This window comes from Hyla sarda, chromosome 3 (genome assembly GCF_029499605.1).
Source record: "Hyla sarda isolate aHylSar1 chromosome 3, aHylSar1.hap1, whole genome shotgun sequence".
Classification (NCBI taxonomy): Eukaryota; Metazoa; Chordata; class Amphibia; order Anura; family Hylidae; genus Hyla; species Hyla sarda.
Window position 1 is genome coordinate 175,938,993 of NC_079191.1, and position 288,358 is coordinate 176,227,350.

The 288,358-nt window shown below is 44.3% G+C and overlaps 2 protein-coding genes and 1 long non-coding RNA gene across 6 annotated transcripts; 2 read left to right on the forward strand and 1 right to left on the reverse strand.

Moving 5' to 3' along the window:
* Nucleotides 1–51,011: 51,011 nt before the first annotated feature.
* LOC130361899 (uncharacterized) lies at nt 51,012–156,221 on the reverse strand. Of its 2 annotated transcripts, XR_008891195.1 has the most exons (4): nt 90,849–90,955; nt 85,059–85,147; nt 52,204–52,342; nt 51,012–51,439 (listed from the first exon to the last, which is right to left on the reverse strand). It is a non-coding gene; the product is annotated as an uncharacterized LOC130361899 (long non-coding RNA). The 2 variants fall into 2 exon arrangements; XR_008891196.1 differs by lacking the exons at nt 85,059–85,147; nt 90,849–90,955 and adding an exon at nt 156,042–156,221.
* NMUR1 (neuromedin U receptor 1) lies at nt 125,116–222,044 on the forward strand. Of its 3 annotated transcripts, none has more exons than XM_056565548.1 (4): nt 125,116–125,235; nt 149,701–149,830; nt 152,928–153,869; nt 220,869–222,044. In XM_056565548.1, the coding sequence occupies exons 3-4, from the start codon at nt 152,951–152,953 to the stop codon at nt 221,264–221,266; spliced, it is 1,317 nt and encodes a 438-aa protein (XP_056421523.1). In that variant the 5' UTR covers nt 125,116–125,235; nt 149,701–149,830; nt 152,928–152,950; the 3' UTR covers nt 221,267–222,044. The 3 variants fall into 3 exon arrangements, with proteins under 3 accessions (XP_056421523.1, XP_056421522.1, XP_056421524.1); XM_056565549.1 differs by lacking the exon at nt 125,116–125,235 and adding an exon at nt 139,613–139,677; XM_056565547.1 differs by lacking the exon at nt 149,701–149,830 and having other exon boundaries at nt 125,160–125,235.
* Nucleotides 222,045–234,880: 12,836 nt separating this feature from the next.
* Nucleotides 234,881–236,630, forward strand: LOC130361009 (posterior protein-like). Its single transcript, XM_056563568.1, has one exon. The coding sequence runs from the start codon at nt 234,881–234,883 to the stop codon at nt 236,504–236,506; it is 1,626 nt and encodes a 541-aa protein (XP_056419543.1). The 3' UTR covers nt 236,507–236,630.
* The last annotated feature ends 51,728 nt before the right edge of the window (nt 236,631–288,358 follow it).

Consider the following 288,358-nt stretch of genomic DNA (forward strand, 5'->3'; position numbering starts at 1 on the left):
TTCTTCCTGCTTCACTGCGGCTAAGCTAAACACTGAGCGATGTCCTGCCTTGGCCGGTGAGAGGCTGACCAGCAGGACGCAGATTAATACACCACACTACTGCCACTGAGCCTATCACTGCCAAAGCGGGACATCACTGCGGACGGTGATTAGCTGAGTTGCAGTGTGACGAGTTGACCCAAGACCACAAGAAGCAAGAAGAAGACTGCAGCAAAGACAGGGAGCGAGAAACTTAAGGCATCAGGGGGAGCAGTGGGAGGTAAGTCAATTATTTTTTTGTTTTTGTTTTAAAATACCGGCATTCTGGGTAGATGAAAAAATTGCTTCCCGTAGTTCTCCTTTAATCATGTTCAGCCCTGGGATTGCTTCTGCCCATCATTAGTGATGACATCCCGGATACTAATAATAGTAGCTGTCCCTCACTGCTTAAAAAGCAGGGAAGCTCTTGAACTCACTTTATAGACATTTAAAGATTCAGGACATACATATAAGCCTTGGTGCATTAAGTCATCTAGGAGTTAAATATATAAATGGGCTGCACAAAAAATATGGGGAAAAACTTTTCCAGGTAAAAATGATTGATAATTAAGGGTTACTCCCTCCACCTGGAAAGTAAAGGTTTAATCTTAAGATGTGACAAACCTTTTTTATTACAAGAACTGTAAATCTGTGGGACATTCCAACTCAGTGCTGGTTACAGCAGAACCTACCGAGGGCATCAAAAAGGCTTAGACACTTTCTTCAAACAGTATAATGTTAATTGGTGCGTAGAAATATAGAATTCTTTAAAGTTATAACTACCCCCCCCCCCCCTTTATCCACACCCTTTCCTGTCCCTTGGTTGGTGGATCACACTCAGAGAGGTTGTGCCTGAGGTAATGTATGTAACTTCCCCCTTTAGCAGAATAAGGGGTCCATAGTACCCAGAGGTACTTTGACTAATGGAACATATGTCACTTTGGTCATCAATCACATGTGGATCTGGTCTGCTGAACATTTTCTGAAGTAGCCAAAGAAGAAGGCAAACTCGGCACTGCTAAGTCTGTGCACGGGCAACTGGTTGAGGTATAGGGGTCACGGTTTCTGCTGATAGGACTCGGGTGGTGCTCTGACTATATATGCAATAAGATAATCTTGATAGAAGAAATGAAGAAAAAGTCGGCAACTCACCAGCGCTGGTTCATGTGAGGTTTTCCTTTATTGTGGCATACTCAAGAAATTGCAGGGGAGAGACAGACAAGTGGGGGGGGGGGGTACAGATGGGCAACGGAACCGTTTCACACGATGGTCATGCTTCTTCAGGCCTCCAGAAGCACGACCATCGTGTGGAACGGTTACGTTGCCCATCTGTACCCCCCCCCACTTGTCTGTCTCTCCCCTGCAATTGCTTGTGAGTATGCCACAATAAAGGAAAACCTCACATGAACCAGCGCTGGTGAGTTCCTGACTTTTTCTTCATTTCTTCTATCAAGATTTTCTGAAGTAGCTTACAGTACTTGTATTGTGAATAAGATTTTCAGCAATCTCTATGACACCTCAGATAAACCCCCACAGACACTGACCTGGGGTCCTGATTATTTATCTGCTGCATGTCAATTTATGTTGCGGACGCACTGCAGGTTTACTGCTTTGGTAAATGGTAAAATCAAAATCTAGGATAAATACACAGTGTTGCAGATTTCCCTGTGGAAATACTACATATGAAGATTTTTAATTTACAATTTTAGATTTTATTTAGAAACCCACACCATGTGGCAACTGCCCATAGAGGCAGACCAGGCAACTGCTATGAGGCCTGGGGGACAGGGGGGCCTGAATGCAATTGTGTAAGCTGCCATTATGGGCCTCTGCACAGCCGATCACAACAGAGAGGTGACATACACCGCAGCTGTCACATTCAGGGATGCTACAACTGAACAACACTGAGGTATCCATTGCATTTATACATCATTTCATTCACAGCAACGATGAGGGATTAAGTATATTCAGATGCTGTGACTAATGGAACGTATATTCCCTTTGCAACATTGAGGCATCTATTGCACGGACGCTGTTACTGAGATGACGCGTTATTTTGTTATTTTTATATTTGCATTTACTATGTAATGTTTTTTGCTCAACATTAACTTATTTCTTCTTTATTGTTATATTAATACAAAGTTTAAAAGTAAATTTTTTAAATTGTGTACATATATACTCTAGTATTAGCCGACCCGAATATAAGCCAAGGCCCCTACTTTCACCCCCAAAATCTGGGAAAATGTATTGACTCGAGTATAAGCCTTGGGGGGAAAATACATCATCCCCCCTGTCATCATCCAGACCCCCCCTGTCATCATCATCCCCTGTCAACCCCCCCAGTCATCATCCAGACCCCCCGTCATCATCACCCCCTGTCAAACGCCCCGTCATCATCACCCCCAGTCTATATACCCCCTGTCATCATCCAGACCGCCCCCTCCGTCATCATATAGGTCCCTCTCGGTGTCTACTCACATCCCCAGTTCTCTCAGTCCTCTTGCTTAGTAGTTGCAGGGATCATCTGCATTCTGGTGGGGAGGGTGAGCCGGTCTGGGCAGTCCATCTTCACTGGGAGGCCCTTTTCTCCGCTCCCGGCAGACCCCAGACTAATGATGCTGCATTGATGACGCCACGCTGGGACGTCCGTGCGCAGGGACGCCCCTGACGTCACGGATGTCTGCAGCGCACGGACGTCCCTGTGCGTCGTCGTCAATGCAGCGTCACTAGTTGGATGGTCCCTGCAGCGAAGATGGACGGCCCGTCCATCCCCCCCCAACAGTATATTTAATTTTTTTTCACTCGAGTATAAGCTGAGGGGGGCATTTTCAGCACGAAAAATTGTGCTGAAAAACTCAGTTTATACTCAAGTATATACAGTAATTTAAGAGGACCTCTGGCCAACTCCCCAATTATAAAATTGCATAATCATTCAATAGTTTAGGGTAACCTGACATCCCCCTCCCACACACACTTTTTACAGTCCTCCCATTCCTGAGATATGTGGAATTATATGTTAGCCTGACAATTCAGGGAATCAGTCAGATGGGCGGAAACTTAATTTTCAAGTGATAAGCGGGATTATGGTGTGTGTGTTAGGAATACACACACCTCAATGTAAAACATTTCCACCCCCTGACTGTATAATCCCACCTGTCACTCCCATTATAAACATGAAGCTTTAAGTGTACCTGTTCTCAACAAAAACTTTTTATATAATGTAGATAATAACATTATACTGTATGTATATTTGTAATATACTTTGGTTAAAAAATGTGTATATATTTGGGTGAAAAAATGCTGTCATTGCAGCTATTGCCTGTGTGTCTCTGTGACGAGTCCAAATACAGGAAGTTAGGGCAGGACAAGTAGGGCTCTGTGCAGGCTCCTGACTTGTCAATCATCCTGATGTGTGAGCCCATAGCAAGTCACAGAGCCTCAGTGCACAGAGCCCTGCTTGTCCTCAGTGTACAGAGCCCTGCTTGTCCTCAGTGTACAGAGCCCTGCTTGTCCTCAGTGTACAGAGCCCTGCTTGTCCTCACTGCACAGAGCCCTGCTTGTCCTCACTGCACAGAGCCCTGCTTGTCCTCAGTGTACAGAGCCCTGCTTGTCCTCAGTGTACAGAGCCCTGATTGTCCTCAGTGTACAGAGCCCTGCTTGTCCTCAGTGTACAGAGCCCTGCTTGTCCTCACTGCACAGAGTTCTGCTTGTCCTCAGTGTACAGAGCCCTGCTTGTCCTCAGTGCACAGAGCCCTGCTTGTCCTCACTGCACAGAGCCCTGCTTGTCCTCAGTGCACAGAGCCCTGCTTCTCCTCAGTGTACAGAGCCCTGCTTGTCCTCACTGCACAGAGCCCTGCTTCTCCTCAGTGTACAGAGCCCTGCTTGTCCTCACTGCACAGAGCCCTGCTTGTCCTCATTGTACAGAGCCCTGCTTGTCCTCACTGCACAGAGCCCTGCTTTTCCTCAGTGCACAGAGCCCTGCTTCTCCTCAGTGTACAGAGCCCTGCTTGTCCTCACTGCACAGAGCCCTGCTTCTCCTCAGTGTACAGAGCTCTCTGCTTGTCCTCACTGTACAGAGCCCTGCTTGTACTCAGTGTACAGAGCCCTGCTTTTCCTCAGTGCAAAGAGCCCACACAGTCAATAGCTGTAGGGACAAAATATACACATTTTTTAACCAATGTATATTACAAATAATATAATACATTATACATATAATGGTAATACATATAATGGTATTATCTACATTAAATAAAAGATTTTTGTTGACGACAGGTAAACTTTAAAGCGTACCTGTCATAGTGCAAAAAAAAGAAAAAAAGTGGTATGTTACTCAGGACCCAATCCTGATCATGTGCATATAATTTTTATGTGTCTCGGACCTATATATCCAGAGAGGTAAGCACTTATATCTCTGTTACTTTTTCATTGTGCAGGCTGGAAGGGGCGTGTCAGTCTGTCTCCCTCACAGGAGCAAGCTTGGGCAGTCAGCCAATCAGTACTCTCTACTCTGTAACCCTTTCCTCTCTAATTTTATGCTGTGTCATGATACTTGGAGCTTGCCTGCAGTAATCAGAAGACATTATGGTGAATTCATAACAGGATAAAATGTATAAATATAAGAATAAATCTTTATAAAATTAGTGCAAGGATTTTTTAGATAAAAGTACAGCAATTTTATAAATACATGTTCTATCTGTTTTATCTTCTCCTAGTAAAGCTGGATGCTAATCAGCATAGCTGTCACTATCTGTGTCATTCATCTTTCACAGACTCCTGAATGTCTGATCAACTTTGTCATGCAGGAGTCCGAGAAAGCTTTGACTATTTCAGCATGCTGGGAGTTGTAGTTTAGTAACAAGTGAAGCTGCAATGTTTGTAAATAACTGTGTTAGAGCAGTGTTGCCTCCAGCTGTTTTAAAACTACAGCTCCCAGCATGTCCACACATCCTTTATCTGTATTTTGCATACATAATAGAAATCTCCTATACTGGATACCGGTATGCTTTACGGCCGGTATACAGTATGCTGTAAAATCTAGACTAGTCTGTCTGGCTAAAAGACAGGAGACCCCTAGTGGTGGCTATTTTGAGCTTGAATTTCAGGTGAAAAACAGGTGTATATTGTGAAATGTCATATTATAATGAGTCCTGCAATATCTGAAAAGTTTTTAACAATGAAAGTGGCTCTTTAAGCAAATCTGACTGATTCCCTGTACTGCCAAAGTATACATATACACATATCTCAGGAAAGGAAGGACGTTTTACGAAACTGTAAAAGGTGTTGTGCAAATTATGTCATAATTTCTTTGTTGATTAATAATGAAATCAATCAAAACAAGGTGCTTTTCTAAAGTAGCAGGACTGCAGGATTTTACTGGTGATGCATATCCTGTAAAATCAGTCTTAGTCTCTTAGTCTCCCCCGAAGCCTAATTGATGTAGGGGGCACATGGGAAGGTGCCCACTGCCCCTTGTATTTAATGTTTCTTGATTGTTGCCCTAAAAGTAAGTTACCCCCCCCCCCCCCCCAAACAAATATGTATTTTCTACCCAGTAAATTATGTATATATGATATAAAAATTTTAAAATTTAACTCACCTAAAAACAGGTAATTGACAGCCTGGATTTATCATCCTGAAATTTGAACTTGATCGCTAGAGTTCTGTTACATTAAAGAGCTTTTCCACAATAAGCAGGTATAGAGCAAACAATTAGTTTCCACTGCACACACTCGGAGCCTGATGATCTCCATCATGGGGAGTCAATACAACTCACAGGCAGATTACATGACCTTCCAGCTGATCATGACTGGCTTACACTATATATATGAGGCATGTGAATTAAAGGAGAACTGACAGCCAGTTCACCAGCACTAAACCCAATATACGGGGTTATAGTGCAGGTTAACAGCTTTGAAAAGAGTTTACCACTTTCAGAGTAATGATCCTTTATGCATTCATTCCTATTGAGCTTCTGTGCCCAGCTCCCCTGCCTCCTCACTATTCACCGCCTGGTAATGAATATGCAAATGTACTGACTCCCACGTGACGAGTCGATACCATAACTCTGCAAGTAGTACACAGATTAAAGTAAGTAACCTCTCTTTATAAAGCTGTTCGGGTGCACTATAACCCAGTATATTGGGTTTAGTGCGAGTGAACGGGCTGACAGTTTCTTTTTAAACTATAATATAACCACAGAAGTAATTAATTTAACTAATGCTAATTTTGCCCGGACAATATCTGTAAGAACGATTTTTCGTGCTGAAAACGCCCCCCTCGACTTATACTCGAGTGAACTCTCCGTCTGTCGATCCCTTTCAGTGGTCTTCAACCTGCCGACCTCCAGATGTTGCAAAACTACAACTCCCAGCATGCCCCGACAGCCATCGGCTATCCAGGCATGCTGGGAGTTGTAGTTTTGAAACCTCTGGAGGTCCGCAGGTTGAAGACCACTGCGGCCTTTGTCATCATCCAGACACCCCCTTTAGTTTTCTACTCACCTCCCCTCGGTGGGAAGGAAGGGTGAGCTGGTCCAGGCCATCTATGCTGCAGGGACCGTCCGGTGGGGAGGGTTAGTCGTTCCGGGCGGTCCATTTTCACCAGGGAGGCCCTCTTCTCCGCTCCGGGCCCGGCCCCGGACTAGTGACGTTGCCTTGATGACAACGCACAGGGATGTTCATGTGTGTCCCTGTGCGTCGTCCTCAAGGCAACGTCAATAGTCCGGGGCCGGGCCCGGAGCGGAGAAGAGGGCCCCCCCCGGTGAAAATGGACAGCCCGGAACGACTAACCCTCCCCACTGGACGGTCCCTGCAGCATAGATGGGCCGGACCAGCTCACCCTTCCTTGCCACCGAGGGGAGGTGAGTAGAAAACTAAAGGGGGTGTCTGGATGATGACAAAGGCCGCAGTGGTCTTCAACCTGCAGACCTCCAGAGGTTTCAAAACTACAACTCCCAGCATGCCCGGACAGCCGATGGCTGTCCGGGCATGCTGGGAGTTGTAGTTTTGCAACATCTGTAGGTCCGCAGATTGAAGACCATTGATGAAGGGATTGACAGGTGGTGATGATGACGGGGTCTGGATGATGATGGGGGTCTGGATGATGACATGGGGGGGATGATGTATTTCCCATCCTAGGCTTATAGTCAAGTCAATAACTTTTCTTGGGTTTTTGCGGTGAAATTAGGGGCCTCGGCTTATATTCAGGTCGGCTTATACTCGAGTATATACGGTAACTGATAGTGTCTGGTATTGTGGCTCAGAGTTGCAATGTCTGAATAAGACCATAAACAAGTGACCATAAACCTTTTTTTTTTCTGAAACAGGACAACTATTGACATTTGAAAAGGCCAAAAATGTTTTCCTTAATGGAATGACCAAAATCTAAAAACATCTTACATCCCATAGATCATTTAATTAAATAAAGTGAAAAACTAGTTTTCTATCAGGCAAATGAAATGCATTTCTCTTTCATGATATGTTAAATATTGAGGAAACATATTATAATTTAGTTTATGAAATAAAAAATATTCTGCAACCATAGCTAAAGTGCATTCAGCAGACTCCATGCTGTCCTTTACGAATGCCCATAAGAAAATTCACAATTTATTACTCATTTATAAATTAGAAATACGCTACTGAGAAGTTCACATAATATCATAACTTCCTGTATAGATCTATTTTTAATGTAACATCCGTTCTCATGTCCCTTTATAAAATGAATGGCCGCAGTATGCCTTTAGGGACGAAAATATTCCATGAAGGAAAACAATCCTTCAGTGGCACAGCCACACTGGAGATCACCCCATGTTATTTAGGCTTCATGCAAAAGTGAACTAATACGGTAATCTTTCTTGCATTTAAACAGCATGATGTAAATGCATTTTATAGACATACATTTCTTTGTGAACAAAAGAAAGGGCCACGCTGACACAGCTGAGAAATATGATGCTGAATCCATGCAGAATTCTCTTCTGAAATCCACATTTTTCTTCATCAAACACAGATTGATACCAAGAAGCATAAATAGAAGAAAAGAATTAAAGAGTAGCTCCCACCATCCTATTTTTTTTTTCTGTCCCTGCCTATTGCCAATCTATCCCTAACCCCCTCCCTGCTTTTAATTAGAATTTTTACTATATTAAAAATAACTTTTTGTTTGCCTGGTAGCGTGCTCACTACCAGGCAGACTTCCCCAGCAGGCACCACGTCACTGATGCCTGCTGGGGGGGGGGGACTTCCGCCCTTAGTTTATCTACACAGGGTGCCTCCAGCTGTTTCACCACTACAACTCCCAGCTTGCCCTGATATCTATTGGCTCTCAGGGCATGCTGGGAGTTGTAGTAGTGAAACAGCTGGAGGCACCCTGTGTAGATAAACTATAAGATAGTGCCATGCGGTGCTACGGCGCTAGCCCGTTCCCTCCGTCAAACCCCCTCCCCACCATACCCCGTTCCCTCCGTCACAAACCCCCCGCCCGCCCCCGCCTGCATAAACTCCGTTCCCTCCATCACAAACCCCCCGCCCGCATACCCCGTTCCCTCCTTTATACTTACCGGCAGAGGGCGTGCAGGGACAGCGGCGGCGACAAGGCGGCGGCGATGTGCGGGAGGAGTGGCCTCCCAGCCAGTGGCCGGGGAGCCAATGCGCTCGCTCCCACCTGTCTGATTGACAGGCAGGGAGCGAGAGCAGCCTAACTGAAAAAGGACTGATTGCCAGGCCAAAATCAGTCCTTTTTCAGGCGTGACGTCACGCCAGGCTGCAGCCGGCCACTAGGAGGGAGACCCCTAGTGGCAGGTTTTCAAATGTAAATTACACCCTTATAATAAAAAAAAAATAATGAAACTATATTAGAGATATGTTGTAGTACATATGTACTACAACATATAAAAAAAAAAAGTTGGTGACAGTGCCCATTTAAGGTAGCTCTACAACAGGGGAAGGGATCAGACGAGAACTAGTAATTAGGTTGTGTACCCTATACTACACAAAAGGGGGGGGGGAGTGAATAAAACTTAACTTTTAACTAATATGCTGTTAAGAAACATAGCTGAACAAGTGCATGATATAATGCCAAGAGATGCTGATGTTGCTCTCTTGTTTTTTGATGCACTTGTTGATCTATGTTTCTTAACAGCATACTAATTAAAAATTTACTTTTATTCACTCCACCCCCCTCTTTGTATTCTATATATTTTGGGAGTCGGTTTATCAGAGTTGGTAGATACTTTATACATCTACGGTCTATAAGTACCCTATACAACCTCAGAGAAAATAAATGTGAAGAGAAAATGTAACCGTTCTCTAGTACGATCCTTGAGGGACATTTATCAATGTTTGCTTATGTATTCTTTTTTTTAGTAATTTTTTCCTTACTTTTTTTTTTTGCTTATGTGTGACTTATTTATCAACTGCTTTAAGCCTGTTGATAATTTTCTTTCACGTAAGCACTTTTTTCCTTTTTTACTTTGGTAGTAGCTTTTTCTGCTCCATGTTTGAGCTGGAGTAAATTTTGTAAATTTTTAACCCTGTTGTGACTTTTTATTTGCGCAGTTGCGACTGTCGCAGTTAATAAATACCAGACTACCCGTAGTCCATTTTAAAATTATTACTACGTAGTAAATTTTTGGAAAACTTGCTTTTCTCGCTTTCCAGTCAATTGCGACAATTTTGCGACAATTATAGTAAAAAAATTATAGTAAAAAAAACCTGACCTTGATAAATGTCCATACTTCTGTTTATAGTGTATGGGTGTACAATAAATCAGATAAAATACCTGTATATATATATATATATATATATACATATATATATATATATATATATATATACAATATTAGTGTTGTATTCAATCAGTAGAAAAATAGAAATCAAATTATATCATTAAAATATACACATTTTTTGGGGATATTATTGCACATTCAAACTGTCTGCAGGGCCCTTGCAAAAGCTCACTGTATTTAAAGGGGTACTCCGGTGCTAAGACATCTTATCCCCTATCCAAGGGATAGGGGATAAGATGCCTGATCCCGGGGGTCCCGCCGTTGGGGACCCCTGTGATCTTTCACACAGCACCCCGTTACCATCAGCCTCCGGAGCGTGTTCACTCCGGGTCTGATGACTGCCGATCACGGGGCCGGAGTATTGTGATTTCACTGCTCCGCCCCTGTGTGATGTCTCGCTCCGCCCCCTCAATGCAAGCCAATGAGAGGGGGCGTGACAGCCCCGTGATCAGCAGTCATTAGACCCGGAGCGAACATGCTCTGGGGGCTGATGGTAACGGGGTGCTGCGTGGAAGATCACAGGAGTCCCAAGCGGCGGGACCCCCGCGATCAGGCATCTTATCCCCTATCCTTTGTATAGCAGATAAGATGTCTTAGCGCCGGAGTAACCCTTTAAACATAGATAAAAATATTTAATAAAAAAAACATAAAAAAGGATAAATAATAAACGAAAAAACACATTTTTATATATACAATAGAGTCCTAATTAAAGCTTATCTATAGGGGATATTGCAAATATAGTTCTGGTTCCTGAAAGATAAGCAAAAAATTTTGTTTTCTGATCCTGGGAAAGCAGGGTGATGTTTCAATTAGGTACTATGTATCTGTTGGTGGAAAAGTAGAATCCTGTGATGTAAAAAAGGCAATAGGTGCTATGCACTGTACTTTAGGTGGCATGTCCTATTGAATACTGTATATCTGTTGGTGGTACAGTGGTAACCTGTGCAGGAAACCTGTAAGTGAAGAGGGTGCGTGCTGTGCACTGTTTACTGATCCCGATGTTCAGTCCAGCGGCGCTCTCACACTTACCCGACTGTGGTTCCAGCTGGATAGTGGTATCGCCTGTCCTCATTGGTGATCCACTGTCACCAGTGAACATGGGGAGCGAGAGGTCCAGAGTCGGAGATGTCCTGTAGATTCTGCAGGCAGCGTCCTCCAATAAAATGCATAAACTATAGAAATATAGCAATAAAAAGAATGTAGAAAATAAGGATCACGCTGGAATAGAGTTGGGTATATATATAGGGTTGTATATATCCTTAAAGAGTTCCTATCATCAAAAAATTTTTTATATTTTGTTAATCAATGTATTAGAAACAACTTTCTAATACCATGTGATAAACAAAAATTTATATATATATATATATATATATATATATATATATATATATATATATATAAAGCAAAAATAGACAGTGGCACACCGGGTATCAAAAAAATGAAAAAGTGATTTATTCAAAAAAACATGTAGGCAACATTTCAGCTGGCTCACCCAGCCATTTTCAAGCTTGAAAATGGCTGGGTGAGCCAGCTGAAACGTTGCCTACACGTTTTTTGAATAAATCGCTTTTTCATTTTTTTTATACCCGGTGTGCCACTGTCTATTTTTGCTTTGTATCTTGGAGGGGTCCTCAACCTAGACTTAACACAATAGGCACCCGTGCACCCTTTTTTCACACTGGAGTGCTGCTTTCCTGCTTTTTTCTATATAAATATATATATATATATATATATATATATATATTTTTTTTTTTTACTTTTAAAAACTGACCACTAGGGTCTCCCTACAGATCCCGGCTCATTGATTTCGGACTCATGCTGGCCTGGCAGCATAATTCTGATCTCTCAGTGCAGCCGGGACACAGAAAAGCACAGCGCAGCTCCCCGTCTGTCAATCAGACAGGCGGGAGCAGTCCTGAGCACGGATGGTAGGCAGGCAGGATGGCTGCTGTGCCTGCCAGTTATAACAATAACCGCCCTGCAGCGCCGCAGGAATACAGCACCCGATAGAGGATTGCAGCGCCCAACACTATGTTGCCGCCACTGATTACAAGCAGGGTTGCAGCGCTGGAATGCAGCGCTTAGGACAGGTAGGCCGGTCCATAGCGGAGGGTGAGGCCAGGGTTACCTGGGCAGACAAGGGGTTGTATAGGCAGTGATATTTTCCCCCATTACCTGATCACAGTGACAGCAGAAGAAGGGCGGAAGTGAGCCCAGCCAGGCTTCAGCCGACGTCACGCCTGCTGGGCCACTCCCCCCTTCCTCTCTCACAGAGGCAGCAAAACTGAGTAACGAACAAGGAATTTATAAAGGTAGGAAAAGGGGTTTTACAAAAAATAAAAGGTAGGATTGGAGTCAGGAAGAGTCAGGGACAGATGGGGGGGGGGGATTAGGGACAGATGAGTTCTTGATAGGTACTCTTTAAATTTGAATTAGAAAAGCATAATATATGGAAATGTACAAGGATAAAGTGAAATGAAATAAAATAAGATTGTGGTGATAGAGAGGATGTACAGTATATATAGAGGGAAACATATTATTATATATGAAAAAGTGGAAAAAATGGAAATATAAGGAGACAGCTTTGGTGGGAATCTTGATATATGTACAGTCATGGCCATAAGTATTTGCACCCCTGAAATTTTTCAAGAAAATTAAGTATTTCTCCCAGAACATGATTGCAGTAACACATGTTTTGCTATACACATGTTTATTCCGTTTGTGTGTATTGGAACTAAACCATAAATGGGAGGAAAAAAAGCAAACTGGACATAATGTCACACCAAACTCCAAAAATGGGCTGGACAAAATTATTGGAACCCTTTCAAAATTGTGAAAAAGTAAGATTGTTTCAAGCATGTGATGCTCCTTTAAACCCACCTGGGTCAAGTAACAGGTGTGGGTAATATAAAAATCACACCTGAAAGCAGATAAAAGGAGAGAAGTTCACTTAGTCTTTGCATTGTGTGTCTGGGTGTGTGCCACACAAAGCATGGACAATAGAAAAAGGAGAAGAGAACTGTCTTGAGAACTTGAGAACCAAAATTATGGAAAAATATCAGCAATCTCAAGGTTACAAGTCCATCTCCAGAGATCTAGATGTGCCTTTATCCACAGTGCGCAACAATATCAAGAATTTTGCAACCCATGGCACTGTATCTAATCTCCCTGGGCGTGAATGGAAGAGAAAAATTAATGAAAGGTGTTAACGCAGGATAGTCCGAATGGTGGATAAGCAGCCCCAAACAAGTTCCAAAGATATTCAAGCTGTCCTGCAGTCTCAGTGAGCATCAGTGTCAGCGTGAACTATCAGTCGACATATAAATGAAATGTTATGGCAGGAGACCCAGGAGGACCCCACTGCTGCCACAGAGACATAAAAAAGCAAGACTACATTTTTCCAAAATGAACTTGAGTAAGCCGATATCCTTCTGGGGAAATGTCTTGTGGACAGATGAGACCAAGATAGAGATTTTTGGTAAAGCACATGATTCTACTGTTTACCGAAAACGAAATTAGGCCTATAAAGAAAAGAACACAGTACTTACAGTCAAATATGATGGAGGTTCAATGATGTTTTGGGGTTGTTTTTCTGCCTCTGGCACTGGGTGCCTTGAATGTGTGAAAGGCATCATGAAATCTGAGGATTACCAACGGATTGTGGGTCGCACTGTACAGCCCAGTGTCAGAAAGCTGGGTTTGGATCCAAGATCTTGGGTCTTCCAGCAAGACAATGACCCCAAAGATATGTCAAAAAACACCCAGAAATGGATGTGAACAAAGCGCTCGAGAGTTGTGAAGTGGCCAGCAATGAGTCCAGATCTAAATCCCATTGAACACCTGTGGAGAGATCTTAAAATTATTGTTGGGAAAAGGTGCCCTTCCAATAAGAGAGACCTGGAGCAGTTTTCAAAGGAAGAGTGGTCCAACATTCCGTCTGAGAGGTGTAAGAAGCTTATTGATGGTTATAGGAAGTGACTAATTTCAGCTATTTTTTCCAAAGGGTGTGCAACCAAATATTAAGTTAAGGGTGCCAATAATTTTGTCCAGCCCATTTTTGGAGTTTGGTGTGACATTATGTCCAATTAGTTTTTTCCCCTCCCTTTTTTGGTTTAGTTCCAATACACACAAAGGGAATACACACGTGTATAGCAAAACATGTGTTACTGCAATCCTTTTCTGTGAGAAATACTTAATTTTCTTGAAAAATTTCAGGGGTGCCAACATTTACCGCCATGACTGTATACATATACATATATTAAAGGATAGACTAAATACTAATAGTCAATGAAATATAGCATTATGGTGTATACTCAGGTATAGATGGATATATAATTAATAGAATGAGACATATCTTTAATAGGTATAGGTATATGTAGGTAAAATTTAAAAATTTAGAATGTATAAAATGTAGATGGAAATGAATATAGGGGAGGGTAGACTCTTGTGCGGGAGGGGTCAAGGCACTGGGTACGCAGTCCAGCTCATGAGTCTTCTTGCAACTTGAGGTCAGTCTCCAACCATAAATAACCAAAAAATTTTAACTCTGCATTCAACCCTTTTGGGATTAATGTGTCCATTTGATCATCTTGGATTCCGATCTAGACATTTTTGCAATACAATTTCCTCCTCTCCAGTCTGGGTGAATTGACTGGAGGGCGGCATAGCTGGTTCCTCTGATTTGGCTATTATGGCATTCATTGTAATGTGCAAACAGTGAGTGTTTTTCAAACCCCCTTTTGATGTTGCAAAAGTGCTCTGTAATATGTTTTTTCAGGGTTCTTGATGTCCGACCAATGTACTGCCATTGTACAATGTACAATGTAATTCAATGTACAGGGGCATTGAATAATGTAGATAATATTTTTGCTATTGCAAGTTAAAAGTTCTTTAATGGTATAAACTGTGTAAGGGTGCATTCACACCACGTTTTGTACATACTGGTGCCGGATCCGGCGGGGGGAGGGGCAAACTGGGCACTCCCATACCCCGGCCGGATCAGCCCGTGACTCCATTTACTTTAGTGACCCGACCGGAGACAAACGGTGACTCTGGTCAGCTCAGTTTTTACCTGAATGCGGTTTCCTGACCGGAACTAAAATCGTAATATACTACGGTTTTAGGTCCGGTCCAAAACCGCATACGGGTCAAAAGTGAGCCAACCGGAGTCCCCGTTTGACTCCGGTCGGGTCATTAAAGTAAATGGAGTCACGGGCTGATCCAGCCGGGGTACGGGAGCGCCCTGTTTTCCCCTCCCCCCGCCAGATCTGGCACCTGTATGTACAAAACGTGGTGTGAATGCATCCTTATTTGATGTCACTGTTTCTGTTTTGTTGGGGAATCCAGGATGAAGGATATCGCCGTACGTTGGGCGGGGGGGGGGGGGGGGGGCGTCACTCCTGCTGCACTTTTGCACTGTTTCTTCATTATTTTGGGGTTGGTATTGTATCTTATGCACTTTAAAGACTTATGTCTTCATACTATTATGCACAGTTTACCCATTGTCTTTTATTGTATCTGCTAATTATGTTCACGTGCTGGCAGCAGTGACGCCATTTGTTTGTCCTATTCCCTGTGTTGGCTTCCCCCATCTATTGTTTTTAAATTGTAATCAATAAAAATATTTTTAATTCATCTTAAATGACTCCATTTCTCTATTTATGATTTGTCAGGCATCTAGTATAATGTCAATTTTGATCGGTGCATCTAGTAGATGCATAGGTCATGGAGCATAGGATTGGGCCATAATGTGTATTTAAACTGGGTCTGGGACCAGTTTTAGCCACGCCCCCTGCACATTTTGGGTAAGGTCTGTACATGACATATTTTTTTTCTGGAATTTTTTCATCATTTGATGCAATAAACTTCCACCTTTGCCTGTATGTAAGTTTTCCTATAAGAGTTTTAGATGCCTTTACATATTTTATACATGTTTTATGAGGTTGTTTCATTAAAAATGTTTTGATTATTTTGCATACTTTCTGTGGTTAATGTCTTTGTTTGGAGTTAGTCTTACACAGCAAATGCACTTTTGGTAAACTTGATGCATTAGTTGTCCTTCTTTCTTTTTCAAGGGTGAAAATTAAGTTAGGCAGCAAGTGAACATACAGCTTTTTAAGTTTACTTAAGTGAAGTGTATGCACCTCAATCGGCAACTACGGCACATGCACAGCATTTCAATAGGGCTTAGTGATAGAAGCTGAGCTGTCTATCATAGTGGCTTAGGGCAGGCATTTGGCTGCAATAAAAGTGTATTTCCTGAATATTAAAGATGCAGTGTGCATTACTAAAGTTATGACTGGTAACCATTTTAAAGGGGTATTCCAGAATTTTTATTTTATTTGCCTATGCTACAGGGGCTGTAAAGTTGGTGTAGTTCATAAAATAGTGTCTGTAACTGTGTGTGACGGTTTTCTCACAATTCTTATGTGATTTTCACCTCAATATTTCTTTTTAACAGCATACAAATTGACTGTTGGCTCAGATTTTTCCCAGGTTGCAATGCGGCCGAGACCTGACATCACTAGTCAGCTGATGACAGGGAGCCTGTCTGATTCAATGGGTGGAGGGATCGCTTGGTGGGAGAGAGATCAATCTGCAACTAATGCAACAGCTGGAGGCACCCTTATTGAAAACCACAGGTCTTTTGAATGGATGCTGCTCATTTATGTTTCAATGGGTGGGATGGCTGATGTGTGGGAGGGAGGAAAATGGAATTAAGTGATTTGTGGTAAAAAAAGAAAAATCTAACAGGAAATACCAGTTCAGAAAAAGCTAGCCACAGTGTTATGGTAATCTCACAATATAGCCATTTAGCCTCAAGACAAGCACAGATCCTTCCTAAGCATGTCCATTACTGTCTGCTAGGTACGTACTAAAATCACCTTATGGTGGATAACCCCTTTAAGAAGTGAAAGACATTGTCAGCCATTTAGTGGTATTTTACTAGTTGACAGATGCATTTTAAGGATCTGAGCAACTTTGATGAGGCCTTAAAATGTGCATGACTGCTGCTGTATACTGCTGAGTGTCGACACAAGACATATACACCAGACAAAAAAGTTGGTATAAAACTCTTTCTCAGCAAGAAACCCAGGAACTGTTCCCAAGAGTTCTGAGAGTTCTGTTTATTACATGAAAGTACATTAGTTTTTACATTTGACAAAAAAGGGGATATTAGTTATCATGTCAAAATCATCATCTGATATTTTGATTGGTTATTTGCGTATTGCATCTGTATACGTTAGCATATTATCATTAATTTCCCTCTTGGCCATATTTTGTCTCTAAACTTCCAACTCCTCTTCTTATCTCGCTTTTCTTGGCCTCATTCCAAGGTCTCCATCTTAGTCACGAGTAGACAGCAAGCTGGGTATAGGTTAGAGGGGGGGGGGGAGTAACAAATATATTTTTGCAGAATTAGCAATGGTATATAAGTATATAAGTATTAATATATTGATCGGCAGTCAGAATCATTTTAATCAACTTCCACACCTGTACACCTTTAAAAGCACTTACAATGAATTATATTAGCAGAACTGGACCCTGGAGAAATGGTGGACAGATGGATATGTCTGTTTCTCACATGGAAAAAGGTTGTACTAGGATGCAGTATAAAAAGTTGGACCAAAGGAGGCAGTGATGCTGGAAACCTCAGCATGCCTATTTGATACATACTACCTACTTAAACATTGTTGCAGACCTAGAACATCCATTCATGGCAACTGTATTCTGTAATGGCAGTGACCTTTTCCAGCAGGATTACGTGCCCTAGTAAATTGCAAAAATGCCTTCAGATTCCTCAGATTTCAATCCGATTGAGAATTTTTGGAATGTGTTGTTAGAAATAAATCCGATCCATGGAAGCCCCACCACACAACTTAACCCCTTCATGACCCGGGGTTTTTCCGTTTTTGCACTTTCGTTTTTTCCTCCTTACCTTTAAAAAATTATAACTCTTTCCACCTAAAAATCCATATGATGGCTTATTTTTTGCACCACCAATTCTACTTTGTAATGATATCAGTCATTTTACCCAAAAATCAATGGCGAAACGGAAAAAAAATCGCTGTGCGACAAAATTGAAGAAAAAACACCATTTTGTTAATGTTCGGGGCTTCTGTTTCTATGCAGTACATTTTTCGGTAAAAATTACACCTTCTCTTTATTCTGTAGGTCCATACAATTAAAATGATACCCTACTTATATAGGTTTGATTTTGTCGTACTTCTGGAAAAAATCATAACTACATGCGGGAAAATTTCTATGTTTAAAATTGTAATCTTCTGACCCCTATAACTTTTTTATTTTTCTGCATATGGGAGGGTTTATATTTTACGTCAGTTCCATTTTTGCATTGATTGGACTTTTTTATCGCTTTTTATTTTTTCATGATATAAAAAGTGACCAAAAGTACGCCATTTTGGAGTTTGGAATTTGTTTGCACGTACGCCATTGACCGTGCGGTTTAATCAATGATATATTTTTATAATTCGGACATTTTCGCACGCGGCGATCCCACATATGTTAATTTTTATTTACACAGTTTTTTTTTTTTAATGGGTAAAGGGGGGGGGGGATTCTTACTTTTATTAGGGAAGGGGTTAAATGCTCTTTATTAACTTTTTTTTCCACTTTTTTTTTTTTTTTTTTACAATGTTATAGCTCCCATAGGGGACTATAACATGCAGTACATTGATCTCTCATACTGTTAAATGCTATGCTGTAGCATAGCATTGATCAGTGTTTCTGCTGCTTGACTGCTCATGCCTGGATCTCAGGCACAGAGCAGTCATTGGGCGATCAGTTAAGGAGGAGAAAATTAAGGCACCCTCCTCGTGTCCTCCAGCTGTTAGAGACGCCCCGATTTCCCCGCAGTGGTCCCGAACACCCCACTGAGCTAACTGGCACTTATAAGCTTTCACTTTGGACGTGGCGATCAACTTTGAACAACAGTGCCACGCGCTATTAATCACGGGTCCCGGCCATTGCTAGGTGCCGGGCCCGACCCGCTATGACGCAGGCCCACGCCGTGGCACTCGTAACAGAAAGGGAAAGGACCCAGGACGTACCGGTACGTCCTGGGACGGGGACACAGTGCTCTCTGCTGACATCATGAGCACAGTGCTCTCTGCTGACATCGCTGTCCATTTTAGGAACTGTCCAAAACAGCATATGTTTGCTATGGGGATTTTCTCCTACTCTGGACAGTTCCGAAAATGGACAGAGATGTCAGCAGAAAGCTAATAAGTACTGGAAGGATTAAGATTTTTTTTTAATAGAAGTAATTTACAAATCTGTTTAACTTTCTGGCACCAGTTGATTGGAAAAAAAAAGTTTTTTTTAACGGAGTACCCCTTTAACCATTTGGGGACCCCGAGAATATGGGTACAACCATGGGTACTTAAGGACCAAGGGTGTACCTGTATGCCCGTGGGAATTTCGATCCCCCGCCGCTAGCTGGACGGGGATCGGAATGGGATGCCTGCTGAAATCATTCAGCAGGAATCCCGTGCAAATGCCTGGGGGGAGTCCTGTGACCCCCCATGTTGGCGATCGCTGCAAATCGACGATCAATTCAGATCGGCGATTCGCAGCGATTCTTGGCTGATTGGGTCTCTGATGACCCGATAGCCTGGAAAATAGGGATGATCGGAGCTGTCAGAGACAGCCCCGATCATCCTAAAAGATAGGAGCGAGGTGGTAGGGTGCCACCTCCTCCTATCCCCTACGATTGGCCGATCAGGACTGACTGGATGTCAGGGCAGAGTGGGGGAAGATGGCGGCTATGTGCGGGGGCTGTGCATGCGGTCGGGACCGCTGGCGGCAGTTACCTGGGTTCACGCGGGGACCAGGGACTGGCGGCTGAAAGGAGGCGGCAGGCAAGTGGAGGCAACGGCGGTGTCCCAGATGCAGCAGTGAAGATTGCCGTAAAGTGATCATCCCTGCTGCTTCTAGGAGTTTCAAAACTACAACTCCCAGCATGCCCAGACAGCCTTTGGCTGCTTCCTAACTTAATGTTACAGTTTGGACACCACTGTATAGTGGTCTCCAAACAGTGCCCTTTGTTTGTTTCCTAACTTAGTCTTTCCCAACCCGTGTGCCTCCTGCTGTTGCAAAACTCTAACTCCCAGCATGCACTGACAGACCTTGCATGCTGGGAGTTGTACTTTTGCAACAGCTGGAGGCACATGGGTTGGGAAACACTGAGTTAGGAAACAGACAGTGGTGTGGAAACACTGCGGTAGTCTGTTACCTAACTCAGTGTTTCCCAATCCCAACGACTGTGCCTTTGGCTGTCTGGGCATGCTTGGTGTTGTAGTTTTGCAACATCTGGAGAGCCACAGTTTGGAGACCACTGTCCTTCCAGATGTTGCAAAACTACAACTCTCAGCATGGTGTGGAAACACTGCGGTATTCTGTTACCTAACTCAGTGTTTCCCAATCCCAACGAGTGTGCCTTTGGCTGTCTGGGCATGCTGGGAGTTGTAGTTTTGCAACATCTGGAGGGCCACAGTTTGGAGACCACTGTACTTCCAGATGTTGCAAAACTACAACTCTCAGCATGCTCAGACAGTCCAGGAATGCTGGGAGTTGTAGTTCTGTAACATCTGGCCCTTCAGATGTTGCTGAACTACAACTCCCAGCATGCCTGGGCAGTCTGGGCATGCTTGGAGTTGAAGTCTTGCAACATCTGGAGGGTTACAGTTTGGAGACCACTACCCAACCCGATATCCCGTCCTCATACCCCGACCTCCTATCCCGTCCTCCTATCCCCTCCTCCTATCCCGACCTCCTATCCCGTCCTCATACCCCAACCTCCTATCCCCTTCTCCTATCCCCTCCTCCTATCTCGACCTCCTATCCCGTCCTCCTATCCCGTCCTCCTATCCCGACCTCCTATCCCGACCTCATATCCCGACCTCATATCCCGTCCTCCTATCCCGACCTCCTATCCCGATCTCCTATCTCGACCTCCTATCCTGACCTCCTATCCCGTCCTTCTATCCCGATCTCCTATCTCGACCTCCTATCCCGTCATCATATCCCGACCTTCTATCCCGACCTCCTATCTCCACCTCCTATATCCACCTCCTATCCAGACCTCCTATCCCGACCTCCTATCCCGATCTCCTATCTCGACCTCCTATCCTGACCTCCTATCCCGTCCTTCTATCCCGATCTCCTATCTCGACCTCCTATCCCGTCATCATATCCCGACCTTCTATCCCGACCTCCTATCTCCACCTCCTATATCCACCTCCTATCCAGACCTCCTATCCCGACCTCCTATCTCTACCTCCTATCCCGTCCTCCTATCCCCACCTCCTATCTCTACCTCCTATCTCCACCTCCTATCCTGTCCTCCTATCTCGACCTCCTTCCTCTTGAGTTATATATATGTTTTGTGCAGCAAGGAAAGACAGCCAGGAGATTATGAATGCAGCTCTCGACTAAAATACAGGATGAAATGGATGACCAGTAGGAAATAAGAAAGAAAAATGTATTTTATTGGTAATGTTTTGTTTACTGTCCTTGTTCCTACGGGATATTAGCTGCTACAAGAGGTGTCTGGTAGCAACGAATTCCTGTTTCCTTGAAACTGTTAAAATTAACATGAATGCTTGGGCGAGCTGTGTATTTTGATGGCAGAGTTGGGTGAAGTAGCTGTCGGACAAATAAGCAGTTGGCCAGCCACTGGATGTGTATGGAGGCTTGCGGCATCTTATTGTTGCATGTATCTAATGTGTCACTGTTTTATGACAATGATAGATTACAGTGGATCAAGAATAACTGTTCAATAACTTATTCTCAATATTCATTTCTTGTCCGAAATATCAGTATAGTCAAAGATGCAAGGTTTGAATAAATACACCTATTAGTGTGCAGGTCTCCTTTGGCTGCTCCTTCAACTCTCACTCCCCACCTGTCAGTCACATTGCCACCCCTCTAGCTCCGCATTTAACCTCTTCTGACATCTCTCAGTGTAGTTCTTTACCTCTGACACAGTGACTGCATCTCTCGCTCCAGTGCCTACAATATGACTTTTGGTTTCTGTCACAAACATATTCCTCTATCTCTGGGGGGTAAAAATACATGAATAATTATTTTTAGTTTAAGCAGGGGAGCCATTCACATGCAGTGATTTACATCTCAGTCATTTAGATTTATTAGGTCTCCAGGATGTTAAAAAATAAAAAGATTCTAACAACCCTCATTCAGAAATGTGCTCTTCAACCATGTACATTCTGAGCCATTACATTTAATCAGATCTAGGAAAATAAACCACCCAAACCTGAATATTTTAATGGCTTCAATACAATATTAGGTAGGTGGTTCTAATGTTATGTCTGGTTGGTGTACAGCACAGTCTGTGACTGTGCTGTACACAGGGCTGGACTGGCCTACCGGGATACCGGGAAAATCCCCGGTGGGCCGGCCGCTCCAAGTTAAAGAAGACTTCTTGGCCCGGCCCCTGACAGTGGTTGTCGCACGGCCGGCCGCAAGGTTGGCCGTGCCGGAAGCAATGAGGCTTCCTGGGCTGACTGCAGCAGGCTGGCCAACTGACAGCAGAGGTGGCTCTAGCATAATAGGCCACCGCCTCAGTTCTCGCGTTAGTAGGGGGGCCTCGCTCAGGGCCCCGACTAGCGCAAGTTACTCCTCACTCTCCGGCTGACCGCCGGGATTGAAGTTTAATACAGCAGTTCCGGTTCCATCCTGCCTGCAGGCGGCGAGCCCCAGCGCTGCGCCCGACCAGCCCCTGCTGATCCTCTGCCACTTTAAGAGAAAGGGCTGCTGGGGCTGGTCGCCTGCTATAGAAACTGCTGCTGATCGGAGAAAGGGCTGCTGGGGCTGGTCGCCTGCCATAGAAACTGCTGCTGATTAGTTCTCTGACCTCCTGAACCCTGCTCACCTCAGAGAGACAACAGACGGGCACTGCCTCACCGCCTCACACCCTCTGTGGCTCTGCCTCCCCACCTGTAAGAGGAGCTCCAGGATCCCCCTGTAACGGAGCCGGCATCATTGTAAAAAGCAGCAGGTCAGTAGGAGGTCAGCCCGTCCTGAAGTCCCAGTGACTGTGGCTGGGCCTGGCAGCATGCATGATGAAATGTCAGTCTGTGCTGTGACCTACGACCTGTCTGGCCTATACTATATACAAAGTAGTATATGCAGTATGGGGCACCGGAGGGCACAGCACAGACATTGGTATAGAGTGTTATACTGTTAAGCTGTGTGAGGTACCTGCTATATATATATATATATATATATATATATATATATATATATATATAAAAAGCAAAATCATCGGTAGTTGCAGTATCTTGTAATACCTTTTTTATTGGACTAACAAGATTTTGTAGAGACAAGCTTTCGGGATTCCTCCCTTTATCAAGTCATAAGCATTTCTGAGCTCACAAGGAGAAAACACAGGTTCTATCTCACAAAATATGCAGGGGTTAAAACAACATTAGTGGAGAATGGACATTAAGTTGGGCCATAAATTGTATAGCAATAGGACGATAGATACAGATAAGGATGAGGAGGGGGGGGGCTGGAGAGCAGAGGTGAGAATAGTGGTTACGCTGGACAGACAATTTTACTACAGAACCATAGACTGAAGATAAGACTAGACAGGGGAGGGGGAGCAGGGGTGTGATGGTGTTAGAGCAGGGAGAGAGTAGAGAGTTTAGCAAAGGTTATAGGAAATTTTGATAATGGGATAAGAAGCTTAAATCCACATTAAGTCCTCTGTTCTTGGAGTCATAAAACACTATCATTTTGGCTTCAAATGTCTTTCTTTCCTGGGTGTTCTTGAAGTTTCCTTTCAGGATCTTGATTTTGAGGTCCTGTAGGGAGTGACCTGTTTGAGTGAAGTGGTGTCCAACTGGGGTGCAATAGTCCTTTTCTCTATGGTTGTTGATGGACGATCTGTGGAGGTTCATCCTTTTGTTGAGTGGCTGACTGACAAAGGCAGTTTGCTGAAACGTTGCACCGCTATCACATTTATGGTGTGAATAAACTTGGAAGCCTTTCCACTTGATCCTGGACCTCTGATTATTTGTGCTGTGGTGGAGATTGCGCATATATATATATATATATATATATATATATATATATATATTTATATAGCAGCCAGGGCAGTGGGTACAGCACAGCTAATGTATATAGCCCCACAGTATTATGTCACTGTATACCAATGTCTGTGCTGTGTCCTCTGAACTGGCTAGCCCATACTACACAATGTGGGCATACTGGGAGTTATAGTTTTGCCACAGCTGGAGGCACCCTGGTTAAGAATCAATGAGAGATTGCCTACAAACCTCCATCTCATTGTTTCTCAACCAATGAGAACACCATAGAGCAGCACAATTAGAGAGGGGGCAAACCGTGCGCTCCCGTACCCCAGCCGGATCAGTCCGTGACTCCATTTACTTTAATGAGCCAACTGGAGTCAAACGGTGACTCCGGTCAGCTCAGTTTTGACCCGTATGCGGTTTTCTGACCTGACCTAAAACCGTAGTATACTCCGGTCGGCTCATTAAAGTAAATGGAGTCACAGGCTGATCCGGCTGGGGTAGGGGAGTGCCCGGTTTGCCCCTCCCCCAGCCGGATCCGGCACCCATGTGTGAAAAACGAGATGTGAATGCAGCCTTAGTGCACACAGCGAGGTCCGTCCTATCTGTATGCAGTGTAATGAATGTATGTATGTTAGGCCTTGAGCCGTGTAAGGGGCCCCAAAATTTCTGAAGGCAGCCCTGACCACAAGTCCCAGCAAGGCAACAGGGCTCCTAAGGGCTTACGCTGCATCCTCTTACTCTGCACCGTACTGTCAGTGTAATACCATCTGCACCCTGCTCAGTAAAGACAGTTATCCGTCACCTGATGTCGGTGTGTTCCTTTACTTCCTGTGTCTGGCCCAGGAGAAACTGTCTCCAACCTCGGACAGTGTATAGGATAATGGTGCCCTGGCGTCACAAAGTGATAAGGTATTTTCCTACACCACCCATGGTACTGCACTTCTCTTCCCCACCTAGCTCAACTATTCTTGTTTACACCCCCCCCCTGCATACAACACTGCTGAATAAAACAACTCTGCATTATTTCCAGTATACTTTTTTGAGATGTAAGTTCACACAGCTTATAATTGCATACAGGAAACCCTAGCTCATGCAGGGAGGTTCAAGTTACGACTCTTGAAGCCGAATACTCAGAAGACTCTGCAGTTAGTTCTTTAAGTTAGAGGACATACATTCTCTGTTACTGGTCTACCATTTGCTGCACTTAGGTAAAAGCTAGTGTAATTTGATGAGACTTCACCCCTCTTTCTCTGCTGCAGGCTCTCAAAATTCAGGAACATAGGTCCAGATCACTAAAGTTAAATGGGTATTCTGGGCAAAAATGTTTTATCCCCTATCCAATGCATAGGGGATAAAATGTCTGACCGTGATCTCCCTGCAGCACCCACATTCTATGCGGGAGCTGCGTCTCCAGTTTTGGAAACCTCCGGGTTTCTGGGACTAGGGATGTCACGCCACACCCCCTCCATTCATGTCTATGGAAGGGGGCATGATGGCCGTTACGCCCCCTCCCATAGACATGAATGGAGGAGGTGGAGGTCTCCGAAACGGGAGACGCTCCCGCATGGAATGTGGGTGCTGCAGGGAGATCACGGGGGGGTCCCAGCGGCCCACCCCCCCCCAAGATCAGACTTCTTATCCCCTATCCTTTGGATGGGGGATAAAATGTTTTTGCCCAGAATACTCCTTTAATCGGTTCATTTTAAATGATTTACTGAATTGAATCAATTAATTAACTGATTTTTTGGTTCTCAATCTAAAGGAGAGGGGGTGTGTGTTGGTTTGTGACTGATTTTTTGGTTCTCAATCTAAAGGAGAGGGGTGGGGGGGGGGGGGGTGTTGGTTTTCAAGGACCCCTGTTCCAAAAATCGGTCAGACATCTGTGGGGCGTAAATGCTCACTGCACCCCTTATTACATTCAGTGAGGGGTGTTGTTTCCAAAATGAGGTCACATGTGGGGGGGGGGGGGGGTCCATTGTTCCGGCACTATGGAGGCTTTGTAAACACACGTGGCCTTCAATTACAGATAATTTTCTCTTCAAAAGCCCAATGGCGCTCCCTCTCTTCTTAGCATTGTAGTGCACCCACAGAGCACTTTACATCCACATATGCGGTATGTTCTTACTCAGAAGAGATGGGGTTACAAATTTTGGGGGGCTTTCTTCCTATTTTCCCTTGTGAAAATGAAAACTTTAGGGTAACACCAGCATTTTAGTGAAATTTTTTTTTTCATTTTCCCATCCAACTTTAACGAAAATTTGTCAAACACCTGTGGGATGTTAAGGCTCACTATACCCCTTGTTACATTCCGTGAGGGGTGTAGTTTCCAAAATGGGGTCACATGTGGGTATAATTTTTTTTGCGTTAATGTAAGAATGCTGTAAAATCAGCAACACCCTGTGCAAATCACCAATTTAGGCCTCAAATGTACATAGTGCACTCTCACTCCTGAGTCTTGCTGTGCGCACGCAGAGCATTTTACGCCCACATATGCGGCATAACTATTGATGAGGACCCCACCGGTACCTAGGGACTCTGACTTTGGGGACCTCATCACAAGGTTATGGATGCAATCCGGTACCGGGACACCACACAACAAGGGAGAAAGATAGCCTGGTACAAGAGCTGCTTTGCAGAGAAGAAGACAGCCTGGTATAAGAGCTGCTTTGCAGAGAGGAATACAGCCTGGTACAAGAGTTGCTTTGCATAGAAAGAGACAGCTCGCTACAAGAGCTGCTTTGCAGAGAAGGATAAAGCCTACTACAAATGCTCCTTCACAGAGAGGGAGAAAACTTGGTAAAAGGAAGACCGCCTACTTTGCAGGGAGAGATTGGCTTATTACAGAAGCAGTATCAAAGAGTGAGAAAAGTCCTGAACCAAAGGCTTATTAAAAAGAATCAGAATCTGTGTGTATATATCCAAGGAAAACTTAGACTGAGCCCAAAAGAGAAATGATGTATAAAGCCACTAATAGACATCACATATCACAGCCATACAGTTGGACTGTTACATGACAACAGCTCCCAGTTATAGTTAAGCCTACTATGTTAAATATACTGTTTTACATTCTTGTATTCAGAGGCAGGTCTAGACTTTGTGAGGCCTTAGGTGAAAGTGGAACATGAGGCTTCACGAAAATAAAATATGAAAGCGATAATAAAAATGAACTATGAAAAAATACTTGGTATGGTATCCTTAGTACTGTGACATCACTGTGTATATTAATCCTGTACTGTGACATCACTATATGTATATTAATACTGTACTGTGACATCACTGTGCATATTACCCTGTACTATGATGTCACTGTGCATAGTAACCCTGTACTGTATTGTGACTGTTACACCGAGCGCTCCGGGTCCCCGCTCCTCCCCGGAGCACTCGCAGCGTTTACCTGCTCGCAGCGCCCCGGTCAGACCCGCTGACCGGGAGCGCTGCGATAGTGTCTCTAGCAGGGATGCGACCCGCAATGCGGGATGCGCCCGCTCGCGGTTCGCATCCCAGCCTGCTTACCAGACCTGTCCTCCATCTGTCCATTCCCGGCGCGCGCGGCCCCGCTCCCTAGGGCGCGCGCCGGCTCTCTGCAATTTAAAGGGCCAGTGCGCCGCTGATTGGCGCCTGGCCCAAATTAGTAATTTCACCTGTGCACTGGTCTATATTACCTCACTTCCCCTTCCCTGTATTGCCGGATCTTGTTGCCATTGTGCCAGGGAAAGCGTTCCTTGTATGTCCCAAGCCAGTGTTCCAGACCTCCTGCCGTTGCCCCTGACTACGATCCTTGCTGCCTGCCCTGACCTTCTGCTACGTCCGACCTTGCTCTTGCCTAATCCCTTGTACTGCGCCTATCTCAGCAGTCAGTCGGGGTTGAGTCGCTATCGGGTGGAACGACCTGGGGGTTACCTGCCGCAGCAAGTCCATCCCACTTTGCGGCGGGCTCTGGTGAATACCAGTAACCCCTTAGACTCCGTTCCCCTGGTACGGCCCACGTCATCACCCCACTGACACAGAGGATCCACCACCAGCATCCTCTCAGTACCCGGATCCTGACAGTGACTGTACATATTAACTCTGTATTGCATTGTCACTGTGCCTATTAACTCTGTACTGGGATGCTTCCAGCTCCAGCAGCCACTTAAAGTGTCAGAGGGGCTGATGTTCTTGTGGGGGTGGGGGCTAGAGCGACGCCACTACAAGCACGAGGTCTTAGGCAGCAGCCTAAGTAGCCTAATGGAAGAGCCGCCACTGTTTATATTGATTCCACATACAGTATATGCAATTTATTTCAGCTGCACTCTTTGATGTATTTACTCCAGTAAAAGGTTTACTACTACTACTGATCATTACATGCCAAATAGGCCCCATATTAACTGTTTATCTCACTTAAATTTTCTTTGTTTGTCAGTGTTGTTCTACATTAATTCATTGTAGATGTGTTTATGTAATTTTCTCAATCAGCTTTAACAGGTTACAATTATTTTATGCTTAATAGGAAAGACTACATCTATGCTGGATTACAGTAGGAATCAATTTATATGATTTTTCATATGAAACGGGACATATAGTTGTTAGTATTTCCAGCGGTGGTCTGCTAATCTCCTTTAAATCTGCTTAGTTGTAGTAATAATGGGTTAATCATGTGTGTTTATATCACTGCCAAATGCTAGATTTTATATGAAAGAGGACAGATAATGTGACAGCACATGAAACTGTACAGATTTACGGTGAATAATTGTAAAACACATGTTCCCATGGCAGCACATTTCTTCACTGTTTCCATAAAAGACTGTAGGCTTACTGCCTTAATGAGGATCTTCTAGGCACATAACCATGTCAGCAAGACATAGGAACAAAGAAGTATCGGACAAAGATAACAAACCACTCTGAGATTTAAATGTGATAAACAGTTACACCTTTATGTGTGTGATGAAATTGGTGTACAGACTATACAGCAGTGTAAGGACCCTGTGTCCTGGAAAATATGTCAGCCATAGAACAAGATAAACAAAAGCATCAGAGCAAATTTTAGTTCAGAGCCTTGGAGGGAATGCTATGCTATGTGGTTTTTTTTCTGCAGCTCCAGAGCCCCATTGAAAAAAAAAAAAAATTTCAGGGACCATTTGAAGTGTTATTTTTTTCAACATTTAAGTGATATACCGTATTTTCACCCCTATAGGACGCACCTGCGTATAAGACGCACCCAATTTATAGGCGTAAAATCTAAAAAAATAAAGATTTTGAACCCAATAGTGGTCTTCAACCTGCGGACCTCCAGATGTTGCAAAACTACAACTCCCAGCATGCCCGGACAGCCGTTGGCTGTCCGGGCATGCTGGGAATTGTAGTTTTGCAACATCTGAAGGTCTGCAGTGTTACGCCGAGCGCTCCGGGTCCCCGCTCCTCCCCGGAGCGCTCGCTTCACTCCCTCCGCTGCAGCGCTCCGGTCACGTCCTCTGACCCGGGGCGCTGCGATCCTGCTGCCAGCCGGGATGCGATTCGCGATGCGGGTAGCGCCCGCTCGCGATGCGCACCCCGGCTCCCCTACCTGACCCGCTCCCCGTCTGTTCTCTCCCGGCGCGCGCGGCCCCGCTCCCTAGGGCGCGCGCGCGCCGGGTCTCTGCGATTTAAAGGGCCACTGCGCCGCTGATTGGCGCAGTGGTTCCAATTAGTGTTTACACCTGTGCACTTCCCTATATCACCTCACTTCCCCTTCACTCCCTCGCCGGATCTTGTTGCCTTAGTGCCAGTGAAAGCGTTCCTTGTGTGTTCTTTGCCAGTGTTTCCAGACCTTCTGCCGTTGCCCCTGACTACGATCCTTGCTGCCTGCCCCGACCTTCTGCTACGTCCGACCTTGCTTCTGCCTACTCCCTTGTACCGCGCCTATCTTCAGCAGCCAGAGAGGTGAGCCGTTGCTAGTGGATACGACCTGGTCACTACCGCCGCAGCAAGACCATCCCGCTTTGCGGCGGGCTCTGGTGAAAACCAGTAGTGGCTTAGAACCGGTCCACTAGCACGGTCCACGCCATCCCTCTCTGGCACAGAGGGTCCACTACCTGCCAGCCGGCATCGTGACAGTAGATCCGGCCATGGATCCCGCTGAAGTTCCTCTGCCAGTTGTCGCTGACCTCACCACGGTGGTCGCCCAGCAGTCACAACAGATAGCGCAACAAGGCCAACAGCTGTCTCAACTGACCGTTATGCTACAACAGTTGCTACCACAGCTTCAGCAGTCATCTCCTCCGCCAGCTCCTGCACCTCCTCCGCAGCGAGTGGCCGCTCCTGGGATACGTTTATCCTTGCCGGATAAATTTGATGGGGACTCTAAGTTTTGCCGTGGCTTTCTTTCCCAATGTTCCCTGCATCTGGAGATGATGTCGGACCTGTTTCCCACTGAAAGGTCTAAGGTGGCTTTTGTAGTCAGTCTTCTGTCCGGAAAAGCCCTGTCATGGGCCACACCGCTCTGGGACCGCAATGACCCCGTCACTGCCTCTGTACACTCCTTCTTCTCGGAAATCCGAAGTGTCTTTGAGGAACCTGCCCGAGCCTCTTCTGCTGAGACTGCCCTGTTGAACCTGGTCCAGGGTAATTCTTCCGTTGGCGAGTATGCCGTACAATTCCGTACACTTGCTTCAGAACTGTCCTGGAATAATGAGGCCCTCTGCGCGACCTTCAAAAAAGGCCTATCCAGCAACATTAAAGATGTTCTGGCCGCACGAGAAATTCCTGCTAATCTACATGAACTTATTCACCTAGCCACTCGCATTGACATGCGTTTTTCTGAAAGGCGTCAGGAACTCCGCCAAGATATGGACTCTGTTCGCACGAGGCGTTTCGTCTCCTCGGCTCCTCTCTCCTCTGGTCCCCTGCAATCTGTTCCTGTGCCTCCCGCCGTGGAGGCTATGCAGGTCGACCGGTCTCGCCTGACACCTCAAGAGAGGACACGACGCCGTATGGAGAACCTCTGCCTGTACTGTGCTAGTACCGAACACTTCCTGAGGGATTGTCCTATCCGTCCTCCTCGCCTGGAAAGACGTACGCTGACTCCGCACAAAGGTGACACAGTCCTTGATGTCTACTCTGCTTCTCCACGTCTTACTGTGCCTGTGCGGATGTCTGCCTCTGCCTTCTCCTTCTCTACAGTGGCCTTCTTGGACTCTGGATCTGCAGGAAATTTTATTTTGGCCTCTCTCGTCAACAGGTTCAACATCCCTGTGACCAGTCTCGCCAGACCCCTCTACATCAATTGTGTAAATAATGAAAGATTGGACTGTACCATACGTTTCCGCACGGAGCCCCTTCTTATGAGCATCGGATCTCATCATGAGAGGATTGAACTTTTGGTCCTCCCCAATTGCACCTCGGAGATTCTCCTTGGACTACCCTGGCTTCAACTTCATTCCCCAACCCTGGATTGGTCCACTGGGGAGATCAAGAGTTGGGGGTCCTCTTGTTCCAAGAACTGTCTAAAACCGGTTCCCAGTAACCCTTGCCGTAACTCTGTGGTTCCTCCAGTAACCGGTCTCCCTAAGGCCTATATGGACTTCGCGGATGTTTTCTGCAAAAAGCAAGCTGAGACTCTACCTCCTCACAGGCCTTATGATTGCCCTATCGACCTCCTCCCGGGTACTACTCCACCCCGGGGCAGAATTTATCCTCTCTCTGCCCCAGAGACTCTTGCCATGTCCGAATACGTCCAGGAGAATCTAAAAAAGGGCTTTATCCGTAAATCTTCCTCTCCTGCCGGAGCCGGATTTTTCTTCGTGTCCAAAAAAGATGGCTCCCTACGTCCTTGCATTGACTACCGCGGTCTTAATAAAATCACGGTTAAGAACCGCTACCCCTTACCCCTCATCTCTGAACTCTTTGATCGCCTCCAAGGTGCCCACATCTTCACTAAATTGGACTTAAGAGGCGCCTATAACCTCATCCGCATCAGAGAGGGGGACGAGTGGAAAACGGCATTTAACACCAGAGATGGACACTTTGAATATCTGGTCATGCCCTTTGGACTGTGCAATGCCCCTGCCGTCTTCCAAGACTTTGTCAATGAAATTTTTCGTGATCTGTTATACTCCTGTGTTGTGGTATATCTGGACGATATCCTAATTTTTTCTGCCAATCTAGAAGAACACCGCCAGCATGTCCGTATGGTTCTTCAGAGACTTCGTGACAACCAACTCTATGCCAAAATTGAGAAATGTCTGTTTGAATGCCAATCTCTTCCTTTTCTAGGATATTTGGTCTCTGGCCAGGGACTACAGATGGATCCTGACAAACTCTCTGCCGTCTTAAATTGGCCACGCCCCTCCGGACTCCGTGCTATCCAACGCTTTTTGGGGTTCGCCAATTATTACAGGCAATTTATTCCACATTTTTCTACCATTGTGGCTCCTATCGTGGCTTTAACCAAAAAAAATGCTGATCCCAAGTCCTGGCCTCCTCAAGCAGAAGACTCCTTTAAACGACTCAAGTCTGCCTTTTCTTCGGCTCCCGTGCTCTCCAGACCTGACCCTTCCAAACCCTTCCTATTGGAGGTTGATGCCTCCTCAGTAGGAGCTGGAGCTGTTCTTCTACAAAAAAATTCCTCCGGGCATGCTGTCACTTGTGGGTTTTTCTCTAGGACCTTCTCTCCAGCGGAGAGGAACTACTCCATCGGGGATCGAGAGCTTCTAGCCATTAAATTAGCACTTGAGGAATGGAGGCATCTGCTGGAGGGATCAAGATTTCCTGTTATCATCTACACCGACCACAAGAACCTCTCCTACCTCCAGTCGGCCCAACGGCTGAATCCTCGCCAGGCCCGGTGGTCTCTGTTCTTTGCCCGATTTAATTTTGAGATTCACTTTCGTCCTGCCGATAAGAACATTAGGGCCGATGCTCTCTCTCGTTCCTCGGATGCCTCAGAAGTTGATCTCCCTCCGCAACACATCATTCCACCTGACTGCCTGATCTCCACTTCTCCTGCCTCCATCAGGCAGACTCCTCCAGGAAAGACCTTTGTTTCTCCACGCCAACGCCTCGGAATCCTCAAATGGGGTCACTCCTCCCATCTCGCAGGTCATGCGGGCATCAAGAAATCTGTGCAACTCATCTCCCGCTTCTATTGGTGGCCGACTCTGGAGACGGATGTTGGGGACTTTGTGCGAGCCTGCACTATCTGTGCCCGGGATAAGACTCCCCGCCAGAAGCCCGCTGGTTTTCTTCATCCTCTGCCTGTCCCCGAACAGCCTTGGTCTCTGATTGGTATGGATTTTATTACTGATTTACCCCCTTCCCGTGGCAACACCGTTATTTGGGTGGTCGTTGATCGATTCTCCAAAATGGCACATTTCATCCCTCTTCCTGGTCTTCCTTCTGCGCCTCAGTTGGCTAAACAATTTTTTGTACACATTTTTCGTCTTCACGGGTTGCCTACGCAGATTGTCTCGGATAGAGGGGTCCAATTCGTGTCTAAATTCTGGAGAGCTCTCTGTAAACAACTCAAGATTAAATTAAATTTTTCCTCTGCATATCATCCCCAGTCCAATGGACAAGTAGAAAGAATTAACCAGATCCTGGGTGATTATTTGCGACATTTTGTTTCCTCCCGCCAGGATGACTGGGCAGATCTCCTTCCATGGGCCGAATTCTCGTATAACTTCAGGGTCTCTGAATCTTCCTCCAAATCCCCGTTTTTCGTGGTGTACGGCCGTCACCCTCTTCCCCCCCTCCCTACCCCCTTACCCTCTGGTCTGCCCGCTGTGGATGAAATTTCTCGTGACCTTTCCATTATATGGAGAGAGACCCAAAATTCTCTCTTACAGGCTTCTTCACGCATGAAGAGGTTCGCGGATAAGAAAAGAAGAGCTCCCCCCGTTTTTTCCCCTGGAGACAAGGTATGGCTCTCCGCTAAATATGTCCGCTTCCGTGTCCCTAGTTACAAGTTGGGACCACGCTATCTTGGTCCTTTCAAAGTTTTGTGTCAAATTAATCCTGTCTCTTATAAACTTCTTCTTCCTCCTTCTCTTCGTATCCCTAATGCCTTTCACGTCTCTCTTCTCAAACCACTCATCCTCAACCGTTTTTCTCCCAAATCTGTTCCTCCCACTCCTGTTTCCGGCTCCTCGGACGTCTTCTCGGTCAAGGAAATTTTGGCTGCCAAAAAGGTCAGAGGGAAAAATTTTTTTTTGGTAGACTGGGAGGGTTGTGGTCCTGAAGAGAGATCCTGGGAACCTGAGGACAACATCCTTGACAAAAGTCTGCTCCTCAGGTTCTCAGGCTCCAAGAAGAGGGGGAGACCCAAGGGGGGGGGTACTGTTACGCCGAGCGCTCCGGGTCCCCGCTCCTCCCCGGAGCGCTCGCTTCACTCCCTCCGCTGCAGCGCTCCGGTCACGTCCTCTGACCCGGGGCGCTGCGATCCTGCTGCCAGCCGGGATGCGATTCGCGATGCGGGTAGCGCCCGCTCGCGATGCGCACCCCGGCTCCCCTACCTGACCCGCTCCCCGTCTGTTCTCTCCCGGCGCGCGCGGCCCCGCTCCCTAGGGCGCGCGCGCGCCGGGTCTCTGCGATTTAAAGGGCCACTGCGCCGCTGATTGGCGCAGTGGTTCCAATTAGTGTTTACACCTGTGCACTTCCCTATATCACCTCACTTCCCCTTCACTCCCTCGCCGGATCTTGTTGCCTTAGTGCCAGTGAAAGCGTTCCTTGTGTGTTCTTTGCCAGTGTTTCCAGACCTTCTGCCGTTGCCCCTGACTACGATCCTTGCTGCCTGCCCCGACCTTCTGCTACGTCCGACCTTGCTTCTGCCTACTCCCTTGTACCGCGCCTATCTTCAGCAGCCAGAGAGGTGAGCCGTTGCTAGTGGATACGACCTGGTCACTACCGCCGCAGCAAGACCATCCCGCTTTGCGGCGGGCTCTGGTGAAAACCAGTAGTGGCTTAGAACCGGTCCACTAGCACGGTCCACGCCATCCCTCTCTGGCACAGAGGGTCCACTACCTGCCAGCCGGCATCGTGACACGCAGGTTGAAGACCAATGGTATAGGAGGTATAGGAGATAATACTGCTGCCCTGGATGTTGCTCCATCGCTGTCACCGTGTCCCCGTCGCTCCGGAACGTCTCTGCTGCCGGCCGGGTATCCTCGCTCTCCGTCGCCGTCATCACATCGTTACGCACGCCGACGCACGTACGCGACAACGTGATGACGAGGAAGGAGAGCGCCGGCCGTACAGGGGATCCCTGAACGGAGAAGACACCAAGGAGGCAGGTAAGGTCCCTCACGATGTCCTGTAAGCACTAACCCAGCTATTCAGTCGGGCTGTTCGGGACCTCCGCGGTGAAATCGCGGCGGTCCCGAACAGCCCGACTGAACACCCGGGTTAGTGTCACTTTCCCTTTAGATGCGGCGGTCAGCTTTGATCACCGCGTCTGAAGGGTTAATACAGGGCATCACCGCGATCGGTGATGTCCTGTATTAGCCGCGGGTCCCGGCCGTTGATGGTCGCATGGACCGCTGCGATAGGGGTGTATTCGCCGTATAAGACACACCGACTTTTCCCCCCCAGTTTTGGGGAAGAAAAAATGTGTCTTATACGGCGAAAAATACGTTATTAAAGGCGTCATTTGGGACAGAATACATCAAAGAAGTGAGTAGATTGCAGGCAAAATTGGAACATCAATCAAAGCACTTCTCCAACCAGTCAATTGATGATCCAGTAGAAAGGTTTATTGAAGTAACGCAATGTGGTGACTAAGGGTGGTGTGTATGATGTACTGATGGGGTGTTGTGACTGAAATAGAGTTAGTGACGCCAGGAGTGTTAAACACCACACTACCAAGGATAAGCAGCTTCCTGGGCCAAGCCCTGGGGCAATAAAAACCAGAGATGCAGAGTTATGGAAACTACTTCTACTTAAAGTTCTTGCAGGCAGATGGTACAGTCCATGCAATAAAACCACAAACTTTGGTAGTGTAATAATTGGGGAAAAGTTGCAGAAATTGTCACTTTAGATCATTGGGGCCTCTCGACTTGTTACAGTGCAGCTGTTACCACTCAACTTGGCTTAACCTGACTTTATGCTGAGATAACTAACACAGACTTGGGGTACTTCCCAATGCATCCACAGAGTTGCTTACTGCCAGGGGTGGACTTTGTTCTTTGGACTGAGGTGGCCAGAGGAACTTCATTTCCACTATCTTTGATTTGCACTATGGGGCCCTTTCAGCTCTCAGGCACTTTTCACCACAACTTGGACTTTGACTGACAGCAGGATGCTTGCATTGACCTGGACAGCAGGATGCTTGCATTGACCTGGACAGCAGGATGCTTGCGTTGACCTGGACAGCAGGATGCCTGCGTTGACCTGGACAGCAGGATGCTTGCGTTGACCTGGACAGCAGGATGCTTGCGTTGACCTGGACAGCAGGATGCTTGCATTGACCTGGACAGCAGGATGCTTGCGTTGACCTGGACAGCAGGATGCCTGCGTTGACCTGGACAGCAGGATGCTTGCGTTGACCTGGACAGCAGGATGCTTGCGTTGACCTGGACAGCAGGATGCTTGCATTGACCTGGACAGCAGGATGCTTGCGTTGACCTGGACAGCAGGATGCCTGCGTTGACCTGGACAGCAGGATGCTTGCGTTGACCTGGACAGCAGGATGCTTGCGTTGACCTGGACAGCAGGATGCTTGCATTGACCTGGACAGCAGGATGCTTGCGTTGACCTGGACAGCAGGATGCTTGCGTTGACCTGGACAGCAGGATGCTTGCGTTGACCTGGACAGCAGGATGCTTGCGTTGACCTGGACAGCAGGATGCTTGCGTTGACCTGGACAGCAGGATGCTTGCATTGACCTGGACAGCAGGATGCTTGCGTATTGCTGCAGTTGCTTGACACTGACTTTTCCTCAGATTCCACTGACTTCTGTGAGTTGCACTAACCTCTCCTCCACACAACACAGACTCTCCTATCTCTCCTCCTTGCCCAGGAAAATACTTAGCTCCTTCTCCTTATAGACCCCAACTAGAACTGAATCCTCCCTGTCTAGACAAACCAGGAGGCTTACAACTAATTGGCCACAATGATCACATGACACCTCTGCAACCTTTCCCTTAAAGGCAAAGTACACTTACTTACAATGAACAACATACATTGACATAAACCTTAGAACAATAAACAGTATATTAAATAACAAGTTCCCTGGAGCTGTGGGCCGAAACAGACCTGAGGCAACATCTACCTGATAGGGCAGGCAGAGTAGTATGTTCTGTACCGGGTCCCCACAGCAACACACAGCAGCGTTTCAAGCCTGTACTTGGCTCTTTATAACAACAAATAGTGAACCTACTATATATCTTTACACAGTCAATTAGTTCTGTGTCACTTGGAGGAGTGTGTATTCTGAAACCGAAATCTATATGAATTAAATCACTTCATACCATTTATACAATACTAATTAAAAAGCAATATAATTTACTGAGCCACATATTATAAAACAGGATAAGGGTGGGTTCACACCACGTTTTTGCAATCCAGTTCCCGTGTCACGTTTTTTTTAAGGAAACGTATCGCTAAAAACAGTACTAAACCGTATGCAACCGTATATGCCGGATTCCGGTTAAAAACCGCATTATAATAAAAAACGTATATACGGTTGCATACGGTTTTACGCTAAAAACACTCCCAGATAGAAGATTCTAGAAGCTGGTGGAACTTTCGGAACCAACTGCGCATGTGCAGATTCGTAAACCGTATTGTAAAAACCGGATGTAACCGTAAGTGTATTCGGTTGAATACGATTCTCATAGACCACCATTATATAAAAAACGAATACGGTTTAAATACGGTTTTTCAAACGGGCTTCAAACCGTAGTAGACTACGGTTTGAAGTACGGGAAATTAAAACGCTTTTAACCGTAACGGATACAAAACATATGCAACCGCATGATATGGTTAACATACGGTTTGCAATACAAAGTCAATGAGTACGGTTTGCAATACGGTTCCATACGTTTTGACGCTCAAACCGTATACGGGAACTGTATTGCAAAAACGTGGTGTGAACCCACCCTAAGACAACTCAAAGACAAAAAAAGAAAAAAAAAGAAATGAATAAGTCATGAGGCTAAACAATAATTGTCACTGTACTTCTACATAACTACACTACTAGAAAGGAGTTTGATATCAATAAGATAGCAGGAGGCAACAATGAATCTACTGATGATGATGATGATAGCAGCAGGACATGAATAACAGCAGAACATGGAGTTACGTTGTCATTAGGTTCAGCAGCGGATCAGGGGCCAAGTGAAATTGCCCACAGGTAAGCCTGACTAGTAAACACTGATGTTGACTGAACACTCAGATTACGTTAAAGAGTCAGTTTTCCGAGGAATTTTTGCAAGTCGAGAAACATCAATTGGAACTAATCCATTCGTTTTCATGGACAAAAGGACAAACACTCTTAAAAATATATAAATTCTGCTTCCTTTCTTGAGTCGGTTTCTTTAGATTTGAAGATTGTTGCTTACCTTGCCTTTTTTTGATCACCTCTAATTCTGTGTCGCTTTCTTTTATTCTTTTTATTCTCTGTGGTTAAAAGAAGTTGGTAATTGCGAGGGGTTGCTGAGTACCTCTCCTAAATAATGCACTGTGGAAGTAGGGTCAGCCATTAGTAACGTGTCTGATGTGAATGTGGACATTACTCACAGGACATTATGGTAGATGGTACATTCAGATGGCTGTTTATATTTAGAATTGATAACATTTCAGCCATTATTATCAGATGGGAGACGTTCTCTGGATTATCCTTTCTGTCTAGTTTGTCGTGTCACCATCTTTGTTAGCATTCTCACTTTGTGAAGTATGAGAGATTGGCGCGTCTTATTTCCATGACCAGGGGTCATGTTATAGTCAGCCCTGTCACTCGCAAACTTGATAGCTTTTTTTCTCACTTACCACAATTTCAAGTTTGTGTAATCTGACAGATATGTTACTATAAATTATTATTATTTTTTTTTAACCTTAGGATGTTTACATTGTTTTAGGATTTGGAGAACCGTCTTAGGGTACGTTGCCAACTAGCGTATATGCAGCGTATTTCCCGCTGCGCAAAATCTGCAGAAGCAGCTGGAAATATGCAGTATATCCCTTGCTCACCATTCACACAGGGATTTCTAGCAGTAGCCCTATGAGTTCGCGGCTCCGCATCCAAAACTCACTATAGGGCTGCGGCCGGAAAGCCTTGTGTGAATGGTGAGCGAGGGATACGCAGCGTATTTCCTGCTGCTTCCGCAGATTTTGCACAGGGTGAAATACACTGCGTATACGCCAAGTGGGAACATGCCCTAAAAGAGGAACTGCAGCATCCAACTTACCTTTTTCAAGTGAAAGGGTTTGCATGTGACATGTTTATCCCCTTACACCCTTCACTTCAATTCCCTGGGTGGACTTGATGGACGTATGTCTTTTTTCAAACATACTAACTATGTAACTATGTATGTGACAGGGCTGACTATAACACGGGTGAAACCTGGTCATGGAAATCATACAAATGTGGACCTATAAGTCACAGAAACACTAAAACTTTAATATATCCAATATTGGATTTTTGGCACACACAGCCCTTTCCCCCGTTTGTATAAAGGGGTCTTTTAACTTTACTGTTCAATAGTAGCGTATTTGTCAAATCTCTGAATTCCACAAATCATTTTAATAATCCGTTCATGTAATATATGAATTTTCCTATTGTAGTAGTTTTACCTAAATCAAGGGCTGTATATCATACTTATCTAGTAGAGGTGCACCGAAATGGAAATTTCAGAACTGAAACGAAACCGAAATAAAAAAAAAATGTCCGGCCGAAACCGATACCGAAAATGACTTCTCCCCGTCTTCTGGTAAAATGCAGCCCTCCGCTCATTAGATTAGATTAGATTCCCCCACATTAGATTGCCAGCTCCCCCACATTAGGTCGGGAGTTCCCCCACATTAGTAGGCAGCTCCCCCACAATAGATAGTAGGCAGCTCCCCCAGAATAGTAGGCAGCTCCCCCGCAATAGTAGGCAGCACCCCCATATTAGGTCAGCATTTCCCCCACAATAGTAGGCAGGTTCCCTACAATAGTAGGCAGCTCCCCCCAACAATAGTAGGCAGTTCCCACACAATATTAGGCAGCTCCCCCCAACAATATTAGGCAGCTCCCCCCACATTTGTAGGCAGCTCCCCCCCACATTAGGTCAGCAGTTCCCCCACAATAGTAGGCAGGTTCCCCACAATAGTAGGCAGCTCCCCCACATTAGGTCAGCATTTCCCCCACAATAGTAGGCAGGTTCCCCACAATAGTAGGCAGCTCCCCCCAACAATAGTAGGCAGTTCCCACACAATATTAGGCAGCTCCCCCCAACAATATTAGGCAGCTCCCCCCACATTTGTAGGCAGCTCCCCCCCCCACATTAGGTCAGCAGTTCCCCCACAATAGTAGGCAGGTTCCCCACAATAGTAAGCGGTTCCCCCACAATAGTAGGCAGCTCCCCCCACATTTGTAGGCAGCTCCCCCCCACAATATTAGGCAGCTCCCCTCCACAATATTAGGCAGCTCCCCCCCACAATATTAGGCAGCTCCCCCCAACAATATTAGGCAGCTCCCCCCCACAATATTAGGCAGCTCCACCCCAACAATATTAGGCAGCTCCCCCCACATTTGTAGGCAGCTCCCCCCCACATTAGGTCAGCAGTTCCCCCACAATAGTAGGCAGGTTCCCCACAATAGTAGGCAGTTCCCCCACAATATTAGGCAGCTCCCCCCACATTTGTAGGCAGCTCCCCCCACAATATTAGGCAGCTCCCCCCACAATATTAGGCAGCTCCCCCCAACAATATTAGGCAGCTCCCCCCAACAATATTAGGCAGCTCCCCCCAACAATATTAGGCAGCTCCACCCCAACAATATTAGGCAGCTCCCCCAACATTTGTAGGCAGCTCCCCCCGCCACATTAGGTCAGCAGTTCCCCCACAATAGTAGGCAGCTTCCCCCCACCCCACAGACATACAGCTTCCAGCCATAGACAGTGTACGGCTGGAAGCTGTATGTCTGTACTGCTGCCCCCACAGTGTTCCGGTCACGGCTCCTCCTGCCCGGGGTCACATCTACTGCTATGGCCTATGGACCATAGCAGTAGGTGCCGGGACCGGGGAGCGGTGACCGGAACACTGAAGAAGATGACGCGGTCACTTACCAGGCCCCGGCCAGCGCGCGTTCTCCTGCGACTTTCCTGCGGTCCTCCTGCGTCTCTATGGTTGTACGCACGGGACGTCAGTGATGTCCCGTGCGTACGACCATAGAGGCGGAGAAGCGAAGGACCGAAGGAGCATCGCAGGAGGATGCCGGGGAATGGTGAGTGACCGACGGACATCCTTATGTCCCGAAAACATTTTTCGGGACACAGGGATGTCCGGGATAGGAATACTTCTTTTTATGTGCCCGGGCCGGCTCCCGTGGGTGGCTGCAGGCGGGGCCGACCAGAGCATATAAAAACTAATACTGCATACTGAAAACCAGGGGGCCTCCAGCTGTTGGGAAACTACAACTCCCAGCATGCCCGGACAGACTTTGCTGGTCTGGGCATGCTGGGAGTTGTAGTTTCACAACAGCTGGAGGCCCCCTGGTTTTTAGTATACAGTATTAGGTTTTATATGCGCTGGCCGGCCCCCGCCTGCAGCCACACACGGGAGCCGGCCCGGGCACATAAAAAGAAGTATTCCTATCCCGGAGAGCGCGCCCCCCCAGATGTTGTGCCCGGCCCCCCCTGCACCCCCCACGAGTGCCTCTGCCACTGGCAGTGTTTGCAACTTGTGCTGTGGGCGGGCAGGGGAGGTGGGTCATTATCGGCACATTTTTTGTTGTTTCGGCATTTTGCCGAAATAGCTATTTTCGGCCGATATGTATTGGCCGCCGATATATCGGTGCATCCCTACTTATCTGCTATTATCAATATTGTTCATGAGTTAAAGAGTTTATGAGTTAAAGAGATTCTATCATAGGATTATGAGGACTCCCTGATGGGTCAGCTATAACATTTAAACAGTACAAGGAGCTTAATAAAATCTGTAAAAATGTAATAAAAACAGCAATTTTCAAAATGAGAGACAGGTGGCCAAAGAAAGCAAAACTAATCCTAAATATTTTTTTAGACATATAAACGCAAAAAAACCAAGGACAGAGCATGTAGGACCCCTTAATAATGATAATGGGGAGGTTGTCACAGGCGATCAAGAGAAGGCGGAGCTACTGAATGGGTTCTTTAGTTCTGTATATACTATGGAAGAAGGAGCTGACATTGGCCAGGTCGGTGCTGGTAACACATCATGTAATGTACTGAACTGGCTTAATGTAGAGATGGTACAAGGTAAGTTAAGTGATATAAATGTAAGCAAATCTCCAGGGCCGGATGGACTACACCCAAGAGTTCTTAGAGAGGTAAGTTCAGTAATATCTGTACCCCTGTTCATGATATTTAGAGATTCTCTGGTGTCTGTTATTGTGCCAAGGGACTGGCGCAAGGCGAATGTGGTGCCAATCTTCAAAAAGGGCTCTAGGTCTTCCCCAGGAAACTATAGACCGGTAAGTTTAACGTGCATTGTGGGTAAATTGTTTGAAGGACTTATAAGGGATTACATACAGGAATACATAGGGGATAATTGTATTATAAGTGATAGCCAGCATGGGTTTACTAAGGATAGAAGTTGTCAAACCAATCTAATTTGCTTTTATGAAGAGGTGAGTAGAAGCCTTGACAGAGGAATGGCTGTGGATATAGTGTTTCTGGATTTTGCTAAAGCATTTGATACTGTCCCTCATAGACGTCTGACAGGTAAGTTAAGGTCTTTGGGTTTGGAAATTTTAGTTTGTAACTGGATTGAACACTGGCTCATGGATCGTACCCAGAGAGTGGTGGTCAATGATTCGTACTCTGATTGGTCCCCGGTTATTAGTGGTGTACCCCAAGGTTCAGTACTGGGCCCGCTGCTGTTTAATTTATTTATTAATGATATAGAGGATAGTATTAACAGCTCTGTTTCTATCTTTGCAGATGACACCAAGCTTTGTAGCACAGTACAGTCTATAGAGGATGTGCATAAGTTACAAGATGACTTGGATAGACTAAGTGTCTGGGCATCCACTTGGCAAATGAGGTTCAATGTGGATAAATGTAAAGTTATGCATCTGGGTACTAATAACCTGCATGCATCGTATGTCTTAGGGGGGATTAAACTGGCAGAGTCACTGGTAGAGAAGGATCTGGGTGTACTTGTGGATCATAGACTACAGAATAGCATGCAATGTCAGGCTGCTGCTTCCAAAGCCAGCAGGATATTGTCATGTATCAAAAGAGGCATGGACTCAAGGGACAGGGACATAATACTCCCCCTTTATAAATCATTGGTACGGCCTTACCTGGAATATGCTGTTCAGTTTTGGGCACCTGTCCATAAAAGGGACACTGCGGAGTTGGAAAGGGTGCAGAGACGCGCGACTAAACTAATATGGGGAATGGAACATCTTAGCTATGAGGAGCGATTAAAGGAGTTACAATTGTTTAGTCTTGAGAAGAGACGTTTAAGGGGGGATATGATAAACGTATATAAGTATATTAATGGCCCATACAAAAAATATGGAGAAAAACTGTTCCAGGTTAAACCCCCCCCAAAGGACGAGGGGGCACTCCCTCCGTCTGGAGAAGAAAAAGTTTAGTCTCAAGGGGCGACACGCCTTCTTTACCATGAGAACTGTGAACTTATGGAACAGTCTACCTCAGGAACTGGTCACAGCAGGAACAATTAACAGCTTTAAAACAGGATTAGATACATTCCTGGAACAAAATAAGATTAATGCTTATGAAGAAATATAAAATCTCATCCCTTCCCCAATATCGCGCCACACCCCTACCCCTTAATTCCCTGGTTGAACTTGATGGACATATGTCTTTTTTCGACCGTACTAACTATGTAACTATGTAACTATGTAACAATAAATAAAACTGTTATATATATATATATTAAAAAAAAGAGATTCTATCATATCATTTCAAATAGTGTAACTAATCTCAGATTCAGGTACGGGCCACACACTCCTTCAGACAGCCTTAGATTTGGGAACATCTGCTTGTGTTTAGTTCAATATGCAAACAAGTAAGTGTCCAGCATTTCCATTCCAAACAGCACACAGTATCGGGCCGCCAATCAAATACAGGAGAAAGAGATAAGCAGTAACAGGGGCTGGAAATGCTGGATATTCAAGGGGATCAGCCCTGGAGCATTTATATATTATATATATATATATATATATATATATATATATATATATATATCATTTTAGTTTTTTTGAAAGGCTTACTGCTCGGGCTCACAAACAGAGGTTCACTCATCTAAAGCTATATTTATGAGGGGCTTTTAACCACTACCTGGCACTGTAATATATTACACTTTGTCAAATCATCCAAAAGATTCCCTTTAATACTTAGATAAGTGAGATATTTCTGATTCTCCTTTTGCAATAATTTGGGTAGAAATTTTAATTTTATTTAAAGAGTAGCTCCCACCATTCTTTTTTTTTTCTGTCCCTGCCTATTGCCCATCTATCTCTAACCCCCTCCCTGCCTTTAAATTTTTTTTAACATATAAAAAATGCCTTTTGTCTGCCTGGTAGTGTGCTCACTAATAGGCAGACTTCCCCAGCAGGCACCACGTCACTGATGCTTGCTGGGGCCGACACTTCCGCCCTTAGTTCACCTATACAGGGTGCCTCCAGCTGTTTCACCACTACAACTCCCAGCTTGCCCTGACATCTATTGGCTGTCAGGGAATGCTGGGAGTTGTAGTGGGGAAACAACTGGAGGCATACTGTATAGCTGAAAACAGTATCTGTGATCGCCGTGCACATCCCGCTCCCCCGAACCCCACCGCGCAACACCCCCTCCTCCCCCGCAAAATAATAAAGTGCATAACAGTCCTAGTGCAGCAGCAGTGCATGATATTTTGCCTCTTACCGGGAGCCGGGGCCGGTGTGCGAAGCCAGGGAGCCTGCGCGCTTCCTCTTCATTCAAAGCGCTCGCTCCCGCCTGTCTGATTGACAGGCAGGGACAAGTGCAGCCTGTCTGAATTCGGACCGATGCCCAGCCGTCATCGGTCCAAATTCAAGCGTGACGTCACGCCAGGCTGCAGCCGGCCACTAGGAGGGAGACCCCCTAGTGGCCGGTTTTTAAATGTAAATTAACCTCTTCAGGACCCATGACGTATGCATACGTCATCACACCCTGGGTCTTAAGGACCTATGACGTATGCATACGTCATGTCCTTTCCTGGTCTCCGCCGCTCACCCGGCGGAGATCGGAAGCGGATCCCTGCTGAAATCCTTCAGCAGGGATCCAGGGCAAACGCCGAGGGGGGACATGTAAATCGCCCTTGCGATCTGCGGCGATACCGGGCTGATCGGGTCTCTGGGACCCGACCGCCCGGTAATTTCGCATGATCCCGGCTGTCACAGACAGCCAGGACCATGCTGGAGTATAGGAGCGAGGTGGCAAGCCGGCCACCTCCTCCTATACCCTGCGATTCTTCGGTTAGTTAACCGACCAATCGCAGGAGGGGGGGCGGTTACTTCCTCCTGTCCTGCCCGGCCCCTTGAAGTCCGGAGAGGACGGGAGGAAGACCGGAGGACGCGGCGGGGGACGGGGGAGTGCTGGGGACCGGCCCCGGTACTTACCTCGTCCCTGAAGACCCGGATCCCGGCAAGGAAGATGGCGGCGGCGACAGGTGAGTAGATCTTCAGCCGCGGTCGGGCCCTTTACAGCAATGCACGTCGCTGTAAAGCGACATGCATTGCTGTATTGGGACCCTATATACTACAACTCCCAGCATGCCCAGACAGCCCTTGGCATCTGGGCATGCTGGGAGTTTCAGTTTTGCAACATCTGGAGGTCCACAGTTTGGAGACCACTGTGCCCTTCCAGATGTTGCAAAACTACACATTCTCAGCATGCCCTTACTGTCCAGGCATGCTGGGAGTTGTAGTGCTGTAACATCTGGCCCTTCTGATGTTGCAGAACTACAACTCCCAGCATGTCTGGACAGTTTTGGCATACTGGGAGTTGTAGTTTTGCAACATCTGGAAGGGCACAGATTGGGAACCACTGTATTAGTGGTCTGCAAACTGTAGTCCTCCAGATGTTGCAAACTACAACTCCAAGCATGCTGGGAGTTGTAGTTCGGCAACATCTGGCTCTAAAGATGTTGCCGAACTACTACTCCCAGCATGCCTGAGAATGTTTGGGAGTTGTGGTTTTGCAACAGCTGGAGACACACTGGTTGGGAAACATTGTCTGTTTCCTAACTCAGTGTTTCCCAACCCGTGTGCCTCCAGCTGTTGCAAAACTATAACTACCAGCATGCACTGATAGACTGTGCATGCTGGGAGTTGTAGTTTTGCAACAGCTGGAGGTCCCCCCCTTGTGAATGTACAGGGTACATTCACATGGGCAGGGGGCTTACAGTGAGTATCAGGCTGCAAGTTTGCGATGCAGCAAATTTTGCGCGGCAGCTCAAACTCGCAGCGGGAAAATCGCTGTAACCCCCTGCCCGTGTGACTGTACCCTAAAAACACTACACTACACTAACACAAAATAAAATAAAAAGTAAAAAACACTACATATACACATACCCCTACACAGCCCCCCTCCCCAATAAAAATGAAAAACGTCTGGTACGCCACTGTTTCCAAAATGGAGCCTCCAGCTGTTGCAAAACAACAACTCCCAGTATTGCCGGACAGCCGTTGACTGTCCAAGCATGCTGGGAGTTTTGCAACAGCTGGAGGCACCCTGTTTGGGAATCACTGGCATAGAATACCCCTATGTCCACCCCAATGCAAATCCCTAATTCAGGCCTCAAATGCGCATGGCGCTCTCACTTTGGAGCCCTGTCATATTTCAAGGCAACAGTTTCGGGCCACATATGGGGTATCTCCGAACTCGGGAGAAATTGCCTAACAAATTTTGGGGGGCTTTTTCTCCTTTCACCCCTTATGAAAAGGTGAAATTGGGGTCTACACCAGCATGTTAGTGTAAAAAAATAAATTTTTTACACTAACATGCTGGTGTTGCCCTATACTTTTCATTTTGACAAGAGGTAAAAGGGAAAAAAGCCCACCAAAATTTGTAATGCAACTTCTCCCAACTAAGGAGATACCCCATATGTGGGCGCAAAGTGCTCTGGGGGCGCACAACAAGGCCCAGAAGGGAGAGTGCACCATGTACATTTGAGGTGATTTGCACAGGGGTGGCTGATTGTTACAGCGGTTTTGACAAACGCAAAAAAAAAAAAAAAACACATGTGACCCCATTTCAGAAACTACACCCCTCACGGAATGTAATGAGGGGTGCAGTGAGAATTTACACCCCACTGGTGTCTGACAGATCTTTAGAACAGTGGGCTGCGCAAATTAAAAATTTTGTACAGCCCACTGTTCCAAAGATCTGACAGACACCAGTGGGGGGTAAATGCTCACTGTACCCCTTGTTACGTTCCTCAAGGGGTCTAGTTTCCAAAATGGTATGCCATGTGGGGGTTATTTTGCTGTCCTGGCACCATAGGGGCTTCCTAAATGCGACATGCCCCCGAGCAAAATTTGCTCTCAAAAAGCCAAATATGACTCCTTCTCTTCTGAGCATTATAGTTCGCCCATAGTGCACTTCATGTCAACTTATGGGGTACCTCCATACTCAGAAGAGATGGGGTTACAAATTTTGGGGGCTATTTTCTGCTATTAACCCTTGCAAAAATGGGAAATTTGGGGGAAAACACACATTTTATTGAAATTTTTTTAAATTTTTTTTTACATATGCAAAAGTCGTGAAACACCTGTGGGGTATTAAGGCTCACTTTATTCCTTGTTACGTTCCTCAAGGGGTCTAGATACCAAAATGGTATGCCATGTGGTTTTTTTTTTCCTGTTCTGGCATCATAGGGGCTTCCTAAATGCAACATGTCCCCCAAAAACCATTTCAGAAAAACGTACGCTCCAAAATCCCCTTGTCGCTCCTTCCCTTCTAAGCCCTCTACTGCGCCCGCCGAACACTTTACATAGACATATGAGGTATGTGCTTAGTCGAGAGAAATTGGGCTACAAATAGAAGTATACATTTTCTCCTTTTACCCCTTGAAAAAATTCAAAAATTGGGTCTACAAGAACATGCGAGTGTAAAAAATGGAAATTGTGAATTTTCTCCTTCACTTTGCTGCTATTCCTGTGAAACACCTAAAGGGTTAAAATGCTGACTGAATGTCATTTTGAATATTTTGGGGGGTGCAGTTTTTATAATGGGGTCATTTGTGGGGTAGTTCTAAGATGAAGACCCTTCAAATCCACTTCAAACCTGAACTGGTCCCTGAAAAATTGTGATTTTGGAAATTTTGTGAAAAATTGGAAAATTGCTGCTGAACTTTGAAGCCCTCTGGTGTCTTCCAAAAGTAAAAACACGTCAGTTTTATGATGCAAATATAAAGTAGACCTATTGTATATGTGAATAAAATAAAATAATATTTGGAATATCCATTTTCATTACAAGCAGAGAGCTTCAAAGTTAGAAAAATGCTAAATTTTAAAATTTTTCATCAAATTTTGGGATTTTTCACCAAGAAATGATGCAAGTTACCAAAAAATTTTACCACTAAGTTAAAGTAGAATATGTCACGAAAAAACAATCTCGGAATCAGAATGATAACTAAAAGCATTCCAGAGTTATTAATGTTTAAAGTGACAGTGGTCAGATGTGCAAAAAATGGCCGGGTCCTAAGGTGTAAAATGGCTGGGTCCTTAACCCCTTAAGGACGCAGGACGTAAATGTACGTCCTGGTGAGGTGGTACTTAACGCACCAGGACGTACATTTACGTCCTAAGCATAACCGCGGGCATCGGAGCGATGCCCGTGTCATGCGCGGCTGATCCCGGCTGCTGATAGCAGCCAGGGACCCGCCGGCAATGGCCGACGCCCGCGATCTCGCGGGCGTCCACCATTAACCCCTCAGGTGCCGGGATCAATACAGATCCCGGCATCTGCGGCAGTTCGCGATTTAAATGAACGATCGGATCGCCCGCAGCGCTGCTGCGGGGATCCGATCATTCATAACGCCGCACGGAGGTCCCCTCACCTTCCTCCGTGCGGCTCTCGGCGTCTCCTGCTCTGGTCTGTGATCGAGCAGACCAGAGCAGAAGATGAGCGATAATACTGATCTGTTCTATGTCCTATACATAGAACAGATCAGTATTAGCAATCATGGTATTGCTATGAATAGTCCCCTATGGGGACTATTCAAGTGTAAAAAAAAATGTAAAAAAATGTAAAAGTAAAAGTAAAAAAAAAGTGAAAAATCCCCTCCCCCAATAAAAAAGTAAAACGTCCGTTTTTTCCTATTTTACCCCCAAAAAGCGTAAAAAACATTTTTTATAGACATATTTGGTATCGCCGCGTGCGTAAATGTCCTAACTATTAAAATAAAATGTTAATGATCCCGTTCGGTGAACGGCGTGAACGAAAAAAAATAAAAAAAGTCCAAAATTCCTACTTTTTTAATACATTTTATTAAAAAAAAAATTATAAAAAATATATTAAAAGTTTTTTATATGCAAATGTGGTATCAAAAAAAAGTACAGATCATGGCGCAAAAAATGAGCCCCCATACCGCCACTTATACGGAAAAATAAAAAAGTTAGAGGTCATCAAAATAAAGGGATTATAAACGTACTAATTTGGTTAAAAAGTTTGTGATTTTTTTTAAGCGCAACAATAATATAAAAGTATATAATAATGGGTATCATTTTAATCGTATTGACCCTCAAAATAAAGAACACACGTCATTTTTACCATAAATTGTACGGCGTGAAAACAAAACCTTCCAAAATTAGCAAAATTGCGTTTTTCGTTTTAATTTCCCCACAAAAATAGTGTTTTTTGGTTGCGCCATACATTTTATGATATAATGAGTGGTGTCATTACAAAGGACAACTGGTCGCGCAAAAAACAAGCCCTCATACTAGTCTGTGGATGAAAATATAAAAGAGTTATGATTTTTAGAAGGCGAGGAGGAAAAAATGAAAACGTAAAAATTAAATTGTCTGAGTCCTTAAGGCCAAAATGGGCTGAGTCCTTAAGGGGTTAAACTATTTTAATGGGAAAAAAAATTATGAATGCATATTAGAGATCTGTTGTAGTACATAAGTACTACAACATATAAAAATAAAAGTTTGGTCACAGTGCCCATTTAATATTCCATGTTTTGTGGTATTATTACAAGTGCTTTTGTTTTTTTGCTTGAAAACACTGTATTTAGCAGATGTTAGCTGGAAGTCAGTAGTAAAATATTTTCAATACACTGCAAACAATTCCTTTGTGCTTGTGGCATTTTTCTGGCCTTTTAGGACATGTTTATGGCCTTAGAGTTCTTTTTAGCATTTGCTGCATGCTGGATGGGAATTTTCCAGGCACTTTCTATATAAGCAGAAAAAACACCACAAAAATACTTGTGAAAACTTGTAAAAAAAACAAAACACCCCAACTGTTTTAAGGATGTTATATTATGACTTTATCCTTTATCTTTACAGCATGGACTAAAATAGAACAGTATCTTGCTTGTAGAACAGATTTATATTTAAAAATAACACTTTAAACTTGGTGGAGGTATTTCTAGCAAGAACAGAACTAGAAGATGTTGAACGTTTGCTGGTCTGGACCAGACTGGAACTAACAGACATGGGCCCATGTCTTCTCCTGGGAGAGGAGGATGGACTAAGGACTATTCACACAGCCATAGGCTTAGGGAGCATCACCTGACCAAGGCCTTATTCATCTGGCCTTATTATATGCACATTGTAACCCTTACACTCTTGTGTCTTCTATAATTGTAGTGCAATGCACAAATACACCCCCCCCCCCCCAATATCATGTAGTTTCCAGAAAGTTTTCTCACATCCATCTTTAGGGATGTTAGATGGAACACTGAGACACTACAAAGGTCAGATCTAATGTAAGACAGATTGATCATATTTCTTCTAATACGTATCTTTATTACCAGCTTTAATATGAGAAAGAGCTTTCCTGGGCAAAAAAAGAAATGGGACTGTTCTTATCAAATGGTAGTGCAGAGTTTACAAAGAAAACTTTATAAAAATCTGTTAAAGCAATGAATATCCTAAATGTACAAATTGAATCTAGTAGAGCAGGCAAGGAATAAGATGTAAAATTAAATGAAACTACCTTAAAAAGCCTTGTGGTTTGAGCTCCTACATGGCATGCCACTCTGCTTGTTTTTATTTTATAAATTGTGACATTAAATCTTGTGTTTTTTGATCTTGGACTTTATAGCAGTGTGACGCCTACTGTAGAGGAGTATTCCAGTACAACTGCTGAGGATTCTTCAGCCTGGGATCTGTTCAATTCTGAGAATTGTACCACACAGTATTACAGTACTATATTTTGGGATATTGCTGATAAGTTGTGATATCCTTGTGATATCCAGGCATTTACTTTATCTGTGGAGGAAAGTGGAGACTTCTTACATTGGGCTGCATTTTTTTTCTAGTTTTTTAAAGAAAACCTGATATTTAAATATGGTTTAAGCAGGATTCAAATTAAATTTAAAAAACTATACCAGAAATATGATATGTCTCCATAACCTCACCATCTTTAAGGAGCCCGTTGAAGTGTACCTGTCATTTCAGGCAGCTTTTCAGGATAACCTTTCTGGCCCAACATGAATATTATTTCTGGTCATCATATACCTTATATATTGCATTTAACATGATTTCTCCCATACACTGGATACATTCTCAGAAGCATCACAGTATAGAGGACATTAAAGAACATTATTGAGAAGTCTAAGCTTCAAATAAAGGAGAAATCTGCAAAAATAAACATATTCCCTTTCCACAGGATAGGGGATAAGTAGCTGATCGCGGGGGGGGGGGGGGGGTTGGGTTGAGCGCTGGGACCCCCCTGCGATCACCAGGATGGGAACAGCACTCAGTAAGGAGCATGTGCCGCAGGCTTTACAACACCTTTCATTTCAATGGCAGGGCAAAAAGACTTGAGTACAGAACTCGGGCATCATCAGCGCTCTGATAGAAATAAATGGAGGGCGTGCCGTCTACCAATAGACGACACACTCTCCTCGCTGAGAGAGCTGGGGTCCTGTCCCAGAGATCACGGGGGTCCCTGCTTTTGTACTGTACCCCATGCGATCAACTACTTATCCCCTATTCTGTGGATAGGCCTGGGCGTGCAATAAAACACTTACTGTGTTTGCTTCTTTCTTTTCTTTCTTTTCAGTTACTCCCCCACGCCTCTGTATAGATTTCTATGGGCAGCTGTAACCACAACATTCAGTGACCCTCTCAAGGTGGATTTTACTAGGGAGGGCAGTGCATGATAGAAGCCTAATAAGTGAAGAAAGAAGTCAGCTAAGTTTCTTATATTTGCTTGCACTACTTATTTATGCTAATGTAGTTTAAGCAACAGGAAACAGTTAATTTAGGTAATCAACACAGCCTGCTCCCTATACTCCACACTGTCCTGATTGCTACCCACAGATGCAAGTCTTAGTGCCTCCATCTTACTTATAGCCTGGTATTTTACTACCCGAGTTCAGTGACCCTGGAAGTAAAGAAAACATATACAGTAAGTGTTCCAGCCTGTCTGCGATATTGTGATTGTTCCTCCGTTACTTGTAAACTGTATGCCAGCTGCACACATATCTCACAGCTCATTTCTGTTTTCACATAAAGTTTCCTTGCCTGGCAGGACTGAAGAAAAAGAAGCGAAATAGGTTATTACTGCTGAATGTTCAATTGTTGACACTGGAATGTTACCAGCAAAAATGACCATAAGCACTTTATAGACATAGCATTGGCTAAAATAAATGTGTCACTTTCTTTTTCTAGTAATATATCAGCGCTACAATATTTTTGCAGTGTGCATAGATGGCAGATTGCATTTTTCGTGCCTTCTTTGTTACTTAAAGCATAAACATAATATTAGCCGATGATGATTTTCTAGATTGCAGTCATACCACAACATTGATCACAGTCCTTTCTACCATATGACTATCTGCCTGTGGAGCTATGTATCTTTTCATAAATTCCATACAAAATTTCCCTTCGACTTTGTTCACACATTGTAGATTCGGTCAGAATTCTGCATCAGTATTTTAACACCAAAACCAAGACTGTATGCAATACTTGTTTTGGCTTTAACCCCTTAAAGGGGTAGTCCAGTGGTGAAAAACTTATCCCCTATCCTATCCCTATCCCCTCTCTGTACGGGGTCCAGGCTCTCCGGCCAGATAGCGGGTGCACGAAGCGGCGGCCGACACGCCCCCTCAATACATCTCTATAGCAGAGCCAGAGATTGCCGAAGGCAGTGCTTCGGCTCTGCCATAGAGTTGTATTGAGGGGGCGTGTCGGCTGCCTCTTCGTGCGGAGGTCGACACGCCCCCTTCCCGCGGGCTGTCGGGGCTCTGTACAGGAGATCGCAGGGGGCCCAAGCGGTCGGACCCCCCCGATCTCAAACTTATCCCCTATCCTTAGGATAGGGGATAAGTTGTTCACCACTGGGTTCACCACTGGACTACTTCGTTAACAACGAAGGACGTATATTTACATCCTCCGCCGTCTATCGTGGGAGCCGGAGAAGGACGTAAATATCGGGCCAGTCGCAGGGGCCTGACGAAGCACCAAACGTTGCGATACGGCTGTGGCCCGTGCATGAATCCCCCGTAACATCCTCCGCCTCCCCGCTCTGGTCTTGACCTGATTATCGAATGCATGCAAAGTGACACATCTGCAGCCACAAGTTTTCTACTAATGGGTGAGTTGCTCCGCTTATCTCTTTGTGATCACATTTTCCATGCATACCCTTGTAGCGTGCAGCACCACCCATAGAAGCCCAGACTCACTAATTACAATTACTAAACTTCACCACAGTTACAATTAAGTGACAGTGCCAGATTTTTTCTCTTCTTTGTGGCTATCAAACCAATAAATGTTTGTTCCGTTTTCATGCCTTTTTTCATCATAAAATAGGTTCCGTGTCACCCAACAAAGGAGACTGGGTGCACTGGTACTCTGATATCCAACGGAAATTACAGCATAGCTAGGCAGGGCAGGCGAGACAAGCAAACAAAGGAGCACACGGGGATGACAGCTGTTTTGTACCGGCAAGGTACTTCTTTTGATCACCTCCTATGGACTGACTCGGCAGACACATTTTTATACAGGTACCTTTTTTAAACACACCTGCTGAGTAAGTCCATTAGAGGTGATCAGAAGAAGTACCTTGCCCGTATGACACGGCTGTCATATCCTAGTGCTTCTTTGTTCCCTTGCCTCATCTCCCCTGCCTTGCTATGCTCTCTCCTATGCTGCTGTTCCTTGGACTGTATCTGTACTCAGAGCACCGGACAATGATATCACTTGCTAGACCTGTCTCCGTGTAAGCTTTGCTGCAGGATCGTGAGTACATTTTGCCTTTGCAGCTGTGCCCAGCGATTTCTATTTCTTATGAACTGTGTGATTATTTTGTTAAGGTCCATTTGTTTTTGGGACTTGAAATGATAGATCCAAGATAAATCCTTGCAAGTCACAAAAAACTGTTTGGCCTTGTTTCCTCTCATACGTTCGTTCTTTAGCTTTTTCTTTCTGCTTTAAGTCTTAGGATTCTAGAGAAATATGCCTAACAACATCAATGTGCAAGAACACCATTCTCTATATCTTTAGACAGGGACAATTTAATATCATGAATTATTGTTTATCATAATCCGTTATTAATGACTCCCTGTCCTTTTCTTGTCGTCTCAATATGATTGAGGTCCTTGCCCTATTTTCGTGACCCTCTGCTTTCTTATGTGACTGATTTGATTTATTGTCATATCATAACCATATTTTGTTGGAATATCATCCCATCTGCTTGGTGTGTCTGATGTATAGGCAGAATGTTTTAGGGGCAAGTTCTTGCTAGAGGTCACTTTCTTCAGAACAGTGTTCAGATTTTTCTCTTTAGGGTCTTCCAAGGATATTTCTAAGGAAAAGAATTTGAACACATGGCAGTGGCATAGCAACCAAGGCAAGGTCAATTATTATGCAAGTGTATGCATCGCTGCTCACCAGGGGCACATGCAGAATTATTTAAGGAGTGGGGTTAAAAAAATATGAAATAATACCTCCACACCAGGACCACATTTTACCACTGCAGTGCGGCATTTAAACTGGTTTATTCCTCATCATTGGGGGTATAAGGAGATGTGGTCAATGTGATCTAATCTGTTGTCAGGCCTTCTGAAGGCCTCGGGTCCTGCCATGACAGATCTGCTTTTACAGTCTGCCTATGCCCATATTACACAGAGTAAATATTCTACGAATCTCAATAAAGCATACAGTAGTTGTTAAGGCACTCATACACCTTCAATATCCAGCAGCCAAATTAATAGTTTTCTCTCTACCTTTTACCTCGTACACATGAATGTTTGGCTCGGCTGATAAGGATTGGGGAAGAAGAGGTAAACAGCTGCTAGATATCTCTGGCGGTCACTTATTTGAAAAAACAAATGTGTTGGGCAGTTAAAGTCCAATATGCCCGATCCTATTCTTTTGCAAATATTATCTGTTGGGAGAGAGTCAGGAGCCACCCAAACACATTAAAGATTTGACTGGTACCACCATAATTGGTGGGGTTAGCCAACTTTTTAATAAAGTGGGTCATTCCCCCAGTGGGTCGTTCCCCCTGTGGGCACTGGTGTCGCGGCGGTGGTGGTCGCCGCCCAGTGCTACACCATTTTATGCTAGGGACGTTAGGGACCCACTCTAAATAGGTGGCCTTGACGTGGCGAGTGGGCTTGTACTTTTATGATCAAAACATATATACTAACAACCTGTTAGTTTTTGAAATTATGCTGAGAAGCAATTAGATCATTATACAAGATTGTAGATGTGCGACCATGTCTGTCTTCTACCTGAATTAACTTTTTATTAAAGTTTACTATTCACGTCATTGAATATCTATTCAATATGTATCACTGGATAGGAAGAAATGGATTAATATCAATATAGAATTCATTTACATATATATATATATATATATATATATATTTATGTACTTTTATTTAACATGGATGTGGTATGTACTATTTTAAGGTCATTCAACAGTAAAAAGGTTATTTCTACCAAGAAATGGTTACTTATAATTTATTTATAATATGAAATATAATTAAATATGAATGTTCCTTGAAGATCAGTGATCACATTATTATTATATACATTCAACCATCACAAAAAAGGAATTACATCAGAGAAAAGAGAGAGGTGGAGGGTGGAATTACACAGAATAGTCTGTCAGCTATTATAAGCTATAATAGTCTTTAGCTATAGGAATTGTAACCTCCCAGTCTAAGGATATGTTCAGAAATAACTTTTCATGATATGTGTTTTAGCAGTATTTTATTATAAATACTTTTGTCACACAAACATATAAAAAGTCACTTATGCAATGCAAACATATAAAACATTTAGATTGGTTGGGATCTCAGTGCTGAGTCCCCACCAACTTCTAGATGGAGCCTTGGTAAACCAGCGGTGGACCCCCGCGATCAGGCATCTTATCCCCTATCCTTTGGATAGGTGATAAGATGTCTTAGCGCAGGAGTACCCCTTTAAAGTGAATGAGAGATATCACAATAAAAGCACAAAAATTTAATGCATAGTTTTTTTGTTTGCTTCTTATTTCTGGGTCTCAGTAATAAGACCCCACCAATCTCTAGATATAGCTGGAAGAAGCGCTCAGTCCAGCTCTATTATAAGTTTATGTAGCTTGAATCCTGCAATGAGACTTATTGAGCACCGAACAGAGGAATGAAGCACACAGCCCTGCTCTTTACCAAGGCTCCATCTAGAAGTTGGTGGGGACTCAGCACTGAGATCCCAACCAATCTAAATGTTTTATATGTTTGCATTGCATAAGTGACTTTTTATATGTTTGTGTGACAAAAGTATTTATAATAAAAATATGCACGCTGCACCCCGTTAGAATCAGTCCCCGGAGCGTGTTCGCTCTGGGTCTGATTACTGGCGATCACTGGGATGGAGCATTGTGACGTCACGGCTCCACCCCCTCAATGCAAGCCTATGGGAGGGGGCGTGACATCTGTCACGCCCCCTCCTATAGGTTTGCATTGAGGGGGCAGAGCGTGATGTCACACGGGGGCGGAGCCATGACATCACAATGCTCCATCCCCGTGATTGCCAGTAATCAGACCCGGAGTGAACACACTCCGGGGACTGATTCTAACACGGTGCAGTGTGCAAGATCACGGGATCAAAGCAGCGGGACCCCCGCGATCAGGCATCTTATCCCCTATGCTTTGGATAGGAGTACCCCTTTAATAGGAAACAATTTGAAAAAAGTGATTTTTTCCCCCCCATTACAACAGTTCTATAAATATCAGTAGTATAGAAATATAAGTGGCAGAATTGTCCCCAGGCTTCCGGCATATAAAACAATAACTTCGACTTACCTCCTGCCGCTCCCTTGGTGCCCCAGTTTTGCTGCTTTTATCTTCCATTGTGGTCTTGTTCCTGGTTGCTTCCTTATCACAATGTCCCCTGTGGGGTGTTAATGGCCTTCTTCCAGGTGCCGTGGCTCAGTACGTCACCCTGCAGCTTAGCCTTTTACCTGCCAAGACAGGACATCGCGGAGGAGTACCCCTTTAAAGGGGTTATCCAGGAATCGAAAAACAGATAATTTATTTAAAAGAAAGCTCCCTTCTTTCTCCAGGTTGGGTGTGGTTCTGCATCTCAGTTCCATTGAAGTGAATGGAGTCAAGTTATAATAGCACACCCAAAGTGGAGACAGACAGGGAGCGGGCTTTGAAAGAAAATTATGTCTGTTTTTTCGATTCCTGGACAACCCCTTTAACTACTCCAAAAGTGTACTGAGGACACAGGTAGAAAACATTTTTTAACTGTAGATGGAACTTCCTTTCAAACTTCAAAGCACTTTCGGATAATTATAAACAGCTGCATTATTATACGAAATAATGAGGTTTCTGCTTTTAAGAGCTGATGAAAATTGAAAACTGAAATATGATTGAGTACTATGGACAACTTATCTTCTTTTTCTTTGTACTACTTTTGCAGCATTTGTAGTGTTCTCTACTTATCTCCCCAATAAGAATATTGAAACAGGAAATAATCTAGAACAATAATACAGTATTTGTGGTTTTACGTGAATTTTAGCATGAAAGTGAAATATCTCACAATAGGTGGACCTTGAGTTGTCTCTTCAGTTAAACTCGGCCATCAAGTATAATGATTTAGAAAAACAATAGGATACATTCGTTATCACAAACTCTAGCTAGAAAAGTCATCTCCTTTAAGTTGATAGCATGGTTTATTTATATTTATACCTTAAAGATTGTGTTGTTATAAAGACAACCACATTTTAAGATCCAGTCTCTAAATATCCTTGATAGTACTCTGGCTAATAGAGCTGTGTCCCAATCGAAGGATGCCCTCTATAATGTCCATATAAAAAAGGCATATGGAAAGGGGGTGTATTTATTAGATAGTCTTTTTCAAAGTAGATCAAAATATGCTGATAAGTAAAAGAAAAGGCCCAGATAACTTATAAATGTTGGAAATGTATCTCTCTGTATCCTACATAATACATGATTTCTTTCCAATCCTGCACAAAACCGTTTGCTTGACAATATTTCCAAGTATGGAAATTTATAGTTGAAACAATTTGTCTTACAAAATGTTTGGTTTGGCCTTCAAGAGATTCTTTATAGAAGAATTACAACATGTTGCTCATGATAAGGCATACAAACAATCTGATGTAAAATATTATTTCTTCCCTCTGTATAGTTACTCTCTTTACTTATATGATAATCCTCTGATCCCAAGCGCTATGCCACACATGTAAAATTGTAAATAAACCCTAAAGCATTTTAAACCCTTAACCCGTACAGGACCTAGGGCGTATGGATACGCCTTCTGTACCTGGGTCTTAAGGACCCAGGGCGTACCTGTACGCCTGTGGGAATTTCGGTCCCAGCCGCGTGCCGGGAGGGGACCGGACTGGGACCGGACTGGGGTGACTGCTGATATCGATCAGCAGGCACCCCGTGCAAATGCCCAGGGGGTCATCAGACCCCCCCATGTCGGCAATCGGTGCATATCGCAAGTGAATTCACACTTGCGATTTGCGCCGATACTGGGTCATACGGGTCTATGGTGACCCGGTGACCCGGAATATAAGGGGGATCGCGGTTGTCTAAGACACCTACGATCCCCCTGTAGTGATAGGAGTGAGGTGGCAGAGGTGCCACCCCTTCTATCTCTGCTATTGGTGGTCTAGACGCGACACCAATAGCAGATTGGGGGCGGTGGGGGGGGTTTTACTTTAGTTTTCCCCACAATAGGCGGGGCAGAACGGGGAACCGAAGGAGACCGAATGCCGAAGATCCACTTACCCGTCGGTGGGAAGCTGCGGGACTGGATCGGCGGCGGTGAATGGTACGGGCGGCGATGTCGTGCGGCAGAAGAGGACGGCTCCCTGGATCCGACGGAAGCCGGTAAGTTGCCTAGCAACATCTCGAGGGCTACAGTCTGAGACTGTAGCCCTCCAGATGTTGCAAAAACTACAACTCCCAGCATGCCCAGACAGCTGCTGGGCATGCTGGGATTTGCAGTTTTGCAACAGCTGGAGGTCTACAGTTTAGAGACCACTGCACAGTGATCTCTATACTGTAGCACTCTAGAATTTGCAAAACTACAACTCCTAGCATGCCCACACAGCAGTTTGCTGTCTGTGCATGCTGGGATTGTAGTTTTGCAACATCTGGAGGGCCACAGTTTGGAGATCACAGTGCAGTGGTCTCTATCTGTAGCCCTCCAGATGTTGCAAAACTGCAAATCCCAGCATGCCGAAACTGTCTCGGCATGCTCGGAAAAGTAGTTGCGTACCTCTAGCTGTTGCATAACTAGATCTCCCAGCATGCCCTTCGGCGATCAGTACATGCTGGGAGTTGTAGTTTTGCAACAGCTATAGGCACACTGGTTGGAAAATACTGAGTTAGGTAACAGAACCTAACTGAAGGTTTTCTAACCAGTGTGCCTCCAGCTGTTGCAAAACTACAACTCCCAGCATGCACGGTCTGTCAGTGCATGCTGGGAGTTGTAGTTTTGAAACAGCTGGAGGTTTGCCCCCCCCCCATGTGAACGTACAGGGTACATTTACACGGACAGGTTTACAGTAAGTTTCCTGCTTCAAGTATGAGCTGCGGCAAATTTTCCGCCGCAGCGCAAATTTCTAGCTGGAAGCTCACTGTAAACCTGCGCCCGTGTGAATGTACCCTAAAAATACTACACTACACTACACTAACACATAATAAAGGGTAAAACACTACATAAACACCCCCTTACACTGTCCCCCCCCCCCCAATAAAAATGAAAAACGTATTGTACGGCAGTGTTTCCAAAACGGAGCCTTCAGCTGTTGCAAAACAACAACTCCCAGCATTTCTGGACAGCCACTGACTGTCCAGGCATGCTGGGAGTTTAGAAACAGCTGGAGACACCCTGTTTTTGAATCACTGGCGTAGAATACCCCTATGTCCACCCCTATGCAATCCCTAATTTAGTCCTCAAATGCGCATGGTGCTCTCTCACTTCAGAGCCCTGTCGTATTTCAAGGAAACAGTTTAGGGCCACATATGGGGTATCTCTAAACTCTCTGTTTATCTCTGTTCCTTTTACCCCTTATGAAAAGGAAAAGTTGGGGGCTACACCAGCCTGTCAGTGTAAAAAATTTTTTAATTTTACACTAACATGCTGGTGTTGTCCTTTACTTTTTATTTTCACAAGTGTTAAAAGGAAAAAAATACCCCCAAAATTTGTAACGCAATTTCTCCTGAGTACAGAAATACCCCATATGTGGGCGCAAAATGCTCTGCGGGCGCATAACAAGGCTCAGGAATGAGAGCGCACCATGTACATTTGAGGCCTAAATTGTTGATTTGCACAGGGGTGGCTGATTTTACAGCGGTTCTGCCATAAACGCAAAAAAATAAATACCCACACGTGACCCCATTTTGGAAACTACACCCCTCACGCAATGTAATAAGGGGTACAGTGAGCATTTACGCCCCTCAGGGGTCTGACAGATTTTTGGAACAGTGGTCAGTGAAAATGAAAAATGTAATTTTTCATTTGCACAGCCCACTGTTCCAAAGATCTGTCAAACGCCAGTGGGGTGTAAATACTCACTGCACCCCTTATTAAATTCTGTGAAGGGTGTAGTTTCCAAAATGGGGTAACGTGGGGGGGTCCACTGTTCTGGCACCACGGGGGGGGGGGGGGGGGGGCTCTGTAAATGCACATGGCCCACGACTTCTATTCCAACCAAATTCTGTCTTCAAAAGCTCAACGGTGCTCCTCCTCTTCTGAGCATTGTAGTGTGCCAGCAGAGCACTTGACATCCACACATTGGGTATTTCCATACTCAGAAGAAATGGGGTTACAAATTTTGGGGGTCATTTTCTCCTATTACCCATTTTTTTTTTTCATTTACACATCCGACTTTAGCAAAAAGTCGTCAAACACCTGTGAGGTTTTAAGGCTCACTGTACCCCTTGTTGTGTTCCTTGAGGGGTGTCGTTTCTAAAATAGTATGCCATGTAGAGATTTTCTGCTGTTCTGGCACCATAGGGGCTTCCTAAATGCGACATGCCCTCAAAAAACCATTTCAGCAAAATTCGCTTTTCAAAAGCCAAATGTGACCCCTTTCCTTCTGAGCATTGTAGTGTGCCAGCAGAGCACTTGACGTTCACACTTGGGATATTTCCATACTCAGAAAAGATGGGGTTACAAATTTTGGGGGACATTTTGTCCTATTATCCCTTGTAAAAATTAAAAATTTGGGGGAAAACTAGCATTTTAGTGGAAAAAAATAAATAAATCATTAACACATCCAACTTTAACATAAAGTCGTGAAGCACCTGTGGGATGTTAAGGCTCACTGGACCCCTTGTTACGGGTGTAGTTTCCAAAATAGTATGCCATGTGTTTTTTTTTTTTGCTGTTCTGGCACCATAGGGGCTTCCTAAATGCGACGTGCCACACAAAAACCATTTCAGAAAAACTCACTCTCCAAAATCCCATTGTCGCTCCTTCCCTTCTGAGCCCTCTACTGCGCCCGCCGTACACTTGACATACACATATGAGATATTTCCTTACTCGAGAGAAATTGGGTTACACATTTTAGGAAGATTTCTCTCCTTTTACCCCTTGTAAAAATTCAAACTGGGTCTACAAGAACATGCCAGTGTAAAAAATGAAGATTTTGAATTTTCTCCTTCAATTTGCTGCTATTCCTGTGAAACACCTAAAGGGTTAACAAACCTTTTGAATGTAATTTTGAATACTTTGAGGGGTGCAGTTTTTATAATGGGGTCATTTGTGGGGCATTTCTAATATGAAGGCCCTTCTAATCCACTTCAAAACAGAACTGGCCCCTGAAAAATTTTGATTTTGAAAATGTTGTGAAAAATTGGAAAATTGCTGCTGAACTTTGAAGCCCTCTGATCTCTTCCAAAAGTAAAAACATGTCAACATTATGATGCAATCATAAAGTAGACATGTTGTATATGTGAATCAATATATAATTTATTTGGAATATTCATTTTCCTTATAAGCAGAGAGCTTCAAAGTTAAAAAAATGCAACATTTTCAATTTTTTCATGAAATTTTGGAATTTTTCACCAAGAAACGATGCAAGTATCGATGAAGTTTTACCACTAACATAAAGTAGAATATGTCACAAAAAACAATCTTGGAATCAGAATGAAAGGTAAAAGCATCCCAGAGCTATTAATGTTTAAAGTGACAGTGGTTAGATGTGCAAAAAATGTCCGGGTCCTACAGTGAAAATTGGCTGGGTCCTTAAGGGGTTAAAGGGATATTTCGGCCTTTAAAATTAGTATGGTGCTGGTGCCCATAATGCTATGGCTAAAGTTCCCCTTTACAGACGTGGCCTATTTTATCTTTCAGGACACAGTCCAGTTTTTCCTGATCTTACGTGTCATTTTATGTGGTGTAACTTTGGGATGTTTTTACTTGACTAAGGTGAGTCTGTTTTTTTTGTACACATTGGCCCTCATTTACCAAGAGTGTTGTGTAGGTTTCTTTGTGGGTTTTAATTCCCTACAATTTATTTTCCACGGTATTTACTAAGGTTTCCCTACATTTTCCACTTTCCCTACACTTTGCTTTTCTTACACATGCTCTGATCTGTTGGGTTTTCCTCAGCTGAAATCCACCAAATTTTATGTGGAAACCTTAGTAGATATGTTGAGTTTTTGAGAAAATGTTGGGAACACTCCCCTTTTTGGAGACCACGCCTCCTTTCCCTGGTGACCACGCTCCTTTTTCAGGTTTTCTTAGCAAAATGGAGAGTTAGTTGGGTTTTTTTAAATTCTGGCGCAAATCCTGGTGCAGAATCTGGCGCAGACAGAATTTCTGGCGCAATGCGACAGAATCTGGCGCACAACCCGACAAAACATGTGGGGTTTGCAATAGTAAATGAGGGCCATTGTACTTAAAAGGGTTATCCACCATAAGGTGATTTTAGTACATACCTGGCTGACAGGACTGTTGAGACCCAATTAGCTCCTAGCAGGCTATAACTACCCCTCCCCCTTACTACAATAATTAAATAATAACTGACACAACAACAATTCAACTTTTCCGTGGGTGGGAATCGGCCACAGCTTTATTTATAAAATTACTTATATAAATAACAATTTATCTGTAACAAAGACACCGATTGGCTTCTTGCCAACCCGAGAGGTGCTGCCACACTGTCCTGTGTGGAGGTCTACCCCGGGTTGACCCCGCTTTCACCGTCTTCTTACCGCCAAGCTGTGACTTACAATAAACAGAGATACAAAAAGGGAGGGAGGGAGGGCAAAACTCCGGGTCCTGGGCAGATTGAGGGGGGAAGGGAGGCACCACAGCTATAAATACCCAGGGGAAGGCCCCTGAAAGCCCGGGAAACTATTAAACCCCTGATTGGTGCACTCCTTCCCCCCTACCCATGGGACATACCACTGTAGCCACTGGCAAGTTTTACAGGCGGGGGAGGGGGCTAAAAAACCTTGCCTGTACATTTCTTAACCCCTTAACTGCTCACCAGTCAGGGGGCAAGCTAGTTATGCACAGCTTGCCCCTCCAGACTGTTGAGACCCAATTAGCTCCTAGCAGGCTATAACTACCCCTCCCCCTTACTACAATAATGAATTAAATAATAACTGACACAACAACAATTCAACTTTTCCGTGGGTGGGAATCGGCCACAGCTTTATTTATAAAATTACTTATATAAATAACAATTTAACTGTAACAAAGACACCGATTGGCTTCTTGCCAACCCGAGAGGTGCTGCCACACTGTCCTGTGTGGAGGTCTACCCCGGGTTGACCCCGCTTTCACCGTCTTCTTACCGCCACGGAGGAGACCAGTTAGCCCTACACTGGACTCCGACCCCCACCCGAGAGATACTGGATAGCCAACACCTGGGGCCACCTCAGCCCCCCGACACACCCAACACACTTCCTCTCCAGGAAATCCGCTCAGCGCCTTTCCTCTCCAGGAAATCCGCTCAACACATTTCCTCTCCAGGAAATCCGCTCAACACATTTCCTCTCCAGGAAATCCGCTCAACACATTTCCTCTCCAGGAAATCCGAGGTACCTGCCACCAGGACCATTTTTTTTTATTTTTTTTTTATGTGTTTAAATTTTTTTTTTTTTTTTTTTAAATAACTCATGTGAACTTCTCTCTCAGACTCGCCCATACACCGAAGAGTGCTGCAGCACTCGCACCACCTTGCGGAAAGCCGCTCTTAAAACAAAAACACACATGGGAAACATCAAACTGGGCAAAAATAGCAACACAACATGCAGATCGCCCGTGCCCCACGTGCAGCGCTACCCTCTCCGGAAACCCAGCCACCTCCGCCGGCCCCGATACAAAAAGAGAGCAAACCCGAACTCACAAAACAGTCATTCACGGACCCTCATGAAGCACGAGCTGCGTCTCCCGGATCGCCTAAACAGTCTCGGACCGACGGGCCTTATTTTTATTTATTTTTTTAAAAACTTTTTAAACATTTTCCATGAAACGCACAAAATAGGCACCCAAAAACACGGACCCCCAAGTCCCATGGAAGGAGACGAGGAGAAAGAAAAAGTACCCCATCCACATAGCCCTGAAAAAAGCTAGCGCAAAATCTCGGATTAGAAAAATTACGCAAAACGACAACCAAAAAACCCGACCCGCAGCCGCCACCAAGCGACCCAAAAATTGATAGGAAAAAAAAACGGTTGCCGACAGCAAGGCCGCCCACTCGCAGGCCCAGCCCCTAGGTATACACCACCCACTCGCGGGCCCCCTAGGTATACACCACCTGCAAAGCAGAAAGAAAATCACCCCCTGCCATGTGCCGTGCGCCAACCGCACCCCACTGGATCGCAGCACAGCGGGAAAGCCAACCAACATTTCATATATTTTTTTTTTTTTTGTAGGTGATTCACATGAACAGGTGAAGATCCCAGCATCACATACTCAGAATGTTATTTGGATACACTGAGAACACTGCCCAAATCTCGAACCTCCTTGGAGAGGTGACACAGCAGATAACTTCCATTATCACATCCTATTAAAACGAAACAGTAAATCAAACATCAGAACCTTGTAAGGTACATCAAAGGGCAGTCCAGGCATAGAAACCAATATATATAATTTTTTTTTTTTTTTATGTTTTATCCGCTGTCCACAGACCCTCTGGAACCTCCGGGACCCTCCTCGACTGTAGACATCCCGGCCTCTACACCAACCTAACCACTCGCAAGCGTCGTACCGTGAGTGCGACCAAGCCGCAGGAGCCACCAAAGCGGACCAAGAATTACACCACTCTCCCCAAGGACCCACGGGCTGGCCACACAAGCAACCCTCCGGAACTACAGCCAGAGAAAACGGGACAAAACATCAACACCCAATACCGACCCCAGGGAGCGTAGCCCCGAAAGAAATTGTAACTCCAAACAGCGAAGCACTAGATGCAACAGGCAGAGCACAGGAAGAAAACACGCCCCCGATCACTCAAAGCACACACTAGAAAAGAAGAAAAGCATCACAAAAATAGCGCGCAACCAAGTACAAGTCTAAAACATGAGCTGCCGAAGCAAGCACCCAAAGTCCCACAACCAACACCAAGGGAAAAGCTCAAACAAAACCCCAAGCATGGCAGAAACCCACCGCAGCATCACTGGAAAACCAAACACCACACCAACAACCGACCAAACCAGCCACAACCGAGAACAGAGCGAGCTCCCCGTGCACTGCAACGGGGAACTGAAAGCAGGCCAGTCCACTGCCCAACTCCTGAAAAAAACCCCAACCAACCGAAATGTCAGCCCATAGCGTACCAGGGGCACATATGTGGAGGCACAAATACCAGACACCCTCGGTGGCCAGAGACAACCTGCAGGAAAAAACTCCGCCCAGAACCATATTCCACGCGGAACATACAGTAAACCAGCAAGGACCGGAACAGGGGCACCTAGCAAGCCCCGAGGAAACCAAAACAGAGAAAATGCAAACACTCCCCGTTCACAGGAAAACTGCAGACCAACGCCAACACAGCATGCGGAAGACTGCAACAAACCACACCCCAACAAGCGTAGAGCACAGGAGAATCCCCCTCCGGAAAAACAACCACAAAGAAGAACCCACAAGGAAAGACAAACTGAGACCCAAGCGAAACCTTCCCACCGCCACATCAGCGAAAGCACCCAGCACGACATACAGGAGTCCCATGCCTACCAGAGATCGGGAGCAAAACAGGCGAAAACATCAGACAATACACTGGGACGAACAGAGCTGCAGAGAGGGACTACAACTAGTGACGGAGAGAAACACCAAACCAAGAGGGGAGAAAACCAAAAGAAACAAAACCGTAACTGGGTGCCACCCAATCAGGATATGGAACAAGCCTCAGGAGCTAAGTCCACAAAACCCGGTCATCCAGAGCGGAGGGCCAAAAGACCACTCACCTAAGTGAGCACCGCAGAAAATGATACCACACCAAAGCACCCCGTCAAGAAGAGACGTACCCAACTCACAACCAGAGACCAACATAGACATACACCTATATCCGAGACCCAAACCCAACAAACACACAGGAACAAAAGGCGGATACTACCCAGAACAGCCATAAGCACACTAACCAGGGAAGGAGAGGGCACCAACCCAGCCTAGCCAGCTGAAGACAACTGGCCTGCCAAAGCACCAAGGGCAGGCACGAAAATAGAGCCACCCCTGCCCCCCGCAACAGAACGCTCACTAAGTCCAGAAGATGTAGAAGGCACAAAAGATGGAGGAACCACTTCACCACCGCAGGCGTGGGACAAGGCACGCTGGAGACCACCTGGTCGCGGGTACTCTGCCGCCGCCCGGAATGGCGCCGGAAAACCAGCAGCAGAGGACTCAGGAAGAGGGACAGCAGCGGCCGCAGTGGGTTTTTATTTTATTTTTATTTTTTATTATAATTTTTTTTTTATTTTTTTATTTTATTTATTATTATTTTTTTTTTTTTTTTTTTGGAACTCGGGGCGGAGAGGTGATGGAGGGTTTGGGGTGCAGTGGCTGCAAGAACCATGCACCGTGATCCGAAGTTTACAGCGGTACCAGTGTCGTGTCAATCAGAGTTGTGATTATTTATTTATTTTTTTATTAATTTTTTTAGGTATAAAAAGCGACCAAAATACACTATATGGGACTGTAGAATTTATATATTTAATTATTAATTTGCGCCTACACCCTAAACCGTGCGATCAAATGAGGATATATAACTTGATAGTTCGGACATTGACGCACGTGGCCTTTGATACCACATGCGTATGTGTATTGAAATCTACACAGTTTGTACTTGTTCATTTCATTGTAATTTATTTATTATTATGTATAAATTTTTATTTATTTATTTAAAAAAATTTTTTTTTTTTTTTTTGTAATATTAATTAATTAACCCCTTAAGGACCGGGGTTTTTTCCGTTTTTGCATTTTCGTTTTTTGCTCCTTGCCTTTAAAAAATCATAACTCTTTCAAATTTACACCTAAAAATCCATATGATGGCTTATTTTTTGCGCCACCAATTCTACTTTGTAATGACATCATTCACTTTGCCCAAAAATCTATGGTGAAGCGGGAAAAAAAATCATTGTGCGACAAAATTGAAAAAAAACCGCTGTTTTGTAAATTTTGGCGGCTTCCGTTTCTACGTAGTACATTTTTCGGTAAAAATGACACCTGATATGTATTCTGTAGGTCCATACGATTAAAATGATACCCTACTTATATAGGTGTGATTTTGTCGGACTTCTGGAAAAAATCATAACTACATGCAGGAAAATTAATACGTTTAAAATTGTCATCTTCTGACCCCTATAACTTTTTTATTTTTCCGTGTATGGGGCGGTATGAGGGCTAATTTTTTGCGCCGTGATCTGAAGTTTTTAACGGTACCATTTTTGCATTGATAGGACTTATTGATCACTTTTTATTCATTTTTAAATTATATAAAAAGTGACCAAAAATGCACTATTTTGGACTTTGGAATTTTTTTGCGCGCACGCCATTGACCGAGCGGTTTAATTAATGATATATTTTTATAATTCGGACATTTCCGCACGCGGTGATACCACATATGTTTATTTTTATTTTTATTTACACTGTGTTTTTTTTTTTATTGGAAAAGGGGGGTGATTCAAACTTTTAATAGGGGAGGAGTTAAATGATCTTTATTCACTTTTTTTTTCAACTTTTTTTTTGCAGTGTTATAGGTCCCATAGGGACCTATAACACTGCACACACTGATCTTCTATGTTGATCACTGGTTTCTCATAAGAAACCAGTGATCAACGATTCTGCCGCATGACTGCTCATGCCTGGATCTCAGGCACTGAGCAGTCATTCGGCGATCGGACAGCGAGGAGGCAGGAAGGGGCCCTCCCGCTGTCCTGTCAGCTGTTCGGGATGCCGCGATTAGCCGCGGCTATCCTGAACAGCTCGACTGAGCTAGTCGGGAACTTTCACTTTCACTTTTAGCCGCGCGGCTCAGCTCTGAGCGCGCGGCTAAAGGGTTAATAGCGCGCGGCGCCGCGATCGGCGCTGCGCGCTATTAGAGGCGGGTCCCGGCTTCACTATGACGCCGGGCCCGCCGTGATATTACGCGGGGTTACACAGTAACAGTTATATCAGGAGAGCAGGACCAAGGGCGTACCTGTACGCCCTTGGTCCTTAAGGGGTTAATTTATTTATGTTATTTTTTATTTATTTATTTATTTATTTACTTTTGAATACTGCAATCGAAGATACATTTAGATAGTACGGACATGTACGCAAGCAGCGATACCGTATATGTGTATATGCTTGATGTAATACAGATTTTTATATTTTATTTAATTATTATTTAATTTATTCTATTATTTTGTTATTTTTATTTATTTATTTATTTTTTATTTATTTATTTATTTATTTATTTTATTTATTAATTAATTTTTTTGTATAGGGGAAAAAAGGGGGGGGGGGGGGGAGTAGTGTGCCAAACGTTTTATGGCAAGGGTTAAATAGATCTTCATGAACATACTTTTTATTTTTTATTTTTTTTTGTGTGCAATGCTATAGCTCCCACAGGGAGCCACAACACTGCACACACACAGATCCTAACACAGATCACTTGCCATGTGTTAACATGGCAATGATCTGGGTCATCAGTGATTGATTGCTCAAGCCTGAATTTCAGGCTTGGAGCAATCAATCCACGAGGCAGGTGAGTGACCCTCCTGCTGCGTTCCAGCTGATCGGGACATCGCGATTTAATCGCGATGGTCCCGATCAGCCCGACTGAGCAGCCGGGACGCCTATACATACATTCAGATGCGGCGATCAACTTTGATCGCCGCATCCAAAAGGTAATGCCGGACATCTGCCCGATCGGCGATGTCCGGCATTAGCATGGGTCCTGGTTATGGCTATGATGCGCGCTCAACTTGTGATCGCGCATTATAGCTGGGAACACGCAAATGGACGTTAATAAACGTCCATTTGCGCAAGCCTATAAAAAAAAAAAAATAAATAAAAAAAAACAGCAGCAGCAGCCACCCAGGGGGCCGCCACCGCAAACGGAGGTGACAGTAACGGGGGAAGGAGGCAAAGCGCGCTCAAAAGGAGCACGCATGGGAAGGGGAGTTCGGGCCAGGGAAAAGGATTGAAGGAACGGGCAGGAGATTAAGATTAAAGGAACGGGCAGGAGATGAAAGGAACGGGCAGGAGATTAAAGGAACGGGACAGGGAAGGGGATTAAAGGAACGGGCAGGACAGGGGGAAGGAGAGCGGGACTGTGAGAGGTCCGCCAGCCTCCCGAACCCAACGCCAGGGTGCAACAGGAGGGGAGGCCAGCTCAGCCACAAGCGAGCATGCCAGCCCTCACCCTCTTGCTCCATCCGGGCCATAAATAAGGGGCAGATACATACCAACCGGCAGACAAAACTCCGGGTCCTGGGCAGATTGAGGGGGGAAGGGAGGCACCACAGCTATAAATACCCAGGGGAGGGCCCCTGAAAGCCCGGGAAACTATTAAACCCCTGATTGGTGCACTCCTTCCCCCCTACCCATGGGACATACCACTGTAGCCACTGGCAAGTTTTACAGGCGGGGGAGGGGGCTAAAAAACCTTGCCTGTACATTTCTTAACCCCTTAACTGCTCACCAGTCAGGGGGCAAGCTAGTTATGCACAGGTTGCCCCTCCATGATGGACATGCTTAGGAAGAATCTGCGCTTGTCTTGGGGTTAAATGGCTATGTTGTGAGATTACCATAATACTGTGGCTAGCATTTTGTGATCTGGTATTTCCTGTTTGATTTTTATTTTTTTGACTACAAATACCATAGTTCCATTTTCCTCCCTCCCACACATCAGCCACCCCACCCATTGAAACATAAATGAGCTGCATCCATTCAAAAGACCTGTGGTTTTCAATCAGGGTGCCTACAGCTGTTGCATTAGTTGCAGATTGATCTCTCTCCCCCCAAGCGATCGCTCCACCCATTGAAGCAGACAGGCAGGTCTCGGTCAGGTCTCGGCCGCATTTCAACCGTGCTTGCTCTATGCTGCAGTAGGGCGCATGCGCCGCTTCTTGGGTACACCCGGAAATGGCGTTCAGCTGAGCTTCATTCCTGTGGCAGACATGACAGGAGATGACAGACAGTGAGGATGCATGGACGCTCCTTACACGTCCAAGATGGCTGCTGGAATGAAGCTCAGCTAAATGCCGCTTCCAGGTATACCCTCAAGTTTCCTACTGTGTCTTGTATCCTTTTTTTTTTTTTTATTCAGGCACATACGTCACTTTTGAGTCACCGTATTAGAGCAGCTGTCATCTCTCCTGAATTGTGTTATAATTAATCCTTCTATTACCCATAAGATTATAGTTGAGTCTCTTTACTTAGTGCTCTGTTTTGTGATATTCCTCTGTTATTACTCCTTGAAATGCATGGATAAGGCCTTCCCTTCATTTTGTGATGCTGGTAATTAATATTATCTGTGGTGCTACAGCTGTAGTACCATTGATTACCATAACCCTTGAGTTGCATGTGATCTACACAGGGGCGGACTGACAAGTTAGGCACAAAGGCACCACTCGAGGGCCTGGGCCAGGGAAAGGGCCCATTTGCCACCAGGCACATACAGTTGAAAGCAGCGAGTGCCGCTTTTAACTGTATGTGCACACACATGCAGCCTTCACTGAAAGGAGACCATGATCTCCACCCCCAATCCACTGTAGACGGGATTATGTCATTCATCAGCGCCTGCACTGTGGAGGCTGAGATTGCTGGCGTGACTTCTATTTTCTAAATATGCTTATGAGGCACAAGTGGCAGGGGCGTGGCTAATGAGTATTCATTCCCTCCCTCTGTCTCTCCCCCACCTCCACGCTCAGTAAGCACTTCTACTGCGCATGTGCTGTTTCCTGGGTACAACCAGGAGCGGCCTTAGCGCAACATCATTACAGCAGCCAGGGGAGAGGCGGAGGGAGGGAATGAATACTCATTAGCCGGGCCGAGCACTGAACGGACAGCGCTGACGTCACAGTGCCCGAGGCTCGGCTCGTAACCCCGTCCATGTCACTTGTGCCTCATTAGCATATTTTGAAAAAAATAAGATAATGGGTGAACGCAGGCACAGATCTGGGCATGGTAGACATTATTTTAATCAGCATCACCCACACTACCAGCCAGTACCACTGGTTTTCCTGTAACATAATTAGGCAGCTTTCACACTAACAAAACATTGGACATATTTTTGTGTTTATATTATGGATGTAAGACTTTGATTAACTGTGGGATTATGCTACATTGAAATTGATTGTGAGTAGTGACAAGCTGACCAGCAAAATGTGTTGTAGTAGATATTGCACTACCCTATATTTCCATGATATGGAAGGGAACCATATTGTATGTGGGCTGTTGGAATTTGAATGCCAGGGCTACTTCTCAGTCCCAGTTCTGCCCTGCCAATATATTACCAGTACATGAAAGATGTACAACCCTGATATCTATATTTGAATAGTGGGTCATTGCTTGCTTAGACTATTCATTAGCAGGAGAAGAAAGATGAATATACCAAATATCCAATTATGAGTCATAAAAGCCTGTATTACAGTTCAGAAAACAATGACTTTAATTTAACCACACTCACCTGCTCACATAGTACCTTACAAATCTGTTGTAACCTCCTTCTCCCCCCTCATCTAAAGTACTTTATCGTCCCAGCACATTAGGCACAGTATGGACTGAATGTTATTCCTAAAAGCAGTGGCATACTTGGAATTCATAGGGCTTTAAAGCAAAAATCAGAATTGGGCCTCCCCTCGGGTGGGTAGCTGTGCATGTGGACTGCATACGAGGCAGAGCTGGAGCCATCAGTCATGTTCAGTGCGAACTGTCTGTGAAAGACTTGGTTGGCCAATAAAACAACACCAGCAACAGAATATCTTTGCTCATCGTCAAGCCAGGTCCTTTGGCACCAAGTCTGATACAATCAGTCCAGAGTCCAAACCGGGTCAGTTGGCAGGGGGAGGTCTGAGAGAAACACCAGTCCTAAAGATACAATGCAGTTACATCCAGTGTCTGTAGGGGGTTGTTCTCTTTCCTTTTTCTTCTCCAAACTGCCATGATGACTTCTTCCAGTCATGACTCCTTTCTTTTCTTACATACATCCCACCTCTATACAATCCCCTCATCTATTGTCCCCTTAACAGTAATTAAAGGAGAATTCCAGGAAAAGAACAAACAATGTATATCAACTGGCTCCAGAAAGTTAAACAGATTTGTAAATTACTTCTATTAAACAAATCTTAGTCCTTCCAATAATTATCAGCTGTTGAAGTTGAGTTGTTCTTTTCTGCCTGGCAACAGTGCTCTCTGCTGACATCTCTGCTTGTCTCGGGAACTGCACAGAGTAGAAGAGGTTTGCTATGGGGATTTGCTTCTACTTTGGACAGTTCCCGAGACACGCGTCATCAGAGAGCACTTAGACAGAAAAGAACAACTCAACTTCCGCAGCTCATACGTACTGAAAGGAATAAGATTTTTTAAATTGAAATGATTTACAAATCTATTTAACTTTCTGGAGCCAGTTGATATATATAAAAAAAGTTTTTTTTCCTGGATAGCCCCTTTAAGCCCTGCTTGGTGCCCCAAAGTAAATTGGTAGATACTCCATTAGGTAGATATGTTTCCTATTAAGTATATCTCACACAGCATTAAGGTACCTCCTTTATAAGGTAAATATGTCTACAGGTAGGTATTATGCTGGCAGTTCCCCAATAGGCAGTAATGTCTCACCAGTATTCATGTAGTCCACCTAGTAAGCAGATCTCCTTAATAGGTAGGTAGTCCTCCCCAGGAGGCATATGTCGGACCCCACATTTAGAACTGAAATCTCTGAGATTTACTGATATATTGTCCTACCCCTAAATACAGTAGTCCTTGGAATTACTGGTGCACCACTTGGCTCCCAGTGGTTAGTTCACAACAAAAGTCAATGCCCACTTCATGGTACAGGTCCTTGGGTAATCTTAAAATGTGTCAGTGACAATTTCTCTAGGTCTGGCCTGGAGTGTTAAAGGGGCACACTGGTGGAAAGCAGTTTTTTTTCTAATCAACTGGTGCCCAAAAAGTTAAACAAATTTGTAAATGACTTCTATTTAAAAATCTTAATCCTTTCAGTACTTATCAGCTGCTGTATGCTCCAGAGGAAGTTGTATAGTCTGACCACAGTGCTCTCTGCTGACACCTCTGTCCATGTCAGGAACTGTCCAGAGCAGGACAGGGTTGTTATAGGGATTTGCTCCTACTCTGGACAGTTCCTGACACGGAGAGAGGTGTCAGCAGAGAGCAGTGTTGTCAGTGTTCCAGGTATTACCAAGTTTGTGGTGTGTGGGGGTTATTAATACTACAGTTTGTGAGTGAGCAATGAAGTTGGTCAGCAATAAAACAATTACTTTGTTATGGCCAATATGTGAGGCAGAAGGAATGGCTTAATAATAAATTAATTTAAAACATGAATGAAATGTGGCAACATTTAAAGCATTCTTTAAATGGGCACTGTCATGAAGTAAAAAATTGATATGTTGTAGTACTTAAGTACTACAACATATCTCTAATATACTTTAATAAAAAAAAAAAGTGATTTTAAACAAGTTTAAAATCACTTTTAAATTCGGCCACTAGGGGTCGCCCTCCTAGTGGCCGAATGCATTCGGCAGTGACGTTACTACTGAATTTTGACTCATTTAAGCCTGGCAATGAGTCGAAATTCAGGCACTGCTGTGCTCGCTCCCGCCTGTCAATCAAACATGCGAGAGCGAGCACGCTGATAGCTGGGGCTGCGCGCATTGGCCAGCTCCACTGGCCTCGCGCACGGCCCCGCCCGCCTGCCCCCGTTACCCTGTCCCTGTGCCCACGAGCGCGATCGCTACCATCACCGCTAGCGGGGTCCCTGTGCCCACTAGCGGTGTCACAAGAATACCGAGCGCGGCTCTGTTCCCCATCCCTGTCAGCTCTCAGGGTACGGAAACAGATTTAAAATCCTCGCGCGCAGCTAACGTAGTACTGCGCATGCGCAGTACTACGCAAATAGCGTAAGGCTAACGCCAGGCTCCTAGCTCTGCCTATGTTAGCCCTACGCTATTTGCGTAGTGCTGCGCCTGCGCAGTACTACATTAGCCTCGCGCGAGGCTTTTCAATCTATTCCCGTACCCTGAGAGCTGAAAGGGACGGGGAACAGAGTCACGCTCCGCATTCTTGTTACACTGCTAGTGGGCACAGGGACCCCGCTAGCGGTGATGGTAGCGATCGCGCTCGCGGGAGGCATTCTTGTGACACCGCTAGTGGGCACAGGGTCCCCGCTAGCGGTGATGGTAGCACTCGCGGGAGGCATTCTTGTGACACTATGACACTAGACAATAGGGTGCCTCCAGCTGTTTCACAACTACAATTCTCAGCATGGCCTGACAGCTAATAGCAATCATGGGACGCTGGGAATTGTAGTTGGTAAACAGCTGGAGGCACCCTATTAGATAAATAACACTCATGCATAGACGATGTGAGGGCGGAAGCAAGCGCCCAGCAAGGCATCAGTGACGTTGCATCTGTTGGGAAGCGCTGCTTCCTGCCCTGCTTTATAGAGCAGATTTAGAAGCACTAAATCTGCTCTATTAAAGCGATAACAAATTTTTGGGAAGCCAGGTAGGGGGTTAGGGCTAGATTACTAATAGGTAGGGACATATTAGATTATATAGTACTTGGTGGGAGCTACCCTTTAATGTAAAATTACTTTTTAAATAATGTAGCTAATATCCTTATATGTATTTTTGTATTATATATTGGTTACAAAATTTGTACATTTTTTGGTGAAAAAAATGCTGCCCTGCAGCTATTACCTATATGTCTCTGCGAGGAGACCAAATACAGGAAGTGAGGGCAGGACAAGGTTCTGTGCAGGCTTCTGGCTTGTCAATCATCCTGATGTGTGAGCCAGGAGTGTGTTACACTGAGTGAGCCTCACTGCACAGAGCCCTGCTTGTCCTCACTGCACAGAGCCCTGCTTGTCCTCAGTGTACAGATCTCTGCTTGTCCTCAGTGCACAGAGCCCTGCTTGTCCTCAGTGTACAGAGCCCTGCTTGTCCTCGGTGCACAGAGCCCTGCTTGTTCTCGGTGTACGGAGCCCTGCTTGTCCTCAGTGTACAGAGCCCTGCTTGTCCTCACTGCACAGAGCCCTGCTTGTCCTCGGTGCACAGAGCCCCGCTTGTCCTCGGTGTACAGAGCCCTGCTTGTTCTCAATGCACAGAGCCCTGCTTGTCCTCAGTGTACAGAGCCCTGCTTGTCCTCAGTGCACAGAGCCCTGCTTGTCCTCAGTGTACAGATCCCTGCTTGTCCTCAGTGTACAGAGCCCTGCTTGTCCTCAGTGTACAGAGCCCTGCTTGTCCTCGGTGCACAGAGCCCTGCTTGTTCTCGGTGTACGGAGCCCTGCTTGTCCTCAGTGTACAGATGCCTGCTTGTCCTCACTGCACAGAGCCCTGCTTGTTCTCAGTGCACAGAGCCCTGCTTGTCCTCAGTGTACAGAGCCCTGCTTGTCCACAGTGTACAGAGCCCTGCTTGTCTTCAGTGTACAGAGCCCTGCTTGTCCTCAGTGCACAGAGCCCTGCTTGTCCTCAGTGCACAGAGCCCTGCTTGTCCTCAGTGTACAGAGCCCTGCTTGTCCTCAGTGTACAGAGCCCTGCTTGTCCTCACTGCACAGAGCCCTGCTTGTCCTCAGTGCACAGAGCCCTGCTTTTCCTCAGTGTACAGAACCCTGCTTGTCCTCAGTGCTATGAGCCCTGCTTGTCTTCAGTGTACAGAGCCCTGCTTGTATTTGGACGCCTCACAGAGACACACAGATAATAGCTGCAGCGACAAAAATATAAAACATTTTTTAACCAATGTATATTACAAATATACATATAATGGTATTATTTACAATATAGAAAAAGTTTTTGTTAATTGCAGGTACACTTCTTTCTGGTATCTACTATTAAACTCTTCAGGATGCAGGGCGTATGCATACGCCCTGCATCCTGAGTCCTTAAGGACGTAGGGCGTATGGATATGCCCGTGGGAATTCCGGTCCCCGCCGCTAGCCGGTTGGGGACTGGGATGACTGCTGATATCTATCAGCAGGCATCCTGTGCATATGCGTCCCCCCCCCCCCTCATGTCGGCAATCGGCGGAAATCGCCGGTCAATTCAGACCGATGATTTTTGGCGGATCCGGGTCATACCGGTGTCTGGTTACCCGGAAAATCAGGGGGATCAGGGGTGTCCAAGACCCCCGGTCCCCCTAAAAGAATAGGAGTTAGGTGGCAAGGGTGCCACCCCTCCTATCCCTGCTATTGGTTGTCAAGAAGCGACGACCAATAGCAGATCGGGGGCGGGTTAAAGTTCGGTTCGGGGGGTAAAGAACGGGGAACTGTAGCGTGACTGGCAGCGACGGTGGAGGTCCCTTTCCTGGCCGGTGACGGCGGGCGGCGATGACGTGCAGCTCCCTCGTGACTCCCTGGTGAAGACTATGGAAGCCGGTGAGTAGTTGCCTAGCAACATCTGGGGGGGGCTAAAGTTTGGCTCTAAACTGTAGCCCTCCAGATGTTGCAAAACTACAACTCCCGGCATGCCCAGACAGCCGTTTGGGCATGCTGGGAGTTGTAGTTTTGCAAGATTTAGATTGCTACAGTTTGGAGATCACTGTGCAGTGGTCTCTAAACTGTGGCCCTCCAGATCTTGCAAAACTACAACTCCCAGCATACCCACACAGCAGTTTGCTGTCTGGGCATGCTGGGATTTGTAGTTTTGCAACATCTGTAGGGCCACAGCATGGAGAGCACTGTGCAGTGGTTTCTAAACTGTAGCCCTCCAGATGTTGCAAAACTTCAAATCCCAGCATGCCCAAACAGCAAATAGGTGTCTCGCCATGCTGGGAGTTGTAGTTGCATACCTCCAGCTGTAGCATAACTACATCTCCCAGCATGCCTTTCGGCGATCAGTACATGCTGGGAGTTTTAGTTTTTCAACAGCTGGAGGCACCCTGGTTGGAAAATACTGTTAGGTAACAGAACCTAACTGAAGGTTTTCCAACCAGTGTGCCTCCAGCTGTTGCAAAAGTAGTACAGGGTACATTCACACTGGCAGGTTTACAGTAAGTTTCCTGCTTCAAATTTGAGCTGCGGCAAATTTTCTGCCACAGCGCAAACTCCTAGCGGGAAACTCACTGTAAACCTGTCAGTGTGAATGTACCCTAAAAACACTACACTACACTAACACATAATAAAGGGTAAAACACTACATATACCCCCTTACACTGTCCCCCCAAATAAAAATAAAAAACATATTGTAGGGCAGTGTTTCCAAAACGGAGCCTCCAGCTGTTGCAAAACAACAACTCCCAGCATTTCCGGAGAGCCACTGACTGTCCAGGCATGCTGGGAGTCTAGCAACAGCTGGAGGCACCCTGTTTGGGAATCACTGGCGTAGAATATCCCTATGTCCACCACTATGCAATCCCTATTTTAGTCCTCAAATGGGCATGGCGCTCTCTCACTTCGGAGCCCTGTCGTATTTCAAGGAAACAATTTAGGGCCACATATGGGGTATTTCCGTACTTCCGTATTTCCGGAGAAATTGAGTTACAAATTTTGGGGGGCTTTTTTATCCTTTTACCCCTTTTGGGTCTACATTAGCCGGTTAGTGTAACATGCTGGTGTTGCCCCATACTTTTTATTTTCACAAGATGTAAAAGGAAAAAAATACCCCCAAAATTTGTAACGCAGTTTCTCCTGAGTACGGAAATACCCCATATGTGGATGTAAAATGCTCTGCGGATGCACAACAAGGCTCAGGAATGAGAGCGCACTATGTACATTTGAGGCCTAAATTGTTGATTTGCACAGGGGTGGCTGATTTTACAGAGGTTCTGACATAAACGCAAAACAATAAATACCCACATGTGACCCCATTTTGGAAACTACACCCCTCACAGAACGTAACAAGGGTTATAGTGAGCCTGAACACCCCACAGGTGTTTGATGAATTTTTGTTAAATTTGGATTGGAGAATGAAAAAAAATTTTTTTTTTTACTAAAATGCTGGTGTTACCAAAAATTTTTCATTTTCACAAGGGAAAATAGGAAAAAAGCCCCCCAAAATTTGCAACCCCATTTCTTTTGAGTAAGAACATACCCCATATGTGGATGTAAAGTGCTCTGCGGGCGAACTACAAAGCTCAGAAGAGAAGGAGCGCCATTGGGAAAAAGAGAAAATTTGTCCGGAATTGAAGCCCAAGCGTGTTTACAAAGCCCCCATAGTGCCAGAACAATGGACTCCCCCCACATGTGACCCCATTTTGGAGACTACACCCCTCACGGAATGCAATAAGGGGTGCAGTGAACATTTATGCCCCACAGGTGTCTGACAGATTTTTGGAACAGTGGTTCGTAAAAATGAAAAATTTAATTTTTCATTTGCACAGCCCACTGTTCCTAAGATCTGCCAAATGCCAGTGGGGTGTAAATGCTCACTGCACCCCTTATTAAATTCCGTGAGGGTGTAATTTCCAAAATGGGGTCACATGTGGTGGGGTCCACTGTTCTGGCTCCACAGGGGCTTTGTAAACGCACATGGCCCCCGACTTCTATTCCGACCAAATTCTCTCTCCATAATCTCAATGGCGCACCTTCTCTTCTGAGCATTGTAGTGTGCCAGCAGAGCACTTGACGTCCACACATGGGGTATTTCCATACTCAGAAGAAATGGGGTTACACATTTTGGGGGGCATTTTCTCCTATTATCCCTTGTAGAAATGTAAAATTTTGGGGAAAAAATGCATTTTAGTGAGAGAAAAAATTAATTTACACATCCAACTTTAACTAAAAGTCGTCAAACACCTGTGGGGTGTTAAGGCTCAATGTACCCCTTGTTACATTCCTTGAGGGGTGTAGTTTCCAAAATAGTATGCCATGTGTTTTTTTTTTTTTTGCTGTTCTGGCACCATATGGGCTTCCTAAATGTGACATGCCCCCAAAAATCATTTCAGTTAAATTTGCTTTCCAAAAGCCAAATGACACTCCTTCTCTTCTGAGCATTGTAGTGCGTCCGCAGTGCACTTGACATTTTCATACTCAGAAGAGATGGGGTTACAAATTTTGGGGACATTTTCTCCTATTACTCCTTGTAAAAATTAATTTACACATCCGACTTTAACGAAAAGTCGTCAAACACCTGTGGGGTGTTAAGGCTCACTGGGCCCCTTGTTACATTCCCTAAGGGGTTTGTTTCCAAAACAGTATGCCATGTGGGGGTTTTCTTGCTGTTCTGGCACCATTGGGGCTTCCTAAATGGGACATGCCCCCCAGAAACCATTTCAGAAAAACTCACTCTACAAAATCCCATTGTCGCTTCTTCCCTTCTGAGCCCTCTAGTGCACCCACAGAGCACTTGACATCCTTATATGAGGTATTTCCTTACTCGAGAGAAATTGGGTTACAAACTTTAGGAAGATTTTTCTCCTTTTACCCCTTATAAAATTCAAAAACTGGGTCTAGAAGAACATGTGAGTGTAAAAAATGAAGATTTTGAATTTTCTCCTTCACATTGCTGTTATTCCTGTGAAACACCTAAAGGGTTAACACACTTACTGAATGTCATTTTGAATACTTTGAGGGGTACAGTTTTTATAATGGGGTCATTTGCTGGGTATTTCTAATAAGAAGGCCCCTCAAATCCACTTCAAAACTGAACTGGTCCCTGAAAAATTCTGATTTTGAAAATTTTGTGAAAAATTGGAAAATTGCTGCTATACTTTGAAGCCCTCTGGTGTCTTCCAAAAGTAAAAACATGTCAACTTTATGATGCCATCATAAAGTAGACATATTGTATATGTGAATCAATATGTAATTTATTTGGGATATCAATTTTCCTTATAAAAATGCAACATTTTCAGATTTTTCATCAAATTCGGGAATTTTTCGCAAAGAAATTATGCAAGTAACGACAAAATTTTACCACTAACATAAAGAAGAACATGTCACAAAAAATACTATCTTGGAATCAGAATGAAAAGTAAAAGCATCCCAGAGTTATTAATGCTTAAAGTGACAGTGGTCAGATTTGCTAAAAAGGTCTGCGTCCTTAAGGGGTTAAAAATATATGGCATTTGGTATGATTTTTTTTCTAGTTTTGTAATTTAGGTTATATTTATGGATTTCAAAACTGTGAAATTGTCCCAACTACCAGAGGGACAAAATACCCTGAAAATCTATGGCAATGGGATTAAATACTTTCATTGCATTTAACTTAAAGGGGTGGAAAACTTTTTTTGTAAATGAACTGGTGCCAGAAAGTTAAACATATTTGTAAATTACTTCTATTAAAAATCTTTACCCTTCCAGTACTTACTAGCAGCTGTATTTCTTTTTTTGTCTTGTCCACAGTGCTCTCTGCTGACACCTCTATCCGTGTCAGAAACTGTCCAGAGCAACATATGTTTAATATGGGGATTTTCTCCTGCTCTGGACAGTTTCTGATACGGGCATCAAGTGTCAGCAGAGAGCACTGTGGACAAGACAAAAAAATAAATAAAAAAAAGAATAGAATTTCCTCTGTAGCACATAGCTGCTAATAAGTACTGGAAGGGTAAAGATTTTTTAATAGAAGTAATTTACAAATCTGTTACTTTTTGGCAGCAGTTGATTTAAAAAAAAAAAAATTCCACTGGAGTACCCCTTTTATGTGTCTCCCGACAGTAAACGTAATCAAAGATCCCCTGCATTTGATGGAGGCCAAAAGAGTGTTGTTTTGGCCTCCATTCGGGTGTTTTCCATGTAATTGCTGAATGGAGTAGCTCTGTCCTTTTTAATAGAGCAGGATTCATTTTAACAACACATGTTATGGTAATAGCCTTGAACAACATAGCCTTGGCTGCAATTTATCTGTTAGCCTTGGCTCTTTCATTCATTCATTTGGCTAGGCATGCATGTCATTTCAGTAGAACTGCAAAGATAAACAATAGGTTCAAGAAGGTAAAATTCACTCTCCAGTCATTTTCTGTCCTGTCAAAAATCTAATGTCTGTACTTATCTACAATACGTCTATAATAGGTGTGAAATGTGATTTCTTAGGATGTAGAACTCATTGCACATTATATACTGTTACATTGTGTACCGCTGTCAGAAACACAGGGACAATTTTTCATTTTAAAAGAATTCTAAAAGAAATGTACCTGCTGTAATTATTACCATTATAATAAAAAAATAAACTGGATAAAGAAAACATTGACGTAGACTTCTGTGTACGCACAGGTTTTCTTTTTGAGTACTCCAGTTTTCTCCCACACTCCAAATACCAACTTATATCTGTAGTAGATAAAGACACAGCGATCGGCACTGTTGGATGAGTACCCAGGCGTTCCACTCTTCCCTTAAACATGTGCTATCGGCTTCCCTTGTCACGCACACCAGTGATCCTCGGCGTAGTCCTCAACCTCATAAGACTTCAAAACATGGCATTTTGTAGAAACAAAAGGAAGACAGGGGGGGGCACTTACGAGTCAGAGTCTTCTGGAAGGTGTAGACTTTGTCTTTTTATTCGGGTGCATAGAAAATCCTAAAAGCAGGACGCCAAGGTCCGCAGCGAGGTGCAGGCACTGCACCTTACTGCGGACCCTGGCGTCCTGCTTTTAGGCATTTCTATGCACCCGAATAAAAAGACAAAGTGTACACCTTCCAGAAGACTCTGACTCGTAAGTGCCCCCCCTGTTTTCCTTTTGTTTATTAATTATCTGGCTTACCGTGCTGCCATTAGTTAGCCCTCCTGAAACCCCTATACTCTAATTGCTTAGTTGGCCAATTTGATCCAATGGCGAGACCCCTGTGATCAGACATCTTATCCCCTATCCTTTGGATAGGGGATAGGATGTCTAAAGCCGGAATACCCCTTTAAAGAGGACCTGTTGCTAACCCAACAACATTTTAATTTTACTGTCATTAATAGTTTAGGGTGCACGGATCACACACCTCTTTACAGTTGCAGGAAACCAGTCATATGGAAGTGAACTTAAAGGGGTACTATGGTTATGTAAAATGTATCCCCTATTTACAGGATAGTGTATAAGAGTCTGATTCAGAGGGGGGAGTTCTGATCACTCAGCAATCTTCAAAAGGAGGTGCCCTGGTCCCCACCTTCCGAGATGAACTGGTCGTGGGAGTGACGGCCTGCTCTGCCTAATACCAGCCGCAGTGATGTCCTGCCACGTGATATCTTGGCACTGGAAAGGACCCTGGAGATAATAAAGGTATGCAGGAAATCCCAACATGAAGGGGAATCCAGCCATGGGTTTATTTTTAGCTGTGTTGAGCTGCTGATAGGTCGGCTTTAAACATATCAAACGTTATAATCTGCAGGATTAATGCATATTTAGTCATTCCTTATGTAATATTTGGATGTATATGCCATAATGCAAATACTTTGGCCCCAGATGCAAGCAGAATACTTTAAATAAATACTACAGACATTTTGTCCTTCTTTATATGAAACAGCTAGCTGAAAACCAGACGAGAGTTTCATTTTTTGTGCACGGCTGACAAAAAGATTGAGGAATAACAGCCACCTTAATTATATATCCAGAAGGAGCATGACCCATGTTACTGTTGGTTTATTGCCATCTCTCTTGCACAGGCTTCATCTGCTACACAATTACAGAGAGATCTGCATTCTATTTTGTGTACATAGTACACGCCAAAGTAAAAATTTATACTATTTACATGGCAGATCTTTTCCAACAGGAAGAGCCATGAAACACATTCCTTAGTTTACTCTGTACAAAACAAATGACACCGTTGAGAAGAGAGCAGCCATACTAAGAGCTCTCTCTGAACATTGCTTGAAACAGCATAAAATATTGAAATGAATGAATACACCCAAAAAAGGAACAAAAAAATTATTCAAAAGGCAAATTAAAAAGGGTATTTTAGTACACAAAAATGTATGTCCTATCCCTTATCCAGTGCATCTGGCTTCTCCAATCTCCCATAGAGAATGCATGGGGCATGCGCCAACCCACCACTCCATGCAGTGGGGAGAGTCAGGCCGCCATTCTGGAGATTGAGGGGGGGGGTCACAGATTTCGCATAAGGGATACATTTTTTAAGGCCTAGAATACCCCTTTAACAACATAGGTAGATACAGCAGAAACAAATTTTACATTTTCCTTTTCTAATTTGTAACAACCTCATTCGTATCACGTTTTGGCTGCACACTGTGATTATATGTCAGAATACCATCAAGAAGGTATTCTGATGTATATTACTACTGTGTGCCCGCGGCATGGCTTTGGGCTTTGATAGAGCAAATCTAGTCTAGATGCGCAGAAGCTCCTCAGTGTGGTTCCTCAATGCAGCTCCTAAACAGATCTGAAAGCGATGACCATTTCCCTCTACGAAAACAAAGGGGAAACTCAGCCCAGCTTGCTGGCAAGCATATCAGGCAGCTCCCTCCAGCAGTGCCTTGGTGTCTTCGTATCTCGAGCTTGTGATCCTGCTGCTCTCACATGGAAGACAGTGGTGACAGCCGTAGTAGCATCTTATGTTACATGTCTCCAGGGAAAACCAACAAATACTAATAAACAGCATTGACTGATAACAGAACCCATCAGGTATTTTGTTGGGGTTCCAGTATTTTTAGGGCAAAAATAGTGTTACAGGCTATGCTATTATTGCCAACACACATGCCATGAGGAGAATATAAGAAAATACCTGTTGCAGAAAACTTGTTGATTAAAATGAGGATCTAATATTTTTAAGTAATGTTTCCTTAATAAACTATTATTAAAATGTTGATATATATATTTTTTTTTAATATAAAAAGGTGTTTGAAAGTTATATAGGTTTGTAACTCACCTTCTACTAAATTGTAGCTGCTGTATACCTAGGTGGAAGTTGTGTAGTTCTATTTGGTTCAATACAGTGTTCTCTGCTGCCACCTGTGTCTGTGTTGAGCAGAAAAATAAAGTGGTTTAACTCCATTTATTGCAGTTGTAATTTACTGAGACCGATGAGTTAAAAAATAGTCTTGAGAAAAATCCGGCAGCCGTTGGATATGGTGGATTTATTAAGAGGCATACACAGACCTTACACTGCATGTAGAATTCTACACTAGCTCCAAGCTAGTGGAGATTTCTTCTATAGTTTATGCTGTTTATCACTGTAAACTATAGTAAATCAGCCCTTTTTATGCCAAGCCCCACCCACTTTTAACAAAGTGTCATGGGCTGCACTTTGTTAAAAGTGGGCAGTGTGAGGGCTTATTTTTTGCGCCGTGATCTGAAGCTTTTATCGATACCATGATTATTTTGATGGCACTTTTTGATCGCTTTTTATACATTTTTATAGGGTAAACAAAGTGACCAAAAAAACACAATTGGATTTTTCTTACGCGTACGCCATTGACCATGCGGTTTAGGTAACATTATATTTCTATAGTTCGGACATTTATGCACGCGGAGATACCACATATGTTTATTTTTGCATATTTTTTTCTTTAATGGGAAAAGGGGGTGATTAAAAGTTTTATTCAGGAAGGGGTTAAATCCCATTTATTCACTTTATTTTAAACTTTTTTTTACACTTTTTTTTTGCCCTTATAGGGGACAATTACATACAATCCTTTGATTGCATACACTGAACAATACTATGCAATAGCATAGCATTGATCAGTGTTATCTGCGCTCGATTGCTCAAGCCTGCATCTCAGGCTTGGAGCAATCAAACGCCAATCGGACAGTGAGGAGCAAGGTAAGGTGCCTCCCACTGTCCTCTCAGCTGTTCAGGATGACAGTCCCGAACAGCTCCGCTGAGCTAATCGGCAGTATTTTCTTCCGATTTAGACACTGCGTCTAAAGGGTTAATACCGGACATCAGCCCGATTGGCAATAGCAACCGGAACCCAGCAGGTACGAAGCACACTCAGCTTCTGAGCGCTTAACATACCGGGAGCCGGCCACGAGGATGTTAAGGGGTTAAGTAAGTGTGGACTACTGGGTTAAAGATACTCGACTGGCTGGTGGTCAGATTGGGATGTCTGGAGTGTGGTTTGAACAGGTGTGTGTGGTGATGTTGGAGGTAGTAGTCTTGTAGACAGAGTTCACTAACTTACCACAACTCCAATTGAAGTGGTAATCGGTATGGAAGCGCCGGAAAATCCTAAAATACAGGGATTTTGGATAACCACTTTTTAAGTTTACTGAGTAAATGACAGGATCACAATACAGAATTGACAAGGTTACACTGATGTCATTGAACTTAGTGAGAAGCTGCAGTCACAGTTTACTGGAAATTGTGGGTCTTGTAGTACTTCAGACCTTGCTTGACTTTACACTGCCTGTTGACACTGGACAATCTTGATTTGTGCCTACTAACTGGTTGCTGACTTGATTTTAGGAGCTTATTTTCCCCCTTTGAGTTGCTATAGGCTAGAGGCTTAAAGGCCACTCACCAGTGTTCGGAAGTAAATGTTCCTAATGCTGTTTTCCCCCTGCGGGGGTCGGCCATGCCCCTTGTGACGTCAGGGTAACTCCCCAACACTGCAATGGGAGTCAATGGGAGGGGGTGTGTCAGCCATCATGCCCCCTCCCATAGACTTGCATTAAGACCGTGATGTCACAAGGGGCGGGACAACCCACGCAGCATTCAGTACATTTACTTCTGAACGCTGACCAGTGAAGTACCCCTTTAAAGAACCATAAATTTCCTCTGTGACCTCTGTGAGAACTGGCTTGACCCTTTCTCTCCTCGTAGAGGGTTACTAGATCTCATATGGATTGACTAGGTAACGCAGAGACAAACTGGGTACTTCACTATCGGGGTACCTTTAGTCAGGCATACCACTAGCATCTTCACCGGGCAGTCCCAGGAAACTAGAAAGGTCCCTCTTCCTCACCTTCGTTTTATCTGGTGTAGCCTGGATTTCACGTCTGGAGAGCATCAGGCAGAGGGGCCCCAGATGCAAGTTCATCACGGGGATGGTTTGCCCACCCCTATATCCTAGTGCTAGAGGACTCTGGCACTAAAGCGCTCCTTAAACAATGTTATCACCCTGGTAGCGGAATCTCTGAGGAAGTACTTCAGCAGGATCAGGACAGGTGACAGGTAAAATAGGCTTGAGGCCTGCTCCCAATAGATGTATAGGAGCAGTTGGAGATCCTCTATCTCTTCTGCCAAGGCCAGACTAAACTTACTAGCGGGACCCCTCCCTGTCCCATGGGTACTAGGGTGGAGGCTGGGCTGGCTTAACGTGATTGGCAGAGGACTGCTGCTGAGAAAAAAACACTTACCGGTAACTCTTACAGAGCAGGTAAAGGCACAGTTGCAATAAACATGTTAGAACTCATATTAGGATTAACCCTTGGGGGCAATAACCACCCAAACAAAGCTCAGATAGAAAATATGTTCTAATCTGGGACACCACACAGGTGTGCAAGCTACTTTGAAACTTACTAGACCAGCTCCGCCATCCTCTGTATTGAGTGGTGTACCTGTATTAGGCTTTGTTTCCTCTAGCCAGTTTTTTTGGAAAATTGCCACTACAGTTCTTGAGCCAAAGCCAGAAGTGTATTCAAAAAGAATGGGAAATATAAATAAAGAAGATATACTTCTCCTTCCTGATGGATCACCTCATGGCTTTGGCTCCTAAGCTACAGTGGTAGTTAAAAAAAAAAAAAAAAAAGCACCAATCAGCCTTATGTATTAAATTCCATATAAACCTGAGGTTTCACTGTCAGAAATTAGAATTTATGAAATTCCCTTGTAGTAGAATTGTCTTCAATGTTTTATTATATACCATCCAATTTGATTCATATAGCTGCTAATTAGTCAGTAGAGAATGGTTTTCCTGTTAGGTTTTTATTTTTCAATAAAATGTCTTCTCTATTGTTTTACATTTAATTTATACTATGACATTTTTCTCGAACACTGGGATTTTATTCCAAAGGGGCACATTTCAGGGTTTTGGAAAACATCATGGCTTTTATATGTATAATTAATCTAGCTTCAGTTCAGAGAGGTGGCACAAAATATTCACAGTTGGCATGGCCAGAGGACATATGTAAAATCCAAGAGTTACATTATAAAATGTGTTCAATCAGATTGATTAAATCATTGATCTGGGTAAAATATCTGTTTTGCAAGTAAAATATTAACCTTTATTGTTAATAAAACCATAAATCATCCGGTGTTCCAGTAGGAAACAACAGATACAGTAAATTTAAAGTGTGCCTCCGATTATAAAACCAAAATATCAAAAAATGAATGTGGCTCTCTATGAGAAGACAAAACTATCGAGTCCTACCCTGTTGCCTACCTTGCTTATGTATAACATTTTTCTGTCCCATTCATTTTTATTCATAATCTCCCCTTCATATCAGGCATCTGGGCGAGGCATTTGTTACTTTTTTGAAGGGGGTTCTCTCTTTGCTCATGAAAAGTTGGGGTCTGCAGAGGCCCACATTAGAACACTAGGGGCTCTTGGACAATAAGTAGGCTAGAGATTGAAAAGTTCCAGGACAGTCAGGGCTATATGCACTTAATGCAATTCATGCACCAAAACTGTGTAGGAAGGCATCAGGAGCGTGCACGTAATAAGAAGGCATCGCCCAAATATCCAGATAGACCTAGTATGTATAGTCACAGAGGCAGCAGATGGGGATGGAGCATTATTTGGCCAAGTAAGGCTGCATTTCACTTGGCAGTTTTTTTGAAAATTGGCACTGCAATGTTGAGCCAAAGCTATAAGTTTATGTGGTGTCCCAGTAGAGGAGTTGCACCCCTGTACCCTAGCTGTCCTGTCCAGCAGACTTCATGCTGTGATCCAGTGTATTGTACATAAAATGTGTTACGCCTTTAAGTACTGTTGTCATGTGACTGTAACTAAGGAAGGTACCAGTGACCATGTGACCTAAAGAGTGACCTATGGGACCCCTCAGTGTCTCCCCCATATAAGCCCTGGGTAGAGCTAGCTCACTCTCTTATGCTATTAGTTCCTGCTTAGCTGAGTGCAGAAAGGTCAAATCAGAAGTGTGTGTCTGGAGTCCAGAGGAGGCCTAAAGTTTATCACGCAGCCACGGATCCACAAGTCGACTACCCCCCAGGTTGAAGTCAAAGCTTGGTAAGCAACAAATGGGGTAACGTCTGTCATAGTCAGTCTCAGTCAAGTCAATCCAAGTCAAGTCTGTCTCAAGTGAGCGTGGTCCTGCACCAAATTGTCCAAGTCCACTATAAGCCCCAGCAAGCCCTGTGGTCTCTGAAGTCACTGGTCACCTCTTTGGGCCTAGCCAAGCTGTATAGACTGTTACACCTGTCTGACTCAGTAAAGCTGCTGTTGTACCGTAACTTGGCGTCGGAGTCATTATTTGCCCCCATGCCTAGCCCAGGATCCAGCGGCCTACCATCGGGTGGTGAAGCAGTTAAACCACGCCCTGGTGTCACGAACATAAGGGGTTAATGACATCTGCCCCTAGGGTAATACCATCTGCCCTCATCCCACCCTCACCACATGTATTAAGAATGAATTGGAAATATTAAAGGATGGTCTTCTACATTTCTTTCCTCATGGCTCCATTTCTGGTCTCAAAAAGTGGAAATTCAGCCAACATACTACTTCGCATTTTTTGGGGGAAAAAACACCCCACAAAATTCCATACTCGCTGTATGTTTTTTTTTTAAAGCCATAATCACTGCAGCCAGAAGTTATCTTGGAGTCAAGAGGGAAGTATGAAATGCCAGATGTTTTTTCTTTTGGCCTTTTTTTTTTTTTTTTTTTTTTTAAAGCTTGAGGTTAGTTTCCAAAATTGCAGCATGTTGGGTGTATGGCAATTTGTTTAGGAAAAAAAACATATTGTTTTGACACAATTTTTACATTTTTAAAACTTGTATACGTTTGCTGAATGGTTTATGTAAAGGAGAGTCTGTATCCTGGAATACATAGTGTGGCTTTCCCCGTGTATCGCTGTATGTAAGACACCCAAAAAGAATTTGACAAACGTCCTGTGGTTTGACTTGACATATGCAACACCTGGGGTGCTAACAGACTGGTGTGTATTTAGTATTAGGCAGCTGCTGGTGTAAAAGCAACTAATGCCCTTTCACGAAATCTTATCAGACAGGGAAAGATAGGGAAATTGTAACTATATCTTCCAGAATTCTGTTATTTGGTATTGCATGAACTCAAGAACTGTCTAGGGAAGGAAGATTGGCTGTAGCTGTAACGCGTGGGAATTCTGTGGGGTTAATGGCATGTGTTTTACTGCTGCCCGAACACTCTGAGGCCATGTTCACAGGTCAGAATTTTCGTGCCAGATTCCGCATTGGAATCCGGCATGGAATTCAATGAAGTTCTGCTGTGCTGTGCACATGGCAGAAAGTCCGTACCAGATGTTTCTGGCACGGAAATTCAATTTTCCGTGTCGGTACAAAGAATGAACACGTTCATTCTTTGTGCGAATTCTGCATGGAATGCATAGCCGTCTATGAGACGGCGCGTTTCTGTCCGGTCCTAGTGCCGGCATATTATGCTGGCGCCCCGCAGTGTCCGCACGGAGTATCTCTGTTCCGATGTGTGAACATAGCCTGAGGCCTCTGAAAAAAAAGAAGCAATCTGCTTGTTTGCTATAGGAATTACAAAACATTTTTTGTCACCTTTTCATCATCCTCCAAAGTAGCACATGACATTGGTCAGACACATCACACAGCTTCATCAGATCTCCCTTTAATTCTGCTGCCTGTCTCCTTCAAAGAGGTTTTACTATGAACATAAATAGGTCTAAACTGATGCATTAAATGAAAGTATTTTTTTTTTCAATTTACAAATAGTACTGAAAATGTAAGAGATATACGTAATATACTAGTTCATCATGTGCCTGCTTGGTCGCCACCATCTTAAGACAGTTATTGTGATAGTCGAGCATGTTAAGTTCAGCTGCATATTGCTCTTTAGTCTCTACTTTGTAGGCAAGGAAGAGGCATTGTGGGAAAGTGAGAGGAAACCAGGGATCAGATCCATGGGAGAGAAGAACTCTACAGGGGATATAGGTCATTTTACCTTAAAACCGCGCAATCATATTCCAATACAGATATGTATATGGTACACATCTGATTTTACCTTTATGTGAAAACCCTTTTAAACTGAGTGTTTAAAGGGGTACTCCGCTGCTAGACATCTTATCCCCTATCCAAAGGATAGGGGATAAGATATCTGATCGCGGTGGGCCCCAGCATCGGGACCCCCGCGATCAGACATCTTATCCCCTATCCGTAATCTAGCAGTGGAGTACCCCATTAAACCCTCTGTTTAAAAGGGTTTTCACATAAAGGTAAAATCAGATGTGTACCATATACATATCTGTATATCTCCTGCAGGGTTTCTGTGGTAGTAGTGGTGACGTCATGACCATGCTCCTTGTGATGTCACACAACGTCCCCTCCATTCATGTCTATGAGAGGGGGCGTGTCATCTGACACGCCCCCTCCTATAGACATGAATGGAGGGGACAAGGCGTGATGTCACTAGGGGGCGTGGCCGTGATGTCACGATCACAGCCTCCGGTTCCGAGCATTCTGAACAGAGTGTTCAGAACGCTGGAGCACCGGAGTACTCCTTTAATACCATCAGTAATTTCGCTCACTTCTATATTATATTCATTAAACATTTTTTTTAGCTATTTGTCAAAGAATTTACATAAATAGGTGTGTACTACTTTTTATAAAACAAGCTTAAAAGGGTACTCCGGTGCTTACACATCTTATCCCCTATCCAAAGGATAGGGGATAAGATGCCTGATCGCGGGAATCGCGCAGCTGGGGGCACCTGTGATCATGCACGCGGCACCCTGTTTGTAATCAGCCCCCGGAGCGTGTTCGCTCCGCCCCTCAATGCAAGCCTATGGGAGGGGGCGTGATAGCTATCACACCCCCTCCCGTAGGCTTGCATTGAGGGGCGGAGCGTGACGTCACACGGGGGCAGAGGCGTGACTTCACACGCCGCCGGCCCTGCGGTCGACCGTAATCAGACCCGGAGCGAACACGCTCCGGGGGCTGATTACAAACGGGGTGCCGTGTGCATGATCACAGGTGTCCCCAGCTGCGGGACTCCCGCGATCAGGAATCTTATCCCCTATCCTTTGGATAGGGGATAAGATGTGTAAGCACCGGAGTACCCCTTTAAAATCAGCTCTATAGAATTTTTTTTAGTAAGCAAAAGTTTAGACCTTTTGACAAAAGAAAAATATAATCCTCATTTAGTTGAACACCAGTCAAATTAATGACATCCGTCCAACAAAACAGTCCCAGTCACATGCACTAAATGTGTACTTGATTTCCTCGGGGTATCACCCAATATTGTCAAACAACTTATAAGCCAAAAGACTGATTGTAGTGGATGCTATCTTTTGCCCATGTGGTGATTTTAGAGAAACCCATATGCCGCTTGTATAAAAGGTTTGGAAAGCATTAGAAATCTAGCAGTACAGATGTGGGCTCACCATGCCTAATTCAGCATGTACGTGAAAAGCATGGGAAATCCGAATCTTTATACTTTGCAGGACATGACTGTATTGAAAAGCCTCAAGCTGTTGGTGATAGACAAAAGCAAAATGGATAATCTGGAATAATGCACTTAACAATAGAAATTATTACCGTATATACTCGAGTATAAGCCGAGTTTTTCAGCACGATTTTTCGTGCTGAAAACACCCCCCTCGGCTTATACTCGAGTGAACTCTCCACCCGCAGTGGTCTTCAACCTGCGGACCTCCAGAGGTTTCAAAACTACAACTCCCAGCAAGCCCGGGCAGCCATCGGCTGTCCGGGCTTGCTGGGAGTTGTAGTTTTGAAACCTCCGGAGGTCCGCAGGTTGAAGACCACTGCGGCCTTCGACATCATCCAGCCCCCTCTCACCCCCCTTTAGTTCTGTACAGTACTCACCTCCGCTCGGCGCTGGTCCGGTGCTGCAGGGCTGTCCGGTGAGGAGGTCGTCCGGTGGGATAGTGGTTCCGGGCTGCTATCTTCACCGGGGAGGCCTCTTCTAAGCGCTTCGGGCCCGGCCCCAGAATAGTCACGTTGCCTTGACAACGACGCAGAGGTACCTTCATTGCCAACGTGCTTCTGCATCATTGTCAAGGCAACGCCTCTATTCCGGGCCGGAAGCACGGAGAAGAGGCGCCCCCGGTGAAGATGGCAGCCCGGAACCACTATCCCACCGGACCACCTCCTCTCCGGACAGCCCTGCAGCACCGGACCAGCGCCGAGCGGAGGTGAGTACTGTACAGAACTAAAGGGGGGCGAGAGGGGGCGGGATGATGTCGAAGGCCGCAGTGGTCTTCAACCTGCGGACCTCCGGAGGTTTCAAAACTACAACTCCCAGCAAGCCCGGACAGTCGATGGCTGGATGGCTGGAGGGCGGATGATGAGAAGAGGATGATGAAGGGGGGGGGGGGGGTGGGATGATGACAAGAGGATAATGAAGGGGGGGTGTGGGATGATGAAGGGGGATGGGGATGATGACAAGGGGATGATGAAGGGGGGTGTGTGGGATGATGACAAGGGGATGATGAAGGGGGGTGGGGATAATGACAAGGGGATGATGAAGGGGGGTGGGGATGATGACAAGGGGATGATGAAGGGGGGTGGGGATGATGACAAGGGGATGATGAAGGGGGGATGTGTGGGATGATGACAAGGGGATGATGACAGGTGATGATGATGAGGGTCTGGATGATGATAGGCGGTGATGATGATGAGGATGTTAATGACGGGTCTGGATGATGACAGGGGGGATGATGTATTTCCCACCCTAGGCTTATACTCGAGTCAATAACTTTTCCTGGGATTTTGGGTTGAAATTAGGGGTCTCGGCTTATACTCGGGTCGGCTTATACTCGAGTATATACGGGTAGTTTTTTTAATGTTGTATATGTTGCCTGTTGCCATGGTGACGACATAAGCCGTGTTCATAATGATGTACAGACACAGTTTGTTTTTAGGCTTGAGGAAGCATAGGATCATGGGAAACAGCTATTCTTTCTGCCCACTTTTTTGCTATGATTGCAGTATTAGAATGAAGTGTACAGTATCCCAGTAGAAAAAATAGGATAAAGCACTCACCAACTGTGAGGATCCTGGTCGTTTATTGTTCATCTCACATACAATGATACAAATGGTATAGCGGGGAGACAGAAAGAAGAGTGGGGGACGCAGAAAGGCAACAGCTGTTTCATACCAACCAGGTACTGCTTCTAGCCGCCACACAAGAAGGCTGATCAGGTACTTTTTCAGTCTGCAACACAAGAAATACCTGATCGGTTGAAATAGCTGAAACTATGAACTTTGAGATGTCGATACCACAAAGAGTGAGATTCTGCTAGGCTGTATGCATCGGTTGTCCTTTTTGTATGCTGTCTGTTCCATATGCAGTGCTTCGGTGGGGGGGGGGGGGGGTTGGGGGAGTAGCGAGTAGAACAGGGCTCACAGTTTTCCCTGCAAGGATGGATTCACATTGCGTGAAGAATTCTGACAACATCTTGCCGAGAACAGGATGCCTAATTATACTGTAGCAGTGAGGAGTTACCCAGTCACTCATTTCAATGACCTAAACGGGGTCACCCAGTGACTTGGTTCTGGCCATTTACGCTATATTCAGTGGACTTAAAAGCGCATTGCATTGCTGCTGGATTGCCCAGTATATTTAAAATAGTGTATATGGTCTGAAGGAGTCACTAGTCACTTCATTCCATTGACATTAGCTGCTCTTCACTACTAGTGTTGCTCGCGAATATTCGCAATGCAAATTTTATTCGCGAATATCGCATATTCGCGAATATAGCACTATATATTCGTAATTACGAATATTGTTTTTTTTTTTCACAGTACACATCACAGTGATCATCCCTCTCTGCTTCCAGCTCGTGTGGTGTAAAGAAGGCTCCAATACTACTGTGTGAGACTAGTGTGTGAATTTTTGCATATGCGAATTTTCGCTTATGTTAATTTTTGTATATGCTAATTTTTGCATATGCTAATTTTCGTAAACACGAATTTTTACATATACGAAAATAAAACGAGAATATAACGAATATGCAAATATTCGCGAATATTCGTCCATAAATTCACGAATATTCGCGAATTCGAATATGGCCTATGCCGCTCAACACTATTCACTACATGATATGTTGGTATACCTGTGACAAAAGCCCTAAATGCAGTGTGAACCCAGCCTAAAGGGTATAGTCAAACATAGTGGTCATATAACATTTTCTTGCTGCAACTGTTAACCACAGGAAATGCGGTTGTTTCGGAAAAAAAACTTATCATTTATCATTGTTTGCTTTTTTAAGCAAGTTCTGAAGACATTTGTTTTTGCTTTAGTTTTGCTTATGTGCTACATATTTATCATACTATCACAGGGGGTTGATAAATTTGAAGCACATAAGCAAAAGAAAAAAAAGTCAAAGCTGAGACTTTTGTGAGACTTTTTGCGGCTTTTTAATTTTGCTCAGGTCAGACCTGGAGCAGATTTGTGATTTTTTTTAGAGGGTTTTCTTCTTTTCTTTTTTTTGCCTACATACTACTTTCGCACATCATAAATTCGTGACCACTGCAAAGTGAAAATTGCTTAGGTAAGGCTGTTTTTAACTTTTTGCTTACCCACTAAAGTCGCAAAAGTGCAAATTTTTGTGCACCCCAAGAGTAAGCAAAAAAAAAAAAAAGGCTCTAAATACCTTGATAAATGTCCCCCATAGACTTCTGCCACAATTTAGTGTGGCAGAACGTTTAAATATCATTGTCACCAATAAAAAAATATCTGAAAGAAGTGTGTGAAGGAGGCATAATCGAGGTTATCTTTACTCCGGTCTGCAGCCCAGGTTTTCTACCCCTGCAAATGATTAAATTCTCAAGCTCCTATCTCATATCTGTGGTAGGTGGGATGGGCATAGCCTAGCATATTTTTTCAGCCACATGAAACCTCAGAAATTGGATCCTTTTCATCAACGTGCCAGTTATCAATCCTCAAACTGAAGCCTTAAAGGTGTTATGCAGTCTAGTAAAATGTTGTATCCTTTTTACTACACTGGTGTAAACTGTGAGAGCAAGCCTGCAATAGAGACTGGAATGGTGGTCTATCTTCTTCAGCAACGAGTACAACTTTTGTCTTGGATGCAAAGAAAGCAGGAGATTGGTGGGCAACCCCATGAAGAGGCCTTCACAAGGGAACATCCCACTGTCCTATTCCAGTGATTTTGGTGTAGAGTCTCACAATGTACAGTAGCTTGACACTTCTAATCTTCATTCTGGGAACCCTAACACTTCAGCATTTTCCTGACGTGTCCCAGGAGCCGTTTTTTTAATGCGACAACTACAGGCTGCATTTCCTCTTGCTAATTTGAGCAGTCTCCAGACTTGTCTCCCATTGTAAATGAGCTGCCAGCAAGTGCATTAAGCATGGCATCACATAGCTCAGACAATAAGACCATTAATAACCTCATTGAAGTGCATGTATTTTTGTGCATGATGCTCATACTTAATACTGAATACATCAAGATGTTTTGAAAATTTGGTTTATATTTTCTATTATTGGTCCATTGATCGTGTCATTTCCATAATTCCAAAACTTTTTGTTCTTGTTCATGCAATTTCTATTTTGAGGAGTATATATACCCATGTTTATGTATTTTTTGGAGGGGGGGGGGGGGTATAAAACATTATAGCATCTCCATATAGGGATGCTTGTAAGTGGTTTGTTGAGGAATGGAAGAATATAAGAAACTGCATGCTAATGTGGGGGGGGGGGGGGGGGGCTTGGAGGTACGTGGGGAGTTGTGGAATGCTTGTTAATTATGTGGGGGTCTAAAGAGATACATGGGGAGCTGTGGAATGCTTGCCAGTGATGTTGGGGCGCATTAGAGGTACATTGGGAATTGTAGAATGCTTTTTAAGGTGAGATTAGGGTCAGTGAAGGTAGATGGGGAGCTGTGGGATGCCTGTTAGTTATGTGGGGTAGATAGGAGGTACATGGAGAGCTTTGAAATGCTTGTTAGTGATGTTGAAGTGCATTGGAGGAAACGGGGAAGCTGCTACAGCTGTAGTTGCGCTTTGAAATGTACAATTAGGGCACTTTTTTTGTGGGGGGCATTGTTAAGGAGTGGAATACAAACAGGGGGTACCTTTTCTGTTTACAGTTTGGGACATAATTTCTTATTTTCACTATCGTTTTGTGGCTAGAAAAAGTCTTCACGGTTGTCTGGCCGGTAAAGAAAAGGAAAGTGAACAACTCAGAGCAGAGAAGACGTCACCTGTGAGTACAAACATTTCCCAGTGAAATGGCTATTGCACCTAACATCTTTCAGAATGCACGTGCGGTGTTAAAACTCATTACTCAACTAACAAATCGAATCATTATTATTGATCAAAAGTGCAGACCACAGACCTATTTTTAATAAAAGGTACACAATTTTACATGCATCTTTTCAAATGATCTTTTATGGGTTTAAAACACACTACAAAACACTACCGGGAGACTTTATTAAGGATGTACTGCTTAGCAGAAGACCATACCTGCCTCCTTATTATCACAGAAACCTATTCCTTCTCATAGCTGGAGATGATTCCTAAGTCTGGTCAGTGAGAGAGCTGCTTTACATGTATTAGGAGGCTTGGGCCTCTTCATACATCCAGTGCATCTTACACCAGCAGATTTTTATTTGAAGGAATTATGCAGTGAGAGTTTTTTTTTCTATTTTAGAAGCAAGGCAATCTTGAAGTATATAAAACAATGAACATCTACTCACCTTCAGTACTCCTGCAGTTCCTCTGGGGATCGGTGCAGTCTCATTGCTTCTTCTGGGGGCCGACATGCAACACTGCAGCTCAGCTAATGGTCGGCTGCAGCAATGTTCCGCTTCGCTTATTATTTTGCTTACTTGCAGAGTGATGTACTGGGCACAGGAGGTTTTTAAATTGATAGTGGATCCTGCATGTCACCCAGTCAGAGGCCATAATCCCAGCAGAGGTGAGTGGATTAAGCATGTTAGGGTCCCATCCGACAAAAGGCCAGCCCCGCGTGATGGATGGGGGACACGTTTTGATCAAAAAGTGCGCTAAGAGCCTCCATTTTTGGACCAAGAGTGCTACTGCAACCTTCTTTTTTGTATACTTTGCATTTGCCACAGCAGAGTGCACCTATGTATTGGATAGTTGTGCAGGCTATTTTTCTTTTTTGTGTTTTTGCTTTGCAAGTTAGGGGGAGTGGCACCCTCTCTAGCCGTGCACCCCTCCCTGTTTCACAGGAGGTTTTTAAATTGATAGTGGATCCTGCATGTCACCCAGTCAGAGGCCATATGCCCAGCAGAGGTGAGTGGATTAAGCATATTAGGGTCCCATCTGACAAGAGGCCACCCCCGCGTGGTGGATGGGGGACACTTTTTGATCAAAAGTGTGCTAAGAACCTCCATTTTTTGACCAAGAGTACTGCTACAACCTTCTATTTTGTTACACTGACGATCAGCCTTTCCCTTGCATGCTTTATCAGCAAAAAGAAGTAAGCAAAAGGCATACACAAAAACCTTCTCATTATTCTCTATGTTGCACTATATAAGCAAAAAAACAAAAACAAAACTTTAAGCACTGGAAGATTTGGAGAGAATTAGACTGGTGATCAGAAGTTAGGGTAATGAAACACTTAGCTGCAGCTGCGCTTGAATGAAGAATATGGGGCAGTATGGACTTGTAAGTGTGCATGATATAGGCAAAATAAAAACAAAAATAAACCCCTTAAGGATGCAGGGCGTATGGGTACACCCCCATTCCCGAGTCCTTAAGGACTGAGGGCATACCTGTACGCCATGATCCTGCTAACGGGGATTAAACCATTCTCACAAGCGGAAAACGGGTTAAACCCCGTGAGTCCCAGTTTCTACGGGCAGCCAGGACCCACGGCTAATGCCTGGCACCGCCGATCGGGCCGATGCCTGGCATTAACCCTCTAGATGCAGCGATCAAAGTTGATTGCAGCATCTAAACTGAAAGTAAAACTATCCCGGCAGCTCAGCGGAGCTGATCGGGACTATTGCGAAAGGATCGCGATGTCTCGATCAGCTTACTGGATGAGGGGAGGGTCCTTACCTGCCTCCTCGTCATCTGTTCGGCGATCTACTGCTCCATGCCTGCGCAGCAGCTATGGCATAGCATTGAACAGTGTATGCAATCAAAAGATTGCATTGTATAGCCCCCTAAGGGGGCTAAAAAAAAAAGTGGTAAAAAAAATATGAGAATACATGTGAATAAGTCCCCCGCCAATAAAAATTTTAATCCCCCCTTTTTCCGATTTTTGAAATAAAATAATGTAATGAAAGAAAAATAATCATATGTGGTACCACCGCGTGCGTAAATGTCCCAACTATTAAAATGTAATAATTTCAATTCTACCCTCTCCACCTCTTTTCTAAGGTGAGAGGGGATGGGTGAAGCCTGCACACACTGACCTGTGGCTGCAGTATGTTGCTACAATATTGGCCACATCCTATTAGCCATTATGTGTGGCCATTGTTTCCATTGCACGCAATGATCATGTACCCCCTCGTGTCTCGGAAGGTATATATTGGAGTCATAGGGAGGATGGAATTGGGTGCTGGGGGACAGAAAAGATAATGTATTTTCTGCTACCCAGACAACCATTTTAGTAATTTTAGTGTCAAATTATTTCTCATGCATAGATAGAAACATAGAATGTGTCAGCAGATAAGAGCCATTTGGCCCATCTAGTCAAAATACTTATGAATTGTCCTTGTCCCTACCCTATATGAATGATAGCTATATACCCATCTCCATCTTATGTAAAGGATAGCCTTATGCCTATTCCATCCATGCTTATACTCCATTATGGTTTATTCACACGTACAGTATTCTGCGCAGATTTGATGCCCGGGATTTTCTGCTGCAGATGTCAATGTAAACTAAATGACTGAGCGCAGCTTCAAATCCTGCACATCAAATCTGCACATCAAATCTGTGCAGGATACCGCACGTGTGAATAAACCCTTACTATACAATGGTCCCTCAAGTTACAATATTAATTGGTTCCGGGACGACCATTGTATGTTGAAACCATTGTATGTTGAGACCATAACTCTATGGAAACCTGGTAATTGGTTCTGAAGCCACCAAAATGTCATCCAAAAATAGATGTGAAAAAAAGTGAGGATTAAAGAAAATTAAGTAGATAACTAATATAGATAAAGCAAATCCTTACATATAAAAGTAATAAAGATCTGCAGGGAGCTGTAAATCACTGTCTATGTCAGTGTTTCCCAACCAGGGTGCCTCCAGCTGTTGCAAAACAACAACTTCCAGCATGCCCGGACAGCCAACGGCTGTCCGGGCATGCTGGAAGTTGTCGTTTTGCAACAGTTGGAGGCACCCTGGTTGGGAAACAATGGCTTATGTAGCAGACAGAAGCTTCTTCAGGGTCCTATACAGTACACACAGTGTCCTAAATGGAGCCGCCCTTACTTGGTGTCCAAAGGAACAGCTAACCCTGGCACAGGTAAGGAGTAGTACAGAACTTGTAGTTCCTCCCTGTACTGTTGGGGGCGCTACCAGACAGCCAGTCACTGCTTGTACTTCAGTAATACAGGTGATTTACCAGTAAAATGCCCATTCTGATTGGTCAGTTCCTCCAGTTGTGACAGGTATCTGTACATTGTATGTTGAGTCTGGTTTCAAGTTACGATGGTCCAGAAAAAAACATTGTATGTTGAAACTATTGTATGTTGAGGCCATTGTAAGTTGAGGGATCACTGTATTTGCAGCGACCACTTCTGCAGGAAGGCTATTCCATGCATCCACTACTCTCTCAGTAAAGTGATACTTCCTGATATTACTTTTAAACCTTTGCCCCTCTAATTTAAAACTATGTCCTCTTGTGGTAGTTTTTATTCTTTTAAATAGATAAAGTCCCTGATACATTTTTATAACATGGAGTGTATTTGTGTAGTGGCTCATACTGAAATGCCATATCCAGATAGGTTTATACCTATATTTTATGCTGTGGGAATCTGGTGAAATCACTTGTGTATAGATCACGTTTCTAATATTATTGGTTTTGGATGGAGAACGCCTAAACTGTTATGCTCTGGGTTTATCATGCTATGATGCAGGATGTGTTCTCACATGTTTTATGATGTCGTTTTTAGAAAGACTGAAGCTTGACATACCCTAAGGCCATGTTGTTATACCTGTATTATTAATGAACTATAGTAAAACAGCAGCTAGTGCACAATTGTGGTCTTAAAAACAGATATTTTTATCGCTATTTCTAGTCATTAAAATGTGGCAATTTTTTTCAATAACTGCCCTTAATTTCCCTTTTTTCATGAAACATTTTGTGAAATTAGACTATAATTTTTAAGGATTTAAAAAGAATTTGATAAATCCTTAAGATTCCTAATACATGGAATACTGAATCTATTGGTTCTATTTGTGAATGTGTAAGGCTGGGTTCACACTACATTTTGTAACTACGGTTCCCATATACGGCTGGGAGGAGGGGTGGGCGGGGCTTAATTGCGGTGCCCGCACTCAGCCGTATTCCGGAACAGTAGTTAATGTATGTCTATGAGCCGACCGGAGTGAACCGCAGCCTCCGGTCGGCTGCTTTTTCGGCCGTATGCGGTTTCCCGACCGCAGGCAAAAACGTGGTCGACCGGAGGCTGCGGTTCACTCCGGTCGGCTCATAGACATACATTAACTACAGTTCCCGAATACGGCTGAGTGCGGGCGCCGCGATTAAGCCCCGCCCACCCCTCCTCCCAGCCGTATACGGGAACCGTAGTTACAAACCGTAGTGTGAACCCAGCCTAATTCTTTTTTTTTTTTTTTCAATTGATGAGATTTGGTAAAAAACAGACAGATTTTTGTCTTTTCTTACTAGCTTTTTTTTTTTTTTTTACTAAAAAATATTTTTACATTTTTTGTCTCACTAAAGGATTTGAAGTTGCAATATTTTTATTGCTGGTATTACTTCTGTATTGCAGTGCATTATGCCTGTACATTTTACAGTGATAGGCATGCCTCTATTAGGCTTACATACATGACATGCATGCTGCAGTACAAACTTCGACACTTGGGCTGTAAGCATAATGTAGAGTTGACAGATTCCATTTAAAATCACTGCCAGTTGAAGTGAATTAATTTGGTTATTACTATATTGGCACCTGTGGAAGGGTTGGATGTATTTGGCAGCAAGTGAACAGTTCTTGAAGTTGATGTGTTGGAAGCAGGGAAAAGGGGCATGCACAAGCATCGCAGTGATCATAAATGTCACATTGTGATGACTAGATGACTTGGTCAGTGTATCTCCAAAAGGGAGGTCTTGTGGGGTTTTCCTGAAATGCATTGGTTAGTTCCAACTAAATGAAGTCCAAGGAAAGACAGCCACAGAATGATAAGACTGTCCATAGTGACCTCTGTCCACTACGAAAAGTTTCTACAAGGGGGGTATGAGAATTAGAACTTGACCCGGGAGCAATAAAAAAGGTGGTCTGGACTGATGAATCCCGTTTTCTTTTACTTGGCACCTGGTGCTGAGGGAGTGTGATATTATGGGCAATGTTATGTTGGATGGCCATGAGTCTCCACACTCAACTCTGATACATACACCAACCTAAATATTGTTACAGACCAAACAGTGGCCTTTTGGCACACTTCTATTTCTCTGTCTCTTGGCATCTCCTGAAGGCATGAGGAGAACCTACACAATACGGCTTCAGGTTTTCATCTTATGGCTGAACAGTGTAGAGCCAACAAATCACTGCTTTTAATTGCTCAGGGTTGAGGTCATCTCCTTATTCCCTCCTAGCTGTATACAGCAGCTTAAACTGTAGTAGAGAGGAAGGAGCAGAACCAGAGTCTGGAAGAGAAAAACATCACGCAGAGAAAAAGGAAGTCATGGCAGAATTTGTAGAGAATTGCAAAGATGGAGGTGAGGTGGCCCAGCATAAGCTCTTCCAGCTGTTACCCATAGGACTAGTCGGGTAGCTGAGTTAATACGTTCAAGGTTTGCTGGATGCTAAATATATATCTCTTCCACTTTGAATGACCATACAATACTTTACATTGGATTGTGCAGCTGAATGATTGATCTAGTCCTCTGAATTTAATTGATCTAATCCTTTCCTGGGGAAAGAGGTGAACCTTGCCTTAGTCTAGTCTTGGCCTAGCTAAGTGCACATGTCAGTCCCTTAGTTCTGCTATCCTGAGGAGACTTAAGTCTGTGAGCTTAGGTGTAGCTAATTTCAGGCATACCTCCCACAAAAAGGCCACATTGTCATTAGTCCTATTTGCTCTTAAATGGGCACTGTCATGAAGTAAAAAAATGGATATGTTGTAGTAATTAAGTACTACAACATATCTCTAATATACTTTAATTAAAAAAAAAGTGATTTTAAACCATTCGGCAGTGACGTCACTACAGAATTTCAACTCATTTCAGCTTTGCAATGAGTCAAAATTCAGTCACTGCGGTGCTCGCTCCCGCCTGTCAATCAAACAGGTGAGAGCGAGCATGCTGATAGCTGGGGCTGTGCGCATTGGCCAGCTCCACTGGCCTAACGCCTGCAAATCCCCCCCCCCCCCCCCGCGCCCGAGCGAGGTCCCTGTGCCCACTAGCGGTGTCAAATGTGCGCCCAACGAGCGCGATCGCTACCATCACCGCTAGCGGGGTCCCTGTGCCCCCTAGTGGTGTCACAAGAATGCCGAGCGTGAGCGCGGCTCTGTTCTCCGTCCCTGTCAGCTCTCAGGGTACAGGAACAGATTTAAAAGCCTTGCACGCAGCTAAAGTAGTACTGCGCATGCACAGTACTACGCAAATAGCGTAGGGCTAACGCCAGGCTCCTAGCGCTGCCTACGTTAGCCCTACACTATTTGCGTAGTGCTGCGCCTGCGCAGTACTGCGTTAGCTGCGTGCAAGGCTTTTAAATCTGTTCCCGTACCCTGAGAGCTGACAGGGACGGGGAACAGAGCCGCGCTCGGCATTCTTGTGACACCGCTAGTGGGCACAGGGACCCCACTAGCGGTGATGGTAGTGCTCGCGGGAGGCATTCTTGTGACACTACTGGGAGACAAAAAAAACGGTATCAGGTTCATACCGGTACTGTATACCGCCCAGCACTAGGCATGAGTGTTATTTATCTAATAGGGTGCCTCCAGCTGTTTCACAACTACAATTCTCAGCATGGCCTGACAGCTAATAGCAATCATGGCATGCTGGGAGTCGTAGTTGGGAAACAGCTGGAGGCACCCTATTAGATAAATAACACTCATGCATAGACGATCTGAGGGCGTAAGCAAGCGCCCAGCAAGGCATCAGTGACGTCGCGCCTGTTGGGAAGCGCTGCTTCCTGCCCTGCTTTATAGAGCAGATTTAGAAGCACTAAATCTGCTCTATTAAAGCAATGAAAAAATGTTTGAAGCCAGGTAGGGGGTTAGGGCTAGATTACTACTAGGTACAGATATATTAAATTATATAGTACTTGGTGGGAGCTACCCTTTAAGTTAATCTTGAGCCTAGCTCATGTCCTCTTCAAGGATATTTCTGCCATTAAACATTTTCTTCAAGAGATTTAGCAAAGATAAGCTGAACAAAGACATCGTTTCACTGGTTTCTACATTTGCCTCTGGTCAGACCAGTTCTAGCCTATCTTCCAAGTCAGGAAGGACTTCAGCTTCTCCGAGTGTCGTGTCATAGTTGGCCACAAGAATAAGTGGAGTTCTTAGTCTGCATTTCACCATGGTCATCTCCTCTGACATCCTCATCCAGTTAGTTCCTGTAATTTAGACATTAAAGGGGTACTCCGCTGCTCATCGTTTGGAACAAACTGTTCCGAGTGCTGGCGCCGGCGCAGGGAGCTTGTGATATCATAGCCCCACCCTCTCATGATGTCAAACCCCGCCCAATCAATGCAAGTCTAAGCCATCACGCCCCCTCCAATAGACTTGCATTGAGGGGGCGGGCGTGACATCATGAGGAGCGGGGCTATGACGTCATGGGCTCCCAGCGACGGCTCCAGCGTTCGGAACAGTTTGTTCCAAATGCTGAGCAGCGGAGTACCCCTTTAACCCCTTAAGGACGCAGCTCATTTTCACCTTAAGGACGCAGGCCTTTTTTGCAAATCTGACCACTGTCAATTTAAGCATTAATAACTCTGGGATGCTTTTACCTTTCATTCTGATTCAAGATTGTTTTTTCGTGACATATTCTACTTTATGTTAGTGGTAAAATTTCGTCGATACTTGCATCATTTCTCAGTATTACTCAGATTTTTTCAGGGACCAGTTCAGTTTTGAAGTGGATTTGATTGGCCTTCATATTAGAAATACCCCACAAATGACCCCATTATAAAAACTGCACCCCCAAAGTATTCAAAATGATATTCAGTAAGTGTGTTAACCCTTTAGGTGTTTCACAGGAATAGCAGCAAAGTGAAGGAGGAAATTCAAAATCTTCATTTTTTACACTCGCATGTTCTTGTAGACCCAGTTTTCCAATTTATACAAGGGGTAATAGGAGAAAAATTTTCCTAAAATTTGTAACCCAATTTCTCTCGAGTAAGGAAATACCTCATATGTATATGTGAAGTGTACGGCGGGTGCACTAGAGGGCTCAGAAGGGAAGGAACGACAATAGGATTTTGGAGAGTGAGTTTTTCCTGAAATGGTTTTTGGGGGGCATGTCACATTTAAGAAGCCCCTATGTGCCAGAACAGCAAGTAAACCCCCACATATCATACTATTTTGGAAACTACACCCCCAAGGAATGTAACAAGGGGTCCAGTGAGCCTTAACACCCCACAGGTGTTTGACGACTTTTAGTTAAAGTTGGATGTGTAAATGAATTTTTCTCACTAAAATGCTGGTTTTTCCCCAAATTTTATATTTCTACAAGGGGTAATAGGAGAAAATGCCCCCCAAAATTTGTAACCCCATTTCTTCTGAGTATGGAAATATCCCATGTGTGGACGTCAAGTGCTCTGTGGGCGCACTACAATGCTCAGAAGAGAAGGAGCGCCATTGAGCTTATGGAGAGAGAATTTGGTTGAAATAGAAGTCAGGGGCCATGTGCGTTTACAAAGCCCCTGTGGAGCCAGAACAGTGGACCCCCACATGTGACCCCATTTTGGAAACGACATCACCCACAGAATTTAATAAGGGGTGCAGTGAGCATTTAAGCTCCACAGGTGTTTGACAGATCCTTGGAACAGTGGGCTGTGCAAATGAAAAATAAAATTTTAAATTTTCACGGACCACTGTTCCAAAAATCTGTCAGACACCTGTGGGGCATAAATGCTCACTGCACCCCTTATTACAAAAAAAATTTCTGTCCAAAATCCCAATGGCGCTCCTTCTCTTCTGAGCATTGTAGTTCACCTGCAGAGCACTTTACATCCACATATGGGGCATTTTCTTACTCAGAAGAAATGGGGTTACAAATTTTGGGGGGCTTTTTTACCTATTTTCCCTTGTGAAAATGAAAAATTTAGGGTAACACCAGCATTTTAGTGAAAAAAAAAAGTTTTTCTTCATTTCCCATCCAACTTTAACGAAAATTTGTCAAACACCTGTGGAGTGTTCAGGCTTTACGTTCCGTCAGGGGTGAAGTTTCCAAAATGGGGTCACATGTGGGTATTTATTTTTTTGTGTTTATGTCAGAACCGCTGTAAAATCAGCCACCCCTGTGCAAATCACCAATTTAGACCTCAAATGTACATAGTGCGCTCTCACTCCTGAGCCTTGTTGTGCTTCCTCAGAGCATTTTACGCCCACATATGGGGTATTTCTGTACTCAGGAGAAATTGCGTTAAACACTTTTTTTTTCTTTTACCTCTTGTGAAAATAAAAAGTATGGGGCAACACCAGCATGTTAGTGTAAAAAAAATGTTTTTTTTTTACACTAATCGGCTGATGTAGACCCCAACTTTTCCTTTTCATAAGGGGTAAAAGGAGAAAAAGCCCCCCAAAATTTGTAACACGATTTTTCCGGTACGGAAATACCCCATATGTGGCCCTAAACTGTTTCCTTGAGATACGACAGGGCTCCGAAATGAGAGCGCCATGCGCATTTGAGGACTAAATTAGGGCTTACATAGGGGTGGACATAGGGGTATTCTACGCCAGTGATTCCCAAACAGGGTGCCTCCAGCTGTTGCTAAACTCCCAGGATGCCTGGACAGTCAGTGGCTGTCCGGAAATGCTGGGAGTTGTTGTTTTGCAACAGCTGGAGGCTCTGTTTTGGAAACACTGCCGTACGATACGTTTTTTATTTTTATTGTGGGGGGGGGGGGCAGTGTAAGGGGGTGCTTATGTAGTGTTTTACCCTTTATTATGTGATAGTGTAGTGTAGTGTTTTTAGGGTACATTCGCACTGACGGGTTTACAGTGAGTTTCCCGCTAGGAGTTTGCACTGCGGCAGGAAATTTGCCGCAGCTCAAACTTGAAGCAGGAAACTTACTGTAAACCCACCCGTGTGAATGTACCCTGTACATTCACATGGGGTGGGCAAACCTCCAGCTGTTGCAAAACTACAACTCCCAGCATGTACTGACAGACCGTGCATGCTGGGAGTTGTACTTTTGCAACAGCTGGAGGCACACTGGTTGGAAAACCTTCAGTTAGATTCTGTTACCCAATTCAGTATTTTCCAACCAGGGTGCCTCCAGCTGTTGCAAAACTACAACTCCCAGCATGTACTGATTGCTGAAGGGCATGCTGGGAGATGTAGTTATGCAACAGCTGGAGGTACGCAACTACAACTCCCAGCATGCTGAGACAGCTGTTTGGGCATGCTGGAATTTGCAATTTTGCAACGTCTGGAGGGCTACAGTTTAGAGACCAGTGCACAGTGATTTCCAAACTGTGGCCCTCCAGATGTTGCAAAACTACAAATCCCAGCATGCCCAGACAGCCATTTGCAGCCGGAGATGCTGGGAGTTGTAGTTTTGCAACATCTGGAGGATCACTGTTTGGAGATCACTGTGTAGTGGTCTCCAAACTGTGATCCTCCAGATGCTGCAAAACTACAAATCCCAGCATGCCCAGACTGCAATTGGCTGTCTAGGCATGCTGGGAGTTGTAGTTTTGCAACAGCTGGAGGCACACAACTACAACTCCCAGCATGCCCAGACAGCCATTTGCAGACGGGCATGCTGGGAGTTGTAGTTTTGCAACATCTGGAGGATCACAGTTTGGCGACCACTACACAGTGGTCTCCAAACAGTGGTCCTCCAGATGTTGCAAAACTACAACTCCCAGCATGCCCAGACTTTCTGGACATGCTGCGAGTTGTAGTTTTGCATCGTCTTGAGGGCCACCGTCGACCACTCACCGGGCAGTCAGATCCCTCCGCAGCCTGCCGGATCCCCACTCATCCGGAGCCGCCACCGGGTAAACAACTACTTTCCCTTCTCTCTCACCCTGCTGTGCCCCTCTCTCCCCGGACTTCCACACGTGGGCGGAGGTCCGGCAGCGGCGACAGCGGGTGCGTGGCGATGGCGGGGGCACTTACCCCCGCCATCGCCATGCACCCCCCCCATCGCCACTGCCGAACCTCCGGATCGCTGCGCACCCGCCACACCCCTCCCCTCGCTGCCCCTGCACACCCCATCGCTGATCGGGTTAATCAAATGGGATCCCAGGGTGTCAGACGGGAGTGGTCTGCCGCAGACACCCCGGGACTTTAGCTAATTAACCCGATCAGCGCCGCGGGAGCGCACAATTAATGAACGCCGCTTTTATACAGCGGAATGCGCTAAGTTATCGCGTTATCCGCTGTATAAATGCGTCTTCTGCGCGAAGGGGTGAAGCCGAACTTCTCACCTGTTGGAAACAACCGGAGGTGAAAAGTTCTGCCCCCGGAATGCAGCAGCAGCTGCAAATATGTGAACTACGTCATTTTGCGTTAAGGGGTTAAGCTAGTGCATCAGAGAGTTGAATCACGTGGGTTGTATCGGAAGGGAAAATACTAGTGTATAAGAGCTAGTGAAGAAGACAACATTCTGGATATACATATATAGAGAACTCATACTCTGTGTCTATTTGTCTATTACATGGAGAGAAATGCCCATATATACAAAGTCTGAAATTTAGCACAGATTGCAAACTGTGAATAATCTAAAGTCATGAGTCTAAACATAAACCAAATAATGAAGACTACGGCATGGACATGCTGTGCACCACATTTATTATGCCCATTGGGAACCTTTTACATCAGGAATTTTTACCTCTAGTATGAGGGTTTTTTGCCTTCCTCTGGATCAACTCAGTAGGGACCCATTAGGGTTATAGGTTGGACTTGATGGACTCTGGTCTTTATCCAACATTATGAACTATGGGGGAGATTTATCAAAACCTGTGCAGAGGAAGAGTGGTGCAGTTGCCCATGGCAACCAATCAGCTCGCTTCTTTCATTTTTAAAGAGGCCTGTGAAAAATGAAAGAAGTGATCTGATTGGTTGCTATGGGCAACTGCACCACTTTTCCTCTACACAGGTTTTGATAAATCTCCCCCTATGTTACTATGTTACTATGTTTGACATAAGAGGGGATGGCTTAAGTAAAAGGATGTGGCTTAAAATGTGACACGAATTCTGGTGACAAATAAAGCTAGTTAATAGATAGTGTACACTTAGACTAGACTGTCAGAAAATATATAAGTCTGGGTTAGTGAGTCAGGTCTTATTCAGTTTTTTAATGAAAAGATTTACATCTTTTTTTGTGTTTTGGCGCCCACCCCTGGCTTTTGCTAAAATACTAACTAAAATACTATTCCCAGCCCAAGATTGTCTATTCTACCTTTATGCTGTCTGAGAATAATGCAGTTTGAGTAAATCTAGGCCCTTTTATCCAGTGCTGGTGATTGGAGGCTATCTTGTCCTGCGTAATGCTATGGTAGAAGTGATGGGGGGCACAATTACATTACCAGTATTATTATAACAGAGGTAGCCATGCTGGATGTATATTCCAATGCACAGATCCAACGTGGTCACCTCTGCCAGTTACTGAGCAGTCTTCAGAACGTATTGAAATACTCCCTAGCAACCTCTGTACTGAAAACACTCTATAATAAATAATGGGAACTCTGGGTGTCCCTTCAATGATGTACTTTTTAAGTTAAGTGTCATTCTCTGGCTGGCTGCAGCATGTCTATGGACATATTGTAGCCAAATACAGGAAAGGGTCTTAAAGGGAACCTGTGATCACTTTCATGTTGCCCAAACCACAAGTCATCAGGGTGGTCACAGCAGCATCTCCCCACCTCACCAGCCTTGATTGATAGATCTCTTCCTATACCCAAACAGGGAACAGGCTATCAATCTAGGTCCATGGGGCAGTGAGACGTCTCTGGGGACAACCCTGAGGATTCATGGTTATGGCAACATGAAAGTGATGACAGGTTCCCTTTAAAGAGAGGAAAAGTACACAATAACGCCTGGGCCTTGGAAAAAATGACATTAGAAAAATAATCTGTATGAAATCGCAAGCAATATTCTCAGCTTCTTATTTGTAAAATTTGGAGCCAATGTGCTCTTAAAACGTTATTATCATTTCGGCTGACGGCAGGATATGGGTGAAACTATCTGGTTACCGATACTCACATGATCAGACGGACCTTATGTTCCATCACAACCCTTTAGACTTTACCTTTGTATACTTTTGCTGTTAGCCAATAAAGACATGATTTTGACACAAAAATATTTAACATAATACATCAAGACAGAAGGAAGTTTAAAAAGTATGAATGGAAAATTCCATGAAACCAATCCATGCAGTTTGACTTTTGACATATTTTATATTGAAAAAATCTAATCTTCATCCCTATCAGTATAAAAAAAAAAAAAGGAAAGTAGGAAAATGGAATCTTCATTTGAATTCCAGACACTTATACCTTGAGTGCTATTCCAGACAGTCTAGGCTGTTTATTACATTGACAGTGTTAAGGGCCAGGCTACAGCAGCACAATCTACTTTGTTCTCTGCCCAGAAGAGGAGACCTAGGAGAGCTATGTGTTCTGGAGAAACCCTCCATTGTACATTTTGATTTAGCCCAATTTATTGAACACTATAACTATTAAAGTACTTTTGAGTTCACATATTACTGTAGTGTACTTCGTTCTGCTTACTAATAGTTAAAGGGGTACTCCGCTGCTCAGTGTTTGGAACAAACTGTTCTGAACACTGAAGCCCACGACGGGAGCTTGTGACGTCATAGCCCCGCCCACTCAATGCAGGTCTATGGGAGGGGGCGTGACAGCTGTGACATCATGAGGGGGCGGGGCTATGGTGTCACGAGCTCCCAGCGCCGGCTCCAGCATTCGGAACAGTTTGTTCCAAATGCTGAGCAGCAGAGTACCCCTTTAAGTCTTGTGTACAGCCAAAATATCAAGCTTATATCACATTATTATATTGTTAGGGAATGTTTACTTCTGTTTGTATAGCTTTTGTTATTGCACAAAATATGTATTATAAAATACTGTGTCACTGTTATTTTCTACAGGCACCACACAACCAGGTCATTGGGGAAGTTAGCATTACGTACGGTAAATCTTTTTCCCATAGAACTCATTGTCTTCACTGGGGAGAAAAGTGCAGCTGACAATCCCATAGACTTACATTGTAAGTTAGTATCGCTTTGTGCACTCTTCTCTCGGCTTGTTCTAGCTATCGGTCCCAATTGGAACACTTGACCAAACTAAAGTTTTACATGTCTCTACAACATGTCAAGAAAATCTTTTGTTAAAAAATCTGTGAATCTTTGGGTCCAGTAGCACCAGGCCCCCTGACCAACTCCTTAAAGCGATACTGTCATTAAAAACAACTTTTGACCTGCCGATCAGACATGACAGTAACATTATGCATTATGTATCCAAAAAAGATCAGCTGAATGCTCTGACTTACCAGAGGAAAATGTATTAACCCCTATTCGTACCCTAGACTACTTAAAGGAGTACTCTGATTTATAAATGTATACCTTCCAAATGTTCCCCATGGCTGTACCTCTCTGGTCATGTACTTCTTGTTGCAATCGGTCCAGCCGTTCTCCTGATGTGTCGTTCCGTATTTCACTGCACTTCCTGGTTATGGTGGTATGGAGGGTGACGTAAAAATCATCATCCCCCATGCTGCCTTGCTTCAAGTTCCTGTCCCTCCATGCCTCCATCCTCCTCCTCTCCCCTCCCCTCCCTCCATCTAGCATTTGGTCATGCGCATAGGACTGGTGCTACGTTACTTTTATGTGTAACTCCTTTTGTGAATAATCCTGATAGTTATGCCTGATCCAAAGTAAATGCTGAGTGCGCAGGCGCGTGCAGCTCAGCATGGTAGGAGGGAGGCTGGGGAGGCGTTTACTCAGCCGAGTGATTGTCGGCTGAGCAAACGAAGGTGGGCATGCATATTCATGAGTGGGAGGGACCAACTCGTCCAGAGAACGATGACACTTCATTCCCAAGATGGCCGCGGATGGCTGCATAATGGGGAACGAAAGTTTTCACGAAACACGGAGGTAATTTACTATGTTATATAACTTCAGTGATGCTTGCTATTGGTGGGGAGAAGTTTTGCTTCAGAGTACTCCTTTAAGTTGTTATATTAACATATTTCTTTACACCAGCAGAAAAAGTTTTAGTAAGTATGACATTTTTTCCTATAGTGTAAACCTTTGTGTGACCTATAGTTAGGTGCATCTTGTACGATAAAGGAGGGTACTTTAAACCCCCAACAATAGGCAATGATTTTCACCCATTAAAGAGAACCTGTCACCATGAAAATGTTATCTAATCTATCAGCATCATGTTATATTGCAGAAGCAGCTGAGCAGAGTGACATATATGATTTTGGGAAAAGATAAGTACAACTTGTAACTTATTGATTGAAATCTCGTCTCGAGTCCAGTGATAGTGTCACTCAGTGATAGGATCACTCACTGGACTCCTAACCATAGAATATATATATATATATATATATATATATATATATATTATCAGTCTGCTCAGCTCTTCCTGCTCTATAACATGATGCAGATAGATAAGATAGCATTTTTCATGGTGATAGTTTCAACCCATAAATAAGCCTGTGTAAAAGGGCCTTCAGACAGAGAATTGTTTTCAGAGTTAGGGTGCGTTCACACGGCCATCTGTCCCCGTTCCCCCCCCCCCCCTGTTTAGGTTCTGTTGTTGCTGCTTGTAAACAGATTACTGTATAAGCCGAGTTTTTCAGCACGTTTTTTCGTGCTGGAAACGCCCCCCTCGAGTGAACTCTCCGCCTGTCAATCCCTTCTCAGTCTGTCATGGCTGTCCGGGCATGCTGGGAGTTATAGTTTTGAAACACCTGGAGGTCCGTAGGTTGAAGACCACTGCGGTCTTCGTCATCATCCTTTAGTTTTCTACTCACCTCCTCTCGGTGGGAAGGAAGGGTGAGCTGTTCCGGGCCATCTATGCTGCAGGGACCGTCCGGTGGGGAGGGTTAGTTGTTCCGGGCTGTCCATCTTCACCGGGAGGCCCTCTTCTCCGCTCTGGGTCGGCTCTGGACTAGTGACGACAACACACAGGGACGTCCGTCCCTGCGCATGAAAGTCCCTGTGCGTCGTCGTCAAGGCAACGTCACTAGTCCAGGGTGGCCCGGAGCTGACAAGAGGGCCTCCTGGTGAAGATGGACAGCCCGGAACGACTAGCCCTCCCCACCGGACGGTCCCTGCAGCATAGATGGCCTGGATGCTGGGAGTTGTAGTTTTGCAACATCTGGAGGTCTGCAGGTTGAAGACCACTGATGAAGGGATTGACAGGCAGTGATGATGAAGAGGGGGGATGATGACAGTGGTCTGGATGATGACAGGGGCAGATGATGACAGGCGGTGATGATGAAGGGGGGGATGATGACAGGGTGATGATGAAGGGGGGGATGATGACAAGGTGATGATGACAGGCGGTGATGATGAAGGGTGGGGATGATGAAAGGGGGGGGATGATGACGGGGGTGTTAATGACGGGGGTCTGGATGATGACATGTATTTCCCCCCGATGATGTATTTCCCACCCTAGGCTTATAGTCGAGTCAATAACTTTTCCTGAGTTTTTGGGGTGAAATTAGGGGCCTCAGCTTATATTCGGGTTGGCTTATACTCAAGTATAAATGGTACCAACGGTTGTAAAATTATCCCATTGATGTCGATGGGATTTTTTTAAAAAATCATTTCACATCCGTTTGGACCTGTCATTTCCATTTTTTTTTTTTTTTTACTGGAGAAAAGACGGTGCATGCAGTATTTTTACTCCCATCAAAACAAATGGAAGAAAAAACAGATAAAGTAAATTTAACATTGAAGTCTATGGAAAACGGATGAGCCTTAAATGTTATCCGTTTTTTCAATCTGTTTTTGAACCGCTTTTACTTCTGAGCATGCTCAGAACCAAAAAAATTATTATTTTTTGTTTATTAACTCCTTAAGGACCCATGACGTACCGGTACATCATGAGTCCGCTCCCGATCTATAACGCGGGGCCACGGCCCACGTCATAGCGGGTCGGGCCCGGCCTCTAACAACGGCCGGGACCCGTGGCTAATAGCGCGCGGCATTGATCGCGGTGCCGCGCGCTATTAACCCTTTAGACGCGGCGTTCAAAGTTGAACGCCGCGTCTAAAGTGAAAGCATGCCGGTTAGCTCAGGGAGCTGTTCGGGATAGCCGCGGCGAAATCGCGGCATCCTGAACAGCTTACAGGACAGCTGGAGGATCCCTACCTGCCTCCTCGCTGTCTGATGGCCGCATGACTGCTCAGTGCCTGAGATCCAGGCATGAGCAGTCAAACGGCAGAATCATCGATCACTGGTTTCCTATGAGAAACCACTGATCAATGTAAAAGATCAGTGTGTGCAGTGTTATAGGTTCCTATGGGAGCTATAATACTGCAAAAAAAAAAGTGAAAAAAAGGTGAATAAAGATCATTTAACCCCTTCCCTATTAAAAGTTTGAATCACCCCCTTTTCCCATAAAAAAACACAGTGTAAATAAAAATAAACATATATGGTATCGCCGCGTGTGGAAATGTCCGAATTATAAAAATATATTGTTAATTAAACCGCACGGTCAATGGCGTACGCGCAAAAAAAATCCTAATTCGATAAATAAGTCCTATCAATGCAAAATTGGTACCACTAAAAACATCAGATCACGGCGCAAAAAAAGAGTCCTCATACCGCCCCATACGCGGAAAAATAAAAAAGTTATAGGGGTCAGAAGAGGACAATTTTAAACGTATTAATTTTCCTGCATGTAGTTATGATTTTTTCCAGAAGTACGACAAAATCAAACCTATATAAGTAGGATATCATTTTAATCGTATGAACCTACAGAATAAAGATAAGGTGTCATTTTTACCAAAAAATGTACTACGTAGAAACGGAAGCCCCCAAAAGTTACAAAACAGCGTTTTTTTTTACAATTTTGTCTCACAATGATTTTTTTCCCGCTTTGCCGTAGATTTTTAGGCAAAATGACTGATATCATTACAAAGTAGAATTGGTGGCACAAAAAATAAGCCATCATATGGATTTTTAGGTGCAAAATTGAAAGAGTTATGATTTTTTAAAGGCAAGGAGGAAAAAACAAAAATGGAAAAACCCTCGGTCCTTAAGGGGTTAACTGAACAGTAACGGATCCCAATGGATAACATCCGTTTGCATCTGTTATTGTCCCTTTTTCTTAAAGTCCGTTTTTATTTTTGATGGGAGAAGAACGGGACGGGTCTAGACGGCCGTGTGATCGCAGCTTTAGCAGGGACTTGAACCTTGTACTCTGTGTTTCTGTCCCTTGCTGTTACTCTTTGTACAATGTAATTATTCAAAGTGTCTTTCCCTGTCTCTTTAGTGTGTGTATTTGTCTATCCATTTTCTAGCTATGTCCCAGGTGGGCCATATCTTTGTCATCTCCTGCTCTACTGAAAGAAACATGAGGAAAGAAAACACTAAAGTATCCTCTCTTTAGTTCCTTCTCTCTTATGATCCTATTCTGACTCGTATAACAATCAAACCTGCGAGACATACAGTATATGAGGGATTCTAACATAAAGCCCATGTGTCCTTGAGTCATCTATTTCCATTCCATCCTTCTAACACATTTTAGATAAAACCTGTCTCTGGCTGTATTGTACGTCACACTTCTCTTTTATGTTAAGGCAACTGATTCCACCAGGAGATCTTCATCATTGCATTGGAAATACAACAGAGAACTATTACCTTCTTAGTAAAACCTACCTACCCAGCCCAACATTAAAGGGGTATTCTGGCCAAAGACATCTTATCCCCTATCCAAAGGATAGGGATAAGATGTTTAATCATGGGGGACCCACCACTGGGACCCCCCATTATCTCTGTGCAGCACCCACATTCTATTCCGGGCTGCTGCTGTACCAGTCTTGAAACCTCTGTGTTTCCGGGACTAGAGACATGACGTCACGTCCCCTCTATTCATGTCTATGGGAGGGGGCGTGACATGAATGGAAGGGGCATGGCATGACGTCACCAGTCCTGGAAATACAGAGGTTTCTGAGACTGGAGCAGGAGCCCGGCATAGAATGCGAGTACTGAACGGAGATCACGGGGGGTCCTAGTGGCAGGCCTCTCGCGAGGCTCCTTTGGATAGGGGATAAGATGTATTTGGCCGGAATACTCCTTTAAGTTAGCACCTATCTTAACTGGTGGGGTCCATAGAGAGTAATTGAAGTCCCATAGAGAGTAATTGAAGTGAGGGCTGAGCATGCATGCTGTAGATTTGCTAAAGATTTTCCCAATTAACTTTAAAGGAGTACTACTTTTTTTTTTTTTTTTAAATCAACCAGTGCCAGAAAGTTAAACAGATTTGTAAACTACTTCTATTAAAAAATCTTAATCCTCCAGTACGCAGAGACCACTGTGGACAGACAGAAAAAAAGAATTTCCTCTGTAGTATTCAGCAGCTAATAAGTGCTGGAAGGATTAAGATTTTTTAATAGAAGTAATTCACAAATCTGTTTAACTTTTTGGCACCAGTTGATTTAAAAAAAAAAAAGTTTTCTACTGGAGTGCCCCTTTAAGGCTACGGTACCGCGCTAATGCAGCGTATTTCATGCTGCTCAAAATTTACTGAGTAGTGGAAAATATGCTGCGTACTCTGCAATGAGCAGACAGACAGGGCTACCCGGCGGCAGCCCTGTGTGTTCAGTGAGGTTTGGGGGTGGGGCTGTGCGCCCGCCTCCGAACCTCACTGAACACACAGGGCTGCTGGCTAGCTGCCTGTGTTTGCTCATCGCAGAATAGCTGCCTGTGTTTGCTCATCGCAGCACATTTTGAAATGCAATAAGGGTATATTGACACATACTATATGCTGTATGCTGTGGGTTTTCTTCTGCAGATTTTATCATTGACTTACCAGCAGGCAATGCACAGAAGAAAATCTGCAGAATATAAAGTATATGTGAACATCCCTTTATACAAGTTTCCAATATACTTCTAATAGCAATTTCTCATGTACCTTGTGTATAAATCCCTCAAGGATTTTAAGTTATTAGAGTTGTGGATTATAACCAGCCATTCACCTGTGTGTCCATCACATGACTAGGACAGATAGTTATAAAACGGGAGTCAAAAACATAAAAAAAATTAAAATAAAAGACTTTCTACCCCTTCAAATAGACATGTGAAATGTAAAATGGGCACTCTCATTAAAACTTTGCTATTGCACTCCTTATGGTAAATAAAAAATCTTTCTTATGTATTTAGTTTAATAATAAAAAAAAAGTTTCCATGTTTTATTTGTGTTTAAAAAAGCTGCCACCAGGTGTCTCCCTACTTGTCCAGAGCACATTTCCCCCATCTCTTGGCCCTGGCCTGGCAGAAGTCCAAAATCAGGAAATGCAGTCTGGAGTGCTGAGGGGGGTGTGTGCTACCTTAGCCAATCATAGCTCATCTCACAGACTGAACTGCTCTGGGCTGTGTGTAGTGGAGTGAGGGAGGAAGTTCTCCCCTGTATGGCTTCAGATGATGACACGCCTGCTGGGTACAGATACTGTATGGGGTCCAGCAGTGGATTTTATCCCTCTCTTCATTCATAACACATGCACAATTGACTGAGCATGAATCTGTATGGGGGATGGGGTGGTGGTGGTTGGCAGAGTTAGCTGATGGTCATATGAGTGTTTGGCTGGCAGCTATCTTGTGTATGCCTAGATTCGGGGCCATTTAGATGTAGTGATGGTGTGGTTCTTGTGATGTAGCTGTCAAAAAACTCATGTATTTTCAACACAAATTGTTGCAGTGTGACAATTGTTCACGTGTTTGCTACCAACCCCAAGCAATTTGTGGTAGGGTAGTTTGCATTTTTAACGTAGCACAGATTTCTAAGAAACTGTCTGAGACAACAATTATCTTTTCCCAGTCACAGCACACCTTTTATTTCTCAAGATGCTCTAATAAAAGCCAAGCTGTCATTGGTTACTTTGGGCTAATGAGACCTATAGGGCGACATTTATCAAGGGATTTAGAGCTCTTTTTTTGCTTACCAAAGTCGCACAAAAAGTCACATTAGCACCTAAGCAAATTTTTGTGCGACTTTTGGCTGTAAGCAAAAAGCTACAAAAGAGTTTACGAATGGGAATTTCATTTTTTACTTTGCAGTGGTCAGGGATTTATCAAGTGCGAAAGTCGCACAAAAAGTCACAAACCCTCCAAAGCAGCATAAATGTAAGCCAGCCCAGAGCTGGATTACAAAACGGCATTGGAGAGCAGAATTTATATTTCCCGCTGGCGCCATGATCACAGTTCCAGCAGGAAATATGATATGACAACTGTACAAAGGAGCCCGGCCTGGCATCACTCTGCAGCCGTCCGGGTTCCATCATATTTTCTCCCTGCTTACCTTACAAAGATGGGGACACTGCTTTACATCCCCAGCTTGTCTCCCACCCGCCCACGCTGCACATCTCCCATCTGTCTGCTACCTGTTGCAAGACTACAACTCCCATCATGCCCATACAATAAGGGCATGCTGGGAGTTGTAGTCTTGTAGCAGGCGGGAGATATGCATCGCGGGCTTGGGTGGGAGACAAGCGGGGGGGGGGGGGGATTGAAAAACTATGTGGCGGTGTGGGATGACACCTATCATAGCTCTCCTCCTTTCTCCCCGGCTTTTAAAAAAAATTTATTTTACCTCATCTGGCCGCACTCCGGCAGGCTCAGGTTCAGGCTGCGGGTCTTTCGGGACTGTGATGCCTGTAAAGCATTGAAAGTGATGATCCCTGCCGGCTCCTATTGTGCACGGAGTAAGGGATGTCACAGGCGCTACGGCCACTTTCACCCACTGTGCCTGCAGGGAATGACATCCCTTACGCCGCACAGAAGAGGAGCTGGCAGGGATCGTTACTTGGCATGCTTCCAATGCTTTACAGGCACCACAGTCCCGAAAGACCCGCAGCCTGAACCTGAGCCTGCCGGAGTGCGGCCAGGTGAGGTAAAATAAAATGTAAAAAAAAGCCGGGGGGGGGGGGGGGGGGGGGGGGGTTAACTCAGTGGCGCCGTGGTAAGGAGCCCGGCCTGGCACAACTCTGCAGCTGCCCGTGACTCCCGCAGCCGGGCTGGGAGAGGTTCAGGGGCCGTCCCTGCCATCCCTCAGCACTGCGGTACACGCTGAGGGATGGCAGGGACGGCTCCTGCACATCTCCCAGCCTGGCTGTGGGAGTCCCGGGTGGCTGCAGTGTTATGTCAACCCAGGCTCCCTTTGCTATGGCGCCGCGGAGTTCACTGTAATTTCAAATTTCCCGCTGGGGTCCGTGTCACTGGATCCGGCGGTAAATATTAAATTGCAGACATTTTCTTATCACCCCCGGCCGGGGAGCAGAGCGCGTTACCGCCCTCTTCCCTGGCTTGCTTGTCACCCGCGGCGCTGCACGACTATAACTCCCAGCATGTGGTTACAGTAAGGACATGCTGGGAGTTGTAGTTGTGCGGTGTGGGTGATTGACAAGCTTGTCACCTGCCCCTGCTGCAGGACTACAACTCCCAGTGTGGTGAGCCACGGGGTGTGAAGGTGAGGTGTATGGGGCAGATGTTATAGCCCAGGGGCAGATGGTATTAACTCCTAAATGTTCGTGATGCCAGGGCGTGGTTTTCCTAAGTAACCAACCGAAGGTAGCTCCGCTATCCCTAGGTTAGGCAGGGCAATAATAGCCCAAGACCAGGTTAGGGTTAATGGTAGCTTTACTGAGGTAGACAGATGGTAACAGTCTTTACATCTAGGCCAGGATCCCAAAGAGGTGACCAGTAACACAGAAGGACCTTGCAGCTTGCTGGGACTTGCAGTGTTTGGACAGACTTCTACTCAGCCACGCTGACAATAATAGACTTGACTATAGACATGACTTGACTGTAGGTAGTGACAGCAGACATAGATGACTTGACTTACTGACATGTGGCTGCTGGTTAGGCTTGAGGCCTCCAAATGTGCTGGACACTGGCTCTGCGATGTCTGGTATATCAGCAGGCGTAATAAGAGCAAAAGAGAAAGATTGCTGCTCCTCCCTTCCTTATAAAGGGGGGGGGGGGGGGCTGAGCAAGGAGCCCATAGGTCAAGAATGTATGGGGCTATATCCCGTACTGGGACATGAAGTTGTCCGGTGTGGGCGAGTGACTAGCTTGTCACCTGCCCTCGCTACAGGACTACAACTCCCAGCATGCCCTTACAGTAAGGACATGCTGGAAGTTGTAGTTGTGCGGTGTGGGTGAGTGACAAGCTTGTCACTTGCCCCCACTGCAGGACAACAGCTCCCAGCATACCCTTAAGTATGGGCATGCTGGGAGTTGTAGTCCTGCAGCGGGGGCAGGTGACAAGCTTGTCACTCGCCCACACATCTTCTGCACCACACAACTACAACTCCCAGCATGTCCTTACTGTTAGGGCATGCTGGGAGTTGTAGTCGTGCGGCACGGGAGATGTGCAAGCGGGTCACAATAAATATATTGACCAATTTTTCGTGTTTTTTTTTTCTCATTTCAGATCCGTGTATCCTGTGGACTCCTTCGGATTCGGTGGACTACGTTGATGACCAACGTTTTTTTGGAATAATTTTTTTTTAACTTTAGGCTTAGTAGTGGAAGTTGTCTAATAGACGGAGTCCATTACTAAGCTAGGCTTAGCGTTAGCCACAAAAACAGCAAGCGCTAACCCCCAATTATTACCCCTGTACCCAACACCACAGGGGTGCCGGAAAGAGCCAGTACCTACAGGCCCGGAGCGTCAAAAATGATGCTCCTGTGCCTGGCATTATTTAGGCTGGGGGGGCCAGTAACAATGGTCCTCGCCCACCCTGGTAACGTCAGGCTGTTGCTGCTTGATTGGTATTTGGTGAGAGTAAAAATAGGGGGACCCTATGCGTTTATTTTTTTATATTTAATTATTTATGGAAAAAAAAAGCATAGGGTTCCCCCTATTTTTATTCTCAGCCAGATACCAACCAAGCAGCAACAGACTAACATTACCAGGGTGGGTGAGGACCATTGTTACTGGCCCTCCCCAGCCTAAATAATGCTAACCTGTTACCACCTAGGCGCGCCATTTTTGATGCTCCAGGATTGTTGGTACGGTTCTTCCTGGCACCCCTGTGGCGGTGGGTATCGGGGTAATAATTGGGGGTTAGTGCTAACCGGTTTTGTGACTAATGCTAAGCCCTGGTTTAGTAATGGACTCCGTCTATAAGACAGCTTTCACTATTAAGCCTGTCAAGTAAATAGAAAAAAAAACACGTTTAAAAAATTTTTATTCCCCCCCCAAAAAAACACTTCCCCATGTTAGGGCTCTGCCCTCTGCTCCCGGCAGTGGACCTTCTCCTTGCGTTGTGGGGCGCGCTCGCTTGCAAGCCCCGCTCTGTTCTTCTCCCCCTGCCTGTCTCTGCCACCACGCGCGTCCCCGCCTCCTAGGGCACACGCGCCGGCTCTTCTAAATTTATAGGGCCAGTGCATCAATAATTGGTGCTTGTCTCAAACAACCCTATTTAGTTCTGACACTTCCTACTGTTCCCTGCCAGATCTTTGGGCCCTTGTTGCCTAAGAGAAAGCATATACTTGTGTCTTGTCTTGCAGTGTATCTGAACCCTTGCTATGTGTCTTGACCTTGTTCCTGTGCCGCCTGCCTTCTGACCTCTTGATACGTGACCTGACCTTGCTTCATTGCAGCCAGCCTTGACCTCCTGTCTGTCCTGATTTAATCTGTGCCTCATCCTTCCTGTGCCTCGTTATACCTCGGCTGCCTATGGGGACGAGTCGTATCAAGGGTAGCGACCTGGGTGTCGCCTGCCACAGCAAGTCCATCCCGCTTTGCGGCAGGCTCTGGTTAAAACAAGACTCCGCTCCCTGATACGGCCCACGCCATCTTCCTCACAAGTTAGTGGATCCACCTACCTCAGCCGTTACACCCCACAAGCCCTCGTTAACCATTTTATTAACATTAAACAAAAAAAAACAAAAAATGGTCACTGTACTCCTACGAATCTAAAGTAATCCACAAGATACGCGAATCTGAAATGAGAAGTGTTTTGTTTGGGGAATAAACATTTTTTTAATGTGTTTTTATTTTATTTACTTGACAGGCTTAATAGTGGACACCGTCTTATAGACAGAGTCCATTACTAAGCCGGGGCTTAGCATTAGTCACAAACCGGCTAGCGCTAACCCCCAATTATTAGGAGCACCAATTTTAATGCGCCAGGCCTGTTGGTACGGCTCTTTCTGGCACCCCTGTGGCAGTGGGTAGCCAGTTTTGTGACTAATGCTAAGTCTCGGCTTAGTAATGGACTCCGTCTATGAGACGGCTTCCACTATTAAGCCTGTCAAACAGCGGGATGCCACGGACCCTCGAACAAACAGGTGAACAGCTGCTTTTGCACTGATCAAGCAGTGCTTCGTCAGACCACAGGTCTGATGAAGCACTGCTTGATCAGTGCGAAAGCAGCTGTTCACCTGTGTGTCCGAGGGTCCGTGGCATCCCGCTGTTTGAAGCTTGTTCACTGCACCGTTCACCGAATAAAGCTACCACTCGCCATTCTCTTTAACCATGAGTGCTCCCTCTGTTTCTCCCTCTGTCTCTCTTCGAATAAACTATATCATATTTTTAGAGGTTGTAGCACGGGAGGATTGTTTATTAGAAGTGGAATCGCATCAGGGGTACTGCTGCTGTTGAAAGTGTTAAAAACGGGAACACTTGTGCATATATACGGTAGTTGCTAATCACTGTATCTTGGTATTCTCTATAATAGTAATAATGAAAGCTGTTTATTGCATTACTTATATCACAATTTATTACTGCACCTCCACACAAAATAAAGTCCATGTATGACAAGCTCGGAGATGTGCACTACAATGAAATCCAGCCCGTCACATGACCCAGCTAATTCTATATATTTTTTTTTCATGCTCATAAAATACACTATAAGGGTGCGTTCACACTGAGCAAATTAAGATGAATTCACGCTGAAAAATGTACGTGCCGGAAAAAGAATTTTCTTGTCGAGCAGAATTTGTGTGGAATTTGCGCGAAATTGCGCACGGAAATGGGGGAGAAAGAAGTGAAGGTTTTTTCAGCCATTTCCACGCAAATTCCGTGCAAAAACGATGTGGGCGGAATTTTTTTTTACCATTGACTTCTATTGGATTCTGCTAGCGGATTCCGCTTGAAGAATGAACATGTCCTTTCTTCAAGCACAACGGAATTCAGCGTCGGAATTCCGCTAGCAGAATTTCCGCAGTGTGAACAGGACAGCGGAAAAAACATTAAAGTCAGTGGGCAGAGGAGATGTGCATTAATTTGGAGCAGAGAATTCAAGAGGAATTACTCTAGTAAATTCCTCTTGAATTACTCAGTTTGAACGCACCCTTACGCAGAGTTCACACTACCGAGCAGAATTCCATTTTTTTATTCTGCTCGGAAATTTCGGTGCACATTGCGGAGTTTTCTAAGTGGATTTTCTACCCAGAAAATCCCCTCGGAAAATCCCGCCAGAACATTGAGCTCGTTCAATGTTCTGGCGGGTCTCCGCTCTGCAGACATTGCCATCTATGGGAACAACAAATGCCTGCGCGGTCCTAGCACCGACTGATTCAGATTTAATCAGTCTGGAGATTCCGCAAGTGTGAACCTGGCCTAAGGGTAGGGTCTAGAGTTGAGCGAACTTACAGTAAATTCGATTCGTCACGAACTTCTCGGCTCGGCAGTTGATGACTTTTCCTGCATAAATTAGTTCAGCTTTCAGGTGCTCCGATGGGCTGGAAAAGGTGGATACAGTCCTAGGAGACTCTTTCCTAGGAATGTATCCACCTTTTCCAGCCCACCGGAGCACCTGAAGGCTGAACTAATTTACGCAGGATAAGTCATCAACTGCCGAGCCGAGAAGTTCGTGACGAATCGAATTTACTGTAAGTTCGCTCATCTCTAGTAGGGTCACAAGTGTCCTATTTTGCTGCTGTGTATTTTCTGCCAATTCATTCAATTGGGTGGGAAAATACACAGCAGCAAATATGCAGCAAATGAGCAAAATATGTAGCTAAATAGTGACTTTACCCTAAACCTATTTCATTTTTTTTTTTTTTTTACTTTATAACCTCCTAATTTACATGTGACATTTTCTGCATACAGTGCATAGTGTTCAAACAGCTGAAAAGACACATTTTATTATTTAATAAAGACATATTGAAATAAAGACATATTGAAACATTAACATGATCTTTGGTTGTGTGAGTAGCAGAGCAGCAGCTGCTGTCTGGCTGAGGCAGACAAGTGAATGGATGTGCTGGGCAGTCCTCTTAGCTCAGCACCGCCCTCTGGTGGGGCTTTAATAAAAGGTGTAAGGCTGAGCAGAGCACATTCAGGTCTGTGTAGGATGTGAATACACTTATCCAGCAGTGTATGTCCTGGAGTGTCATTAAACAGCTTGAAGCATATGAAAAACTGAAGGGATTAACCATATCTGGAGAATCAGGTAAGTGTTTTACATTTGTTAGCCTCAGTTTTTCTACAGATCAGAATTGGTTAATTTTTCAATTTACATGATTTAAATGCAAGAAGTTCAGTTTGCAACACATTTGCAGACGATGTCATGATTGTGAAGTCTAGTTAGGACAGTGGTTTCCAAACAGTGTGCCTCCAGCTGTTGCAAAACTACAACTCCCAGCATGCCCGGACAGCCTTCGGCTGTCCGGGCATGCTGGGAGTTGTAGTTTTGCAACAGCTGGAAGCACACTGTTTGGAAAAGACTTAAAATGGTATTAGTGTAGAATAGCAGTGATCACGCTGTCAGTAGATGGCATGCCATAGGAGAAACAGTGTGTCTCCAGCTGTTGCAAAACTACAACTCCCAGCATAAATGTATGGACAGAAGATTTAAACAGTGTATGTATGACATATAGAAATATGTTTTATGCATCTATTTTCATCTATTAGGGTCTCACAAATTTAAGGAACTGCTATGGGTGGGTAGCTTTGGAGTGGACAGCTATATAAAATTCTACAAAGGAAGGGGGACCCTTAATAAATAGGCTATGAGGGGATCATGATAAGGCTGAACATCACTTGTACTGTCCTTATCAACATCTTCTGTCAACTTTAAACAGAGACTGATAATAATGGAAAGTGAGAGAGTTTTACAGTCATGGGAAAAAATGAAAAAATGTGAAAAAATTTTTATTTAAAAAGGTAAAACCGAAAAGGGAATTCCTTTTTTTTTTTTATTATTATTGAAAACATAGGAATGGATACAGGGACCTCTAGACATCTATTTATAATCTGCTTTGTACCACCCCGATAACAATCTAATAGAAGAAATATACTTTGTATTGTACTTATGTATATTTTACTATTTTATACTGTCATTATTGTATTATTCCTCATTGCTTGGTGTCATTATTACATTATTGGACTGAAATACCTCTTTATATCTTTTCTATTCCTACATCTATACATACGTATTTAGGTATGCCACAAAGAAGTATTTTCACGTACCGGTGTAAACTTACAAACGCATCAGATAATGATGTATTGATGTATGCAAATGCCTCCTTCTTCTCTAGTAAAGATCATTGTGGATTACACCTATCCCAGGAAAATCTCCGTCTTCGCTCCTTGAAGTCTACTATGACTAATATAATGCACATTTCAGTGACTTATTCAGAATATAGAATAAGTCATGAAACCATAAGTCTCCCATTGCCATACAAGGTGCTTTGATTGTTTTTACTTTCAAAGTCTCTATTATTATTATTAATAAAAAAAAAATGGCCAATAATAAAGACAATCAAGTATATAAAAAATGTGCTTCAGGAGAGTCATGTATGCAGTATCGGTGCTTCCACAATAATTCAACATGCCAACATTTACTAATATGTTGGGGATCGACTTCTAGGGAAGCCACAATCTATAGTCATTTTAGCATTTTCTGCTGCTCCCGGCCAGAGGACTGTTGAATCAGAGGACTGTTGAATCAAGTAAATATGGCTGAGTTGTAGTACATACATAGCCCCGGGTCAGATAAAAAATTATGGAAGGGATTCCAATGGCGAAGTAGGGCTTTATCCCATATGTTCAAAGGATTGTTGGGGTAATATGGCATGAAAAATCTCTGCACTGCAAGATCTCAATATTCCCAATATGGCTCCACATATTCTTACCCGGTGTGTTGAGCCATATTGAGAATATTAAAAGGGTAAAGGAAGAAGTCTACTACCTTAGAGCTAACTGGTAATGATATGAGTGAGACCCTAGGTCAGATTCTGGTATTGCTGTGACATTCCCGATACCACTAGAGCACAATATTACCATCAACTGCACAACAGTATCAAAGCTTGGGAGCCACATATAGGTTATCCAAGAAACAGGGGGGAAAGAGCCGATAACTTATACCGAAATATCGGTATAAGTTATCGGCTATCGGCCTGAAAGGTCACAGATTATCGGTATCAGCCCTAAAAAAATCGATATTGGCCGATCCCTAGTCCTAAGTCACTATTTGGAGAATAGGGCTCTGCACAGTGAGTGGATACTTTTAGACAATTGGATGCGACACTGATGCCAACTGCACCTGTTACGCCTAGCGCTCCGGGTCCCCGCTCCTCCCCGGAGCGCTCACGGCGTCCTTCTCCCTGCAGCTCCCCGGTCAGCGCTGACCGGGAGCGCTGCTCTGCCATGGCCGTTGGGGATGCGATTCGCACAGCGGGACGCGCCCGCTCGCGAGTCGCATCCCAGGTCACTTACCCGTTCCCGTCTCCTGCGATCATGTGCTGGCGCGCGCGGCTCCGCTCTCTAGGGCGCGCGCGCGCCAGCTCCCTGAGACTTAAAGGGCCAGTGCACCAATGATTGGTGCCTGGCCCAATTAGCTTAATTGGTTCCCACCTGTTCCCTGCTTATATCTAGTCTCCTCCCTTGCACTTCCTTGCCGGATCTTGTTGCCTTAGTGCCAGTGAAAGCGTTCTTTGTGTGTTTATACCCTGTGTACCAGAACTACTGCTATCTCCCCTGACTACGAACCTTGCTGCCTGCCCCGACCTTCTGCTACGTCCGACCTTGCTTCTGCCTACTCCCTTGTACCGCGCCTATCTTCAGCAGCCAGAGAGGTGAGCCGTTGCTAGTGGATACGACCTGGTCACTACCGCCGCAGCAAGACCATCCCGCTTTGCGGCGGGCTCTGGTGAAAACCAGTAGTGGCTTAGAACCGGTCCACTAGCACGGTCCACGCCAATCCCTCTCTGGCACAGAGGGTCCACTACCTGCCAGCCGGCATCGTGACAGTAGATCCGGCCATGGATCCCGCTGAGGTTCCCCAGCATTCCATCTCTGATCTCACCACGGTGGTCGCCCAGCTATCCCGACAGGTCGCCCATCTAACCCACCGACTGTCGGAAATGTCCACCATTGTGCACCAACTTCAGTCGCAACTGCAGCAGCAATCATCTCCTCCGCCACCTCCTGCACCCCTTCCGCAGCGAGTGGCCGCTCCTAGCCTCCGCCTGTCCTTGCCGGACAAATTTAATGGGGACTCTAAGTTTTGCCGTGGCTTTCTTTCGCAATGTTCCTTGCACTTGGAGATGATGTCGGATCAGTTTCCTACTGAAAGGTCTAGGGTGGCTTTCGTGGTCAGCCTTCTGTCTGGAAAGGCCCTGTCATGGGCCACACCGCTCTGGGACCGCGATGACCCCGTCACTGCCTCTGTACACTCCTTCTTCTCGGAAATTCGAAGCGTCTTTGAGGAACCTGCCCGAGCCTCTTCTGCTGAGACTGCCCTGCTGAACCTGGTCCAGGGTAATTCCTCCGTTGGCGAGTACGCCATACAATTCCGTACTCTTGCTTCTGAACTATCCTGGAATAATGAGGCTCTCTGCGCGACCTTTAAAAAAGGCCTATCCAGCAACATTAAAGATGTTCTGGCCGCACGAGAGACTCCTGCTAACCTGCATGAACTCATTCATCTAGCCACTCGCATTGACATGCGTTTCTCTGAGAGGCATCAAGAGCTCCGCCAGGAAAAAGACTTAGATCTCTGGACACCTCTCCCACAGTCTCCACTGCAATCTGCGCCTAGGCCTCCCGCCGAGGAGGCCATGCAAGTGGATCGGTCTCGCCTGACCCTGGAAGAGAGGAATCGCCGTAAGGAAGAGAATCTTTGTTTGTACTGTGCCAGTACTGAACATTTTCTGGTGGATTGCCCAATCCGTCCTCCACGTCTGGGAAACGCACGCTCGCACTCAGCTCTCGTGGGTGTGGCGTCTCTTGATGCCAAGTCGGCTTCTCCACGTCTCACGGTACCTGTTCGGATTTCCACTTCAGCCAGCTCTCCCCTCTCAGCCGTGGCCTGCCTGGACTCTGGAGCTTCTGGGAGTTTTATTCGGGACTCCTTTGTGAATAAATTCCGGATTCCGGTGACCCGTCTTGTCAAGCCACTCCACATTTCCGCGGTCAACGGAGCCAGGGTGGACTGTACCATACGTTTCCGTACGGAGCCCCTTCTTATGAGCATCGGATCTCACCACGAGAGGATTGAACTTTTGGTCCTCCCCAATTGCACCTCGGAAATTCTCCTTGGACTTCCCTGGCTTCAACTTCATTCCCCAACCCTGGATTGGTCCACTGGGGAGATCAAGAGTTGGGGGTCCTCTTGTTCCAAGAACTGTCTAAAACCGGTTCCCAGTAACCCTTGCCGTAACTCTGTGGTTCCTCCTGTATCTGGTCCCCCTAAGGTCATTAAGGACTCTGCCTGCCACAGGAAATGCCCCTCCCCCCCTCCCAGTTCCATCAGGCAAGCTTCTGTGTCCCCTCATGGCCCTCGTCCTGGTGTCACACTGCCCCGTGCCAGGTCCCGCCCTCTGCCCTCTCTCCCCATTCCTACTCCTGCGGTTCTGCCTGCCGTTGAGGAATCCCTCCACCCTTTCCCGGTGTCCTCATCCCAGGGGAGGCAGTTACCCGATAAAGAGAAGGGGAGACCTAAGGGGGGGGGTACTGTTACGCCTAGCGCTCCGGGTCCCCGCTCCTCCCCGGAGCGCTCACGGCGTCCTTCTCCCTGCAGCTCCCCGGTCAGCGCTGACCGGGAGCGCTGCTCTGCCATGGCCGTTGGGGATGCGATTCGCACAGCGGGACGCGCCCGCTCGCGAGTCGCATCCCAGGTCACTTACCCGTTCCCGTCTCCTGCGATCATGTGCTGGCGCGCGCGGCTCCGCTCTCTAGGGCGCGCGCGCGCCAGCTCCCTGAGACTTAAAGGGCCAGTGCACCAATGATTGGTGCCTGGCCCAATTAGCTTAATTGGTTCCCACCTGTTCCCTGCTTATATCTAGTCTCCTCCCTTGCACTTCCTTGCCGGATCTTGTTGCCTTAGTGCCAGTGAAAGCGTTCTTTGTGTGTTTATACCCTGTGTACCAGAACTACTGCTATCTCCCCTGACTACGAACCTTGCTGCCTGCCCCGACCTTCTGCTACGTCCGACCTTGCTTCTGCCTACTCCCTTGTACCGCGCCTATCTTCAGCAGCCAGAGAGGTGAGCCGTTGCTAGTGGATACGACCTGGTCACTACCGCCGCAGCAAGACCATCCCGCTTTGCGGCGGGCTCTGGTGAAAACCAGTAGTGGCTTAGAACCGGTCCACTAGCACGGTCCACGCCAATCCCTCTCTGGCACAGAGGGTCCACTACCTGCCAGCCGGCATCGTGACAGCACCCTTGTATAATCATAATACTCGGTGCTCATTGTATACATGTCCTAGGGACATACAGAAGAACACCTATTAGAGGGCTTGTCTAATACCCAATACCTTGTAGGAAATCATTCACATAGACAAATGCATGGAGATCTGCATAATATATTACAAATACACAAATAAAGGTAGAGTGATAAAACAAAACTAGTGACCTCACTAATACTAGAGGAAAGAATGGGCAAAAAAACAGCACTGGGGTAGGGAAATGAAGAACATTTTAACTACCATGAGAAAGTGCACAATAAAGAGGAAAGCATTGTACAAAGCAGACCACAATACGTTACCCCAACATTTTTCATGTATTGAGTTGTCTAAGGGGGATGGAACATGTTAATTTGTCCCTAAGATGAGCATGTATGCTGTATATTCCTGGTAGAGTCAGAAGAAATGGTAGTTGGTGGAATGAGCAGTCTACAGCTGTTTGAAGTGCACGGCCAACTTCATAGAACATGTGTAAAGATTGGTCTGCAATGTTGGGATCATTTTACCATGGAGTTCTTCAGGCATTATTCGGAAATGTGAAGCTTTTCAAGGTTGTCCTGACCCCTTTGTTAAGTAAGACATGCTATAAGAGTAACAGAATTACAGGCGTATGAACCATTGGCATTTCTATGTCAGTGTTTACTTTAGAGCCTAGGCTGCAAAGTACTTTTTAAGAAAGTTGAGAACTAACCTTGGTCATTTTAACCGAACATGCTGCTTTGTAACCTAGGTAGTATAAATCATTATAAACTGATCAGCCATAACATTTAATCCATTGGCACGGTAAGTGAATAATATTATTCCATTACGATGGCACATGTCAAGGGTGGCAATAGGCAGGAAAAATTGTCAAGTGTAAGGGTTTTAGGCTATAAATGACGAATCCAGCTCCCATAAAGAAATGGTGAATCCAGCTCCCATAACAAAATATATAAAAAAGCAAGACTTTAAAGGGGAACTTCGCTGCTCAGTGTTTGGAACAAACTGTTCTGAATGCTGGAGCCGACACCAGGAGCTCATGACATCATAGCCCCGTCCCCTCATGACGTCACACCCCGCCCCCTCAATGCAAATCTATGGTAGAGGACGTGACAGCTGTCACACTCCCGCCCATAGACTTGCATTGAGGGGGCGGTCATGACGTAGTGAGGGGGCGGGGCTATGACATCACAAGCTGCCGGCTCCAGCGTTCGGAACAGTTTGTTACAAACGCTGAGCAGCGGAGTTCCCCTTTAATGAAACATATTAAAAATCCTAAAACAACATCTCACCAAAAACACGTGAAACGCTGACACATTTCGTGCTGTACGCTAGACCTTAATCATGACAAAGATACTGCATAAACTGTGAGCTCACATACATTATGTGTAATGGACACTCTAGCAGCACGGCAAGCTCACTGGTCCACAATCACCGAAACCATAGTGACATGCAGATCAGATAATTAGATAACACTAACAGGCTGGTGTAGACCCCAACTTTACCTTTTCATAAGGGGTAAAAGCCCCCAAAATTTGTAGTGCAATTTCTCCCGTGTACGGAGATACCCCATATGTGGCCCTAAACTGTTGCCTTGAAATACGACACGGCTCTGGAGTGAGAGAGCGCCATGCGCATTTGAGACCTAAATTAGGGATTTTCATAGGGGTGTACCCGGATGCAAGCGTTTCACCTCCACCAAAAATACTGTATGTCAGTTTTCCCCAACGAGGTGCCTCCAGCTGTTGCAAAACTCACCACATGCCTGGACAGTCAATGGCTGTCCAGCAATGCTGGGAGATGTTGTTTTGCAACAGCTGGAGGGTCCGTTTTGGAAAAACTGACGTACAAGACGTTTTAAATTTTTATTGGGGGGGGGCACAATGTAAGGGTGCAGTGTATATGTAGTGTTTTACTCTTTATGTAGGGTTTGTGTAGTGTAGTGTTTGTAGGGAACATTCACACAGGCCGGGGTTTACAGTGAGTTTCACGCTGCAGCAGAAAATTTGCCGCATCTCAAACTTGAAGTGGGAAACTTGCTGTAAACCCCCGCCCATATGAATGTACCCTGTACATTCACGTGGGGGGCAAAACTATAACTCCCAGCATGCACTGACAGACCGTGCATGCTGGGAGTTGTAGTTATGCAACAGCTGGAGGCACACTGGTTGTGATTGGGAAACACTGAGTTAGGTAACAGACTACTGCAATGTTTCCGCACCACTGTTTCCTAACTCAGTGTTTCCCAACCCATATGCCTCCAGCTGTTGCAAAACTACAACTCCCAGCATGCATGACCCGAGTTATAGTATTGCAACAGCAGGAGGCACACGGGTTGGGAAACACTGAGTTAGGAAACAGTGGTGCGGAAACATTGCAATGTTTTTCAACCAGTGTGCCTCCAGTTGTTGCAATACTACAACTCCCAGCATGCCCAGACAGCCGAAGGGCATGTTGGGAGTTGTTGTTATGCAACAACTGGAGGAGAACAATTTGGAGACCACTGTGTAGTGGTCTCAGAACTGTAGCCCTCCAGATGTTGCAAGACTTCAACTCCAAGCATGCCCAGACTGCCCAGGCATGCTGGTAGTTGTAGTTCGGCAACATCTGACAGGCTAGATGTTGCCGAACTACAACTCCCAGCATGCCTGGACAGTCTCGGCAGGCTTTGATTTGACATCTGGAGCGCTACAGTTTGGACACCGCTGTATAGTGGTCTCTAAACAGTGCCCTTCCAGATGTTGCAAAACTACAACTCCAAGCATGCTGAGACTGTCCAAGCATGCTGGGAGTTGTAGTTCTGCAACATCTGGAAGGACAGTGGTCTCCAACCTGTGGCCCTCCAGATGTTGCAAAACTACAACTCCCAGCATGCCCAGACAGCCAAAGGCTGGGAGTTGTAGTTTTGAAACTCCTAGATACAGCAGTGAAGATCCCTTTACGGCAATCTTCACAGCTGCATCTGGGAAACCGCCGCCGCTGCTTCCACTTGCCTGCCGCCTCCAGTCAGCTGCCGGTCCATGGTCCTTGGTCCCCGCGTGAAGCCAGGTAACCGGTGTCGGCAGTCCCCGTCGCATCCACAGACACATCACCGCCATCTTCCCTCGCTCTGCCCCGACATCCAGGGGTGGGAAGAGCGGGGGAAATGAACGCTCACCCCCGCCCCTGCCCTGCGATTCGCCAATCAATCCTGATCGGCCAATCGCAGGGGATAGGAGGTGGCACCCCAGCAACCTCGCTCCTATCCTTTAGGGTCATCAGAGACTCGATCAGCCCGGAATCGCCGCAAATCGCCGATCTGAATTGATCTCAGGTACTCCCCCCCCCCCCCCCCCCGGGCATTTGCATGGGATGCCTGCTAGCGGCGGGGATCGAAATTCCCATGCGCGTACAGGTATGCCCTTGGTCCTTAAGTACCAGGACACAAGGGCATATCCATACGCCCGTGGTCCCCAACAGGTTAAGCAAGTGTTCTCTGCCTGCACAGGGATAGGCAAGAAAGGCTGTACAATGCAGCACACTTTGCTGAGCAGGGAATGTGGCTGCCGGTGCTCTGGAAGAAAGCATTCTTGTCTACTCTTTAGAATAGAGATAACCAGCAGCCACATCCTCTGCTCAGCCAGCTGTAGTTGTAGTTGCAATATGAGAATAGGCAGGGGTGCTTCTGTCATGAGGCGAGTCTAGGACTCTTCCATGGGCTGGCCGCCCCGCCAAACTAAGTAATCAGGAAAAGTGCTTTTTGTTAGAGAAATGACTACGATCTCTGGTTGAGCTCCAAAGATCCTGTGTACAGACAGGAAAACCTCCCAGAAGGTCATCACTGCTGCATTCCACTAACCTGGGTGTTATGGCAGAGTGGCTAGAAAGAAACAACATACAAACCACCTAAAGGACTCTCTCTTGAATAGAAACCAGGGTTTAACTTGTTGGCCTAAATTCTAAGCGTCATGTCTGTAGGAAACCAGAGATTGCCCATAACTTGCCCAATACCACTCCTACAATAAAACACGGTGGGGGCAGCATCATGCTGTGGGGATGTTTTCAGTAAATGGGACAGAGTGACTGGTCAGGGTTGAGGGAAATCTGAATAGAGCAAAGTACAAAGGTACTTCTAATGAAAACCTGATCGAGAGTGCTCCAGACTAGGCCAAAGGTTCACCACCAATAAGACAATTAAACTTTGTGTAGAGGAAGATTGGGTAGTTGTCCATAGCAACCAATCAGATTGCTTGTTAAAAAAAAGAATGAAATAAGTAATCTGGTTGCTGTGGGCAACTGCACCACTCTTCCTCTAAACAGGTTTTCTTGAATCTCCCCCATGGCCCTAAGCGTACAGCCAAGACAACTCAACAGTTGCTTAGGGACTTAGGGACTACTGCGTATGTCTTTGACTGGCTTAGCTAGAACTCTGACTTTGACACAATGAAATGTCTCTGAAGTAACCTAAAATAGCTTTCATCGACTATCCCCATACATCCTGACAGGGAGGATCTGTGGAGAAGAATAGCAGAAAATCCCTAAATCCTGATGCAAGCCTTGTGGCATCATACCGAAGAAGACGGAGGCTGTAATCTCTGCCAAAGGGGCTTCAACCAAGTACTCAGTAGTTACATAGTTCTTAAGGTTAAAAAAAACAAGTCCATCAAGTTCAACCTATACCTTATTTTATCTCTACTGTGTTGATCCAGGAGAAGGCAAAAAAACCTAACGAGGCTGATGCCAATTGTCCCATACTAGGAAAAAAATTCCTTCCCGACTCCAATGTGGCAGTCATAAAAATCCCTGGATCAACGTTCTGTCCCTATAAATCTATTATCCATAACCTGTAATGTTATTACTCTATAGAAACACGTCCAGGCCTCTTTTGAACTCTTTAATTGAGTTTATCATGACCACCTCCTCCGGCAGAGAATTCCACAATCTCACTGCTCTTACAGTAAAGAACCTCCGTCTGTGCTGGTGTAGAAACCTTCTTTCCTCTAGACGTAGAGGATGCCCCCTTGTTATAGATACAGTCCTGGGTATAAATAGATCATGGGAGAGATCTCTGTACGGTCCGCTGATATATTTATACATAGTTATTAAGTCTCCCCTAAGCCTTCTTTTCTCTAAACTAAATAACCCTAATATCCTAATACTTTCTGGGTACTGCAGTCCTCCCCTGGTTACTGTAGTCTGAATACTTATGTCAATGCAAACATTTTGTTTTTCCTTTTTAACAAATGAATAATCAAATGAATAATCACAAAAGCAGCAAACATATTTTATAGATATAAAATGAAGAAATGATATACAGTTATATAAAACATAATTAAAAGATCAGCAACAGTCAGAAAAATGTGCTGAGATCAGATACATACTCTTCTCCCCCAGGAGCCAAATGATTTACTAAACAGTAATATACATGTGGTCACAATAGTTATATGTGGGTATAAATACCTAACAACACCACAATAGGCACAAAATATTTGGGCAAAATGTAAGACGCCTGATGAAGCGAGTGGCAAAATGGCGTAGGGGTAATGCGTGATCAGACCTATGTGAGTATAACAGCATGTCTATGACCAGTGTGGCAGCTTTTTGCTTGTTTCTTTTTTGTGGGGGACATTTTGGGGAGATGGGGATAATAGCTGCTTCATCTGCTTTCTCTCAGTGCCCCCCTTTTCCCACTTTTCAGCTCCCACACTGAACTATTGACATTTGTTTTGTTACACTCTGCATCTCCTGTTTTTCTTTCGTTTTGCCCAAATATTTTAGTGCATATTGTGGTGTTATTAGGTATTTATAGCCACATATAACTATTGTGACCACATGTATACTGTATTGCTGGATAGTCACACGTTTTTGGCACCTGAAGGAGAACAGTACGTATCTGATCTCAGCACATTATTTGTTGCTGATCTTTTTCATGTTTTATATAACTGTATGTGTTTATTAAAGATTACTTCATTTTATATCTACATATGTTTGGTGCTTTTGTGATAGGTTATTATTAATGATTCATGCACTAAACATTCGTTGTTCTTTTGCAATCAAATTGGCCTTACTATTGGTTTATATACTTTTTAACTAATTAGCAAACATTTCTAACATTCTGTTTTCACATTCTCATTATGGGATATTGAGTGCAGAATGATAGGATGAAACTTTATTTCTTTCTTTATTTATTTACTTAATTTTAGCACAAGGCATAACATGCATTGAATGCATGGTATTTTGAGTTGAGTTTATTACAACATATCCATGGAAATTTCAGCCCAGTTCACCTGATTTATGCCCTACCGTATTTTTCGCCGTATAAGACGCACTTTTTCTTCCCCAAAACTGGGGGGGTAAAGTCGGTGCGTCTTATAAGGCGAAAACACACCTATCGGGTCGGTCCCTGCGGCCATCAACGGCCAGGACCTGCGGCTAATACAGGACATCACCGATCGCGGTGATGCCCTGTATTAACCCTTCAGACGCGGCGATCAAAGCTGACCCGCGGTCCCGAACAGCCCGACTAAATAGCCGGGTTAGTGCTTACAGGACACCGGGAGGGACCTTACCTGCCTCCTCGGTGTCTTCTCCGTTCAGGGATCCCCTGTATGGCCGGCGCTCTCCTTCCTCGTCATCACTTCGTCACGTACGTGCGTCGGCGTGCGTAACGACGTGATGGTGGCGACGGAGAGCGAGGATACCCTGCCGGCAGCAGAGACGTTCCGGAGCGACGGGGACACGGCGACAGCGATGGAGCGACATCCAGGGCAGCGGTGACACGTGAGTATTACCTCCTATGCAGTGGTCTTCAATCTGCGGACCTCCAGATGTTGCAAAACTACAACTCCCAGCATGCCCGGACAGCCAACGGCTGTCCGGGCATGCTGGGAGTTGTAGTTTTGCAACATCTGGAGGTCCGCAGGTTGAAGACCACTATTAGGTTCAAAATCTTTATTTTTTTAGATTTTGCACCTATAAATTGGGTGCGTCTTATACGCCGGTGCGTCCTATAGGGCGAAAAATACGGTATGTGCTACAGCGCTGCTAGGTCCTTTTTTCTCTGGAACCATCCAGAGATTAAGGTGGTGCTCCAGTGGGAAACAATTTTTTTTCTTATCATCTGGCTTCAGAAAGTTATACAGATAAGTAAATGACTTCAATAAAAAAAAAAAACCTAATCCTTCCAGTACTATCAGCTGCTGTATACTACAGAGGAAGCTAAGTTGTTCTTTTCAGTCTGACCACAGGGCTCTCTGCTAACACCTCTGTCCATGTCAGGAACTGTCTGGAGCAAGAGCAAATCCCCATTTGATACCTCTCCTACTCTGGACAGTTCCTGAAATGGACACAGGTGTCAGCAGAGAGCACTGTGGTCAGACAGAAAAGAACTATACAACTTCCTGTGGAGCATACAGCAGCTGATAAGTACTGGAAGGGTTGAGATTTTTTTCATAGAACTAATTTACAAATCTGTTTAACTTTCTGAAACCAGTTGATTAGAAAAAAATTTTTTCCCACTGAAGTACCCCTTTAAGGGCATGTACACACGTTCAGGTTTTTAATTGCCATTTTTTTTATACAAAACCAGGAATGGATTTAAAAAGTGTAGAAGTCACTGCATTTCCTTTATACATGTCATTCATGCATGGTCTCCTCCTGGCTTTGTATTCAATTATTGGCCTTAAAAACCTGAAAGTGTGAACAGGCAATTATACATATAAATGATAAAATGAGCTGCGCTGTTGCAGATAACAATTGTGTCTTCTGTTGCTAGACCTGGAAGACTTCCCATCTACCTTACATTACCTTTTCTTCTCTCTAGTGGTTTAGATGTTTGTAGTTTATAATCTTTCTATTGTACTACAATCGAAATAATCTCTTCATGCTCTGACTCCCTACTGAACTTGTGTCTATATGGGATGGAGTTTGATTTCATACTGCCTGTCTCCCTATGAGTTAATAATGCAAGTGTTAGTAATGTAAAGCTAACACTGGATACATAAGGGTAGTGACTTAAATATAATTGTTAAGAGCTAAACATCTGCTCCAATATGCCAAATGTCAAGAATTCTGCATTACATTTGTATACAGTGTTTCTATGTAATTTTCTTGGAAGCTGTGCAAACCGTGTTCAGCTCCACCTCCCACGTCCTGCTGCGCACGGACTGGTACGGACCGCACCCTGGTACTGGCAATGGCAAGGTAAAGAATTGTTGTCCAGCGCACGTTCCCGTTTAAAATCCAAATATTTATTCAAGCATATACATCGGGTACGAAAGGCAAGGTAGACACAGGTGACACGTTTTAGCCCGTCAAAGGGCCTTAGTCATGATTAAGGCCCTTTGACGGGCTGAAACGCGTCACCTGTGTCTACCTTGCCTTTCGTACCCGATGTATATGCTTGAATAAAGATTTGGATTTTAAACGGGAATGTGCGCTGGAGAACAATTCTTTACCTTGCCATATGTAATTTTCTTATACTGTAATACAGTATAGCTTGTGCAATTTTATGCACAATCTCATAAGTATCTTTCCATATAGTATCCTGGAAAATTATTTCTTTTAATGGAATGGTTGTATTGTTTTGATTTTGTGTGCTTGCCTACATTCAATTTAATGCACAAGGGAAAGAACAAAATGTCAAAGGGAAATTAAAGAACGTGCATGGATCCTTGAAATGGGAATTACCATAGACTCTTTCATCACTATTTTATCCTTTATAGGTTCTGTATATATGGCATTTACCCTAACATAGCAAAACAAATAATAAAAGCTTTTGTTTATATCTGTCATTTATATCTGTCTGTTTTGGCTATGAAAGAAGAAGATTTATTCTGTTTATTACGTATACCTGCTTGTAGTAATTTACAGCCTTTTTAATTTCAAGTGTGGAGAAAAAAGGGTATTGGGCTGAGCTTTATATCTGTTATATCCAAGCCAAACTACACAAGAGTGCCCATATTTTGGCAGGGCAAGCTGACCTTGAGATAATTTGATTGGGTTAATTTGGTTAAAATTGGGCCACAAAAATACACTAGTAAGTAACAGTGTTAAGAAAATGATAAAATAATGGCTGTTTGTTTTACTAAGAACACTCATATAACCTTCTTGTTACACAAAGGATAATGACTTGACTGGAGACATTTCTGTGTACATTGTAGAGAGGAGAGATACTGGCTTATTTATCAGTACAGGAAGCGATGGACGTGTGCATTAAGAAGAAGTAGGGGAACAGAGAACATTACAGGTAGAGGGAAACAGAGATATGCACTATATAAAGCAATGAAATATTTCTTTAGTTATCCAATCCATTAGCATTCTGGTTAATAAAAAACGGAGGCAAATGTATTAAGACTAGAGTTTCACTTAGTCTGAGGCTAGATTCCAATTTACATTTTTTTAAACCACCACAAGTAAGAAGTGAATCATCTGGGAAGGAGAAGTATAAGTTCTTTCTTTAGTTTTCCCATTCATTTTGAATACGCTTATGGCTTTGGCTCGAAAAATGTAATGGTAGTTTTTCAAAAACTGGCCAGTAGAAATCCAGCCTTAAACTGGGGTTTGGAAGGAGTAAGATGCACCAACTTAATAAGGAGACACATGCTTGTTATATATGGTACCAGCTGTCTGGGACCTTTCAATCTGGAGCTACCACAAAGCTGCCATTGGTTTCAGCTATAAATTACAGCATTTCTGGTGTAAATAAGAGTTAATCTGTTGGGCAACAGTAGGCTCTGTTCCTCACGTTAAGCCCCACCCACTTTTGGAAATGGGGTGGGGCAATACTAACCATTGTGCATAAGGAGGCCTGCTCAAAGTTTAGCAACCTATGTACCCCAGACAACTTTGGTACATGGCAAAAACTTCTTTTGGAGTAACACATAGCCACAGCCAAAACTAGAGAGCATTGAGAAGATTAGACAAACATGGAGCAAAAGGTTCATACAAGGAAAGCATTTGTAGGTAATGGAGTGTAGTCACAAAGTATGCTTTGGAACACTGAATACATATTTGCATTGCGTATACTGGTGTTTTCTAAGCAAAAAGCTCTTTTTGAATCACAGAAGGAAAGCACAATGAATGGAACACAGAAAACAGAAGCTCCTGAGATCAGGTTGTAAATGAACGGTACAAGCTGATTCTTAAGTCATGATGCTGTTACAATTCCTAATTCAATAAACAGTAATGGCAGGTTTGGGATTTCAGTGGTTCCATTCCATAAGTGCAAATCATCTCCTTCCACCTCAATTCTCAGTTCACTGCTGTGATTTAAAGTACAAGTGACAAAGTTGTTCCAGGATTCTATAATTATAGGGTTTAGTTGGAAATGAGGAGTCTGTCTTGTTTGTATTATTGCATATAAGTATAAACAACCTTCTGCAGTTTAGGTTTACAAGCCAAGGCTTCCCAATCTGATACTGATACTTCATGTGCATTGTGATGTAGCGTGAGCGATGAAAAGGGCAGGGAGTATGAATATTTTACAAAATTCCTTTAAGTAAACATTAACTGCTGCTATATTTTCAAATTGGATATTTAGACAGTTATATAAATATTTACTCACTGGTAAGGGTAAAGAATCTTATGAAGAATAACCCTGAATGAAAATCTAGCTAATATCAATTTGTTCTTAAATCGGAGGAGTCTTTTAATTTTCAGTATTTGTGTCATGTCTGTCCTGGTCTGTGTTCACACACAGCTATTAGATTTGCTGTGTGTGAACAGTTTTATGTTCCCTGGTCAGGGAATAGTTAATGTCTCTGGCTTTTTCAGCCTCAGCCTCTGTTGTCCAATAGCCTTTAGGGTGTGTCTACTTAAGTTCAGCACTGACTAGCTTGAGTGCTGGTGATACTTCATTTACTGATGGACTTCCTGATGTCTAGCTGCTAACATGCTGGCTATGCTGCTAATGGAGGCTTTGAGTGCATTACTACTATGTCTGTTTGTACTATATTCTGATTATGTCTGTGTCTGTTTGAGCATTTACCTTGTATTAATCTTGCCATTTTATCTGGGTTTTTAGCCATAGTTATATAGCATGCTCCTTGTATTTAAAGCTGTGTTTGTTTAGTCGGTTTTAGGATTTGTTTATCCTTTCTGCTATGTGTCTGTTCACACTGTGTTTTCTCTTATATCTGTTTATGTGAAGTTCTGTGTTTTATATTTCTGTTTTCCTACTGGGTCAGCTTCTGACCACACTGGTGAGTGTGCTGCTGGTTAGTAGTCCAGTTTGAATTTATTATTAATGGCTACTCCTATAGGGGAGTGGAGTGTCCAGTTTGTGTGTCCAGTGTGAACAGTGTCCTATGTTTGCATCCCTGTTACCGTTCCATGGGGACTCCTTGTCTACTGGAGGTGTTCTAGGGATTGCTTTTCCTGTCTTGCGTTCAGTGTGAACAGTGTTCTATAAATATATCCTGCGTATCTAGGCATCCCTATTACTTGTCCATGGGGACTTCGTGTCTATTGAAGGTTTGCATAGGGAATGCAAATATTCCTGTTTAGCGATAGATCCTGTTTACCTGTCCGTGGGGACTCAGAGGGTATTGTTATTCCTGTATCTACCGGAGGTTTTTCTAGGGGATTAAGCTTATTCCTGTTTTGTTCTGGAATATGTTCAGACTTATCCGTTTTCCTGTCTGGTGTTTTGAACTCTATGAGGGGCATTTACTAATCTTTTACTATGTAGTCTGGTTTTTACCCTGTTTTTTTCTACTTCATTTTGACTATGTGTGACAAATTTACTAAATTGTTGCACGGCATTAATAAATTTGGCACACATAGGCAAAAGTGGGAAATTTACTTCATGTAGTAGAAAAAATAGTCTGTTCCTCTTCCCTGCTGTCTGAATAGCTTTTGCTGCTAGGTTTCCTTCTGGATCTTTTGTTTTTGAGTTTTTTTTTAGCTTTTTCACCACATCTAAATAATTCAATAACTAAATTGTACTCATGGCTCAGAATAGTGGTAAACGGCATTTAGTGTGTGTGTTTATAAAAAATTTTTTAACACAGTTGTTTTCTCCCTAAATGTACTTACACTTTTTTTTGGTTACTTCTTCTACAGATCCGTGTATCCTGTGGACTCCTTCGGATTCGGTGGACTACTTCGACGACCAGCGTTTTTCTTTGGTTGATGTTAATAAAATGGTTAACGAGGGCTTGTGGGGGAGTGTTTTTTTGTAATAAATTTTTTTTTTAAACCTGTTGTGTTTTTTTTTTTTTTACTTTACTAGACAGGCTTAGTAGTGGAAGCTGTCTTATAGACGGAGTCCATTACTAAGCCGGGCTTAGCGTTAGCCACAAAAACAGCTAGTGCTAACACCCAATTATTACCCCGGTACCCAACACCACAGGGGTGCCAGGAAGAGCCGTACCAACAGGCCCAGGGCTTCAAAAATGGCACTCCTGGGCCTAGGCGGTAACAGGCTGGCGTTATTTAGGCTGGGGAGGGCCAGTAACAATGGTCCTCGCCCACCCTGGTAACGTCAGGCTGTTACTGTTTGGTTGGTATTTGGCTGAGAATAAAAATAGGGGGGACCCTATGTGTTTTTTTTAAATATTTAATTATTTATTTAAAAAAAAAACACATAGGGTCCCCCCTATTTTCATTCTCAGCCAAATACCAACCAAACAGTAACAGCCTGACGTTACCAGGGTGGGCGAGGACCATTGTTACTGGCCCTCCCCAGCCTAAATAACGCCAGCCTGTTACCGCCTAGGCCCAGGAGTGCCATTTTTGACGTTCCAGGCCTGTTGGTACCAGCTCTTCCCGGCACCCCTGTGGCTTTGGGTACCGGGGTAATAATAGGGGGTTAGCGCTAGCTGTTTTTGTGGCTAACGCTAAGCCCAGCTTAGTAATGGACTCTGTCTATAAGACAGTTTCCACTACTAAGCCTGTCTAGTAAAGTAAGGAAAAAACACAACAGGTTTTAAAAATTTTTTATTACAAAAAACACTCCCCCACAAGCCCTCGTTAACCATTTTATTAAAATCAAACAAAGAAAAACGCTGGTCATTGAAGTAGTCCACCGAATCCGAAGGAGTCCACAGGATACACGGATCTGAAATGAGAAGAAAAAAAAATGGGTTAGTACATTTATTATCACCTGCTCACACATCTCCCGCCCCGCACGACTACAACTGCCAGCATGCCCTTACAGTAAGGACATGCTGGGAGTTGTAGTTGTGTGGTGCAGGAGATGTGTGGGCAAGTGACAAGCTTGTCCCCTGCCCCCAGCTGCAGGACTACAACTCCCAGCATGCCCTTACAGTAAGGTGGGGCGGAGGCCGGGCACAGTGTTTCCCAACCTGGGACTTGTAGTTTTGCAACATCTGGAGGCACCCTGGTTGGGAAACACTGTTTTAGGCCAGTGTTTCCCAACCAGGTTGCCTCCAGATGTTGCAAAACTACAATTCCCAGCATGCCTGGACAGTCAAAGGCTATCTAGGCATGCTGGGAGTTGTAGTCTTGCAACATCTGGAGGCACCCTGGTTGGGAAACACTGGCCTAAAACAGTGTTTCCCAACCAGGATGCCTCCAGATGTTGCAAAACTACAACTCCCAGCATGCCTGGACAGCCAAAAGCTGTCTAGGCATTCTGGGAGTTGTAGTCTTGCAACATCTGGAGGCACCCTGGTTGGGAAACACTGTTTTAGGCCAGTGTTTCCCAACCAGGTTGCCTCCAGATGTTGCAAAACTACAACTCCCAGCATGCCTGGACTGTCAAAGGCTGTCTAGGCATGCTGGGAGTTGTAGTCTTGCAACATCTGGAGGAACCCTGGTTGGGAAACACTGGCCTAAAACAGTGTTTCCCAACCAGGATGCCTCCAGATGTTGCTAAACTACAACTCCCAGCATGCCTGGACAGCCAAAGGCTGTCCAGGCATGCTGGGAGTTGTAGTCTTGCAACATCTGGAGGCACCCTGGTTGGGAAGCTTGGGAAACTTACCGGCTTCCATAGGATCCAGCGCCGCACGACATTGCCGCGCGACAGTGCCGCCCGACGATCTCCGTCACCGATCGTCGCTGGAGCCTCGGAAGGGTAAGTGAACGTCTTCGCCGGTCCCCTTCAGCTGTTTAGTTTTGCAACAGCTGGAGGACTACAGTTTACAGACCACAAACCAGTGGTCTGCAAACTGTGGCCCTCCAGCTGTTGCAAAACTACATCTCCCAGCATGCCTGGACAGCCAAAGGCTGTCCAGGCATGCTGGGAGTTGTAGTCTTGCAACATCTGGAGGCACCCTGGTTGGGAAACACTGTTTTAGGCCAGTGTTTCCCAACAAGGGTGCCTCCAGCTGTTGCAAAACTACAACTCCCAGCATGCCTGGACAGCCAAAGGGTGTCCAGGCATGCTGGGAGTTGTAGTCTTACAACATCTGGAGGCACCCTGGTTGGGAAGCTTGGGCAACTTACCGGCTTCCGTAGGATTCGGTGCTGCACGTCACTGCCGCGCGACACTGCCGCGCGACAGTGCCGCCCGACGATCTCCGTCAGCGATCGTCGCTGGAGCCTCGGAAGGGTGAGTGAACGTCTTCGCCGGTCCCCTTCAGCTGTTTAGTTTTGCAACAGCTGGAGGACTACAGTTTACAGACCATACACCAGTGGTCTGCAAACTGTGGCCCTCCAGCTGTTGCAAAACTACAACACCCAGCATGCCCTGACAGCCAAAGCCTTTGGCTCTCAGAGCAGGAGCCCGGGCTGAGATTACAGTGCAGCCGCCCGGGCTCCTCATACGGCCTCCCCGCTACCCCCCCCCCTTGTCTCCCGCCCGCGCCGCTCAGCTCCCGCTGCTACAAGACTACAACTCCCAGCGTGTCCTCACTGTAAGGGCATGCTGGGACTTGTAGTCTTGCAACAGCAGACAGATGGAAGTTGTGTGGTGCTGGCAGGTGAGAGGGGGGATTGAAATCACTGTAGTGTCCCGGTAGCGCAGTGAGGGTAGCGGGGAGAAAGTATGTCGGAGCCCGGGCGGCAGTAGCTTTTCCTGCTCCATGTTGGAGCTGGAGTACATTTAGTCATTTTTTACGGCCGTTGCAACAGTTTATTGCGCAACTGCGACTGTTTCAGTTAATAAATTCCTGACCACTGCAAGTAAAAACTGAAAACTTGCGTAAATTAAGCGGGAAAAAAAATTTGACTTTCTAGCTCTTGCTAGAGAAAGTCGCACAAAAAATAGGGTAGGCGCAATTGCGACAATTTTTGAGCCAAAAATAGTCAGAAAAAAATGACTAAACCCCTTAGTAAATGCCCCTCTATATGTTTGTTAGTTCTTTATTCAGATCTCTGGAGTTCTGTACATGACTACTGATCTATAGTGTCCTCTGTTCATGACCACTGAGTCCTCTGTTCATGTCCACTGATCTATAGTGTCCTCTGTTCATGACCGCTGATCCATAGTGTCCCCTGTGCGGCTCACTGATCCGTGTCCTCTAAACTTAATCTGTTATAGAGTTCTATGTTCTTGTTATGTTTCTGGTTTGTGACCGACTATTTATTAGTATGGGTTTTATTTGGCCCCTGCACTTTAGTTCAGGGAGGGACCGGCGCCCAGTTTTTGATCCACCGTTTAGGGTGGATGGGCAGGTAAGCAAGAAGAGCAGTTTTAGGGTCAGTTTAGGGCTCACTCTCCCTGTCCCCCGGTCGGTCCCTGACAATTTGCTTACTCTACTTCTCTGGAAATCTGTGACAAAAACAAGTGTCAGATTAACAGAACTGCTAAATTATTAGATTACCACTTAAATTGTCCCCGATTGGCCACGGCCTTAGTGCACAGCCAACCACTGATCCTAAGAATGAGTGGAGAGAAGTACGCTTCGCAGCTTGCGGATCTCCGTCCTGTTGCATAGGATGACCCTATTATTAGTCTATGAGACCATCTAGTGGAGCAGGATGGAGATCACTGCGAGTTCATTCTAATAATCAGTGGGGAGCTCAGCACTGAGAGCTGAAGTAATCAAAATGTTTGACACTTCTCTGTGACATGTCAAACTTTAAAAAAAATGTTTTTAATGACCAAAACACTTTAAAATCCTCACTGTTCAGTTGATGCCATTGTTTTGGTCCCCTGTTCTGTTCACACTCCTGCATGATGATCTTCAGTGGACCAGCCAACTACAGGCCACTGTAGTGACATGTTAACCCTAGTAATGTCAGCACAGTGCGTTGTTTCTATGTTGATGTCATCCACAGAGAACTGTAAACAGAGATGTGATGGGGTGGAGGATTAGGAAAATAGGTGAACTATTTTAGCATTTTGGCCTGAAGGTAACTGTATTATAGCCACAGGGATCTGGAAGGCTTTTTTCTCTACTGTATGGCAAATCGGTCTATTATTTTTGCCTTTCTCTGACTCAAATGGGGTTTGTAAGAATACAATGCTGAACCTAAAAGACTTAAAATAAAACCTGTTAACTATGAAACATTTGTTTTTTATCCTTGGAAAACCTCTTTTATTGGTCATGAAAGAAAGTGGTACTTAAATGGTCCAAAGTTTAGTAAGAACAGACAATTCACATACCGTATATACTCGAGTATAAGCCGACCCGAGTATAAGCCGAGGCCCCTAATTTCAACCCAAAATCCCAGGAAAAAGTTATTGACTCGAGTATAAGCCTAGGGTGGGAAATACATCATCCCCCCTGTCATCATCCAGACCCCCGTCATTAACATCCTCATCATCATCACCGCCTGTCATCATCCAGACCCTCATCATCATCACCTGTCATCATCCCCTTGTCATCATCCCACACCCCCCCGCCTTCATCATCCCCTTGTCATCATCCCCACCCCCCTTCATCATCCCCTTGTAATCATCCCACACCCCCCCTTCATCATCCCCTTATCATTATCCCCACCCCCCTTCATCATCCTCTTGTCATCATCCCACACCCCCCCTTCATCATCCTCTTATCATCCGCCCTCAGTGGTCTTCAACCTGCGAACCTCCAGAGGTTTCAAAACTACAACTCCCAGCAAGCCCGGGCAGCCATCGGCTGTCCGGGCTTGCTGGGAGTTGTAGTTTTGAAACCTCTGGAGGTCCGCAGGTTGAAGACCACTGTGGGTGGAGAGTTCACTCGAGTATAAGCCGAGGGGGGGTGTTTTCAGCACGAAAAATCGTGCTGAAAAACTCGGCTTATACTCGAGTATATACGGTACATTGTTTTTGTCAAAAATAGAGAATTAAGATATCATAGAATAAGATTTATATTGTTCCTAAATGATCTAACTTTTTTCTCCAAACTATCATGCCATGATAAGCCAAAAATATTATTTCAGTAAGAAACTCCAATTCAAGAAATTAAATATTTTCATGAATTTAAAAAATATCAGAGCAAAGCAGCATCATTATGAGTCCACCCTGCATAGAAGGAAAATATCTCATTGAAAAGCTACTAAACATTTAACATGAGCACATTTTAGATCAAATGCCGAACAGCACTATGTTTAAGAAATCTATTAGTTACAAGAGGAGGGTTGTTAATATCAAGGCTAACAATTGTAGTTTCCATGAGTGTCAGTGAATATCCGAAGGTGATACACAGCTTAGTGGAAATCGATATTTATGGAACTGGCCCTACGGCAATAAAAGGCTTGGGAGAAATCAATATTTATGAAGTTGCTATGAATTTCTAGATCTATATCTATTGCAAAATAACACATAAGTTTGTTTGTTAAATCTGAACACAAATTTTAAAATATTGTATTTTCTGAAGCACATTTACTCTAAATTGTACAGAATCTCGGTTAATACGTGCAAAAGACAAGCGTGCTTAGGTGTGCCTGATAAGTGATGTACAAAACCTGACCTCTACTATATAATGACGGGCCTAGGCTATAGAGCATGTACTGTGATTATATAAAATTTCATGAGGGGTTTTCAAATGTGACCTGGTTAAGTCTCATCCATGACATAGTTCAATACAGTGTTGTGTACAGAAACTGCATTATTGAACATGGACATTGTTTTAGGCTCCCATTTGAAGTAACGTCTGTCTTGGAGTATTTATTACTGTAACTGAAGCCAAATCAAAAACCAAGTGTATAAATTCAGATTCTTATTTGTAGAAAAATATATCTTTATATCTTTTAGTACTTACTTACTGGAACTGATAGTCACTGCCCATGAAATAGTTTAAAAGCATTACAGAATGTGAGAAAATAGAGTCAGATACAATTTCTATCCATGTGCCAATATGAACGCACACCATATGAAATATTTATAATGATTGGTAAAATATCAAGCCATCATTTCTTCAGGCATTCCACTAATGAGTAACCACGAATAGCATATTCTACTGTTCACAGTCATAGTTTCCACAGTCAATTACTTCAAGACTATTCTGCCAATTGCCGGTTCATCAGTTCATTTTATGTGATATGTATGTTTTTTCTTTTATGTCATATGTAGGTCAAATTATTTATTTGTTGTTTTTTTTCTGTTGTATGATGGACGTATAACTATCCTAGGATTGCTTAAAGGGAATGTGTCATTAGAAAATTTTTAAATAAAGTTAAAATTTTAAACATTTTTGAAGACTAATTATTTATTTTTTCTAATTTTCCCATGTATTTTTTTTTTTAAATAAATCCTGTAATTTTACAGTTTTCTGTTTTACCACTAGTACTAACACTAACCTAAGACTTTCTGTTCCTTCGGTGATGATAAGGAGGAGGCTACTGGAAAGCGGATAGCATTAGAGTGAAAGGAGACAGTATATAGAGAAGACAATATCAGCTCAGCCTCTCCTCCCCTTTAGAATGACCTCTGCACAGCTCCCAAAGCATACTTACAAGCCTGTCTGACACAAAGAATAGGGTCTGGAGATTCACTGTGTCTGTGTCCATAGGATTGACATAAAGCATATCATTAAATGCTGGTAACAAAAAACACAGCTAAAGCAAGATAGCAGCACCATAATAATGTACTAAAAATAAAAATACAATAAAAAATGACAAAGAAAATCAGATTACAAAAAGAACATGTTTCAGTGTCTGGTTCTAATAAGTAGAAAAAATATCTAGGCGAAAAAGTCTCTTTAGCATAAAATAACTTACTGTTGATTTTCCTACCACAAGAGGAAGTTGTTACATTGTACTACTCTCTCAATAAATAGTACTTTGTAATTGATAAAAAATATGCTATTATTGGAAAAATAAAAAAGCAACAAAGCCACAGTCAATCCAATTGTCAAGTAAACAATTTAGGAAACGTTTTTTGTGTTTTTTTTTTTTTATTATTATTTGTAATACTGTGTTTTTTTTTTCTTCACAGATCTCTGTGCATGAATTGTCATGTTTTCAGTCACCATTTAACAGGACTTTAGAATCGATAGGATTGTATCCTATTACACACATCAGAAAGTAAAGCCCAACAGCGAATCTTGTACAGCGTTGAAGCAGAGGTGAGTGGATTTGCCTCTTGCCAAAATATATTCATAATAGGGATGCAGCCAAATGTCTTTTTTTTTACATTTTCTTTTTTCCTCTTAAACTTCTTAGAGCAATAACTCAAAATTTTTTCCATTGGTAGAGACATGGAGCTTGGCTGTTGCAGGACCAACTGTATTTTTAATGGCACCCTTCATTTTATGTGACGGTTGTGTTTTACCGTGACATCTAGGTTGTTAAGTGACCAGCATCGGAGGTAGTGTGGTATCTGAATAGGTATGGAGAAGGCTCAGCTCCTGAGTCTGCTTCGTATGCCCCTTGCACACCTGATGACGTTAAGGGGTTAATCAGGCCTAATACAAATCATATTTTGTTATCTATGTTTAGCAGGTACATACTTATTGTGTCCATAGGGTTATGTTAGCCCAACAGAGGTATAAACGTAAAGAATAGTATAGTATAGAAAAAAGTATACAAAAAAGTATAGAATAGTGTAGTAGGCCATGAAAGAGAATCTGCTGACATGAAAAAAATACTATCTATTAAACGGACACTGTAGTAATCCTGGGGTAATATATGCTCCTATATTGTACCTATGACAGGTATTGGTTTAATGTATACAGCAAGAGCTTTTCATAGATTCTCAAGTGGATGTCATATTAGTCTAAGGGTGACAGATGCCAATGCATCTGTCACATAGCCTATTATGGCATCCACCTAATGGATGCATCTTATGACACATCTGTTTAAAGGATGCCATAATGGCCTATGAGTGACAAGTGGCAAAGTGTGGCATCCATCTCAGCCACCATCTCACCATTTAACATATATGCTGAGTGCAAGTCTATATATATATATATATATATATATATATATATATATATATATTTTTTTTTTTATACTAGCTGAGTACCCGGCGTTGCCCGGTTTTTCCTTCCTAATCCTTGTTGTGGAGGAAAATCAACAGAGGAAGCTTTTGACTTCATATCCTGTCCTCATATATTGTTGTCATATCCCAACCTCCTATCCCGTCCTCCTATCCCGACCTCCTATCCCTTCCTCCTATCCCGTCCTCCTATCCCGACCTCCTATCCCGTCCTCCTATCCCGACCTCCTATCTCGACCTCCTATCTCGACCTCCTATCTCAACCTCCTATCCCGACCTCCTATCCCGACCTCCTATCTGGTCCTCCTATCTCGACCGCCTATCTCGTCCTCCTATCCCATCCTCCTATCCCATCCTCCTATAGCGTCCTCCTATCTCGACCTCCTATCCCGACCTCCTATCCAGTCCTCCTATCTCACCATCCTATCTTGACCTCCTATCCCGACCTCCTATCCCGTCCTCCTCTCCTGTCCTCCTATCCCGTTTCCTATTCCGTCCTCCTCTCGACCTCCTATCCTGACCTCCTTCCCCATCCTCCTATCTCGACCCCCTATCCCGACCTCCTATACCCTCCTCCTATCCCCTCCTCCTATCCCCTCCTCCTATCCCGTCCTCCTATCTCGATCTCCTATCCCGTCCTCCTATCCCGTCCTCCTATCCCGTCCTCCTATCCCGACCTCCTATCCCGTCCTCCTATCTCGACCTCCTATCCCGTCCTCCTATCCCGACCTCATATTCCCACCCGTAATATGTGTACCAGGTATTGAAATATCTCCATCCATAGGGAAGTTATGTGGGAACATACATTTCCCATTGATTTGCATGGGACTTTAAACAAAAGCCCTGACCCTCACAAATGGGCGTAGTTAAGGGTTAAATTAACTATCCTATATTTTAAGTGGACATATAAGTAACATGTGACCAAGTATTGTCAAAATATCTCCAGTCGTTTGGAAGTTATGCAGTAACATATATTTCCCCATAGACATGTATGGGACTTTAAACAAAAACCCCGCCCATGGCAAATGGGGGTGAGTAAGGGTTAAATTACCTATCCTATGTTTGTTGTTGACATATAAGTAACATGTGTGCCAAGTTTCATGTTAATATCTTCAGCCGTTTGACGTGATGCCGGAACATACACACATATGTGGTGTCCCGGTACCGTTTTTTTTATACTGTACCTTTGTAGAGGTCCCCATAGTGAGAGTCCCTAGAAACGTCGGGGTCCCTCTTTTATAGTTATCCCCTTGTCACCCTTTAGTTAGTTCATATATTTATATGAAATCCTATATGAATAAGTATAAATATGTATGTACCTGTTCAGCATAGCAGGACCTGCGGGTCATGTGATTAACTTCAGAACTCTTTGGTTTTGCTAAAGGACCTTTGGTGGTTCTCATGATGTGTTCACCCACAATGCAATGTAACGGTGAGTGACAGTTGTTATGGACCAATCCAAAACGGCCGGCCCCTGCCCATATAAGGGAGCTGCGCCATCTTGATCCCTCTCTTGGGTTGCTGATTCTGGAAGAGGTAGGACCTCTGCAGCTTACAAGACAATTTACCAGGCCAAAGCCTTGCGGCCTCGGCCTATAACATAGCGAATATACTAAGCAATTCCCCACTACTCACCGCAAGATCACTGGACCTAAACGCACCCCTAAATCCAGCGGATTTGATCCCAACCAACTGTCAATCGCTGCTCAGCTACATGCATAGATACTTTGTTATCTGGACTGTTACTATTGCTGCATGTACAGAAATTCTTCAGTAAAAGTTCCTGCACGTTTTCAGTTAACAGTGGTTGTGGACAATCCTTTATTTCTGCATCACCTATTGCTATTGGGAAGGGTGGCAATAGGCCTATCAAGAATACAGCATTTAACCCTCACCCTGGCGTCACGAGTGACAAGGGTTAACAGTGCCCTTTATTATCCTGAACAGCAACACCCTAACTACCCTACACCCCACAAGGCTTTATCCCCCAAGGTTACCACCACATACATACATACATACACACATTGAGTTATATATATATATATATATATATACATAGATATGTATATATTTTTTTTATTTATTATCTCTTTCTTTCTTTAAAACTTTGTTCAGTACCCCAGGCCCTTTATTAATATGTCCCTTAAGTTCTCTCTCATAAATGTACATATTATATAAATATACTCTTTCCCCTCTGTCATAACACATTGTTTATTTTTTTATAGGTTTCTCTATTATACATCAAGAAATGACTTCCACCTTAAGCAACTACACAAACCTGGGATTTTCACAGCATCACAAGGATATTCCTCGTAGTCTTGATCAAATTGGAACGTCTAATGAAAGTACAATAAACCACAGCATGGAGTTCTGTGATATAAACCCTGTGGATTGCAACTTGACAATAGAAGAGCTTCTATATAAATACCTGGGACCTCGACAATCCAACTACTTCACCCCAATCTGTGTGATATACCTTCTCGTCTTTGCAGTTGGTGCTGTGGGGAATATTTTAACTTGCATTGTGATTATCAGACACAAGATCATGAGGACTCCTACAAATTATTACCTGTTTAGTCTTGCGATCTCTGATTTGCTGGTACTTTTGTTAGGCATGCCTCTCGAGCTTTATGAGCTCTGGAGTAATTACCCCTTTCTTTTTGGAAAAGGTGGTTGTTCCTTTAAAACTCTTTTATTTGAAACAGTTTGCTTTGCCTCAATTTTAAATGTAACTGCGCTGAGCGTGGAGAGATACATTGCTGTGGTACATCCCCTTCGGGCCAAGTATGTAGTAACTCGAAACCATGCTAAGAGAGTCATCATTACTGTGTGGGCTTTGTCTATTATGTGCTCTGTTCCCAACACCTGCCTAATAGGGATCTATGACCTGAATGTGCCTGGTCTTGGAGTAATACCTGGCTCTACTGTTTGTACCTTAGTGAAACCCAGATGGATTTACAACCTCATCATTCAGATTACCACCATATTTTTCTTCTTCTTACCAATGGGTACAATCAGTATTCTGTACCTGCTTATTGGTCTTCAACTTAAGAAGGAGAAAATGCTGCAAGTTTTAGAAGCGAAGTCTGGTGGAGATGGAGACAGTTACCAAAATGTTCGACTTCAACAAGAGAAGAACCGAAGAAGGCAAGTGACTAAGATGCTGTGTAAGTTATGCCTTTTGTCTATTAAATTATCTTGGGGTAGAAAAATAGACACAAATAAGTCTTGTATATACCTAGATTTGGGTGTTGTGGTAAAATACATGCAAAATTGTGATGCTGATAAATATGTCTATCAATCTTCAGATTTTCACTGCATCTATTAATAGACTAAAAACCAGACTAATCTCTCACTACAAGACAGAATTTTTTCTTTAAGTAGGTGACATTTACTGTGCAACCTACACAGCAGAAACTAAATTCAGACTATTTTTAAGGGAGTATGAAAACTAGAAAGATTAGGCAGTGGTTGTCCTCAGCAAACTGAAGTCTGTATTCAGATTTTTTTTTTTTTGCTCAGTCTTATTGGGGAATGAGTATCTGAGAGAACAAACACTATTCCTGGAGACAAATGCACATATAATACGCTTGTCATTCTGACTGTCTTCTGTAAACGTGTATATAGTCACTCCAGATAGAAGGTAACCGAAAAGGGAGTATGACACTTTCCTTTGAGTGTAAAACACAGAAAGATGTAAAAGGAGATGAAAACACAGAAAGATGTAAAAGGAGATGAAATCACAAGGAGATTCCATTAGTGACAGAAGACCTTTCTAAGCATAAAACCATGAAATATATATCTTGTTATTGTCAGTAAATCCTAACTGGCAATTACTTTAGTAGATATTACTTTGTGGTATTGTGGTAAGCTTGTGGGGGTATAGGGTATATGGGGTGTAGCTGTGCAGTGATGAAAGGGTGCTGGTTTAATCCTTAACTGTCGTGACACCAGGGTGAGGGCTCCTCAATATATGCTTGTCCTATCGCCACCCGTCCCAAGAACGATAGGGAGGAATAAATGATTGTCCACAACCGGACAATCAGAAAACTGTCGGAAACTTTACTGCAGATTTTATGCAGAGGTAAACAAGAACAGTCTTTACATATGTACAGTCTATGAGGATCCTGACAGTTGGTTGGGACCTTGTGAGTATAAGCTCTGGAGATTGATTTATGCTGTTCCGCTGGATTTAGGGGATTGGGTTTAGGTCCAGCAGTCACGCAGACGTTTTGCGGGGATTTGATTTAGTAACTCACGGTTAATAAGTTGCGGGATCGTTAGGCTTCAGGCCTGGTTTTGTCTTGTAAGTCGCACGGATCTCCTCTCTTTGCTAGTCCAGAACATCAAGAGAGCGAAGAATAGGCTGGTAGCTCCCTTATATGGGCAGGGGCTGGCTTGAGCTGATTGGTTCATCCCAACTTTCAGTCCTTTACACAAAGGATTATGGTAGAACATGTGACTACACACATGACCTGGAAGGTCCTTTAGCATACCATCACAGTAGAAATATTAGTCATGTAACCTAAGGTCCTGCAAACACTAAATAGATCAATACATTACACTAATTATATACATGTAACACATAAAATTAAAGAACGAAGATGTGACTAGGGATTATTTCAGCAAGGGGACCCCAATGGTACCAAGGAACTCTGACTTTGGGGAACCAGCACACAAGGTACAGTATAAAATACAGTACCGGGACACCACAGTATTTTTATCTAAATCATTAAAAACATAACTACAAAACCAGTTTTATTACGCCGTATGATTTTACTTAATATTTTATAGTTTACATATAGGTAAAATGTACATGATAAATTGAACAACAGACACATTACTTTACCTCTTATAGCCCAAGTAGTGAACTGGAAGGTGAGAAAAGTTAACACATACAACTGGATATAAGAGATGACATAGAGATATATGAGATGCAGGAGATGGCAAAGGGGTGAAGAAGGGAACTATCAAGTGTATGGAATGGCAGATAAGTACAGCACTAGAGTCATAACAACAAGAAGTGGTTTACAACACATGGCCACATGGCTACCATGGCTACATGGTCTACTTTACATTTTTTTACTGAAGGTACACAGATAAAGATTTTTAATAGGAAAGTAAAGATTTAAATTAAAACCATCATTTATGCCAAGGAAAACCCCTTTAACTTGTTTAGATTTTGGGGTGTTAATACATTCTGTGTTCTTTTCTTCTAGTGTTTAATTAGAAGACCTCATGAAGTTAGGGGCAAAATGCTAGTTATGTCTTTAATACTAGTGAAGTACTGGCAAAACTGGTATAGGATTAGAGATGACTGTTAGATTGTGTGTACTTACTTTGCCACTGTCTAGTGATGGTTTCTGTCTCTTAATTTTTCACCTTCACTTTCATCTCTGTTGCTAGGGCAGCCAGCCTTGCTGATAGTGGAACTGGTAAGCTCATCAGGGAGTGGGTATGCAGGGCCAATTAGGATCAGCAAAAAACTATAAGCAAAAAAGTGATCGGGTAGTGCCTAAAATATAACTTTTAATAATCACCTTAAAATCAGGGAGCAAAATTGTGCCAAAATAGTGATAGGTGGGTAAAACCACATGCAATGGTCAGGTACAATTACACAAATATTAAAGCACACACTGGGACCTAAGGGGTCCTGCAAGCCCAGTGGTGCTACAATTTCTCATCAACAGAATACCGCCAACCTGTTTCTACCATTAAATAAACAATGGCATCATTAGGGAAGTATACTTGAATAATAAGTGTGAGCAATATATTTTCAAAGTCAATGCACACAATTGTATCATATATATCAATGTATGGCAATGGTATACATTGATGGCCAATGGTTCCTGTAAAGAGAGGCTTTCCCTATAACATCTAATGTATAAAGCAACCCATATTTGAACCAAAGTGATAGTTCAAATGGCCCTGGAAATGAAATGGTTCTCTCCCCGGTGATAGTGGCACACCAATCAGATATCATATAGGCAGCTGTCAGGTTCCACCTACAAAAATATAGGCATATAGACATATAGGCAGCCGTCGAATTCCACCTAAAGAAAAAGACCCAAAGAAATGCCCACTTAGTTCTTGGACCTGCAAGGAAAAGCACGAACTAGTATGGTCCCAAATCAGACCCCCAGAAATAGATCTATCCCCATTAAACATTTTATAAATTGTTCCTCCAAAGCGGTCATATATGTTGCCATCTGCACCTGCCCCCGACTTTATGTAGGGAAAACTATCAGGGAGCTGAGGAAGCGAATACTGGAGTACATTGGGGAGATTTGAAATTCGAGAGATACTCCGGTGGCAGTACATATTAATCACCAGCACAAGGGGGACCTCTCGAATATCTGTTTTGTGGGCATAGATAGGGCCCTCAGATCAGAAAGGGGTGGGGATCTCAACCGATTCCTCCTGCAAAAGGAATGTAGTTGGATTTTCCGCCTAGATACAGTTACTCCTCGAGGTTTCAATGAGCAGCTTCAATATGGCTGCTTTTTGTAATGTTGGATATGAGTAGTAAGTGGTGGATCCGCCCAGGTGACCCATCTAGGTAGTGAGGGAAGGCTGTAGTCAGCCTGCAGGAGTTAGGAGTCCTTGTTACTGAAGGGATGGCCAGTAATGTGTTAGGAGGTTTCAGTGCAGGACCGCCCTTTTTAGGCAATAGGGACCTGCAATAGGGAGTCGACAGGGTGATGGTAGGCTCCCCAGAACCCTGACTATTCCCCCCTCCCCCTCCCTCTGAATGGGGACTCCCCCTCTTTGGGCAAATCCACTGCTTCTACTAAAATACAAATATATACATGTGTCACATTTATTTATCCCTCTTGGACTAATATGTGGTCATACTATCCTCTGTGGTTAGATGTATATTATATATATACATATATATGTATATGGCTTGGTATAAATGTCCTTGACATGGTGGGTTTATATAATGTGCCATTCTGATTGGCACTCAGTTAAAGGTGGTTACAAAGTATGGAGTGGATCCTGTTAATTAGGATTAGGAATTACGTAATAGACATATTAGAAGTGCTTATACTGAATATGGTATACTGGTGATGGGCATAAAAATACCAGTAACAGAATAAAATCGCATAGGTTATTACCAGCTAAAACATATGGATCTCTAGGATAATCGATAAGAGAGCAGGGTTCATATGTCAATATCTCATGGGAAGAAAGTGAGAATGTGGCAGTATAGTTCCCCCACATTAGGTTGGCAGTATAGTTCCCCCACATTAGGTTGGCAGTATAGTTCCCCCACATTAGGTTGGCAGTATAGTTCCCCCACATTAGGCTGGCAGTATAGTTCCCCCCACATTAGGTTGTAGTTCCCCCACATTAGGTTGCCAGTATAGTTCCCCCCCCCACATTAGGCTGTCAGTATAGCCCCCCCCCCACATTAGGTTGTAGTTCCCCCACATTTAGTTGGCAGTATAGTTCCCCCCACATTAGGCTTTCAGTATGTTCCCCCACAGAAAAACAGCCTCCAACCATACAGTGTATGGCTGGAGGCTGTATGCCTGTGTACTGCCCCACTTCAGTGCTCCGACCTCCGTTCCGGCCATAATAGTAGGTCCCTGGACCGGAGGAGCGGTGGTCAGAGCACCGAAGCTGATGTGCCGGTGGTAATACTTAACAGGCAGGCCAGCGCACGTCCTGCTCGCTGCTCCGCTAATCTGCGCTCCGTTGCTATGGGCACACGTAGGGGATGTCACTGACGTCCCTGTGTGCACTACCTCCCAGTGGTCCTTGCATTTTTAAAGTAAATGCGGGGCAGCAGAGAGTTAACAAGGGCATCTTTTGGGACACAGGGGTGTCCTTAGGCAGCAGCGGCAAAAACACCCAGCAGGCCGGATAAATGTCCTCGGCGGGCCGCAAGTGGCCCACGGGACGTAGTTTGAGGACCCCTGCTATAAAGTATAATATGTAAATCTTGGAGAATAGCAGTGCAGATGGAGGTCAATACAAAAATAATAAATCATAAAAAAAAAAATAATGAAATGAAATGGTGGCATAAAAAGGCATGTATAATTATGTCTATAATATATGTCTAGTGTGAGAGCAAATAAGAAAAGGTCATGCAAATGAATGTTTTATAGAAGGGGGATCAAAAAATATTGGACAAAATAAAAGAACTGAGCTCAGCATCTTAGATGGTATTGCGCAGAGTTCTGACAGCAATGTGCTGTAATTTTTATTTTTGAAAATAATTTTGGAAAAAACTGTTATGGGAAATAAATATGAAAAAAATGTATTATTAAAAAAGGTTTGTCTTTACTTTCTGTGTGGATGGACTTGCTAATTCTGATGGACTTACTGGAAGATCTTCCCTGTGGGCTAGGGACCGGACACTGGAAAAGCGCTGGGTAAACAGTCAGGCATTGGACAGGGAACGGGTGAGAGCCCAACAGGGATCCTACAGGAATCCGAAGATCTCGACTCGGAATTGAGGCCCTTGGGATGTATTGTCTTGAATTCATACATCTTGCTTGATTCTGCTCTTGACATTTTTGCTAAAAAATTTCCTCCGCTCCAGTCTCTCTTTATAATCTGAATGCCAAAATATTTAAATTGTGATGGGTTCTGTTTATGGTATGTGAGAAAATGTGCGGAGAGGGGGTGTTTTTCATTGCCTTTTCTGATGTTATAGATGTGTTTGGATATCCGTGTTTTGAGTGGTCTTTTTGTTCTACCTACATATTGTTTATTGCATGTATACTGAAGGATATAGATAACTTGTTTAGTATTACATGTTATGGGTTCTTTGATGTCCCATTTGTCCGCAACGGTAAAAGCCCTTGGATGTCTAACCATGTACGGATACTTTCTAGCTGTGTGTTCTGGATGGTTGGGGCTAAATTTGGGGCTTTTGTATATATGATTGTGCGGTCTGAAGTATCCTGCGTGGATAACCACGTTCTTGAAATTTGGCAGTAGGAGTCTGAGCTTGTAAATAACTCATGAAAGAATAAAGTTACGTTAAAACCAAGCACATCATTGTTTTTCTTGTGAAATTCCCGATAAGTTTGAAGTGTCACATGACCCTCTTCCTATTGAAAAAAACAAAAGTTGGATTAAAAATGGCCGACTTCAAAATGGCCACCATGGTCACCACTCATCTTGAAAAGTTTCCGCTCCGGTGTCTTCTTCGGGATCCTCCGGCTTCTTCCGCATCTTCTGCAGGGTCCGGGCTTCCCTTTCTGGTGATGTTATTACGCTGCTGCGCTGGCACGGCGTGCGTAACGACGTAATAATGACGCCGGAAAGCGAGGCCCGGACCCTGGAGAAGATACAGGAGACACCGGAGGATCGCGAAGTGGACCCGGAGCAGCGGGGATAGGTAAGTGAACCTGTCCGGGATGCTTCAACTGCTATCCGACAGCAGCTTAAGCATTTTGCGCTGTCGGATAGCAGTTAATGCGATGGCCCCGACATATAAAACATCGTATGTCGATGCTGACATTGACATGCGATGGCCTCTGAGAGGCCATCGTATGTCGATTTGATCATATGTCGGGGCCATCGCATGTCGGGGGGTTACTGTACTGGATATAACAATACCTTGTTGAACCACACCTATTGGATTAACAATACCTTGTTGAATTTACACAGGACTGTGGGTGGCTGTAACTGCTGATATCTATCCATTCATTCATTTATTTATTTTATGTATTCACGGACAGAGTGTTTTAATTGTATGCAGTCTATAGCAAGGGCCCTTCTTGGACTTATCTATTGATATACCATTATGTTAATAAACTTGTTTTTAGTACAACTAGCTATTTAATCTAATTATTTAACATAATATTTATATCTAGAGGATTGTATTCCTACATTGTCTTTATTGTATTTGTTTTGGCACGAAGGGTACGTGCAACACAGCACCTTGATATATATAACCTATTTACACATTTTATATTGTGCGAGCCCCCCTAATTCCTGTTTTTTTTAAAAGATGTAGTACTCTAAAAAGCCAAGATGGATAAATATTATACTAATGTGAAGGGTATTCTTAGAATTAAGACTGTCTGGTGACTTTAGAAAGTATCAGTGAAGTTTAAAGTTATGTTTAAAATGTTTTGTAATGCATGAGATCTACAGAGCATGGTTGCCAGACAGTATCCTGTAAACAGCGGACCACATTACCTGGCAGTCATTATAGACGTCACAGTACCATGGTGCTGTATCTACATATCTGAGATATTTCTGCCCCTTGGAAATTATTGTCTTTGAACATATAACAGTTTTTCATTTTTAAGCAGCCATGCATCATTTCTTCATGTAATTGGTTTCTTAACAACTGTCTTTATCCCCTGGACTTTATATTAGCATTAATTCAATTCATTGATTTGTGGCGCTGCAAGTTTTTGCCAAAACAATTTTAAGATTTACAAGCTTAGTGGCACAGGATCCCTGAGGAGTACGTCAAATACTGGCAACCACGATCGGATCGGCATGCACATTAACTAATATACTGTATACGCATCCTCAAGGCACTGTAAGGCCAGCGCCAATATAGAAAGGGGGTTTTGTGTTGAATCATATGTCTGTTTTTCACAGTTGGCTTCATTGCTGACGGCTTTGGCTGTATTTAAAGTGGTTGCTTATAATAGTTGAATGAATTACCTTTTAGTTCTTCACCACATATCACAGCGTTATGGCTATTGCGTTACTAACACATTTACTGCTTAAATTCTTTTTTTATTTATTGACCATCAGTGAAGAAAATAATATTCTAGCATTTATATTCTGATGAGTTTTATCAGAGTTTTAACAAGAAAAAGGGTCTGTCTATATATGTGTAAAGAAAAGGGGGGGGGGGTATAATCTTCCTCATCTTCTAGCAGCGTGTACATTTCCTTTACTTGCATGTGATCTACATACATTTAGAAACCTCCTAGGAATAACAAAATCCATCTGCCGTAAGGATGTATTCACACGTACGGCCTGTGAATATTTGATGCACAGGTTTTGAAGCTGCAGATTTATGGTTACTAAGTTCAATGTAAACTAAATGACTGAACACAACATCTAATCTGCAGCTTGAAACCCAGCACATCAAATATGTACAGGATACTGTATAGACCCTAATACAGTAACAGGAAGACACAGGGATGGGGGAAGGATGCGGCTGAAATTTCTCACTCAGAAACTCAGACACAATATAGACAGCCTGGGGAGACATCTGATTAGCTATCAATTCACACTATAAATATTTTAAGCAGAATCCCCATTACAAAATATGGTTCAGAAGCCTCCTATGGTTGTCATTGGGATTTTGCTGCCCCATTCACAAAACAGAATTTCCACAGCGGATATTCCGTACCCCAGACTTCACTGAAAGTATGAACATGGAGGAGATTTTTTTGTTTGTTTGTTTTTTTTGCTGTTTAAGGCAAAACACATTTATTTTTAAACCAAACTAGACAAAACTAATTGAAACAAGGATGCGCAGTTTACCTGAAAGTGGATGTAAATAAAAAGGGTTGTGGATTAAATGGGACACTGTGCACCCCCTTTTGTTGGATAATTTTGGATTAAAAGATGGTCAACTTAATAAAAATTTCAGTTTAGACTAGACAGTCTAAAGATGCACCAGCTTTTTCAACAGCCTGAGCTACTGTAAAAAAAAAAACTGGCACACTCTAGTGTCTAGACTGTCTAGTTTACCCTTTCTAAGGTTATGTTCACATGTTGGAATTTCAGAGCGGAATTCCGACTGAATATACCCCTCGGAAATGAGTCCATTAATGTCAATGGGATTCTGCTGCACTGTGCACATGGTGGAATTTCCGCAGCAGATGTTTCTGATTTTGGCATCTGCAGAAAGGACTCATGTTTTTTTCTCCAGAGAATTCCACTCGGAAACACATTGCCGTCTATGATAAGGCACATTTCCGAGCGGCCCTAGCGCCATTGGTACATTCAAATATGCAGAATGTCTGACCGTGTTTTCCAGGCAGACATTCCACATGTGAAATTGGCAGTGCAAACATGGCCTAATAACAACACAGTTTTATTTATCTCTCCAAATGTAATGCAGGAGATTTGGGAAACTTTGGGCTATGTTCACAGAGTTATGTCAGCCTGTTCACCCACACTAAACCCAATACACTGGGTAATAGTGTGGGTGAACAGGAGTTCGATGAGGGGTCACTGACTAAAATATGTACCTCAGGTCCGGAGAGATGTCCCACCAAAGATCCTCTGCTATATTCTGTGAATTGCAAGGAGGAAGAGGGCCCCGCTGGCTCAATTTACATATTTATTATCTGTGACTTCACGTCCTAGTGACATGGAGTCACTGGTCAGGTCAACGCTCAGCCTGCGCATGTGCTCACGTGACCAGCGACTCCTCGTCACTAGGATTTGGAGTCACAGACGATAAATAAGTAAATTAGCATCGGAGCCTGCTTCCAGCATGCAGTTCATAGAATATACCAGCAGATCTTTGATTAGACAAATCTCCGAACCTAAGGTACATATTTTAGTCAGTGACCCCTCATCGCACTCCGGTTCACCCACACTATAATCCAGTGTATTGGATTTAGTATGGGTGAACCGGTTGACCGTTCTCCTTTAAAAAGGACATATCAATATACACTGTTCAAAAAAATAAAGGGAACACTAAGATAACGCATCCTAGATCTGAATGAATGAACTAATCATATGAAATACTTCCTTCTTTATATAGTTGAATGTGCTGACAACAAAATCACACAAAAATGATCAATGGAAATCAAATTTTTCAAACCATGGAGGTCTGGATATGGAGTCACACTCAAAATCAAAGTGGAAAATCATACTACAGGCTGATCCAACTTTGATGTAATGTCCTTAAAACAAGTCAAAATGAGGCTCAGTAGTGTGTGTGGCCTCCATGTACCCGTATGACCTCCCTACAACGCCTGGGCATGCTCCTGATGAGGTGGCGGATGGTCTCCTGAGGGGTGTCCTCCCAGACCTGGACTAAAGCATCCGACAACTCCTGGACAGTTTGTGGTGCAACATAGCGTTGGTGGATGGAGCAAGACATGATGTCCCAGATGTGCTCAATCGGATTCAGGCCTGGTGAGCGGGCAGGCCAGTCCAGTCCTCTTGCAGGAACTGCTGACACACTCCAGCCACATGAGGTCTAGCATTGTCTTGCATTTGGAGGAACCCACGGCCAACCGCACCAGCATATGGTCTCACAAGGGGTCCGAGGATCTCATCTCGATACCTAATGGCAGTCAGGCTACCTCTGGCAAGCACATGGAGAAATGTCACCCCACACCATTACTGACCCACCACCAAACCGGTCATGCTGGAGGATGTTGCAGGCAGCAGAACGTTCTCCACGGCGTCTCCAGACTCTGTCACATCTGTCACATGTGCTCAGTGTGAACCTGCTTTCATCTGTGAAGAGCACAGGGCACCAGTGGCGAATTTGGCAATCTTGGTGTTCTCTGGCAAATGACAAACGTCCTGCACGGTGTTGGGCTGTAAGCACAACCCCCACCTGTGAACGTTGGGTCCTCGTACCACCCTCATGGAGTCTGTTTCTGACTGTTGCACAGACACATGCACATTTGTGGCCTGCTGGAGGTCATTTTGCAGGGCTCTGGCAGTGCTCCTCCTGCTCCTCCTTACACAAAGGCGGAGGTAGCGGTCCTGCTGCTGGGTTGTTGCCCTCCTACGGCCTCCTCCACATCTCCTGATGTACTGGCCTGTCTCCTGGTAGCGCCTCCATGCTCTGGACACTACGCTGACAGACACAGCAAACCTTCTTTCTTGCCACAGCTTGCATTGATGTGCCATCCTGGATAAGCTGCACTACCTGAGCCACTTGTGTGGGTTGTAGACTCCGTCTCCTGCTACCAGTAGTGTGAAAGTACCGCTCGCATTCAAAAGTGACCAAAACATTAGCCAGGAAGCATAGGAACTGAGAAGTGGTCTGTGCCACCACCCGCAGAACCACTCCTTTATTGGGGGTGTCTTACTAATTGCCTATAATTTCCACCTGTTGTCTGTTCCATTTGTACAACAGAATGTGAAATTGATTGTCAATCAGTGTTGCTTCCTGAGTGGACAGTGTGATTTCACAGAAGAGTGATTGACTTGGAGTTACATTGTGTTGTTTTAGTGTTCCCTTTATTTTTTTGAGCAGTGTATTTTTGCAAAATAATGTGTTGTATGAACATCCATGGAAAGGTGGCTGTTAGTATACACATTGTATGGAAGACAGATGTAATCTCATACGGACATTAAAATAATGAGCATGTTCATACAGGAAAAACCTAATCTGACCTTAAAGGGGTATTCCTGTGGAAAACTTTTTTTTTTTTTTTTTTTAAATCAACTGGTGCCAGAAAGTTAAACATATTTGTAAATTACTTCTATTAAAAAATCTTAATCCTTCCAGTACTTATTAGCTGCTGAATACTACAGAGGAAATGGTTTTCTTTTTGGAACACAGAGCTCTCTGCTGACATCATGACCACAGTGCTCTCTGTTGACATCTCTGTCTGTTTTAGGAACTGTCCAGAGCAGCATATGTTTGCTATGGAGATTTTCTCCTACTCTGGACAGTTCTTAAAATGAACAGAGATGTCCATAGAGAGCACTGTGGTCATGATGTCAGCAGAGAGCTCTGTGTTCCAAAAAGAAAACCATTTCCTCTGTAGTATTCAGCAGCTCATAAGTAATTGAAGGATTAAGATTTTTTAATAGAAGTAATTTACAAATCTGTTTAAGTTTCTGGCACCAGTTGATTTTAAAAAAAAATGTTTTTTCCACGGGAGTACGCCTTTAACCACTTAAGGACCTAGGGCGTATGGATACGCCTTGACGTCCTGGTACTAAAGGACCCAGGGCGTATCCATACGCCCGTGGGAATTTCGGTCCCCGCCGCGCGCCGGGCAGGGACCGGACCGGGATGCCTGCTGATATCGTTCAGCAGGCATCCCGCGCAAATGCCCAGGGGGGTCATTAGACCCCCCCATGTCGGCGATCGCGGCAGATCGTTGGTGAATTCACACTAACGATCTGCCGCGATTTGGGTCATACGGGTCACGTGTGACCTGCTGACCCGAAGATGCAAGGTGATCGGGGGTGTACAATACACCGCCTATCACCCACTGTATCTATGGGGAGGTGGCGATTTCGTCACCCCCTCAGGAGCGCTGCTATTGGCTGGACGATCGTCCAGCCAATAGCAGCCGGCGGGGGAGGGGTTAACTGCATCTTCTTGCAGCTCTGCCCGTTAGCTGAGTTCAGTCAGCGGGCAAAGCTGCTTGAAGGTGCCAGGGACCCCCCCCTGTGAGGATTGGAGCCCCCTCAGGACCGACGATCCCCCATAGAGCAGGGACAGAAAAACCACCAGGGAAAGGTAGGAAAAAATAGTATAAAACAGTAAAATAAAAGTAAAAAAAAAAATCCCCCCCCCATGACCCCCTAATAGGTCCCCAAGGGTCTGCCTGAGATTTTTTAGCTTGACCCGGGCCCTATTAGGGGTTCAGGGCGCTGCATTTGGCCCCCCATTTTTTTTGGCCGCAGCTGTTTATTTTTGTTCATATAACGGTGTGTGATTTCTAATCACACACCGTTATATATATAGTATACACCAAGCACACACACTACATACATCCCCGCCACCCCCCACACACACACCCTCCCACCCATCTCCCCCACCACCGCCCCCCGCCACCGTAGAAAAAGGCGATGGCTCGCCGGGCATTTTCGGTAGCGGAGGCATACGCTTTTCTTGCCTCCGACTCCGAATCTGTCAGTGAGGACGATGAAGATTCAACATTCCTGTGTTCTTCATCGTCCTCCTCATCATCTAGTACTGATGATGAGCCCCCTGCACGGCGGCGGAGACGCCGCCAGGCGAGGCCACGCACCCCCCATGAAAGTGCCCCAGTGGCTGGCACTAGTGCGAGTGGTGATGCCGCTCGTACTAGGAGTCCGACCCCCCAGGCAATTTTACCGGAGCTCCCTTCCGGGGAACCTGTCTGGAGACCCCCAGAGGGTTATCAGCCACGGATTCCGGAGTTTGTTGGCGACTCCGGAATCCGGATTGACATGGCTGGATTCACTGAATTTGATTTTTTCAGTATTTTTTTCAGTGACAGCCTGGTCAATCACATGGTGGAGCAGACGAATCTGTACGCCAGGCAGTTCATCGCCCACCACCCTGATTCTTTTTTGGCCAGGTCCAATGAATGGTACGCCGTCAGTGCAGCAGAAATGAGGACATTTTGGGGCCTCGTGCTGCACATGGGCCTGATCAAAAAGCCAAGTGTCAGGCAGTACTGGAGCGGGGACGTCCTATACCAGACCCCGCTGTACAGTATGGCCATGGCACGGAAGCGGTTCGAGGCCATTCGGAAATGCCTGCATTATGCAGATAATGCGGCATGTCCACCCCGAAGTGATCCCACCCATGACCGGCTTTACAAAGTGAGGCCGGTCATCGATCACTTTGGGGCCAAATTTTTGGAGGCCTATGTACCGCTTAGGGAGCTCTCTGTAGATGAGTCTCTCATCAGTTTTAAGGGGAGACTCATCTTCCGCCAGTATATTCCCTCGAAGCGGGCGCGATATGGCGTGAAGCTATATAAACTTTGTGAGAGTACCTCCGGGTACACTCTCAAGTTTAGGGTGTATGAGGGACGAGATTCCCGTATTGAACCCCCAGATTGTTCCCCCACTCTGGGTGTTAGCGGGAAAATCGTTTGGGACCTTATGTACCCATTGCTGGATAAGGGTTACCACGTGTACGTGGACAACTTTTATACCAGCATCCCTCTCTTCACATCCCTTGCCGCCAGATCGACGTCCGCTTGTGGGACCGTGCGGAAGAATCAGAGAGGCCTCCCTCTAAATTTTGTTCAGACACCTATGCCCAAGGGTGAGTCCCGTGCCCTTACCCATGAAAACCTGTTGCTGGTCAAGTATAAGGATAAGAGGGATGTCCTTATGCTGACCACTATTCATGGTAACGGCAGCTCACCTGTCCCTGTGCGAGGTACCACAACAACGGTCCTCAAGCCCGATTGTATTCTGGACTACAATCGGTATATGGGGGGAGTTGATCTTTCTGATCAAATCCTGAAGCCATATAACGCCATGCGGAAAACACGTGTATGGTACAAGAAAGTTGCGGTCTACTTAGTACAGGTTGCCATGTACAACTCTTTTGTACTGTACCAGAACGCTGGCAACACAGGGACATACCTTCAGTTCCAAGAAGAAGTCCTAAAGGTCCTGATCTTTGCTGACCGGGAAAGAGCAGGCCGGAGTTCAGAAGGAACTGGAGTAATAGGTGCCAGGATCGTCCCAGGCCAACACTTTCCAGGTGAGGTCCCCCACACTGGAAAGAAGGGACGATCCCAGAAAAAATGCAGAGTGTGTAACAGGAGGGGGATACGGAAGGACACCACCTATCAATGTGACACTTGCCCTGATCATCCGGGCCTCTGCATTAAAAACTGCTTCAGGGAGTATCACACTTCCATGCAGTACTAAATTTTCCCTTTTCATTTTAATTTTCCATAATTTGACCCCAATGTACCAAGTCCAGAGTACATTCCAAGTTTTAACCCCATAAAACCACTAAATTGCCCAAAAAACTCTCATAAAAAAAAAAAAAAACTGATAAGACCTCTGGGGGTATTTTTTTCTCTGGGTCATGGGTCACTGAGTCACTATCATCGGGGACTTTTTATGTTGCCTCAAATGCGCAGCGCTCTCTATCTCCACCTGAGCAGGGTGCGCATTTGAGGCAACAGGTTAGGGACGGCCACACACATCACATTCCCAGAATGATGATTCAGAGCATAGGGTTTGGGGTGGGCATATTTTTTTAGTTTTGGCTATGCTCTGGGTCATCATTCTGGGAACATAACCTGTTTTATCCTTTTATGTCCCATTGTACCCCTTGTTAGTTATTAGCGTACCCCATATAATGCCCCTTGAGGGGGGGGGTCCCACTGTTCTGGCTCCATAGGCAGAAGCTCAAGGCCCCTGACTGCCCTCCTGTTCCTCCGTGACCAGTGTGCACCCGGAGATCTGTTTTACGCCCAGATATGAGGTATGTCCTTTTTCCAAAGAAATGTATTTACAAATGTAATTTTTTTTTTTTAGCTTTTCTGGCAGTAAATGCGACATGCCCCCCCCCCCCCATTTCAGCAAAATTAGCAAATGTGACTCTTTCTCTTTTGAGCATTGTAGCGCTCCTGCAGTGCATTTGACGTCCACTTATGGGGTACCTCCATACTCAGAAGAGATGGTCTAGTTTCCAAAATGGTATGCCATGTGTTTTTTTTTGCTGTTCTGGCACCATAGGGGCTTCCTAAATGCAACATGCCCCCCAAGCAAAATTTGCTCTCAAAAAGCCAAATATGACTCCTTCTCTTCGGAGCATTGTAGTTCGCCCGTAATGCACTTCATGCCAACTTATGGGGTACCTTCATACTTAGAAGAGATGGGGTTACATATTTTGGGGGGTATTTTCTGCTATTAACCCTTGAAAAAATGTGAAATTTGGGGGGAAACACACATTTTAGTGAAAAAAAAAATATTTTTTTTACATATGCAAAAGTTGTGAAACACCTGTGGGGTATTAAGGCTCACTTTATTCCTTGTTACGTTCCCCAAGGGGTCTAGTTTCCAAAATGGTATGCCATGTGGGTTATTTTTGCTGTTCTGGCACCATAGGGGCTTCCTAAATGCAACATGCCCCCCAAAAACCATTTCTGAAAAACGTACTCTCCAAAATCCCCTTGTCGCTCCTTCGCTTCTGAGCCCTCTACTGCGCCCGCCGAACACTTTACATAGACATATGAGGTATGTGCTTACTCGAGAGAAATTGGGCTACAAATATAAGTATACATTTTCTCCTTTTACCCCTTGTAAAAATTCAAAAATTGGGTTTACAAGAACATGCGAGTGTAAAAAATAAAGATTGTGAATTTTCTCCTTCACTTTGCTGCTATTCCTGTGAAACACCTAAAGGGTTAAAACACTTACTGATAGTCATTTTGAATACTTTCCGGGGTGTAGTTTTTATAATGGGGTCATTTGTCGGGTATTTCTAATGAGAAGACCCTTCAAATCCACTTCAAACCTGAACTGGTCTCTGAAAAAAAGCAAGGTTCAAAATTTGGTGAAAAATTGGAAAATTGCTGCTGAACTTTGAAGCCCTCTGGTGTCTTCCAAAAGTAAAAACACGTCAATTTTATGATGCAAACATAAAGTAGACATATTGGAAATGTGAATAAAATAAAAAAATATTTTGAATATCCATTTTCCTTACAAGCAGAGAGCTTCAAAGTTAGAAAAATGCTAAATTTTCAAATTTTTCATCAAATTTTGGGATTTTTCACCAAGAAAGGATGCAAGTTACCACAAAATTTTACCACTATGTTAAAATAGAATATGTCACGAAAAAACAATCTCGGAATCAGATTGATAACTAAAAGCATTCCAGAGTTATTAATGTTTAAAGTGACAGTGGTCAGATGTGCAAAAAACGCTCTGGTCCTAAGGTGTAAAATGGCCTGGTCCTTAAGGGGTTAAGGGGTTAAGGGTCTATTCACACATACAGTATTCTGTGCAGAATTGATACGCGGGATTTCAATTTACATTGACATCTGCAGCAAAAAATCCTGCTCATCAAATCTGCCTAGAATACTGTACGTGTGAATAGACCCTAAACGAGAAAAAACAATGCAATAGAATTTACCCCTTAAAGGACATCTGCAGCGTGATTAACACTTATCCCCTATCCACAGAATAGGGGATAAGTGTTTGATCGCGGGGGGTCCGACTGCTGGGACCCCCTGTGATCTCCTGTACGGGCCACGGCTGTCCCGTGCAGGGGGCGTGCCAGCCGCAGCATGACGTTGCGGCCGGCATGCCTCCTCCATACATCTCTATGGGAGAGGCGGGGAGGCAGGGTTCGTGCCTCCCCGCCTCCCCAAATAGAACTGTATTGGGACGGGGAGGGGATGGGGAAGAGACGGGGCATCACCGTCGACCTCTAGGTCGACGCTACACGCCTTAGCGCTCACTATGAGCGCTAATGGTGGCACCCCGTTAGTGAGATCGCGGGTGTGGGGGGTCCCAGCGGTCGGACCCCCCGCGATCAAACAATTATCCCCTATCTTGTAGATAGGGGATAAGTGTATATTGCGCTGCAGTTGTCCTTTAAGGACCGAGGGTTTTTCAGTTTTTGCATTCTCATTTTTTTCTCCTTACCTTTAAAAAATCATAACTCTTTCAATTTTGCACCTACAATTCCAAATGTGGCTTATTTTTTGCACCACCAATTCTACTTTGTAATGACATCAGTCATTTTACCCAAAGATCTACGACGAAACGGAAAAAAAAATCATTGACTTCAAACTTGAAGAAAAAACAGCATTTTGTAACTTTTGTAACTTTTTTTGCGTGATATATTTTTATAATTCGGACATTTTCGCACACGGTGATACCACATATGTTTATTTTTATTTACACAGTTTTTTTTTTTTAAATGGGAAAAGGGGGGTTATTCATACTTTTATTAGGAAAGGGGTTAAATGATCTTTAATAACTTTTTTTCCCCACTTTTTTTTGCAATTTTATAGCTCCCATATGGGGCTATAATACTGCACACACTGATCTTTTACATTGATCACTGGTTTCTCATAGGAAACCATTGATCAATGATTCTGCCGCTTGACTGCTCATGCCTGGATCTGAGGCACTGAGCAGTCATTCGGTGATCGGACACCAGGAGGCAGGTAAGGGACCCTCCTGCTGTGTCACAGCTGTTCGGGATGCCGCGATTTCACCACGGCCATCCCGAACAGCCCCCTGAGCAAACCGGCATTGTTTTACTTTCACTTTAGACACAGCGTTCAAAGTTGGTAAAGGGTTAATAGCCCGGGCCCGACCTGCTATGACTCGTGTTATGGAAAGGGAAAGGACTCAGGACGTACCGGTACGTCCTTGGTCCTTAACAGGTTAAAAACAAAGACATAATGGGAGCAGTGTCAACAATGCTGTCTTTTTAGAAACACAGTCATATTGCCGAAAGAAACTGTACAGGTCTTGGTGAATCTCCCCCTGTGTGAACCTAGCCTAAAACAAAAAGCAACCAATCACAGCACAGCATCCATTTTTCAAAACCACTAATAAAAGCTGTGCTGTGATTTGTTGCTATTGGCAGACAGATTTTCTGTTAGACAATTCCCATAATCTTCTTCTACTTGTCTAGCTGTAATATATGTGATACCCATCCACAGCTGCCAGAGGAGAGAGTGGGATTTTTCTGGTACCATAATACCGCAACAACCTGCAATAATGCCCACACATCATCATAGCATAAATCACACGTTCCGTCATAGTGTGAAACTGACTGCGGCACCGAACGGGTTATGCCTGGCCCTGGATCTATTATAAATTTGAGAATACAATTTCCATAGCCACTCTGAGCTCGAGAAGCAGAATCTACCATATGTCTCCCTGAAGTTATAGGACACATGGGTGACTGTAATACCTGTCTTTTCACTGTCCTCCTATTGAGTTATGTTCAGCCATGTATTACTATGACGAATAAAAAAGTCTAAAGTGTTGCACAGAACCACCTGACGGTCAGTAATAAAATGCATTGTAATTCAATAGTAAGTCTTGGCTCAGATATCGAATCCACTTAGTAGTTAGGATGATTGACTGGATATAGTAATACTTGGATTACGGGAAGATTTTTAGACATTTTTTCATTGTGGTCTTTCAGGAAAGTAATTTTGTCTAACCATTGGGAGTTATTAGATTAGTGTTTCCCAACCAGTGTGCCTCCAGCTGTTGCAAAACTACAACTCTCAGCATGCCCGGACAGCCGAAGGCTGTCCGGTCATGCTGAGAGTTGTAGTTTTGCAACAGCTTGAGGCACTCTGGTTGGGAAACTCTGCGTTAGATACTAACTCAGGCTGCGTTCACACGGCCGTCTAGACCCATCCAGTTCTTCTCCCGTCAAAATTTAAAATGGACTTAAAAAAAAAAAGACAATAACGGATTCAAACGGATGTTATCCGTTTGTATCCGTTTTTGTTCAGTTAATAAACCCCCAAAAAATCTTTTTTTTTCTGAGCATGCTCAAAAGTAAAAACGGATCAAAAAAACGGATTGAAAAAAAATGCAAACGGATGACATTAAAGGCTCATCCGTTTTCCATAGACTTCAATGTTAAATTTACTGTATTCGTTTTTTCTTCCGTTTTCTGGTCGGAAGGAAAAATACTGCATGTGCCGTTTTTTCTGCCGTCAAAAAAAAAAAATGGAAATGAGTGCAGACGGGTGCAAGCGGATTGTAAAAAAAATCCCATTGACATGAATCCCATTGACACCGTTTTGAATCCGTTTACAGACTGAAAAAGGAAACAAAACGGGGATAATAAAAATGGGGACGGACGGCAGTGTGAACGCACCCTCAGCTATATAAACAAGGAGCTCGGCGAAGCTGTATATAAAGTACACTGGGGAAGATTTAGCAAAACCTGTGCAGAGGAAAAGTTGTCCAGTTAACCATAGCAACCAATCAGCTCGCTTCATTCACTTTTAGGAAGGCCTGTAAAAAATGAAAGAAGCGATCTGATTGGTTGCTATGGGCAACTGGACAACTTTTCCTCTGCACGGGTTTTGATAAATCTCCCTTAGGCTGGGTTCACATATATCAGTCGTCCGGCAAAGTTTCCCTCCGGCGTGCGCCGGAGGGAAACTGATGCTAGAACTGATCCCATTCATTTGAATGGGACAGTTCACAATCATCCAGCCTCTCAATTTTGACACCGGATGGTTGGACATGCCGGAGGGCACCGGACAGGGGAACGCAGCATGCTGCGCTCCCCTGTCCGTTGCCCAGAAACAATGGACACCGCATGCCATACAACTGATGACAAGTTGTCATCAGTTGTGGCATCAGTTGCGTCGAGATTCAGGCTGAGTTCACCTATGCCGGATACCGTACATATGTGAACCCAGCCTTATGAGTAAAAATAATTTGCTAAGGCTGGGTTTTTACATTATTTTTTAAGGCAAAAGCACCCCCAAAAAACATTGAAGGAGATTTATCAAAACCTAGGAAAAGTTGCTGAGTTGCCCATAGCAACCAATCAGATCGATTCTTTCATTTTGCAGAGGCCTTGCTAAAAATGAAAGAAGCGATCTGATTGGTTGCTTTGGGCAACTGGGCAACTTTTCCTCTGGACGGTTTTTATAAAACTCCCCCACTGTTTCCAGATATTGGTTGAAAGTCAATAGGGATTTATGAAACCCCATTCCTGCTTTGCACTTTTTTTTTCAGTTTTTTGCCTTTTTTTTTTTTTTTTTTTTTTGCTCAGTGACAGTTTTCTAAAATCAGTTTTTTTTTCTGGGAATCTTTGAGAGAACTTCTTTGAGAAAAAAAATTAAACCTCCAAGAAAATTGAAACGTAGGCATCCCAAATGATAGTAGAGGATACAAAACAAAAGGAGAAAAAAGTGGATATACTAAAATGCAGTGCACACCTATCAGTGACAACAATATTGTGTATGAAATATTAATCCTTATTTGCAAAAGATATACAAAAATACATGGATACAAAAAACACAATTAAAAACAATTAAAATTGCTCTACCCAGAGAAACCTCCTACAAAAAGCAGTATTATATGCCTACCATTTATATACATGTGCCCTCTTAAAGGAGATGTCCAGTGCGCACTTTTCTCATTTTATCCCGTCCGGGCTGCAAAATAAAAGAAAACACACTTTCTCTTACCTGCCAACGAGCCCCCGGAGCTCCGGTACAGGTGTTCGGTCCCCGGGCTGTATTCTTCTTACTTCCTGTTAGCCCAGTACGTCACATGGAGCTTCAGCCTATCACCGGCCGCAGCGATGTCCCGCCTCGGCTGGTGATAGGCTGAAGCTCCGTGTGACGTGCCGGGCTAGCAGGAAGTAGGAAAAATACAGCGTGGGGACCGAACACCTGTACCGGAGTGTACCGGAGCTCCAGGGGCTCGTTGGCAGGTAAGAGAAAGTTTGTTTTCTTTTATTTTGCAGCCCGGACGGGATAAAATGAGAAAAGTGCGCGCCGGACTACTCCTTTAAGAGAGGTTATTTCTTCCCCTCATGTTTTTGTAGGAGGTTGCTCTGGTTTAAGCAATTTTAATTGTGTTTAATTGTACTGAGTGTTTTTGTATCCATGTATTTTTGTATATCTTTTGCTAATAAAGAATAATATTTTATACAGAATATTGTTGTTACTGCATTTTAGTATATCCGCTTTTTTTCTCCTTTTGTTTTGTATATGACTATTGGGATAATAATATAGAAGAGATGGTCCAGCGCAATTTCGGTAAATTATGAGGATGCTTTATTTAAGACATACAGGTACAGAAGAATTTGATGCGTTTCGGCTACTATTCACAGCCTTAGTCATACCAATCTATTGGGATATACTGCTGTACACCCTGATATGTACTCTGATATAGAGGTTGAGCCCTTGTGTTTTTGTGTTTGGTTGAATGATAGTAGAGGAGACCACTTAGGCCTGCTTAAAACGATGCGTCTTTAGGGCATGCTTAAAACTGTGGACACGGAAAACAGAATTTTCGTGCTGGAAACATCTGGCATGGAAATTCTGCCGTGTGCACAGCGCAGCAGAGTCCGGTTGAATTGAATGGGATTCTGCTGCAGCGGAATCTCCGTGCCGAGTTCCAATGCGGAATCCGGCACGGAAATTCTCATGTGTAAACATGGCCTAAGGTTTCGTAGTATGATATTCCAGAGAACTGGTGCAGCACAAGCAAAGTCTTGGAGATGGGAGTATGAGGTTCGGATTATAGAAGATGTTAGTGTGAGATCATTAGCAGAGCAGAGAGAATGTGTAGGATGGTAGACAGAGATAAGGGAGAAGATGTAGGAAGGTGCAGCACTGTGGAGAGCTTTGTGTGTGAGACTGAGGATTTTGTACTCATTCTCCTAGCTCCCCGCTGCTGTGCATTAAAAGACAGAGCTTCCCGCACCATGGGGGACATTCATCATTGTAGGTTTAAGTGAAGCTCTTTTCTACACCTTTTTTTGTGTGCTGGTAATGTGTGGAAGCACCAAATTTACTAAACGGTCGCAGAGCAATTGCTAAATTTTGTGCAGGTCACATTTTCTAAAATTTCACTCTTCACATACACCAAAAATCGAAGCTAAGTCTGGGCTGGTGTAGTTTCGAGACTTTTTGGGGGTTTGTGCCTTTTTATTGTGCTTTTTCACAAAAAGGCGCAGTTCAGAAAACCCATCCATATCATACCTATTGCCAAAATCAGTGGATTAAAAATCTAAATCAGCAGAAATGTGCAAACCAAAAGGTGCAAAAAAGGTGCAAATAAAAAGGACACTTGCGACAAAATAGCGCCAAATATAGACAAAAAAAAGGCTAAACACTGATAAATGCCCGCCCATCACCATAGCACCCGTCTACAGCGTGAGACTCAGCGTGATATGATTCCAGTGCTCTGGGTCTTGTGCTGAAGGCGGGTGCTACAGAGACGGAGGGCAGGTAGAAGAGGCGGGGAGAATGGGTACTCCGGAACCAAATTCATAATGAAAGGGATTTAGTGCTGCACTATACTCATTTCTCATAAAAGTGCCCACAACATTCGAGGTACACTTGAAGAAATGATATGACAGCACAATGTATTCAGAATAACACTTTCCATTATTTTCCTTATTTCAGTGCATATTAAAGCTATGATAGGCATTGTTTCCATGTGAAGTTTCATTATCTGTAAGTCAGCAGTCACGCATGCAATGATTAGAAAGATAGCTTCTTCCTGTACATGAATATGAAGAGAACCAGTCTGTTAAGTATTTCTGTCATTGTCTTCTGGTGGATAGAGCAAGGGCATTATTATGTATAGGTTTCTCACAGTGAATTTCTATCAAAAAGACTAATGTAAAATCAAAGTTTATGACGGCTGGATTAAAGCTAGATAACAGTAATATAAAGTGCATATATTTGATCAGGAACTGTAGATATCAGTGTAGCCATGTATCTGACTGGTTTATCTTTCTTTTTTGCGGGGGATACCACTGCCCTATTGTCTAATTGAGGCTAAGGCTATATGGCAATATTGGCCATGACATAAGTCATGTCCCACTGCCTAAGAGAGTAAATGGGGTCTAATTGTGACTTGCAAGTTTTGGTGGATGGATTGCCGAAAATCCACCCAGAATGCAGCAACATGTTGGTTGCAATGTGACTTTATTCACTTTAAGTAGCTGCAATGTAACACTATTCCGACAGTGTGACATACAGTCATGGTCGTAAATGTTGGCACCCCTGACATTTTTCAAGAAAATGAAGTATTTCTTACAGAAAAGGATTGCAGTAACATATGTTTCGCTATACACATGTTTTTTTCCCTTTGTGTGTATTGGAACTAAAACAAAAAAGGGAGGAAAAAGGAAATTGGACATTAGGTCACACCAAACTCCAAAAATTGCTGGACAAAATTATTGGCACCCTAAGCTTCCTATAACTATCAATAAGCTTCTTACACCTCTCAGCCGGAATGTTGGACCACTCTTCCTTTGCAAACTGCTCCAGGTCTCTCTTATTGGAAGGGTGCCTTTTCCCAACAGCAATATTAAGATCTCTCCACACGTGTTCAATGGAGTTTAGATCTGGACTCATTGCTGGCCACTTCAGAACTCTCCAGCACTTTGTTGCAATCCATTTCTGGTTGCTTTTTGATGTATATTTGGGGTAATTTTTCTGCTGGAAGACCCAAGATCTCGGATGCAAACCCAGCTTTCTGACACTGGGCTGTAGAGTGCTGTCACGATGCCGGCTGGCAGGTAGTGGATCCTCTGTGCCAGAGAGGGATTGGCGTGGACCGTGCTAGTGGACCGGTTCTAAGCCACTACTGGTTTTCACCAGAGCCCGCCGCAAAGCGGGATGGTCTTGCTGCGGCGGTAGTGACCAGGTCGTATCCACTAGCAACGGCTCACCTCTCTGGCTGCTGAAGATAGGCGCGGTACAAGGGAGTAGGCAGAAGCAAGGTCGGACGTAGCAGAAGGTCGGGGCAGGCAGCAAGGATCGTAGTCAGGGGCAACGGCAGAAGGTCTGGAACACAGGCTAGGAACACACAAGGAACGCTTTCACTGGCACTAAGGCAACAAGATCCGGCAAGGGAGTGCAGGGGAAGTGAGGTGATATAGGGAAGTGCACAGGTGAACACACTAATTGGAACCACTGCGCCAATCAGCGGCGCAGTGGCCCTTTAAATCGCAGAGACCCGGCGCGCGCGCGCCCTAGGGAGCGGGGCCGCGCGCGCCGGGACAGAACAGACGGGGAGCGAGTCAGGTAGGGGAGCCGGGGTGCGCATCGCGAGCGGGCGCTACCCGCATCGCGAATCGCATCCCGGCTGGCAGCGGAATCGCAGCGCCCCGGGTCAGAGGACGTGACCGGAGCGCTGCAGCGGGGAAAGTGAAGCGAGCGCTCCGGGGAGGAGCGGGGACCCGGAGCGCTCGGCGTAACAGTACCCCCCCCCTTGGGTCTCCCCCTCTTCTTAGAGCCTGAGAACCTGAGGAGCAGACTTTTGTCTAGGATGTTGTCCTCAGGTTCCCAGGATCTCTCTTCAGGACCACAACCCTCCCAGTCCACTAAAAAAAAATTTTTTCCTCTGACCTTTTTGGCAGCTAAGATTTCTTTGACCGAGAAGATGTCCGAGGAGCCGGAAACAGGAGTGGGAGGAACAGATTTGGGAGAAAAACGGTTGAGGATGAGAGGTTTGAGAAGAGAGACGTGAAAGGCATTAGGGATACGAAGAGAAGGAGGAAGAAGAAGTTTATAAGAGACAGGATTAATTTGACGCAAAATTTTGAAAGGACCAAGATAGCGTGGTCCCAACTTGTAGCTAGGGACACGGAAGCGGACATATTTAGCGGAGAGCCATACCTTGTCTCCAGGGGAAAAAACGGGAGGAGCTCTTCTTTTCTTATCCGCGAATCTCTTCATGCGTGATGAAGCCTGTAAGAGAGAATTTTGGGTCTCTCTCCATATGATGGAAAGGTCACGAGAAATTTCATCCACAGCGGGCAGACCAGAGGGCAAGGGAGTAGGGAGGGGGGGAAGAGGGTGACGGCCGTACACCACGAAAAATGGGGATTTGGAGGAAGACTCAGAGACCCTGAAGTTATACGAGAATTCGGCCCATGGGAGGAGATCTGCCCAGTCATCCTGGCGGGAGGAAACAAAATGTCGCAAATAATCACCCAAGATCTGGTTAATTCTTTCTACTTGTCCATTGGACTGGGGATGATATGCAGAAGAAAAATTTAATTTAATCTTGAGTTGTTTACAGAGAGCCCTCCAGAATTTAGACACGAATTGGACGCCTCTATCCGAGACAATCTGCGTAGGCAACCCGTGAAGACGAAAAATGTGTACAAAAAATTGTTTAGCCAACTGAGGCGCAGAAGGAAGACCAGGAAGAGGGATGAAATGTGCCATTTTGGAGAATCGATCAACGACCACCCAAATAACAGTGTTGCCACGGGAAGGGGGTAAATCAGTAATTAAAATCCATACCAATCAGAGACCAAGGCTGTTCGGGGACAGGCAGAGGATGAAGAAAACCAGCGGGCTTCTGGCGAGGAGTCTTATCCCGGGCACAGATAGTGCAGGCTCGCACAAAGTCCACAACATCCGTCTCCAGAGTCGGCCACCAATAGAAGCGGGAGATGAGTTGCACAGATTTCTTGATACCCGCATGACCTGCGAGATGGGAGGAGTGACCCCATTTGAGGATTCCGAGACGTTGGCGAGGAGGAACAAAGGTCTTTCCTGGAGGCGTCTGCCTGATGGAGGCAGGAGAAGTGGAGATCAGGCAGTCAGGTGGAATGATGTGTTGCGGAGAGAGTTCAACTTCTGAGGCATCCGAGGAACGAGAGAGAGCATCGGCCCTAATGTTCTTATCGGCAGGACGAAAGTGAATCTCAAAATTAAATCGGGCAAAGAACAGAGACCACCGGGCCTGGCGAGGATTCAGCCGTTGGGCAGACTGGAGGTAGGAGAGGTTCTTGTGGTCGGTGTAGATAATAACAGGAGAACTTGATCCCTCCAGCAGATGCCTCCATTCCTCAAGTGCTAATTTAATGGCTAGAAGCTCTCGATCCCCGATGGAGTAGTTCCTCTCCGCTGGAGAGAAGGTCCTAGAGAAAAAACCACAAGTGACAGCATGCCCGGAAGAATTTTTTTGTAGAAGAACAGCTCCAGCTCCCACTGAGGAGGCATCAACCTCCAATAGGAAGGGTTTGGAAGGGTCAGGTCTGGAGAGGACGGGAGCCGAAGAAAAGGCAGACTTGAGTTGTTTAAAGGCGTCTTCTGCTTGAGGAGGCCAGGACTTGGGATCAGCATTTTTTTTGGTTAAAGCCACGATAGGAGCCACAATGGTAGAAAAATGTGGAATAAATTGCCTGTAATAATTGGCGAACCCCAAAAAGCGTTGGATAGCACGGAGTCCGGAGGGGCGTGGCCAATCTAAGACGGCAGAGAGTTTGTCTGGATCCATCTGAAGTCCCTGGCCAGAGACCAAATATCCTAGAAAAGGAAGAGATTGGCATTCAAACAGACATTTCTCAATTTTGGCATAGAGTTGGTTGTCACGAAGTCTCTGAAGAACCATACGGACATGCTGGCGGTGTTCTTCTAGATTGGCAGAAAAAATTAGGATATCGTCCAGATATACAACAACACAGGAGTATAACAGATCACGAAAAATTTCATTGACAAAGTCTTGGAAGACGGCAGGGGCGTTGCACAGGCCAAAGGGCATGACCAGATACTCAAAGTGTCCATCTCTGGTGTTAAATGCCGTTTTCCACTCGTCCCCCTCTCTGATGCGGATGAGGTTATAGGCGCCTCTTAAGTCCAATTTAGTAAAGATGTGGGCACCTTGGAGGCGATCAAAGAGTTCAGAGATGAGGGGTAAGGGGTAGCGGTTCTTAACCGTGATTTTATTAAGACCGCGGTAGTCAATGCAAGGACGTAGGGAGCCATCTTTTTTGGACACAAAGAAAAATCCGGCTCCGGCAGGAGAGGAGGATTTACGGATAAAGCCCTTTTTTAGATTCTCCTGGACGTATTCGGACATGGCAAGAGTCTCTGGGGCAGAGAGAGGATAAATTCTGCCCCGGGGTGGAGTAGTGCCCGGGAGGAGGTCGATAGGGCAATCATAAGGCCTGTGAGGAGGTAGAGTCTCAGCTTGTTTTTTGCAGAAAACATCCGCGAAGTCCATATAGGCCTTAGGGAGACCGGTTACTGGAGGAACCACAGAGTTACGGCAAGGGTTACTGGGAACCGGTTTTAGACAGTTCTTGGAACAAGAGGACCCCCAACTCTTGATCTCCCCAGTGGACCAATCCAGGGTTGGGGAATGAAGTTGAAGCCAGGGAAGTCCAAGGAGAATTTCCGAGGTGCAATTGGGGAGGACCAAAAGTTCAATCCTCTCATGATGAGATCCGATGCTCATAAGAAGGGGCTCCGTGCGGAAACGTATGGTACAGTCCAATCTTTCATTATTTACACAATTGATGTAGAGGGGTCTGGCGAGACTGGTCACGGGGATGTTGAACCTTTTGACGAGAGAGGCCAAAATAAAATTTCCTGCAGATCCAGAGTCCAAGAAGGCCACTGTAGAGAAGGAGAAGGCAGAGGCAGACATCCGCACAGGCACAGTAAGACGTGGAGAAGCAGAGTAGACATCAAGGACTGTCTCACCTTTGTGCGGAGTCAGCGTACGTCTTTCCAGGCGGGGAGGACGGATAGGACAATCCCTCAGGAAGTGTTCGGTACTAGCACAGTACAGGCAGAGGTTCTCCATACGGCGTCGTGTCCTCTCTTGAGGTGTCAGGCGAGACCGGTCGACCTGCATAGCCTCCACGGCGGGAGGCACAGGAACAGATTGCAGGGGACCAGAGGAGAGAGGAGCCGAGGAGAAGAAACGCCTCGTGCGAACAGAGTCCATATCTTGGCGGAGTTCCTGACGCCTTTCGGAAAAACGCATGTCAATGCGAGTGGCTAGGTGAATAAGTTCATGTAGATTAGCAGGAATTTCTCGTGCGGCCAGAACATCTTTAATGTTGCTGGATAGGCCTTTTTTGAAGGTCGCGCAGAGGGCCTCATTATTCCAGGACAATTCTGAAGCAAGAGTACGGAATTGTACGGCATACTCGCCAACGGAAGAATTACCCTGGACCAGGTTCAACAGGGCAGTCTCAGCAGAAGAGGCTCGGGCAGGTTCCTCAAAGACACTTCGGATTTCCGAGAAGAAGGAGTGTACAGAGGCAGTGACGGGGTCATTGCGGTCCCAGAGCGGTGTGGCCCAAGACAGGGCTTTTCCGGACAGAAGACTGACTACGAAGGCCACCTTAGACCTTTCAGTGGGAAACAGGTCCGACATCATCTCCAGATGCAGGGAACATTGGGAAAGAAAGCCACGGCAAAACTTAGAGTCCCCATCAAATTTATCCGGCAAGGATAAGCGTATCCCAGGAGCGGCCACTCGCTGCGGAGGAGGTGCAGGAGCTGGCGGAGGAGATGACTGCTGAAGCTGTGGTAGTAACTGTTGTAGCATAACGGTCAGTTGAGACAGCTGTTGGCCTTGTTGCGCTATCTGTTGTGACTGCTGGGCGACCACCGTGGTGAGGTCAGCGACAACTGGCAGAGGAACTTCAGCGGGATCCATGGCCGGATCTACTGTCACGATGCCGGCTGGCAGGTAGTGGATCCTCTGTGCCAGAGAGGGATTGGCGTGGACCGTGCTAGTGGACCGGTTCTAAGCCACTACTGGTTTTCACCAGAGCCCGCCGCAAAGCGGGATGGTCTTGCTGCGGCGGTAGTGACCAGGTCGTATCCACTAGCAACGGCTCACCTCTCTGGCTGCTGAAGATAGGCGCGGTACAAGGGAGTAGGCAGAAGCAAGGTCGGACGTAGCAGAAGGTCGGGGCAGGCAGCAAGGATCGTAGTCAGGGGCAACGGCAGAAGGTCTGGAACACAGGCTAGGAACACACAAGGAACGCTTTCACTGGCACTAAGGCAACAAGATCCGGCAAGGGAGTGCAGGGGAAGTGAGGTGATATAGGGAAGTGCACAGGTGAACACACTAATTGGAACCACTGCGCCAATCAGCGGCGCAGTGGCCCTTTAAATCGCAGAGACCCGGCGCGCGCGCGCCCTAGGGAGCGGGGCCGCGCGCGCCGGGACAGAACAGACGGGGAGCGAGTCAGGTAGGGGAGCCGGGGTGCGCATCGCGAGCGGGCGCTACCCGCATCGCGAATCGCATCCCGGCTGGCAGCGGAATCGCAGCGCCCCGGGTCAGAGGACGTGACCGGAGCGCTGCAGCGGGGAAAGTGAAGCGAGCGCTCCGGGGAGGAGCGGGGACCCGGAGCGCTCGGCGTAACAAGTGCGACCCAAAATTTGTTGGTAATCCTCAGATTTCATGATGCCTAGTGCCATTCAAGGCACCTAGTGCCAGAGGCAGCAGAACAACCCCAAAACATCATTGAACCTCCACCATATTTCCCTGTAGGTACTGTGTTCTTTTCTTTTTAGGCCTTATTCCTTTTTCAGTAAACAGTAGAATGATGTGCTTTACCAAAAAGCTCTATCTTGGTCTCATCTGTCCACAAGACGTTTTCCCAGAAGGATTTTGGCTTACTCAAGTTCATTTTGGCAAAATGTAGTCATAGTTACATAGTTACATAGTTAGTACGGTCGAAAAAAAGACATATGTCCATCAAGTTCAACCAGGGAATTGAAGGGTAGGGGTGTGGCGCAATATTGGGGAAGGGATGGGATTTTATATTTCTTCATAAGCATTAATGTTATTTTGTTCCAGGAATGTATCTAATCCTGTTTTAAAGCTGTTAATTTTTCCTGCTGTGACCAGTTCCTGAGGTAGACTGTTCCATAAGTTCACAGTTTTGCTTTTTTATGTCTCTGTGTCCGCAGTGGGGTCCTCCTGGGTCTCCTGCCATAGCCTTTCATTTCATTTAAATGTCAACGGATAGTTCGCGCTGACACTGATGCTCCCTGAGCCTGCAAGACAACTCAAATATCTTTTGGAACTTGTTTGAGTCTGCTTATCCACCAACGGGACTATCCTGCATTGACACTTTTCATCAATTTTTCTCTTCCGTCCACACCCAGGGAGATTAGCTACAGTGCCATGGGTTGCAAACTTCTTGATAATGTTGCACACTGTGGACAAAGGCAAATCTAGATCTCTGGAGATGGACTTGTAACCTTGAGATTGTTTATTTTTCCACAATTTTGTTCTCAAGTCCTCAGACAGTTCTCTTCTCCTCTTTCTGTTGTCCATACTTAGTCTGGCACACACAGACACACAATGCAAAGACTAAGTGAACTTCTCTCCTTTTTTATCTGCTTTCAGGTGTAATTTTTATATTGCCCACACCTGTTACTTGCCCCAAGTGAGTTTAAAGGAGCATCATATGCTTGAAACAATCTTATTTTTCCACAATTTTGAAAGGGTGCCAATAATTTTGTCCAGCCCATTTTTGGAGTTTGGGGTGACATTATGTCCAATTGGCTTTTTGCTCCCTTTTTTGGTTTAGTTCCAATACACACAAAGGGAATAAACATGTGTATAGCAAAACATGTGTTACTGCAATCCTTTTCTGTTAGAAATACTTAATTTTCTTGAAAAAATTTAGGGGTGCCAACATTTACAGCCATGACTGTAACAATCTTTGGCAAATCAAGGTGTATCTGCTTATTTGCATTCCTTGGTAGATTTCTCTTTTTATAAGATGAGCATAAATTATGTGCCATATTGTATAAAAGTAAAAGACCAAATTCATCTTTCCACCCAATGTCATCTCTAAAAGGTGTAATGTTTGAGCCTGTTAATAAAAAGACTTAATGACTAAGGAAAAATATGTTTAAAATGGTTAACTGGCATAGTGATAGGAAACAGTGGGTAGTAAAAGGGGTATTCCAGGACTTGTTTATTATTTGACTATGCTAGAGGGGCTGTAAATTTAGTGTAGTTCATAATATAGTGTCTGTACCTGTGTGTGACAATGGTCTTGCAATTCTTCGCCCAAATATTTATTTTTAACAGCAAACAAAATTACTTAAGTCTCCGGTTTTCCCAGGTTGCAGTGCAGCCAAGACATGACATCACTAATCAGGTGTGCAAAGGATGCCTGTCTGCTTCAATGGGTGGAACGACCGCTGGGTGGGAGAGAGATCATTCTGCAACTAATTGTATTTTTGCAGCAGCTGTAGGCACCCTAGTTAGAAAACATTGGTCTTTTGAATGGAATGCAGCTCATTTGTGTTTCAATGGGCAGATGTGTGGGAGGGAGGAAAGTGACCTCACACTTACAAACAAGGAACTATGGGATGTGTAGTTTGAGAGAATGAACTTCAACAGGAAATACCCAGTTCACAAAAAGATAGCCTCAGCGTTATAAAAATGTCACAACATTGCCATTTAGCCCCCCAAAAAAGTGCGGATCCTTCCTAGGCATGTCTATTACTGGCTGGCAGGTACATTTTAAAATCACATAATGATGGATAACCCTTTAAATATACTCTGATTGGGTCACAGTTAACAGTAGGGTCATGGTTAGGTCCTCTTCTTACTAGTATTTTTTTTAATGACATTGTAGAGGGGTTACAGAGTATAATATGTGCATTTGGAGACAAACACAGAGGAGAATAATACATCACAGAGAGATCAGGGCATAGGTTATATTCACACGCTGAAATGTCCATGCAGAATTCCGCTGGAATATTCCGCATGGACATTCTGCTGCAGCAGAGTCCCATAGGTTTCAATGGGATTCTGCTGCACTGTGCACATGACTGAATTTCTACTGCAGATGTTTCTGCTGTGGAAGCGCTGATTCCGGCGTCTGCAGAAAGAATAGACTTGTCTATTCTCTCTTCTAATTCCTCTCGGAAATGCATTGCCATCTATGAGATGGCGCATTTCTGAGCGGTCCTAGCACCCGCCGAATCATTCAAATGTGAGGAATGTGAGGGAGCATGAACTCTAACAAGAACATGAACTCTAATTCAAATTCCGGTGTCCGCAGAAAGAATAGACATTTCTGAGTTGTCCATGCACCGACATATTCTGCTGGCGCTCCACTGTCTGGAGGGTCATTCTCCAATGGGAACATAGCCTTATAGGTTGGACTCGAATAAACTATGTGCAGTAACTATGTTACCTACACTGAGGCTACACACAGATTGTTTGAAGATTCATGCTACAGATTCTGTCCTAAGGAACACATTGGTCCAGTTTTATCAATCTGCATGAGACAAAAATCACACAGATTCTAACACAGATTTTTTCATCAGGATTGACATAAAGAAAACCGTGTGAACAAAGGAGAATAATAAAATCTATTCAGACATAATTCATAGTCAACTATAAAGTGCTACATAATTCTTTATTGTAGTAATTGTGCTAGGACTAGGAACTTACATAGTAAGATTATTAAAAATATATAGAGGACCTCATACTCATTAAAAATACATATAAATGATCGCGCATAGCTTGTTATTTTACAAAAAAAATTCTACTATTAATTCCCTCTGGTGCAACCTGCTACTCCTGTATCTCTTTCAATGTAGCTATTAATTGTATCTATTTAAAACATACAATTACAACTGCAACAACTGAGAATGTTTAAAGGGGTACGCCGGTGGAAAACCTTTTTTTTTTAATCAACTGGTGCCAGAAATTAAACAGATTTGTAAATTACTTCTATTAAAAAATCTTAATGCTTCCAGTACTTATTAGCAGCTGTATACTACAGAGAAAATGCTTTTCTTTTTGGATTTCTCTTCTGTCACAACCACAGTGCTCTCTGCTGACCTCTGCTGTCCATTTTAGAAACTATCCAGAGCAGGAGAAAATCCCCATAGCAAACATATACTGCTCTGGATAGTTCCTAAAATGGCCAGCAGAGGTCAGCAGAGAGCACTGTGGTCGTGACAGAAGAGAAATCCAAAAAGAAAAGCATTTCCTCTGTAGTATACAGCCCCTACAAAGTACTGGAAGGATTACAATGTTTTAATAGAAGTAATTTACAAATCTGTTTAACTTTCTGGCACCAGTTGATTTAAAAAAAAAAAAAAAAGTTTTCCATCGGAGTCAAGTATACAGAATCAGTTCAATACTAAGAAAAAACTTAATTCTTAAAATTGTATGTTCCTGAACAACTCAAAGGGGAAGATTTATCAAAATGTTGACCAGAAGCGATCTGATTGGTTGCTATAGGCAACTAGTCAACATTTCCTGTGCAAACGGTTTTACTAATCTTGCACTGATTCTGAGTCATATGAACTTTTTTTTATCACCATTTATTTCTAAAGCTATAGAATTTTGCAGGTTGTCTGCTTTTAAGATGTATATTTAGCAGAATTGCTAAACTTATTATTTTAGAGGTACTGGTGTGTCTATCATGAAGCAGGTCACAAGGACTTAAACAATGTCATTTTTAAATGAGGTAGGACCAAGCATGCTTAAAGGGGTACTCCGGTGGAAAAAAAAAATTCAAATCAACTGGTGCCAGAAAGTCAAACAGATTTGTAATTTACTTCTTAAAAAAAAAAATCTTAATCCTTCCAGTACTTATCAGCTGTTCCTGACACGGAGAGAGGTGTCAGCAGAAAGCACTGTGGTCAGACTAGAAAGACCTACACAACTTCCTCTGGAGCATACAGCAGCTCATAAGTACTGGTAGGATTACAAATTTACAAATCTGTACAAATCTGTACTTTCTAGCACCAGTTGATTTGAAAACATTTGTTTTCCACTGGTGTACCCCTTTAAATGTTCACCATCATTTCAAACAATCCAGTCCACAAGTCCCTTAACAGGTCATGTTTTCAGGATTTCCTTAGTCTTCCAAAGGTAATATAATTGTGGTTAGTGCATCAGCCATCACCACAAGTGTTCTCTGTATGAGATATCCTCAAATCCTGACCTGTTGGGGGTACTCAAGAACTGGGCTTGGGAAACACCGTCTTATATGCTTCAAAACATATTTGTAAATTATGTTATTTAGCTAACATGACTCCGTACCTCAGAAAAAAGCCCTAAAGTTTTGGCCACTATGCCTGTAACTTCCTGCAGTCTGTCCACTGCCTGTTGTTAGGGGAATTCCATCTCTTGCAGTAAAGATAGCAGAATTGACCACAAAAAGGGGGGAGGGGCCTAGCCAGTGCAGGCTCTGTGCTGAACACTCTGTGCATGCATGTCTATCTGTCTCCCACTAAGGGTGGTTTATGCTGTGCTCCAGAGAGTTCTCACTGTACCTGAAAGGTAAATCAAGGCTTTATTTTTTATCTCATAAGATGCTGCCCTGTAATTGACCAAAGAAGTAAGGGAAAGGAGGTGCCTACGTAAATACTGCAGGCAAACAGTTGATAATTAGAAATAGCTGTGCACCATGGAGGGGACTTTCAGTAGTAGCTCAGCTCAGTAACTTAATAACAGCAGTGAGAGCACTACAATCACATTTTCTCCACTCTGAATGGTTATTGTATCCAAACTATGTAGATTTTTTTTCAATTCTTTTGAAACAACATGTTCAGTACACGGCTTCTGTTGACCACTTTCATTGATGCGGCTTTTCTACATTACTGTTTATGTTGGCATTCACTGTAATTTAGTGTTTACTGTAAGCCAACTGCATAGTTTTGCACAAGACTTCCTTTGAATTAGTTATGCGTTGTTTTTAAGACTGAATTTTAGACTAGATAGGAATGGGCTCACTGTATCTAATAGAAGTATTGAACCAACTTATGAATGAGAACAATGACTGATAAGAGGTAGGTCTATACATTTTGCAGATAAGATGTGATACTAGTATAGTAGTGTGGCAAAGAGCAGTTTATTGACCAGTGCTTTATGTTCATTGGATATGTTAAATTTTTGTGATATACAGTATATCTGATTATTCTAACATTGTAAATATTTATCATTTAAATATTTGTAAAAAATTATGATAACATTACACATAAAATGTAATGACAGATTGTGCAAAAAATTGTGCAACACCCTATTGTGTATACTGTATTTTTCGCCGTATAAGATGCCCTTTTTCTTCCCCAAAACTGTGGGGGGGGGGGGGGAGTTGGTGCGTCTTATACGGCAAATACACATTAAAACCCTGTCATATCGCGGCGGTCCCTGCGGCCAAGACCCGCGGCTAATACAGGACATCACCGATCGCGGTGATGCCCTGTATTAACCCTTCAGACGCGGCGATCAAAGCTGACCGCCGCGTCTGAAGCGAAAGTGAAACTAACCTGGCTGCTCAGTCGGGCTTTTCGGGACCGCTGCGGTGAAAGCGCGGCGTCCCGAACAGCTTACAGGACACCGGGAGGGACCTTACCTGCCTCCTCGGTGTCCGATCGGCGAATGACTGCTCCGTGCCGGGATCCCCTGCATGGCCGGCGCTCTCCTTCATCGTCATCACGTCGTTGCGCACGCCGTCCCGTTATCCAATAGGAGCGGTGTGCGTAGCGACGTGATGGCGGCGACGGAGAGCGAGGATCCCGGGCAGCAGAGACGTTCCGGGGCGATGGGGACACCCCGGGGACTCGGCGACAACGATGGAGGGTGACATCCAGGGCAGCGGTGATGAGCGGTGACAGGTCTGGAGCGGCGGGGACACGTTAGTATTACCTCTTATACCAGTGGTCTTCAACCTGCGGACCTCCAGGTGTTGCAAAACTACAACTCCTGGCATGCCCGGACAGCCAACGGCTTTACTGTTTAAATATATTTTATTATTTTCGTAGTACATACATAAGATAAGATACAAACAAAATAATCAAACAATACAGTTTGATACAGCCACATTGAAAGTACATCACTCAACAAAACATACTGACTCACTCCTACAGTCATTCCTTCTTCCTTCACTGATCGCTTCCTCTTTCCCCCTCCTTCCTAGGCCTTTGTTCATAAGGCGCCTAGCTTCATCTTTTCAGCTTTTCCCAAATCTGCATTGAACTTCTCCCAGACTTTAACTTCCCCTTCCTGTCTTTTGGTGTTTACCATTCTATCCAACCACAGTCTTTCCATAGTGCATACTTGTTTGAGGGAAGTTATTATTTTTAATATATTAGGTAACTCCGTGTCCTTCCAACACTTAGCTATTGCATTCCTGGTTGTTGCTAATATGTGAAAGACTATGGTTAGATTTTTGCGTGACATTGATTCCAATCCCAGTGATAGCAATGCCACCTCTGGTCCCCAGGTGAACCCCATCTCACCATCCAAGACAACCAGCAAGAGCCACCTGGTTTCCTCCCACAGTCGATGGGCCCCTGTGCACTCCCACCAAACATGTATAAATGTTCCTTCCCTTCTCCCACACCTCCAGCATATTGAGGAGTTTGCTGTGTTCATTTTAGCCATTTTGTTTGGTGTGAGATACCACAGGTACAGCAACTTGCGGGAGGACTCCAAATGCGACACACAGTGAGATGCCTTAGATGGAATTAGATATGTCCTGACCCATGATTCCATAGAAACTGTGCATCCCAAGTCTTTCTCCCACTTCTCTTGGAAATTCATTGTTATATGTGGTTCTGCTTTTTGTAGGGCTTTATACATTTTAGATATACCTCCTCTCCTTACTGGCTTAGGCTGGGTCCACACTACGTTTTGTCCCATACGGGAGCGCATACGGCAGGGGGGAGCTAAAAGCTCGCGCTCCCGTATGTCACCGTATGCGCTCCCGTATGTCATTCATTTCAATGAGCCGACCGGAGTGAAACGTTCGGTCCGGTCGGCTCATTTTTGCGCCGTATGCGCTTTTACAACCGGACCTAAAACTGTGGTCAACCATGGTTTTAGGTCCGGTTGTAAAAGCGCATACGGCGCAAAAATTAGCCGACCGGACCGAACGTTTCACTCCGGTCGGCTCATTGAAATGAATGACATACGGGAGCGCATACGGTAACATACGGGAGCGCGAGCTTTTAGCTCCCCCCTGCCATATGCGCTCCCGTATGGGACAAAACGTAGTGTGGACCCAGCCTTACTCAGATCTAGAGTCTCATCGATTTTCCCCCTTTCCCACTCCAGTGATGCATCTGCAGATATTTAAAAAAGTCCCTAGCTGGAATATCAAACCTAACAGAGATATCCTCAAATGACCAAAGGGTATTGCCCTCACTAATATCCCCAAGGGTTTTTATTCCCTTACTTATCCATTGGGAGAGGTCTGTAGCGGGCAAGAAGCTCTGGATCACTTCTAACGGTGTTTTATCATATTTGATAGGGTTGATTATTTTATGTGACAAGGCATATAACCAGACTCCTGCACTTGCCTTCAGTGTCGGACTCTTTATATACTGGGTATCTTTGGATAGTGCCAATCCCCATAATAACCAATTTGGTGATATTGATTTGTTTAAGTGTGTTTCCAATGACACCCAGTGTGCGGAGTTGTCATTCTGCCATAATCTCTGTACCTGAGTGAGTAAAGATGCTCGATAATAAGCTAAAATATTTGGACAACCTAACCCACCTTCTCTGAGAGGCAAGTACAGTACTTTACCAGATACTCTTGGTTTTTTGTTTCTCCAGACGAATCGCAATAGTGTATTTTGCACTGCCCTATACTTTACATTGTACTTGGTTCAGAATCTTTTTTTCTAGATTTTCCTCCTTTAAAATTGGGTGCGTCTTATATGCCGGAGTGTCTTATATGGCGAAAAATACGGTAATTCATTTTGATTTACTGTGTATTTTTTTTTTACTACAGCTTAGTAGGGAAGATATAGTATCTGGAATGCATTAACAATGTGCAGGGGTCAGCCAGGCCATCCAGTGAAGCATGCTATTAAAATCAATACATACTGTACAGTTCATATAAAGTATTAATGTCAGTTTCTATAGTTTTAAGGTCTGTAAAGCAATAATGGATATCACAGTAGCTTTTAATTGAATGTGCCCTACGTGTTAAAGTTCAGATTATTTTCTAGAAATCACTCTTCAGATCATTATAGAACAGAAGCATACACATCTTGGACAGTGCATTGCCGTAAAGAATTGCTCACAGCAACCATAGTTCTCATGTGGCCCATGAAAGGTTATGTTTATATTATGGGAGAGATTGGGCATTTTCATTACCCCACATGCATTTTTTCCCCAATCAGTAAATTATAGTATTCACCAGAATTTTTTTGGACCAATAGATTTCCTTCAGTTAGAGACAATTCTTTTTCTATTCTAACAAGAGAAAAAATTAATATGTTTGCTAACACTGATCTATACAGTGGTCTCCAACTTGTGGCTCTCCAGCTGTTCAAAACTACAAATCACTGAAAACCTATATAATTCTGTGTGGGTTCCAGGGGGAAAAAAAGAGACAAATCACTTCTTGATGTGGATTCTGTGCAAATTCTTGGAAGACTGGGCATGGATTTACTTCACTGAATGGGGCTCATCCACATCCCAAACCACGACAAAATACACAACATACAAGGACAAAATCCATAGCTGAAATCAGAGGGTATGCCTTAAATGGGCACTATCATTAAAACTATTTTTTGCTATTGCACTCCTTATGGTAAATAAAAAATCTTTCTTATGTAATTTGATAAAAAAAAAAAAAAAAAATTCTATGCTTTATTTGTGTTTAAAAAAGCTGCCACTAGGTGTCTCCCTACTTGTCCAGAGCACATCCCCCCCCCCCCATCTCTTGCACAGACTTTAGACTCCTGCTGGCCTAGCAGAAGTCCAAAATCAGGAAATGTAGTTTGGAGTGCTGAGGGGAGTGTGTGCAGCCTTAGCCAATTATAGCTCATCTCACACTGAACTGCTGTGGGTTGTGTGTAGCAGATGAGGGAGGAAGTTCTCCCCTGTATGGCTTCAGATGATGTCACGCCTGCTGGGGAACGCACCTTCCCAGTCTGTAAATCTGACTGAGACTGAGCAGAAAATACCAGGGGGTGGTTTATCATGATGGGGGCAGTGAACTGGGAGGATTATAAAATTTAACAAGATCATGACAGGTTCCCTTTAAGGTACTTTTAGGAAAAAAAATCACAGGAAATGGGGCAAAAATTACTCAAAAATCACAGAATAGAGGCGATACTTACAGGTATCACACCGATTCCCACAATGATGTGGAACAGCCACAATGCTATTTGGGGAAGGTCGCACAGGTGCAAAATACTGATGAATGACTACGCACATGCCTACTATTTATGGGAGGGGTAGCTGCTTTGTATTATAGTTGCACACAGGTAAGGCATACAAAGGGTGCCAGTTACATGATAGCCTCTAGTGCACCATGCTGGCTTACAACTTATTAGTGACGCCCATACTATTCGATCAGGTGGGTTATCCAGCATATTATATGTGCACCCCACAAAGCACTGGCACCCTGGGCCTCCCCTACATCAAAAGACCAGAACACATGATAAAAAATATACATGAGGTATTAGTTGATAGTGTGGCCAAAATATGTAAGCTCGCAACCCTCGTAAAGGGTCCTCAGTCTCTTGAGAGTGTCTACACTAACATTACAGAAACAAAATTGCAGAAAATGGGGCAAAATTTGATCAGAAATCACAGAAAAACAGCCATACAGGTTAAACACCTATTCCCACCATCATAAAGTTTAGCCCAATTCCGTATAGAGGTGACACAGGTGCAAAATACTGATGAGCAACCACTCACAAGCCTACTATTCATGAAAGGGATAGCTGCTAAGTATTATAGTTGCATATGTGTTGTGCACCATGTTGGCTTACAATCTATTAGTGTTGCTCATATACCTCATGTATATATTTGTGGTGTCCCGGTACAGAACCTGGTTCTGTACTGTCCTAAAGTCCCCTCAGGTAGAGTCTCTCAGGTCAACAGGGCTCTCCTGCAAGGTCCCCCTAAGTCATTATATGGTATTGTCTTGTACAGTGACCCCCCGACCTACGATGGCCCCGACATAAGATCATTTCAACATACGATGTCCTCTCTGAAGGCAGCATCAACATACGATGCTTTTGTATGTCGGGGCCATCGCATAAACGGCTATCCGGCAGCACAGACTGCTTCAGCCACCACCGGATAGCCGTTTACGGTGCCCCATGTGGTCCGCTGACGATCACTTACCTGTCCTCGGGGCTCCGGCGCGTCCTCTTCGGGATCCCCTGCCTCGTCGGCGCTCTCCATCGTCTTTATCACGTTGCTGCGCACGCCGTCCCGTCATCCAATAGGAGCGGCGTGCGTAGCGACGTGATTGCGGCGTTGGGGAGCGAGGATGCCGGGGAAGCAGAGGCCTTGCCGGGGAAGCGGCGGGGACACGTGAGTACAACCTACAATACCAGTGGTCTTCAACCTGCGGACCTCCAGATGTTGGCTGTCCGGGCATGCTGGGTGTTGTAGTTTTGCAACATCTGGAGGTCCGCAGGTTGGAGACCACTGTCCTATACTTTACATTGCACGGATCCCTCAACATACGATGGTTTCAACAAACAATGGTCCATTTGGAACGGATTACCATCCAGTGGTGTTGCTAGGGTTGGTGTCACCCGTTGCAGTAGAAAATGGTGTCACCCCCATACCTACCCCCCTCCCCCCAGTAAGTTTTTAGCCTGTTGTGACAGACACCACTGTTGTAGCGCATTGTGAGAAATTCCAGTATAATAATCAGATATACCAGTTGCCACAGAATAGGAAAGTGTTCAAGAAGTTTTCACCATTTAAATATACAGCTCCTAGAATTACTTAAAGGGGTACGCCACTCGAAAACATTTACTTTTATATCAACTGGTGCCAGAAAGGTAAACAGATTTTTAAATTACTTCTATTGAAAATCTTAATCCTTACAGTACTTATAAGCTGGTGTATGCTCCACATGAGGTTGTGTAGTTCTTTCCAGTCTGACCACAGTGCTATTTGCTGACACCTCTGTCCATGTCAGGAACTGTCCAGAGCAGGATAGGTTTGCTATGGGGATTTGCTCCTACTATGGACAGTTCTTGACATGGACAGAGGTGTCAGCACAGAGCACTGTGGTCAGTCAGAAAATAAATTAAAAAAGAAAACTTCCTGTGAATCGCCTATTCAGCAGCTAAAAAGTTCTGGAAGGATTAAGATTTTTAAATAGAAGTAATTTACAAATCTGTTTAACTTTGTAGCACCAGTTGATTACATTTTTTTTTTTTTTACCAGTGGTGAGGTTATGCTGGGAGTTGTAGTTTCACTCACCATAACTGTAGAACTGACAAGCGACTACTGCTCTGATAGGACATAGAGAAGAGAATGTACAATGATATCAGTGACTACAGGTGACGTCTTCTCTATAGATGTGGGGGAACTGCTGCCTACCTAAAGCGGGGGAACTGCTGCCTACCTAATGCTCCCCCCTGGCAGTATCACCCCCATCATCCATCGGCAGGATCATCCTCCTGGCAGGAGCACCACCATCATCCACAATCAGGATCTGCTGATGGAGGTGCTACTGCTGGGCGGTGGGGGGGGGGGGGGGGTGTTGCTGGTGGATGATGAGGGTGCTACTGCCAGGGGGGAGCATTAGGTAGGCAGCAGTTCCCCCGCTTTAGGTAGGCAGCAGTTCCCCCACATTTGGTAGGTTGCAGTTTCCCCACATTAGGTAGCATATTTTCCCCACATTAGGCAGCATAGATTCCCCACATTTGGTACCAGTTCCCCCACATTAGGTAGGTACCAGTTACCCCACATTAGGTAGCAATTTCCCCACATTAGGTAGCACAGATTCCCCACATTAGGTAGCAGTTTCCCCACATTAGGTAGCACAGATTCCCCACATTAGGTAGCAGTTTCCCCACATTAGGTAGCATAGACTCCCCACATTAGGTAGCATAGACTCCGCACATTTGGTAGTAGTTTCCCCACATTAGGCCGGAGGTTCCCTTGCAGGGTCCCCACAATGGGTTAACAAAAAAAACACATACAACACAGAGAGACACACACACAAACACACACACAGTCAGAGAGACACACACTCACAGACAGACACACACAGTCACACACACACACACAGAGTCACACAGACACACACAAACACACACACAGTCACACACACACACACACACAGAGTCACACAAACACACACACAGAGTCACACAAACACACACACAGAGTCACTCACACACACACAGAGTCACACAGTCACACACACACAGAGAGTCACATACACACACAGTCACACACACAAACACACACACACACACACACAGAGTCACACAGACAGTCACTCACAGACAGAGACACACAGACAGCGATAGAGACAGACAGAGAGACAGACAGACACACACACTCACCCATCCAGCGCTGCAATCCTTCTCTCCGGGCACCCTGCAACGTCCTACTGCGCGGCCATGCGGTGGGACGTCAGGCCGGCGCAACCAAAGACGTGGGAGCTGAGGCCGGGGGGGGGGGGGGTGCTGACGGACGGGCGCACAGTGGCGATGAAGGCCGGGGGGGGGGGGGGGTTGTGCTGATGGACGGGCGCACAGTGCAGGTGAAGGCCGGGGGGGGGGGTCGAGGGGTGCTGACGGACGGGCGCACAGCGCAGGTGAAGGCCGGAGGGTGGTGCTGATGGACGGGCGCACCGCACAGTGCAGGTGAAGGCGAGGGGGGGGTGCTGACGGATGGGAGGCCGGTTGGGCACAGATGGGGGGTGTCAGTGTAGGTGGGGAGGGGGGGGTGGGTGCTGCGGAGCGTCTTGGTGTCACCCCATTAGGTTGGTGTCACCCGCATCCGGGTCGCTACGCCACTGGTACCATCGTATGTTGAGGGACCACTGTATATTAAGTAAACTGTACATAAAGGTTTTTAGGATATTTACCCTGTATAGGACCTTCCTAAGGTCATGTGAAATGTCATGTGCTATGTGATCACATGATATACCTAGAGTTCCAGAGGCACCGGTAACCACAGGCAACCAGCTACCAATGGGCTTTAGTCCAGCCCCCTCATATATAAGGGGCTGTAGTCTCCACATTCGTGCTCTTATCTCTTGATTCCTGGACCCAAAAGCAAGCACAAGTCCTGTACAAGTCAAGTCCAGCATAGCTAGGCCAAAGCCTAAAAGTCTGCAGCCACGTCCTATCTGTGAGTACAAGTCTCTACTGTCCCTACCAAGTCATAACAGTAGTACAGTGGCCTGCATCATTATTATCACTACAAGTCCAAGCAAGCCTGAGAGGTTCCCTGTGTCCCGGTCACCTCTGTTGAAGTTGGCTATCTGTAAAGTCAGTTATTCTGCCTTCTTCAGTAAAGTTCCAGTAGCATTAAAACCCTGCTTTGGACTCTCATTTACTATATGCCGTTTTGGGTTGGTTGTCGGTGCTACCCTACACCATACAACCACATGCTGGCGTCACGAACACTAGGGGTTAACAACATCTTGCCCCAGGGGTTAATACCATCTGGCCCTGCTACCTACACCTCTACACCTCGTGGTCCCACCATAACACCCGTGGGTCACCACATATTTTTAATGTTGTGGTCTGGCCTTGTGATACTGGGGAGCTGTCAGGATCTGGGTACTGAGAGGATACTGGTGGTGGATCCTCTGTGTCAGTGGGGTGATGACGTGGGCCGTACCAGGGGAACGGAGTCTAAGGGGTTACTGGTATTCACCAGAGCCTGCCGCAAAGCGGGATGGACTTGCTGCGGCAGGTAACCCCCAGGTCGTTCCACTCGATAGCGACTCAATCCAGACTGACTGCTGAGATAGGCGCGGTACAAGTAATTAGGCAAGAGCAAGGTCGGACATAGCAGAAGGTCAGGGTAGGCAGCAATGATCGTAGTCAGGGGCAACGGCAGGAGGTCTGGAACACTGGCTTGTGACATACAAGGAACCCTTTCACTGGCACAATGGCAACAAGATCCGGCAATACAGGGAAGGGGAAGTGAGGTAATATAGACCAGGTGTATTCACTAATTTGCGGCGCACTGGCCCTTTAAATCGCAGAGAGCCGGCGCCCTAGGGAGCGGGGCCGCGCGCGCCGGGACTGAACAGACGGAGAACGGGTCTGGTAAGCGGGCTGGGATGCGAACCGCAAGCGGGCGTGTCCCGCATCGCGGATCGCATCCCTGCGAGGGACACTATCGCAGCGCTCCCGGTCAGCGGGTCTGACCGGGGCGCTGCGAGCAGGTAAACGCTGCGAGCGCTCCGGGGAGGAGCGGGGACCCGGAGCGCTCGGCGTAACAGGAGCCTGGGGTGCCAGTGCTTTTGGGGTGCATATATAAGATGCTGTGCAGCCCCCTGATCGAATGGTATGGGTGACACTAAGAGGTTGTAAGCCAGCATGGTGCACTACACGTTATAATGTAACTGGCACTCTTTCTATTAGGGACCAACCGATTATCGGTTTGGCCGATATTATCGGCTGATAATCACAATTTTGGGCATTATCGGTATCAGCAATTACCTTGCCGATAAGCCGATAATGCCCCGCACTGCCCCCACCGCACTGCGACCGCCCCCCCCGACCCGCCGCACTGCAACTGCCCCCCCCCCTCCGACACGCCGCACTGCACCGCGTCGCATCGCACCCCCCACCGAACTGCCCCGGCCCCATTGCCTCCCCCATCCCCGGTTTTATAATTACCTGTTCCCAGGGCCCACGCTACTTCTGGCTCCTGCTGCGTCCTGCGTTACGCTGTGCGCAATGACGAATGACGTGACGTGCGCAACATGACGTGACGTCACCGTCAGTGCTCACACTGACAGCTCAGGAGCCAGATGTAGAATGGACCCCAGGAACAGGTAATTATAAAACTGGGGATGGGGGAGGCAATGGGGCCGGGGCGGTGCGGTGGGGGGTGCGACGCGGTGGTAGGGGGCGCGGCGCGGTGCGGCGGTGGGGGGAGCGGTGGCGGTGATAGGTCTCAGGATCCCCGGACAGGCAGGGGGAGAGAAGTGGGTGGCGGCGGCGGCCTATGGCACCGCAAAAGTCACTGCAGTGCATTGATTTAAAGCGCCCGCTTTAAATCAATGATCTGCAGCGGTGTCGCGGGGGGATAAATAGCTGATAACTTATACCGGAATATCGGTATAAGTTATCGGCTATCGGCCTTAACCTCCACCGATTATCGGTATCGGCCCTAAAAAAATGATATCGGTCGATCCCCCCTTATGAATAGTAGGTGCGTGAGTGGTTGTTCATAGTATTTTGCACCTGTCCTCATATATTATTGTGGCTGACCTGCATCATAAAGGGAATAGGTGCCTAACCTGCCCTTGTATCAGTAACTAGTAAGTGTGGCCTCTTTTCTGTGATTCTTAAAGGGGTACTTGGAACAAACTTCCCCCTCATGGCCCCACCCCCTCAATGCAAGTCTATGGGAGGGGGCGTGACAGCTGTCATGCCCCCTCCCATAGACTTGCATCGAGGGGGGTAGGCTATGACGTCATGAGCTCCCGGCACTGGCTCCAGCATTCGGAACAGTTTGTTTCAAACGCTGAGCAGCGGATTACCCCTTTAAGGCCCTTTTACACAGCATGATTATCCATTAATTGGTCCTTGTAAACGGGTTAGCCATCAGCCGACGAACAAACAAATGCTTATTCGTCAGCTGATTAAATCTTTTGTGCAGCCATTTAAATGATGTCTATCTGTCTAAACAGCGAATTTGCAACCTATCAAAGTGAATTTAAAGGGGTATTCCAGGGAAAACCTTTTTTTTTTATATCAACTGGCTCCAGAAAGTTAAACAGATTTGTAAATTACTTCTATTAAAAAATCTTAATCCTTTCAATAATTATCAGCTGCTGAAGTTGAGTTGTTGTTTTCTGTCTGGCAACAGTGCTCTCTGCTGACATCTCTGTCTGTCTCGGGAACTGCACAGAGTAGAAGAGGTTTGCTATGGGGATTTGCTTCTAAACTGGGCGGTTCCCAAGACACGTGTCATCAGAGAGTGCTTAGACAGAAAAGAACAACTCAACTTCATCAACTCATAAGTACTGAAAGGATTAAGATTTTTTAATAGAAGTAATTTACAAATTTAAAATAGACAGGTGGATCGGCACTACTCAGTCTGTGATCGTAGGACTCGTGGAAAAAGGGTAACTGGTTGGGCTGCTTCTGTGAAACCTTGGTGGTGCTCTGACTGAACGTGAAACTGTAGTCTTATAACAGTAGAATAAGAAAGAAGTCGGCGACTCACCGGAGCTGATTTTCAAGCAGTTTCTTCTTTATTGGTACTCACATGCATGGGGAGAGAAAAGACGTACAGGGGGTACAGCTGTCTGGCTACGGGACCGTTTCACATGTTCTACATGCTTCGTCTGGCCTATCGAGGCCAGACGAAGCATGTAGAACATGTGAAACGGTCCCGTAGCCAGACAGCTGTACCCCCTGTACGTCTTTTCTCTCCCCATGCATGTGAGTACCAATAAAGAAGAAACTGCTTGAAAATCAGCTCCGGTGAGTCGCCGACTTCTTTCTTATTCTACTGTTATAATTTACAAATTTGTTTAATAGTGATGTCGCGAACATAAAATTTTCCGTTCGCGAACGGTGAACACGAATTTCTGCAAAAGTTTGTGAACCGGCGAACCGGGCGAAAAGCCATAGACTTCAATAGGCAGGCAAATTTTAAAACTCACAGGTTTGGTTTTAATCCATAAATGGCATAAATCACCTAACATTCCTAAATTGTTTGGAATAACGTGCTTTAAAACATCAGGTATGATGTTGTATCGATCAGGTAGTGTAAGGGTTACGCCCGCTTCGCAGTGACAGACCAAACTCCCCGTTTAACGCACCGCAAACAACCACAAACAGTCCATTTGCACAACTGCAAACTCCCGATTTGCACAAGGTTGGATACCAAGCTAGCCATGTCCCGTTCCTTGTCCTCACTGATGTCATTGAAGGTCTCTTCCTCCACCTAGCCACATACAACACCAAGGGTCCCCGAAAGGTGACAACAAGCGCCCTGGGACGCCTGCTGTGTTTGGTCTTCCACCTCCTCAAAGCCACCTTCCTCCTTGGACTCCTTTCTTCAGACTCCTCTCTCTGCGTTATTATAAGGTGTCTTAAGTAGTACTATTCCTATCAGTTTAATCCCTGTTAAGTCCCCTATAAGGGGACGTGTATATGGCATCGATTTTAGGAACCGGGAGATGGAAAAAGATGCTTTGTTGGTCCTCCTACTTCAAATTTGGGGCACTATGCGTGGAATCTAATGTGCCACCAGATAGGAGTGGTGTGTTGAGTAGCTCTATTCTTATCAGTTTAAACCCTGTTACGTCCCCTATCAGGGGACGTGTATATGGCATCGATTTTAGGAACCGGGAGATGGAAAAAGATGCTTGGTCGGACCTCCTACTTCAAATTTGGGGCACTGCGCCTGCAATCTAATGTGCCACCAGATAGGAGTGTTATGTTAAGTAGTACTATTCTTATCAGTTTAATCCCTGTCACGTCCCCTATCACGGGACGTGTATATGGCTTTCGCTTCATCTGGGCCAAAATGGAGTCAAGAGGACTGTGATGTATAAGGAGCCCCGCAAGGGTGGGAAAGGAATCCCCGATATCCCCACTCTGCTGAGGGCCTCCTTTGCATGTGTCAGCATGCAGCGAACTCTTGTTGAAAAGACTGGCTCAGCGTACAGGTCCATGTCTTGCTTGCTCCTCATGCCCCTCTGGAGACAGCTGGGCTGGAACAGGTGGGACAGCTCCATTTCTTACAACTGGAACACTCCCTGGCTCTATGGGGATGTTGTCCGGTTTGTGAGGGAGCACCAGCTGGAGGGTCTGAAAACGGACCTGTGGAAACCAAAGAGAATCTACAAGCTCATCCGAGGTAAAGACTTGTTGGAGTTTGTTCCGGGGCTCCCCACCGCCATGGCAGAGACTGTTTGGACTAATGTGGCTTCAAAGCGGCTTACCAATGAACATAAGGACTTGTTGTGGATGGCCATTAAGGGAGGATTGTTTCTCAGGTCGTTCATGCATGCCCGCGACCTGTGCAGAACCCGGTACTGCCCCCAGTACCCCTTCGTGGAGGAAACATCTTTGCATGTGTTTTGGCAGTGCCCCTTTGCACAGGGCATGTTGGATTCCCTGGAACACGAAGTCAGAGGCTCTGTACCCAGGAACTGCCTATCATACTATTTTGTGCTTTACGCTTTACGCCATGGCCATGTAGGAACGCCTGAAATAGCCACACACCATCCTGGCCTGCTTCAGGACGTCCTGTAAGCCTGGGTACTTATGCACAAAGCGTTGTACGATCAGATTACACACATGTGCCATGCACGGCACATGTGTCAACTTGCCCAAATTCAATGCCGCCAACAAATTTGTTCCGTTGTCACAAACCACTTTGCCGATCTCCAGTTGGTGCGGAGTCAGCCACTGATCCACCTGAGCATTCAGGGCGGACAGGAGTGCTGGTGCGGTGTGACTCTCTGCTTTCAGGCAAGTCAACCCCAAGACGGCGTGACACTGCCGTATCCGGGATGTGGAATAGCACCTGGGGAGCTGGGGGGGGGGGGGGAGGGGGGGGGTGCCGTTGATGTGGAGCAAGATGCGGAAGAGGACTCAGCCGAGTAGGTTATGGAAGAGGATGGAGTAGGAAGAGTAGAGGAGGTGGCAGCAGGCCAGCCTGCAAGTCGTGGCAGTGTTACCAACTCCTCTGCAGAGCCACGCATTCCATGCTTGGCAGCCGTCAGCAGGTTTACCCAAATCGCAGTGTAGGTGATATACCTGCCCTGACCATGCTTTGCAGACCAGGTATCAGTGGTCAGATGGACCCTTGCCCCAACACTGTGTGCCAGACATGCCATTGCTACCTTTTGCACAATCGAGTACAGGTTGGGGATTGCCTTTTGTGCAAAGAAATTTTGGCCGGGTACCTTCCACTGCTGTGTCCCAATAGCTACAAAACGCCTCAGACTCCACCAGCTTGTATGGTAAAAGCTGGCAGGCTAAGAGTTCAGACAAGCCAGCTGTCAGACGCCGGGCAAGGGGGTGACTTTGTGACATTGGCTTCTTACGCTCAAGCATGTCCTTGACAGACACCTGACTGTGGGCAGATGAGCAGGAACTGCTCAAGGCGAGAGACGGCGTGGCGGATGGTTGAGAGGGGGCAAGGAGGACAGCAGTGGTTGACCTGGCTGAAGATGTTGGACCAGGAGGAAGATGGCGGCTTTGAGTTTCTGTGCTGCTTGTACTCATGTGTTGATCCTATAGGCGTTTGTGATGTGAGATCATGTGCCTTCGCAAAGCAGTTGTACCTAGGTGGGTGTTGGACTTCCCACGACTCAGTTTCTTTTGGCACAGGTTGCAAATGGCATCGCTGTTGTCAGAGCCATACACAAAAAAATGCCACACTGCTGAGCTCTGCAATGACAGCATTCTGGTGGTGGCAACAGCATGCGTTGATTGGCGTGCTGTCTGGCTGACCCCGGGTGCCGATGCATGCTGTCTGACTGTGCCACTAGCTCCCTGCGACGACCTCCCCCTGCTTCCAACTAGTCTCCTCCTCCTCTCTGTCTCCCCATCTGAACTTTCTCCCTGTTCTTCTTCTCTTCTAGCGGGCACCCACATGGCATCCACGGACACATCGACATCATCAACACCTTCACAGCAAAGGAAGCAGCAGCGGGTACAACATCATCATCATCACACGTTCATGTGTGTAATGCTGCCTGACTGAGACATATCCCTGTTATCTACATCCTCTGGCAATAATGGTTGGGCATCACTCATTTCTTCCAACTAATGTGTAAATAACTCCTCTGACAGATAAAGTGAAGCTTCTGTGGTGCTAGTGTTGATGGTGGCAGCAGGCGGGCGAGTGGTAACTTGAGAGGTGCCCGAAGCTAAGCTGGAGGAGGATGGTGTGTCAAGGTTCCGAGCGGAAGCTGTAGAAGATATGGTGTCCTGTGTAAGCCAATCAACTATGTCCTCAGAACTTTTCGAGTTCAGGGTACGTGGCCACTGAACACTGGGCATTATTCTAGAGCCAGAGGGAATCACAGCACCACGACGGCCCCTGCGGGGTGGCCTGCCTCTGCCTGTAATTTTTTTTTTCCGATTACTGGTACTATGTGTGCAAGCTACTGTGACAAAAGATATGAGTGGCACTGTGCACTGGCAGAAGTTGGCAGAGTAGACGCTGTAGGCCTGACACAGACGCTTGCAGACAACTAACTGCTATTCAATCTATTAAAGTCAAAATTATATATATTTTTTAAATGTACACTACTGTTATACCAGATATGAGTTGCACTGGTGTGACACTGTTCCCTTGCAGGCTCTGAAGCGCACTTGTGTGAAGGAAAGTGACTGTTATTATTTCACAGTCAAAAAAGTGTTTGTTTTTTTAAATGTACACTACTGTTATACCAGATATGAGTTGCACTGATGTGACAGTGTGCCCTTGCAGGCCCTGAAACGCACTTGTGTGAAGGAAACTGACTTTTATTATTTCCCAGTCCGAATTATTATTTTTTTTTTTAATGCAAGCTATTGTGACAGACTGATGTTCTAGCCCTAAAAAGGGCTTTTTGGAGTGCTGTCCTTACAGCAGAGATCAGATTAGTCCTTCAGGACTTTAGTGGACACTGAATACTGTAGTTGATTGAAAGAAAAAAAGTTTCCCACCGGAGTACCCCTTTTAACCAGTGGTTCCCAACCAGGGTGCCTCCAGCTGTTGCAAAACACACGTGTGAAGGAAAATGACTGCTATTATATTACAGTCACAAAAGTTTTTTGTTTTTTTTTAAATGCAAGCTATTGTGACACCAGATATGAGTGGTGGCAATGGGCAAGTGGGCACAGTATACGCTGTGAGCCTGCCACACACACTGCCAGGCAGGCAAATGCAATTAGATTACACAGGGGAAAAAAATGCAGACTGATGTTTGAGCCCTAAAAAGGGCTTTTTGGGGTGCTGTCCTTACAGCAGAGATCAGATTAGTCCTTCAGGACTGTAGTGGACCCTGAATAAACTAGCCTAGCTATAGCTTTCCCTATTAAATCAGCAGCAGGTTCACTATCCCTCCTCTCACTAACCATGCAGCTTCAGAATGATTCTAAAATGGAGTCTGCCCAAGAGGTGGGAGGATCTGGGAGGGAGGGTCTGCTGCTGATTGGCTGGGATGTGTCTGCTGACTGTGAATAACAGGGTCAAAGTTTACTCAATGATGACGAATAGGGGGCGGATCAAGCATCGCATATATTCTCACAGCGAACGCGAACAAGCTATGTTCGCCGCGAACCGTTCGCTGACGAACAATTCACGAAATCTCTACTGTTTAACTTTCTGGAGCCAGCTGATATATAAAAAAAAGTTTTTTCCTGGATAACCCCTTTAATGGGCCACACCAACGATCCAGCGATGGTCTATGTGGTCCAACTGCTGATTGCCGATCCTTACATAGTTACATAGTTACATAGTTAGTATGGTTGAAAAAAGACATACGTCCATCAAGTCCAACCAGGGAGTTGAAGTGAAGGGTGTAAGGGGATAAGGGGAAGGGATGTAGTTTTATAATTCTGCATAAGCATTAATGTTATTTTGTTCCAGGAATGTATCTAACCCTGTTTTAAAGCTGTTAATTGTTCCTGCTGTGACCAGTTCCTGAGGTAGACCGTTCCATAAATTCACAGTCCTCACGATAAAGAAGGCGTGATAGTTATAAAGAAGGCGTATTATTATTGTTTATTGGCCCATTACGAGCCGGTATAAAAGGGCCCTTAGATTTTCTCCACAGATCTGTATCAGATTTTTTCATACATAAGAACGTATCGTCTATGATTTGTGCTGAATATGTATTTCATTCATTTACTTGTTTTCATAATTAATACATTTCACTTTCTTATGTGTACAGTTTTGTGCATAAAAAAATCTTGTTACATTTTAATATATGCAAAAAGAGATGTAATCCATCATCTGTTCATTGCTGGAGACATTGCAGGTATTAAATGTTTGCTTTTCCTCGTGATTTGAAAGGAAAAGCATTAAGCCAATATGTGCTTTGTTGATACTTCCATAAAGATTGTCTATATTCATATTTTATTTACGGGATTTAGTAGACGTTTATAATCACACAGAATAAGGCATTATAAAGTCGCCTGTATACCAGTAATCCAGATGTGATTTTGTGGCATCTGACGCCTTTATCTGAAGCTAGATGGTGGCGGAACATCCGATCTGTTCAATAATTCCATCTAGAACTTTTGACATACAGTTCTCAAGGGTATTAATGCAGTATAGCATGTCTTTCATTTAGATATCCTAAATATATTTTTTACGACTATCTATTTCACTGGAAAAGGGGAATTCATTAGATTCGCTGCCACTTCTCTAAAGTAGGCAGACCTGATATACTTGTACTTTCTGTGTAAACACATTCTGGTCCCCAGTCCAGTTAACAATTTTTTTTTTATTTTTTATTTAAAGGGACATTCCAGTTTTATGTTATCATAGGTTATGACATAAAATAATTAGGCTTTTAAAAATATAAATGACTTAATATGTTGTGGTTCCCTGGCTTTCTGGAGGTTTGCTACATATATTAATGTTCAGTTCACAGCATGGAGGCGTAAGTATCTGTGTTGTGAAACCTGAGAATAATAATGTTAAGAGATCTATGCGTTAGGTTAGAGCTGCATGTAATGAGACGCATTACAGTGTCCCATACTGAGCAATGCTTCCAGAGCAAATTTTCTGACATATGGCTCATGCACTTAGATTTGAAATGTGTCTACATGGAAAATCCATCTCCTAATGAATGGTTCCTGTGTTACAGCAAGTAATTTCAGGGCAGATCTGACTTTGCTAATGGAGGCATCAATATATCAATGGGCTTGCTTCCTGTTGCATCTGATATATACGGTATATTCTGTACATCGGATCAGAGATGCGGTATTTTATAGTTTGTCTTGTCTTTATCCTGAGAAATCCATACACACTGTAAACATTATTCAATGCATTTGATGTGCAAGCCATTTTCCTTGACACATATGTGAATATTTATCAACAAGTGAAAAGGTTAAAGGGGTATTCCAGTTTCAGGAAATAAAAATTGTTGTATTGTTTGTATTGGTTGTATTATGATATACAGCAAAACATAGTGTGGTACTGTGCTAGCCAAAAATATCTATGTGATGATGAATGCTTTTGTGTCAAAAATATAAAAGTGTTTTAGTGTTGATTCCTTATATTAGCAAACCAGAAAGCATGATATTGTTTACATCCAGGGGATGCACATGCTTTACTATTACTGTACTAATGAAAAAAAAAAAATCCAACTTTTTGAAGTTAAAAATCTCCCTATTCTGACCCTCGTAAATTTCAAATTTTTCCATATATGGGGTTGTATGGGGGGTTTCTTTTTTTGCACAATGATCTGTAGTTTTTATTGGTTGCACTTTCGGACTTTTTTTTTAACGTTTACGTTATTCACGCATCAGTAATAATGGTAACCTACTTCTGTGGTCTGCTAGACGGAGGAGGTGATCATCAGAGCCGCCAGGAGGCAGGTGAGGGGACCTCTGATGACCATATTGACTTATCGGACTCCCACCATTACGTTGCGGGCGATCCTATGAGTCAACCCAAGCTCCGATAATGCAGCACATGCCGTAATCAATATAAATCACGGCATCTAAAGGGTTAGTGGTGGACATCAGATCAATCGCTGCTGGTAATGATTAGTGTTGCTCGCGAATATTCGCAATGTGAATTTCATTCGCGAATATCGCACTACATATTCGTAATTACGAATATTCTTTTGTTTTTTCACAGTACACATCACAGTGATCATCCCTCTATGCTTCCAGCTTGTGTGGTGTAAAGAAGGCTCTAATACTACTGTGTGAGACTGGCGTGCGAGATTCGCTTATGCTCATTGTTTTATATGCTAAATTTCGCATATGTTAATTCGCATATGCAAAAATAAAACGCGAATATTACGAATATGCAAATTTAGCGAATATATGATGAATATTCATCAATATATTCGTGAAATATCGCGAATTCGAATATGGCCTATGCCGCTCAACACTAGTAATGATGGACATCAGCTCAATCGCTGATGTCATCCATTACCAACAGGTGCCCAGCTGTTGATAGCAGCTGGGACCTGCCGTATATGAAGTAAACGCAATTCCTGTGCTCACTTCATGTACAGGACGTAAATGTACGTGTTACGCTGAGCGCTCCGGGTCCCCGCTCCTCCCCGGAGCGCTCGCAACATCCTCGCCACGGCAGCGCCCCGGTCAGATCCACTGACCGGGTGCGCTGCGATACCGCCTCCAGCCGGGATGCGATTGACGATGCGGGTGGCGCCCGCTCGCGATGCGCACCCCGGCTTCCGTACCTGACTCGCTCTCCCTCGGTCCTGTCCCGGCGCGCGCGGCCCCGCTCCCTAGGGCGCGCGCGCGCCGGGTCTCTGCGATTTAAAGGGCCACTGCGCCACTGATTGGCGCAGTGGTTCCAATTAGTGTCTTCACCTGTGCACTCCCTATGTATACCTCACTTCCCCTGCACTCCCTCGCCGGATCTTGTTGCCCTTGTGCCTAGTGAAAGCGTTCCCTTGTGTGTTCCTAGCCTGTGTTCCAGACCTCCTGCCGTTGCCCCTGACTACGATCCTTGCTGCCTGCCCCGACCTTCTGCTACGTCCGACCTTGCTTTTGTCTACTCCCTTGTACCGCGCCTATCTTCAGCAGTCAGAGAGGTTGAGCCGTTGCTAGTGGATACGACCTGGTTACTACCGCCGCAGCAAGACCATCCCGCTTTGCGGCGGGCACTGGTGAACACCAGTAGTAACTGAGAACCGGTCCACTAGCACGGTCCACGCCAATCCCCCTCTGGCACAGAGGATCCACCTCCTGCCAGCCGGCATCGTGACAGTACGTTCTGCTGCATAAAGTACCAGCGAGTGTCCAAAAAAATGCCATCATTTATATGCCTAACTGACTACAGTAAAGACGTTCTGCTGAATGGTGAGTGCAGTCTCCTTTCTTTCTATTGCAATATTCACATTGCATTGTATTGGGATTATGCAGACTCCATGTTCAGGCTAGGTTCCTAGTGGTCAATTAACAGCTGTGAATTAAACCCTTCAACAGTGCAAGTGCCGGTTCATTGCTCTCTCTGCTACAGTCTCAGTAATTTAGTGCCACCAATTTTCTTAAAGCCCAGTAAGTAGCTCCACCCTTAGCTCTCACTACAAACATGTCCAAAAAAATTCCAGGGCATTAAGCAACACTGCCATAGCAGGGGTATATTTGGCAAACTCAAGGAAAAACACTCACATTTCCTATGATTTCTTGACCATCCGGTCGTTTGTTTATTTGTATTTCCACAATTGCTGAGGATTGAACGGCATACAGATATTCCTAGCCAAAGCAACTCCACACATCAGTGTCAGGATCTGACGTGCAACGTTTCGGGGTCCACACCCTTACTCATGCAGACTCCGAAACGTCTCGCGTCAGATCCTGACTCTCTCTGATGTGTGGAGTTGCTTTGGCTAGGATTATCTGTATGCCATTCAATCCTCTGCAATTGTGGAAATACAAATAAAAGAATGACCGAATGGTAAAGAAATCATAGGAAACGTGTGTTTTTCCTTTTGTTTGTCAAATATACCCCTGCTATGGCAGTGTTGTTTAATGCCCTGGAATTTTTTGGACATGTTTGTAGTGAGAGCTAATGATGAATCTCCCTGTCTGTGCTGTCCCGGCGCGCGCGGCCCCGCTCCTTAGGGCGCGCGCGCGCGCCGAGTCTTTGCGATTTAAAGGGCCGGTGCGCCACTGATTGGCGCATGAGGTTTTAAACAGTACCTTCACCTGTGCACTTCCCTACTTATACCTCACTTCCCCTGCACTCCCTTGCAGGATCTTGTTGCCATTGTGCCAGTGAAAGCGTTTCCTTGTGTGTTCCTAGTCTGTGTTCCAGACCTCCTGCCGTTGCCCCTGACTACGATCCTTGCTGCCTGCCCTGACCTTCTGCTACGTCCGACCTTGCTCTTGTCTACTCCCTTGTACCGCGCTTATCTCAGCAGTCAGAGAGGTTGAGCCGTTGCCGGTGGATATGACCTGGTTGCTACCGCCGCTGCAAGACCATCCCGCTATGCGGCGGGCTCTGGTGAATACCAGTAGCAACTTAGAACCGGTCCACCGACACGGTCGACGCCAATCCCTCTCTGGCACAGAGGATCCACCTCCAGCCAGCCGAATCGTGACATTAGAGAGTAGGAGGCCGAGGTGATGACGGGACAGTACTGTTTTGTACGCTTAGCGTGCTTCCACAAGCCAACACCTCAGACCGGCCGATATACTTTGTATTACTCTAATGGATAATGTTTGATTTATATTTATTTTTTTTAAAGTGGCATTGGCTAGTGTTTCCTCCAAACAAATATTGCTGTATAGTGCTAAATGATTACTTATTATTAGTAAATGGATTTATAGTATCATCGCTAGGGTTATGGGCAAAGAAAGAGTAATGTCTGCACCTTGGTGATCTAGGATAGTGAAAGGGTTAATGGCAGTAATCCTGGTGGTATATACTAAATAATATGTTACAGCCCAGATCTCTTGTGGTCAAGGGCAGAGAAGAGTTTATATCAGCAGCCCTGGAAGGGTAGGGCAGAGAAGGGGTTGATGATACCATACCTTGAGGTCTATGGCTGTGAAAGGCTTTAAGGGGTTTAACCATGTACAATTTTCCACAGCAAATATACTTTGTTAGGTTGAATAAATAAATAAATGTCTGCTTCTGAAAAATAATGCAGACATGACCTTATTTCCTTGTCTCTGTCTTCTATTTTTACTCTCTCCTTTTCAGATGAAAATCTGGTGGGGAAGTTGCTTTCTGTCACATGACTTGCTTTGTACATCATTTCCCAGCAGCCATTAGTGCAGATGTTCACTCCTGTGCTTCATAGTGTGAAAATGTAATCTTCATAATGGTAATGTTATCGCTTCTCTTATGAAAGTGAATAATATGCTTCCCCCTTTCATGCTGCCAAGTGAATTTAGTGTTACAGACTGTAATATAGACAGCTATAGCTGTACATAATGTATATTTACCTCAACCTGGCCAGTGAATATCCAGTTAGACTACCTCATACATAGTTATTGCAGTGAATGATGTAGTTCTAGAAGCTCCTGATAGACCAGTGGAGCAGCTGTATATGCTGAAGTCTATTTGGCTGTATGTTATTCCCAGCAGCCAGTAGTTCAGATGTTCACTCCTGTGCTTCATAGTGTGAAAATGTAATCTTCATAATGGTAATGTTATCGCTTCTCTTATGGAAGTGAATAATATGCTTCCCCCTTTCATGCTGCCAAGTGAATTTAGTGTTATAGACTGTAATGTAGCCAGCTATAGCTGTACATAATGTATATTTACCTCAACCTGGCCAGTGAATATCCAGTTAGACTACCTCATACATAGTTATTGCAGTGAATGATGTAGTTCTAGAAGCTCCTGATAGACCAGTGGAGCAGCTGTATATGCTGAAGTCTTTTTGGCTGTATGTTATTCCCAGCAGCCAGTAGTTCAGATGTTCACTCCTGTGCTTCATAGTGTGAAAATGTAATCTTCATAATGGTAATGTTATTGCTTCTCTTATGGAAGTGAATAATATGCTTCCCCCTTTCATGCTGCCAAGTGAATTTAGTCTTACAGACTGTAATATAGACAGCTATAGCTGTACATAATGTATATTTACCTCAACCTGGCCAGTGAATATCCAGTTAGACTACCTCATACATAGTTATTGCAGTGAATGATGTAGTTCTAGAAGCTCCTGATAGACCAGTGGAGCAGCTGTATATGCTGAAGTCTATTTGGCTGTATGTTAAATGTGTGTGAGGCGAACTAAGCATGCCTAACCAGAAGCGGCATCCAACCTATATTGGCAGGGCTGCCTTCTGATAATTGTGTTTTATATCACATGATTCTTCATTTTAGACCTATTTGTCTTCATGGTAAAAACCCCCTTTTATTATTTGCTGGTGGTCTAGGGCACAAAAAAGGTTAGTCTAGGGTAGTTAATGTTTTATACCTGGGGTCAAATGATTTCCTCACCCAATTCTCCAGGCTGCTTTCTTGTTCTGGCTATGTTCATCACTGAGGTGCTGCAAGGGATAGAGAGAACTGTGCACCTGTGAGTGTACCAGCACACAATTTGTCCATAGATAGTCTAATATGGCAGCTCATCTCCATGCAAACAAAGTACATTGAAGCTATGACATACTACTCTTCAGTGATATTTACAGATTGCATTGTATATGATGGAAATTATGGGGAGAGTGCTTCTTTACAATTCTTCTTCAAACTGAAAAATTGTTTAATAGATTGTAAGGCCATATAAAACTTTTCTTCATTGTAATATAGTAAAATGTTTAACATAGTTTCCTAGGTCTGTAATTGTCATCTCACAAGGTTCCCAGGGTTCCAAATCCTTTAAAATAACATATATATATATATATATATATTTTTTTTTTACCAGTCATGGTTGAATGAACAGTTAAACTGTAGAGTAAGTAAGCATTTAGTTACACCCCCCCCCCCCCCACCTTTCTTGCAGTCTCTCACTAATTGTTAATAAAGTACATATTAGTTATGCTCATGAGGCCTCATATATGAGACATAGAGGTCTACAGAGTTTTTGCTTTATATCCCTAGAAGTTTGCTTCTACTAAGTTCTTTTTTGGAATGAATAAAACAATCCTTTCCATCATAAGAAAACTCTAGGATGAACTTTACAGATACAAATGACTGCACATTGTATACACTGACATTTAGAAGGTAGCAGCTCCATACTTGAAAATCTCTACACTTAGTTTACTAGAAGACCAGTAATTGGGAATTAAGACACCTCCTAGTCTATTTGTTGAGCTTTTATTCTTCATCTTTGTTATTTTGACTTTCAAGTGTGATATTTATCCTGCTAAATATTATCTTTTGGCTAAAAAAACAGGATGAAAAAATATCACTGTCACTTGTTAAAAAGTGAGAGTGCTTAGATGTTGGTTCTTTTTAAAGGCTAACTAAAATGATTATTTCAAGTAGCAAACATTTCCAGGCGACCCAGGTTTCTTCATTAGCTATGGTTTAACAATATCTAAAGATTTACATACAATATTTATACATAAAAGTAAGAACATTTAAAGGGCTGGTTCACACTAAACTTGCATTTTGTCCTCCTATCATCTTTGGCCCTTGGCTATTAAAGCAGTCTTCTCCCTATGCTCACTACCTGAGCTGTTTTGTGCAAAGGTGTTCTACAGTTTGGTTTATTCCATTCAGGACTTATGTTTCCTGACCTTGTCTGATTGTCTCTAGCCTGCCCAGCCCTCCTGACCATTCTACATAGTGAAAGAACTCTACAAGCTTTGACTTCTTCCTGTCTGACTACGCCTATTGACTGCTCTGTTTGTACTGCATTTGGATTTGTCAGCTGTTGCCAATGGAAACGTTTCAGATGGTAATAACCTAGGGCTAAGTTACAGGGGTGGAGGGTGAAAATGAGGGCATTTCTTGTATTTCAGTTTAGCCCCAAGTCAGATTCATTGCATCTCTGTGTATTCATATCTGCCAGGTAGACCCCATGTTACCCACATTCTTTAAAGTATACCTGTCATTTCAAAAGATTAAAAAAAAAAAATCTACATGGCTTTCATATGAAACCATTAACAGTGTAGTGACCATATCATTTTAGTGCTCTCACTGCTTTTATTGAGTCCCTGAGAGTCCCCTTAGTGGTGCATGTCTGCTTTTCACTTTCTCCATTTTAGGGGGCAGGACCAAAGCTGGACTGAACTGGGTATAATTTACAGTAATCTACTATAAATGGCAAATATAGAGAGAATGGGACACTTATGCTCTGACTTTGCAAGGTGCTATGTAAGTAGAAATGAATGAAACAACAGCTGTACAGTGAGGAAAGTGTTACACTAAGCACAGAACTGTTTTGATGAGGATTACAAGCTAATGGGACAGGGAAGAGGGGAGATTAAATTCAGGAGGCAGCTCAGTGTGCAGTACAGTAGTAAGAACACAAGGGGTAGCTGCTCAGAACTTGATTTACCTTTGAGGGACAGTGTGGTTCCTCTGGTGGTAGGTGAGAGATGCTCACAATTTGCAGGTACACAAATCAGGATTTCTCTCTCTCTCTCTCTCCTGCACATATTCACTGCCAAGCACCAGGGAAGAGATTGTGGTGTCTGGTGCCACCTATTGGAGGTAGCATCCCTGCATGTCAATGCTACAATGCTAAGCCCCTTTAAGATTGCCATATCTCATATCTGGGGATTATAAGCCACATGAAAGGAGGGGCTTGTACTCTCGTCAGTATAAAACAAGGTGCTGGCTGACTGAAACAGATGCCTTTTATTGTGGGACTGAAGGGGTAAAGTTTCTCTCTAAAAATAGCACCAAAGGTGTAGGAAGTCTTATAGGCCATGCAATGCTCCACTGCGTAAAAAGATCCATCTCCCAGAAGGTAGAGATCTTGCTCTTTGGTGCACCAAAGGGCAAGCTCTCTCCCTTCCGAGATATTTTGCTGATTTTTTTCCCAAGTGGACTATAAAACTCCACATAATTTTCAGAACTCTCCTCAAGGAGACATTTTACCCCTTCTGTCTCATTTGATGGCACCCTAAGGCTTAAAATTTTAGGGGCGAGTTCTCACTACAGAAAATCAAGGAGGGATCTGCGCAGAATCTTGGAGTTAAATTCAATGCAGATTCTGCTTTGAATCAGATTCCCATTGAAGTACATTGGTTTTTCACTCCTCTGTGCACAAAGCAGAATTTCCGAAGCAGATCTGAATTTGTAACTAAAATACTATTAAGTCAATGGAAATTTATGCACTAAATTCCATTTGAAATTTAGCAGAAAATAAATGTAAATTCCACATCATTTCTGCTCTATGTTACCATGGAACAGAAAGAGGATTTCAGCAAGGAAATTTTACTTTACTAAATTTTATAGGTTGAACTTACCATGATAATTTTCATCATCTGAAAGAATACATAGCCCTTAAGTATTTAATTTTCTAACTACTGAAAAACACTGTAAGGAAGGGTCACACGTAACACATCTGCACCAGTCTTTCTCCACGCGTTTTCATCTCCCTTAGGGTAGGGTTTCATGTAGCACATCTGCAGCAGGTTTCCCTTGTGGAATTCTGCAGCTCAAAATCTGCAAGAGGAATTTCAGCTGTGAGAAGCATGCTGCGGATGTGTTTTGTGTGAGCCTACCCTAAGGGAGATTTATGAAAAATTGTGTAAAGGAAGACTGGTGCAGTTGCCCAGGGCAACCAATCAAATTGCCTCTTTCATTTTTAAAAAGTCCTCTGAAAAATGAAAGAAACAATCTGATTGGTTGCACTCTGGACTCAGAGAGCACTGTGGACAAGACAAAAAAGAAATTCAAAAAGAAAAGAATTTCCTTTGTAGCATACAGCTGCTTAAAAGGACTGGAAGGGTAGAGCGTTTTTTAATGAAGTCATTTACAAATCTGTTTAACTTTCTGGCACCAGTTGATTTCAGAAAAAATGTTTTTCCACCAGAGTAACCTCTTTAAGGTCATAATGAGCTTGGTCCTTTAAGCGCTTGACTACCTTTGACACCCTCAGAACAGAAATGAATGCGTTGAAAGGATTTATGGCATTCACTGTAGGAACACATCCCTCAGACCTCATGGGGGATTCGCAACCAAGGACAGGACTTAATCCGAGGACAATAAAAATGTTCACACTCCAGTTGAAATGCTCCAAGTATAAACTGCTCTAGGTGTCCCCCCCCCCCCCCCCCCATTAACTGTTCTGAAAACACTATTCCAACGTCCTTCTGTGTATATGTGACATTCTTAAAGGGGTACTCCGGTGAAAACCTTTTTTCTTTTAAATCAACTGGTGGCAGAAAGTTAAACATATTTGTAAATTACTTCTATTAAAGAATCTTAATCCTTCCAGTACTTATTAGCTGCTGAATGCTACAGAGGAAATTCCTTTCTTTTTGGAACACTGATGACATCACGACCACAGTTCTCTCTGCTGACATCTCTGTCCATTTTAGCAACTATGCATAGCAGATGTATGCTAAGGGCAGCATGGTGGCTTAGTGGTTAGCACTGCTGCCGTGCAGTGCTGGGGATTTGGGTTCAAATCCCACTAAGGACAACAATAAAGCGTTATTATTATAATAACGTCAGCAGAGAGGACTGTGCTCGTGATGTCATCAGAAAGCATTCCAAAAAGAAAAGAATTTCCTCTGTAGTATTCAGCAGCTAATAAGTACAGGAAGGATTAAGATTTTTTAATAGAAGTAATTTACAAATATCTTTAACTTTCTGCCACCAGTACCCCTTTAATTATCGTGATAAACTGCCTGAAGAGAATAGGAGTCTTTTTTTTAAAGGAGAATGGAAAGGAGTATTCCAAGAATTCCGAAGCTGATATAAAATTCCTGTAAAGCATCCCATACGTTGCGTGTGTTTATAGAGGCTGATATCTATTAGCTTGCAGAGGGATCATCTTTTTCTGACAGCTTGTCATATGGAAAGCAGCATGCTGTCACCGCTCTAGATTGATAGAAGCTTCCAGGGATTATGTGACCCTGCAGCATGTCCAGGTGATGTTTGTATCCATCCGGATGGGGCTCTGGGTTCTTTCATGTTGACAGCTCATGGCTGTTCTCCCCTTTTAACTGTAGGTGTTTTTTGTCGGCTTATACCCTTATTAGGAAGTTTGCTTAGTGCTATGGGGTTTTGCTTTATACCCCAGCAAGATACTTCCAATAACCTCTGGACAAATACCTTAGGTGGGCATTAACTATTCTTTCCACAGGGTGACAGGCTTTTTTGGGGGGGGGTTTATGATCTATGATAACAGCGAGAAATGTGAACTGCGTAAAATACAATTCTGCAAACACAACAGGCGGGAGGAAAAAAATGTTTATCTATTCATGGAAGGGCCGGGATATTTTAGCAGACAGTGTGCCTTGTATATGTGCTGCCTTCTCATATTAGTAGCGGCTGTGAAAAGATTTAGAATTAGACAAAAATAACGTCTTTCCCTTGCCAATTTTGTTTTACAATACATGAAACTATATAAAGAAATAATTGTACTGTGCTGCAAAGCAACAAAATAATAACCCTTCAATATCCAATATGCAGCCAGACGGGGAATGCTATTCATTTCATTGAAAAAGCATTTCCTCCTGAAGAAAATACCTGAAAGTAGAAGACGTGAGGTTGTTGGGCAATGTGGAAACTTTCCATATTCAGTTCAGACATATCTGTGTTATTTCATCTTGGATATTTAAACAGGCTCAATAATCACTATTGGCAGCATTACAGTGATCAAAAGATTTGGAAAGACAAGCTTAAAGGGGCACTCCAGGGGAAAACAAAGGGAAAGTTAAACAGATTTGTAAATTACTTCTATTTAAAAATCTTAATCCTTCTAGTACTTATCAGCTGCTGTATAAGATATACCGTATTTATCGGCATATAACACGCATTTTTTAGGCTAAAATAAGCCGCTGCAGTTCAATGATTTAAAGCGGGCACTTTAAGTCAATGAACTGCAGCAGCTTTTGCAGGTGCAGAGACCTGCCGTCGCTGCCAGCTTCTCTGCCCCTGCCTGTTCTGGGGTCCAGAGACTGCTGCCGTCACTGCCCCATTGCCACCCCCATCCCCAGTTTTATAATTACCGGGTCAGGGCTGCTTCTGGCTCCGGCGTCTCCTGCGTCGTTGCTATGCGCTGCACAATGATGAGTGACATCTTAAACGCAACATCACCGTCAGTGGCCCGGCGCACAGTGACAGCTAAGGAAGCCTCCGGAGCCAGAAGCAGCGTGGACCCCGGGAACAGGTAATTATAAAACAGGGGATGGGGGAAGCAATGGGGGCAGTGGTGGCGGTGGCCTCTGGATAGCCAGGGGGAGAGAAGCGGCGGCAGCAGGACTCTAGACCTCAGGAAAGGCAGGGGGAGAGAAGCGGGCAGTGACGGCCTCTCTCCCCCTGCCTTTCCTGGGGGCTTCTGCGGCGTCAGAAACAGTATATCAGGGTATACACATGCACACACACGCACCCTCATTTTACCAAGGATATTTGGGTAAAAACCTTTTTTTACCCAAATATCCTTGGAAAAATGAGGGTGTGTGTTATAGGCCGGTGCGTGGTATACCCCGATAAATACGGTATATATCAGAGGAAGATATATTTCTTTCTGGAGTTCTTTTCAGCCTGACCACAGTTCTCTCTGCTGACACCTCTGTCCATGTCAGGAACTGTCCAGAGTACAAGCAAATCCCCATAGCAAACATCTGCTCTGGACAGTTCCTGACATGGACAGAGGTGTCAGCAGAGAGCAGTGTGGTCAGACTGAAAAGAACTCCAGAAAGAAAAGAACTTCCTCTGTAATATACAGCAGCTGAGAAATACTGGAAGGATTAAGATTTTTAAATAGAAGGAATTTACAAAACTGTTTATCTTTCTGGCACCAGTTGATTTGAAATTTTTTTTCCCACAGAAGTACCCCTTTAAGTTGTTGTGCAGATTTCACATTAGTCTTACTTACCACTTAAAATAGATCCGGAATTTCTGTACCTCTAGAGTAATAGGTGCTGCAGTTTCATTCCAAAAAGAGGAATAACAGTGTGAGTAAATAAAAATCAAATATTGCCTGTAAGTAATGCTACATTTATGGGCCAGGACAAAGTATTTTGTATCCCTAGGCAGGTAGGACAAACAGAGTCTCATATAGTGGTAGACAGCAGTTCTACTCAAGTCCTCTGCAGACCATATATATCATCACATTACAGTTATATCCAGGAACTAACAGGTGACATCTACTTTGATTGGAGTTATTTACTTTTGCCATCTTTTCCATTTGACGTAGACCAGGCATAGGCAACCTTCGGCAATGCAGAGGTTTTGGACTACATCTCCCATGATGCTCTTACAGCCAAAATGCTGCCAAAGCATCATGGGAGATGTAGTCCAAAACATCTGCAGTGCTGAAAGTTGCCTATGCCTGACCTAGACTACCATGAAGATCTCATGCATTCATCTTTGCAGAATCTGCCACACAAACACCTTAGTCTCCTTGCTTTTCCAGTGCCTTATTTCTTTTTGCCACTTCTATACAACCTCCCTATCCATAGTGCTTCAAATGGTACTCTGCATTGCCACAGTTGTCAACTGCATGTGCATCCTGAGCACATGTATACAGTTAAAAAAGGTGCTCATCTTGGGATGGATTTCCAGTGCTAACAACTAGTGATGAGCGGCATAGGCCATATTCGAATTCGCGATATTTCGTGAATATATGGACAACTATTCGTTATATATTCGGGAAATTCGCATATTCGTTATATTCGTTTTTTTTTGTGCATATGCGAAAATATATGCGCATATTTGCGAATATTGTGCCCTCCCTTCTTTAATGGTATAGGGAACTAATGGGCCAGTGTAGTGGTCTCCAACCTGCGGACCTCCAGATTCTGCAAAACTACAACTCCCAGCATGCAGGAACAACCGTTGGCTGCCCGTGCATGCTGGAGTTGTAGTTTTGCAACATCTTGAGGTCCGCAGGTTGGAGACCACTGTACTAGCCCATTAGTTTCCTATACCATTAAAGGAGTACTCTGGAGCAAAATATTTATTGTACATTGTAAAGCTAGCCCAAAGTTATATAATATCCTAAATTAGTTGCGCTTACTGCACGCTTATACGACTTTTTGGAAAACCGGAAGTGCAGCCAGTATCTCAAAATTATGAATTTCGTTCCCCTGTATTCAGCCTGCCGCGGCCATCTTCGTTACGAAACGTCATCACTGTAAAGGTCCTCCCCCGCTCCCATATTTTACATATTCATACATTCCTCGTTTGTGCAGCCGTCATTGGCTGGACTGCGCAAACGACTCTGAATGCCTCCCGCCTATCACATGAAGGTGAGCGCGCCGGCGCACTCAGAATTTCCCCGGGATCGAACATGTGACCACTCCTGGCCAATTATATCCCGGTTAGTTACGCTGCTGTAACAAACAGGGATATTCTTCAAACAATTTACACATGATTTCTATGTGTAACGTTTCAAAGGGGCGGGTTTAATATAATTACTAGGGAGGGGAAAGGATGAGGTAGAGGAGGGGTGAGAAGGACTGAAGCACAGAGGGACTGGAAGCTGGAGCAAGGCAGCATGGGGGATGATGATTTTTATGCAGAAGACTTGAAAAAAGCTGCACTCACCCACTGAGAAATATTTGCCAAACGATGCTTTATTCCAAGTGTCCATACAGCAGACTGCAAGTCAATAGATGGAGGTGCGGGGAGCGAGAGCCAAAGCTCTCAGGTGCGGGGGGCGTACACCAGACATCACTGTGACATGTACTGTGAACAAAGAAAAAAAAATCGAATATTCATAATTGCGAATATATAGTGCTATATTCGCAATATTCGTGAATTTGCGAATATGCGATATTCACGATTAAAATTTGAATTCCGAATATTCGTGAGCAACACTACTAACAACCGCCTGAAACTCAATGATCCAGCACAACCATTCATCTGCCTACATCTCATTTACAGCACAAACTGCAGAGGAAAGTCTGCAGGTTATTTCAGCAAAATTAGTTGTTTTCAGATGTCTGGAGCAAAACCTAAGTTTATCAACCAGAAGTCACATTATAAAAGAGGGTTCTTTCTAATGTGACAAATCCTTTAACATATTGGGAGAGATTTATCAAAACCTGTCCAGAGAAAAAGTTGCTGAGTTGCCAATAGCAACCAATCAGATTGCTTCTTTCATTTTTCAGAGGCCTTTTCAAAAATGAAAGAAGCGATCTGATTGGTTGCTATGGGCAACTCAGCAACTTTTCCTGTGGACAGGTTTTGATTAATCTCCCCCATTGTGATTAGCTTACTGTTAGGCGACCAAATATTGTTCGATTTTCTGAATATTCCTATAATATTCATTTTATTGTCTATCAACTATAGGCTCCAGACCAAAGATTTTACACTGTACATAGATAGGCTCCTCTGGTTACTAACAAGCTGAATGTTTTCACACACTGTCTTTTTTCTCCCTACAGTCATCCTTGTGGTGGTGTTTGGAATTTGTTGGGCTCCCTTCCATACTGAACGACTGATGTGGAGCTTCATTCATGACTGGTCAGAAGAAATGCACCAAATGTTTAGCTTTGTCCATGTAGTCTCTGGTGTGTTATTTTATCTAAGTTCAGCAGTCAACCCAATTCTGTACAACCTACTTTCCACACGTTTCCGGGAGATGTTCAAGGAAGTGATGTGTCACGGGAGGAAGAAGAAGTTAGGCTCGCGAAGATCGTCCCCTAGTGTTACAAGGGTTACCACACGGAGCACGGTGTGCGAGCATGTGCCAGGAAATGGACTTCCTTTTTCTGATGTAGATGAATTTGACATGTATGTGGAATGTGATAACGGGGCGAAAAATCAGTCATCTTTCTCTTAAACCACTTCCTTGATTCATTCATTGGTCAATGGGCAATAATGTAGCCTATATCATGTCTGCACAGTGAGCTCTAGCTCAACTGGATTTCCAGAATTTCAAAAATGAATTAATTTTTTCTGCCAGTTCAATACCCAGGTGGTAAATGAGTCAAAAAAGCTGCACATTACCTCAGACACTCAGGCCAGATAAATATAGTCTGTGTGACAACAGTACAGAGCAAATAACTCTTGATAGTCTTCTGAGTATTAGAATGCAATTTATCCCAGATTGGTGATGCTATATATGCTAATTGTTGGGTAAGCAATTCCGAATGTATCACCTATTTTTGCAGCACCCTCTCAGTCCTGCATTCCTTCTTACTTTAAAATGTCAGTAGCAGTAGAAATAGAGTGGGTCACATTCCACAAGCAAAAGCCAGAGAAGTTAGCGATCTGTTCATTGCAGTCTCTCACGCAGATAATAACTTTTGTGGGGCCAGTGCTGACTAACTTACTGTCATTTGTAAATGAGGAAGCACCCGGGGTGTATGAGATGAGTTCACTATGCCTTTATTACATACATGGCAGGTATAACACCCACTAATGTTGCCATGAACGTGCCTTGTCTAAGACAGTACTAAGTAACCCAGCAATGGGTTTCACATTCTAATTGGCAGAATGATGTGTAGAACTGCCTAGAAGTGGATATATCACCCAGGTCTGTGTGCTTCCTTCATATTTATGCTTAAAGGGGTACTCCACTGCTCAGCGTTTGGAACAAACTGTTCCGAATGCTGGAGCAAGCGCCAGGAGCTCGTGATATCATAGCCCCGCCCCCTCATGACATCACGCCCCCTCAATTCAAGTCTATAGGAGGGGGCGTGACAGCGTCACGCCCCCTCCTATAGACTTGCATTGTGGGGGCGTGACATCATGAGGGGGCCAGGCTATGATGTCCCGAGCTCCCGGTTTCGGCTTCAGCGTTCGGAAAAGTTTGTTCCAAACGCTGAGCAGCGGAGTACCCCTTTAATGCAACAATTCCATGTGATTCAGTGTTACCGTATTGTCTTGAACATAGCTGTAATTTTAGAGTAATGCTTGCTGCTAGAGATGAGCGAACTTACTGAAAATTTGATTCGTCACGAACTTCTCGGCTCGGCAGTTGATGACTTATCCTACATAAATTAGTTCAGCTTTCAGGAGTTCCGGTGGGCTGGAAAAGATGGATACAGTCCTAGGAAAGAGTCTCCTCGGACTGTATCCACCTTTTCCAGCCCACGGGAGCACCTGAAAGCAGAACTAATTTATGCAGGATAAGTCATCAATTACCGAGCCGAGAAGTTCGTGACAAATTGAATTTACTGTAAGTTTGCTCATCTCTACTTGCTGCTCTTGTTCACCTGGAATATAAGGTATGCAGTAATGAAAATCCAGCTTAAAGGAAAGCTTACAAATTGAAAAGTCAGCTATCATACAATTCTGGGTCTCTTATCATGTAAGGGTTATGTACTGTACTCTTATGTTCTATATTTCATATTACAGTAACATTTCTTTATTGTAGAAGCCTGTGGCAATTTTATTTTTCCACAAAAAATTTTTCTACAGCAGCTAGAATGTGTCAAACTCAACCCATTGGGCTATTTTTGGCTTTCTTAAAGGGGTTGTCAGTGATTTATTTTAAACATGTTTAATAGTTAAGCTAAGAATATAAAGAGAAAAGCCGACCTCATCTACAGCGATCCCCACCACAGCTGTTCCATTGGAGCCTAATCACACACTGCTCCCCATTTCCTAGTCTCTTCTTGACACAAAGAAATGCCCACTTGGCAAATTAATAGCCACAATGGAGATCTACCTCAGGCAGTGATTGGTTAAGTGTGCACTTCTTTATGTCGAGACATCACCAGGACATGGTGAGCTGCAGGGACTGGGCATCATCGGAATGACAACGAAGAATTATGGCAGAAGAGTCCAATTGGACACTGTCATTCCCCAACTGGGTTCTACCTAGCATGGAAAAGTTTTTTTTGAAATGGTAATAGAAACGGTTTCTCATGGGAACACATTAAAATAAGATATAAAAGCCGATGCTAGAATGTTCAAGCCTTGTCTTCAATGATTTCCTAGTTGAGATGACTGGAGTCTATAAATAAATATTAATATGGGCCATCTATAGAAAGGTGAATCAGTTTTGGCACTAGAAGATATGTGTACAAAAAATTCTGACTATTCTTTTCCCCCAAGGAGTAGAAGAGAGACACATAAGAAGCCTATTTGTATGCAGTATAAAGATGTGTCTCTGACTGCTTTGTGTACACACGTGAGAAGGAAATGTGCACTTACAGTAAGACGTAGCTTTCCAAAACCACTAACTGTCTCATAGAAACTGAACAAACCGCATGGGGCCAGACAATATTCTATGGATTTTCTAAGAAAATGATGTCAAGCACTTTGAACAGGCAATGTCAAGCTGGCAATTTACTACACAAGGTGTTTCTAGGCTAGTGTATCTTCTTTCATAATTACTGGTGACATTTTTATCTAAGCACAATGACTTAGAGTAGGTGATTTATAGGCAATTGTATCTTACACTGTGTATAGCATATAGTGATCAATCAAGATGTAGACTACAGACTGTCATAGAAACATTAAAATGTATGTATTTCTGTGTAATGTATGTATATAATGTCAACAACTATTTAAAGTCCTGTATTTGTATATGTAAATATGAAAAGTGAGTCTTTAAATTATGTTAAAAAAAATCACAAAAAAGAAAAAACAGGGTATTATTCAAATAAAGATAAAACATTATAAAATATTTTCCATTCATTTGGCATTTTTAGATTTCTTAGAATCAAGAATACATGCAGTCTACTGGCAGTTATAGTGTAGGATCACACGTAGTATCTGCAGCGTATTTGACACTGCGGATGCGCTACTGACCATTTCCTAGAGTGTGCCTCCTTCTGCCCATGTGTTCTGCGTTGTCTGCTCGTAGCAGCAATCCGCCACTAGAAGCAGACACACAGAGATCTGCGAGTCTCGTGCATGCACAGTGTACTTACAGAAATCACGGCTGCTCTCAGTTTAGCTCAGGGGGAAGGGGGAGCAACTGCGATGTCTGTGAGTACACTGCCCATGCGTGCACACCACTCACAGATCAGTTTGTCTGCTCATAGCAGACGGTTGCTGTTACGAGCACCCAACGCAGAGCACACGGGTACAGCAGGAGGCATACTGTAAGGACAGTCAGTAGCGCATCAGCAGCGTCAAATACACTGCGGATGCGCTATGTGTGACCTTAACCTAAAGGGGTAATCCGGGATTAAGTAAACATAGCTGCTTTCTTTCAAAACCAGCATCACACATGTTCTCAGGTTGTACGTGGTATTACAACCTGGCTTCTTTCACTACAAGGAAATTGAGTTTAAAGGGGTTATCCATTTTTTATATATCAACTGGCTCCAGAAAGTTTAACAGATTTGTAACTTACTTCTATTAAAAAAAACTTAATCCTTTCAGTACTTATGAGCTGCTGAAGTTGTGTTGTTCTTTTCTGTCTAAGTGCTCTCTGATGACACCTGTCTTGAGAACTGTCATGAGTAGAAGCAAATCCCCGTAGCAAACCTACTCTGTGCAGTTCCCGAGACAAGCAGAGATGTCAGCAGAGAGCACTGTTGTGGGACAGAAAAAGAACAACTCAACTTCAGCAGTTGATAATTATTGGAAGGATTAAGATTTTTTAATAGAAGTAATTTACAAATCTATATTACCTACAAGCCCAACACGACTAATAATTTAATCAACAACCTACAAAATTAGCCCAAAGATATAGTCAAAAAATTCATCTTTATTATGTATACAAAAACAGGTAGAATAACCACCCATAAAATGACCCACCCTTAAAAAAAAACCAACGCAAAGCTAAGCAGGATATCACTGGGATATATGCAGTAATCGGTAATGCCAATATACAGTCTAGCAGTATTAGTTTAGTCAGCACATAGGAGAACAATATCTTAAATCAACACAATACCTAATTGTGACATGCTGATGGCTTCCCAGTGATGATCCTGCAACCTCGACACGTGTTTCGGATGATTCCTTTCTCAAGAGGTTGTTAATTTACAAATCTGTTTAACTTTCTGGAGCCAGTTGATATATAACATTTTTTTTTTCCTGGAATACCCCTTTAAATACCACTCAAAAAACTTAGAAGAGTGGTGCCATTTGTGGAAGAAAGCACCTTTCGCTTTTTCCTCCTCGCCTTCTAGGAGCCATTACTTTTTTATTTTTCCAGACCAATTGTACTTTGCAGTGACACCTTTCATTTTCCCATAAAATGTATAGCAAAGCCAAAAAAAAGATTATTTGAAAAGAAAACCAAAATTTTGCAACTTGTGAACACTTCATGGTACACTTCAGTGCACTTCATGGTAAAAATTATATGTTCTCTTTATTCTGATGGTCAATGCGATTTAAACAATACCCAATTTATTGAGTACACTATGGTTCTATACATCCAATATCACTATATATATATATATATATATATATATATATATATATATTTAGGCCACTCTATATCACAATATTTGTATACCCAAGAAAATTATAGAGACAAACTGACCATATTGAATAAAATACCATCTTTATTTTTTCACAATACTAAAATGTTTTACATATATAACAATATAAAAAAGGTGTTTGGGGAACAAATTCCACAGCACTGATTAAAGTGCACAAAGGAGAATACCTTCAGGCACATGGACTGACTGCTGGTGCTCGGCGCATGCGCACCAATGAAGAGCTTTAATTCAATAGGTATATGTCACAACTAACAAATACCACTTTAGCTAGTAGGGTACCATTCTTCTCTGTTTAATGGGTGATCTTTTTATCATTAAGTACTATATTTTTAGCTGGTACTATAACCATACAAACATATATGTTTTACAATCAAAAAAGGGGTACTATAACAATACTGACATGTATGTATTACAATAAAAAAAAGTGCAAAGTGCTATGAGAAAATGTAATATATATATATATATATATATATATATATATATATATGACAGTCAAATGAAATGTAAAAATTTTACAATGTAAAACTTGTAAAATTGTAAACAATGTAAAATTACAATGTAATGTAAATTACAATGTAATGTAAATTACAATGTCAAATTTTACAATGTAAGTGAATAATATTACGTATTGCACATTTCCCTATATCCAATAATATATACCGTGCTCCCTATATTACATTATTGTGTATATGAGCTCTCTAAGGAGACCATATCAGACTATAAAAATGCAAGGCAAAGGAGGTATACGGCAAGTCGTGGACTGGATAGGTGAAGGTCAGGGCTTGCGGCACAGGTGTGAAGTCAGGAACGTAGCAGGAGGTCTATAGGCAGGCGGCACAGGAGCAAGGTCAGGTCACGGAACAATGGAGTCAGGAACACCGAAAAGGCAAGGCAAAGGAAAGCTTTCTCTCAGGCACAAGGCAACAAAGATCCGGCAAGGAGTGATGGGAGGTGCAGAAACTTATAACTGAGGTGCAGGTGTAACTAATAATTAAGGGCGTACTGGTACTTTAAATCAAAGAGCTCCGGCGCGTGTGTGCCCTAGGAGGCTGGGGGCACGCGTGCCAGTGCTGAGGGAGGACGGACAGGACAGCAAAGGGCAGAGATGAGTGACGAGCTGGGATTCACATGCGGGCACGTCCCACAATGCGGATCCTGGCCCCAGTAGCAGCACACATCTCATGTTGGAAGGACAGAGGAAAACACTAGAGCCGAGTCTCCAGGTGCAGCAGATCCAAAGAGAAAAGCGGATGTCCGGCTCCCAATACAGGATAAAATCAAACTTTTGTGAAAAAACTTAAATGCATACAGGTGGAAAAATATAGAAAAAACTAACAAAGGGTAAAACCACAAACGAAACTCCAACATGTTTCGACTTGCAACAAGTCTTACTCATGGCACATTACTGGGATACAACACCCAACTTATATATAACAGCACTAGGCACATGACCAGAAGTCTGAAGTGCACGCCCCTAATGAGTCATACCTTTGGGCGGAAAAAAAGAAAGCTCAATGGATAGCATACAAACGGTATATATACTACAAGAGATACTTTATGCCAGAAATATTATTATTGCATATACATTTGAACCAGAATTGTGATATATTGTATTATAACTAATCCAAAAATAAACACTAAAATTTTACTTTTATTATACCTAAATTTAAAGCAAAAAGAAAATAGGGTTCACTCAGACCAACATGTATTAAAATCGGAGATCCAGATATATATTCACATTGGCATGATGAAGGCCATAATTGATGTATTATCAGAAAACCAGTTGCTCCCACCAATCAGGAGACTTACAGTTAATGGTCCGTTATATGGTTACTAAAGGAAAAGATGGGGGGGGGGGGGGGGGGGGTAGGGTGGGAACACTGGTCATCTTATGCCTATCCCCTACTGACCATCATGGTGGACAACCCTGGTCCTAATTTCATCTAATGCCCTCTATTGTGCCCTGACGATTAGGGCAAGAAACGCGTCGGGACACAGCTGGGGTTTCACCCCACTAACATTTTCTTCACGTCTTGGTCCAGATAAGTTATATAGTTACATCAACTGCTCAGTCTCATTATTTATGTGCTTGTGTATGACCCTACTGTCGCCACCGGTATATATCACAGTCTATCTATATAATTATGATCTTTCTCACTATATGTATGCTATATCACGGTACCAATCATGGTTAATGTGTTGTAGGTTTGTAAACCGAGCATGTATCTATATGTTTTAGTGATACATATTATAGATATCTTTTTATTATAAAAAAAGATCTGAGACTGTGTGATACAAACTAGCTGTGTGAGACAGTACAAGACCCCACCAGCATTATAAACGCATATATAGATCTACTCAGTCGGATCTATAGCATAAGTGGTACCCTTATGACAGTAGTGACAACGGACCATTGTTGTCGTTTTCCTCCTAATAAGATCTATCTTAGGTGATATCCTTATGACAGTGGTGACAACAGGTCATTTCTATCCTTCTCCTACCCAAAGAGATAGATAGCCTATACAAGTGAGACAGAGAGCCTCCTTGTGGTCTATAGCACAGGGCGAGGCTAGTAAAAATAGGAGTAGGTTCCAGTACGGGGCCGCCCTTTCTAGGGCGATCACTCCGTCTAGGCTCAGGGGTAGTGAAGGAACCTTGTATAAAGGGCAAGTAGGTAGTGGCCGCCATCCATAGGCCCATATATCCCTAGGCCCTTCCCCCCATACCCCCCCTACCCCCCCCATCCTTTCCTTTAGTAACCATATAACGGACCATTAACTGTAAGTCTCCTGATTGGTGGGAGCAACTGGTTTTCTGATAATACATCAATTATGGCCTTCATCATGCCAATGTGAATATATATCAGGATCTCCGATTTTGATACATGTTGGTCTGAGTGGACCCTATTTTCTTTTTGCTTTAAATTTAGGTATAATAAAAGTTACATTTTAGTGTTTATTTTTGGATTAGTAATTTTTGGTTTGACACTAGTTGTATCCAAGATTCTGTGATAGTATATTGTATTATACATATAGAAACATAAGACAGAAGATGATCAATAGATATAAGATAAATCATTCCTGTAATTCATTATTACTTGCAAATAGCCGGTTGCCCAATGAGGTCAACACTTTCCCCGTCGCTGGCAAATTTGTTCATGGCATACTGGGAGGAGGTCGTCTTGTGTTCGCCAACCAATCCATTTTTCCATCTGATTGGCTGATATGGGCGTTACATAGTATACAAAAAAGAAGATTGCAGCAGCCCGCTTGGTCAAAAAATGGAGGCTCTTAACGCATATTTTGATCAAAACGTGTCCCCATCCACCACGCGGAGATGGCCTCTTGTCGGATGGGACTCTAAATGCTTAATCCACTCACCTCTGTTGGGCATATGGCCTCTGGCCGGGTGACATACAGGATCCACTATCAATTTAAAAACCTCTTGTGAAACAGGGAGGGGTGCATGACTAGAGAGGGTGCCACTCCTCCTAACTTGCATAGCAAAAACATTAAAAAGAAAAATAGCCAGCACTCTCAGGCTCTTAGCGCAATTTTTGATCAAAACGTGTCCCCCATCCACCACGCAGAGGTGGCCTCTTGTCTGATGGGACCCTAACATGCTTAAGACACTCACCTCTGTTGGGCATATGGCCTCTGACTGGGTGACATGCAGGATCCACTATCAATTTAAAAACCTCCTGTGAAACAAACAAAAAAGTTGCCACCCTGATCATGTGGTGCGGAATCTACCTATTAGTGAGTTTGTCTGAGCTAGAAGGGCATGTTTGGATGTCTTGGCCTACCAAAAAACATGTAGGGAAATTAGGATGAGATTACATGAGTGGGGTTATAACTCCCATTTAGTGGCAAGGGCAGAGGGGATTGTAAATTCAAAACCTGATGGTTACTATTTCCAATCCAATCAAAACAGAGGTGATAAGAAACAGTATTGGGGAGATTTATCAAAACCTGTGCAGAGGAAGAGTGGTGCAGTTGCCCATAGCCACCAATCAGATTGCTTCTTTCATTTTCCACAGGCCTCTTTAGAGGCCTGTGGAAAATGAAGGAAGCAATCTGATTTGTTGCTATGGGCAACTGCACCACTCTTCCTCTGCACAGGTTTTGATAAATCTCCCCCTATATTCCTACATTCTCTACACCATATTCGAGACAGTTTAATAACATTTGTAATATAATGCATAAACATTTACCATTGTTAAAAAAATGATGAAAACATGGCACAGATTTTAGATGGTGGCATTAGAGTTATTCCCCAAAGAGCACGGTCATTGCAAAATCGACTATCACCCAGTGAATTTCACAGTGAATGCAGAAAGGACACATGGTTAACAAGTAGAGGTAATTATAAGTGTGGTCATCCAGGATGTGGGACGTGTAAATATATGAAGAATTCTCCCACATTTAGTTCTTGTAAGACGGGACAACAATATAACATAGAAACACCAATTAATTGTCAGTCTTCACATGTAATATATATATACCATTGTCTGTGAAGACTGTACCTTACAATATATAGGATGTACTACAAGAAAACTAAGAACTAGGATACAGGAACACATGCACATACCTCACATGAATAGAGGTACAACTAGATCGATGTCGGGTTTCACAAAGCATGTGATAGAAGTACATTCTGGCTCTATTCCAAGGTGTAGAGTATCCAGCATAGAAAGAGTGCGCCCATCCCGAAGAGGAGGGGACTGGAGCAAGCAGGTATTCAGACGGGAGGCATTTTGGATACTGAATTTGAAGACTCACTTCCCGTCTGGCCTCAATAACAGGAATGATTTATCTTATGTCTATTGATCAGCTTCTGCTTTTGTCTTATGTTTCTATATGTATAGTACGATATATTACAATTCTGGTTAAAATGTATATGCAATAATAATATTTCTAGTAGTATATATGTATATACAGTATATATATATATATATATATATACCTTTTGTATGTTATCCATTGGGCTTTCTTTATTTCTCCACCCAAAGGTAAAACTTTTTAGGGACGTGCACTTCAGGCGTCTGGTCACGTGCCTAGTACTGTTATATATAAATTTTGTGTTGTATCCCAGTAATGTGCCATGAGTAAGACTTATTGACAAGTCAAAACGCGTTGGCGTTTAGTTTGTGGTTTTACCCTTTGTTTGTTTTTTCTATATTTTTCCACCTGTATGTTTTTAAGTTTTTTCATTAAAGTTTGGATTTTATGGAGGGGGCATGGCATCACATCACGAACACAGAAGCTCCAAGCTTCCGTGTCCTGGATGCCGACGCTGCCGGCCCGGAGATCCTTCGGATAGGGGATAAGATGTTTATCACCAGAGTAACCCTTTAATGGTACGGGAGCATTACAGTACCAAGACAGGTTATCAAGCTTGGGGTTATTTAGTTTGGAGAAAAGATGTCTTAGAGGTGATTTGATCACAACGTACAAATATTTGAATGGACAGTACAGAGATCTTTCAAGTGATCTTTTTTATTACTTTTATACCTCTACGTCTAGAGGAAGGATTCACCACTGTCAAAGAGATTCTTTACTGTAAGAGCAGTGAGACTATGGAACTCTTTGTTACATATTGGTGATGTCTGACTCCATAAACAAGTTCAAGAGGGCCTGGATGTTTTTTCTAGAAAAATGTATATTACAAGCAATAGATGCTAGATTTATGAGGATAGAAGATTGATCCAGGGATTTATTCTTAATGCCAAAGTCGGGAAGGAATTTTCCTCTGTTATGGGGCATCAGTCTCATGGAGGTTTGTTGCCTACCTCTGGATCAACATAGTAGGGTTTTAGGTTAAACTTGATGGACTCTTTTTTCAATCTTATTAACTATGAAGCTATGAATATAGAATTAGAAAAAAACATAAAGTGAGTATAATAGCAGGCTGAATTTCTATTATCAGAAAATAATGAACATTAGAGAGGCAGCTGAAAAAACTATGAATATAAGGTTATAGGAATCTAATTGAACCCCCTTAATAAGTATGAAGAGGAAATATTACTAGAGTGTGGATGTTGGATCAGTAATTTCATTTAATTTATTAAAGCAGAAATCTCCAACGGTGCATAATTTAATTAACTGACTATCGCATCGGGGGATAAACTCAAGAGATGACATACATGTGGTGCTGGGGATAAAATGCTAGACAGCAACATGAATATATAGAGAGATACAGTAGATATATACTACTGTAGATCAGAGAGCCATATATATTAGATTAGAAACAAGCAAGCATTGTTGCTTAAAGCATTATTTTTTTCTGTGATATGACAGGTACGGTCAAAAATATTGTTTTTATATGTTACTAGGTCATTTACAGAGTCTTTTTTATGTGTCTAGCTTCTGTATTTGGCTCACAAATACCTCGGTTCTTCTGCTCACTCATTCTGACATCTACTGCTCCGTAAAGAGCTTGCCCTCAATCACCATGCATTCACTTCCTCCCTGAGTCTGCTGTGCAGTGCTGGGTCTTATCACTCAATCACTGCAGGTTGCTCTGTAACCCCCTCCTCTCTGTTTTCCAACAGGACTGGGCACAGAGGAGGGCTAGTCCGGCCCTTACTTACTGGACTTTGTCCCAGCCTGTGTTTCAGCTGGGACAAAGATGATCCAGCAGGCGTAAAGAATAATGTTCTGGATGGTATGGGGACCTCTAGTGTCCTTTAATATATGCCATCATTGCTATTTAAAAAAAGGATCAATATTCTATGAAGTATAATAGGAAGGGTAAAGGGGTACTCAGCCCCCGGATATCTTATCCCCTATCCACCCGCTGGGACCTTTGGATAGAGCATAAGATGGTGATGGAGGCTTGGTGAGGGATTATGGCTCCCCCATTCCCCCCCCCCCCCCCCATCTTACCGGGCACTTTGTTCTTCCGATGGTTTGGGCCAAGGTCAGGGGCTGGAAATATTTGTGCACAGTGGACGGGTAATAGGTTAGGGTGGGTAGACCAGGTTCAGTAGTCAGGAATAGTGATGAGCGGCATTGGCCATATTTGAATTTGCGATATTTCGCGAATATATAGACGAATATTCGTTACATTTGCATATTCGCGTATTCGAGGAAGAAAACCGTAAGGGGGTGGGCAACTTTACTATTGGTTGCTAGGGATGTTGTTGATAACCTCTGACAAGTGTATTCGCATCATTGTAAGTGGCCCACAAGTGAAAAGAAGGAAAATGCGAATGTGCACATATGCTGAAAAATGAATATTCACAATTTAGAATAGTGAATATATTCGCAATATTCGCGATAAAAATTCGAAATGCGAATATTCGCGCCCATCACTAGTCAGGAACAAGCCAGGGTCAGACAGCATAGAGGAGATTTTAGACTGTAAACCCTTTCAGGCAGGGCCCTCTCCCCCTCTGCATGAATCTAATCTGTGTCATGTTCATAGTTTCTGCATTTGTATAAGGCCTCTTTTACATTGCCGTCAAGCTGCATTGTCGGCAATTCCATGAATTTTTGTGGAGAAAAAAATTGTTCATGCACTAATTTTATTCTCTGCAAAACTCCAGTAAATGGGATCCTTCAGGACCCAGTGGAGTCTGTTGTGCTATTACCCATTTTTGGGGCTCTTTGGTGCAAAAAGAGCCGAACAGACCCTTAAAGGGGTTATCCAGGAATAGAAAAACACAGGTAATTTATTTCCAAAATCGTTCCCTGTCTGTGTGCAGGTTGGGTGCAGTTCTGCAGCTCAGTTCCATTGAAACGAATGGAGCCAAGTTGAAATACCACACCCAACCTGGATAACCAGTTTTAACAGTTCGGAGCACAACGGCAATAGGAAATTAGCCTTATGTATTTTAACTCTTATCAATTGTAACGTGCCCTGGAACCAAGGGTGCTGTTGCAGCCAACATTGGCCACACTAATATAATTTTGATGTGTTTTTATTATGGACTCAAATATAATGGAATGCAGTGGAATTCATGGATGGAATGGGTGTAGGGTGTCTGCAGGACTGGCTCCAGGAATTGTGGTTGATGCAAACAGCTGATTAGACAATCATTTGCTTTCATCCTGTTTAAAGCCATACGATAAGCCTGGCACCTGAGTGATAAGAATGGAGGTGAGCTACAGTTCCTGTTACCTCCAATAATATAAGCCATAAAACCAGCCCCTGCGGTGTTGGATACAATGGACTGCAAATCATCCTGTCAGCCCACCAAGGTGTGATTCTCAAGGAAACTTGGACATCTTCAACACAGTATGGGACAACAAAGAAGACCCCCCCCCCCTCACTCAAGAAGACATCAAAAGGACAAGAACTGATTGCAATGCAAATAAACTGTAACTGTTCTGATTGGCCATGGAGATGTCTTGGGATGGGCAATGTATGGGTTATGTGTGTGGATGACTGCTATATATATTGTTACTTATAGGATGATGAGAGAGAGAGAGAGAGAGAGAGCACTTCCTGCCCCCTTCCTTTCACCTTCCCCTCTTCCTTGCACCCCTATCCCTTAATTAGTTAGGATCCCCCTTTGTATTTATATGTATATGTGTAGCTTGTAATAAACCCCTATAAAGATCCAGTTGTCCTCAATCAATTAGTAAGGCACCCCAAAAACAAAGCAGTTTCTACATTTGGCACCCCAGATGGGACTGTGATTTAAAATTCCACAGAGGATCCACAGGAAGGAATCTGCTTTGCTCCAAATTTCTAAGAGGAAAAGATCGAGGAACGAGGAATTTGGATCTTGGATACAAAGGAAATCCTGGTGAGTGTATTGTTTCATTTATGTTATTTGTAAGCTGATCCTAGCAAGTTTGGTGTAAATATTAATCAGGTTGTGTATGACATTTTATTTGTAGTGATTAGTTATAGCTGTAAAGGAAGTGTGACTTATTTTGTGTTTTTAGAAGTGAGTTTTACATTGGAGTAGGCCGAATATATGTTGTGTGAGACCATTGTTCTAGATAAGGTACTGGTCAGGTGAGGCCTAAGTTTTGCTTGTTGTTGTAGGAGTGGTTGTATTGTTAGTTTTGTTTGTATATTACTGTATTGTCAATATGGAACTTGTGGAGAAGTTTGTGGAGAAGCATGCCTCTGCTAAGTACCAGACATGTGTAGATGGATCTCTGGGAGATCAGTTTTTGGCATTGAGGATGCAGTGCCAGGAATATAATGGTAACATTGATTGTAAAAAGAAAAGCAAGAAGTGGAAGAAAGAAAAGTTAGGTAATGAAATCTTATTGCTTATGAAAATTAAGGAGATAGCGGAAGAGAAGGAGACCAAGTGGCAGAATGAGAGGAGGCAGATGAAAGAGAGTTTAGATAAGATTGCAGAGTTTGTTCTTGAAATTTCTGCTGAGTCCAGTAATGAATTGGGAAATTTAAAGGCAGAAATAGAGGAATTAACCGAAAGAAACAAAGGGCTGGTGGAGTTGGCAGAGAGGTATGAGCTTAAGGTTGGCTCTAACAGGTCCCATTTATTGTCTTTAGAGAATAAGATTAGTCAGATGGAGGTGGTGATAGCTGATTTAGAAGGGCAGCTGTCTAAAGCAAGATCCCAGCTAGTCAGCCAAGAGCAGCACATCCGGTCCCTTACATTGCATAAATGTAAAGTAACAAATATCTGCACAATCTCATCTATGGATGGGGGCGAGGTAACAGGCATGGTAGCTGATAGTCCTCCAGCATTGACCATCCAGGACAGACTTCATTTGTGTAAAGTTATTGGAGAATGTAATACAAGTGAATCACCCATAACTTTATCCAATAGGTTTGAAGCTGTAGTGAAGCAGTATCACCTAGATAACAAAGATGCCTGGTCTCTGCTCCGAGCTTGGCTTCCAGGGACATTGGCAGCGCAGTTAACATCTGCCCACATAGATGATAATGACCATAGAGGTGAAGAATTCAGGAGGAAGGAGCTGCAGCGTGTTTTGGGTGGGCGAGACATTAGGGGTGAAGATGCCTTAAGAAAGTTGCGGTTCAGGCGATGTGATGATCCGGTCATGTTTTGTAATGATTATCTCTCCCTATATAAGTGTGTTTATAACTGCCCAGAAATGTCTCAGGATGATACCAATTTCCTGTATTCCATGGCAAATAGATGTAACGTAGATTACACCACAAGATTGGCGCTGAGAAATACCAGCTCCCATGAGAAATGTATCAATATTTTGAGGGACTGGTGTGAAGGGTCAGGAGACAGGAATAAGACACCCGAAAACATATCTGTTGTGTATAGACCTAGGAGGAAATGGTGGGTTAGATATTGTTACAAATGTGGGAGACCAGGACATATTAAAAGATATTGTGAGACATCTAATGTGCACCCTGAGCCTATAGACCATTCATCACAGCAGGAGGTTAGCAGCGTTCAGCCTGAGGGGGAGAATACCACCCAGAATAAAGAGGTCACACAAAGGTGTGAAGAGATGGGTGATATGGAGACTGACCCTGTTATATTTACATCAAATTCCCCAACAAAACAGTGCCCTAATGTAAATGAGGAAGAGACAAAGAAACAGAAAGACACATCCCCTTGTGAACAGCAAAAGGCAGGCATTAATATCCCAATGTACAATCCATGGGGAAATCTGCCATTTTTGCTATTCTTGAGTTGGTCACAGATTGCTCTACCCCTATTGCTTAATAGCTCAGCACAGTCTGCTAATATGTGTTGGTAAACATTGAGGAACTTTGTTGTGCTAGATATGGACATATTGGTATAGATATAAATGACAGAACTATATTTGTTTTACATGTGTGTTTTTTGTATTCTAATTGTGTTTGTGTTTCTTTACAGACTGACCACCATTGTCATGTGATGTTGCAGCAAAGATACTAATCTCTATGCTTCTTCAACAGGTTATAAACTGTGAGACATCAACAAATGAAACTGGTTATCCTAGCAAATAATCTAGTGTATTTGGCCAATTCACTGATTTAAAGTCCATGTGGTTTTATCAATGAGCTCAAGTGTAGAGGGTCAATTGTTTGCAAACAATTATACAAATTAACATCCCATTGTGATGTGAAAGTGTTGTACTAACCTAGTGTTTTTATATAGGTGTATGTATGTCTGTTTTTCTTATGTCCTTTTCCAAACAGGTCACAGACTTCAATCATGAGCTGAAGATTGATAATTGAAATGTATAAAGAGTGACCACTACAAATCTGGGATTCCAGTGTGAATGCTATAGAATTGATTAGACCTTTACTCAGAATTACCTAAAGATGCATTGTGAGATAGATAAAAGTTGAGTTAATCTATGATATGTTTTATGTTGTCTGTTTATGTCCTGTTCATTGTGTATCTTGTGTCGACATTGTGTTATTTCTTTTATGCTCCAGATGACCAGGAGTATGTTTTTTTCTATTAAGCATATATTTTTGCTTTTGAAACAGCTGTGTTCATTGCTTAGATTTTTTAAAATTATTTTTTTTTTCTTTTTCCCAAAAAAATATTTTTCTTCCAATGCATTTTACCTTTTATTTTTTGATTGGTACCAATTTGTTTTTTCTTTTGGTACCAAAGGGGCGTTAAAATGTTTATTGGTCCAAAAAAGTTAATTGGTGTTAAAGATTTTAAGGATTTTTGTGAAACATTTTTCCCATTTGCATGCGTTCGTGGTATATGTGAGGGAATTGGGCTTCAAACAGGGATAAAGCGAGTGCAGCCATGCCAGGAATTTACCTTGCTTGTTACATCTAGGAAGTTTCTTCCTCCCTGTCAGTTAGTTAGGGATATGCCCTAATGTTAGTGCTAGCAAGGAGGAAACCAGGTTGGATTTGGATATTAGATGCACAATGCATGGAGGAAACACCATATAGGCCATGAGTCACTACAATTTAGCTGTATTTTCAATGATATATAGGAATTTTGATATTGTGGCATATATTATATTATACTGCTAAGAATCTGATACGGCTCTTGTTCTTTTGTTCCCAGGATCCTTTGTGAAGCAAAGACAAGATGTGCTGGTTCCTGGATGTGTATATAGGCCATACATGTGATGGCAACTAAATGAATCCCTCTGTCGGTCAAAGATTTCTTCAAATAATCCTATTAACAATTAAAAAGCAATGGTCTATCTACTGGTCACCAAGAGAGATCAGCTGGTGCAAACATGGCAAAATACATTCAATGGAAAGTGCCAAAACATGATGTCATGGAACATGTACCCATAAACTTAATTTGTTCAAAGAAATGAGAAACCCGATGGATACAGTTTCAGCTTGTCAGTTTGTTTTATACATGTAATTATGATATTGTCTTTTACTATTATGTATCTGTCAATGACACAGGTAGCTGTGTGTATAGGGGAACATGATATTTTATATAATTTATGTTGTTGGATACCCATTGATAGGAGTGTGAATGTAAGTGAATGGTGCGATGTTCATTTATGCCCAGTCTCTTCAAAATTGTTACCTCTACCAGTATGGCCCTGAGGAGGATCCAGAAGCTAAATGGACTTTTGCAATCTAGAGGACTGTGCAGAAGACTGTGGACTTCATTTTGGATGTGGCCCAAGTGTTTGTGTGCCATTCAGGCCCAAAGGGGCGTATGTTGCAGCCAACATTGGCCACACTAATATAATTTTGATGTGTTTTTATTATGGACTCAAATATAATGGAATGCAGTGGAATTCATGGATGGAATGGGTGTAGGGTGTCTGCAGGACTGGCTCCAGGAATTGTGGTTGATGCAAACAGCTGATTAGACAATCATTTGCTTTCATCCTGTTTAAAGCCATACGATAAGCCTGGCACCTGAGTGATAAGAATGGAGGTGAGCTACAGTTCCTGTTACCTCCAATAATATAAGCCATAAAACCAGCCCCTGCGGTGTTGGATACAATGGACTGCAAATCATCCTGTCAGCCCACCAAGGTGTGATTCTCAAGGAAACTTGGACATCTTCAACACAGTATGGGACAACAAAGAAGACCCCCCCCCCCTCACTCAAGAAGACATCAAAAGGACAAGAACTGATTGCAATGCAAATAAACTGTAACTGTTCTGATTGGCCATGGAGATGTCTTGGGATGGGCAATGTATGGGTTATGTGTGTGGATGACTGCTATATATATTGTTACTTATAGGATGATGAGAGAGAGAGAGAGAGAGAGAGCACTTCCTGCCCCCTTCCTTTCACCTTCCCCTCTTCCTTGCACCCCTATCCCTTAATTAGTTAGGATCCCCCTTTGTATTTATATGTATATGTGTAGCTTGTAATAAACCCCTATAAAGATCCAGTTGTCCTCAATCAATTAGTAAGGCACCCCAAAAACAAAGCAGTTTCTACAGGTGCTATATACATAAAAAGAAAAAGAAAGAAAAATAATATTAGTAATAATAATGATACAGCAAAATACAGGACAGAAGAAAGAGATGAGATCAGATAACAAACTAGGGTCAACAGAGTAATGATTTAGCATACAATAGAATAATTTGGCAGGACAGGAGCAACCATATTGCTCAGGCAGGATATATACCCAGTGAAGCTCTGTAATATACCTGTGATTGACCAGGATTGGCTGGAGAAGGATTTAGGTGTGCGTGCTGGCCTTTTACTATGCATAAGGGGTGCGTGCGCACACACCACAGGCACATTCAGTAGCAACAGCAGCAAGTGCATGGAAAAATGGGGAATTGTAGACTGCACAGCGTGGAGCAATGGTAACCAGAGTTTGCAGATGAGCGCGGAACAATAGTGTAACACACAGTAATATACTGTATTTAAGGGTCCAATGTTGCTGGTGTTCTCACCACCTGCCAAATTAAATCTGATGGCAAGAAATCCAGCTGGTAGAGCAGGATGTGCTGTTACAACCATATGTTTCCTGGAGATTTGTAAGCATACATTATTTGTAAGCTACATTATTTACTCAGAAGACAGCTGTATCTGTTAGAAAGTGAGGGTACTGCTCAGAAGATCATGGTGGAGTTAGAGCAGTACACCCTTCCAGAACACTGGTCGATTAGGCCGGTTTCAGGGGGCACTGTAGTGGATACCAGCGAGACACTGATTGTGGAGTTCTTTGGTCTTTACTGAGGAACGTAACAACAACAAAAACTTGAAGGTTGCTGAAACAGTACTGTTTTCCTCCTTCAAGGCGTCAACCGAATCTACTGGTGTAAACCTGACAGTCTCTCTTTTTTATCATGAACTAGGACAGAAGGAGCACTTACTCCACAGCAAGGGTTGCCACCTTTCTTGCAAAAAGGTACTGGCTATGCTAATTTGCATAATTAATTAAATGTATACACAGGATACACATATGCGGGGGAAATTTTGTCCAATTCTGACTTCTATAACTTTTTTATTTCTCCTTATACGGGCCTGTATAAGGGCTCATTTTTTGCGCCCCGATCTGTAGTTGGCTGTCCGGGCATGCTGAGAGTTGTAGTTTTGCAACAGCTGGAGGCGCTCTGGTTGGGAAACACAGGTATAACATATGGTGCAACATTCCGGGAGTTGGAGGATTGGTTGAATAAATACCAGCCATTGCATTGCCGCTTTTTTAAATCTATATATATAAGACTCAACGTGTGTGTATGTGTGTGTGTGTATGTGTGTGTGTGTGTGTGTAAGTGTGTGTATGTTCCAGCATCACATCCAAATGTCTAAAGATATTAAAGGAAATCTGTCATCAGAATCACCCGCACTAAACCTGTTACACAGGCTTGTAGTGCGGGTGATCCTGATTTAGGGTGCATTCCCACACGGCGTATTTGCTGCGTATTTGCTGCTGCGTATTTTATTTTCTCTGTTGAAGTCAATGGGTAGGAAAATACGCAGCACCAAATACGCAGCAAATACGCAGCAAAATACGCCGTGTGGGAACGTACCCTAAAACGCTTCTTACCTGGTTAAAATGGTTCAGCGGTTCCTCAGATATCTTTATTTTTAGTTTTCTGTTATTCCCTGGCTTGGGACTCAGTGGGAGGTGTTATCATCTCGGATAACACGTCACTCTAGCTGGGTGGAGCGGCCGCCCGGCTCATGAATATTCATGAACTTATCCTCGTAATCTAACTCCTTTTTCTAGGTCTGGTGGGGAGGGCCGCGCATGCGCCGCGTTCCGTACACCCGGAAGCGGCGTTCTCCCCCCGGCTTTTCACTCATGCTTCTTACTTCTTACTTACATCTTACTTGTATTGGGCCGCAGCTCGAGTGAAGCCGGAGGGAGAACACCGCTTCCGGGTGTACACAACGCGGCGCATGCGCGGCCCTCCCCACCAGACCTAGAAAAAGGAGTTAGATTACGAGGGTAAGTTCATGAATATTCATGAGCCGGGTGGCCGCTCCACCCAGCTAGAATGACGTGTAGCCGAGTCCGAGATGATAACAACTCCCACTGAGTCCCAAGACAGGGAATAACAGAAAACGAAAGATATCTTAAGAACCGCTGAACCATTTTAACCAGGTAAGAAGCGTTTTAATCAGGATCACCTGCACTACAAGCCTGTGTAACAGGTTTAGTGCGGGTGATTCTGATGACAGATTTCCTTTAACATGAAACATGGCACACATGTTACTAATATGTCAACAACAAACATAAGATAGGTGATTTAACCCTTACTCACCCCCATTGGCCGGGGTCGGGGTTTTTGTTTAAAGTCCCATACAAGTCTATGGGAAATATATGTTACTGCATAACTTCCAAACGGCTATAGATATTTCGATAATACTTGGTCACATGTTACTTATATGTCCATCTAAAATATAGGATAGTTAATTTAACTCTTAACTACCTCCATTTGTGAGGGTCAGGGTTTATGTTTAAAGTCCCATGCAAATCAAAGGGAAATGTATGTTTCCACATAACTTCCGTACGACTGGAGATATTTCAATATGAGGACGGGATGGGAGGTCGAGATAGGAGGACGGGATGATCGGGATAGGAGGTCGTGATAGGAGGTCGAGATAGGAGGTCGAGATATGAGGGCGGGATATAAGGATGGGAAACGGGATTGGGATATAAGGATGGGAAAGGGGGTCGGGATAGGAGGTCGGGATAGGAGGACGAGATAGGAGGTCGGGATATGAGGACGGGATAGGAGGTAAGGATAGGAGGACAGGATAGGAGGTCGAGATAGGAGGTCGGTATAGGAGGTCGGTATAGGAGGTTGGTATAGGAGAACGGCATAGGAGGTCGGTATAGGATGTCGGGATAGGAGGACGGGATAGGAGGCCGAGATAGGAGGACAGGATATGAGGACGGGATAGGAGGTCGGGATAGGAGGTCGGGATAGGAGGTCGGCATAGGAGGTCGGGATAGGAGGTCGGGATAGGAGGTCGAGATAGGAGGTCAAGATAGGAGGACGGGATAGGAGGTCTGGATAGGAGGTCGGGATACAAGGTCGAGATAGGAGGTCGAGATAGGAGGACAGGCTATGAGGACGGGATAGAAGGTCGGGATAGGAGGATGGGATAGGAGGACGGGATAGGATGACGGGATAGGAGGACGGGATAGGTCGGGATAGGAGGTCGGGATATGAGGACGGGATGTGGGTTTGGGATATGACAACAATATATGACGACGGGATATGAAGTCAAAAGCTTCCTCCTTTGTTTATTTTCCTCCCCAACAAGGATTAGGAAGGAAAAAATAAAAATATTGTCAGAGTGGCCAAAATACCAGCTGTGCCAGTAAAATACCGGCCAGGTGGAAACACTATCCACAGCTTATGGGCTTCCCAGGCATGTCTCTCATGGTCTCTCATGGTTCGCTAGTTATATGTAGCCAGCAATAGCTAGAAAAATAGACCTCTTCCGGTCTAGTGGCTTCTCATGTATCTAAGCAAAGGGATTCCCACCACCATACAACCCTGCCTGTCACACACAGGCTTAGAGTAGTTTCTCTACTGTTCTACCTTTTTATGAAATTGTCTACCACTCCCTGGAAAGGTGTTAAAATCGAACACATTCTTCCAAGCATATGAGCAACCCATGGCTGCAGGATATGCATACACTCTATAAAAAGAAAATAGAACCCAACTGCAGACAGGAAAGGTAATCTGAAATAATGTCAGTTGTGTTCACCTCTAATAATTGTGCAAAGTAAGTCATACCTCTCTTTAGAGCTTGTGTGGTGGCCCAGTATGGGAGGTATTGCCCTGTACTCCTGCTGCCCTGTCAGGCAGCCTCCCTACATTGTCCCCTGGGTCCCCTTGCATCCCCCTTGGTCCGGTGTTTCCCGCATGCGCGAGCAGTCGCAGCTCCGCCCGTCAGTCCCCACGGTGATGCCTCTTCAGTGCTGCGAGGAGGAACCAAAGAGTGACACTGTGTTGCACAGGGGAAGATTTTGCCGACCGGACCAAAACAGGAAGTTCCCTGGACGCAGCCATATTAGAAGCTCTGGCTGCTGTGCTCATCTCTGTTGTTACCTGTCAAGCACCAGCTGCAGCGCACACTCTGCAAACACCAACGATTGCCAGTATCCAGTCTCCGGTGCCAGTAGCTATTAGTATTAACCCATTAGTGCCTGCAAGTCTGGTCGCAAGACGGATTAAAACCGGGTGCCTGCAAAATAGAGGGGGAGCATCCATTACAGTACCCCCATCAGTCAAGTCAAAGCTGCTGCTGCACTACAGTAAGCATCTTAAAGGAGAATGCACCATATTTCCCTTAAACCCAGCTCTCCAGATCAACCAGGTAACAGTGCCCCTTCATCTCCAGCACCAAGGTCATCACCTGCCCCAGCAGCCAGGATCTTGTCAGCATCAACAGACCTGCTGTTCCAGCGTCTGCACCTGTATTCATGGGGAACCCTGTCCTCCCTACTTACAATGGAGACCCCTTCACCTTGAGGGATTTCAATTGCTCACAGGACAACTCCAGGGACCAGCGTTAAAGGAAGTCCGCACCTGGCCAGCTTCCCAGAAGGTGACTGTAGAGCAGATCTTTGAAGAACTGTACCAGGTATTTGAGTCACACTCTCTGTCAGAGGTACGTATCCGGCTGTATGAAAGGCAACAAAAGCCAGGTGAGCATATGCCGTAGCCCTACAGAATGCTTTAGAGACTGTCCAAAAATTAGATGGTATAACTCCCGAGCAGGACAACAAGGTGTTAATGGATGGATTTATTGATGGGGCTCATAATAAGTGGGACAAAACCCAGCTGAGAATGTTAGCAGTCCAAAACCCCAACATGTCATTCCCCGCTTTCAAAAGACTAGCTATCCAAGTGATTGAGCCAGGGACTGAGTTAGAGGAAGTTTGCATACCCCTTACACCCATTCCAGAGCCACTAGGGGCGGTAGCCAGACTTATACCACCATCGTCACCAGCCCCCGCCCCAGTATCATCTACTTTGCCAGTCAACGCAGCCTCAGATTTAGAGTGTTAGGCAGGACATTGAACAACTGACTAAGGCTGTGAAGGAGCTTGCCACCCGGGCCGCTCCACATGACCGTAAACTGCCTCTGCCTAAGAAACCTGCCCCTGCTCCCCGCAATTTCAATTACTGCAATCCTCCCAATAGACCCTTGGGACTTAAAGACCCTTTTGCACGTACTGTAATAAGTCAGGACATTGGAAAATGCAGTGCTGGGATTTAAACGGATTTCCCCTGAGGTCGCGGACCGGGCCCTCAGGAAAACAGTCATCAGGTCCAATCCCCAAACAACCTAAGTCACTTTATGTCGCCTCCTGCCCCTATTTAAAAGTTATTGTAGAAGGTGTACCGTTGGAGGCAAAACAAAAGGAAAAATAGCCAGCACAACAACCTAATACACAGGTGTCCGCTGCTGTGGCAAATACAAAATGTACAAAAAAGAAAGTTGCAACAGCACTCTTGGTCAAAAAAATTAGGCTCTTTGCGCACTCTTTGATCAAAATGTGTCCCCCCCATCCACCACGCAGAGGTGGCCTCATATCGGATGGGACCCTAACATTATAAACCGTTGGAGGCGCTGATAGATGCAGGGTCACAAGTGTCTACTATACCTAAAAGTGTTTCTATCAGCATTGGAATGCTAGTTTATTTTGTGAGCCTAATGATGTTAACTTCCGAGTAGTTGCGGGTAATGGGCAATCAGTCCCCAGACACCGATACTGGGAGCCAACCAGTTGGGAGAGCATGTACTTAGCGGGCAGGGAGTGATTGTAACAAATGTGACAGATAAGGGGTCTGCTGAGTTTATATTGGGGATGAACATTATGAAGAATTGTTTCACTGAAGTGTTAGATGCCTTGCATGCCTCTCTTCCCCATATGTCCCCTTCAGGCCAGCGGCCTGCGCAGCACCACTTGAAAGTTATACAGGCAGAGCAGAGGTTTGCCAACAAGCAAGGTCAAATCTGCAGAGTGCGAATTCAAGATATCAGGTCGGTGACCTTACAACCCAACACGGAGACCATCATCTGGTGTTGTGCATGTCCCGGAGTCAAGAATAATGACTATAAAGCCCTGCTGAAACCTATGCAATTGAAAGAACATCCTCTTGTTTGAGCTGCGAGAAGCCTTGTCACTGTCACCAAAGGGAGAGTCCCGGTGCGGTTAGTAAACCTGTCTGATTCTGCTACTGTCTTGTCCAAATACACCCCTGTAGCCCAGCTGTACCTCCTAGAGTTGAAAGACATTGTGATAGAACGTCTGGTGGCCCAACAGCGTGCAGCTCAAGTGGCCGAAGGATCCAGTGGGAGCCCTCCAGAGCCCTGGTGGGCGCAACTCCAGGTTGGAGACGACACTACCCCAAGGGACCAAGTGAATGGAATCATCAATGTTGCCAAGAGGTACCATGAGGCCTTCAGCAAGCATCCCACAGACTTCAATGATTCAGCACCGAATCCTCACAGGTGACAGCCCACCTATCAGGGAAAGACACGTAACCATCCACTTCTGTGTCAACTACAGGAAATTGAACAATGTCAAAAACACAAGGACGCTTATCCATTGTCAAGGATCGAGGAGTCACTCACCACCCTCTGGTTGGCTGCTTACTTCTCCACCCTGGACTTAATCAGTGGATATTGGCAAGTGCCCATGGCCGTGGAGTTTAAAAGTATGCCGTTTGGGCTGTGCAATGCCCCTGCTACGTTCCAGGGTCTGATGGAAATGTGCCTGGGCCATCTGAATTTTCAAAGCGTCCTATTGTATCTGGACGATGTCATTGTGTATTCCAAGTCCTACCAGGAACACCTTAGCCACCTGTCAGACGTCTTCCAAGTCCTGATCAAACATGGGCTGAAGTTCAAACCATCAAAGTGTCACTTGCTCAAACCTCAGGTCCACTACTTGGGTAGTGTTGTCAGCCTAGAGGGAGTCCAGCCTAATCCTGAAAAGGTGGAAGTTGTGAGGAACTGGCAAACCCAGCGCACGGTGAAGGATGTCAGGAGCTTCCTGGGGTTTGCCGGCTACTACCGCCGTTTCATTCCCCACTTTGCCCAGATTACAGAACCCCTCACAGCTCTTATAGGGTACGATGAAGGAGAACTACAATGGAAGACTACCTGTTGAATGGGCTGAAGAGCAAGAGACAGTGTTTCGAGCTCTCAAATGTCTGCTGACAGAACCACCCATCTTGGCGTATCCAGACTAAAGTCAGCCATTCCGGCTGTATACTGATGTCAGTTTTGAAGGTCTGGGAGCTGTCTTGTCCCAAGTCCAGGAAGGGCAAGAGCGAGTAATTGCCTATGCCAGTCATAACCTGCGAGGAGCAGAGAAGAACGATGCGGGCGAAGAACCCCCTGTCAAAGACATGTGGGAAGATGTGGAGATGCCTCCATTCTACCAACCGTTCATGAACCAGAATGTTGTGACCGCCCTCATGGATGGTGAATGCAGGTGTGAAAAGGTTGAAGAAGACCTATACACCTGGTAGACTCAGGAGAAAAGTCGAGTCATGGGGGATCTGTTGGACTACCTTTTGGTGAAAAAGGTACCAACCCATCTACACCGGGCCCAGAGTGACTACGAGCTGAAAAGTCTGTGGTGACAAAGGAAACAACTGTGCACAAAGGACTGTTGTACCAAAATTCTTTGGATCCAGTCTCTGGTGATCGACTTCATCAGATTCTGGTTCCCCGAAGGGATGCGGCGATGGTCCTCAACGCATACCATGATCAGTCGGGACACTTTTGAGTCCACAACACCAAAGCTACTTTCAGGCCAAGATTCTATTGGATCGGAATGTGTAGTGACATTGAGAAATGGTGGAGTGAATGAGCTATCTGTAATGTCACCAAAGAGTCTGTCCTAACGGACCAGGGAACGGCGGTCGAGGCCCAACTCTTCCAAGAGCTGTGTCAATTCCATGCCTGCAAGAAACTCCGGACTACTGCTTATCACCCCCAGGGGAACAGGTTCTGTGAGCGCATCAATCAAGTCTTTATCCACATGTTGCGAGCAGCCTCTGTGTCAAGACAAGAAGAGTGGCCCGACTGCTGCCTGAACTATTGGAGATCTATAATAACCCAGTCCACTGTTCTATGGGGTACACCCATTTCTACTTGATGATGGAGCGACATGGGCAGCGGCCTAAAGACCGAACATTTGGGCTCCAAGCCCCGTTCAACAACTCTCCACAAGCCTCCCTGGAGTGGGTCTCTGACCACCAGAGAAGAATCCAAGAGGCCAAAGAAATTTTCAGCAAGAAGATGGACGAGGCCCAGCAGAGACAACAGGAGCACTACACCCGTCATGATTCTGCCAAACCACTTCAATTGGGCGATAAAGTCTGGAGGAAGTTTCCAAGGACCCACAAGTTAGACTCTATCTGGAAGACAGAACCATACACGGGGTTGGCCGTACCCTATCCGGAATCTGATGTATACAAAGTACAAAAGCTTGGGTACGAGCCTCAAGTTGTTCACCAAAATCGAATCAGGTTGTGTCTGAAAGAAGATCTATCAGTGCTCCCAATGCCACCTCCTCCAGCTGTCAGACCTGTGAGAGAGTACATTCCAGGTGAGGGAATCCACCCATCCATGGATTTCCCCATGTTTTCTCCAAGCCAGCCTGCGATCTTCTGTATCTCAGCAGCATCAGGGCTGGTTCAACCTACTCTAGTCTCTACACCAGTACCAGTCTTGTCACCATTGGCTCCGGTCTATACACCAGTCTCTAGAGAACGAACTCTTTCTCCAGCCTCTCCAGCGCAGATGCCAGTGACTTTGGGCCCTACCAGTCCTGAATTAATACCAGCTCCTGAGATCACTGAGGATGAACCAGCTGTGACCTCGGAAGTTCCAAGAGCTCCAGAAGACTCAAGAGTTCCAGATTCCCCCGAGGTGGTGTTGCGTAGATCCGTAGATCAGTTCCCCAGAGTACCCCTTTAAAGCATGCAATTTGTAACTAAAACATAAGGGCACATTTATTGCTTTACTTAGACCATTTTTAAGGGCAACTCTCCCCTTAATTTCCCCTGGAAATTTCTTTTTTTTTTAAATCAACTGGTGCCCGAAAGTTAAACAAATTTGTAAATTACTTCTATTAAAAAATATTAATCTTTCCTGTACTTATCAGCTGTTGTGTGCTCCACAGGAAGTTATTTTCTGTTTGAATTTCCTTTCTGTCTGACCACAGTGCTCTCTGCTGACACCTCTGTCCATTTTGGGAACTGTCCGGAGCAGGATCGTTTTGCTATGGGGATTTGCTCCTACTCTGGACAGTTCCTAAAATGGACAGCGGTGTCAGCAGAGAGCAATGTGGTCAGACAGAAAGGAAATTCAAAAAGAAAAGAACTTCCTGTGGACTATACAACAGCTGATAAGTACAGGAAGGATTAAGATATTTTAATAGAAGTAATTTACAAATCTGTTTAACTTTCTGGCACCAGTTGATCTAAAAAAATGTTTTCCAGGGGAGTACCCCTTTAAGATTTGGCATTCTGGCAAATTATATATACACTACAAATAAGTCACAATCACTACTCTAGAGCCCTACCCCCTGTAACGCTGAGCGCTCCGGGTCCCTGTCCCTCCCCGGAGCGCTCGCGGCATTCTTCTGCCTGCAGCGCCCCGGGCAGTCCCGCTGTCCGGGAGCGCTGCTCTGGTGTCCTCGGCGGGGATGCGATCCGCGTGGCGGGACGTGCTCGCCCGCGGGTCGCATCTCGATCCTCTCACCTGCCCCGTCCTCCTTTTGCTCCATCCTGGCGCTCTCTAGGGCGCGCGCGTGCCAGCTCTATGATATTTAAAGGGCCAGTGCACCACTAATTGGTGCCTGGCCCAATCAGTGTATTACACCCAAGCACTACTTAAACCCACTTCCCCTTCCTGTCCTCGCCTTGCCTTGTCCTTGTGTACCGCGCCTGTCTCAGCTGTCAGTGAGGTTGAGTCACTATCGGGTGGAACGACCTGGGGGTTACCTGCCGCAGCAAGTCCATCCCGCTTTGCGGCGGGCTCTGGTGAAAACCAGTAACCTCTTAGATTCCGTTCCCCTGGTACGGCCCACGCCATCGCCTCGCTGACACAGAGGATCCACTCACGTGTCCTCTCCGCATACCTGTCCGGACCCTGACAGTAGATCCGGCCATGGATCCCGCTGAGGTGCTGCTGCCTAGTCTCGCTGACCTAACCTCCGTGGTCGCACAGCAATCCCAGCAGATCACCCAACAAGGACAACAGCTGTCTCAGTTGACTGCCATGCTTCAGCAGCTTCAGCAGCTTCTGCATCCACAGCAGCAACCATCTCCTCCGACAGCTCCAGCATCTCCTCCACAGCGAGCTGCTGCCTCCACTTCCAGAGTCCGCCTGTCTCTACCTGACAAGTTTGATGGGGATTCTAAGCTGTGCCGTGGGTTCCTGACCCAGTGTTCGCTGCACCTGGAGATCATGTCGGACCAGTTTCCCACAGAACGGTCTAAGGTGGCATTCGTGCTCAGTCTACTATCAGGGAAGGCCTTGTCCTGGGCCACACCGTTTTGGGACCGCAACGATCCTGCCACTGCTACCATTCAGTCCTTCTTCACCGAAGTACGCAGTGTCTTCGAGGAACCTGCCCGTGCATCTTCCGCTGAAACAGCCTTGCTTAACCTCGTCTAAGGAGACTCTACAGTGGGCGAATATGCCGTACAGTTCCATACACTGGCCTCTGAGCTGGCATGGAATAATGAGGCTCTCTGCGCGACCTTTAAGAAGGGTTTATCCAGCCACATCAAAGATTGTCTGGCCACACGAGAGATACCCTCCTTCCTGACTGAACTCATCCATTTGGCTACCCGCATTGATATGCGCTACATCGAAAGACGCCAGGAGCTTTGCCAGGAAAAAGATTTTGTTCGCACCAGGTGTAATCCGCGCCTGGCTCTTCTCTTTCAGCATCCATTGCAACCTGTTTCTGGGCCTTCCCCCGAGGAGGCCATGCAAGTGGATCGGCCACGCCTGACTCAACAAGAGAGGACTCGCCGTAGGAACGAGAACTTGTGCCTGTACTGTGCGAGCCCCGAACATTTCTTAAAGGACTGTCCTCTTTGTCCTCCGCGTCAGGGAAACGCCCGCACCTAGTAAACGTGGGAGAGGCGTTACTAGGTGTTAATTCCTCCTCTCCACGCCTGACTATTCCAGTACGGATTTCCTTGCCCACTAAGTCTTCCTTCTCTGCTGAGGCCTTTCTGGACTCTGGTTCTACGGGAAATTTCATTAAAGCCTCATTGATCAATAAATTCAACATTCCAGTGACCCGTCTCCTCAAACCATTCTACATTTCCTCCGTTAATGGTCTAAATCTGGACTGTACTGTACGCTATCGCACTCAAACCTTGCGCATGGGCGTTGGTGTCCTCCATCACGAGGACATAGAATTTTTTGCACTTCCTAACTGTACCTCGGAAGTCTTACTTGGCCTGCCGTGGCTGCAGCTACTCTAGATTGGTCCTCTGGGGACATTAAAAGTTGGGGTCCTTCCTGTCACAAGCGATGCCTGAAGTCTCTACCCATCTGTCAAGTTTCTGTCACTACACCTCTGCCAGGCTTACCTAAGGCCTACCAGGACTTCTCCGATGTGTTCAGTAAAAAGCAAGCGGAAGTTTTACCTCCACACAGACCCTTTGACTGTCCTATTGACTTGCTTCCTGGTACTTCTCCACCCCGTGGCAGAATTTTCCCTCTTTCCGCTCCAGAAATGCAGGCCATGTCTGAATATATAGGACAAAACCTTGAGAAGGGTTTTATCAGAAAATCTTCATCTCCTGCAGGAGCAGGCTTCTTTTTCGTCGCCAAAAAGGATGGATCCCTATGGCCTTGCATTGATTACCGCGGTCTTAACAAAATTACAGTAAAAAAAAGTTATCCTCTGCCTCTCATCTCAGAACTATTTGATCGCCTGTGGGGAGCAAAGATTTTTACCAAACTCGATCTTAGGGGTGCCTATAACCTCATCCGTATTAGAGAAGGTGACGAGTGGAAAACTGCGTTCAATACTAGAGATGGTCACTTTGAGTATCTTGTTAGGCCCTTTGGACTTTGCAACGCCCCTGCAGACTTTCAGGACTTTGTCAACAAGATTTTTGGGGACATGCTGTATTCCTGTGTGGTAGTCTTATCTTGATGATATCCTCATATTTTCCTCCAACCTAGAGGAACACCGCCTCCATGTTCGTCAAGTGCTCCAGCGTCTAAGCAAAAACCATTTTTATGCCAAAATTGAAAAATGTCTCTTTGAGCGTAGCAGTCTACCCTTCCTGGGATACATAGTGTCCGGTCAGGACCTTCAAATGGACCCTGACAAGCTATCTGCGGTTCTAGATTGTCCACGCCCCACTGGTCTACGAGCTATCCAACGCTTTCTCGGATTTGCTAATTATTACCGTCAATTTATTCCCCACTTCTCCACCGTCGTTGCTCCTATTGTAGCATTAACCAAGAAAAATGCTAATCCGAAATCTCAAGACCGCCTTTGCCTCTGCTCCTGTACTGTCCAGGCCTGACCCGCTGAAGCCCTTTATCCTCGAAGTGGATGCCTCATCTGTCGTAGCTGGTGCTATCTTAATTCAAAGAAAAACATCTGGAAAGACCCTCACCTGCGTTTTTTTCTCTAAAACTTTTTCTCTTGCAGAGAAAAATTACTCGATTGGCGACCGAGAACTCTTGGCCATCAAGTTGGCACTTGAGGAGTGGAGACATCTCTTGGAAGGATCCGTTCACCCCATCATCATCTATATGGACCATAAAAACCTATCCTATCTTCAATCTGCACAGCGAGTGAACCCACGCCAAGCTAGATGGTCGCTGTTTTTTGCTCGCTTCAATTTTGAAATTCATTTTCGTCCTGTCGACAAAAATGTCAGGGCTGATGCTCTATCACGTTCCACCGATGTCTCAGAATCTGAAGCTCTTCCTCAGCACATTATTCCTCCTGAGTGCCTTATCTCCTCTGCTCCTACCACCCTTGTGCAAATCCCTCCTGGATAGACCTTCGTACTCATCTCACTTGGCCGGACATACTGATGTCAAGAAGTCTGTGCAGTTAATTTCCAGACACTATTGGTGGTCTTCCCTGAAGAAGGACGTGACTAATTTCGTTCGGGCCTGTACTGTTTGTGCCCGTGACAAAACCCCATGCCAGAAACCTGCAGGTCTTCTTCTTCCTCTGCCTGTACCTGAACAACCATGGTCCCATATAGCCATGGACTTCATTACTGACCTCCTTCTTTCTCACGGCAACACAGACATTTGGGTGGTTGTTGATCGTTTTTTTCTAAAATGGCTAATTTTGTCCTTCTGCCAGGACTGCCTACTGCGCCTCAATTGGCGAAACAATTTTTCCTTCATATTTTTCACCTCCATGGGCTCCCCACGCACATCGTCTCTGACAGAGGCGTGCAATTTGTTTCCAAATTCTGGAGAGCGCTTTGTAGTCAATTAAAAATCAAATTAAATTTCTCTTCTGCTTACCACCCTCAATCCAACGGTCAAGTGGAAAGAGTTAACCAAATTCTCGGTGACTATTTGCGTCATTTTGTCTCCGCCCGTCAAGATGACTGGGCGGACCTTTTGCCTGGGCCGAATTTTCATACAATTTTAAAGATTCTGAGTCTTCTTCCAAGTCCCCATTTTTTGTGGTGTACGGCCGTCACCCGATTACCCCCCCCCCTCCCTATTCCCTCTCCCTCTGGAGTTCCTGCTGTGGATAACTTGACTCAAGATTTTTTCTCCATCTGGAGTGAGACTCGTAATTCTCTTTTGCTGGCCTCATCCCGCATGAAGAAACATGCCGATAAAAAGAGAAGACCTCCTCCTGTTTTTGCCCCTGGTAACAAAGTGTGGCTTTCAGTCAGGTACATTCGTTTCCGGGTGCCTAGCTACAAGCTAGGTCCTCGGTTTCTTGGACCTTTTAACATCAAAAAACAAATCAATCCTGTCTCCTACCAACTTCATCTTCCCTCTTCTCTTCTTATTCCCAATTCTTTCCATATTTCTCTTCTTAAACCTCTCATACTTAACCGTTATTCTCCCAAGGTCACTGTTCCTGCTCCTGTTTCTGGCTCCTCTGATGTCTTCTCTGTCAAGGAGATCCTCACCTCCAAGGTCGTCCGAGGTAAAAGTTTTTCTTTAATTAATTGGGAGAATTGTGGTCCTGAAGAGAGGTCCTGGGAACCTGAGGTTAACATTCTTGATAAAGACCTCGTCCGCAGATTCCTGGGCTCCAAAAGGAGGGGGAGATCAAAGGGGGGGGGGACTGTAACGCCGAGCGCTCTGGGTCCCTGTCCCTCCCAGGAGCGCTCGTGGCGTTCTTCTGTTCTTCTGCGCCTCGGGCAGTACCGCTGTCCGGGAGCGCTGCTCTGGTGTCCTCGGCGGGGATGCGATCCGTGTGGCGGGACGTGCCCGCCCGCGGGTCGCATCCCGATCCTCTCACCTGCCCCATCCTCCTTTGGCTCTGTCCCGGCACGCACAGCCCCGTTCTCTAGGGTACGCGCACGCCGGCTCTATGAAATTTAAAGGGCCAGTGCACCACTAATTGGTGCCTGGCCCAATCAGTGTATTACACCCAAGCACTACTTAAACCCACTTCCCCTTCCTGTCCTCGCCGGATCTTGTTGCCCTAGTGCCCTGAGAAAGCGTTTCGTGTGTATCCCTAGCCTGTGTATCCAGACCCCTGCTGTTGTCCCTGACTACGAACCTTGCCGCCCACCTTGACCTTCTGCTACGTCTGACCTCGCCTTGCCTTGTCCTTGTGTACCGCGCCTCGTGGCGTTCTTCTGCCTGCAGCGCCCCGGGCAGTCCCGCTGTCCGGGAGCGCTGCTCTGGTGTCCTCGGCGGGGATGCGATCCGCGTGGCGGGACGTGCTCGCCCGCGGGTCGCATCTCGATCCTCTCACCTGCCCCGTCCTCCTTTTGCTCCATCCTGGCGCTCTCTAGGGCACGCGCGTGCCAGCTCTATGATATTTAAAGGGCCAGTGGACCACTAATTGGTGCCTGGCCCAATCAGTGTATTACACCCAAGCACTACTTAAACCCACTTCCCCTTCCTGTCCTCGCCTTGCCTTGTCCTTGTGTACCGCGCCTGTCTCAGCTGTCAGTGAGGTTGAGTCACTATCGGGTGGAACGACCTGGGGGTTACCTGCCGCAGCAAGTCCATCCCGCTTTGCGACGGGCTCTGGTGAAAACCAGTAACCCCTTAGATTCCGTTCTCCTGGTACGGCCCATGCCATTGCCTCACTGACACAGAGGATTCACTCACGTGTCCTCTCCGCATACCTGTCCGGACCCTGACACCCCCATTTAGACACAATTGTGTAAGCTGATGTTGTTTTTTCATCTACACACAAAAAAAAAAAAAAAGTTGTTCAATCTGGACCAATTTTTATAAATCCCCTCCCCCCCCCCGTAAATAAAATGTTCAAGTGCACATTATAACATATCTGTACCATAGTATATGAATAAATGCCTGAAATATGAAAGCTGGAATGGAGACTGTACTAGTGGCTGGACCACTGATTGACTGCTTTATTTGCCATTTACAGAATCCTATATAGTCCACCCCGCACATTTTTGTAATTATTTTATTTTATCTTATCATTTGACAGCACTAAAGAAATGACACTCTGCTACAATGCAAAGCAGTGAGTGCACAGCCTGTAGAACAGTGTTTAATGTTGTGTTCCCTAAAAATAACTCAACACACAGCCATTAATGTCTAAACCTTGGCAAAAAAAAAGCATATACAAAACACAAAAGTGGAAATGTCCAAATTGGGCCCAAATATTTTGTGCGGCCACTGTTATTTTACGGCACAGCCTTTAATCTCTTGGGCATGGAGTTTACCCCAGCTTCATAGGTTGCCCTTGGAGTCCTCCTCTACTCCTCCATGACAATATCACAGTGCTGGTAGATGTTAGAGACATAGCTCTGCCCCATCTCTGTTTGAGAATACCCCACAAATACTTAATAAGGTTTAGGTCTGGAGACATGCTTGGCCAATTAATCACCTTTATCTTCAGCTTCTTTAGCAAGTCAGTGGTTTTCTTGGAGGTGTGTTTGGGGATGTTATCATGTTGGAATACTGCCCTACAGCCCCGTCTTTAAAGGGAGGGAATCATGCGCTGCTTCAGTATGACACAGTACATGTTGGCATTCCTGGTTTCCTTAATGAACTGTAGCTCCCCAGTGCCAGCAGCACTCATGCAGCCACAGACCATGACACTCCCACCACCATGCTTGACTGTAGACAAGATACACTTCTCTGTGTGCTTCTTACTTGGTTGCTGTCACACACGCTTGATATCATCTGAGCCAAATAGGTTTATCTTGACCTTATCTGACCACAGGACATGGCTTCAATAATCCATGTCCTTAGTCTGCTTGTCTTAAGCAAACTGTTTGCAGGCTTTCTTGTGCTTCATCTTTAGAAGAGGCTTCCTTCTGGGTCGACACACATGCAAATCAATTTGATGCAGTCTGTGGCATATGGTCTATGCATTGACAGAGTCTTTAACCTCTGCAACAATGCTGGCAGCAATGAGCATGTGCACTCAACTTCTTTGGTCGACCATGGCAGAACCTGTCCTGTAAAATGGCTTGTCCACCATGCAGCAGCTTAGTTTCAGGGTCTTGGCAATCTTTTTATAGGCTAGGCCTGCCAGGCCTTTACGTAGAGCAACAATTCTTTGTTTCAGATTCTCAGAGAGTTCTTTGCCATGAGATGTCATGTTGAACTTTCAGTGACCAGTATTAGAGAGTGCAAGAGCTAAAACACCAGATTTAAGACACCTGCTCCACTTTCACAAAAGAGACCTTGTACCACTAACAAGTCACATGACACCGGGGAGGGAACATGGCTAATTGCACAATATTTCCATTTAGGGGGTGTACTCTCTTTTGTTGCCAAGGTTTAGACATTGTTATACAGGCTGTGCACTCACTACTTTACATTGTAGTGGAGTGTCATTTCTTCAGTAATGTCACAAGAAAAAATGTAATATTTGCAAAAAAGTGAGGTGAGATACTTTATATTCTCCAGCCAGGTTGTCTTTGTAATAAGCATGAATTGAGAATTATGAAATAGCCATTTGTTGTTATTCTTATCTGCATATATCTCCTGTATAATTATTATTTTTCTTTTTTACAGACATTTCAAAGAGATCTCAATGTATTAATGCAGTGATCTGTGGTGGCAGAAAAACAGAGCTCCAAGCACTATAAAATACATTATGAATTATAACAGCACCCAGTTGTGAATCTCTTTAGAGTAAATTAAAGTGTCACAGAGTGAGACATGTTAAATATTTTGATTGGTCGGGATCTCAATGCTAAGACCCCCACGGATCATTAGAACAAGCAGGAAACACCATTCCATAGACCTATGGGGCATTCCAGTACAGGAGATCGTGGGGATAGGGGTTACGTTTTTTTTTTTTTTTTTTTACTGGAGTATCCCTTTAAAGCATCAGATAATGATATTAAGATTCTACACAATGCTAAATCACACTTAGATACTATTTTATTTATAAGATATAGTAAACTTTGAGGTTGTTGTTTTATGTGGGTTCAGCAGGATGCCTAATGGTTATTGTATAGCTTGGTTTACTAATAACTAAGGCTGGGTTAACACTGCATATAACTTTGCTATGTATTTCCTTTTACGCATGCTTTTTTTGGACGCAGTCAGAAAAAAGGAAATATTTTTAATGGACATTTTTCCCGAATATATCATGGGTAAAATTAAATACAGGAACCCAGTCTAAGGGTTTATTATTGTCTTACAATCTTATGTTCAGCTGATGAAGGCTTGCCATGTGTGAACGTAAATAGATAATAAGTCATTATTTATGGTTCCCTATTTCCTACCATAGCGTAGAATGTAATTAATATAGCTCTCACCTTCTCTGCAGCTGCAAGTGTTTTAATAATCTCTTTTTACTGTGCTATCTATTTTCATGACATTAATAAGGGCTCTATGACAAAAACACCTCCTCGATTGTCTTCAGTTATACAACATGGTTCTATGATTGGTCCTGCTGGCTCTGTGAACTGCTCCAGCATTCATAATAGCTTCAGTCCCCTCTGGTAGGAACATCTGTGTAGCACAGCAATGTTGTATGGAACTGAAGTATCTGCCCCACTACATGTCTACTATTAGTCACAAAGTTTAATATTTAAAAAAATTTTTAATAATGGACAAAGGAAACATAAGAACGTATACAATGCATTTGAAATGGGTTTCAGACCCTTTCATTTCCCATTTTGTAATGTAGCGGCTTTGTGTCAAAATTAAATTCCCCCAATCTTTCTACACTCAATACCCTGCAATGAGCAAAATGTTAGAAATGTTTGCATATTTATTGAAGGGGTACTCCACTGCCTCAGCATTGGGAACATTTTGTTCCAAACGCTGAGTGTGGACACTGGGGCTATCGTGATGTCACGCCCCCTCAATTCAAATCTATGGCAGCCGCCATGCCCCCTCCCTAGACTTGCAATTGAGGGGGTGTGACATGCACCATGAGGGCTCGTGGCCATGACACCACGAGCCCCCGCGCCCGCACTCAGAGTTCGGAACAAAATGTTTCAAATGCTGAGTCAGTGGAGTACCCCTTTAAAAAGGAAAACCTAAAATTTTGCCTGCACAGAAGCTCTAGGGTCTCCCATTTCTCTTGATCATCTCTAAGATGTTTCTGCAAATTGATTGGAGTCACCTGAGGTAAATTCAGATGATTGGACAGGATGTGGAAGAATTCCTCCCTGTCTCACATCTGACAATGCATATCAGAGCAAACACCAAGCCATGAGGGGAAAGAACTTTCGCCAGAGTAGAATCCATAAATGGAAAAAGTTAAGAACACCAGGACTCTTTCTAGAACTGGCCGCTGACCAAACTAAGTAATCAGGGGAGAAAAGTCTTGGTAAGAGAAGTGACCAAGAACAAATTGTCACTCTGGCTGAGCTTCAAGGATCCTGTTGGAGAAACTTCCAGAAGGCCAACCATCATTGCAGTACTCCACCAATTTGGGCTTCATGGCAAAATTGCTAGAAAGAAGCCTCTCCTCAGTAAAAGACACATGGAGCCTGGAGTTTGCAAAAAAAAAAAAAAAAAAGCACCTAAAGGAATCTCAGACTGTAAGAAACAAGATTCATGTGTCTGATAAATACAAAATTTAAATTAAAACATTTTTGGCCTCAATTGTAAGCGATATGTGTGGAGGAAACCAAAGCACTGCGCATTACCTTCCCAATACTATACCTACAGTGAACAAGGTGGTTGCAGCATCATGCTGTGAGGTGTTTTTCAGCAGCTAGGTCACTGTAGAGGAAAAGCTGAATGAAGCAAAGTACAAACATATTCCTAATGAAAACCTGATCCAGAGTTCTCTGGCCGAAGGCTGACTGGGCCAAACGTTCAACTTCCAACAAAACAATGATCCTAAGCACACAGCCAAGACAACTCAAGAATGGCTTGGGACAGCTCTTTAAAGGGGTACTCCAGGAAACTAAACCCATAGCCCATCCTTTCCCTCTCACCAACCTATGTATTTGTCTAAATATCATTCAGAGCAGTATCCCTCTTTCAGCTGTCACTTACATGCAGTGAATGAGAGAAAGACATCATATTCAGATCCTGCTTGCCTTTCTGTAAACCCCTCACTGAGACCTTGCCCCACCCTCCTGTAAGACAAACACCATGTGATTTCTGGCTTCACAGTCACACCTCCCCTCCCTGTGTTGGCAGAGAAGCCCAGTGAAGATTCTCAGTCACAACTCAGCTTATAACACTGCTCTTTTCCTGCTGTAGATCTAATCACTAACTGCTGCAATTCAGAGCATATTATGATTTATTGCTGGGGGAAGAATAGTTTAAAAGAAAAGACATGTAGTGTGTGCAGCTGACAACAACACAGCATGCACACAGATAGTAAGAGCAATTGGCTGGCAGCCATTAGACAGAGCTGCACTGACTTGAGCTGCAAGCAAGGAAAAGAATATTAAGAAGACAGCAGGGGTAACAAGGATAAATACAGGGGACACAGAACAGGTATTGTGGTGGCATTTGTATTTTTCTTCAATTCCCCGGAGCACCCCTTTAAATGTCCCAGCCAGAGCACTGACTTTAACCCATTCGAACAAAGAGCCGTGAAAATTGATGGTCTTCATCCATCCTAACAGAGCTTGAAAGCATGTTCAAAGAATGACAGAAAATCCCCAAATCCAGGTGTGCAAACCTTTTGGCATCATACCCAAGAAGACTGAAGGTTGTAATGACTGCAAAGGGGCTTCAAATAAGAAAGGGAATGAATAATGATATCAATGCATTATTTTAGTTATTCCTTTTTAATAAATTAGCAAAGAGTTAGAAGAGTCTGTCTTCACATTCTTATTATGGGATATTAAGTGCAGATTAATAGAGAAAAGCTTGAATTTTGGTGATGTCACCACAAGGACGCAATATAACAAAATCTGAAAAAAGTGAAACGGTCTGAAGATTTTCTTAATACACTATATAATAAAGTTATATGCAATATACTGTATAATAAACTTATATGCCCACTACTTACAGAGTACAGTTCTGTCATGGCATTTGACTCCAAGACTGTCCAAGACATAGTGGTGCTTTGTATTCACAGATCAAAGCATCTAGAAAGAATCTTAATCACAAGATAAAGTACGGCACTCACCACCTGGTACTGAACCTCTTTTAATTAAATATTGATCTGAAACACATAGGCCCTGATTTACTAAGAGTGGAGTGTTTGTTCTGGTGTGATTTCAATATCACTCATCTTTTTTTCAGGCTTATTTACTATCCTGTCGCACATGTCGGTTATTTTTCTGTCACACGTTTTTTGGTGTCGCACTAGTCACCAAACTCCGACCTAAAGAAATTAGTTGTGTGAGTCAAAATGGTTTAGACTTGTTTGTTTAAAAATGTTTCCATGAATCAAAAGTATTCATGTTTTATAATTTTTCAAACATTACAACAATTATCCTTGTTTATCAGCTTGGGTGCTAAATTGATTTAAATCTAATATTGCAAATGTGTTAAAAAGAAAAAAAAATATATAAACATTAACTATCACAAAAGCATTCAATATTTTATTCATAAAAGTGTTTAACTGTACAAAATGTTTTCAGGTTGTAAAACAAGTTACTTTCACACTAAACACAATGGCAAACAGTCCCTTGTTAGAAATCACTCTATTTTTTTTATTTTACTCGGCCTCTTGGCTGTCGGTTATTGTGTGAGGCAAACTCACACTTTTTCTCAAGTGATTTTGGAAGTACTCCAAGTATTTTTTGTTTTTTGTCGGGAACACGTCCATTTTTGCATAAAACATGCCCATTTCAGAGTGAGAAAAAAAACACAGTGTCTTCTAAAGTGTCAGTTGTGCGGCGTAAAATTTGGTAGCAGAAATAGTCGCACAGACGTTGCGACTACTATTTAGGCGCAATAACTGAGAAAAATACTCGGTTGGACTTTAGTAAATCAGGGCCATAGTGTTTGTATAGTCAAACATTTCCTCTTTTGTTACACAGAATTTGATTTTGTGAAATTATATGTGACAAAATCAATTTTGAGTGACAAAATCAATGTTGTATGACAAAATAGATTTTTGTGACACAAAAGGAAATTTTGTACACATAGATTTTAAGACAAAATAAATGTTATTTATGTCCAGTATTACTATTAATTGTTATGTTTAGCCCGTAAAGATATCGCTCATAATAATTATGTCTTTGTGGCACAAAAAGTGTTTAACATCGCATAGTGTTCTTTTTGTATAGTTTTTTTAAATTTTTTTATGGCTTACGAGGTCCAGGTTGACACAAAGGTAAAGTGTCGACATAAAGCCTATTTTATTTATAACATAACAAGACATCACATTTCATGTTGTATTATGAACCCTTCATCAGGTCTGTGCAGTAGAGGGTTGTTTAGTTCCTCCAGCAGGGGGGAGGATCAGGCACCATCCTCACAGTCACTCCTGGCAACTTCCTATGTGATATCACTGGTAAGCGGACCACCTTTCACACTCCCTACTTCTGGTGCAGGCACAACTGCACTAGACTTCAAAAGTAGCTTTCTGGTCCATGGTGCCCTACTTCCAACTCCAGCCAAACAGTGTTCTCTAGCAGGATACCTGTAACCAGCCCACAGATGCAGACAAGCTAAATATTGCAACTGGTAACTGGTGACCCCTCTCCTGTTTGGCACATCACCAGGAGAGCAGGCCATATTCCTATCATATTCATCTTTATTAGTGTTGCTCGCGAATATTCGCAATACAAATTTTTTTCGCGAATATAGCACTATATATTCGTAATTACGAATATTCTTTTTTTTTTTTTTTCACAGTACACATCACAGTGATCACCCCTCTCTGCTTCCAGCTTGTGTGGTGTAAAGAAGGCTCTAATACTACTGTGTGAGACTGGTGTGTGAATTTTCGCATATGCAAATTTTTGCTTGTACTGGTTTTTGTATGTGCAAATTTTTGCATATGTTAATTTTCGCATGCGCGAATATTTGCATATGCGAAAATAAAACGCGAATATTCGCGAATATATGACGAATATTCGTCCATATATTCGCGAATTCGAATATGGCCTATGCCGCTCAACACTAATCTTTATGTAGTGGGAGGGGAGTATCCACATGGGTGTCTGGATGAGGCCACAGAAGTATTCTTCCCAACCCAAGTGGAATAAAAACCTCAAATTCATAATTCATTGTGTGCAAACATACAGTGTTCATACGGTGGCATTCCCCAAGCTCGAGGACTAAAGTTGTAAACAAAGTACATAATACAGTTTCCACAGTTTAGATACTTTATCCAATGGACACTGTTAGCACAGAACTTTTAAATTGATCTATTTGCTATAACAGTGACCTGCATATATTGCAAGTACATTTCAGCTTTTAGAGAAGGTTATTTGCAGGACTGAATGCTCAGAATTTTTGCTGTTTTTTTTTTTTTTTTTTAGCAGTTCTCTACTTCAGACTTTCCAATTTTGTTCTACAAATACCACGGAAAGGTCATATAGAGTACAAGTAATAAAACCTCCGGATAATTCAATTCCAATGTCTTCTTGATCAATCAGAACTTTTAACCAATGCAACCATATATAATGGAACTGCCGTAGATTAAATAGATATGTAACTGTAATACAATATCCTACTTCTACCCAGCCATGCGAGAGGGAAAGTCTTCATCCCTGTTTATTACTGATGGTAGTGAAAACTGTGCTGAGATTAGCATATTATAGGCGAAATTTTTTCAAGAATTGGCACAGATACAGATCCATTACTTGGCCATCGGTTGCACTGCCCAGTTACTACTAATACTTAAAAATACACCCAGCATTGATGGATTAGTATCACATGTTCCATAGTCATCAATAAAAGCATCCCCAGGCCTTCTTAAGTAGAGTTCGGTGATAGTCGTCCTCACCCTACCTACAACACAAATAGATTTTTTAATCCTACAAAACAGGATTTTGTCTGACAGACTCTCTTTGGTATAACATACAACACAATAAAACAATAGCAAAGGGTCACATCTGTAAACTTTACTTTCTTCCTGAAACAGATCAGTCTCACAAGGTACATACATTGGAATTTTACAGGAATATAGTACAGGTCTTTGTAAAACACTTAAGCTTCAGTAAAAAAAAAAAAAAGTATTTGGTCCCTAGTCACTGGTTTGCGCTTCTTCTAGCCGGAGTGGCGGCTAGAAGAAGCGCAAACCAGCGCAAAACAACTTGTCCCGGTGTGCCCCTGCCCGTTCCTGCCAAGCCTTAACTATCATGAATAAAGTCCGTGGATGGTGAGTACGATCTCTCTTGGACTCTCCTTTTGTTACTGTATGGCATTGGTATCTTGGTCTGTGTTCACCACTATGTGGTGATAATGGTAGAGGTCATGGTGTGGCGGTATTATTCTCCCTTGTATACTGATATTATTGATAATATTGGTCTCAGTAAACAGGATTTGGTCAGTAACAGCATGGTGGTAATATGTATGGTGATAATATTCCTCCTTGTATACTGGTATTATTGGTAATATTGGTCTCAGTGTACAGGATTTGGTAAGTAACAGTATAATAGTAATATGTATGGTGATAATATTCCTCCATTTTCATTGAACTAAAAAGGGTCTTGTTTTTCTTGTCCTGTGTTTTAAAATATTTTTTTCATAGACGATGGGTAAGATAGCAGACGTGCTCTGTCAGCATACTTGGGAGTGAGCCATGGGATTGGGGGGGGGGGGGGGCAGCCTTGAGCTGTGTAAGGGGCCCCAAATTTCTGATGGCAGTCTCAGAGTTTTGCTGAGTTAAACTAGTAGCCCAGTGCATCTGCACCAGTGTAGCAACTGGTGCAGATGCACTGGGCTACTACATTTGCATCTAAATGAAACAGTCAGACTTTACACTAAATGCTTTGTCTAGCAGAGTTTAATGGCCTATTTGCACTACGCACTACGGAGATATTATGGGCTGAGATTCCATCTGTAGTGTGCACCAGCAAAACTAGCCAGTGCTGGGATGGCTCAGAAATGGGCTGTCTCAATAGATGGCAATGCATTTCAGAACAGATTCAGCCAAAAGGATGAATGTGTCAGGAATCCAGAATTTCAGTAGTCTGAATGGTGCAACAAAATTCAAATCAAAACAATGGGAGGCTGCTGCACCATATTTTCTGCCACCAGTTGCTTTGGCAAACCATCAGAACCATGCAGTATTGTCCTGGGATGCCAGTGGGATAAAAGAAGAAGACCAATTTAACTTCTCTTGAAGATATATCACTATTGACCCCAGCATCTAAAGGGTTAAATGCAGGGCTGAAGTCATGAAGGAATGCATGGGAACGGAGTTCCTGCAGTTTTTCCACAGCAGGAACGCTGTTTCAATTAGCAGCAGTCCTGGAGAACCAGCTCTTGAGTGGAAATCTTTGGAGAGTTCCCACACATTTTTTCCAAGACTTGACTCCTGGTTAAATGGATCATCGTGATTTCCAATGCCAGTCATTGCAGCAAAAGTTGGAAAATGTTACAAGTGACTGGTGTTGTGGATAGCATGAATACATCTCCTGAGCTTGTCCTATGTCCTCAACATAACTGTGTCATGGTGCACAAAGACAGTCAAAGCCTCCACATACAGTTACTTTGTAAGGTTAACATCACGTTTTCTCCCATACCCCTTTAGATTCTCTGTATTGTAACCCTTTTCTGCATAAGGCTGGGTTCACATCACGTTTTCTCCCATACGGGAGCTCATACAGCAGGGGGAGCTAAAACCTCGCGCTCCCGTATGCTTTCATATGCGCTCCCGTACGTAATTAATTTCAATGAGCCGGCCGGAGTGAAGCGTTCGGTCTGGTCGGCTCATTTTTGCACTGTAAGCGCTTTTACAACCGGACCTAAAAGCGTGGTTGACCACAGCTTTTGGTCCAGGGAAAAAGCGCATACAGCGCAAAAATGAGCCGACCGAATGTTTCACTCCCGCCGGCTCATTGAAATGAATTACATACGGGAGCGTATACGAAAGCATAAGGGAGCGCGAGGTTTTAGCTCCCCCCTGCCGTATGCGCTCCTGTATGGGAAAAAACTTGATGTGAACCCAGCCTTATGCAGAAAAGGGTTACAATACAGAGAATCTAAAGGGTTTTTACCACTTATCCTCTAGCCACTGAATAGGGGATAAGTGTGATTGAGGGGGGGTCCCAAACTGTGAATAGGGTTAAACATTCATGGTGACATTTTTTTAGATGTGAGGCTAACCTGAGCAACAAAGAAATATTAGCTGCAATTTAAAAGCCCTATCTATTACTTGAACGCTATAAAATGTTGTTGTTAGATAAGAAATGTGTTTTAATATTTATTACTAAGACCATGAAATGTGAATGACTTCATAGTTTTTATAAGATGGTATTATGAGAATGTACTTTTATTAACTGATGTGAACATTTGTGTTACGCCGAGCGCTCCGGGTCCCCGCTCCTCCCCGGAGCGCTCGCTACACTCCTCTCACTGCAGCGCTCCGGTCGGTTCCACGGACCCGGGGCGCTGCGATACCGCCTCTGGCCGGGATGCGATTCGCGATGCGGGTAGCGCCCGCTCGCGATGCGCACCCCGGCTCCCGTACCTGACTCGCTCTCCGTCAGTTCTGTCCCGGCGCGCGCGGCCCCGCTCCCTAGGGCGCGCGCGCGCCGGGTCTTTGCGATTTAAAGGGCCACTGCGCCGCTGATTGGCGCAGTGGTTCCAATTAGTCTTTACACCTGTGCACTTCCCTATATCACCTCACTTCCCCTTCACTCCCTCGCCGGATCTTGTTGCCTTAGTGCCAGTGAAAGCGTTTCCTTGTGTGTTCCTAGCCTGTGTTCCAGACCTCCTGCCGTTGCCCCTGACTACGATCCTTGCTGCCTGCCCCGACCTTCTGCTACGTCCGACCTTGCTTCTGTCTACTCCCTTGTACCGCGCCTATCTTCAGCAGCCAGAGAGGTTGAGCCGTTGCTAGGGGATACGACCTGGTCACTACCGCCGCAGCAAGACCATCCCGCTTTGCGGCGGGCTCTGGTGAAAACCAGTAGTGACTTAGAACCGATCCTCTAGCACGGTCCACGCCAATCCCTCTCTGGCACAGAGGATCCACTACCTGCCAGCCGGCATCGTGACAGTAGATCCGGCCATGGATCCCGCTGAAGTTCCTCTGCCAGTTGTCGCTGACCTCACCACGGTGGTCGCCCAGCAGTCACAACAGATAGCGCAACAAGGCCAACAGCTGTCTCAACTGACTGTTATGCTACAACAGTTACTACCACAGCTCCAGCAATCATCTCCTCCGCCAGCTCCTGCACCGCCTCCGCAGCGAGTGGCCGCTTCTGGACTACGACTATCCTTGCCGGATAAATTTGATGGGGACTCTAAGTTTTGCCGTGGCTTCCTTTCCCAATGTTCATTACACTTGGAGATGATGTCGGACCAGTTCCCCACTGAAAGGTCTAAGGTGGCTTTCGTAGTCAGCCTGCTGTCTGGAAAAGCCCTGGCTTGGGCCACACCACTCTGGGACCGCAATGACCCCGTCACTGCCTCTGTACACTCCTTCTTCTCGGAAATTCGAGGTGTCTTTGAGGAACCTGCCCGAGCCTCTTCTGTTGAGACTGCCCTGTTGAACCTGGTCCAGGGTAATTCTTCCGTTGGCGAGTATGCCGTACAATTCCGTACTCTTGCTTCTGAATTATCCTGGAACAATGAGGCCCTCTGCGCGACCTTTAAAAAAGGCCTATCCAGCAACATTAAAGATGTTCTGGCCGCACGAGAAATGCCTGCTAATCTTCATGAACTTATTCACCTAGCCACTCGCATTGACATGCGTTTTTCCGAAAGGCGTCAGGAGCTCCGCCAAGATATGGACTCTGTTCGCACGAGGCGTTTCTTCTCCTCGGCTCCTCTCTCCTCTGGTTCCCTGCAATCTGTTCCTGTGCCTCCCGCCGTGGAGGCTATGCAGGTCGACCGGTCTCGCCTGACATCTCAAGAGAGGACACGACGCCGCATGGAGAACCTCTGCCTGTACTGTGCTAGTACCGAACACTTCCTGAGGGATTGTCCTATCCGCCCTCCCCGCCTGGAAAGACGTACGCTGACTCCGCACAAAGGTGAGACAATCCTTGATGTCTACTCTGCTTCTCCACGTCTTACTGTGCCTGTGCGGATGTCTGCCTCTGCCTTCTCCTTCTCTTCTGTGGCCTTCTTGGACTCTGGATCTGCAGGAAATTTTATTTTGGCCTCTCTCGTCAACAGGTTCAACATCCCAGTGACCAGTCTCACCAGACCCCTTTACATCAATTGTATAAACAATGAAAGATTGGACTGTTCCATACGTTTCCGCACGGAGCCCCTTCTAATGAGCATCGGATCTCATCACGAGAGGATTGAACTTTTGGTCCTCCCCAATTGCACCTCGGAAATTCTCCTTGGACTTCCCTGGCTTCAACTTCATTCCCCAACCCTGGATTGGTCCACTGGGGAGATCAAGAGTTGGGGGCCCTCTTGTTCCAAGGACTGTCTAAAACCGGTTCCCAGTAACCCTTGCCGTGACTCTGTGCTTTCTCCAGTAACCGGTCTCCCTAAGGCCTATATGGACTTCGCGGATGTTTTCTGCAAAAAACAAGCGGAGACTCTACCTCCTCACAGGCCTTATGATTGTCCTATCGACCTCCTCCCGGGCACTACTCCACCCCGGGGCAGAATTTATCCTCTCTCTGCCCCAGAGACTCTTGCCATGTCTGAATACGTCCAGGAGAATCTAAAAAAGGGCTTTATCCGTAAATCCTCCTCTCCTGCCGGAGCCGGATTTTTCTTTGTGTCCAAAAAAGATGGCTCTCTACGTCCTTGCATTGACTACCGCGGACTTAATAAAATCACGGTTAAGAACCGCTACCCCTTACCCCTCATCTCTGAACTCTTTGATCGCCTCCAAGGTGCCCACATCTTTACTAAATTGGACTTAAGAGGCGCCTATAACCTCATCCGCATCAGAGAGGGGGATGAGTGGAAAACAGCATTTAACACCAGAGATGGACACTTTGAGTATCTGGTCATGCCCTTTGGCCTGTGCAACGCCCCTGCTGTCTTCCAAGACTTTGTTAATGAAATTTTTCGTGATCTGTTATACTCCTGTGTTGTTGTATATCTTGATGATATCCTAATTTTTTCGGCCAATCTAGAAGAACACCGCCAGCATGTCCGTATGGTTCTTCAGAGACTTCGTGACAATCAACTCTATGCTAAAATTGAGAAATGTCTGTTTGAATGCCAATCTCTTCCTTTTCTAGGATACTTGGTCTCTGGCCAGGGACTACAAATGGACCCAGATAAACTCTCTGCCGTCTTAGATTGGCCACGCCCCTCCGGACTCCGTGCCATCCAACGTTTTTTGGGGTTCGCCAATTATTACAGGCAATTTATTCCACATTTTTCTACCATTGTGGCTCCTATTGTGGCTTTAACCAAAAAAAATGCCGATCCCAAGTCTTGGCCTCCTCAAGCGGAAGACGCCTTTAAACGACTCAAGTCTGCCTTCTCTTCGGCTCCCGTGCTCTCCAGACCTGACCCATCTAAACCCTTCCTATTGGAGGTTGATGCCTCCTCAGTGGGAGCTGGAGCTGTCCTTCTGCAAAAAAACTCTTCCGGGCATGCTGTTACTTGTGGTTTTTTTTCTAGGACCTTCTCTCCGGCGGAGAGGAACTACTCCATCGGGGATCGAGAGCTTCTAGCCATTAAATTAGCACTTGAGGAGTGGAGGCATCTGCTGGAGGGATCAAGATTCCCAGTTATTATTTACACCGATCACAAGAACCTCTCCTACCTCCAGTCTGCCCAACGGCTGAATCCTCGTCAGGCCAGGTGGTCTCTGTTCTTTGCCCGATTTAATTTTGAAATTCACTTTCGGCCTGCTGATAAGAACATTAGGGCCGATGCTCTCTCTCGTTCCTCAGATGCTTCTGAAATTGAACTCTCACCTCAACACATCATTCCTCCTGACTGCCTGATTTCCACTTCTCTAGCCTCCATCAGGCAAACTCCTCCAGGAAAGACCTTTGTTTCTCCACGCCAACGCCTCGGAATCCTCAAATGGGGTCACTCCTCCCATCTCGCAGGTCATGCGGGCATCAAGAAATCTGTGCAACTCATCTCTCGCTTCTATTGGTGGCCGACTCTAGAGACTGATGTGGTGGACTTTGTGCGAGCCTGCACTATCTGTGCCCGGGATAAGACTCCTCGCCAGAAGCCCGCTGGTTTTCTTCTTCCTCTGCCTGTCCCCGAACAACCTTGGTCTCTGATTGGTATGGATTTTATTACTGACTTACCCCCATCCCATGGCAACACTGTTATTTGGGTGGTCGTTGATCGATTCTCCAAAATGGCACATTTCATCCCTCTTCCTGGTCTTCCTTCAGCGCCTCAGTTGGCTAAACAATTTTTTGTACACATTTTTCGTCTTCACGGGTTGCCTACGCAGATCGTCTCGGATAGAGGCGTCCAATTTGTGTCTAAATTCTGGAGGGCTCTCTGTAAACAACTCAAGATTAAATTAAATTTTTCTTCTGCATACCATCCTCAATCCAATGGACAAGTAGAAAGAATTAACCAGATCTTGGGTGACTATTTACGACATTTTGTTTCCTCCCGCCAGGATGACTGGGCAGATCTTCTACCTTGGGCCGAATTCTCGTATAATTTCAGAATCTCTGAATCTTCCTCCAAATCCCCGTTTTTCGTGGTGTACGGCCGTCACCCTCTTCCCCCCCTCCCTACCCCCTTGCCCTCTGGTCTGCCCGCTGTGGATGAAATTTCTCGTGATCTTTCCATCATATGGAGAGAGACCCAAAATTCTCTCTTACAGGCTTCTTCACGCATGAAGAGATTCGCGGATAAGAAAAGAAGAGCTCCTCCCATTTTTTCCCCTGGAGACAAGGTATGGCTCTCCGCCAAATATGTCCGCTTCCGTGTCCCTAGCTATAAGTTGGGACCACGCTATCTTGGTCCTTTCAAGATTTTGCGCCAGATTAATCCTGTCTCTTACAAACTTCTTCTTCCTCCTTCTCTTCGTATTCCTAATGCCTTTCATGTTTCTCTTCTTAAACCACTTATCATTAACCGTTTCTCTCCCAAATCTGTTCCCCCCACTCCTGTCTCCGGCTCCTCGGACATCTTCTCCGTCAAAGAAATTTTAGCATCTAAAAAGGTCAGAGGGAAAACCTTCTTTTTAGTGGATTGGGAGGGTTGTGGTCCAGAAGAGAGGTCCTGGGAACCTGAGGACAATATCCTGGACAAAAGTCTGGTCCTCAGGTTCTCAGGCTCCAAGAAGAGGGGGAGACCCAAGGGGGGGGGTACTGTTACGCCGAGCGCTCCGGGTCCCCGCTCCTCCCCGGAGCGCTCGCTACACTCCTCTCACTGCAGCGCTCCGGTCGGTTCCACGGACCCGGGGCGCTGCGATACCGCCTCTGGCCGGGATGCGATTCGCGATGCGGGTAGCGTCCGCTCGCGATGCGCACCCCGGCTCCCGTACCTGACTCGCTCTCCGTCAGTTCTGTCCCGGCGCGCGCGGCCCCGCTCCCTAGGGCGCGCGCGCGCCGGGTCTTTGCGATTTAAAGGGCCACTGCGCCGCTGATTGGCGCAGTGGTTCCAATTAGTCTTTACACCTGTGCACTTCCCTATATCACCTCACTTCCCCTTCACTCCCTCGCCGGATCTTGTTGCCTTAGTGCCAGTGAAAGCGTTTCCTTGTGTGTTCCTAGCCTGTGTTCCAGACCTCCTGCCGTTGCCCCTGACTACGATCCTTGCTGCCTGCCCCGACCTTCTGCTACGTCCGACCTTGCTTCTGTCTACTCCCTTGTACCGCGCCTATCTTCAGCAGCCAGAGAGGTTGAGCCGTTGCTAGGGGATACGACCTGGTCACTACCGCCGCAGCAAGACCATCCCGCTTTGCGGCGGGCTCTGGTGAAAACCAGTAGTGACTTAGAACCGATCCTCTAGCACGGTCCACGCCAATCCCTCTCTGGCACAGAGGATCCACTACCTGCCAGCCGGCATCGTGACAATTTGTTATTAAAAAAAAGTATTATTGATAGATAGATTCCTTTTTCATCCAATTGACCAGACATGTGCCCCACTCGGGAGCCTTGGGGGGCCTAGTGGCTCCAGGTTATTCCACCAGACAATTTAGTTAGTGACCACGAGGCCCTCTGCAAAATTATAGAGTCAACTGGCACAGTAACAAAGTCTTGTCTATCTCCTAACCTACAGCGATCTTTATGATCAGTGCAGAGCAGGAACAGCAAGTTGCACGTAATGGGCGCATCACACAGCAAGTAATATCACAATGTATATTACGATTGCAGCACTTGTGTGACATTGGCCAGCAAGATTTCACGCTCAGAAAGCCCTGGAGGGGAGAATTCTCGGACTGGAGGGGGACATGACAGTGGGAAAATGCACTGGGCAGTAAAGGGCTAATGGAGGGTTACGTCATGTAGTAGGACGTATGGGGAGTAGGAGGAGTCGGGAGGGTATTTAGGAGCAGGGAGAAAGGGAGGGGGGAGTCAGTCTGCACGCAGCCAAGGAAAAAGATTCCCGCCCACCCGCCCTGCTGTGTGTTCTGTTGCAGCAGCATGAGCAGGAGAGGAATCTGGAGGCTTTAGTGGATTTGTTGGAGATTGGATCGTAAAAGTAGGCATGGATGGTAGACAGCCCAGTGATAAAGTCTCTGAGGCCATGGGCCCCAGGGAGGGATTCGGGGCTCTGAAGTTGGTGCTCCTGGCCTAGGTGAGGTGCAGATGGGAGTAAAGTAGGAGGCCCTATACTTACTGTTTGGTGGAAATGAAAGGTGGACGGTGCCTCTGGGTTCTTCTCCTGCTCCGTACATCATTGTTCCTGAAACGAGTTGTTGATATTGATGTATGATGTTCATACATGGTTGTGGTTACAATGTTTTAGTTGTTCTGTTAATAAAATTGGTCTGCTGTGGCCTTTGTACCAAAACAATGTGTCTGTCATTATTGGGTTAGGGTTTGGGAGGTAAGGTTGGTAAGGACCAAGCAGCTATTATCTCCCCTAGTCATGTATCTATGTAGGCTAAAGTGGTTGGGGGAGCCACAAGTAAAATCCTGTTATTGTCATCTTTTTTGTACAAACTTCCATTGACAAATAAGCAAGGACATATATGGACTGACACATTGTCATATTTAGAATGCCTTTAGAGGCATATGGATTGTTGAGAATTTAGGTCTCGGTTTTGATGATTTTATGAATTTACAGTAGGTGTATGTAGAAATTGTTTTTGACATTGGTCAGGTATTGAACATTGAAGGTACTCTTTGAGTCAGACTTTTTAACTATTTTAAAAGACTTCAATTTTTTTTTAAATCATATTATAATGTGATGCAGAATTGAATAAAGCCACAGAGCACTATGACTAAAGGTGCTCACACTCTTTAGTCAAAAGTCATCAGAACCCATTCAGTTTAGCAAGTTAGATGGACTCTCTTATGTGTATGGGGGTCAGATGATGCCAGGGGAGAGAAGGGTCTAGCATGATGGATTTCATCTGCCGAACTTTTTTAAAAATAATCAGCCACCAGAGCCATCTGGGAGCAGCTTACTGCTATTCTCTCCATTTACAATACCTTACAGGGGCACTGTCAGAATCAAAAACTTTTTATAAGTTGTACATCTTGACAAAACATTAATCTTTCTCATATACTTCATAAAAATGTTTATCTCCTTTATAGAAATCAATAGTGGTCCCCCTATTGTCTAAAACATGGTCTTGTCTGGCTGCAGCATCATCTTTGTCCCAGCTGAAGCACAGGCAGTGACAAAGTCCAGTAGGTAAGGGTGAGACTAGCACTCCTCTGTGCTCACTCCTGTTCTATTTATCAGGCTGCTGTTTAAAACCAAGACGAAGGTGTTAGACAGCAGTCTGCAGTGATTGGATGAAGAGACCCTGCACAGCACAGCAGACTCCGGGAGGAAGTGAATGATTGGTGAGTGAAGGCAGGCTCAGTGCTTGCCTGGGATACGTCTTTACTCTAATAATGGATTACAGAATGAGTGAGCAGCAAATCAGAGGGATTTTTGAGCCTAATACAGAAGTCAGACACATAAAAAAAGACATATATAAATCCTATAATAATCACGGTAGACTTTAACCCCTTCCCGTCCCAGGACGTTTGCATACGTCCAAGTTGCTAGCCTATTAGCACAACTGGACATATGCATATGCCCTAGCGATCTCCTGCTCTGCGTGATGCGCTGCAGAAGATCGCTGGCTGAACCTGGTTGACAAGCACAGCCAGGGTCCTGCCGCAGCTGTCGAGAATGGGATCGTGCCAGTCGGTCTTGGCATCATTAACCTCATAGATGCTGTGATTAGTCCTGATCACGGAATCTATGAGGTTGACAGGGGGAGGGGATGTGATCGTGGGATCCCGTTGTTTGCCATGGCAACAGGAGGCCACCTGATGGCCTCCTGTTTGGATCGCACAGGCTGAATGCCAGCGTACAATGACAGTTATACTGTGCTGCAGTACATCCGTACTGCAGCATCGTATAACAGGTTAAAAGTTAAAAGTTAAAAAATGTATAAAGTGAAAGAATAAATAATAAATACCCCTGTATTTATCCTGCACGGTGAACGCTGTAAAAAAAAATTACAAAAAAATCTAATTTTGGTCTAAAACTTGGAACAAAAAAGATCAAAAGGTAGCATGAATCACAAAAAATACAGCTTGTCCCACAAAAAACAAGCCCTCACACAGTGGCGTTGGACGAAAAATAAAAAAGTTATGGCTGTCAGAACATGACAACACAAAAAAAGGGAAATAAAAGGATTTTGTTGAGAAAATGGAAAAAGAACATAAAAAAAGCTATATAAATTTGTTATCTCCATAATCATACCGATCCACAAAATAAAACAACATAATTTTTACCATACAGTGAATTCCATAAAAAAAAAAATAATTTAAACGCCAATAATTTCACACTATTTTGGAGTTTTTCACAAAAAATGCTGCATGAATCAACAAAGATTTACCACTAATATAAATTGCAATATATCATGAAAAAACAATCTCAGAATTGCGTCGCTAAGTAAAAGCATGTCAGAGGTACAGTATAACCTCTTAAAGAAACACAGGACAAATTTGAAAAATTGGGCTTGGTTATTAAGGTAAAAACAGGCGGCGTCCTTAAGTGGTTAATAAATCAAAATAACATGATCTTTATTAAATACATATAGACAGCCAACATTTCATAAAAACACTAAAAATTGGTATGCACACCCAGTAAGGACAGAAAGGGCTGGTGACAAGCAAAAAAAGTTTTTTCTCTTAAAAACATATATATTCATATAAAAAATGTACCGTATTTTTCGTCCTATAGGACGCACCGGCATATAAAACGCACCGAATTTTTGGGGGCAAAATCTAAAAAATTTTTGAACCCAATAGTGGTCTTCAACCTGCAGACCTCCAGATGTTGCAAAACTACAACTCCCAGCATGCCCAGACAGCCGTTGGCTGTCCGGGCATGCTGGGAGTTGTAGTTTTGCAACATCTGGAGGTCTGCAGATTGAAGACCACTGCAGGAGGAGGTAATACTCACGTGTCCCCGCCGCTCCGGACCCATCACCGCTGTCCTGGATGTCGCTCCATCGCTGTCGCCGTGTCCCCGTCGCTCCGGAACTTCGCTGCTGCCGGCCGGGTATCCTCGCTCTCCGTCGCCGCCATCACGTCGTTACGCACGCCGACGCACGTACGCGACGACGTGATGACGAGGAAGGAGAGCGCCGGCATACAGGGGATCCCTGAACGGAGAAGACACCGAGGAGGCAGGTAAGGTCCCTCCCGGTGTCCTGTAAGCACTAACCCGGCTATTCAGTCGCGCTGTTCAGGACCGCCGCGGTGAAATAGCGGCGGTCCTGAACAGCCCGACTGAACAGCCGGGTTAGTGTCACTTTCCCTTCAGATGCGGCGGTCAGCTTTGATCGCCGCGTCTGAAGGGTTAATACAGGGCATCACAGCGATCAGTGATGTCCTGTATTAGCCGCGGGTCCCGGCCATTGATGGCTGCAGGGACCGCTGCGATAGGGGTGTATTCGCCGTATAAGACGCACCGACTTTTTCCCCCCAGTTTTGGGGAAGAAAAAGTGCGTCTTATACGCCGAAAAATACGGTATATCTGTGCAAAGCAAAAAGCTGACAGGTGAAATGACAAAGTATAGCAGCAATAACCCACTAATGCATTCCCATCCTAGACCTTCCAGTTATGAAAGATTCATTGCACAGTTCCCTTGGCCCTAAAACAATAGTATATAAATACATGTCCGAGATAGTGCTCGTTCTTACAAAGTGCCAAACCCAGCACAAAACGCGCCAGAACCCTGATAAAAACTCTAACTCATTAGCTCATCTACAATGACCTTTTGCCAATAACAATACCCTAACACACGTTTCGCGTTTGCTTGCTTTTTGGTAGCATATGGTTTGGGTTTAATTTTTTGTAGGATTTATACATAAAAAGACAGGTAAAACATCTGCATGACCTAGTGACTAACATATATTAGCATTATTTTTTCTGTGATAGGACAGGTACACTTTAAGCAAACATTCGGCCAACAGCTATTGATGATGTATGGCCACCTTAACGATGCAACAGCGCTAGAGTGTATGCAGTCAGGCAACAAACTGGCTTTGTGAGGAATGTTAATGGGATTCATTCTAAATTATATTGTTATCCCTGACTAATGTTTTTTTTCTACTGGGTCCAGTGATAAATAAGTGGCTGAGCATCAAGGCTTCATATGGACTTTATGGATAGGGGAGTTGGATTTTTTGCCCTTTATCATGTCCAATAAATATTCACACGCCTCAACTTTCATATCTTAACAAGCTCTGGTAAAGTGAAAGTTGAGCTGTGATTGGTTTCAGGCTGAATGATAAATATGGGCCATTGTATTCATTCCCTTTTCCTCTCTTTCTGTCCGGTCCAAGCCACCATAACTATTTAGTCTAGCCATGTCTTGTGCACACACCTGCAGACATCTTTTGCTCCCTACTTTCCAGTACTCCACATTGTTTCCCATGTTTGTTTTGGAAACGCCATCATTGTTTTTTTTTAATAGCATTTGTTTTCCTGTAACGTTCTCCTTTTTAATGCGGATTATCTTATATCTAATTTTCCAGTAATATCTCCCGTAGCAAGTCATCTAAAGTATGTTTTGGTAATTGCTCCTGTGTCTTTTTGAAGGAGACAGCTAGCAAAATATGTAAATCCCCTTCCCCCAACTGGGCAAATATTCCAATTATTTTATTATTGGGGATTCATGTTAGACAATAAGCATGCGAAAAGCAGAAGCCCACATATTATGCAATATATTGTGCCTTTCTTTTGTCTCACATGCACTTTTCTCAGACCATAGTAAACAAAACAACTGTGGCATATGCTTCTTAAGGCCAACAAAAAGGGTCGCCATTAGATTTCTTTTGATCTGTACTTCTTTTGATCTGTGTTTTTAGTGCCACAGAGGCAACAATGATCAGCAAAGCTATAGCTAGTTTTAAAAGGATTACTTGGGTTTACAATTTTTTTATATTGCTCAGGGCATAGTAAAAATAGAAAATATGTGATACTCACCTATCCAGGTCCCCAACAAGGCTTATTTCAGTGCCTTTCTGTCCTCTGCTCTTCATCGCTTATTCCTGCTTTCAGAATTAAATATTTAAGCAGGACCTGCCACTTAGCCAATCACTGGGCACAGTGGTGTCCCTCCTCACTTGGCACATCCTGCTAAGACATCTGTTACGCCGAGCGCTCCGGCTCCCCCTCCTCCTCCGGAGCGCTCGCGGCGTTTCCTGCCCTGCAGCACTCCGGTCGGCAGTGCTGACCGGAGACGCTGCTCAGCTGTGCCCGGCGGGGATGCGATCCGCCTAGCGGGACGTGCCAGCTCGCGGATCGCACCCTGTCCCTCTCACCTGCCCCGTCCTCCTGCTGTTCTGTCCCAACGCGCGCAGCCCCGCTCTCTAGGGCACGCGCGCGCCGGCTCTCTGAGATTTAAAGGGCCAGTGCACCACTAATTGGTGCCTGGCCCAATCAGTGTTAATTAGCTCCTACCTGCTCCTTGCTTATAAAAACCCACTTCCCCTTCCTGTCCTTGCCGGATCTTGTTGCCTTAGTGCCCTGTGAAAGTGTTTAGTGTGTTTCCAAGCCTGTGTACCCAGACCTCCTGCTGTTGCCCCTGACTACGACTCTTGCTGCCTGCCCTGACCTTCTGCTACGTCCGACCTTGCTCTTGCCTTGTCCCTGTGTACCGCGCCTGTCTCAGCTGTCAGTTGGGGTTGAGTCGCTATCGGGTAGAACGACCTGGGAGTTACCTGCCACTGCAAGTCCATCCCGCTTTGCGGCGGGCTCTGGTGAAAACCAGTAACCCCTTAGACTCCGTTCCCCTGGTACGACCCACGCCATCACCCCACTGACACAGAGGATCCACCACCAGTGTCCTCGCTGCATACCAGTCCGGATCCTGACAACATCTAGTCTTGGAAGCAAGAGCAAGGGACTGGAAGGTGCTGAAATTGGAGCTACGGGAGACCAGGATAGTTGAGGATCACTTGTTTTTTATTTTTACTATGCACCCAGCTATTTGTCAAATTTTGTGAACCCAAATAAACCTTTCAAATATTATTAGTGACACCTGTAGGAATGCAGCAATAGATTCTCATTCCCAAACATTATGCCAGGGCTACATTTATCTATTCCCACACAGGCTTTTTCTACACATTTTCTTGGACTGTCCCTGGACATCCACTTTGAGGCATGGTTCAGAATTAACTGGGTGACAAGTTCCTCCGTCACATCTAACTGAGAAAAGAGAACACAAGTTTCAGACACATTTTCAGAACCCAATAAAGTGTCTGATTTCCGATGTAATCAGCATTCTGTTTATGTCCCATTAGGTTCTCAGCTGTTCATACATCGGGTTATACAGACCCACAAGGAGTAGAGGAAAACAACCGGCATCCAAACGAATGACCTCATTACCGTATGGAACTCAGTGCACAATTACACAGCTAATCCTCATTATTTATACTCCTGAAAACCTTTAAATAAATAGGATTATAATAGCATCAGATTATTAACGGATTTGGCCAGAAGACATAAATTATTAATCTACGCTCTTTCTCCAATCAAATATAACCAGGTTTCACTTGCTGTGTTTAGACAGTATTTCAATCTGGCTTTCATAACAGCTGTACAGAAAAAATACATGTTTCCTTCAATTCGCTATTAACTCCTAACAGTCATACATTTTTTGTCACTGCAGGTGGTTTTGCAATGCATAATTTAATAAGACTACGTGCAGATTTTGCTGCAGAAAGAGCATAGCAAAGAGTGAAATCTGCAAGTTTAGGCGCTAAAATTATACACCATGTTGTCAAATCTATGTTGATACTTTTTTTTCTAAGGGATGGATTTGGATTTGGTTGGTTTTGTTAAAAAAAACATTAATTTGTATTGTAATTGCAAAATCCACATCTTATCCTGTTTTTCTTAACATAATTAGAAACATTGGTAACGTTGAATTGCTTTGGGCCAGCGGCCATCTTTTTCTTTTTCTGGTACTTGAGGGGCAGAGCGGCAATGTGCACATAATGCATCCAGTTCTCTACAATAGACTAAACTGATGAAGACGTCTCTAGTGAAGTGAAAAAATCCAGTTTCATTTGAGTAAAAAGTCTATGAATTACATAATATGCAGTTCAATAAACCCATTCCCGACAACCATATGTAAATTTTATGGAGTAATGACATGGTCCTTGTGTCAGAAGCCAGTTAATTCATATACTGTAAAGAAGGTACTGCCAGCTTCTCCACACAATACCATTGGTTGGATCCAGTGGTCAGATTGGCAACCTATACTTGTACTTTGACAGGTAACAGAAATAATCAGTTCTCTATCACTAGAAACCTCTCTCAATATGAGCTCTGTGTTCCAAATGCTGAAGCTATGGAGTTTGCCTTCAAGCAGGTTAACACATTGATGACAATTAAGTCACAGGACTGCTATGTAAAGGTGGGCTTAGACCAAAGGTGAGAGAGCGCCAAAGACTGATGACTTATAGGCCATTCTTGCTCCACTGGGAATTTTAATAAAAACATATGCAAAGTAGCTCTCTCCGAGGAGGAAATGAGCTTACTTTTTGCTCTCCTCTCTTGGTGGTAGCATCCTACAGGTCAATGTGTGACTTTTTAAGGAGCCATAGATGGTAGAGCGACGTTGAACTGGATACTGCTGTAGGGGAAGGTGATTTCTGACCAGAGAGGGAGGGAATAGTATTGTTCAAACTACTGAATATTGGATCCATTTCTCACAAAGAGTACCGTATTTTTCGCCCTATGAGATGCATTGGCATATAAGACGCACCCAATTTTAAAGGTGCAAAATCTAGAAAAAAAAGATTCTGAACCCAACAGTGATCTTCAACCTGCGGACCCCCAGATGTTGCAAAACTGCTGGGAGTTGTAGTTTTGCAACATCTGGAGGTCCGCAGGTTGAAGACCACTGGTATAGGAGGTAATACTCACGTGTCCCCGCCGCTCCGGACCCATCACCGCTCGTCACCGCTGGCCTGGATGTCACTCCATCGCTGTCGCCGTGTCCCCCGGGGGGGCCCCGATGCTCCGGACGTCTTCTTCCCCGGGATCCACACTCTCCGTCGCTGTCATCCCATCGCCGTCATCACGTCGCTACGCTCGACGCTCCTATTGGATGATGGGACGGCGTGCGCGACGACGTGATGATGTCGAAGGAAAGTACCGGCCCTGCAGGGGATCCCGGCAAGGAGAAGAGACCGAGGAGGCAGGTAAGGTCCCTCCCGGTGTCCGGTAAGCTGTTCGGGATGCCGTGATTTCACCGCGGCGGTCCCGAACAGCCCGACTGAGCAGCCGGGTTAGTGTCACTTTCGCTTCAGACGCGGTGGTCAGCTTTGATCGCCGCGTCTGAAGGGTTAATACAGGGCATTGGTGATGTCCTGTATTAGCCACGGGTCACGGCCACTGATGGCCGCAGGGACCGTCGCGATAGGTGTGTATTCGCCGTATAAGATGCACCAACTTCCCCCCCCCCCCAGTTTTGGGGAACAAAAAGTCCGTCTTATACGGCGAAAAATACGGTAATATGCATATCAAGGTATATAAAGATTACTCAGGAATGGCTTCGCAAATTTTTACCAGGTAAAAAGTGTTTTAATCAGCATGATCCACATTCCCAACCTGTATGAGCAGCTTTGGACAGGTGATGCTGCTGTATGTGTCCCTTTAATAGCTAAGCCACAATCTCTCCCAAATGGAAAAGTTATCATTTACCCATTTGTAGAAAGCTGTTTGAGGGTTGTAGAAATTTGTCAATGCAGAGCAGGGTGCTGGCTAGTAGAAAGGTCTTTATCCTGGGGAGAGGTCTTAAGGGCATACAGAGAAGACACAATCTATGTCCTTTATACAGATCAACGGTAACCGTGATCTAATAAGTTGTTAGTCAGTGATCTACATATGTGGACAACAGGAAAACATGGATGCCTTAAGTAAAAACAAAAAAGTAATAATTCATTAATATAAAAAATAGAAATAAAAGTAAGTAAATCATGTGAAAAAAAATATACAAAATGTGACATGTATTGACTAATAGCTGCAAGATGTTACCAATGTTGTGGCTACATCATGCATCTATTGGGCATTGCATATGGGCATGGTTTCACCCATAAGTGATGGAGCAGAACAGGATAATCCCTGGACAACTACTTTAACTTGCAATAAAACAGATTTTGTACTGACTAAACAGATGCAGAACTCAATTTCCCATGTATATGGTGAAAGCCACTGTATATGTTGTATTTGATGAAACATTGGGTGGAGGGGCGGGGGGAGGGCTATGTGTTCGCTTTTATAATCAAATATTGGGTCCATTGTGTGTTGCGGTATGAACTTCTGACACACCACACTTCTGCCATAGCTTTTTATAACCTTATTGTTATATGTCAGGTTAATCATTCAGTTGGACCATGGTTGGATGGAACATGTAAATGGAAGATGTTCATTTTTATAATGTACTTTATATTGGATGGGAAACAGAGGGTTCTTTTAATATAGTAATTTTTTTGTACATTATAGTTCACTGATCACTATCTCTCTCAGAGATCTTCTTACTGTTTCTAATATGGCTGCTGAAACTATGTGGATAGGCTTTTATAGTGGCGCTGACATTACCCCTATACTGCCTTCTGATTGGGTTGTTTTGAGAGAGTTGTTTTTAAGGCAACCTGCCATATGACTAACCCTATTTTAGCAGGTTCAGCCAAAACAACCCCCGAGATTTGCACCAAATCAAACTACGTAATTACAGAGAAAATGGCTGCTGTCAGGATACTGTATATGAGTAAGTGCTTCATCGTATTGAATAGTACATCTTTCACAGAAAGTAAAACAAACATAGGGGCCAATCCCTTTAAGGATTTTCCAGTATATCAAAATGGGAATGAAACACCTGTCCAGTTCAACAAGTGCACATTCTATTTCATCTATAAAAAAAAAAAAAAAAAGGGTAGAAGAGCTCCAATTTCAAGAGAATGAAGATATTGTTAAAAGTGTCACGCTGCATCATTCCATATGCTTCGTATATTGAAACATGTCAGGCCTGATGTGCTGTTTTTCTTTTTTCAAACATATTTTATTGGAATTTTCACATCAAAGACAAAGCAAAGAACACTAAAACACAAAAGTGCAACACAGAATGCATGTTCATAGGTATGAGAAGATCACATACAGTACGATCCAATGTCCATAGCTTGTAAGACGGACCAGTCCACAAATGAAGATCAGTCATATAAAAAGCAACAATAACCGGAAATATGTTACACCAAACTGAATCATAAAAACTCACTTTATTGAAAATATTTATAACACACACATATTATAAAATACATAGTACATGGAATGTGGCTGGCAAAATATACATATGAGGAAATACAAGATTTGAGGTGGTCAGTAGTGAATGTACAATAAATATGCAAGTGAGGTGTAGGTAAGACACACTCACCGATGGAGTCGACATGTAAAAAAACAGAATGGGGGGAGGAAAAAACATATAGGGGGAGATTTATAAAAAACCTGTCCATAGAAAAAGTTGCTGAGTTTCCCATAGCAACCAATCAGATAGCTTCTTTTATTTATAAAGAGGCCTGTGAAAAATGAAAGAAGCGATCTGATTGGTTGCTATGGGCAACTCAGCAACTTTTCCTCTGGGCAGGTTTTGATGAGTCTCCCCTATAATGTGCACTAACCCCAGTATCAATCCCAATATAGTAAGAGAGAGTAAGTAGCAAAATGCAAAAAATATATGTGAACATGCAAGACCCACAAACATAAGTAACAGAGAGTAAGTATACACCATACAGACCACTTCACATTTACTATATTTATACCAAAAAATTGGTACAGACAGTCATCTCTTAAAGGGAAACTGACAGGTTGTTCACCCGCACTAAACTTAATACAGCTGGTTATAGTGCGGGTGAACTGCATTAAAATGAGGGGTCACTTATGTTACTTGGTCCTATGAATTAAAAGTTCTGCTTCCCAGTATCTGCATCTAAAGCGGTGCTTGTCGAGCTCCACTGCCTCCTCTATACACAGTGCTATGCCCGCCCATTGGAGGAATTTTCTAATTTCATTAGTCTTAATACCTTGTGATATGAGAGCCTGCAAGCACGTGTGCATTCTGCTACAGACACTGCTCCCATGTAGGCCCTCATATCACTAGGATGATGTGAGAGTGAAAAAATTTGAATATTCATCAGATGGGTGGACATAGCGTTGCACATAGAGGAGACATGGGAACAAAAGTTAAAAAAAAGTAACCGGGAGCGGGATTGAAAGACCAGTCCCAGACAGGGCTCTACATCGTATCTTGCCATATTGGGGAGAGAGGTGGGGAACTTGATATAACGTGATGTCCTGCTGGACAATTGGTAAAGTGTACATTCTTTAGCAGTAGCACAGACACTATCATTGGACAGCTATGTAGTGGGTTGATTGAAGGCAGCAACTGTCTGTCAACAAAAACATTGGCCCAAAGCTAAAAACCCACTAGACATGTCTCAGACACTTTCCCAGATTTATCAATCTGCCTAAAATCCTAATTGTCTGTTTTTTCTCATAACAACCAATCAAAGTTCAGCTTTCATTTGTTAACGAGTTCTTGTAAAGTGAAAGTTGAGCTGTGATTGGTTGCTATGGGGAAAAAACAGGCAATAAGGGCTTCAGGCTGATTGATAAATTAGGGCCACTGTGTGACAGGAAAATCCAACTAACCCGACATTGCATTATGAAAACACGAAAAAAGGGCGCGGTCTGTCGCAAAGGTGTGTGTCCGACCCAGAAGGGGGCGTGGTTTTACAACCTGACCTATTTACTATTGAATTCACAGAAAATCCTGTGAATAAATGGATGGAAATTTCAGCCTAGAAAAAGCTGGTCACAAAATGTTATCAACTTGTAAATCTGTGATCCCAATAGTAAATATAGAGGAATCCTACAAGTCTGAAACATTTCACACTAGTAAAAACACTGCACTCTTAGTAAATGAGGCCCATTGTGTCATTGGCTAGATGAAAGAAGAGGGCATTTAGATATATGGCATGTGTCCCTATTGGGTCTCTGTTGTGGGTGTGATCGAAGAGTCATAGATGAGAGGTTATATGAACCCCTGGATGGCATTGTTTTTTTTTTGTCATTTCCCCATAACCCCACGTCACTTATGTGATGAAACATGTTAGGGGGAGTATGTAAAGTGTTTTAAATCAGCACCAATTCTGCCCAGTATGAGGGTGCACAACTGGTGCCCTCAGGATATGCTTCAGACTGTAGTATGCTGAACGACCATGATATAATATCAACAGTAGTGTAGAGTGCTGGGTTTTTAACTCTTTGTTTTCTTTTTACTCTAATTTTTAGCTTCCTAATAAAATTATGTTTTAGCATTAAGGTGTGGTAATACATAAAAGGGTCTATCCGACACCTCTGCTGGTCCAATAATTGATAGATTTGCTATGAGAATGGGATCCATTGATTCTTCACCTAGTGTAAATGCCTCAAATCCATGCAATAAAGGTGAATCTCAAATTCATGTATTGTAGGCTTCAGAGGGCTGACCAGCTAATCCTGTCAAAGCGTTTTTAGGAGTTATAGGGAAAGTAACTATTTTAACTGTTGATGGTTCTAAATCTACAGCTGTATAAGACCTGGTGAGTGAAGCTTGTAATAAGCTTATGATAACAGATGTCCAAGTAAATGATGTGCACATTAAAATGATGATCAATGAGAATCTTATCAATGAGATAATGTACAGGTTTGTACTGAGTTACTAGGAAACAGCTAACTACAAATGATGCTGAATATCAGAACACTAACAAGATCACAGAGACAGAATTCACGGCTAGAACGCTGGGCAGAATGAACCTTCATTTATTTCCAAAATGACGCCTACGTAACTTCACCCTCTCCCGCATAATGACGAAGTTGTGCCCATCAGAAGCTACTTTGTGTGGGCAGAAAAGTAACTTGTAATGTAGGCAGATAGCGACACGTAAAAAGAGCACTGCACCTACGCTCTGCCACAGGGTCAGCTAGTAACAGAGATTGCAGGAATACGTTAGAGCTGGCTTTCCTTAATTACAGGCCAGTGCCGGCGACTTGATCACATATTCACATTGGAACAAGAAATAACATTTCATCAAGAGCTATATGCTTTCTTTTTTGCTTCTTAAAAACATATATTGTAAAGAGGATGTCTACTTCTCATGGTGAGCTAGCAAAAGTAATATTATATACAGTACTGATACTTTTTCCTATAATAAATTAACTTTAAATGGGCACAAACTTTTTATGAATGATAAATAGCACAAGTGAATGTAAGAAACCTTGTAATAAATGTCTTTCTCCTCTTTTTGAGCCACTTCTTTACCGTCTTTTCTGTCTTTTTTTTTATTGATCATTTAATTTAATTCACTGCTAAAATATATTTTGAGAGATGATATGGATTACCAGCTCATTGTGGGATCACCTCATATGCTGTTTTATGGACAGGTGAAAGACAGGGAAGATGCTAGAGAGAAACGGAGGCCGAGGGACATACAGAGATGGGGCGCAGCATTTAAAGCAGACCAGTTCAAACCAAATCAAATTGGTTTGGAGACATTCAGTGGTCAGAAAAAGTCTTATACTGCAATAGTGGCAAAATTCTTTAAACTCAGTTCAGTATTCAATATGATATTGATATACAGTGACCCCTCGACCTACGATGGCCCCGACATACGATAATTTCAACATGTGATGGCCTCTCAGAGGTCATCTCATGTTGAAGGCAGCATCAACATATGATGGTTTTGTATGTCGGGGCCATCGCATAAACGGCTATCCGGCAGCGCAGACTGCTTCAGCTGCCACCGGATAGCCGTTTACGGTGCCCCGTGAGCTCCGGTGATAGTCACTCACCTGTCCTCGGGGCTCGGGCGCGTCCTCTTCATCGTCGGCGCTCTCCATCGACGTCATCACGTCGCTGCGCACACCGTCCCGTCATCCAATAGGATCGGCGTGCGTAGCGACGTGATGGCGGCGACGGAGAGCGCGGATGCCGGGGAAGCAGAGGCCTTGCCGGAGCGTCGGGGACACCTCGGGGACGCAGCGACAGCGATGGACGGCGACATCCCAGGTAGCGGTGACGAGCGGTGACGGTCCGGAGCGGCGGGGACAGGTGAGTACAACTTCGTCTAACAGTGGTCTACAACCTGCGGATTTCCAGATGTTGCAAAACTACAACACCCAGCATGCCCGGACAGCCAACGGCTGTCCGGGCATGCTGGGTGTTTTAGTTTTGCAACATCTGGAGGTCCGCAGGTTGTAGACCACTGTCCTATACTTTACATTGCACGGATCCCTCAACATGCGATGGTTTCAACAAACGATGGTCCGTTTGGAACGGATTACCATCGTATGTTGAGGGACCACTGTATAATGGACATTTATTCACACCTCCACACATGTCTGGCTTTGGCAACTACTACACTTGCAGCTCTCTTTATAAAGAGCTTCTTAGAAGACCTTTCTCCGGCACAGAAACAGAGAAAAAAAGAGAAAAGCGCTCCATAGTGTCAAACTGCCAAACATTGAGAAATAGTGCAGTAAGATCTTGTGCTTATCCTTGAGGGTTGTGCTCACTAAGCACAATGTTGGGAATAGCATATAGCATATAGCATATAGCGGCTTCCAATGTGTCCTCTTTCAGCCTTCCTACTTTCAGGCTTTAAACAAACAGATTTTCCACAGCAGTGAAGGAGGATTGCTACGGCGCTAAATAGACTTCCACACAGTCGTAAAAGAAACACTTTTCTTTAATTACCCATAATGCAACGTGTTTCACCATACAACCTGACTGCTTCATCAGGCATAAGAGGTACAGGGTGGGTGAATATATATCACTGGATTAACCCATAATTATTCAAGCAAAAACAATTATCTATAAAAAAAAAAGTGTATCTATACACAGTACATTTACTAATACATATATATACATATATATATATATATATATATATATATATATATATATATATATATATATATAAACAATGGTGCAGCACTCCACAGATGCAAAAACAACCTGAAATGTATTCCTTCATGTCAAAAACAGGCTTGTTTTTGACATGAAGGAATAAATTTCATGTTGATTTTGCATCTCTGGAGTGCTGCGCCATTGTTTTTCTATTACGTGGACTTTGATCGAGTCGGGCGCTGGCACCAGACATTTAATGGTGAAGTAGTGCTGCACTGTTCTTGAATATATATATATATATATATATATATATATATATAAATACAAAAAAGTGCTGAGTTCTGCCTCCCTGCTGAGGAAAATCTGTTTGTTTTCTCCAACAAAAGCACATACAGCAAGTTCTCCCACTTAAAAAGATGGGAGGCCTGTAATTTTCTTCATAGGTATACCTCAACTATGAGAGACTTAATGAGAAAAAAATTCCACAAAATCACATTGGCTGATTTTTAAAGAATTTTTTTGCAAATTATGGTGGAAAATAAGCATTTGGTCACCGACAAACAAGCAAGATTTCTGTCTCTCACAGACCTGTTAGGCCCCTTTCACACTATAAAGTTGTTCTGTTAAAAGATCCATTATAAACATCTGTTAGAAAAGCCTTAAAGGGGTACTCCACCCCTAGACATCTTATCCCCTATCCAAAGGATAGGGGATAAGATGTCAGATCGCCGCGGTCCCGCTGCTGGGGACCCCAAGGATCGCCGCTGCAGCACCCCGCTATCATTACTGCGCAGAGCGAGATCGCTCTTCACGTAATGACGGGCAATACAGGGGCCGGAGCATCGTTACGTCACGGCTCCGCCCCTCGTGACGTCACGGCCAGCCCCCGTCAATACAAGTCTATGGGAAGGGGGCGTGGTGGTCGTCACGCCCCCTGCCATAGACTTGCATTAAGGGGACGGGCCGTGATGTCATGAGGGGCGGAGCCATGACGTCACGCTGCTCCGGCCCCTGTATCGCCCGTCATTACGCACAGAGCGAACTCGCTCTGTGCAGTAATGATGGCGGGGAGCCGCAGCGGCGATCCCCGGGTTCCCCAGCAGCGGGACCGCGGCGATCTAACATCTTATCCCCTATCCTTTGGACAGGGGATTAAGTGTCTAGGGGCGGAATTCCCCTTTAAAAACGGATGCTAAGCATCAGTTACAAAATCCCATTCAAGTCTATGGGATTTTTTGATTATCTGTTATGACCCGTTATAGCCCGTCATGAATAACGGACGTAATTTGTAACGGAAGAAAAAACGGCACATGCACAAATTTTTCTTCCGTCACAAGAAACGGGTAAATTAACGGCCTTATTTTTTAACATTAAAGTCTATGGCAAACGGCTGAGCATTTATGTTATCCATTTACACCTGGTTTATAATATCTGTTATTACTTTTGAGCATGCTCAGAAGAGGTGATGTGATGTCCCAGTACAGGACATGGTCCTTTACTACCCTTAGGCCCTGTCAGGTTGAGACCCTCAGTGACCTGGGGGGCTCACCTCCATGGTCTCCCCCTGTTGTTCCATAATGTTGTGTATATCACTTTAATGCCTAGACAGTATCCTTATGTATAGGTAGTACAGAGGACCTGTGGGAGGTCTCAAAGACCTGTGTTAGTCTGTCAAATGTTATGTTATGCAGTCACATTATTTGTTGTCACATGTTCTCCCTGAGAGCACCAGCTTAACCTATGACCGGCAGCTTGACCAAAGGGCTTTAGTCCAACCCCCCACTATATAAAGGGGCGGCCATTACAATTCACTCTCTTGTGCCATCAGTCTTTACTGAGACAGCAACCACCAGAGATCTCAGTGCAACTGATCAGCATCTGGAAAACCCCAAAAGCTACAGTCATTCCAGTAAGCCTCAAGTCTATGTCTGCTGTCACTGAAAATAGTCAAGTCCTGCATATAGTCAAGTCAAGTTAATTACAAGTATATTGGTC

Excerpts from the sequence above, each read along its gene's own strand:
- NMUR1 (XM_056565547.1), top strand. The coding sequence starts at position 125,163 with ATGTCCTGGAGTGTCATTAAACAGCTTGAAGCATATGAAAAACTGAAG. Across the intron at positions 125,236-152,927 it reads AACCATATCTGGAGAATCAG|GTTTCTCTATTATACATCAA; the intron begins GTAAGTGTTTTA and ends ATTTTTTTATAG. Across the intron at positions 153,870-220,868 it reads GCAAGTGACTAAGATGCTGT|TCATCCTTGTGGTGGTGTTT; the intron begins GTAAGTTATGCC and ends TTCTCCCTACAG.
- LOC130361009 (XM_056563568.1), top strand. The coding sequence starts at position 234,881 with ATGGAACTTGTGGAGAAGTTTGTGGAGAAGCATGCCTCTGCTAAGTAC.